General features: G+C 51.5%; 13 protein-coding genes across 36 annotated transcripts; 5 read left to right on the top strand and 8 right to left on the bottom strand.

Annotated features, from left to right (window-relative positions):
• Positions 1-637: 637 nt before the first annotated feature.
• Positions 638-22,294, bottom strand: CLCN7 (chloride voltage-gated channel 7). Of its 2 annotated transcripts, XM_049791329.1 has the most exons (25): positions 22,089-22,294; positions 14,382-14,453; positions 13,070-13,141; positions 12,807-12,872; positions 12,089-12,221; positions 11,632-11,741; positions 10,767-10,847; positions 10,265-10,327; positions 9,600-9,683; positions 9,343-9,436; positions 8,853-8,917; positions 8,262-8,378; positions 7,861-7,915; positions 7,246-7,306; positions 6,298-6,436; positions 5,948-6,041; positions 4,439-4,608; positions 4,043-4,094; positions 3,593-3,720; positions 3,328-3,413; positions 2,896-3,028; positions 2,703-2,762; positions 2,197-2,373; positions 2,009-2,089; positions 638-1,882 (listed from the first exon to the last, which is right to left on the bottom strand). In XM_049791329.1, the coding sequence occupies exons 1-25, from the start codon at positions 22,215-22,217 to the stop codon at positions 1,796-1,798; spliced, it is 2,409 nt and encodes an 802-aa protein (XP_049647286.1). In that variant the 5' UTR covers positions 22,218-22,294; the 3' UTR covers positions 638-1,795. The 2 variants fall into 2 exon arrangements, with proteins under 2 accessions (XP_049647286.1, XP_049647287.1); XM_049791330.1 differs by lacking the exon at positions 8,262-8,378.
• A 678-nt stretch (positions 22,295-22,972) lies between these two features.
• PTX4 (pentraxin 4) lies at positions 22,973-24,990 on the bottom strand. Its single transcript, XM_049791226.1, has 2 exons — positions 24,719-24,990; positions 22,973-24,573 (listed from the first exon to the last, which is right to left on the bottom strand). Exons 1-2 carry the CDS (start codon positions 24,926-24,928, stop codon positions 23,317-23,319), a joined length of 1,467 nt encoding a protein of 488 aa, XP_049647183.1. The 5' UTR covers positions 24,929-24,990; the 3' UTR covers positions 22,973-23,316.
• Positions 24,991-26,475: 1,485 nt separating this feature from the next.
• On the top strand, positions 26,476-33,521 carry ECI1 (enoyl-CoA delta isomerase 1). The gene is made up of 7 exons (XM_049791469.1): positions 26,476-26,551; positions 26,987-27,115; positions 28,123-28,250; positions 28,903-29,049; positions 30,385-30,506; positions 31,215-31,393; positions 33,009-33,521. The coding sequence occupies exons 1-7, from the start codon at positions 26,509-26,511 to the stop codon at positions 33,173-33,175; spliced, it is 915 nt and encodes a 304-aa protein (XP_049647426.1). The 5' UTR covers positions 26,476-26,508; the 3' UTR covers positions 33,176-33,521.
• A 264-nt stretch (positions 33,522-33,785) lies between these two features.
• Positions 33,786-42,466, bottom strand: DNASE1 (deoxyribonuclease 1). The gene is given in 16 exon segments (XM_049791670.1): positions 33,786-33,849; positions 34,602-34,698; positions 34,817-34,971; positions 35,216-35,504; positions 35,621-35,704; positions 36,728-36,816; positions 37,190-37,397; positions 38,358-38,422; positions 39,180-39,224; positions 39,495-39,591; positions 39,668-39,825; positions 40,135-40,247; positions 41,092-41,207; positions 41,348-41,431; positions 41,598-41,686; positions 42,320-42,466. Coding segments are annotated over 16 exon segments (1,887 nt in total). The 3' UTR covers positions 33,786-33,798.
• Positions 42,467-44,897: 2,431 nt separating this feature from the next.
• Positions 44,898-53,747, top strand: INTS15 (integrator complex subunit 15). Its single transcript, XM_049791030.1, has 6 exons — positions 44,898-45,145; positions 46,149-46,370; positions 47,668-47,833; positions 50,081-50,608; positions 52,300-52,339; positions 52,945-53,747. Exons 1-6 carry the CDS (start codon positions 44,954-44,956, stop codon positions 53,150-53,152), a joined length of 1,356 nt encoding a protein of 451 aa, XP_049646987.1. The 5' UTR covers positions 44,898-44,953; the 3' UTR covers positions 53,153-53,747.
• Positions 53,748-54,803: 1,056 nt separating this feature from the next.
• Positions 54,804-74,683, top strand: NAA60 (N-alpha-acetyltransferase 60, NatF catalytic subunit). 2 transcript variants are annotated; one of them, XM_049791033.1, is made up of 6 exons: positions 54,804-54,945; positions 67,883-67,998; positions 69,522-69,651; positions 71,041-71,137; positions 73,428-73,662; positions 74,504-74,683. In XM_049791033.1, the coding sequence occupies exons 2-6, from the start codon at positions 67,889-67,891 to the stop codon at positions 74,658-74,660; spliced, it is 729 nt and encodes a 242-aa protein (XP_049646990.1). In that variant the 5' UTR covers positions 54,804-54,945; positions 67,883-67,888; the 3' UTR covers positions 74,661-74,683. The 2 variants fall into 2 exon arrangements, with proteins under 2 accessions (XP_049646990.1, XP_049646988.1); XM_049791031.1 differs by lacking the exon at positions 54,804-54,945 and adding an exon at positions 59,167-59,470 and having other exon boundaries at positions 73,428-74,683.
• Positions 74,684-79,120: 4,437 nt separating this feature from the next.
• NUDT16L1 (nudix hydrolase 16 like 1) lies at positions 79,121-82,282 on the bottom strand. Of its 2 annotated transcripts, XM_049791480.1 has the most exons (3): positions 82,013-82,282; positions 81,178-81,438; positions 79,121-80,185 (listed from the first exon to the last, which is right to left on the bottom strand). In XM_049791480.1, the coding sequence occupies exons 1-3, from the start codon at positions 82,238-82,240 to the stop codon at positions 79,712-79,714; spliced, it is 963 nt and encodes a 320-aa protein (XP_049647437.1). In that variant the 5' UTR covers positions 82,241-82,282; the 3' UTR covers positions 79,121-79,711. The 2 variants fall into 2 exon arrangements, with proteins under 2 accessions (XP_049647437.1, XP_049647438.1); XM_049791481.1 differs by lacking the exon at positions 81,178-81,438.
• A 452-nt stretch (positions 82,283-82,734) lies between these two features.
• MGRN1 (mahogunin ring finger 1) lies at positions 82,735-139,727 on the bottom strand. 6 transcript variants are annotated; one of them, XM_049791284.1, is made up of 18 exons: positions 133,659-134,009; positions 133,308-133,485; positions 131,452-131,570; positions 128,395-128,483; positions 121,937-122,083; positions 110,182-110,299; positions 106,096-106,162; positions 103,008-103,060; positions 99,600-99,647; positions 95,082-95,150; positions 92,759-92,918; positions 90,969-91,078; positions 89,965-90,030; positions 87,175-87,398; positions 86,098-86,221; positions 85,537-85,582; positions 84,762-84,869; positions 82,735-83,473 (listed from the first exon to the last, which is right to left on the bottom strand). In XM_049791284.1, the coding sequence occupies exons 3-18, from the start codon at positions 131,542-131,544 to the stop codon at positions 83,361-83,363; spliced, it is 1,635 nt and encodes a 544-aa protein (XP_049647241.1). In that variant the 5' UTR covers positions 131,545-131,570; positions 133,308-133,485; positions 133,659-134,009; the 3' UTR covers positions 82,735-83,360. The 6 variants fall into 6 exon arrangements, with proteins under 6 accessions (XP_049647241.1, XP_049647238.1, XP_049647239.1 ...); XM_049791283.1 differs by lacking the exons at positions 133,308-133,485; positions 133,659-134,009 and adding exons at positions 84,076-84,120; positions 139,563-139,727 and having other exon boundaries at positions 83,350-83,473; XM_049791281.1 differs by lacking the exons at positions 133,308-133,485; positions 133,659-134,009 and adding an exon at positions 139,563-139,727.
• A 5,599-nt stretch (positions 139,728-145,326) lies between these two features.
• Positions 145,327-154,130, top strand: UBALD1 (UBA like domain containing 1). The gene is made up of 3 exons (XM_049791331.1): positions 145,327-145,552; positions 151,841-151,900; positions 152,980-154,130. Exons 1-3 carry the CDS (start codon positions 145,445-145,447, stop codon positions 153,298-153,300), a joined length of 489 nt encoding a protein of 162 aa, XP_049647288.1. The 5' UTR covers positions 145,327-145,444; the 3' UTR covers positions 153,301-154,130.
• A 5,400-nt stretch (positions 154,131-159,530) lies between these two features.
• CDIP1 (cell death inducing p53 target 1) lies at positions 159,531-185,425 on the top strand. Of its 8 annotated transcripts, none has more exons than XM_049835407.1 (6): positions 159,531-159,687; positions 181,309-181,410; positions 182,025-182,123; positions 182,582-182,728; positions 183,047-183,311; positions 183,943-185,421. In XM_049835407.1, exons 3-6 carry the CDS (start codon positions 182,039-182,041, stop codon positions 184,052-184,054), a joined length of 609 nt encoding a protein of 202 aa, XP_049691364.1. In that variant the 5' UTR covers positions 159,531-159,687; positions 181,309-181,410; positions 182,025-182,038; the 3' UTR covers positions 184,055-185,421. The 8 variants fall into 8 exon arrangements, with proteins under 8 accessions (XP_049691364.1, XP_049691360.1, XP_049691363.1 ...); XM_049835403.1 differs by lacking the exon at positions 159,531-159,687 and adding an exon at positions 161,636-161,707; XM_049835406.1 differs by lacking the exon at positions 159,531-159,687 and adding an exon at positions 161,924-162,117.
• An 835-nt stretch (positions 185,426-186,260) lies between these two features.
• On the bottom strand, positions 186,261-191,232 carry HMOX2 (heme oxygenase 2). Its single transcript, XM_049835400.1, has 5 exons — positions 191,122-191,232; positions 189,488-189,605; positions 188,167-188,658; positions 187,030-187,150; positions 186,261-186,946 (listed from the first exon to the last, which is right to left on the bottom strand). Exons 1-5 carry the CDS (start codon positions 191,202-191,204, stop codon positions 186,822-186,824), a joined length of 939 nt encoding a protein of 312 aa, XP_049691357.1. The 5' UTR covers positions 191,205-191,232; the 3' UTR covers positions 186,261-186,821.
• A 6,761-nt stretch (positions 191,233-197,993) lies between these two features.
• LOC126053330 (zinc finger protein 501-like) lies at positions 197,994-203,444 on the bottom strand. 4 transcript variants are annotated; one of them, XM_049835397.1, is made up of 4 exons: positions 203,335-203,426; positions 201,074-201,691; positions 200,747-200,890; positions 197,994-199,180 (listed from the first exon to the last, which is right to left on the bottom strand). In XM_049835397.1, the coding sequence occupies exons 3-4, from the start codon at positions 200,808-200,810 to the stop codon at positions 197,994-197,996; spliced, it is 1,251 nt and encodes a 416-aa protein (XP_049691354.1). In that variant the 5' UTR covers positions 200,811-200,890; positions 201,074-201,691; positions 203,335-203,426. The 4 variants fall into 4 exon arrangements, with proteins under 4 accessions (XP_049691354.1, XP_049691356.1, XP_049691355.1 ...); XM_049835399.1 differs by having other exon boundaries at positions 201,577-201,691; XM_049835398.1 differs by lacking the exon at positions 201,074-201,691 and having other exon boundaries at positions 203,335-203,428.
• Positions 203,445-203,992: 548 nt separating this feature from the next.
• Positions 203,993-240,006, bottom strand: SLX4 (SLX4 structure-specific endonuclease subunit). Of its 6 annotated transcripts, none has more exons than XM_049835390.1 (17): positions 239,875-240,006; positions 238,982-239,085; positions 229,704-230,451; positions 228,285-228,548; positions 227,320-227,494; positions 225,475-225,690; positions 224,275-224,489; positions 222,857-223,170; positions 221,079-221,361; positions 219,575-219,663; positions 216,290-216,436; positions 214,415-214,584; positions 211,111-213,569; positions 209,778-209,880; positions 209,058-209,540; positions 206,561-208,422; positions 203,993-204,116 (listed from the first exon to the last, which is right to left on the bottom strand). In XM_049835390.1, exons 3-16 carry the CDS (start codon positions 230,071-230,073, stop codon positions 208,068-208,070), a joined length of 5,643 nt encoding a protein of 1,880 aa, XP_049691347.1. In that variant the 5' UTR covers positions 230,074-230,451; positions 238,982-239,085; positions 239,875-240,006; the 3' UTR covers positions 203,993-204,116; positions 206,561-208,067. The 6 variants fall into 6 exon arrangements, with proteins under 6 accessions (XP_049691347.1, XP_049691351.1, XP_049691348.1 ...); XM_049835394.1 differs by having other exon boundaries at positions 219,575-219,657; XM_049835391.1 differs by lacking the exon at positions 239,875-240,006 and adding an exon at positions 239,629-239,644.
• Positions 240,007-242,257: the final 2,251 nt, after the last annotated feature.

Below are 242,257 nucleotides of genomic sequence, written 5' to 3'. Positions count from 1 at the left end.
TCGGCATGGCCCTCAGGGGGCCGCCGGCTGCCCGGGCAGCAGGAAGAGGAGGGAAGCGCAGTGCCGGCAGGAGCCAGCAGCCCATGTTTACTCTGCGGCCCAAGTCAGTGGATCCCATCTCCTTATCTCGGCCGTGCTGGGGCAAAGGGCGTCACGGGGCCTCATAAAGCACCCGGCTGCCAGCACCCAGCAGGGACCCGTCACTGCCTTGGGGACCCACTGCACCCCATGGCTCCCCTGCCCCATGGCAGTACCAGGGAACCAGACCCACAAAGGAGAGCAGGGCCGTCCCACGGTGCCAGGGCAGCTGGCCCTTCCCCACAGCCCCCACCACCAGACCTGGCTTGTTACCAAGGCCCAGTCGAGGCATTCTCTGCTTTGTGGTAGCTCTTTGTTGGCCTTGAAAAGGAAAAGCACCCGGGAAGGGGCAGCCACCCCCCGCCCTTCAGCACTCCAGCCCTGCCAGAGGGCCGAGGAAGAGGGGCCCTTGCCTTCCCCCATACAGCCCCCCAGCTTGTGGCCTCCCAGCACCAGCAGTTGCAACAGGGCTTGGCTCAGCCCTGGGGGGGACACCGACAGACACGGCCCTGAGTCTGGGCAGCAGCACCAGGGGAAGAAGAGACAGGCAGCACCACAATAAAAGTACAAACAGGCTTTATTTCAGCACAGTATCCTGCAATCAAAAGTCGCTCCAGACACCAGGTTGCCCATGCCCGAGGGAGGAGGGGGCAGCCCCAAGCCAGGGCAAGGAACAACGCCAAGGTGAGGAGCAAGGATGGTGGGAGATGGGGGAGCTGAGGTGCCAGGGCTGGAGCCTTCCTCATCACCCAGAGGAGTGCAGGCTCTGCTCCCTGGCCCTGCCCAGATCCAGGGCTGGTGATTGGTTTTAGGGCAGGGTCCAGGCTGCTGGAAAGGGCCAGAACAAGCTGCAGCAAGTGCAGAAACACACCCGGCGTCACTCTGGACCCCAGCAGCGGTAGAGGGGAGAGGCAGCAGCAATGGTGGGAGGAGGGCAAGAGCAGCAGACGGGCACATGCTAGGGCCACAGGCTGCAGGACCAACACTGCCCCAGAGCAGGCAGCTCTCCCCTCCCCACCCCTGCCCCAAACCCCACAGGTGTCCCCCCACAGGCAGGTTGGGGTCAGAGTGGCCAACGGAGCCAAGAAAGAGCAAGAGGCGGCAGCTGCTGAACCATGGGAGCCCTTTTATTGCACAGCCGCACAGGGCACAGCCTCTTCCTCCAGCTAGAGGTGCAGAAATGAAACCGCCTGCCCCAGGGCTCAGCCCAACCCAGCCAGCAGGAGCACAGGGCAGGGGGGACGGGGCCCTGAGAGCAGGAGGGAGCCCCACCATGTCCCCCCTCTGCTCCCCACACAGGCCCTGCCACAGGGGCCAGGGCAGGGCTAGGGCTAGGTACTGGGCAGTTCAAGCTGGGGGCGTAAGGCGACAGAGGCCACGTACCATAGCAGAGGACTGTGCCCAGCTCAGCCAGACACTTCTGCTCCCCCGGCCCACTCCAGCCTTCACCCAACCCTCAGGCAGAGCCTATGCCAGGAGCTAACAGAACCAAGGGTACTTTTTGATCCCTTGGGCAAGCAGAAGAAGGGGTGAGAAGGAGGCATTAGACATGAGAAGGCAGCGATGGACAGGAGAGCCAGGTCAGCACGGCCATGCCGGTGCTCCAGGCACCATGATGCCTGCACAGACTGGCCCAGTCCTCTCCCCACCTCTGCAAAAGGGTATCCCCAGCTCCAAGGGGCCAGGGTGCATCTCTGCTGGGCAACGCTACCCCACATCACGTCTGTGCCAGCGAAAGCTCCTCCAGGCCTTCCTTCCCCAGCCGGTACCTGGCAAGGTCCTTGCGGGTGACCATGCCCACCACCTGCCAGGAAAGGGACAGGTTACAGCCCACACTGGCATGCAGAGCCTGGGGACAAGGGCAGCGTGTCCTGTCCCTCTCCAGCCCTGAGAAGCCTAGGCTGCCCGCACGTGGTAAGCAGGGACTCACCTCGTTGCGATTGTCCACAACCACCAGGTGCCGCAGTCCCAGGGCTCGGAAGAGCTTGAACACCCGTGGCAGAGATGCCTCCTGCAAGGTAGAGTGGGGCTGCGTGGGCTGCGGCATCCCCAGCCAGCACCCATCAACCACCCATGACACCTGGGATGCTGGGGTGTGGAGAGGTCCCTGGCAATTACCTGAGGCACAGTGTAGGGTGAGGGGTTCATGAACTCGCTGAGGTCAATCATGCACTCGCGCTCATCCTGAGAAACATGGATGGACTGGATGGGAGGGAAGCGGGGGTAGGCATCCCGAAAATCCTTCAGCTTCAGCCGCCGCTGCACCAGGCTCAGGTTGGCCCTTTCCACAAAAACCTTGGGAGGAAAGAGACTGTCGGGGACTGTCCTGCAGCACTGACAGGCACCAGGGCCAGGGCAATGCACAGGGGCAGATGAACCACCTGCAGAACAGCCTGTTTCCCATTTACTCAGGGTTTGTGAGCCCAGTGGGGTGCAGGATGATGCTGGGGTAACCCCAGCACGGCACAGCAGTCCCCACCGTCTCCTTGGGTGAGCTGAGGGAGATGACAGGGACCCTCTGCCAGCTCCACCCAAGCAAGGCAGGGAGCAAGGGGCCTGAGGCAGGGCACAAGGGCACTGGGGCTCAGACACAGCCCAAATAGCCTCCACACAGCATCACCCACCTTGTGCTTCAGCAGGACGATGAGCTGGGAACGCAGGATCAAACCCCGCAGTCCTGCGACCTGTGACAGAGCACTGTGCATGAGATGGGGCTGGGAATGAGGGGGGAAGGCAAGGGTAAGGGTCCCACACCATAGCCAGTCCTTGCATGGCCAACCCCCAGCTGTATGCCCTCGCAAGCAGCACCCACACCACCTGCGTGGCATCAGGGTTGCTCTCCACCACTGGGAAGCCATTGTGGTTGGAGGAGGTGTCGCTGAGGATGTCCACAACCGTGCCCACTCGCTCAATCCTCCGCAGGCAGGTGACAGGAGTACTCATGACCTCCCTGCAAGGAAGGCTCAGTGTGAAACACAGCCCCACGGCAGCATGCCCCAAATATCCCCCCCAATACACACGCCTCTGCAGCCCTGATGCCTCCGCTGTCCCCAAAACCTGCCAGGGACATGGGGAGGAAATCCACTGCAGGCCATGTTCCCTGCTGGGGAAGGAGCTGGGCTGGTGGCACCAGGGGACAGCAGGCTCCCAGGACCAAATTTTGTCACCACCTCCATTTCCAGCTCAGGCCAACAGTGTGGTCAAAAAGCTGCCACCCTGGGAGTCACAAGCATCCCCCAGCCCACCTACCTGGCTGTGAGGGAGTGGGATGTCACTGGGGCTTCCCAATGCAGGAAGGGCACACTCTGCAGCTGAATGTGCATGTCATAGAGCCCCTGCAACGAGAGGCAAGCCATCAGGAGAAGCCTGGTGAAACACTGAGGAGGTACAGCCAGGCAGCAGCTCACGTCTGAGAGGGAGCACACACTTCTCCTGGCCCCCTTATGGCTCCCCAGCATCACCAAAGCTGACCCACAGGCTCTCGCTATGTCCTGATGGGCACACCAGCCCTCACCTCCACAAAGTAGTCTCCTACAATCTTTGCTGTCATCAGCACGAGCATGATAGGGAAGCCATAGGTGACATTGCCTGTTGCCTCCATCATGATGACTGTGAGACTCAGTGTCATCCGCACTATCCCACCTGCAAGAGACACCCAAGGAGTTTGGGGGTTTAGGAGGGCAGGGAAATGCAGGGTGAGGAGATAGCAAAACACCTGAGGCCCCTGAGTCTCTGCATAGTGATCCAGGACTGCCCAGACAGGCAGGGGTGCCCTGGATGAGTCCAGCCCTCACTAGTGCCCCAGCGCTGCCTCTGCTTGGCAGGGTCATTAGGAAGCCGACAGCCAGGCTGAGCTTCAGCTGGGGAAGAAGCTGCAACAGGGAAGCAGGGATTGCTTTTTTCCATGCCACCTTCACCCCAACATGAGCAGGTGGTGGCCAAGACTGCGCCACAGGGAACTCACCCAGTTGTGCGGCAGCTCCCATCAGGGCATACTTCCCAGGGTCAGCCCAGATCTGAGCACAGGAGAGAGAAGGAGCCGAGTTAGCTGCTGTCTCCAGGGCATCCAGAGATAGTGATTAGTGCCCTGGCCCCCAACCCCCCCTCCAAAGTGGGGGAGAGTGCCTAAGGCTGCTGCACAGCCCAGCTTCTGGCAGGGCTCTGTTGGGACACAGGCAAGTCCAGACCCAGCTCAGGAAGGCATCAAGTGAGGAGCCAACCCTCTCCAGACTGCTGTGCCAAGCTGTTAGCCAGCTTCATGCACATTGCCTGCACATGCCACCTGCCCAGCGGCAAGGGAGGAGGAGGGCTGAGTGCCATGGCTCCCACCGCCCAACACCCCTTCCCACCGGGGACTCACTGAGCCTTTGGTTAGGTATGACAGGGAGATGCCGAAGAGCCTCCCCCAGGCAGCGCCGATCAGCAGGGAGGGGATGAAAACCCCTGCGGACACCGTGAGGCCATAGGTCCAGCAGGCCAGGAAGAAATACATCAGGGTGAACATGCCCAGTGTCATCGGGTTGTAGGAACCTGAGGTGGAGAGAGAATGTAGAGTCAGTGCTGGTCCCACAGCCCAGAGGACACTGCCATGGGCTGCAGCCATGGGAGAACAGACAGCAGCTGCCCCAGCGTGAAAGCCCCTCTCATCAGGTGCACCTTCTACCCTGGCAGCACAAGCCTTTCAGCCCCGCTCTTTAGGTTGTTTCTGTCCCCTCAAGGGCCCCACCAGCCAGTGCTATCCCAAGCCCTCCCATCCCACCGAGTCCAGCACGCGCCTTTCCTCCATCTCGTGACTCATGATGACCCATCCCCCTCCCAGCTCTGTGGTTCCCAGCCTCCCATGAGGCAGCATGATGAACTTCAAAGCCCCGAGGGACCACCAGAACTGGAGGACAAGGTCAGGAGGACAGAGGTGAGCTGGCAAGGGTCCTACTGCCAGCTTTGGGATCAACTCAGCAGAGTAGGTCCTGCAAACCCCCTCCTGTCCCACAGCTCCCACAGCTACTCCGGCCAGTCCCAGGCTGCCCCACGGCACAGGCTGTACCATCACAGCAAGACCCTGCTGTCCCCAGGACTCAGCCTATTGCTATTTTAGGACTGCTGAGCAGCTCAGTCTAGTTTAAAAGAGTACTTTGCAACCTCTCCTTCACAGAGAGGTCAATGGACTGAAGCCCTAAGCCAGGGAGGATCCAGCACTGCAGGGAGCAGCCTTGAGACACAGGATGATCGTCACTTAGCTTCAGGTGGCCAAGCTGCACTGTCTGGGCTAACTGTCTAGAAATTTGGAGCTGTCTGCTCCCTGCCCACATGGAGCTGAGCATGAAACTCAGACCAGCAGGCAGAGGGCACACTGATCTTACACTAGGACCAAGGGAAATGGGAGCGGGAACTTTGGAGCCATATTGCATTTCTCAAGCAAATCCAAACCCCAAGATCCACCTCCACAACTTGCCCAGAAGGTAAAGTCATTCTGGGGCAATAGGCCCTGCTAATTAAGAAAACAGCCAGGGACATTTCCAGGATAGACTTCAGACAGCCAGTGAGGGTCATACATGCTCCCACACAACTCACAAGCAACAGCTTGCAAACATGCACAAACAAAACCAGGTCCTTGTCCACAGGCTCCCAAGACCACAGCCCTTGGCCAAGCTCGTAGGTGCCACGAGGCGCTGCATCCATCCCTCTTCCTTCCACCACCACAGGAAAGGAGCAGGCACGGTGCTTTGCTGGATCCCATTGTGCCCTCAGGGGGCCGTGCTGATCATCCCCTGCCTCGTCCCACAAGCAGCCATGGAACAGGCTGGCCACCTCACACAAGCCCAGCCCTGCTCTGCTCATGTTCAAGGACCTGCTCGCTGGGTGCACAGACCTGGAGGGTCATGGAAGAGGTTGACGACGCTCTTCTCAGGTGTGTTGAAGAAGGCAGTGGCCATAGAGTTGTACTCTCCATCAGCACAGAAAAGCTGAGGAAGAAGAAAAGAGAGGGTCAGAAGTGGCAGATCTGGGCTGTGCTGCAGCAGGGAAGGCTGCCAGGCTCAGGGGAATGTGTCAGCGAGGCGGCAGCTCTGGGCAGCAAGCGCACCAATACTGCTTGGGTCTCCAGCTCTGCCCACAGTGGAGGGGATTGACTGGGAGGTCCAGTGCCACAAAACCCAGCAGGGTCTCATCTCCCTGCTCAGCCCTCAGCCTCTGCCCAGGCTCAGGGTGCCCCCCACTTACCTGCAGGGGATATGCCACCGTGCTCCCCTGGATGGGCTGGCAGTCTCTTGAGCAGTAAATCATGACGAACCCCACAGTCGCTGTCACTGCTGCCACCAGCATGGCCTCAACCACCTGGAGGCAGGGCCGGTGGATGTACCTGTAAAGGGAGCAGAGGAGTGAGGGTGTCACCCAGGGGTGCAAGCAGGATCACCCACAGCCTGGCTTGGCACATCACGTCAGGCATACAGACAGGCTGGCTGCCTCTGCTCCCTTCCCAGACCCTGCCAGGCTGTCCTGCACTCTGTCCTCTGGCAAAGCTGTCATGGTTACCTGGGGCAGGAGGCCAGCAGCAAGAGCAGCTTTGCCCAGCCAGCTCCAGCAGACCTGCCTGCCTCCCCCGCATGGAGCCAGGCACAGCTCCCATGGAAAGGTTGGCGTGACCTGGCTGGGGGGACAGGGCAGAACCAAGCCCAGAAAGCTGCGGCCCGTGAAGGCCCAAGAGGAGTGACGCCCTGGAAGCTGCTGCAGGCCCTTCACCACTCCACCTCCATAGGTCACCCCTCCCTGAGGCCACAAGGCTGGTCCTGGTGTATGAAAAGCTGGTGACAAGTATTATCTGTGCCAGACTGGGCTCGGATGGCTTTAGCAGCTCCCTCCATTCTCTTGTGACTCTCAGAAGCACATAACAGTCAGGTCTGTGCAGTGTTTGCACTCCTTTGGGCCCTCAAGTCACTGAAGCGAAATACTTAGCAGGGTCAGAGCAACGGTAGGATGCTGTGGGTCACAGCCTTGACTGCAGGCAGCGAGAGGCACGTGGCATCTTTGCCTCCCAGCTTCCAGGGGCTGCTGTTTCTCACGTTAAGTGTGAGATTACAGCCTTGCGCTGGCTGGGCATGGTGCTCTGAGGGAGTGCAGGATGTGCCAGCCAACCCATGCCAATCCCCTTAGTTACCCATGAGCTCTTACCTGATCCGGAACATCGTTAACCAGTAATTGAGGGCATTGAACAGGGCCCCGAGGATCCCGCCTGTGAATGCAAAAAAGCTGTGAATGAAAAGCTCAGCATGAAGGTCGCAGGCTGTCCTATGGCTGCCCAGGACACAAGGAACCTGTGAATCACAGGGAGACATCAACAACCCATCCAGCATGACCAGCAGTCCTGGGACATGTGGACACTGTCCCTGCAGAGACAGCTAGGACCTGACACCAAGAGGAGCCAAGCACCAGCAGCAGAGTGGCCAGGGACCAGTGTCACAGCCCTGGCACTCGGGAAACAAGGGACTGGCCAACTCCGCAGGGATAAGAGCAGCTCATTTGAAAGCAAGGGCTGCCCATGACTGCCATGCACTGACCCCACTCAATTACTTTAATCCATGTACTGCAAAAGGGCTCGCCTTTGCTGCAAGGGTAAGGGTTGGGCTAGAATCCAGCTCTCATCCCCTTGTAAGCCCCACAGCCTCTGCTCCAGAGTAATGGATTTCACATTCTCCCCAGGAAACTGGATCCCAAAGCTTTTCAGACCCAGACAGAACAGAGGAAATTATTCAGACTGATCAAATTGAAATAGCAGCACTCTCTTACCAACCACTCCCATAAAGATGAAGATAGGAATTTCCTGGATCGTGTATCCCATTTTCTGCAAGCAAGAAAGAAACGGGTTTCAGATCTCCTGGCCCATCTGCAGCCCTGCAGCCGGTCACTGTCTGCTGGGACAGCACAAGCCTGTGCTGGTGAGCGGCTCCCAGAGCTGCCACAACATCTCTTCTGGACACCCTGCAGCCCCCAGACCCAGCAATGGCTGCAGAAAAGCCTTTTGCTGGGATTGGTGGAGCTGGGATCTGGCCAGACCCCACAGCCTGCTTGGGCAGAGCCTGCCTCAGCCCCTGGGTGATGTTTTAAGACAGACTGGTGACCCCAAGCTGCCATGGGTTGCTTCTAACCCCCCCAAACAGAGCCCTACATGGGGAATATCTGTGCCATACCTCATTATCAAACCTGCCAAAGTTGATGAGCCCAGGGCTGGAGAGATCCCAAGCATTGCCGTGGTAAACACTCAGGACAGAGTTGAGAGTAAACGTAGAGATCATGGAGGCAAAGAACTGGAAGGAGATGCAGCCCAGAGTCACTGCCAGATGCCTCCAGCCCTGCTCCCTTACCATTTGCCCCCCGCACTACCTCGAACCGCCCCCTCCTAGGCCCTTGGATAGGGCTTGGTACCCACGGTATGGTGGGGACAAGAAGCCACATTCCCTGTAGCAGCACTCTGGACAGCTTACACCAACCAGGGGCTTGCTCCTCCTTTCACCTTTCCATTGCCCAGGAGCACAGCCCAAGGCTGCTCCCTTAGAAAGTAGTTGGCAGCAAGATGTTGCTCAGCCAGGTCCAAATTCAGCCCCTGACGACCAGGGCACAGAAGGGGACCTGAGATAATGTTCCCTGGGATGTGTTACACATGGCTGCCCGCTGGGGCAGAGATGGCAGGAGGCCTGGGGCTGTGGGGCATCGGGAAAAGGCAATGCATCACACCAGAACTGTCAGCCCTCAATTTACTGCTCTTGCTTTCCAGCACTTACGATTCTCCACGTCAGGAACTGGTTCCAGAAGGAAGCTCCTTCCTCCAAGCTGAAGAGAACACCCCCTGCAAATGCAAGGCACAAACACCTTCACAAGGGGCACGTGCCACAGACCCTTGGCTCACAGCACCAGCTGAGGCACCCAAATTCATCCCAGCCCACTTGCCCCACACTGCCCCGGACCTCACAGGCTCCAGCGAAGGGACCAGCAAGCCCACCAAGCCATCAGTCATGTACTGGTCGCAGTGACTGCCCTCCTCCATTGCAGGGAGGCAACATTTGGGATCAGAGACAGATGACCCCCCTCTTGTCTTCCCAAGACCTGCGTGGCATGGCAGGACAGCTTGGAGCTGGGCTGGGCACTTTGCAGGAGAGGTTCTGTAGTACCCTAGGCAGATCCTGGCAGCTGTGTGCATGCAAGTGGGAGCAACCTCCTAATGAGACCCACGTGCAGGTATACCACTCAGCATCAGAAAGCTAAGATACATACCCACAGGGGCACCAAACGCAGCTGAGACACCAGCAGCAGCTCCAGCCGAGACAAAGTCCCTCTTTTCCGTGTCTCTGCGGAAGTACTCAAAGATCTGAAATACCGAAGCGAAAGCAGGTTTAGGGCTGGCCACAGGCCTGAGTTTAGGGGAAACACAGGGTATGTCATATATGACCCCAAGTCACCAGCGTGACCCTGAGGAACAGCCCGGTTTGGGCACAGGAGGGTCACCTGCAGTTCAGCCCCTCAGCACCAACCTTGAAGTCTCGCTTTAAAGATGTGGATCTTCCCTGGGAGATCCCAGCAGCAATCACCGCTCCAGAGTGAATCATGGGTCCTTCCTACAGGCAGGAGAGCAGAGTCAGATCAGAGAAGGAAGAACCCCAGGGACAGTCAGGGATGGTTGAATGTCGCATACCAGGTTGCAGCCCTGAAGAAGGTGGCCAGGAGGATTTTCCTCTGGGAAGCAGACCTTGCCATTTTCCCCCTTAAAACCTCGTTCTAGCAAGCAGCTCCTGTGGCCACCTCCTCTTCCCAACAGCGCTCTCTCCAGCCAAGGAGACAGGGGCTTCTCTTGCCTGCCTTCAATCCCAGCAAGCTAGAAAGGTCCCAACAGGGCACCCAGGTCTCCCCCATCTAACATTTGCAGGGACAACCACCGATGGATGTAGGCTGCTGCTCTCCTGCCCTCAGCTGAGCCACACACAGGCTGGCTCGGTGGCACCACACACCCTGGGGGCCGGCACTACGTGCCCTGGGGGCTCCCCAAACCTGGCCATGCCATAGTCACCTTGGCCAGCACACCAGGGAATAAAACTGGGAAGTCTCTGCAGGGCAGGGCTGGTGACGGGCTGCGGCACATGTGCCAGCAGTGGGTAACAACATGCTAGCATCGTGCCAGGGAGCGCTTTGTGCACATCACCTTCCCAACGGCCAGGCCGCCGACCACCGAGAGGATGACTCCGCAGACTTTGATTACCAGGGTCTGCAAAACAGAGACGACAAGCACAGCACATCACATGGGTGGCACAAGGATCATGACTGCAACAACCACGGGGGACACGGACCCAGCCAGCCACAGGGGCAGGAGCCAGTGACCCTGGTGAACTTGTGATTCTCAGCCCTCCGTTGTGCAATGGGGTTGGCCAACTTGCTTCTTGGCCAGAACAAAAAAATTACTTAAGGCTGCTCTTCCCAGTGCAAGCTGCCGATCCCAGGGCAGGACATTTAACTGCCTGACACCGGGGGGAACAGATACGGAGCTGGGCAGTGCAGCAGGGTGGTCAGGAGCTCGTACCAGCTCCTCCTCTGCCGCAGCACAGGCAGGGACCACCCCATCAGGACAAAACACGCCCGGGCCAGCCCAGTGGAGGGGGCCCCATCACAGGCAGAAGACATGCATCCCACCACCTCCCGCTTCCTACCTTGAGGCGAACAACGTGCGGGATCTTCACGCCATTGAGATAGCATTTGATCTGGGGAATGCCGCTGCCAGCTGCGACGGGCTGCAGGGAGCAGGGAGAACACGAGTGGCTGCCATGTACAGGATGGGGACACGCTGGCCACCTTACCCCTGTCTCTCAGCACAGGGCACACCAAGGACACCCTTGGGTAAGCTCAGAGATGAGGCCAAAGCCTATCTACAGGCTCTGGAGGTGGGCTAGAGGGAGGCACCCACTGCCTCTAAGGGAAAATATGGCAGGGAGGCTGGGTTCTGGGTTCTTGGAGGACACTAGGGTGTTCCCACCACCATGCCATGGCAAGAGGCCCATTGCTGCAGAAGGCTCACACTTGGTGGCCAGGGAGAGCAAGTGTAAAGCCACAAGGAAGACACTGCTGACTCAGAGTGGCCCATAGGGAGCCATCCCCCCCTCCCAGCCATAACCAGCCCCAGTCTCTGGCTTGTCCCCCAGACCATGTCCCCGAGGCATCCAATCAGCCTGCTCTCTGCTGGCACTCACGTAGCCCCAATGTGGAGAGGCCAGGCCAGGGCCAAGGCTTGCAAGAGCTGCGCCTGTGCCCAAGGCTAGAGCACACCCTCTGCCCCAGGCTGCAGCTGCCAGCGAAGGCCGGCACGTCCCATCAGTCTGATGAACCCAGAGAAACTCGACAGCACAGCTGGAGCCAATGCCGAGGAACTGGGGCTACCAAGAGCCAATTTGGCAGAAGTATATTTGCTATTACACAAATTTGCATGTTTTCTGGAGACACGATCCTGCTTCCCCCATGTAAAGAGCCAGGGCAGGAGGTACAGGGATACCCCAACCCAGACCAGTTCCAAACACTTACCTCTATGAAAGCAACAATCACGGAGCCCACCATCACCACGCTGGCATTCAGGGTGGCCCAGAGCAACAGGGAGAAAGACAGGCCCCCTTTCTCTGTGAACTTGTCGATGTCTGGGGAAGCAGCTCAAGGAAAGGCAAGTATTGGTTGGGTACCATCCCTCCCACTGCGATAATGCATTGATAAAACGCTTCTTCAGCTATGGCAGCGCAGCAGATCCTGTGCTCTTAGGGCAGCCTGGGCTGCTGCAAGGAGCCTCCACCGTTACAGCAGTGCCCAGCCACAGCTCAGCCCCACAGAGCAGCCGGGCACTTGGCAGCACCTTGGGCGGCAGGGTCTGTGCCAACAAACCCAGGCAAGGAAGCGCTGCCATCTCCCCCAGCACCCCTCTCAAGGCTACCAAGAGCAGAGATCCCACAGTTCCCAGCTGGCTGGTGGCCACAGCTCCATGGGAGGATACTGCCCTTCACCACCCGGTATTTCAGCCCAGCCAGGTTCTCCACCACGATATCAATAAAGCAGGCGACGAGGCCGGTAAGGATGCCGATCATGGCACAGATGACCCAGCGCTTTATCTCCACCGTCCGGAAAGCCTGAGGGGTAGACAGCCGTCAGACCCTGCTGCCACCCAGCCCAGCCCCTGCCAGCATTGAGGGGACTCAAACCCACCTGGCCACCTTCCCCAACACAGCCCTAAGCCTGGGCAGCTCCAAGGAGAGCTGCCCAGGGAAAACCAATTCTGGCTGGCCCAGGATCGCAAAGTCCCTGTGTGGGATCCCTAACAGCAGATGTGCTTTCCCAGCTTGCCTGCCTCCATCAGGCCCTTCCTGTTGGGCTTCTTGCTGTGGCACTGACTCCCAAAGCCCCCAGGGCAGATGCTTCACATGGTTCCAGAAGGCCCTCTGCTCAGGGACCTGCCCTGTGCTGCCCAGCAATGCCACCATGCACACCCAGGCTAGCTCCCATTCAAACCATCCTATGCTGGGTCCTTGGTCCTGAGGTTTCACAGCTTTTCACAAACTGGTCAGAGCCCATAAACCCACCCCAGCTCAAGCGCTGCTTTAAGCACAACCTCCCCCATCACAGAGAAGCCTCCCAGCAGCCAGGCAGGAGGAACAGCTTCCCTGGGCCATCCTGGCTGCGGGGACAGTGGGCAGCCAGGTCACAGCAAGACTCACTGTGTGGTTTATCCTCCTCTCCTCCTCCAGGAACAGCTGGTTTTCACTGTTGTCATAGTCCAAGCTCTAGTTCAGGAAAGGGAGATGTTGTTACCATCTAGCAGAGGGGAAGAGATTCCACACCCCTGTATCATTTTCCTCCCTCAATCTTGCTCCTTCCCCATTGAAACCCCCCTAGATGGGCAGCCATGAGTCCCTGCCCCAGGTACCTTACCTGCTGCATCCCAGGGAGCAGAGCCGAGATGGGGGAGATGGGCACTTACCTCATACTTGAGCGACAGGAGCTTCTCATTGTGGGGGATCTCATTGGGATACTGCCGAGGGAGCTCCGTCTCCTGCAGGACATGATGTATGAGTTAGGATGGCCAGGCCCAAGTCCAACCCTCTCCTCTGCTGCATAACTGCTGGTTTAACACTAGTTTTTACACTCAGGAGAGGCAGTGAGGACTGCAGAGTGCAAGCTGCCTGGCAGGCTGGGATCTGCAATGATTTTCCACCAGTTGGTGGATGTATGGGATTTAAGCTGGAACAGGCAGTTGGGTGTGCACTCTCACCCACTGCCTCTCCACCTCCGGGCAGGACATTTCCCCATGAGCAGATGAGGGGTTTGCCCGGCTGGGTACCACGCTGCCATGTTGATCCGGCGTTGCCTCCAAGCGGCTCCGTGCTCCGGCTGAGGGCAACCTTTCATCTTGGCAGGAAATTCCTTCGGCCAAAAGCAAGGAGCTATTTCAAGCAGGCTCACGTTTTTGGGCAGAAACCAAATTCTGTTTCCCAAACGCCTTTGACCGTGCAAGCTATTCCCAGCTCCAAATTAGGGCATTTACCAAGGATGCTGTAAGGGCCCCCGGGACAGCAGCACCCCGCACCCTTCCCCAGCCCCACGTTACAGCTACAGCCAAAGCAGGCCCAGCTTGTCCTCTGAGGCGCCAGATTAAGACATATTCCTTCCCATTTAAGAATTCCACAAGAAATATTTAGCAAAAGTTGTCTTCTCGTTTGTTCTTCCTACAGCTCTGGAGCTGAGGCAGAAGCATCTGGGGAAGAAAAACTTTTTGGGGATGGGGGGGGGAAATAATTTGAAATCTGAGAGTTTTTGCAAGATGCCCCCTCTGCCACCAGCCCTGTCCCCAGGGCTGAGATGTTCTCCCCCCCAGCTGTCGTCACACTGCTTGTCCCCTCCCCTGCCTTCACGCGGAGCTGGGCAGCAGGCAAGAGAAGCAGCTTTAAGGACCTCTCATGGCAACAAGGAAGAAATCCCTTCCCACCCCATCCGCTTGTGCATTTGCTCCCACGGGAGGAAGGTCTGTGCCGGCGGGCTGGTGCTGCTGCCCAGAGAGATGCAGGGGACCACGATGTCCTTGGGCCAGTGCTGTGACTAAGGGGAAGCAGCGACAGTCGAGGCAGAGCAGCAGGCAGCCCATGCCACAAAGGTCACGCAGCCCAGCAGGAAGCACTGGAGCCCTCGTGGGACAAGCAGGATGTGAGTGGGGGGAACAAAAACAGCCGTTAGTGCTGTTAGTGGAAGGCGGCAAGGGGTCTCGGTAGTGGTGGGCCCCTTTCTGTGCCACTCACCAGCTCACGGACATCCTCGTTGAGGTCCACATTGCTCAGCTGCCCGATGCGCAGGAAGGAGGAAGGAGTGAGCTGAGGAGAGAAGGGAAAAACGGGGTCAATTCCTGAATGCACTGCAAGCCTTGGCAGAAGGCAGAAGCAAGCACGCGGGTGCCTGCCCACAGCCCAAGCCCCCCAAAGCGCAGCACCCACAGAGGACTGCTCTCGGAGGACACACTGAGGAGGTGGGACCCACCACCCCAGAGGGAGCTCGAAGCAGCAGCAGCCTGCCAGGGTTTGGGCAAGCCACTCTAAGCTGTTAGCTGGCAGAGCTGGCTCACCCAGGAAAGGTGCCAGCCAGCAGTGGCTCCTCCAGGACTGGCAGCCAGCAGCCCCGAGAGGTGGCGAGAGTCACCAACAGCCTCTGGCCGACAAGTGCAGTACCCCAATGCAGCAGCCATGCAACCAGCAAACCCATGCTGAGTTGCACGTTCCACGCTCCCTTGGAGCTGGGCAGGGACAGACCCCCCAAACAGAAAACGCCATCTCCACAGTCACAAGCACACCAAGACATGCCGGGGCCATCCCCCCCAGCTCGCACGCCCAGCCAGCAATAAGGGATGGCCAAGGGCACATTTGGCTCTGCCATCTGCTCCACGGGAGCAGTTCCCAGCCAGGGAGATGAGCATGTCGGTGTGTTTGTCTCCCTCCGAGCAGCCAGGACCGGAGCGATGGCTGGGCTGGCTGCCAGCCAGCACACACAAGAGGAAGCGGGGCACGCAGCCTCAGGGACACCGGCGCCTCTCCGAGCCGGCCCCACTGCGATGCTGGGAAGGAGCATTTGCATCTCCCTCTGGAGAGCAGGTTCTCCTTTCGGTGGTGACCACTCGGGCTCGTTACTGGCAGTGCAATTGCATAACATGGGAGTTTTTTGGACTATCTGGGGCACCTCTCACCTCCTGGCTGATGCAGGCAAGGGCTTGGGCTGCAGCTGAGCCAGCCTCTAGCTGGGCAGTGCCGTGAGGGGATGCAGCACAACCAGGCAAGCTGCCGTCACCCCTCTGCCATTGTGAAACACAGGGACGCGAGCAGCACTGTCACTAAGTACAGCCCAAACATCATTTCTCAACATTAAGATCTTCCCCTCCAGAGCCTCATCCCTCCCCAGCTGCCAGGCTAAAGGACTGGAGAATAAAAGGGGAATGGCAAGCAACAGCAGGGCCCTGGCATTTCGGTGTCTCTCTGCTAGCAAGCCGACAGATCCGAGATCGAGCCCCTGCTGCTTTAATCCCCACCGATCCAGTCCGGAACGTGCAGGCCAGAGCAGCCGGGAGCCACACACGTCACTGCAGACAAAGAATATATCCCTTTGTGTTTGCAGCCTGACCTATTTTCCCATTTCTCCGTCTTCTCCACGTTCTCATTCACTCCCTGACCTGTAGGCAGGTTTCGCCCCAGCTTCTCAAACCCTCTTCAGCCCCCTTTTGTCCCCAGCAGCCTGAGCTCACAGGAAGGGCTGAGCACAAAATGCTCCATGCAGCTGGTTTTGGACACTGGTTTGGTGAAAGCAGCCTAGTCTTTGGTTCTGGTCCGTGATGGCTCCAGGTGGACCCTTCTCCTGACAGTCAGAGCAGACCACTGCAGGCTCCTACGAACTGTGCACACCCAAAGCTGTCACCTCCCTGGGGGGACATGGATGGGAACTTACGCTGAGTCACAAGCTGGAGGCAGGAACTGCCCGTTTCAGTGCCCACTGGTGCCCAGCTGCTCTGGTGGCAGGCAGAGGTCCCAGCGGGGTCCCCACCATCCTGGGGAGGGGGGAAGGACATGGTCCTTGCCCTGGGAAAGACAAAGCTGATACCTTGCAAGTGAACCAACGTCCAGCTGGCTTCATGAAGCACAAAGATTTAAGGCTCCCATTAGATGCCACACATCCAGGGCAAGATCAAGGCAATGAGATGGAAATGGTCACTCATGCCATTGTCCCCTGCTCAGACATGGGCTCAGACCTCAGGCACCAACACCTCAGACAGGACCAGTCCTTTGGGGAAATTCTCCTTCTGCTAGCCATGGGGGTCTGCAGAAAGACCAAACGTGGCTGAACTGGTGACATCCCCCAGACACCCCTTCCGTATGGAGCAAGTGGCTAGGGCACGGCAGTTCCAATCCCAATGGATTAGGCAGCAGCAGAACCCAAGCACAGATGAAAGGAAAGGAATTGCAGTTGAACCTGAAGCTGAACTTTGTTAGACAAACAGCATGTTTTTAATATGCCCCACACCTCCTCCCCCTAAGTCCTGGCATCCCTCCGGCATCCAGATGGGCTGAGCCGCTCTGCGAGTGGAGGGCTGGCTCCTGTCTCACCCGGCACAGGAATCACATGCCAGGAGGACAGGAAAAAAGCTACTTCCACAAGTGCCCAACTTTTATAAGAGTGACAAGGGGGATTCAGGCAGCCAGGAGCCAAGACAGAAGGTTGGTTGTGCACAGCTCAAAGATTCACCGAGCACATAGACAGCGCTACCCTCCTTTGGATGTTTCTCAAACTCAGGCCAAGACAGCTGCTGATCTCGGGTACATATGATGTTAGTGTGACCGTGGTACGATTATCTCCACATAACAACATGCATTGTTGCCAAAACCCAGAAGACACAGATGAGTTAACAGCTCTCCGGTCCCAGGAGAGGCTCTTGGACCAGCTGAGCCTGCCTCCAACTGCAGCACATGAACAGCAATGGCACCCAGCCCTCAGCACCTGCCCCATTTCAGTGGTAAAGCTAATTCCTTACCCATTTTGAGCTCTGCAAAGAGATGCCTGGAGCCTTGATCTGGACCAAAACTGCTTAACATCTTTGTCAGCAGGGTAGTTGGTATGCTGGCAGGCAGGGATGCCCTTAGAGGGACCTCACCAGGCTGTAGGAAAGCCCCCAAAGTTTAGCAGAGGCAAATAGAAAGCCCTGCACCTCGGATGGATGTGCCCCAGTGGTTAGAAAGCAGCTTTGTTGAAAAAGTCTCGCAGCAAGCTGGTGAAGAAGTTGAAGAGGAGTCAGTGGCACAAACCTGCAGTGGAGGTGGTTGACCACCTCCTGGATGGTGCAAGACCACAGCCAAGAGGTCCAGGGAAGAGATGCCGTGCCTCTGCCTGGCACATGCAATAGCACACCTGGGACTTGGCATCCAGTTTGGGCTTCCTGGGACAAGAAAGGCATGGAGACACAGGAGCAAGTCCAGCAAGAGAGTCAGGGTCTGGAGCACATGGGTAAGATGTACAAGGAAAGCTGGTGCTTCTCAGAGAGATCCTCTTGCCATCTCCGGACACCTAACAAGAGGTTATATAGAAGATGGAGCCAGTCTTTCCTTGAAGCTTCGCACTGATGGGACAAGAAGCAGCAGACGAAGCTGCAGCAAGGGAACTTCTGCTTAGATATCAGAGACAAATGTTCACCCTGAGGGTGGCGACACACTGAATGTGGAGCCAGAAAGGGTGCAGAGTCTCTGTTCTTGGGAGTACCCAAATCTCCACCAGACATGGACCTGAGTGAACTGGTCTAAGGAATCCGCTCTTAGCAGGGGCTGGGCTAGACACCTCCTGAGGCCCCTTCCCCCTTCATCACGCTGCCACCCACACCAGCACTGCTCTGAGCAGGCGAGAGCAAGTTCAGGATCAATCTCAACAAGAAAAAAATCCGGCAGATCTCAGCCACAGTCTTCTACTCATGCCCCAGAAGGATCATCTCCAAGGTCGGGCAGTGGCAGCTGAATGCAGATACCAGCACCAGCCTGAAGCATTGCAGGTCAGGGTGGGAGACAGCAGACTGCTGCCAGTGTCCTCATTTGACAAAGGTGACAAGAAGCCACACTGCTATACCTGATGCCACAGCAGTGTTTTACCTCCAAGCAGAGCAGTCAAAGAGCAATCCCTGTTTGTGAATAGCAAAACGACTTCAGTCGAGACTAAAATACCACAGAACCAATCCACACTGTGTGCATGGTGACCTAGCAGTGCTTTCCAAATGTTGCTCTGAAGAACTGTAAATAGGGAGCGTTTGACTGCTCCACAGCCCAGTTCCACAGAGATGAGCCAGAAAAGCCACTCCCTGCAGGACATCACTCACCCCCAGCGACCACCACCTGGCATGAAGACACCCCACCATACGCTGCCCCTTATCACCATCCTGCTGCTCACTAACGAACTGGAAGCACGTGGTTTTCTGTTATCAATGAGATAAAGCACGGCGCAGACCACATCAGGAGCCCACAGCAGTATTGCAGAAGCAGCGGCAGGGAAGGAAGAGGACTCCCAGCCCCCAGAGCCCTCTTGGCTCCAGTGCGCTCTGCAACGGAGCCCCCGCTACCTGCTTGGGTGGGAAGAATGGCTCCAGGCTGCAAGGCTGCATCACCGGGTGGTTCACTGGCAGGGGAAACCCTGTCACCAGCTATGGCAGTGCATGGGGGAGATGAGCTGCAGGGCTTTTGAAATCCCCCTCCTCTGACACACACGCAGAGCTGTAACAGGCTTCAAACCAACACAGCCATCATCCCTGAAATGCACCACACCAGGAGACAACAAGGCTCCTCACCTCCAGGCCCATAAGGTGGGAGAAAGCGTCCAGACTCTCCCTGTAGTGTCACCACTCAGCTACGATTTTGCTTCCAGCCTTCTGCTGCCACTTCAGGGCACAGTTGCTCCTTGCCCCAGGAGACGCCGTTATTGTCCTGGCCCACCTGCCTTTCTCTGGGCACTTTGTCCCATGTGGGCCCTCTGCAGAGGAGCAGCGCAAGGTTAAAGCGCTGCTGCAGTCCCCGACGATGTGAACACCCAGAAGAAGGGACTGGACTTGCTACAACCCCTCTGCTTGGGGAAGCTCCTGCCACCACCCGAGGGCAGTGGCTTTCCAGGGAGGCCAGCTCCAGGCTCCTCGCAGCAGGCGGGCAGGGGACAGGCAGCCTCTCTGCCAGCACCCAGCAGACACGCAACCTGCAGCCCATCCGTCAGGAATCGGGGCTCACCCAGCGGACTTCTCTTTTTCTCCCTCCCCCACCAAGATTTTCCGATTGCAGCAAGTGCGGCAGCCCTCCGGCATTGCCAGCCAGCCACAAAGGCTGCATTTTGCACCCTGTTACTTAAAGTAAAAGAAAACAAGACCAACAACCTCTAGAGAAACAGAACAAACACAGGGGTTAAGAAGGATGAGCCACTCAGCAGCTGCAGCAGCCTGGTCCACATTTAGGTGACCACCTGCCCACACCCACTGTTCCAGGCACCCTCTGGAGCAGGAGAATTATACCAATCCCAAAGTCAAGGCATTTTAGCACAAACACAGAGCATATCTTCGATGGGTAGCAAAGGAAAAGTGTTCTCTTTCAAAAAATGCCTAATGATGGAAATCCACTGCTCTTACTAAAATTGTCCACCCACTTTTCAGCCTGAGAACTGACATGCATGGCTCAAGAATGTGGGAAAGGGGCAGCCCGTGGCAGGCGTGATGGTCAGACACACAGGCAGCCTCTCGCTTCTTGATATACTCGAGGCACTAGAAAGTCCTGGTGAGAGGACAAATGCTCAGTCAGCTCCAGAGCAGTGCTCAGCTGGCTCCAAAACCAGAGAAGACCTCAGGCACAACCCTGTAGCATCCCCTCTATGGTCACAGGCATGTTTATCCAGCTCCTCCTCACCTCCCACCCAGAAGCGCTCAATCTCAGTCTCTTGCAGGAGTTGGTTGGGGAACTACAGACCTGTGTTTCCTTTTGTCACTTTAAGATCATTTCCATTGAACAAGCATCTGAGAAAGGAAAGAAGCTCCATTGGGGACATTTTTATTGTATTACCACAACCCAAGTTTAAGTCTATTGTGAGCTAAGCAGCTCCAGTCTCTCTGTTTCTCTGCCAAAGCTGTCCTGCCTTCCCACCTCAATCAATACGACTATACAGCATCTAGATCAAAGGACTGTCCGAGGGAGAGAAGCAGCTGCCCTACACAGAAAGGCAACCCCAGCACTACTGTGACAACCCAGCCACCACTGCCAGGTTGGTGCCACTGGCAGGGGTACCCGTGGTCCGGGCAGCGGTGGGTTCAGAGCTCCAGCAAGGTACTCGCTCTCCTCCTTTGCCAAGGAAAACACCACGTAGCACCTTGTCACCAGCCAGGGCCCGAGCTGTCTGTGCTGTGAAGTGACAATAAATCAGATTGGCAGTGCCAGGTCTCCACCACCAACTGCCCCTGCTGTAGGGTGGCTCAGGCATTTCTTTCAAGCCACCAGGAACACCCTTTCCTAACTGACCTGCAGCCACGAGATCTGGTTAATCCCTATTTTAACACCCTTCAGACCTGCAGAATTCACCACGTGGTCTTTAAAGACAACCCGTGCTGTAAATACACAGGGTCCCGTTGTACCAGCTGGGAAGATTATTTTTATTTTTTACACCAGAACAGCTGCAATGGCGCAGACAACTTCTTCCAGCCACCATGCCCCGCTCCCGTAGCACCACGCTAGGCACTTCCAGTCTAACAAACCCTGCATTTTCCTCTAATTAGCCAGCTGTTCTGACTTGCCCAGGAGCAGGGCAGCATAGAATCACGCTCAGTGAGACATCCCTGCTAACAGCTGCCAAAGGCTGGCACCACTCCTCCCTATCTAAGCTCAAGTCTCCCAGCAAACTCTTCACAGGAGATTCAAGGACATCACCCAGAAGCACCCCCTCTCTCACCTGGTGCTGGCACAGAAGTGCCCTGTGGACCCAGAGTGACATCCCGCCCAGACCATGACCCTCGCCTGGCATGGCCTGCCCAGCCACAGCTTTGCTCTGTAACAGGCACCAAGTGCCTTGGCCAGAGCCACGGCGTACTTCAGTTAACTGCACTGCATGTGGAGGAGAGACTGCTAGGCAGACTGCCCAAGTAACAGCCTCAAGGTACACTGGAGAGAAGTTTCTCTTCAGTTAATTACCCAAGATTAATTTGCAAGAAGGAATTGGCCTCCCTGTGTTTGTAACACAGCCCACCCTGGACTTGCTTTTTGCCAGCGTAGTTCCATCCGTACTGCACGATGTCTACCACCACGCCAGCGTTAGAGGTCGGCGTGTTTGAGCCCGACCTGTTGGCTTGGGCAGCAGCCACCTGCCAGGCAAGGGACTCTCTCACAGAACAATGTTTTTAGTAGGAAGGAAGAGGGCAGCCCCAGCAGGCAGGAGCAGGCCCCTGCTCAGCACGAGGTCCTGCTGGCAGGGACGGCTGAGGAGCAAGCAGGAGCTGGCCCCGTGGAGCTGCGGCAGGGTCCTGGCGGGGCACCGGCATCGTCGTGTGCCAGCACCTCGTGATGGGAGCCGGCCTTGGCAGGACTGCCCCGCTGCACAGCGGGAGCTAGGCAGTGAGTCAGTCCCCACGCTCAGTTTTTCCCCCACGAGTGATCCGAGGGCCCGTGGCTCCCTCCCGGCTTCTCCCCACGCCGGGCCCTGCCAGGTTCTGCTTTCCCCGGCTTGGGGGAGCCCGGAGGAGCCCCAACCTCCCCCTGGGGCTGCTCAGGGAGCAGAGCCCCGATACCCCGCGGCTCCCAGCCGGCAGCTGCCGCCCAGCCCCGGGGCAACGAACACGGTTAAACGCTACAAGGGAGGGGGACGCGGACACGACCCCAACCGCCGGCCCCAGCCCCCCTCCGGCGGCCTCTCGGCGCAGGGAGGCCCGGGAGGGGGCAGATCCCCCCCTCCCACCCCGGTGCGCCGGTACCCACCTGCCGGGTGCCGGCCGCCGCCCCGGGACCGGTGCCGTTGAGTAGCGGGGTGGTCTCGCCCACGCGCTCGTCGTCATCGTCGTCGCGATCGCGACCGGACCAGGACACCTTCTTGGCGACGTTGGCCATGCGGGGGGAGGGGAAGGGGGGGGGGAGGGATGACGGCGGCAGCAGCACGCACCTCCGCCGGCCCCTGCCTCACCGGTCGGTCATGTGACCGCGCCGCCACCGCCCTCACGTGAGCGCTACGGCGGCCGGCGGGGGCCGCCCTGCCCCGCGGCACCATGGGAGTTGTAGTCCCGTCTGCAGGACCCCCGCGCCCCTCCCCGGGAGAAGGGACCGGAGCGCGTCCCCCGAGGAGGCTGCGGGACGGGACGGGGACGGGCTCTGCCGCGCTGGGGCCTGACAGCGGGCGTGACAGCGGTGACGGCAGCCCGGGAGGCTGCAGGACCGCTGCAAAGCCCTGCCCCACGCCGGGCCCGGGCACAACCTCCAGCTGTCAACTGCGGCCGGGCAGCAAGGCCCCGCCCGCCCCGGGGAACACGGGGCTGGGGAGCAGCCAGAGCCGGTGCTGCTCCTACTCTCCTGGCAGAGAATTTCGCAGGGCAGCCGTTTGGGAGCGTTTTGTGTGCTTCACGCGAGCCCCCCCAGAGCAGCACAGTTCGGCCCAAAGCTTGGCACCGCCGGAGGAGCCCCTCTGGTGTGGGGCTGGGCACACGGGACAGACGGCACTTGCTCCGGCACCTCTGGCTCACTGACGGTCACGGGCTTTTCCGTGCTACAAATTCCTCCTGGGTCTGACTCAGTGGCAGACAGCGGCAGTGGCAGGGGACGGGCAGGGGTCACCCGTGTGTGACCCAGCCTGGGGCTCCAGCTGCCTGTGCTGAGCAGCTCCTGCCTGGCTGTAAGTGGCAGCGAGTGTTACAGTGAAGAGCAAGACCAGAAATAAATGAGGCTTTTTCTCTGCCCAGAGCATTTTAATAGGAACGATGAGGCGGTACATCCTCTGGGGGCAGGAGCTGATGATCCAGCTTTGGGACAGGCCCCAGGACTGGGTCCCACCTCTGGCTACCCCTTTTCCTTTTCCCCATGCCCAGTGGTCCCGGTCCTGAGGCACCCTCTCTGTCAGGTGTTCCATCACCTCAGGAGGATGCAGCTCATGCCAGCATTGGCACCGTGAGCCAGCTGTGAAAGCTGGCAGCTGGCACCATTCCCACTGCCAAATTCGTCACAGGCAGTACTGGAGGCAGGGACACGCCACCCTCCGCACCCCGCCGTGCAGGGAGGCATCAGCCAGCGTGAGGAGGGGGCTGCAGGGCAGCCCCTGGCTGGTCGCCATGCTGGCCACTTCCCCGGGCAGGAGAGCCCGGCTCCAGAGAGCAAAGCCAGCCAGGTGACCCACAAAAGCTTCTGCGGTGCCAAAGTCCCTGCCAGGGTGCTCCTGCTCCTGGCCCAGCACCAGCAAGCCACCAGCGGGAATTTCATAGCCCTGCCGGAAGCCAGAGCCGGCAGCCAGCAGCTGCCTGTCCACGTAGAAACGGTACTGGCCCTGGCCAGAGGACCAGATGAGGCAAAGGTGGTGCCACTTGCCATCCAGGAGCGGCATCACCGGGATCTCCCGAAACTGCCCGTCCCCGATGACGAAGTGCGCAGAGCCAGGGAGGTCCCCACAATGGCTACGCACACCCAGCTTGCTGCCGCCGTCCTCGGTGGCATAGGAGAGGAGGGCACCGAGGCAGGGGGCTGGGGTGGCCAGCCAGGTGCAAAGTGACAGTGCCTGCAGCCCCTGGCGTGGCCCCGGCCCCAGGACAGCCACGTGCTCAGCAGAAGCGTTGGGGAAGAGCAGGACGGCACCGGTGCGGCAGGCTGGGGATGTGGGTGCCAGGTCAGGGGTCCCGTACCTACCCTCTCCTGGCTGCTGGGGGGCTGGCGGCTGCTCCTGGGGGACCGTGGTCACGGTGGGGAGTGCCAGTGCCACAGCTTGGGGTCCTGGTGCTGCACTGCGAGGGGCCTCTGCATCCTCCCCAGGTGCACTGCTGGCCCCACCATTGGCCGACAGCTGGTGCCCTTCCTCCTGCCGCTGTTGCTGCCACCGCCTTGCCTTTGGGTGCCCAGGCCTGGGGGTGCTGGGGGCCACCCGTCCCTGCGGCTCCCACTCCAGCTGGCTGCCCCAGCTCCGGGCAGCATCCGGCAGGCTGTGTGGCTTGGTGCCAGCCTCTACCGGTGCACCCGGTGGGTGGGTGGGTGGGTGGTGCAGTGGCCTCAGGGCACCCACTGTTCCCTCCAGCCTCTTCAGCCTGCGGTGCAGCCGCCGACTGCTGGTAGCCAGGCGGGCAAGTTCGGTGCCCAGGGTGGCCCGGGCAGCAGCAGCTGCCTCTGCCTGCTCCGCCAGCACCTGGAAGCGTCCATCGATGTTGTAAGAGATGTTGTAGTTCCTGGCGATGCTCTGGAGATGGTTCAGTGTCACCTCCCGGAGCCGGTGAAACTGCAAGGGAGCGGGGCAAGGTGGGGTGAACCTACATCCCCGTGCCAGGCCCCTGCGGCGCTGCCAACCCCAAATTCGGCCCAAAACGCTGAGTGCCCCCCTGGCATGGGCCGGGCTGCACCCCTTCCCCAACCCGGGCACCCACCTGCTCCTCCAGCCGCCACAGCCGCAGGAGCAGGGGGCCGGGCCGGGCCCCGTGCCCCGGCACCTGGGTCAGGGCACCACGCAGGGCAGCAGCAAGGAGCAGGCAGAGGGGCAGCACTGTCCCCGCCATGCCGCTGCCGGACACTTTCTGCCTGCACAGCAGGGCCAGCCCTGGCCCCCGCGGTGCCCTCCCCGGGACAGCCTCCACCATGATGAGATCCACAGCAGCCGCCAGCACCAGGGCTCCCAGCCCTGTGGCCCCGGGCCAGGCGCTCTGCGGAGGCGGTTGGCCCCGGCCCAGGAGCTCCCCGGGGCTCAGGCTGCCCGGGTCAGGGGCCGGGCAGGGGGTGCTGAGCTGTGGGGTGGGGGAAGGTGTGGGGGCACCCCTGGGCACACGGCCCTGGCGGGCCCAGCCATGTGGGGCAGCTCCCGGAGGGCAGCGGGGGTGAGTCTCAGACTAATACGCTCGATGCAAGGCAGGGTGGACAGGCAGGACAGGACAGTGCAGGCAGGGCAGTGCAGGCAGGACAGTGCAGAGCAGGCAGGACAGGACGGGACAGTGCAGGCAGGACAGGACAGGACAGTGCAGGCAGGGCAGGACAGGACGGGACAGTACAGGCAGGACAGGACAGTGCAGGCAGGGCAGGACTGTGCGGGCAGGACAGGACAGGACAGTGCAGGCAGGGCAGTGCAGGCAGGACAGGACACGACAGTGCAGGCAGGGTAGGACAGGACGGGACAGTGCAGGCAGGACAGGATGGGACAGTGCAGGCAGGGCAGTGCAGGCAGGGCAGGACAGGACAGTGCAGGCAGGGCAGGACAGTGTAGGCAGGGCAGTGCAGGCAGGGCAGGACAATGCAGGCAGGGCAGTGCAGGCAGGGCAGGACAGTGCAGGCAGGACAGGACGGGACAGTGCAGGCAGGGCAGGACAGTGTAGGCAGGGCAGTGCAGGCAGGGCAGTGCAGTGCAGGCAGGGCAGGACAGTGCAGGCAGGGCAGTGCAGGCAGGACAGCGCAGGCAGTGCAGGGCAGTGCAGGCAGGGCAGTGCAGGCAGGGCAGGACTGAGCGGGCAGGGCAGTGCAGGCAGTGCAGGACAGTGCAGGCAGAGCAGTGCAGGCAGGGCAGTGCAGGCAGTGCAGGGCAGTGCAGGCAGGGCAGTGCAGGCAGGACAGCGCAGGCAGTGCAGGGCAGTGCAGGCAGGGCAGTGCAGGCAGGGCAGTGCAGGCAGGGCAGGACTGAGCGGGCAGGGCAGTGCAGGCAGTGCAGGGCAGTGCAGGCAGGACAGCGCAGGCAGTGCAGGACAGTGCAGGCAGGGCAGTGCAGGCAGGGCAGTGTAGGCAGGGCAGGACAGTGCAGGCAGGGCAGTGCAGACAGGGCAGGGCAGGACAGTGCAGGCAGGGCAGTGCAGGCAGGGCAGTGCAGTGCAGGCAGGGCAGTGCAGGCAGTGCAGGACAGTGCAGGCAGGGCAGTGCAGGCAGGGCAGTGTAGGCAGGGCAGGACAGTGCAGGCAGGGCAGTGCAGGCAGTGCAGGGCAGTGCAGGCAGGGCAGTGCAGGCAGGGCAGGACTGTGCGGGCAGCGCAGCCAGCCCGGGGCGCGCGGGCCACCACGGGGCGGCAGCACGCGCGCGCAGCAGCGCCGACCGTAGGCGGAGCTTCAGACCCGCGGGCGGGGCAGGGGGCGGGGCTTCCAGCCGGGAGTGCCGCTTGTCGCTGTGGTCCTGTCCCGCCGGGGGGCGGGGCGGTGATGCGCGGCCGAGGCCCCACCCCGTACCCTTGACCCGGCGGCTGAAGATGGCGGCGGTGCCGACCCTCGCCCGTCGGATCGCTCGGTCAGGTGCGCCCGGCCCTGCGGGCGAGGTGAACCCCGCGTCCCTCCGTCTCCCTTCTCTGGGGGTCAGCGTGTCCCCGTGCCCCCCGACGCGCGTAGGAGCGTCCCCGCGGCCCCTCCCTGTGTCCCCCCGCCGTAGTCGGGGTGTCCCCATGTCCTCCCTCCGTGGGTCAGGGTGTTCTCCGTGTCCCCCTGCCGTGGGTCAGGGTGTTCTCCGTGTCCCCCTGCCGTGGGTCAGGGTGTCCCCATGTCCTCCCTCCGTGGGTCAGGGTGTTCTCCGTGTCCTCCCGCCGTGGGTTGGGGTGTCCCCCCACCCTCCTTCAGTGGGTCAGCGTGTTCCCCGTGTCCCCACCCTATCCGCACTGAGCAGTTTTGGGGAGCACCTCCCACGTCCGTGGGGGCTGTGCCCTGCCCGGCCCTAACTGATTCTGTCCCCTCCAGGTTTGCGGCCCCTCTGCCGCTGGCCGTTGGCATGGGGCAGAGCCGCCCGGCAGCCCCCTGGCCTCCCGCTCGCCCCGTGTCGTGCCTTCAGCAACAACAAGATCCTGGTGGAGCTGGATGAGAGCTCAGGTATGGCGGGTGGCACCATTACGGTGTCACCCTCAACCAACCGGGCATTGTGGGGCACAGGCAGGGCCCCTTCCATGCCTGCCCCACAGCACGTGTGGCCTGGGGCCTGGAAAGCCATCAAAGCCCTGGATGTTTCAGCTTCAGCTGCTTAGTGCCCTCAGAGAGAAGCGTTTGGGGATGGGAGTCTCACCGGTCATGGGCGCTTCAGGTGGCTGGGTGCTGCTTGGGTGCCACAGGTAAACCCTAGCTGTCACTGTGGGCAGACCTTGTGCTCTGTCCCCTGCCCATGTGTTGTCTCCTCTGTGGGGTCCCTGCTTTGGGGACCTGGTAGAGTGGCAAATGCTCCTTCAGGGAACAGCTGTTGAGTTTTCTGTGTCCTGGCTGCCAGGAATAGCTGTCACAAGGCCACGTCACCGCACCGAGCAAAGGGTGCCTCTTCTTGAGGTTTCCCAGGGCCTGCCTTTGGCTGCCAGGCCCCTGGCTGAGTCCTCATGCTGCCCCTGGCCGGGGCATGGCTGCAGCACCCAGACTAAGCACTCAGTGAGGACCTTTTGGGGTAGGGTAGTGCTGTTTTGGAGGAGGCAAGGGCTCAGAGCCCTTCCTGCGGTGCTGGCCAGGGTGGCAGGTTCAGAAAGGTGTGTGATCCCCTGGGCATGGGATGTTTGCTATGACAGAAGCTGGAGACTCAACCTTATCCAGTGAGCCCAGAGAGAAGGGAGCTGCTGGGCACCGTGACCCCAAAAGTGCCTGGTCTTTGGGACACACGTCACGCCACGGCACGCATTCTCGTTCATGCTCCAGATTTACCGCTGGCTGAGTGAGCCTGGCTTGCGGGCAGATCTGGGCAAAGGCAGGGCCCTGCTCTTGGCCCCACCACTCTGGTGGCTTTTTGAAGAGCCAGGAGTGGAAAGACACGATTTGGGTGAGCAGGGAGGCAGGTGAAGCTCCCTTGGGCGCATGCTGCCGTGATGGGGAGTTCTGATGTCTCTGTGTTTACCATGGCACAGGCGTCGCCATGATGAAGTTCAAGAGCCCTCCAGTCAACAGCCTCAGCCTGGACTTCCTCACTGAGTTTTGCATAAGCCTGGAGAAGCTGGAGAATGACCGGGCCTGCCGGGGCGTGATCTTTACATCTGTATGTGTTGGCCTGAGCTTGGGGTGCGAGCTGCGGGGCAATTTGGCAGGCACGGGTGCTGTTCCCTTGCTTGTGTTTGGTCTCTTGGCTCCCTGATCACTGGCATGGGAGGGCCGGGAGGCAGCTTTTATCAGCTCTGGAAGGAGGGGAGGGGGTTCCTGGAAGGGCTGTGCTCTTTCTTCCATGCCCTTTTCTAGCAGAAGAATAACTGCTGAGTATTGTCGTTTGTCATTAAAATCAAACTGCTTATCTGCAAACCTGACACATCCCTTGAGATCTCTTGAACTGCCTGGAGGGAGCTGCTAGGAAATGCCACTGTTTATTTTCAGACGTGGTGTGGTTACAAGGTGGTTCCTAGGAATGGTACAGGACAGGTTTTGTGCAGCGTGGCTGATGTACCCACACAGGGACCCTGATGATGAGAAATTGTGCTGCAAGCAGAGGGTCCCAGCCCTGTGGGCCATGGTGATGGGATGATCCAGGCCATGGAAGCACTGGGGAGATTGTTTCAGAACCCTAGAAGACTCTGGTTTATGTCGTATTTAATTAGCACTTTCCCTTTTCTCAAGCTGCCAGGCCGAGTGCGTTAGAGGGCTAAAGGGTCATCCCTGAGCAGTGACTCAAAGTGACATTTGTGTTTTCCCAATTCTAGGCTGTCCCCAAAATCTTCTCATCTGGCCTGGACATCACTGAGATGTGTGGGAAGAGCATGGAGCACTATGCCGAGTTCTGGAGAGCCGTGCAGGAGATTTGGCTCCGGCTGTATGGCTCCAACATGGTGACAGTCGCAGCAGTCAATGTATGTCCTTTAGATGTGCCTTCCTAGTCACCCTGCATGGTCTGTCACTTGCTGTGGCTTGTTTGCACTGTGTGAGCAGGGACAGCCAAAAAATCAGGCTTGTCAGTGCTGAAACAAATACAGGCATGTATTTGTTGGGATGTCTGGGCAAAGTACCTGTCTGTTGGTTCAGCCCATTGGGGTGTGTGGGTATAGAAGCATGGGATGTTGCAGGCTCCATGTAAGCTGTAGGTGCTGCTGGGGTACAGCAGCATTTCAGCTGCCATGGAGAGCTTGCACAGCACTCATGTCCTGCCAATGGGGGCTGAGGTGCCCTTGGCAGTGTTTTGTGTGACAAGAGCCATACCCTGCTCCAAGAACTCGGCTGGGAGTCTGTCCTCCAGGCTGAAGGACCAGGAAGAGGGCTGTAGGCCAGTGGTAAAGCCCAGAGGGGGGTCAATGGCAAACAAGTACTGGAGAAGCCAAGCAGTTGGCGTAGGAGTCCAAAGGATGCCTGTCACATGCCCACCAGCTGCTTTGTCACTGATGAGACTCATAGGAGTCACCCAGGTTCACTTGCTTGGCCGTTGAACTGCTTTGCTAGAGGGGAGGAGATGGGAGGCAGCCCTGCAGTGCCGCAAGTGCTTGTCCTCTGTCCTGTGGGCAGCGATGCTTTGTGCAGTGCAGTTTGTCATAAGCTCTTTTTTCAGCTGGTTTTACTCCTCCAGCCGTGGTTCTTGGCTAGCAGGGAAGTGCTGTCTGAATCTCAGTGTCCGTAGATGGGTTGTTGCCTGCTCGGTGTCTTGTTTTCATTTTTCAGTGCAGTGCTGCTTTGGCAGCTCACGGTTCTGTGTCTGTCCATAGACTGTCTTTGAAGGCAGCTGGGTCTCTGAGCAGCTTCCCGCAGGCATCCTGTGCAGGGCTAAGCCAGCACTGAGTTGTGGCAAAGGTGGTTGCAAGGGGAAGTTTTATAGACAGAAGGTGTTACAAAGCCCCTGGACGGAACTCTTTCTGTGGCATTTAGGGTTACAAACTCAAGTAGACTTAAAAACTCATGTAGGCTTACAAGATAATGTTGTACCAAATCTGCGCTGCAGGGTTTGCAACCTGAGTAACACGGATTAGTTAACTAGATTTCCAGGCTGGAAAATGCAAGAAACAAAGAACATTGCAAAATGAAAGGATAATCCCTGGTAAACCTATCAGAAATCTTCTTTAGGGCTGTTTTGAAATCAGGTAATCAGAGACTTGGGGGACATCTGCCTTGTCACCCTGCTCTGGAGGAAACAGCAAGGCTGGGGGCGCAGGGACGTTTGTAACCATGACCTAGACTCACTCCTTCCTTCTCTTTGCCAGGGGTCCAGCCCGGCGGGAGGCTGTCTTGTTGCCTTGTCGTGTGACTACAGGATCATGGTGGAGAACCCCAAATTCAGCATTGGCCTGAACGAAGCCCAGCTGGGCATTGTGGCTCCCTTCTGGTAGGCCAATGCCTCCCACATCTAGTGTCATGTGTAGGCCTCTAAAAGGAAATAATCTTCAAGGAATTTATTAATCAGTTTAACTGGCTTCTGAGCTACAGTTTTATGTGTCGGTGATCAGGTAGTTGCAGCTGCAGGAGGCAGCACCTCGTTTCTTTGTCCTATCCTGCAGGTGTCTGAAAAGCTTTCAGGCGGCAGAACGTCCTCACATCCTTCACCAACGAGGACCTTAGCTCTGACTCTGCAGTCAGCTCCGAAACTAGTGCTGGTAGATGTCCGTGGTCAGGCTCAGTCTGGGAATATGCTTTTCTCTGGATACACGCTGTGTACCTGCAAAATCCCATAGCCGTGGAGATCTCTGAAAGCGTAGGGACACTAATATACTAAGGCACAGGTCCTTAGTTGCCCTAAGAACATGTAAATGTACCGTTGGAAAGGAGTTTTCCCATCACAGCAAGTGGGCACAGCTGCGATCTGTGCACTGAAGGTAAATAGAGCAGCTCTTGTGGAGAGAAGGGAGAACTCTGTTGGGATAGTACTGAAAATGGCTCTGCTTGCCTTTGTGCAGTCTGGCTCAGCTTGTAGCTACTGTTTAGAGACCCATGCCTGTGGAGTGGGGCCAAGTGTGCTCTTAGCTTTGTTGCCTGGGTGTAGCTGCTGCAGGGTGTTTCTTTCCCTGACTGTGGCTTTTCCTCCCATCTCTTCTAGGTTTAAGGACACATTTGTGAATGTTGTGGGACACCGAATTGCTGAACGCTCCCTTCAGCTGGGCTCCCTCTACCCTGCACCTGAGGCCCTCAAGTTTGGCCTTGTGGATGAGCTGGTGCCAGAGGAGAAGCTCCAGGAGAAGGCTATGGCTGTTATGGCACAGTGGCTGGCCCTTCCTGGTAAGGGTGGCACCTCTGACAGAGGAAGAGGGGATTTGATCTGGGTGGGAAGGACAGGTACCGGGGCTGGTACCTGGGACCTGTGTAACAGTTTCCTTTTAAAGGGAAGGTGTGGATGGCTGGGAGGTAGGAAAGCTCAGCACAGCAGTCCAGGCAGCCTTGGGCTAACAGAGATGGGCTTGCCAGTGCCCCCACGTGGGAGGACACAGTGCCGGGTGTGCAGGGCATGTGGCTGCAGCTCAGCTCACCCTGCCAGCCCTGCTGAGTCAATCCGGAGGTGTCTGAGCTGTGGATACAAACTGAATCTCTGTCTGTCAGTGGAGGTGTTACCCCGGGAAAGCTGCCATGGAGTTAAGGGAACAGGCTGGGTGAGAGTGCCTGGGTGGCAGCCAGTCTGCCTTTGTGGTCTGGATCAACTCTCGGCACTCTGCTGAGCTGGGGATAGGGACAGGGGCGTGAGGACAGACAGCAAGTGCAGACATCACATGTGTGTTTGGGCTGTTCTGTGACTGGCAGCACGTGGTTCCTGGGCTGGGAGAGGGATCTCCACTGTCCTGGGCTAGGTCTGAGCTATCCCATCCTGTGCCACCTCCTAAGCACTGCAAGGAGGTGCAACTACGTATCACCCTTCAGCTGTTCTTTCTGTAGAAACCTGAACGAAACTGCGCAGAAATGGACGGGTCACAGGACTGTCACTTTGAGTCCCAGCCTTGGAAGAGGGTCACTAAACAGCTCTCTCCTCTGCTGTCCTGGTGTTAGAGTGATGACTCAGCCCCTAAGAGTGGGGAGCACGTCTCTCTCACAGGAGGAGCTGTACTCTCTCCTGACTTCCAGGAGGCACCATGCAGATCCTTTCCCAGAGCCCTAAATCAGATCCAGGAGGAGTCTGTCCAGCCAAGGGTGTCTGTAGCACACCGGTGCTGGAGTGATTCGGGGTTGCCAGTGCATGGGGGGTTGGTCATAATTTCATCACCAAAGATGAAGCACACCGAGAGTGCATATGCAACATCTGTGCAAGGGATGTGCTGCTGCATCACTGCACGTGGCTCTGTGTGTGTGTGAGCAGATGTGTGCTCGAGGCATCGGTCAGCTCCAGCAGCCAGGACTGCTCCAGCAGCATCCATGTGTTTGTGTGGAATGGCACAGGCCCAGAGCCTGTTGGGATGAGCTCGAGGGGACTGTGCTGCTGGCTTTTGTACGCTGTGTTTGGCATGAGCAGACTGTCTTGCCAAAAATCAAAGGGGTTGGGTTGGGGGAGCTTAGAGCCAGAGCAGTTTCAAATAGTGGAGAATTTTGTTTGGTTACCACTGTCCTCAGCCCGGTGGTGTGTTTTGGGGTGGGGGCTGGACTCCAAAGGGCGCAAAGAGAAGGAGGTGCACAACTTCTTGTCATCTGTCCCGGTAGGTTGGTCATTTCCCAACTGAGCGGTACAGATCATGATTTATTGTATGAGAATTTATCCAGTTCAGCTTCAGCTGGTGGGTTTTTCTTACATCTTTAAGAGCCCTTTGGTGTGCGGTACCTCCCCATTTGGAGGCACCTGCACATGGTGGCACTGGCTGAGAGCTGGTCAGGGGTGAGGACCATGCCCGTTCCCCATCCTCACTCTCCACAGACCATGCCCGTCAGCTTACCAAGTCCATGATGAGGAAGGTGGTGTTGGACCGCCTGGTAGCTCACCGGGAGGAAGACATTCAGAACTTCATCAGCTTCATCTCAAAAGAGTCCATCCAAAAGTCACTTCGCATGTACATGGAGATGCTGAAGAAGAGGAAGAGCTAAGGAGCCAGCCGCCCGGGGCCCGGTCCCAGGAGCTCGAGTGACCCTGCTGCAGTAGCTGTAGACTTTCACAGTGAAGCTGTCTGCAGTGTCAGCAGTTGGTGATATGCTGCCCGCTCCCATGGCCGCCCCAACCTCCACTTCCCCTTAGTCCTCGTAGAGTGCCTGACACCACCACTGCCTTTCCTGAGAGTGGGGAGAGCTGCCTGCTCAGCTCCCTGAGGAATGGACAGGGAGAGGGTCTTGACACTGCTGTGGCTTGAGCCCGCCAGTCCTTGGATATCCTCCTTCTTGTCCAACAGCTAATTGTGAAATGAGATTTGTCAATAAAGTCTTCAATGAGGTAGGAGATGGATGCTTCATTCCCCAGCCTGTCTGTGGTCACTGCTTCCTGCCTGGTGGCCTGTTCCTGGGCTCTGGTCTGTGGTGGGCTGGGAGAGCTCTGCCATGAGCCACATGGGCTGGGGGGTCTGGGCACGGCCACTGGCCAGCTGCGACCCTCCTCCAGACTGGGGCCCGGAGCAGCTGACGCAGAGGGCTTGTGGATGGGGCTGCGGGGAGCGCCTTCACGGGGGTTGGTGGTGTGGAGCTGGAGCTGGATCATGGTCTGTGGCCGCAGGAGGAGCTCAAGCCATCAGCTTCACCTCGACTGGGTAGTGGTCGCTGACTGCCAGGGCCTGGAGGAGGGCAAGAGGTGGGGAGGTGTAACGCAGGGGTTCAGCAAGCTCCTCGCTGTGCTGGTAGGGCTGGCAGGGCAGCTGTGATTGCCCTGCCAGAACCTTCTGCCTGCTGGAGGGGGATGTGATGTCCCCAACACCGAGACACTCAACACACAAGGCTCCAATTTTGACAACTCTCATGGAGAGATGCCCAGATGTGGCCTGGGGTGGGTGCTGGCAGGGGGAGCCTGCCCTCTGGGACCCCTGTGTCTCGCTTGGGAGCTGTGTGCCAGCTATGGGTGGTTGAAGATTGTCTTGGATTGCCCCACACCCCTGGAGTCCTGCCTGCGCCTGCCCATGAAAGGCCATGAAAATCCCCGTGCATCTCATCTCTTCCCCATGGGGACAGGCAATGACCCCAAATCCCCTCTCCTGTTTCCACCCATGTGAACCTCGTCACCCCGAGCTCCCCGTTAGCTGGCTGCAGGCTGTTGTGTCCCGTGAGGGGTGAATGGCTTAGGCAGGGGCTGTGCTGGCATCCCAGCAGGCAGGCACTGGGCAGGGGCACAGGTGCTGCAGCCAGAGCCAGCTCGGGCTGCTGCTAGAGCTGCTGCAACTCTATTTTTGAGCTGATACTTAAATGTGGCAGCTGTGTGGCTGCACCAGGCTGCCTAATCCTGAACAGATGTCAGCAGCCCCACAGCTGGTGCTGCCCTGGGCAGCTCAGCTTTGGTGCCTATTTGAGCCCTGGGTTTGCAAGCCCAGCTCACCTCCTCCTGCTCCAGCTGGAAAGCGCGCTGGAAATTGTAGATGGCGGCTGAATTTGGCACGATGCTTCTCTTCAGCTTTGCGCCGCACACCACGATCCTGCCAGGGAGATGTGGGCAGTGGGTCCCACTCCTGCCCCCACGCTCAGCTGCTGGTGGTATGGGATGGGCAGGGGGGGTGCCGGGGACAGGGATGGCGGTGCCGTGGTGGTGCTCACCTGTCATAGGCACAGTCTGACTTCCCCACGGTGGTGTCAGTGCCATCGGGGAGCAGCCACTTGAAGATGTCGCTGGTGCGCAGGCGGATGGCCGACCAGTCGCTCGGCTGGACGTAGGCGCAGTCGGCGTTGAAGTCCCCCAGGAACATGATGTTCTGCGATGGGAAGATGGGGGGGACTTGTGGCGGCTGGGGAATGGGGCTGCCCCTGACACCAGCCCTCCTGTGGGAGTCAGCCCTGGGTGCCAGGGCATCCCCTGTGGCAGGGGACAGGGCAGGAGCAGGGTCCCCATCCCACCACCCTTGCACCAGCTGTGCTCGGGGACCCCAGTGTTGGTTGAACAGTCCCCAGGCCTCAGTGCCCACCCTCGGTGCCACCCCTGGTGCCGGTGGCACTCACGTCAGTCCCCCACTTGCTGATGATGGCCAGGTAGACGTCGTAGAGCGCGTCAATCTCAGCAACGGCATCGTGTGGAGCCGAGTGCAGTGGCACCAGCACAAACTCTTCCACCTCTGCCAGGGGAGAGGGACGTCAGCCTCGCAGCCACCCCATGCCACCACCTTGGGGCCACTCATCCCCCTCCTTACTGGTGTGAGGTGCTGAGACCCTCAAGATGAACGGCTCCCGGCTGAAGACATCCTGGGGGTCCTCATATTGGTAGGTGTCCACCACGGACACAACGTCTGTCCTGTGGGACGAAAGGGATGGTGACCCTGGGGTTTGGCACAGCCCCTGTGTCCCCTCCACGGTGTTGGTGGCCCTGCAGTGCTGCAGGACAGGTGGCAGCACTCCGAGCCCCGTTACCTGTAGATGAAGAGGTACATTTCCTTGTAGTTGTCCCGTCCCAGGGGGCCGCTGATCTCGTAGTCGTATGGGGATGCGGACATGCTGCAGAGACACAAAGGCAAGACGGTGACATGGCTGGTACCGTCCTGGGGTGGCCTCAGCATGGCCAGGGGCTGGGCGGCCATGGGGTTGGCACTAGCTTGTCCTGCTCTGCTGTCCCCATGGGCCACTGTGCCCCAGCTACGGGGTGAGACGGGCAGTAGTGGCTCCGAGCCACCCTGCTGTCCCTACCACAGTGGGGTGGCTCCTCGGGCATGGCCAGCTGCTGGCAGGACATGGGGCGGCTCCTGCCACGCCTTTCTCTGCAGGGACGCTCCCCAACTTCATTTGCAGCAAAGCTAAATTAGGTTAATGAGCAGCCTGGGGCCCCGCAGACCCTGGCGTCACCCTCCCTGCCCTGGCTGCTTTGTGGCCATGCTGGAGGGGACACCAAAGGGGTGAGGACATGGACTGGGTGTACCTGCTCAGGAGTACTCACTGCCTTTCAACAAGGCAATGGCAGCCTCCACCCAGCCCCAGCCTGTGCCCTTGTCCAAAATGGGGTCAGCACCCAGCTGGTGAAGGGGCTGCCGCCCTGCAGTGGCCAGTTTTAGCCCACCCCAGCAGCTCCTTTTCCTTCTGGGGTGCCTGAGCCGCTCGCTTCAGAGCATCATCTGCTGCTGGGTCCATCCTGGGGTTCCCCTGTCACTCATGGGGTCTTGGGGTACAGGGGGCTGCCTGCCCCTGCCCCCTTCATTCCCCATCTCACCTCTGCCCTGTCCTGTTGGATTTTGGAGACAGAGCTTGCCAGTGCTGTTTCCATCCTGTGTGCTCTGGTGGGATTGTAGGTTTCAGAGGGGTTTTGTGCCACTTGTATCCCTCTCCCCCTCCCTGGATTATTCCTGGTGGCTTTTTCAGTGCCTGCTTAAAGCTTCAGCCCCAGCACTTTCCTCCTATTCCCCTTTCCAAAAACAAACCCTCTGCCGATGGACTGATTTTTTGCCTTTTGCTGCTCAGGCAGCTTGGCTTTCCTTCCTAATACTGACGTCTCAGCGCAGGCGCTCTCAGCCCCAGCCCCGCTTGTACCTGTTGAGCTGCTCCATGAGGTCAGTGACAGCGCTGAGGTCGGAGTCGCGCACCTCCTGCACCAACACCACATCGTAGCGGGACAGGATCTGCGAGGCCAACAGGGATGGTGATGGTGAGTGGGTGCCTGCCACCAGCTCAGGCCACTGTCTTCCACCCTTTTCCCGGACGGTCACCCTGACACGGTGCTGGGTGCAGCACCATGGGGACTCACATGTCCCTTGGTGCTGGGGCAGATGTCCCCACAGAGGGCTCAGAGGGACTGCACGGTGTGCCTGGTGCCCCACCTTGGTCCCCACCAAGCCTTCATCCACTCAGGACATACCCAGCACTGGGATGCCATCCCATCCCCATCCCCATCCCCATCCCCATCCCCATCCCCATGTGTCCCTGGCACAGGAGCCACATTCTGGGTCTGCCCTACCACACAGCCCATCCCTGCATGGCACCGGCTGCACTCACGCTGACGATGATGCCTGCCACTCCCTCGTTGGACATCTTGGTGTCACCGAACGCCTGGATGTTGAAGGCACCGATGCGCAAGGTGGCAGTGGCCGGGCACGGGAGAGCCACAGTCAGCAGGAAAAGTGCCAGTGCCACGGTCGCCATCCTGCCAGGAGGGATGCTGAGCCGCAGGGATGCAGTGATGGCAGCCGAACTTGGAAAACTGCTTTGGATTTGGGGACAGAGCAAAAAAACCCATGTAGGTCCTTCTTAAGTCCTGGTGTGCAACAGTGTGCCATGGTGGGCACTGCCCAGAGCAGCCTGCGGAGCTGGCACGGGCTGTCTGCTGGCTTGCCAGTCCCAGGGGAATCTAAATCCCGTCCTGCCATGGTGAATCCGCCCGGTAGTGCCTCTTCCAGCCCCTGGGATTGCCCAGCTCCACTCCCCGCCAGGATGTCTCCATCGCCCACCAGCCCCAGCCACCGCCACCGGCACCCCGGGCTACTCCGTGTCCTTAAACTTGATTGCAGTCCTCGCTGTTGGGGTAAGGGAGTGACTCCTCATCCCAGCTCGTCCCAGCTCATCCCAGTCCCTTGTGGTTCACGGCTGAAGGTGCTGAGCCCAGATCCGTCCTTACCTTGCCGAGTGTGCAGCACTTCTGCCCTCCCGGCAGCAGGACGGGTGGCTTTATTCCCGATGGAAGTGCCAGCAAAGCAGGATGAGTCGGACACCCCGTGGGGGTTTTGGCACGGCTTTGGGCTCCTTCCTACATTGTGAAACCAAAAACCCACGGGGCGGCAGGGTGGGGCCAGCATAGCTGCTCCCGTGCTGACGCGGTGAAGTGCGGCCCGGGAGGCACGGCGGCGGCGGTGCTGGGGCATCCCAGCAGGGCTGGGTGGGTGCCTGGGACTCGAGGTGCTGCGGCTGGGGTGGCCCCCCGGGTCGCAGCACGGGGCACGGCGGCCAGGCAGGTGGCGAAGGGCGATGGCCTTAACGTGGGTGATTCAGACGGTGTAATTAGAGGGGAGGGAAGGGAATGGTGGGGTGTCTGGGTCAGGCAGGTTGAGCACCACCAGCTGTGGCAAGAGGGGGCAGCTGGAAACCCCTGCAGCAGCCCCAGCAGTCACCCAGAACAGCCCCACTTGTGCCCCAAAGCAGCCCCAGTTGTCACCTAAAGCAGCCCCACTGGTGACCCAAATCAGCCCCACTGATGACCTGAAGCACCCCCAGCAGAGCTGGCATCTCCCGCGCCTGCACATGGCGTCACCCCAGCCGGGGGAGTGGGCGGCTTTGCCGGGGTGCCGGCAGCGGGGCGGGCAGGGAGGCAATGGCTGCTCATGCTGGGGCTTGCCAGGCTTGCGTGTGCACCGCCAGGTTTTGGATCCTCACACCCAGTCACGGGATGAGTCCGGTGTCCCTCAGCACCATGGTGGCACCGAAACCCCCCCAGGAGGCACCGAATCCCCCAGGAGCTGACTCACGTCCCCTGTCTCCCCCCACCCTCACCGTCAGCGCCCTGTCAGCTGCCCTGCAGCCAGGCGGGCGCCAGCAGGTTGTGGCTCTGCAAGCTGGTGGAAGAGCATCCTACAACCCAGCAAGGGGGGCCAAATCCTGCCTGGACCCTCCCAGGCCCTGCCCAGTGTCCCTGCTTTTGCTGCCAGCAGAGGGGAGCAGTGGTTGCCACCCCTTGGGTCCGGGTGTCTCGATGGTGGGAGGGGAACCCCAGCCCTGGTGGGGCTGCCCCTGGCAGGGGGATGGGGGGGCTCAGGTGTGGGGGTGGTGGGGTGGGAGCTGAAGGGACCTCCCTCCGGAGCTGCAAGGGCTGGAACAGGCTCATTTTTTAATGGAAGCAGAGAGCATCCCATTCCCCCAAGACCCCAAAGAGCGGCTCCTTGCAGAGATGATGGGCAGCTTGGCTGGTACTGGTGGTGCGTGGGCTCCCATGAGGGATGCAGGTGCGTGCTGGGGCATCCTGGTAGCTGCCGGCACGGGGATGGGCTCAGCGGGCTTTCAGGGTCACCTCCACTGGGAAATGGTCGCTGACGGCCAAAGCCTGGGTGCAGGGGGGAAAGCAGAGAGGCAGCTGAGCTCATCTGGACCCACCACGACTCTTGTGGCTGGCTGGGATCCAAATGCTCCACTCCAACCCCAAAATTTAGAGCGTATCCCAAATTGCTCAGGCTGGAGGGTAGCATCGGTGCAGGGGTTGGGGCCGGGCCACCCTTGGGCACACCCTGGGGAACAGAGAGCCCACCCACACTCCCAGATGTGGTGGGTTGGATCCCAGTGCCAGTGGGCTCACGTGCCCTGGCCCCTCACTCACATCCTTGTTCTGGAGGTGGAAAGTCTTCTGGAAATTGTTGATGGTGGCAGAGCCAGGCTGGATGTCCTGGCGCAGCGCGGTTCCACAGGCGATGATGCTGCCGGGGCATCGCAGGGGTGTTAGCACCCGCCAGCCCCCCCACACCAGCCCCCACACCCCACCACGGCACCCACCGGTCATAGGCACAGTTGCTGGTGTTGGTGACAGTGGTGTCAGCACTGTCGGGGATGAGCCACTCGCAGGCGTCCAAGGAGCGCAAGCGGATGGATGGCCACTGGGCGCTGGTCACGTAGGAGCAGTCGGCATTGAAGTCACCCAGGAGGAGGATGTTCTGTGGGGCAGTGCACTGTGTCGCTGCCCACAGACCTTATGGGGCACCAAGGGCTCCCTAAAATCTTAAGGGGCAGCAAGAAACCCCTCCTGGGGCTCCCCAGCACAGTGGGACAAGCCCCAGTAATGGCAGCAGAGCCACCCAGCAAATCCCTGCCCGGACATTGCCAGGGTGGCACCCAATCCGATGGGTATGAGAGGTCTCCCATGGGACACATCCATCCCAGGACAGCCGCCAGGATGTGCGGTGGCCGTACCCTAGCCCACCCAGCTGCCCCGGAGAGGAGCCAAGCTACCCGCCGCCGCTTACGTTAGTTGCCCACTTGTTGACGACATCGGTGTAGACATCGTAGAGCGCGTCGATCTCGTCCGCCGCGCTGCTGGGTTTGGCATGCAGGGGCACCATCACGAACTCCTCCACCTCTGCCAGACAGGTGGCTGTCAGCCCCTGGCTTGGGTGCAGCACCCAGGAAGGGAGAGGGAACCCCAGGGGACACCCCTGGGCCAAGCCCCAGCTATGAGCCAGGAAAGACAGGCTGAAGGGAAAGAGTGTGTTGGCTTTTTGTGGTCTGCCTGTCCTCCAGGCTGGAATTTCCAGTGGGGAGCTGCATCCCTCCATGCGTGGTTTGGGGTTTGCTGCTTGTTTCCTATCAGTTTTTCCAAGCTGCCATGGTTTTGGGAAGGAGACAGGGGTGGGAGAGCAACAGGAGAGTGTGTGTGCCTTGGGGAGCTTCTCGGGAGGTGGAGGTGATGGCATGAGGTAGGGATGGCACAAGGTGGGAGATGGGAGGTGATGAGACATGGCAGGTGATGGGAGATGGCACATGATGGGGGATAGCACGTGATGGGAGATGGTACATGATGGGGGATGGCATGTGATGGGAGATGAGATGGAACTGGAGGAAGCAGATGGTGGGTAGCAGGTGAGGGGATGTGGGACACAGTGGGAAACAGCTGGAGACATGATATGCCATGCAACTGGAGAGAGCACGATGGGAGATGACAGGCAATGAGAGATGGGAGATGGTGGGAAATGGCACATGATGGGAAACAGCAGGCAGTGCTGTCCATGCTGGACAGGTACCCAGGACCCCTGGGCACCCAGGGGTGGGAGAAGGCCCCACAGCAGTGAAGGACCCCAGTGGAGTCCCTGAGCTGGGCTCCAGGGTGCAACCCCCCCGCCTGGCAGGCACGGCTCTAGGCTCAACCCCATGCAGGGGGTAACCAGTGCCAGATCCAGGCAGCCCCCAATGCTGTCTCTGCTCACGTGTGGTGGGTGAGGAGAACTTCACAATGAAGGGCTCCCTGCTGAAGGTATCAGTCCCACAGGGCTCGCAGCCGTCGTCGTAGTAGTAGCTTCCCAGCACGGAGACCATATCCGACCTGAGGGAGGAGAGCAGGGCAGCCCCCAGCACCACTCCTGCTGCAGCCAGGGCCTCCAAAGGTACCCACCACCCTTTGGGAGCTGCAGGGGGGGACAGCAGGTGACACAAGGGATGCCGGGCTCTGGCGTCATCCCTTACCTGAAGATGAAGACATACTGCTCCTTGTAGCTGGTCCGACCCAAGGGCATGCTGTCCAAAAAGCTGTATGGGTGTGGGGATGCACTGGGAGCGAGATGCGGAGAGGGTGAGAAGAGGCTGCTGGTGTCCCCCAGCACCCATCAGGCTCTCTCTGGCAAGGCAGAGGTGCCCCAGCACAGCAAGACACCAGCTGGGATCTGTCCTGGCATCCCATGTGCAGACACCCCCTGCCCTGTGCCATCGGGGTCACCTGTTGAGCTGGTCCATGAGCTTCTTCACAGCACTCAGGTCGGTGTCCCGGACCTCCTGCACCACAGTGATGTCATACCCCGACAGGATCTGGGGGGACAAGCTCAGAGCTGCTCACCCCTGGCTGGGAGCTGCTCGTGGAGGCACCCATGGGTGCCTGGGCTGGGCTGTGAAAGCTCCCAGGCTGGAAACAGGGGCAGGTAGCAGGGACCCAAGAGCCCAGAGAGGGAGCTCCTCTGCTGATGCCAGTGTTCTCTGTCTTGAAAGAACCCTGAGGTGACACAGTGCCCTCTAACACCCATCTGCCTACCACCCACCATCCCAGCAGCTCCTCGCTTGCGGGCTGCTCTACGTGAGGAACCTGGGCAGCACCGAGCATCACCCATTCTTGGCTGAGGACTGGGAAGAGTGGAGATGGCCCGAGGTTGGAGATGGAGATGGGGGGAAGAGCAGATGTGTGGACGGATGGAGGCAGGGATGAATGGATGGAGGTGTGGGTGGATGGAATCATGGATGGATGAACAGACAGATGGATGGGTGGACGGATGGGGGCATAGGGGGATGAATGGGGGTGTGTGGACAGGTGGATTGATGGGTGGGTGGATGCACAGATGGACACATGGATGGACAGATGCCTGAAGAAAACTAGTGTCTGACTGCCCCAAGCTGGCTGCATCCCAGAGACCAGAGTGGCCAGGACTGCTTCTCTTCCCCAGCACTCACAGAGACGATGATATCTGCGATAGTCTGGTTGGACATCTTGCTGTCCCCAAACACCCTGATGTTGAAGGCGCTGATCTTCAGCGTGGCAGCCACGTGTAGCAGGAGAGCTGCAACAAGCAGCGACAGCACCAGCTTCGAGGCCACCATCCTGCAGGCAGTGGGGCAGGGATGGGCTCAGCCCCCCTGGCTCGGAGGGGAATTTGGCACAGACAAGGAGGGTGACTAGGATATTATTCCCACTGGCTGAACTGGTTTTCCTAGGAGGCATCCGTTTTCCAGCAAACTACCAAGACCCAGGGATGGTGCACTACCATCCAGCCGTCCAGCTCCTGCCTCATGCAGGGCCTCATCCTGCCTGTTCCTCCTGGAGGGAGGGAGGCCAGACCACCTGTGAGGCTGGAGCGGATAATTCATTGGCAAAGGATCAAATGCCACTTCATGGTAATGCAGAACAGTCGCTTCCTCATTCACTGCACTCAGCCCAGACACCTCCCCTGGCCCAGGGCGGGCAGCAGCAGCTGGGGACACCCGAGGTCCTTGGCTTGCGCCTCTTCCATCCCTTCTCGGGTCTGTGCCAGAGACCCAAAGGACCCTACAGCTGCCGTGCTGGGACAGAGCAAGGGATGGATCCCCCCCCAACACCCCTTCCCACCTCCTTCCCTGCCTGGAGCATCCTAACCTGGCATATCCTGCCCCCCCTCTCCCCCAGCACTGCCCCTGCCCCATCCTCACCCACGCTGGAGTCTCCCGGGACCCCCGTCAAGGCAGCGCAGCAGCTCATGGGGAAAGGCATTTGGGAAGTATTTCCCATGGCGCTCAGCTCCCTGGGGTTATATTTCACCAGCGGATGGGATCTGAGCCCTGCCCAAGCCCAGGCACCCTGAGCACCTGGCACTGGTGGGAGCCCTGATAAGACGGGCTGAGAGGACTGGCAAACACCCCGGCTTTTGGCACACGCGAAGCCTGGCCCGAGGAACCGCTTGCTGCCCCCCAGGCCTGCTTTTTCTTCTGGGGCAGCTGCTCTAGTTAAATCCTCGCCTTTATCCGCTTGCACCCTTGCTACGACGGCAAACGCTACCATGCATAATGCTGCAGTCTCTCCAGTTGGTAACACAGCGATTCGGTAATGCCACCATTTGGTAACGCTATGATTTGGTCACGCCACAAACTGCCCAAAGCCCCGCAAATCCTCCCCGCTCCCAGGGGCACAGCAGCCTCTGCAGCCTCCCCAGTAGAGGTACCCATAGAGGACCGTATCCACTTCGGGCAATGCCTGTGAGCTGTGCCCAGGCTCAGTCCCAGCAGAGAGTTTTGGCAAAATTAAGCCAAGCTGGAGAAGGTGACATTGGAGAGGTGAGGTCCCGGGGCGAGGGAGGAGAGGGGAGTGGGACGTACCTTTGGTGTTGTCCAAGGTGTCTGGAAGGGGAAGGAGCTGCACCTGCATTTATGGGGAGGGATGTGCTCACCTTGCCAAGTGGTCACCCAGCCAAGGAGCGTACGAGGCCGCAGGCTCCATATGGCATTTTTCACGGAAATAAAGGTCTGCTCAGTGAAAAAAACAAACCTTTCAAACAGTGCCAATACCTCCTGACACAGGTAAGGCCGAGAATGTGCTGGAATCGATAAAAACACTGACAAGAGATCTGCGAGGTGTAAGTGAATCCCAGAGACCACTTGTGGGGAATGGCAGTTCCCCAATACGGGGCATGGGCACCTCTCACTCATCACCAGCTCCAATTTCTCTTAAAAAGTGTTTATTTCACCAACACCAACCATTTCCATCCACCACCCCACATTTCCAAGACGCCGGTTTCAGGCGAGTGTGCCAGGGCCAGCGGGAGCCCGGCGCTGAGGGCTGGGGGCAGCCGGCACAGGCCGGCGTCACCCCGCCAGCTCCGGTCTTGGGGTGCGGAGCCGAGCTGAGAGGCCCAAAACCCGACGGGTCCCTGCCATGGTGCCTGCCCCCCAGACCCCTCCTCAGGGGGTCCCCTGGGGCAGGCCCCATCCCCGGAGGGGGCCCGTGCAGAGCCGGGGGCTGGTGGCCCCCCACCCCGCATGCTCCCACAGTTCGCCCGGGCCCTGCCCCAGCGGCCTTGGCCGATGATGTCCCAGTGTTTCCTCAGCCTCCAAAAGCAGCTGCCGCCTTTCCCAGGAGGGCCGGGCCGGGTGCTCCTCAGGGGGTGGGGTGGGGGGCCCTGCCGGCACCCCCCCCCCCGCCCCTCCCCGGGGCCAAGCACTCCCTCAGAGCAGGGCCAGGGCCTGCACCCCGCTCCCCACAGTGGGATCAGGGCTGGGCCGAGACGCCCCCCTCCCAGCAAGGCTGCGGCTCCCCAAGGCCGGGCCCCCCCCCAACAAGGGCCGAGACACCCCCCAAGGGCCGAGACCCCCCGGGCCCGCCCCAGGGCCCAGCACCTCCCCCGCCGCTGCGGGCGGGGGTCGCCAGGGGGCGCTGCCGGTGCCGGGCGCGCGTGACCCTTTTTTGTCCGGCGCGGGCCGCCGTAGCGCCCGTCGGTTCCGCGCCTCCGCCGCTGTGGGAGGCCGCGCCGCGCCGAGCGGGGCCGGGCCGGGCCCGGGGGGGGGTGGACGGCGGTGGAGAGGAGGGGAAGGGGGTCCGTTCTCGGTGGGGTCGAAGCCATGAGCGACATTCGGCACTCGCTGCTGCGGCGGGACGCGCTGAGCGCCGCCAAGGAGGTGCTGTACCACCTGGACATCTACTTCAGCAGCCAGCTGCAGAGCGCTCCGCTGCCCCTCGTCGACAAGGGCCCCGCCGAGCTCCTGGAGGAGTTCCTCTTCCAGGTCCCCAAGGAGCGCGGCGCTCCGCCCAAGGTGGGCCCCGACCGTCGGCCGGTTGCGGGGCGAGGCCTTGAGAGTCCGAACAGGGTCCCCGGGGGCTGGTGGAGGCCGAGGCCCGGGGGGGAGCAGGGCAGGCCCTGGGGGCTGACGACGTGAGGCCGGGCGGCACCCTGGGAGGCCGGACGCAGCCCCAGGGAGTGGCTATAGAGGCCGAGGCCCCAGGAGCTCAGGAGGGGATTCCTGGGTGGCTGCTGCTGGAGGCTGAGAACTCAGCAGGACAGGATGAGGTCCCTGGGGGGCTGCCGCTGGAGGCCGAGGCCCCAAGAGCTCAGGACAGGATCCCTGGGGGGCTGCTGCTGGAGGCTGAGGCCTCAGCAGGACAGAATGAGGTCCCTGGGGGCCTGGTGACTGAGGGTTTTTTTGGCGGGGAGGGGGCTGGCTGGCAAGAACCCCATGGACTGGCCAGGACTGTGGGAGACCACACAGGACCCCGGAGAGGTGTGGTGGGCTTCTGGGGCCTGCTCACAGCCTGACAGTGCTGCGGCTGGGCCCTTACGAGGGGCTGGGTGTGGGATGGAGCTGGGATGGGGCCCTCCCAGAGAGCAGCGAGCAGAAACCACAGCTGCTGGTGAATGTCAGGGTTCATGGGCCTGGGGCCCGGTGGGCTGCTGTGCCCAGCTGTGAACTCCCCAGCTGCCCAGCAGCACCCTCAGTGCTATTATTTGCAGAGAGAGGAAATAGTTTTCACCTCTATTGCTATCTGTTTCATCCCTTAGTTCATGGGCGGCACTTGGAGATGCAGCACGCACTAGTTTTGGGTATCCAGGTATTCAAATACAACCTAGGGCTTGTCATTGTAACTAGGTAAATGCAGTGGTGGTTCAGGAAACTTGAATAAGTGTGCTGTGCCTAGAGATTGAGTTTCTAACACCTGAGGGAAGCTCAGCCTTTACTGTTCCTGTCTTTTCACCAAAGCAGCTCTTGGTTCTTCAAGAGCCCTAGTATATTTTGCAGCTTTGCTTTTGTTTTCTTTCAGAGATTGAATTCACTTCAGGAACTTCAGCTCCTTGAGATCATGTGCAATTATTTCCAAGAGCAAACCAAGGATTCAGTCCGGCAGATCATTTTCTCGTCTCTCTTCAGTCCTCAAGGAAACAAAGCAGATGACAGCAGGATGGCTTTACTAGGAAAACTGGTTTCCATGGCAGTGGCTGTGTGCAGGGTTCCTGTTCTGGAGTGTGCTGCCTTCTGGTTGCAGGTACAGCTTCTGTGCAGGCAGGGCAGTCTTGGGGAAGGAGTGAGGGAGTGTGCCACAAGGGTAGCAGGTGAACTGAGGCAGTGTCACCTAACGGTTGGTGACAGCCAGTTGCAGTCAGTGGCAAGTTTCAGCTGATACAACAGCTGGCTGCTGCAGCTATGTTCACCCTATGTCTGTGCTCGTGTCCATTCCCTTGTTCCAGCATAAAGGTAGAGCTTTTGCCAATCGATTTATGTGCTGCACTGACAGAAGAAAACCTGTTTGGGTTTTGGTTTGGTTTGGTTTTTTTTTTTACTGTGGGTGAAAGTTTTATTGATTTTTTTTTTTTTCTTTTTTTTTTCTCTCACCCAACCAACCCCAGCATGTCGAAAGGGATCAGTGGAGGGTTTGACCAATGCAGGGAACAAAATCAGGGCAGTTCATGGTCACATTGCCCAAAGCAGCCGGCTCTGGAGTTTGGGAATTAAACTGTCCCTCATGTACAATTTTGTGCATGGCAGAAGCAGCAAACCTCTCTCTTGAGATGTGGGTGCAAGATAACTGTGTCTGGTATTCATATCCATGAATGCAGTATGTCAGGGATCTTCTATATTTCCTTCTTTCCTATTGAGATTCCCCACCATAGACCTTGGGAAGTGAATCTTTGTTCCTGCTGCGTCTGCAGCATGTGAAGAAGTCATCTGCTTTACAGAAGGGGAAGAGCAGAAAGCCTGTGCTGGGAGGAAAGGGTGGGAGAAGACAGACCGGTACTGTTTCTATGGGGTCCCCCTTTTCCCATCTGGTGAGCCTTGGTAGAGGAGAAGGGGATGTAACCTAGATAGCAGAAGAAGGTGTAGTTTTTTGCAGATTGCAGCTCTTAAGCGACATGACAATTGCACAGAAGTTTTTCCACATTAAAAATGTCAAGTGTAACTGATTGGTTACTGAACCTGTTGTTCTGGTACTGAACTAGATGAACGACAGAACTATGTTGCTGAAGTAGTAAAAAAAAATCTCCATCCAAGTCAAAATATTGATGTAAAAGGTTTTAATTTTAAACTACAGATATTGTAAATGTGAAATATCACCATCTATTTTAATATTGTGAAATAGTAATTTTATTTCTGTCTGAGTGGATCTTTGATATGCAGATTGAGAGAGAAAGCACGCTTTAATTTTGGGAAAGTGGAAACACAAATGTTGAAACAGCAAAGTGGCATAGTGTTTAGGCAATGTAAACTTTAAAGTTGGCTCTGTAGAACTTACCGTGACCGGGTTTAATCTGCTTTTCCTTGTGTGCGGTCCTCCACCCCTCCAGCGAACCCCTGCTGTGTATTGCGTCAGGCTAGCCCGAGCCTTGGTCGATGACTACTGCAACTTGGTGCCAGGGTCCATCCAGACCCTGAAGCAGATATTCAGTGCCAGTCCTCGCTTCTGCTGCCAGTTTATTACATCCGTCACGGCTCTCTATGACCTCTCTTCAGGTAAGTGTTTCCAAGCTGTGTCATTCGAAGTAATAGGTGCAGTATAATGCAACACAAATTAACCATTGCAAGTGAATTAACTGCTGAAATTCTGAACATGCTTATTACCATGTAATTCTTGCCAGAAGCAGCTCAGGGGTGTGGCTGTTGCCTCATCTGTCACTGGGGTAAGAATAAAAATAACCACTCTGGCTGAAGGGAGAGTCTTTACTGCAGAAGCAGCCAGGTAATGCCTGACACATTGGTAACTTCCTCCACAGAGGGCAAAGGACACGGGGACCTTATTGATTGAGCAGTTTTAGGAGTGAAAACTGATCTGCCTGGGCTAGACAGGTGGACCTCCATATTGTGTGTCACCTACCCAGCAGATAGACTCAGGGCTGTCTGTCAGTCTGATCCCTTCCAAAAAGGGGAGAAACACAAATTCTGAATGTTGGCAAGCTGCAGCAGGATTTCTGTTGAGCAGTGATGAGAAACGCAATCAACAGCGTACCTCCAACATGCTCTTTAAGTGTATGTGTGACCAGCTAGTGATATGACCTGTCTCAGGTTGTTGTTGCCCAGACGCTAGAAATGTGTAGGTGTCTAAAATAAGGTTGATTTACCTTTACTCGGCTAGAGAGGCAGAGAGCTCGTGGTAGACAAGGGAACAACCACACTAAATACCAACATCACATATAATCAAAAAAACCAAATACTATTTGTTATCAATAAAGGAAATGTTCTGCATGGTCTTCTCCAGATAAGCAGCTTGGCATTAGTGAGAGAGAGGTGCAGGCTTAGACTTTTTTTTTTTTTTTAGGTATTTGGTAGAGCTCGTAGCATATTCTTCCTCAGTATTTTATATCTGTTTTGTGCAACCACTTGGAAGTTCATCCAACTAATGAAAAAGCATGTCAGAAAGGAAATAACATGAGTTATAGGAAGTAATTTTCTTTAATTCCTTAGTTTCTTTGAGATTATATTGGTGACACAAGAAAAGGAAGCTTGCTCTTCAAAGAGTGATCTGTAACTGGGCAGTCTCCACCATGTCCTGAGGACAGGAGTCAATCACACAAACAGCAGTATCTGTGATACTCAGAGCTTTCAGAAAAGCTAGAAACTGGAAAATACCAATTCTGTATGCAGTGCACATTAGTAATTCGGTAGTCCAGAGGATTCGTCCTATAAGTCATTTCAGGTACAAAAGACCTGGCTGGATAGTTCTGTGCTGAGCCCTGTATTGACAAAGTACACAACTCCCAACAAAAGTACGTTGCTCAATCCAGTAGCCTTCTCCTGTGAGGGGATGATGTGTGTGAGCAGCTCGGAACACCTGGCATTTGTTTTCAAGAGCGAACATTAGAATTTGTTGTGCTGCATGTTTGCCAAGCCTTTGAAGAACTAGTTTTACAAGGTCAGGTCGGAGGACAGCCTGGTGTACGCCTGGGAAGATGTGGCTGAAGACAGTCACGGGTATGTGTATGGAATGTTTTTATCTTTAAGTGTTCTGAGGACTGGCAAACATCCCAGCTGAGCCAGATATGCACTCCTGTGTTAGTAATATTGACTGTATGCCGTTAGTTCTTTCTAGATCCTTGTTGAAACATATAAGTTTGATTCTTTTGTGAAATAAACGGAATCTTGTACAGATAGCTTGAGCACTTAGTTCAGTTGCTGCAATGATGCACTATTACTGTGAAGTCAATGTTTCTCTTGTCTGTGACCGTCTTTCACTTCTTACTTGAAGCTTTACAGAATCTTATAATCCTTTATGTCTCATGTGATCGTGTTGTTGCATTAAGTTTTTCCACAAGACATGCTTGTTTAAGTGAGCCTTAAGGGAAATGAATGATTGAGGTGAAGAGAAAGAAGTGCCAACAAGTTTTTCCTGTTCCCTTGCCCATTGTACCTCCTGTGGCAAGGGATAAATGGAGACTGAACTTAGAGAAAAAAAGAGCAGGTGATGGGTGGGAGAGAAAAAATTGACAAAAGAAGCTTTGCTGGGAAAGAGGATAAATGTTCACTTTTGGTGGTGTCTTCAGAATAGGTGGAGAAGGTGAAGTTGACAGGAATATGGTTGTGTCTTCCCTGGGGCAAATAAGCATCTACCTTTGGCGTCTTGAAAAAAAAAGAGCAGAGTTGGCAAGGTTCTGAAATTGTAATTGTGACAGTGCAGGAGGGATATGTGTGAGATTAATTAAGCACTACTGTCCTGTGCTTCAGTGCAAGGCTCGGCTTACCCAGCAATAAATTTCTTATCTTCAGATGACCTCATCCCTCCTTCGGATCTGCTTGAGCTGATTGTTTCCTGGATCTTTGAAGACCCCCGCTTGATCCTCATCACGTTTCTAAACACTCCTATTGCAGCCAACCTGCCAATAGGGTTTTTAGAGCTCACCCCACTGACTGGACTGATCCGTTGGTGTGTGAAGGCCCCCTTGGCTTATAAAAGGAAGAAGAAAGCCTCTCTCTCAAATGGACACCCACCCAGCAAAATTGCCAAGGACTCGACTTCAGGAGAAGACAGAGATTGCCATCAGCTATATTCAAAACTGCATCTAAGTGTCCTGCAGGTTCTTATGATGCTTCAGGGGCATTTAACGGAGAAGAACCTTTATGGGCGCCTGGGCCTAGTACCCTTTGATCACGTGGTTCCACTTGTTGAGGAAATTAACAGACTATCTGATGAACTCAATCCCCTCAATGCATCCAAAGAGATTGAACTGGCTCTAGACAGACTGGCTCAGGCTTTGCAAGTGGCCATGGCATCGGGAGCACTCCTGTGCACTAGAGGTAAGTTGTTGGTGGGGCTGACAGAGACCCTGGCATGGGATTCTTTTCATTCAGTGTGTGGATGTTTTATGAGGGAGTTTTGGGATGGCGAGAGTAAAGATTAGCGTGTTCACAGCAGAAGTAGTAGTTTGCCACTCTTAGGAAGCGATAGTGCAGGAAATAGTTCAGGAAAAATAACTGGATGGGAAGTAAGAAAGGAGAGATCATTGATGCAGGTGACTGGTGCGTTGCTTTGCAGAACTGCAGAATTGATGTTCAACCTTGCAGTGTGCACAAGGGGGTTTATGTGGGTGTCAAGCACAGGGGCATATTTGCCCCTCTCAGAATTTCTTGTAACTATTTAAAAAACACTGTTTAATTGTGCTTCAATTTGACCTCTCTGAGTTTGCCTGCTGGAGGAGAGTCCATTAAGCAGATAAACCCATGGGGTGGGTGTGCTGGACAAGGAATTTGAAAAGCAAACAAAAACTCCTCATCTGGAATTTCTGGGCTGTCAGCTCTCCTGTAACGAGACCCCATTATAGTGTGTAAGGTTTCAGTTAAACTTGGTAAGGAAGCCTGCTAATGTGGCTTTTGTCTGCCTTTCCTGTTTCCAACACCAGTTCTTTTGGAAAGACCGGCAGAGATGAAAAAGGGAAGTGCCTCAACACAGCACAGGGCCAGCCAGACAGACAGTTTTCTTGATACATTCTCTTGGAAACAGGCAATTTTTAGTGTGACCAGAAGGCTTAAAGCTCCCCAACAGCCAGGACAGTTAGTGCAGATCCCAGCTGCAGAGAGCTGCATCTGCCTAAGCAGGTACCTGAGGCTTTTGCTCTGGCTGAACCAGTGCTGCTTCTCAAATCTCAATGTTTTTCTTTCTAATTTTTTATAAAGTAGCTCTGGGTGTAATAAGAACAAGCAGAAAAGTGGAGGTTTTTTGAGTTGATGGCTTATTTCAGCTGTGTTTTTTCTTAGCTGTTTACCTGGTGCATTCTGAGTGCTTGCTCTTACTGTAGAAGTAGAAGGTAATCCAGTATAAGCAGCTGCTGAAATACCAGTTATTTCAGTGTTTTGGGAGTGCGGTTATCTACAAAGGCAGGAGTTTGTTCTCAAGCTGTTCCTGAAAGGACTGTAGCAACAGGCTATGTTGTTAAATACCTTGGTTCTAGCTATTCTGCTTTAGCAGAAGTTTGGAGATGGTAAAAAAGGTGCAATTTCTAGTTGATAGACCTCAGCAAAAAAACCCTCAACCCTTTCTTTACACTAGCACTGTTTAAAAAGTCCCAAACCAATACAAAACAGGTATTGCATAAGCTTTGACCCGATGCCTTTCTCATCATAAATGCCACATTCAGTGGGCAGAGTCATACCCTGTATTTCCTGTGTCTGTCTTACTTCTTGTTAGTATATTGGTATTGCAAATTCTATACTAAGGCTTGGTCTGCCTTGAAATGAAGCTGCGTTTCCTATATGGCAGCATAGGTTAAATGTCAAACATACAATAAAGTGTCTGGTGTGGAAAGTTGAGGTAATGACTAGTGAGATGGAGAAACATTTCTCTCCTGTGGAAGTTTTTGGCCTGAGAATGGGATTCTGGATCTGTTGATGACTGGAGCTTTTTCAGTAATCCTCCTAGAAGGGAGAGTGGAGAGGAAAACTGCTCTAATTTCTGCTCTACCCTTATTGTTATGTCTTCTGTCCTCTTTCAGATGACTTAAGAACTGTGTGCTCCAGGCTACCGCATAACAAGTAAGAGACCTTTCTACAGCTGTGTTCGTTTTGGTGCATATTCCAAGACATACACTTGAGGGCTGCTCAGACAAAATCTCTAAAAATTTGTGTTTACTTTCTGGAAGTCAGCCTTTACTCACACACAGTTTAGTGCCAGGCTAAAGGTGCTGGCTACTTCCTCCCTTGCAAGCTGGACTTTCGACTGAAGGAGACTTCAGTGACTCCCACCATATAGGTGATCTTGCCTGGCCTGTGTTAGAACAAATGTGCAGAAAGGGAAAATGAAATTACAGCATGGAACCTGCCCCAGAGTTGTCCTATCCCCAACTCCCCACTTGTTTTACCTGACCCTAAGCTGAACTGCACTTTGCTTCTTGCGGCTTTGGAAAGAGCAACTGAGTTTTTTTTAAAAAAAAAAAAAAAAAAAGGGGGGGGGGAGAGGAAAAAAAAAAGTCTTCTGGAAGCTGTAAAGAGCATAATTGAATCACTGTCCTCTTGCCTCTCAGCAGTGCTGTGTGTTCGTTATGAATTGTCCTTGGAGCCAGGCCCTTGTGGGCTGGGCATAGCTGTGACAAAAGCCTTCTCTAAATAATCCTCATGCTTGTCTCAATTTCTCTCCGCAGCCTGCTCCAGCTGGTGATTTCAGGTCCAGTACAGCAACCGAGCCATGGCACTCTGCCACCAGGATTTTATCCTCATATCCATACTCCTCCTCTGGGCTACCCCGCGCATGCTGCGCACCCTGCGCTACCAGCTCACCCGGCACTCCCGGCTCACCCTGTACAAACATTTATACCAGGAATGACATTCCCATACCGACCTATTCGCTAAAATGCTAAGACTGTAGAGTGTACCCAGTTTCCCTTAGTTTGAGGAAGCCTTGCAGATGAAACCAAACATCTTGGGAACCACATTTTCCTCTTTGGCGTAAGGCTGAGCAACGCCCACGTGAGGGATCAGCCCTTCGGCAGTGGTGAAGACAGAGATGGGTAGACTGCAGTCAGTTTGGATGTGGAATGTGGATACTAAGGCAGATCATAGGGACAAAAGGAGGGGGTGGGAAGAGGCAACAGAAACTCCAAACTTCTGCAGTGTGTGGGAATTTTTTTAATCCACATTGTTTCATATAATCCCCAAGGGCATGATATTTCTCAATCATGTGTTTTTCTGTTTATGGCACGGTGAACCCAGCTAGTCTTGCTCCAGGAGGTCCAGCAAGAAAGGCGTGAGATTTTTCAAGCTAGTCCACTCCAGCCTGCTGGTTTCTTTGTAAATGTTTGTATCTATAGCTACAGAGTATGTGTACACTGTATATTTTTGGAACACAAATGTTTGTTTCAGAAGCACAAGGTAGAGTAAAGCAGCACTTCCTATTAAAGGAAACAATTTATGAAGCATAAAATAATTCTGGTGCTTTATCTTTCAAACAGGGATTAGAAGGTCCAACTCGTTAAGGCCTATGCTAAGGAGGGAACAAAATCCCTTTGTCCCTATCATCCTCCATCAAGGCTCGGGAAATGCCCTCTTTACACACTTCGATCAGTGATTCATGAAACTTTGGCCTGAGATCTGGTGCGTTTCATTAATGCTTGCTAGAAAACTGGCCAGCAGCCAGCTGTGGCATGCTGGCCAGCTCTGAGCGAGGTGCAGGCGGGTGTAGAAGCATCCGGAGAAAGGCGGCAGAACTCGCTGCTGTTAGTGCCACACCGAAATGCCCCATCCAGCCCAATTAGTTTAGCTCTTCTCTGTCATCATGCTGTGAACCTCTGAGCCCTCTCTGCTGGGTGAAAAAGCAAGAAAGAAGGGTCCTTTCTACACATAGGTGACTATTCCAAACACCTCTGCTGCTGTTGTCCTCATCGGAGGAAATGTGGTGGCTGTGGTTACCTATTTGCACACTGGCTGCAAAAATGGGAGAGATTAGATGGAAGCTGTGAAAATCTGGTTTGAATGAAACAGCTGAGAAGGAAACTTATGTTTGTCCTTCTCTGGCAAAGGAAGCTAAGCAACAATAATATTGTAATAATATGCTTTAACTTTTGGTCAGCCCTGAAGTGGTCAGGCAGCTGGACCAGATGATCATTGTAGGTCCCTTCCAACTGAAATATCCTATCTCATCTCACTTTGTAGAGCTTCAACGACAAGGAAAAACCCTTTAAAAACTTCTAATTTCGGGATCAGAGTCACTATTGGCATCAAGCCCAGCAGCGTGACGGGTCGCCCCGATGCCCCTCGCACTGTAGTACCGGGAGAAACTGCAGGAGAGGCGTGTGACCAACCCGCGTCCTGTTTCTCAAGCGTTTGTGCTCACGGATGCATCGCTAATTTTAAATAGCCCCTTTAATTAGCAGCTTTGACACCGTCATGCTCTCCGCTGCTCGTCTCCGCTCGCAGCTGCCCACGTGGCCTCAGAGAGCGGGGCTTCCCCCCTGCGCCTGCGCGGCGCCCGCCGGTCACGTGCCGAGAGACAGCCAATGAGGAGGCCCCTTGCTGCGCGGTGCCCGGGGAAAGGAAGTGCCCGCCGGTGGTGTCTACGGCGGCCGTCGGTTCTTCGACCGCCTCCGTTGACCCGGTATGCGCTGAGCCACCCCGCCCGCCCGCGGCGCGTCCGCCGCTCCTCAGAGGTGAGTGGAGAAGCGCGGTGGGATCTCCGTCGCGGAACGGGGCGGGGGGGGGGGGGGTCACGGGGGGTGCCATGGCGACCTGCGCCCGGGACGGGCCCGGGCTCGGGCCCGTCCCGGGCGCAGGTCGCCATGGCACCCCCCCCCACCCCCGTTCCTAGGCCTCCCCGGGTTGTGCTGCTGCCCGTCCCGGGAAGCGCCGTGCTGGTCCGTGATCCGGAGAGCCCCGTGCGCGCTTGCACTCTTGGTGGAAACAACGCAATTATGTTGGTGGAACTGTGTCGTTTGGCTTATTACAAAAATAATCCCCAACTCCGGCACCTCTCTGTGCTTGGGTACGATGGCGCCAACACAAAAAAAACCCTGTTCCTTGACTCTGATAGAGAGGCGGGAGGTCCCGCAGCTATGCTTACAGCTCTGCCTTCTCTTGGCGCCTTTGGGGGGGCTCAGCCAGCAGTGCAGGGGGTCTGTAGTATTAACTAGTGTGTCTCCATTTTCTCTGTAGCAGAATTTCCTTTGGAAGGGCTGGGAATATGTCATGCTTCGCTAGATCCGGCTCCCTCCCTTGCACAGGAGCTGTTCTGCCTCTCCCGGCTGCTCTTTGTCTCCTGACAGCCCGGGTCACAGCTCACAAACCGTCCCGGCTAGCTCAAAGCTAACACGCACCACGACAGCTTAGCTTTTCTGTGCTTTGCCCTACAGAAGTGTTGTGTCTGTTTGAACCTGCCTGTAGAGCTTTAGCAGAGAGAAAGCAGTTGTTCGACTTCATATCCAAGCGGGATGACAACTGAACGTTTTTACAGGGTGTATCTGGAGGCTTTTAATTGCAGTTGATCAAACTGAGCCTCAAACACTGTCCCAAAGACTTAATGGCACAGTGCTTCCTTGCAGGCGCGGTGGCAGTTGGCTTTGCCAGAAACATTTGAGCTGCTGTGCCCAATTCCTTGGGCTGCGCAGCGGTGGGTTATACCTACGCTATCTATATGGCGAAAATAGGATCTCTATTTCTGAGACTGCCGAAGCTGCATGCTGAAAGCGCTGCTTTTTTCTGCGTCCTGTCAGAGTGACTAGGGCTGATATCATCACCACCAGGATTGCTATGTCTAGCCATGTACCAAAGCGTCTGTCTTAGATGTTTGCTTTTGATTATAGGCATCAAATTGTTATAATCTCCTGTGGTAAGCTGTTTAAATATTTAATTATGTTTTCTGTGTTGAGTTTGAACTCTGTTAGCCTGCTCTGTATCTGTTGTAGTTTATCCTGTCTTTGTTATGGTACAGCACCTCCCAAAATCAGCTAGCCTGTGGTAGGTGACCATGGTGAGCTCCTCTTAACCTTGGCCGCTCATTGCAGCTATCCCCTCCAATCCTGAGAACTGCATGAACATGGCTGAGTGTCTGGCCTTTTGTTGACAGATATATAGAGGCATTAAATATCTGTAACTCGCTCAGACCAAAGGCTTTCTAAATGGTTGTTTTTCTTTCTCTGTTTGTTCTGATAACTCCCACTGTCCTATTTTTGACTGCTGCTGAGCAGCAAACTAATGTTCTCAGGGAACTCGCTGTGAGAGCATGTTTTGGTTGTGGTTTTTTTTTCCCTTGCAGTGGTTAACACAAACTGGAAATGTTTGCCTTTCTCCAACCTGCATTCCTTTTTTATCTACCAACTTACAGACTTTATCTGCCATTTTATTAGTCTTTTGGCATTGTGAGAGCTTTCTATAACCGTGAACAGCTTTAGATTTTACTGTCCTGGAAATCTGTGCACAATCCCAAAGGATCACCAGCCAGTTTTGTTGCATATCTATTAATCTCTTCTTCCATCTAGTTTTTATGAATCTGCTGAATGTATTATAGCTGGAATCTCTTTTCACTATGGATTCATCCTAGATTTTCTTCCTTTCTTTTAATCTGCCATAGATTCTCCTTAGTCCAGCTTAGTTTCCTCAAAAGCCTTTACGGGCGACACTTCTGGTAGCCTTTTGGGAGTGCTAGTGCGTGGTATTTTTTCAACTAAATCAATTGCATGTATGAATAAATTCTAGCAGATTTCTCAGAAGCGAGTTTCTATTAAGAAAAGCTGGTGGCTCTCTCCCAACAGGTTATAATTAGAGTGGGAACTCTTCATTTACAAGATAACATTGGAGCAGCCTCACCCCCATCAGAAGCAGTGATACTGTGTACTGCCTGGTACCAGCCTTTTAAAGTAGATGCTTTTCTCTTGCAGGTTAAAAAAAGTACTTCTGTTATGTCTTGTAAACTGGTGCTTTAATTAGTCTTTATATGCCTAGTAGCAAATAAAGAAACTTCCAGTAGTGTGTAAGCATTGTTCTAATATGTCATTTTGTTCTTTGAAGTAGCTGCTGTTGTTGTTTCTCTCAGCTGGTTGGTTGGTGTATTTAAAGCAAGTTGACTTAACATGTCTGAGTAATTGCTAAGTGGCTTAAAACCTGTGGTGTTCTTAATTTACGTTTCTTTTCCTAAACCAGAGTGGTATCATCGTGTCTTTTGATATCTGGGCTGGCCTCAGAAGTCATGAAATGTTGTGGGAGCTGTCAGTGGAATTCAGAAAAATGGTCTGTTGTAGTTGGGAGCTCAAAGAGCCTTTAACGTAGTATGTGTACTTATTTTTGTTGAAGTGTGGTACTTTTTTCATGTCTGTTATTTCTTTCCCAGTAAGGATGATCTTTTTTGCATGTGGGCTTGTGTTTTTCTTTGTGGAGGGTTTTTTTGGGGGGGAGGTATTATGAATACAGGTGTTGGGCCAGTACAGTCTGATAGGTTGGTCAGTGAGTCGGTGGTGGTATCTTAGACCATCTGCTGATGTGAACTGGTCCTGCCACCCAAGAAGCCATCCTCCCTCTTCCTGGCTATTTTCCAGCTCTCTGCCCAGCCACTCCCAGTGTAATTTATGGGGTGAGCAGGAGCAGGTGAAACTCTGGTTGCAAAGGCTGCCCCTTGGTGACAGAGCTGTTGTAAATACCTGAGGAATTACAGGTAGCAACCTGGGGACTTCCTTGTGAATGGTTTGCAGAGTTGATTCAGAATTCTTCATGGCTCTGCCTTCCTGCTTACCACAGGCTACTGGGCTGGAGGCAGCCTTTGGTGATGGACAGGAATTCCCTTCAGTGACTTGGTGCCATCGGCTGCTGTTAATGCTTTGTTCCTCTGATGTTAAGATGCTTTTCAAGAAACAATTGAGCTAACCTGTTCAGTGTAGCAGCAGAGAAAGTTCTGTCTTAGCCGAGCACCTCTTCTACAAACTTGAAAGTTAACTGCTATCTAAAATCGTTATTAGAGTGGTATCACTCCTGTCTTCCTGTTTTGGTTTTTTTAACCAGTCATAGCATGTCTGATGGCTTCAGTGCAGGGTGTTGCAAAAAGACTTAGAGCTTCATGTCTCACCCACCACCCACACTTTCCTCCTTGCAGAAAGGTAAGAACAGGAGCTGTACAGTTTACCAATGTTAGCTTTTAATTAAGTCTTTAATTTCTCCTTTTCAACTTATTACTGTGGATGTAAGAGCAAACATCTATGCCAGAATCCATTTTAAACGTTACTAGCTTAAAACAGTAGCAGCGGGGTTTTTGAGTTGAACCTGTGTGTCTCATGCTGGAAAACACCATTGAGAAAGAAAAGGAAAAGGAGCCATGTTGTCTCAAATTTTAAATTCAGAATCTTGGAGAGGTGTGACTTTGGGGTGCTTGCCTGCCAACTAGGGAAGGAATGTTCTTTTCAAGCTTTTTTTTTTTTTTTTTTTTTTTTAAAGCACCTTGTTTGCAATAGCCTCTAAAAAGTTACTTGTTAGTGTCTCCTATGATGTAGGCAGAGGGACTGGGTTTTATCGGCAGCCGTGTATTGCTGCTCAGTAATGAGGACAGTGTCTAGGAAATGGAGGCAGGCTCGAATTCCCCTCTCCCAGTGTTTGTACTGTACTAGGCTGAATTTTTGGCTGTTTTTTTAGTCACTACATACATTTTCTGTGTAGCCGTTTATTCTAATTTGGGAATGGCAGCAGGCCCATATGTATGACGAGTTGTTTGGGGTTGCTTTTTTTTTTTGTTGTTTTCTGGAGGAGCAGCTGCCTGTTGGAAACTTGCCGTTTGGCATTTCCAGGGTATTAGATCTCTCCTCTAGTGAGCTTCTTGTAAATGTGCCTCTATTGTGACCCTTTGGTTTTAACTCCCTGCAGTGTTACTGTCACAAAGCAGATTTTCTTTTCCGTGTCTTAACAAGAAAAGATTTAACAGCAAAACCCTCTTAGAGATTCTTGTTCGCCATTCCCTGGAGGAATTGCTGTATCTGGGGCAGCAGGAAGCCATGCCTTTTGCAGTATGCTTTAGAGACACTTTATTTGGGTACCAGCTCCTGTGAAATCTAAGGCTTCAGTGATGTATCTAGAGCTGTAGAGTAAAAGAAGGAGGCCCAGAGAGCTACTCGTTAACATTTCTGCTGCTGGGAGGCTGACAAGGCAAACTTCAAATGTGCAGAGGATCAGAGATACAAGTATAAAAGGATTTCACTAACAGTAAGTGTTTTCATTTCAAATAAATAACTGCTGCTTGCTGCACAGGTAGAAATATGTTTTGCCTTCTCATTTCTTAATATCCTTTTGGGGTCTGATTCAAATCCTGATCCTTCATGGCAGGAGGCCAAAGTGTTAATTACTGTGATTCTGTGGTTTTGGCTTTCAGGCTTTTAGCCCTGTGGTGTGCACACCTCAGTCTGGGCATAACGCAAAACGAAGTGCAGAGCTGGGGACAAGGCGCAAGTATATTTCTTAGAACGACGTTTTCAGAATTTCAGAGCTGAGGAAAAATTGGCTGAGCAGCGTGGGGTGAGTCTTTGGGAGGAGGGCTGAATGCCAGGTCGGGTTTTCCCAGGTTGTGTGTGACAGTGCTGCCTTTCTGGCTGTCCAAGTCCGGTGTGCTCTGACCAGGCTCTTGTAGATATTCCACATGAGGAGGGTTTAATATCAAATTTACTTTTTTTGGTATATTTGGTGTTACATGGGATTTTGATTTAGCAGGGCGATACAGCCACATACTGAAATCGCAGCACAAGCATAATACAGCAATTGCAGTGTACAGTTGAATCCAAATGCAAACATGATGTCTGTTACTGGTCTATACGCTCAACTGTCACGGTGCTTGTTGCCTGCAGTCACTGGGAAGGAATATGCAGATTGAAGCCAGTGTGGGCCCTTTGTTTTCTTCAAAGTTTTATTTATTAATTGTCTGTTTTTTATACTTTGGGCTCAGCCATGTATATGCACCCCCCATCCTGGTCTGGGTAGCTCAGGAAGACATTGTTCTTTGTTAATTGTCTCAGGGCACCTGATGATTCACTGGTGCAGCTGTCTTATCTAAACCCAAGGTTACCCTCCAGTCTCCATGGTGTTGAGATAAATCCAGCTTTCTCTACAAAACATTCTTCCCCAAGCTCATTGTTTTTTGCCCTCCTCCAATGCGGGGGGTGTGCTGTGCTGGTCGGGCACGCTGCTCTGGACAGATTTACTGAGAAGAAAGTCCAGGCACTGACAAACTCCTTTCTCCAGAGTCATGTCCCTGAGAGAAGGTCGTTAGTGCTAGGGTTTTGCTTTGGAGGCAAACGGGATCCACATAGCAGGGCTGGGCTAACGGCTTATGTTCAAGATGTGGCAGACTAGGAGGTTGTGCAGGGGGAGGCAGGTGACGAAGGCAGTTTTCTGCACAGGAAAGGAAGCTGCTACTGAAGCAGTTGAAATAATGAGGAGCTCAAAGTCTTGAGAATGCTCGTTGGTTTGCATAACATACCAGGAATGAGGAGAACTGTATCTTACGGGGTTTGTATGTTGCTTGTCCCAAATGAATCTGCATGGGATTCCTAGAAGGAACAGAAACATTAAATGGGATAAATAGAGTGTAACAAATAGCGTATAGCGGTATGCTCATATGACATGTGTAGCAGAGGTCATTGTATTGGTGTAGGCAGCACGTTTAACACCCCAGCTTTCCAATTGCACCTTTGGGTGCAAAGGAACTAGTCTGAGCCCAGGCAGGGTGAAGAGATTTGTTCCTCACTGATGTTATGTGGGACTGTGGGCCTGAGCAACCTGATCTAAGTTGGGTTAAACCTCAAAGGGTCTTTCCAGCCTAATTTTTTTTATTCTATGACCAGGCTTGAAGTAGTACCTAGGAGGTATCAAGCAAGCCAAGTATTTAAATGTCATTAAAAATTTGGCTCCTATTGCTTTGATAATGTTGCCCTAAGTCACAGAAGCACCTCTTTGAGATTCTTAGTAATGAATTAATGATGTTTTCAAATCCAGTCACAATTTTATTGTGTTAAATGAAAGGAGCTTGGTAACAGGGGTGTCTGTGCGGAACATTCCCTGCGAGACCAGTAACCTAAAAACACAGTAAGCTTGAAATAAAATGCAGAAGGGAAATTTTTACTGCTTTGTTGGAATTAGACCTTTGGCTAGTTCAGATTGAATGTTTTAATGTAAATCAAATCCCCAGTGCCAGATGGCGCAAGGTAGAGAGACTTATAGCTGTGAAAGCTCCCGCTGGTGCTCTTGAAGTGATACTCCCCAGACAATAGCGGAGTTCATGTCTGTTTTGAGTATGGTGATGCTCGGTCACAGCTAGCATGTGCCTGTCCTGCATTTTGAGTAGCTCTTAAAATTCCATCTGGACTTTGTTTGATCCTATTTATTTACAAATGAGAGAGGATGCCAGGTGTCATTAATTTTTTTTTCATGGAAATCTTGTCTTGCTGGGATTTGAAATCTATCCACACAGAAGTTGCAAGCAAGGATTTGGTGGTGACATTGGAGCAGCTCCTCTGGTGAGGGTACCAGCCATAAGGAAATCCAGCTCTGGCCCACTGTGCGTGCTTGCAGATCTTCCTGGGAGTATCTGCCAGTCTGTGCTGAGCAGATGGTCTGCTCATGTAAAGTAAAATACAGCTACTGTGTATATGTCCGTCGCTGAAGTGCTGGGTAGAAACATGCAGCCGTAGGCAGAGGGACGTGACCTGACAACCAGAGGAAGGGCCAACTCGCATGCTGCCTTTGCAGAGCAGACTTGTTTAGCATCGCTGCAGTTCCTCAGACCTGCCTCATGCATGGTATGTACTTGATAGTTGTCTGGAGGAACTTAATCTTTTCCTTCTGTGGAACTACAGCAGATAATCCTTAATAATCTAGCAGGAGTGTGCTTTAAGAAAATGCTTTGAATTCCAGAAGATGAAAATCTTCAGCCCAAGTAAATAAGGGTCTGCACCATTTAATGACGGAGGTGCCTGCGATACTGGGGTGGTTGGCCATGTGTTTTTCGGGACAGTGCTTCCTGAATTGTAGGATCACTTTGTAAAATTGTTTTTAAAAACCAAGCCTGCCTGTGCTTGCTTTTCTTTATTCTTTCCTGCAGGTTTGCTTCTTTCTGTTCAGGATGAATTGATTTCAATTAACTTTTAAATTGGAAAGTAAAAGATTTTGATGAACTTCAGTCTAGCTTTGTTTCTGCAAGTGAATAAGATTCCTTCATGTTGTTTTTTGTGTGAACACTAAATTTGAAGCCAATACACCCCTTATTGGAAGTTGTATATGATTCTAGATAGTATTGGTTTAGCTTTAGTCTTAGATTACCTTTCTTTTATTCTGCCAGGAAATTCAGTGATATTTGTTGCTAGATGATAACATTTTTATTTGGGATTTTTATGAGCTTATCTGGACGGAAGTTGAAGTCCAAATAAAAGTTCACAAAACCAGCATCTTGTGATGGTTCACTAAGGAAATCCAACTCATTTTTGCAGAATGCACAATGCAGAAACAGTCTAATAGTGCTAAACAAGGGAAATCTTAAATTGTTGAACCTCTTGGCCAGGCTTTTGTAAGTATGGAAATGCTCGAGGGATTTTCAAATGCATTGAAGCAGCTGCCTGCCAAATTCTAGTAAACATCATGATTTATCTTGCATTTGAACACTCTGTTGGATTAAGAGTGCTGATTCTGTGTGGCTACCTCAGTTTCTCTAGAAATATGGTATTATGTAGATTTTATCTTTTTTTTTTTTTTTTTTTTTTTTTTTTAAATACAAGAGCTCTAAGAGGGAAAGAAAACTTCCTGCTCTTAAGAAAAGCCTGAGTTGAGGTTTCTTAGCTGTGAAGCATCTAGTTCAAGTAAAGAAACTGTCCCTGCACCTGGTAGCTAACCTAAACTCAAAACAAGACCTGCTCTTGCACGGTAGGACCTGGAAGTACTGGTGGTAGAAATATGTTAGTACCCATACTTGGCTTAGTCCACTGAGTGAACATTGATAATTCATGGAGTCCCAACCATTGCTTGGCCTGATGCGGGAAGCTAAAGGCTCCTCTGCCTTTAGGATGGAATTGTGAAATACTGTTCTTTAGCTTATTAAAGCTAGAGCTTATTGGTGCCAAAGATTTATGATGTTATTTTTAAATAGTAAGTTTAGGCCTTAGAATGTGCTTTAATTTAAAATTATATGTTAAGTTGGCTTATTTAGTAATGTACTTACTATTTCTTTTCATCCAACTTCATTACTGCTAAATATTTGTAATGAGAATTTGACAGGTTCCTCTGCAGCTACCCTATCAATACACCGAAGGCCAAAACATTTTGCTAGATTTGTTTCAACAGTGCAAGGCAGAAGACTAGTAGAAATGCTCAAAACCTTTATACTTTCCTCTAGGTTTTTTTAAATTAATTTGTTGTGTGTTAATACCTGCAGGTTTTAGGTAGGAAAGGGAATTTAATGCTCAGTTTCTAGTTTGACTCACTGCTAACTTTGGTATTTTGGAAAAGGGTGTCCTCAGAACTTTTTCAGATGTTTAACTGCATGATCCCTTCATAAGCATAAAATGCTGGCTCCTTTTATAATCATCATAAGCAAATGTTTCCCATTTTGACAAAAGAGTGAGGTCACTGTGCCCCGCTGGGTGGAGGGGCGGTGGATGGTGTTAACCATGCCACTTCCCAGCCTGAGGCCATCATATGAACAAAAGGCTGACACCTGAGAAAAAGATATTAAAAGAAAAAAGATAACTTCACTTTGGGTTTTCAAAAATTGCTGTGGACCTCCTTCAGTTAACCGCATGTGGCTGGAGCCTACGTTTTGCTTCACAGCAACCACTGCTTTGTCTCAAAGGTGAGAACTTGGTGGTGTCAGTGTTGCAGTGGTGAGTGGAGCTATGCTACCTCTAAACCTCTAAAGGCCCTTTTAATTTCCATTGAGTCCTAGGTTTGTATTTTACACTGATACTGGGGTTTTTTTGTTATTTCTTTATGCTTCCAAACATATCTTTTGTTCTCTAAAACCAAGTTGACTCTAAAAGTGATACTCTCGTCACTGTGCTAGCTGAGGCTTCTGTTCAGGACTCTGGCTCTGCTGATTAAGGCACGCCACAGGCTGTGTGGAGGGTAGGACCTGGGTTTTGGGTGTTTGCCCAAGTATCTGTGAAGAGCCAGAGGCTGTCACCTGGGTATGAAGAGAATTGACTTGCCTGGGGTTTCTTCTCTTGGTCATAGCAGCCACTTACTGCAGCTCCTCTGGCAGCAGCAACACCTGGCCAGGGAGGAAGGCACACAGGTCTTCTCTCCTAAAACCTTGTGGCAGGACACAGCACCAGGTGGGTGTCCTAAATGTTCTTTAAATGTGCAAGAGCATCTGGATTGGGTCACATAATGCAAAGCGGATGGAGCAAGTCCCTGCAAACACAACTGGTGCTGGGAAACGGCTGTCTGAATTTGAGGGGAGGGGAATTATCCTGTTCAACAAAACAGTCATGGATTACTTTTTTTTAAGGCTGGCTTCAGCTACAGGATAATGCATAATGCTTGCCTAGCTCTTTGAGAATATAGTGTTAAATAAACATGAACTAATCCTCGCAAGAATGTGTCCTGTGCTGGCTCTGCCTCTCCTGCAGCAGCTGCTGGCTAAGTCTGCTCCTAGGCCCCTGCCTTTTCTACTCATTAGCAAAAATAGGGCTCTATCATGGTTGTTTCATTTATCTCTGATTTATTAATGCTGAGAGTATTGACTGAGAAGGGCTGTTGCCTTACAGGAGCATTGAAACTTCTCAAGAAAAATAAAATGTGTGAGAAAGAGCACTGCTGTTGCAAACGTGAGTGCCACTTAATGCCCACTAACCAAGCGATGTATTGGGGCTTGGAGCTTTGCCATAGCCTAAGCAGCTCTGGCTGTATGTGCCTGCTCGCTCCTCCCTACTCTTCCCACCCCCCCCCCGCCCCCCCCAGCCTATCTTATGCTACCTGAGCTTTTGCCAAGCAGTTCTGGCCTACGAACAATTTTGCCCTCATTTTGTGATCTTGTGGTGGGTCACCGCTCCGAAATGGCTCGGCAAAGGGTCCAGCAAGGGTGGGAGGAGTGTGTGGGTGGGATGGTGGCACTGGGGTCCACACCGCTGTGCATCAGCTACCTCAACCAGCAGCGGTGTGGTTCAGATCAGCCAAAGCAAGTGAACGTGCCCTTCCTTCAGGGCCCTGCCGGTTAAAGCTGAGGCATGTTAAAAGGTCACCAGGGGCTGGTGGTGGAGAGTGTGCTCACTGCTGCAACAGGGTACAGATTCAAAGTCTAGCTTCAGAGGGCTCGAGCCAGTTCTAGGAGTGTAAAATTAGCTTTAAAAACAGCAAGGCGTATTGGTTTTGTGGGTCTTCTGTGTGCTTAAGTTGTTTTGAAACTAGCATCTGGACTGATCGTGAAAGCTGTAAGGCTGCTCAGTAAATATGCAGCCACAATCTTAGAACAGGCTGTGAAATAGCTGTGATTCTTTTTAAGGACTTCTTTGGAGAAGAGCAAGCAGTACGTATCAATATATGGATCCCCTTGGATGCCTTTCTTGGGGAAATATGTAGGACTGGTCACTGGGAGGAAAGCTGTGTCTGGGAAGGATCCCTTGCTTAAAGAAGCCCATTCCATTTCATCTTTTTCAAGAGCTGTGGGAAAATGTCATTGCACCTCTGCTCTATCAAAGCATTTTGCTATTCTTTCTGCCTGCACAGGAGAAGGGCTGGCAAAGATTTCTCTAGATAATAGTACACCTTAGTTGTATCCTTTCTTCTCTTGATATATCAGCTGTTTAATGTGTTCCAGGTTGCAGACAAACCAGTGGTAGAGTTCCTCCTTCCTCCCTGGGAGATCCAGGCTGATGCAGCATAGGGGCTTGATGCTACTGTCTGGGAGAACGGAGGAGTGGGAGCTCACATTGCTCTAGCTAGTGCAAAGGAGTCATACAACGTGTGTTGCAGGGAGAGTGCCAAAATCAAGGTGAACGTTGTTCTCCTTAGCAGTGCTGATTACCTCTCTTTCAGCATTGATGTTGAGTTCCAAGGACCCCAGCATCTGGGGATTCTCTGCTCTCTGACTATGATCATGTTGTGCTAACTGGGAGTTGCTCTCTACCAGTTCATCCAGGGGACTTGCAGAAGAAAGCTAGTTTATGTACCTTAAAAGAGAAATTTGTGGGTGGAGTGTGGATTTTATGGCTTAGCCTGTTTTGTTTGTTTTTTTTTCTTAGGGCTACAGTGGAAGGAGGTGTTTCCAAATTTTTAGGAGAGAAATCGCACACAGTTCTGTGCTGTCAAACATGTCAAACTGGGATCGTTGCTGTGCCTACTCCTTTTGTGTGTCTTTGCCAGTTACAGAGTGTGTTATGGAGGTGATGTGATTTTTGTGTTGAAACTGCTCAAATGGCATATCTAGTCCAGTGGGGAGTGTGTATAAATCTGTTCCTTCTTGAGTGTCTGAGCTTCAAAGCAAGAGAACAGGAGGGCATACACAAGTGCTGCTGTGGGCAGCTTTTTCTTGGCATTTTGAAACCAAGATTTGAGACTCTTAAAACTGGGAAAAGAAAGTAAAAACAAAACCAAATTACTTTTAAAATCCTTTGCATCCTGGTCTGGTTCTTTGACCTGGGACTAGGAGGGCTGCGATGAGAAAGGCAAAGCTGTGGAGGGAGAACTGCAGGTGGCCTATGAAAGGGAAGAGAGTCCTGCAGCTGCCCTGTCTCTGCCCGCCTTGTTTGCTCTGTGCGCAGTGTCTTGCAGAGGGCTTTGTCCTGCCTAAAGCCTGTTCTCAAGATCTGTTCTTCATTCATGCATCTGCATTACAAATGCTTTACAACCACTTTAGTTACTGCTTGCTTCTTTCCCTCTGGTACCTTGTTAAAAAAGGCTGAAGACATTGGAGTGTCCTGTATGTGGTTAGTAGGAATGTGGTCGTGCTACGGTGAAAAAAAAGGGTATCCTGGGATTTCTGTATTTGAATGCTCTCTGCTGGGCTGGAAAGCCAACCCTCGTGGAGTCGTAGCATGTGGGAATGAGGGGAAATGAAATTAGATCTCATTTCACCAGCATAAGTTAAATAAAATTAACATTTTAAAGAATTTGAATCCTCTGCATACGTACTAACTGGAGATGATGGGATTGTGTAAGAGATCTTTATAAATGTTCTTCTAGCAATGCTTCGTTTTTAAGCTGTTCGTTCAGTTTTAACAAAATGTTGATCCTGCACAGAGATTTGAAGAGCTCCATGCATCATAAGGTACTCTTGGTGCATTGTTGGCTTATTTAATGCAGCATCCTGAGCTCTTTTTGGAAGTGGCTGGTGCCAGATGCTCCTTCACACGCATCACTGGACTGCTCGCAGGGAGCGGGGTGCGTACAGATGTAGGGCTGGCCGGGGCAGTCAGGCTGAGAAGTGAGCTGTGCTTATCCTGTGGGCAACAGGGCTTTGAATTGCTTCTTGAGTTAACGTTGCCATATTTTGCTTCATCTCTTTTGAAAACTTGTTCTGTCCGGAAGAGCAACTTTATTGAACTGAGAACCTCCTGCTGCCTTTGTGCAGATGCCTGACTGAAGCTGAGGGTCAAAATCCATGCTTCATCATTCCTAATGTGCTTTCTTTTCTTGCAGGCGTGAATGACAGAGGAGGTGCCCCCGACTGCACTTACAGACGTAAACTTGCGTCTTCTCTGCCACGATGACATAGACACAGTGAAACAGCTCTGTGGCGACTGGTTCCCAATAGAGTATGTTACCGGTTTGGGGTGTGAGATGATGGGGATCTGGAAACAAATGGTGTGAACCTGCACTGGTCCAGTTCAGAGCTGACATCAAAGGCTCTGCAGCCATCTGGACTGTTGCTAAGATAGCAGCAGGTTCTGAATCTTTTATGTACTGTGGTGGTGTTCCTGTTAATGGCCCATTCCTGCTTGCCTGCAGGGTCCTAAACAGAAAGTTCTTGTGTGCAGATTTTGGCAGAAAAATGGGCTTTGTAATTAAGGGGGTGGATCAGCTTCTCGGGAAAGACTGTGTATGAGATGGGGAAAGGAGCATACCTCCAGGAAAAAGGACAGCATCCCTGTACTTGTGAAAGAAAGTTGTGTTCTGGAGTGTGTGCCAAGAAAGCACCCTCAGAGCTGAACCAAACCAACATGGGGCAACTGTTCCTAAGGGACTGTCTTTCTGAGTGTCCCAGGAGAGACTGAACAGTACTTGCCTGTGTACTTGGAATCACTGTTGCTCCCAAAGCTCTGTCAAAGATCTGGCTTAAAGCTGATCTCAGTGTGTCCTAGGTCAGTTTCCCAGGCCTCCATTTGGTAAATGCTTGTGTCTGCACAAGCATGGAGATAAGGAGCTTTTCTGGGGGACAGTGATAGCTTTCTAGCTTAAAGCATCCGGGAAAACTACAGCTGTAGACTTCAAGGGTATTTTTTTCTTTAGCTTTGTTGAGAAGGTTTATAGAGGATTTTAGTGGATTATAATTAAGATTGCATAAAATGTAAAAAACCAGCAAAAGCATTCATAATATTTTGAATTTGTAGATTTCTTTTAAACACAAGGCATGCTGAACTCTCACTTTGAAATAAATCGGTGTAAGCTAGTTTCCCTTTAGTCAGTGCAGAAGGGGGAGGAGAGCTCAAGGTTGGTGATGTGATTTTTTTTTTTTTTTTTTGTACCAATATGCAGTATTTCTTTCACATGTGTATCAAATTAATGAGATCCTTACGCTCTTAGATGAGGGCAGATGGATCTTGCATTTAAAAATAACTTGCTAAAGATGGAAGTGCAAGCTCTGGGCAACGAATGTAAAATGAAAATGTGGTTGCCTTAGTAAGGCAGGAGGCCATTACATGAGCAGCCTGCATTGCTGCTTAGATGCAATTGAAAGAAACTGCGCTACCAAATGGGGCACAGCAGTTGTTTGATGTTCATTGGTACCACACAACAGTTAAGACAGGAAAAGCGAATAATTTCCTAACCCAGATTTCATGGAATAAGCTAAATTAGTAGCATAGAAAGAGCTTCAGATTGACATATGGCTGAGCTACCTGGCTGTATGTCTTTGCAGAAGACAGCCCTTTCAGTACTAAAGCTTCCCTCCCTTAGTCTTGTGTAAAATACATTGGCCTGGAGTTCCAGTGACTGGCATTTAAAGATGTTGCCACCCATTTCCAGTTGAGCAGCATCTGTGCACAATGTTGGCTGTGGCAGTGCCTGCTTCTGTGGGCTCTGTGTCCCCAGACATTCCTGTTTTTTTCTTCCTTCCCAGGTACCCTGACTCATGGTACCGAGATATCACTTCCAACAAGAAGTTCTTTTCCCTCGCAGCCACATATAGAGGCTCCATCGTGGGAATGATAGTGGCAGAGATCAAGAGCAGAACAAAGGTGCATAAAGAGGTATGCAACTAAACTGTGCTTCAGTATGAGATAGTCCACCTCTTGCCATGGTTAACTGCTATGGAACCTGTTCAGGGTATTTTTTTTTTCCCCTTCCATCCAGACACTTATAAGAGTGATCCTGAGTTAAGAATTTAAGAATTCCAAGAACATGCCAATTTCCAGCTAACAGAGCATGGGTGGTGGGATGTGTCTGAACACATGGGCTGCTGAGCAGCCTGGTACCACAAAGGCTCTTCCTGCTGGGGCTAAGCAGCTGTGGCCCGATGGGAAGCTTGCTGCCTGATGTGCCGAGAGATCAGATCATGCAGGCATAATCCAAAAGTGACTGTGTGGCAGGCCATTTAACTGCTGCCTGGCTGTTTTCAGTGTGCCTGGTCATCACTGGTGACTGAGGTATGCGCAGCTGTGGGAAAACGAACCTCTTCCTTTCTTACATAAGGCTTGAACTTCCTTAGCTGTGCTGGGCGAGTCACTCCTGTGACTTCCTGCAGAAGCTCCCCTGTTTACATGGTCACTGTCTCGAACACAAAGCAGAGGTAACCAATCTACAGAAAGCTCAGGCTTCAGGGATAACAGAGCTTGAAGGCGAGGAGAGACAACACAGTATAGCAGAGAGGTGAAGAAGAGGTGGTCACTGAAGACAGTATGAGAAAAGACCACTGGGTTAGTGTAGGAAAACCAGCATAGGCAAGTGGATTAAAAAAAAAAAGCAGGGGCAATGCAGAGAGTGCATAACTTCTGAAAGGCCATCAGTGTTATGATTAAACAATGATCTTGACGTTTGTAGGGACTGAGAGCATTGAGTGGCATGGCTCTCTGAGCTTCACCTCAAAGCTAGTCAAAGTCAGAAACTGCATCTTCAGCAACTCTAACAAAAGGCTCTTGTTCCAGCCAAGCTGAAAGCCAGGGGCTTATTCAGACACTGCTGCAGGCAACTGAGCCTGTAGAACATGCTCCTTGTCCTCTACTGCAGTACAGAGATCTCCAGCTGACATGAAGCTCAGATGGAGCATGCAGGCAATAACGACTATTGCTGGATTGATCTAGACACTGATGGGTAACTCCATAATTGGCACTTTAAATCCTTCCTGGTAAAGAATGCAAATATATTCTGTCCTTAAGCCCACAAATAATTTATATAGTCAGGAAACATGATGATTTGTATTCTGCATCTGGGAAGATGATATGAAAGTAGGAATAACCCCTAAGGGACCATGCTTGAATTTTTTAACTCTGCACATCCTTTCCAGAAGCTTCAGCTAAGACTGTTCAGTGAAGAGAAGTTTCCTGCTATAGCCTTGTTTTCAGGTGTTCTGGTACGGGATTTTGCTTTCTCCTGTGCTTCCCCAGGTATCCTATTAAATAACTTGTCATATCTCTACTTAGGATGGAGACATCCTAGCTTCCAATTTTCCTGTGGACACGCAAGTTGCTTACATCCTAAGTCTTGGAGTGGTGAAGGAGTTCAGAAAACATGGAATAGGTAAGATGGTGCTAAGTGACAACTCTGTTTCTGTTATTTGCCACGTGTGGCTAATGGGCATGACTGAAGGAGCTTCACCATTTCACTGGAATACGCTTTTGAAACAAGCTTCTTGCTAATGTGTAACCAGCAGTTGGGAAGGTGGTGCACTCACATCCCCTTCTTGGTGTTAATACAGGTGCACTGAGATGTTTTTGCTGGTGTAGGCACAACACAATGTGCAAATGTTTCTGAAGAGCACGGGGCTTTGTCTGTCTTGTTCCTATGGGACAGCTGAGCACGCCAAAAACTTTCCGTTAGTCTCAGCAGCAGGACTGCAAGTGCTAGGACTTCACTCTGGAGCAGGGTTTGAAACAATTTTTCATGAGTATCAGAAGCCTGGTGCCTGAGGCAGAAAACATAGCTGCTTTTAACAGTTCAACTTCAACAGATCAAACAAACATTTAGAAAAACGCAAAGGGAACTAGAAAAAGTGTGTAACTTGGACCTGATTAAATCTATCAAATGCATGTAAAAGTCAGCTCTGAATGCCTGCTGCAACACACAGCATTTTTGCAGCCATTTGAAAATCCTGCAGTCAAAACGGCTTATCTCCATTTAGAGCAGGATGTGTTTTGTCCTCAAAGTGCTCTTCTGATCCAGTTTTAAGTATCTTTGATCTGCAAAAGCAAATAGGCCAGGTTTGGCAGCATGACCCAGTGTTGCACATCTGGAGTCTCTTCAGTGGATACAGGTGTAACTCATTTTCTTCAAGTCCTCCCTTCTCCCCCGGTCATATTCAGAATGGTACAAACTGATAGGATACATAAGAATGTCCAGAAGAGACGTCAGTGAGAGCACAGTATTTAAAACTTGCATTGAAATACTAGTGGAGATAAATTTTCTGTGCAAAGAAGAAAATACTAGCACAGGATGGTCAGAGAAAGTGGTAAAGAGGTCTTCTGTTCTGTAAAATTGTGGTGGTTTTGAGTCTCCTTTCAGTTTCCAAATCCTAATTTATTTTTTTTTCTAACTCCATCTTGATGGAATTTTCTCCTTTCAGAATCAGTATTTCCTGTATCCATTACATCTATACAGCATGTTGCTGTGCTCTCTCAAAAACTTTGGACCTGTACCTGTAGCAGCACAACCTAAAGAAGCTGCTGCCTGCTTCCGCTTTTACTGAGACCTTTCTCTTGAGAGTTTTTCTACTTGTGTTTGAAGCTGAAGTCTTTAATGCAGGAGGCTTTTCACCCCAGGCATACTTCTAAGCACTAAAGCTCTGATTTTTCTCTGGCAGGCATTAAAAGGCTTTGGTTTCTAGTTCTCTGCTATTCTTAAACCAGAGGGCAGTTGGATTTCTGTGAGATAGAAGAGTGGAATATCTCATAACAAAATTAAACTGCTCTCCTGTTGATGTCTCTCAGTGTCTTTCTGTGTTTAGCTGATATAAATTCTCAAGTATCAAGTGACAATGAAGTCAGGGCTGTTGACTTATGCTCTGAAATCCTGTGGGTCCTGCTGAAAGTTTTAATGTGCCCTGCGGATTGTGGAACGGCACCGTAATTTTCATCTCTGTGTTTGAATTAGCTAAGCTATTTCTTTAGCCTGTTGTTACCACATCTGATGGAAGAAGTTCCCCTGCAGGTTCTGCTGGGTCCTTCATGCCGTGTTGAGGTGATTTGGATGAACCTCCAGGTCTTGTCTCTTGGGGCTGGAGTATCCTCTGTGCTCTCCTCTGGTTTCTCCTGCTGACTAGTGGCTGCAACAAATTCAGGTTGAATGAGACTATGCCTCAGCTCTCTTCCTGAGAAGGGATCTTAAAATCCTACCAGTTTTTAGATTTTAATTCAAGTTCAGCAGACGAAATGCAATAACCTGCTTGTGAAGTCCTGTTTTGACACTCTGCTGTTTTAAATGGCTTTAAAATAAATAAATGTGATAGAACAGATAGCACTGAAAATGACTCACTGACCTTCCCCAAAGCTGAGAGCTGCTTGGCTGGGGATGGGCATTATTGGCAGATTCCCATGTCTGGCTCATCTTTGTGGTTATTGAATCAGAAGTTTGTGTCTTTATAAAATCTGTTTTGTGAAGCCATAGTCATAGGTGAGATGAGATTCATATTAAAAACATGTAGTGTGGTCCTGTTAAATTCCTCAAGAAGGTCTGTGAGAACTGGGTGGGATCTGGGGTCTTCAAGCGTGTGCTTAGACGCTGGGTGCAGATCTCAGCTGGGACCTATGAACCCTTGTGCTGGCCCTGCGAAGGCAGCTGCACTGTGTGATTGTGCTGCTCTTTCCTTCAACAGGTTCGCTCTTGCTTGAAAGTTTAAAAGACCATATATCAACGACTGCCCAAGATCACTGCAAAGCCATCTACCTGCATGTCCTCACGACTAACAACACAGCAATAAACTTCTATGAAAACAGGGACTTTAAACAGCACCACTATCTTCCCTATTATTATTCCATCAGAGGGGTCCTCAAAGATGGCTTTACCTACGTCCTGTACATCAATGGCGGACATCCACCCTGGACAATCTTATATCCTTTACCTTCAGTCTGATTAGCAGTGGAGCACGCTGAGCAGACACCAAACCATGTTTTGGGTTAACAATAGCAATCTAGCAAAGTGTGAACCAGGTCTGGGGACTGATGCCCGCTCAGATGCGAGTTTAATCTGAAGCCAGCAGGAAGGCAATGTTAGAGGGATTTGACAGTGACCCGTTTGTGCCCAGGCTCCCCCGACTCCTCTAGGAACAGTTCAGGGAGGCAGTGTAGGATGGTACATTGAATTCTAAGTTGGAGCAAATTTGATGCCGGTGATGGTGAATGCTGGTGTTAAGTCAAAGTGCTAGGTGTGCTTTGGCTTATGGGGTGCAGGATTTGGCCAGGAGCGTGGCAGAGAAGCCCTTGGTCTTGATTCCTGTGACCTAGGATCCCCTGTGACTCTGGCCTGGCCTGGATCTCAGCAGGCTGCTCTCGAACTGACTTTGCGAGTTTGTTTCAGGTCACTGGATCATGGAGAAGAAACTTGACCTTTCCTGGGTGTAGGTAGTCAGTCCAAACCTCTCCAGGCAGGTGGATGGATTGCCATCCCCATGGGAACTTGCTGTGGAGTGCAAAGGGAAGTAGCAGCTGCTTGGAGGAGGTACTTCCCATACAAGTTGGAGCCACTGTTCCCAAATTGCCGCCTTTTTCAGTGCAAAGTAGACCTGCTTTTGACAGAAAGGAGCAGGCAATTAATAGAAGGAGCAGATCTGTCTAGCTGAGCAGAGCAGCTTTCACTGTGTCATGGGGTCTCTTTAGGGAGTGCTAGTCCACAGAGTATTTTGTTATTTCTTAAGTTACAGGGTAGATGTTGCTGTCCTTAACCGAAGGCCACTGACTACCTTCAGCACATTGGATCAACGCTAGCCAGCCTGAGCCCGTGTTCAATTCCCCAGAGGATATATCGACAAGCCCAGAGCCTTCTCTGCAGCCTTCTGCCCTGGTCTGGCATTTCTGCCAAGAGTGGCATTGAATATAGTCGGACGATGTGACTGGATCAGAAGATGTACAAAAAGCAGAGGTGGGTACCTGGGGGAAAGTTCCCTCCTCTGCCCGAGGCCGGCAGCGATGCGGTGGCAGTGCCCCATGGCTGCTGTCCTGGGGCAACTGTGAGAGTGTCCTCAAGCGAGGGCTGCTGAAGCTGCAGCTCTGCTGCTGGGCGAGCTGCTGTGTAAGGTGTCGGGGGCATCACTGTGCTCTCGTTTCCAGCTGGTGGCCAAACTCCTACTGGTTTCATTTGAAGGGGATTTGAACTCTGGTCTTGTTTACTTGAGTCCAGAGCGTGACAGCAGATTGAACCTGTCCCTGGTGTCTCTCTCCTTTTCCCAGCTGTGTTAGACCAGCTTGCGAGACCCAGAGTGACTGAGTCCTCACTCTTTCCCCAGCTCAGTGTCCCAGCACAGTAACTGGTAGCCTGTTTGCTGCCAGTTGCATTGCATGCCTCTGATAACAAGGTCTTCAGGACAGTGGCCCCCCAGTATGCTTGAAGAGACCCATAGCACCTGGTTTCCCTAAGACAGCTGCCCTCTTTTCTTTCCATAGGATTGTTCTTCCTTTCATCTCCTGAACCATCTGGCTCTGTGATGATTCCAGTGATGACGGTTCTTGGTCAGTGACCCAGCCCCTGGACGGGACTCCTTGTTCCACAGGTTGACCGAGATTTGGTAGACTTCACACTTGACAGGCTGCAGTCCTGACTTACCCCCGTGGCCTGGAGCCTGTGAGCGCTGTCTGGGCAGGCCTGGCTTTCATGCGAGGCATCTGGCTGTGCCGTAGCTGAGGGTCCTTTGCGTCACCAGTCTGTGTGCATGTTGCACTCTCCCTGCCACTTCCCTTGCCTCTGGTTTGCTCCTATTTGTATATGTGATTTAGAGGGGTTCAGCTGCTGCTTCCACACCATGGCTACTGAAAGCAGCATGAATGAGGTTAATCAATCTGCACTGACCAACCATGTAAATGAGCCGTAAGCACCCTGGCAGGCCACTGCTGGCAGAATATACAGTTGTGCCCTTGTTGCTGGGGAAGGGGAGAACTGGGTGAGGGGAAGTGGATAGCGAAGATCATGTCTGGGTCCTGCCAAATCAGCTGCTGGTGCTTCCTGCAGGTAAATTCCAGGGAGGGTAACTGCCTCGCATGAGAAACTACCCAGCCCCAACAGCCCTCTGGAGTGACTTAAAAAGCAGCATCTAATTCAGGATGCATCAAGTAGAAGGCAGGGAATGAAATTGCTATTTCATAGTGAAATATATATATATTATACTGTATAGATCTTTCTGCCTTTGTCCAAGTTGGAACGTAGCAGGGGAGGGGAGCTGGGGATGTAGAGCTGCTGCTGCAGCCAGAACCCTGCAGAGTCTGGTCCAGAGCCCTTCTCCACTGCATGCACCCTCCTTTGGCACCAGGGCTGGACCCTTGCAACGTCTTTGGGGATGAGCTCTGTGCACAGATCACACTGCCTTTTCCTTGCTGAAGAAAAGCCTCCCCAGCTGCTCACTGGTGTGCTTCAGGCCATAGTCTGGGCTTCCCCTGGGGCTGTGCTGGCCCATGTCCTGGCTGCAGGGCCCTCTCCATGGCTGGGCCAGCCTGGGGCTAAGTCTCGGCTCACTGGTGTTAACGTCTAGCTCATGTGCTGCAACCAGGCCAGGCACTGTTCCTGTGCCTCAGAGCAAGGTTGGGTGAGTGCTTTGCTTTTAAGGTGGGAGTCTCTGCAGCCCATCCAGCCCGGGCACGTGTCAGAGGCGCAGGTATCCATTGAGCCCTGCCACGTTCCCCTGGTGAATCCCCCTTCCCTGGCTGAGGCTTTTCCTCTGCTCAGCAGCACCATGTTCCTCATTCCTCTCTCATTTTGAAACTGGGGCTTGAGCAAAGGAGGTCTAAGCTGCAGCTGGTGCATCGCCTGTGTGTGCAGGCAGTCCCAGTTCTGGCAGTGGGTGTGGGCAGGGCCTGGGGATGAGACACAATACAGGTCAGGCTTAGACTTGGAAGAGAAAGAAAGCATGTTAAGATCTTGCAGCCCGGATGACTGTACAGTCATGTCAGTGTCTGTAAGCCCCTGAGATGGGAGTTAATTAATAAAAGGGTGCAGGAGGTGAGCTTGCTGTGTGTGGTACTATGCTGGTTCCTGAGAAGGGTGGCTGGGACCAGCTTCCCCTTCCCCCGTTACTGCCACGGGGCTGGCACTGTGTGCTGCTGCTCAGCTCGGAGGTGGCTGTGGCACAGAAAGCCCTGGTGAGTGCAGCTTCTCCCACAGCCCTGGCCAGCCCTGCAGCCTGGACTGCAGGAAGCAGCTTGATCCAGCCCAAGGGGCTGGCACGTACCATGTTTTGGAGCAGCAGAAGGCTGTTCTACTGGGAGGTGCTGGTACCCTCTTCTGGGGCTGAAAGAGGTCTAGCTCAATGACTGTTTGACACAAAGTAAGAAGGTGTCTCTGTGAGGACAGTCAAGCTTGGAGCTGTTGGAGAGTCCATCCTCGGAGAGCTTCAAGCCCCAAGAAGCCAGGGCTGACCTCAGTGTGGGTCTTGCTCTGAGGCTGTTGGAACAGATCACTTCAGAGGGTCCTTCCAACCTACACATCCCTGGTTCCCCTTCAGTTTAGAAGCACAAGCAGCACACTGCAGTCAGCTGGGTGCAAAGTTGCGGCTGCTACCCTGCATGCAGCAAGCAGGCTGAGTAAGGCTCAAGGGACTGTTTTGTGGCAGAGGACATGCGATGGGGCAGGGAGATGCAGGCTGAGCTGGGGCAGATGCAGCTTTGGCTGAGGTTCCTCTCGGGGTTTTAGCTGGGCCACGGGGTGGGAGAGGGTCTCTGCTGCCGGGGGACTGAGATAGCGTGGTGTGTTGGCAGTCTGCTGCCACCAACATTTCCCTCTGCGGGGCTGTGTGCTCCTGCCTGGGAGCGATGTGGTGGAGCCGCTTGCAGAAGAGCGGGGCAGGTCTGCGCAGCCAAGGGCTCAGCTGAGCGGACAGGGGCATCCTGTGCCATGGAGCTGGCTGGGTCCTTCAGCCAGGCTCCGGCTGCCACCACCTCACCAAGGTGGCTTGGCTGCCTCCAGCCTGGCCTTGCTGCCTCAGCAGGTGCCCTGGCTGTGCTCCCCTGCCGGGCCTTGGTGCCAAGCAGCTCACCTGCGGAGGCCCTGGCGGGGAGGCTTTGGCTGGCCCCCCACTGGCAGGGGAGGTAGCAGCAGGGACTACTGTGACCCCTCCTAGCCACAGCACTATCCAAGGGGAGACCTGAAGCACCCTTCCAGCCTCACTTGTGTTACCACTTTTTGGTCTTAGGGTTTTTTGGGTTTTGTTTTTTGGTTTTGGGGGTTTGTTTGGTTTTGCTTATCCACTTTTTACTTAAGCATGTCTATTGGTTTATATGAGTTTCTTTAGCAACTCAAGCCCCTGGTTTTCCTCAGCACTTGCTTTCTCTGGACCAGAATGAATCTCTCTCTCTTTTCCCCGATTGCTTGGGACTGATGTTTCTTCACTTTGTATCCTGCCCATTACGCAACCCAACTCCACTGCTGCAGCACTTGAGCACATCCCAAGGGGAGCTGTGACTGGTCTGTGTGTCCTTCTGCCACCCTGTCCTCTGAGGCATGAGCCACCTCCCCACCTCACAGCCCATTATTTATTGAAGAGCATTGTGCTGCCACCATCACTCTTTCTCTAAACGTCTTCAATTAAACCAGACCTCTTCTCCTGAGTCGTTTGTCACTCTCTGCAGGAGCTTGCCTCTAATCGGCTGCTTGAGCACCTTCACCTGACCTTGTGCTCTGCCATGATGCAGGGTGACCACAGGCCCTCTTCACCAGGGCTGGAGGTGGCTCCTGCTGGCAAGGGATGGATCCTCAGGCCAGGGATCAGTTTGGGATAGGCGGAGGTGGGGACAGGGCAGGGCCAGAGGCTAGAGCAGGGGGAGCAGCTCCTTTGCCACAGAGCCTGCCCTGTTGCAAGGGGGCTGCTGGATGGGTGGAGGATTTTACTAAGCAAGGCTCAGCTGAAATGCCTCCCCAAGCAGAGACAGGGCCATGCACAGCAGTGGCTGTGCAGGCTCAGTGCAGCTGGGCTCCTCGCTGGCTGCTCCAGCTGCATTACAGCCAGGACAAACACCCCATGCACAGCCAGTACCTGGGAGGAGCTCTGGCACCTGCAGCAGTGCAGACAGCTTTTCCTCAGGCCCCTGCCTAAAGCCCAACAACAGCTTGCAGCAGTGCAGCACCCTGCCAGCCCCCTCAGCCCCAGGTTCCCCCAGCTGAGAGGGGCTGTCATCAGCAGCTCTGGGCTCTGCCCTTCACCTCCAGCTTCTCACCCTGGCACAGTCCAGCAAGGAACAGGGCAGGAGACAAAGCCCGGAGGCAGAGGGAAGCGAGAGGTGCTGCATGACCCCAGCTCTTGTGCCCCCAAAGCTCTGGGTTGTCGCAGGGTCTGCACCAGCGGTCAAGAACAGTCCCGACTGCGAAGCCTTCAGCAAAGCCATTTATTCCGCTTTCCTGCTCCCACAGATCTCCAGGTAGAAACCCACATGAGCACTCCCCCACGCCCCAGAGGGAATTCACGGTGCGTGCCACCCTGCCGCGCCAGCACCCTGAGCGGGAGCCTGGCTGCACCACCGCCGGCAGAGGGGAGCCATTCCACCAACACTGGCAGAGGTGCTTGACCAGCAGCCCCGTTCCCTCAGCTGTGTCCACTGCCCACACAGCTGCATCCAAGTCAACACAGGGCATCTAAAAAATAAGACATTTTCTTCCTTAAAAATGAAACGGGGACCTGACAGCAGCAGTGCGTCCCTGAAATCAAAGCATAATTCTAAGGCTTCGGCACCCTCACATAAGCACATGAACTCTCTGCAGGGCGCTGTGCAGGTTGATCTGGGAAGCTCGCTAGAGTTTAATGGCCATAAAAATACATAGCTTTCCCCTGCTTCAGACAAACCCAAACCCTCCCGGCTGGGCAGTGGAATCACGTGGGCAGCAACTGCAGCCAGCGACGGGTCGGAAAGTTAGAAGAAAGTCTCTAGTCTCACCCACTTTTAATCAAGTGCAAACATGGCAGCATCACTCCATCGGCTCAGCCATTGGCTGCTCCACCACAGCGTCAGCCCCCAGCCCTGCCGGCTGCTCCACCACCTCGGCTGCTGGCACAGCCGCCAGCTGCTCCACTATGGCCCCGCTCTCCAGCCCAGCCACCGGCTGCTCTGCTGCCTCGACCGCTGCCTGCACAGCTGCCTGGTTGTCTGCCCTATCTGCCAATTCGTTGCCTGTTTTAGTGGGCACTGCCAGCTCATTTGCCGGCTTAGCGGCAGGCAGGTTTCCTGTCACCCCTCCTGCCTGGTCGATGGCCGGCTTCTTCGGCTTCTGTGTAGCAGCCACAGCCTCGGCCAGCTTCTCCTCCGGCACCATGTTCAAGATCTTCAGGGCAAAGAGCAGCTGGAATTTGGCGGTTCCAACGAAGGAGTTGCCCAGGAAGTTGGGCAGCCCGCCCATGCGGTCCTTCTGGGTGTAGAGGGGGACACGGACCATGCCCATCACCTGCAACAGCACAGAGTGAGCTCAGCAGGGGCCACGGCAGCACCAGCCCCCCCCCCCGCCTCCTTCTTTCCCCACACCCTCGCCCCAGCACCCCGCCAGCCCACAGCCCAGGCCCACCCTGCCCCGGCTGCCAGATCCTGCCCCTCCCTCCCGCACCGACCCCTGCCCTCACCTGCCTGCCCTCGCCTGCCTGCCCTCAGCCCGGCTGAAGCCCCTGCGCTGCCCCTCCCCAAGCCCCGCCAGGCCCTCGCTCTCCCTGCCCAGCCCCTTGTGCCCAGCCCTGGCTCCGTTCCCCCTCCTGCCCCTTTGGGGGGGATCCCGCTGCCCCAGGCCGCTACGGGGAGCCCCACTTCCCCCTCCACACCCTGCCCTGCCTGGGGACGCCACGGCTTACCCACGCGTCCCCCTCAACCGTGCCACAACCCAGGGCCAACTGCCTCCGTTCACGCAGCTGCCGAAACCTGCCGAGCGCCTCGCGGGCGCACTGGGAGACTCTAGCTCTCGCGCTCTAACCCGGGGCGTCAGCCGGACCCAGCTACCCGGGAGGAAGGCTGCCTCCCGCACTGCCTCCGTGCAAGCCTGGGAGAACTCGGGTTGGAGCAACACATCACCGCGCCGAAGGTCGCGATTCCGGTCCAGGTTACTCAGCCCAGGGCGGGGGCAGATGCCCACCGGATGCGAGACGGACCTCACCCGCGTCCTGAGGCTGAGCGGGTAAATAGGGCTCTTCCCTACACGGGTGGTCGCCAGGAATGGCCGGAGCTCGAGCTCGCTACGCTCCGCAGCCCGAGACACAACCCCAGCCGACAGCCAGACCTCCTAACGCCGGTGCTACGCGGCGGTGCGTGGCACTCGCCGTCGGTAGCTCTACATGCGGTGCATTCCCCCGCTGGGCTGCGAGAGACGGCAGCCCAGCAGACCTAGGAGGGAAGCTTTGTCTTCCCTGGGGCTAACACTCAGAGCTCTACAGGCCCCCTCCCTGGATGTCCCACCTCCAGCCCGTGGTCTCGGGAATGCACCGCGCTGATCTCGATGGTATGCAGCTCCTCCAGGGTCAGCTGCCTGGCGTAGAAGTGTGCCACCACGCGATGTGGCCCCTCTGTCAGGTGCGAGCACAGATAGTCAGCTTCCGTCAGGCGCACACAGCCCAAACCCAAGCCCAGCACCCGATTCAGACCGTCCTCCAGGGACCAGTAACGGCGATCCACGAACCCCCCGGGAAAGCCCAGCAGTCCGTCAAATCGCATCTGCATCTGCAATAGAGGCGCATGGTGTTAATGGGGCACAGCGGAGCCCCCGGGGGGGCGGGAGGGGGACGCGGGCGCCCCGGCCCGGCGCCACGGAGGCCTCTCCGCGGAGGCAGAGGGGCGCGGGGAAGCCTCCCGGCCGCTCCGGCGCGGCCCTACCAGCTCCAGCGCATCCAGGACCGTTCACCGACACCGTCTCCGAGAGCTCGCCGCGGCCCCGGGGCCGGGGAGCCGAGGCGGGTCCGCCCCGTCCGCACAGCCCGGGGGGGTCCCGGGGGTGGTGGGGGGGGGGGGTGTTCCTCCCCCGGGCTCGGGCCCGCCGCCGCCTCGGCCAAGCCTGACGCTACCGCCCTGCACAGGAACTACCGGACAGCCAGAGCCGCCGCGCCGCCCGGCCGGGCCCGCCCGCCTTGCCCTCAGCCCGCCTCCCCCCCCCCCCCCCCCCCTCCCCGCCCCGGAGCCCGCGGCCCGCCCCAGCCCGGCCCGGCCCGCCCCAGCCCGAGGGCCCGCCCGCCCCCCTCCCCGCTGCTCCCGGCCCCGCCGCCCCCGGCCCCGTCCCCCCGCCCGCCCCCTCCCTCACCAGCACGGCGTAGCGCAGCGGGATGCGGCCGAAGAGCATGCCCGGGTTGGGCGCGTACAGCATGGCGTGGCAGGAGTGGCTCCAGCCCGGGCCCAGCCGCATCGCCTCGTACCGCGTCAGCGGCTTCAGTTCGGGCACGCCCGGCACCCCCAGCGTGGGCAGCGGCGGCAGGGCCCCCGCGCCCGCCGGCAGCGTCCCCATGGCCGCCATCGCCCCCATGGCCGCCATCGCCTCGCCGCCCGCTCCGGGAGCCCGCTGCGCGCAAGCGCGGAGGCGACGGCGACGAGAGGGCGGGAGCGGCGGCCGCGAGAGCCAGTGGCGGCGCGCCGCGCGCCAGCGGGCCAATGGGCGCTCGGCCGCGCCCCCCAACCCCCGCGCCCGCCCTCGGCAGGGCGGCCAATCGCGGCGAGCAGCCAATGGCTGCGGACGCTGCTGCCCGCGTCGCTCGCCATATTAGGCAACCGCCGCCCGGTGGCCGGCTGCGCCCGCGTCCAATGAGATCAAAGCTGAGGGGATGGGCGCGCCGAAGAGCACGCCGGGAGGGAGGCGGGCGAGAGCAGAGGGACCGCCCCCTCGGGCACGTCCGCCACGCCCACAGCTCCCCGGCCCCGCCCCCGCGTTCCCGGCCCCGCCCCTCAGCTCCCTGGCCCCGCCCCTCCGCAGGCAGCCCGGCGGAGCCCCACGGGCGACGCAGAGGGGAAGCACGGACTCGCGGGGCTGCTCCACGGGTTTATTACTACAAACATAAAGGGGGAGGGGAATAAGGGACTGGGAGGGGGGGGAGGCTCGCCCCGCGACCCGCCGCAGAAGCAGAACAAGGCACACGGCGTGGGCAGCGCTGGGGTCTGCAGGGAGACGAGGGAAGGCCGTGGGGGTCAGCCCCGTCCCACCCGTTCGGGTGGGACGGGGCTGACCCCCACGGCCTTCCCCCGTCTCCCCTCCGTGGAGCCCTGCGCCCCGGCAAGGCTCACCCCAGCACCCAGAGGCGCTGCTGGCACAGGCAGGGGGCCACAGCTATGTACAGGGGCAGTGACAGCAAAGGGCTGTGCTCGGTGTGTACAAAATATACAACGGTAGTGTCCTTCATCTGCCGATTTTAACCCCAACCCCCCCCACGCCCGGCTCCCACCCCCCACGTGAAAACAACGATGCCAGCCCCTACCCACCGCCGCCAGGAAACATGCACGTCTTTAAAAAAAGCCGGGCCGGGCCGAAATCACGTCGGTGCGACACGCCGCATTGCATCGCCGGAGTGGTGAGCACGGGCCAGTCCTGCTGGGGAGGTGGGGAAGAGGCTGTGCGTGGGTTCTGGGGTCCGGTGGTGTGGGCAGGGAGGTCCGGCCCCTGCTCACGAGAGGCTCTGCTCGTCCTCCAGGTGAAGACGTGTCTGCTCGAAGAGAAGGGGCTGCGTGGGGCTGCCGGTGCCGCGGCCGGGGAGCGTCTTGGTGAAGTCGGATGAGCCTGAGTGAGGAGAAGGTGGGTTCAGCCCCAATAGTGCCAGCTCTGGGGTCAGACCCAGAGCCCAGGCAGGGTGCTCGGCGCTGGGGAGAGGGCAGCACAGGCCAAGGAGACCATCACCCCTGCCACCCCCTCCTACCCTGGACTGATCACAGCAGACGGAGCTGGAGCCCACGAACTCCATCCCCTCTGCCCCTGCTAAGATGAACGTTTAGCAAGCGCCAGGAGTGGGACACAGGACACTAAGGGGACACACGCGCTGCCACTAGCCTGGGAGAAGCCAGCAGGAGCCTGGATGTTCATGGTGCCCATGAGGCAGCAGAGCCTCACCCAGGAGCCCAGCAGAAGCTGGTGGGGAGGGCTGGGGTTTCTGCTGCCCTGCCTGGGGTCCTGGCACTGGGGGTGCAGGGATGGTGGTGCCAGGAATGGGAACAGAGCCAGGACAAGGCCCAGCAGTGCCGGCTAGTTGGTTTGCTGCCTGCTCCTTCCCTGCCCCAATGGCCAGGATCAGACCCATCCCCGCTCTCGCCTGGCTGCCAGCCTACCCAGGAGGGGTCCTGCTGCCCCACACAACAGTGATGCATAAGAAGAACAAGACGACGTACCAGCTTACTCCTCTATACCAATAGAGCAGGAATCAGGACCCAGTGCTGCCCAAGACAGGAGGGAGGAAGGCAGACAGAGAGGGAAGGAGACATTAGAGAGGTACTCAGAACAGACTGCGACTCTACGGAAGAAAACAGGCTGCAACGACAACAGTCGGGGGTCAGGACAGCGCAGCGTCCCGTGGCCACACTTGCCAGCAAAGCATGGCACCCCACGGCCCTCCCCGCCATGACACCGCCCCGTGGCAGAGGGGTGCCCACTGCCCCCCACATCGGCCCAGATGGTTCCCCTCCCTTGGCCGAAAGCAGGAGCGCAGTGTGGGGGCAGGCACATGAGGCCACTGTCACATAAACTGTTCCATTGAGCAGCTGCAGCCCAGAGAGGAGAAAGGAGGGGAAGGACAGAGACAAAAGGGTGAGAGAGGAGGAGAGAGAAGTCAGGGGGCAAGTTACCTCTGTGTTAGCCCCCCTCGCCCACAGCTCACTCTGCCCACTGGGAGGTAGCGGGAGCCCGTGCTCCAGGCAGGTGCGTTCCTGTCCCATCCCAAGGCTGCAGCACACCACCCAGGCTGGGGAGGCTGCCCACGGTCAGGCACATGGTCCACAACCCTCCCGGACCCCCAAACTGGAGCCGCGAGTGCAGCACGTCAGCAGTGCGCCTCTGACCCCAACGGTGCGGCCATTACCTGGCAGGTAGACATCTACCGGAGGGTCGCTCTCCGACTGCGTCAGGCTCCTGTGCTCGCCGCAGCTGCTGTCCTGCAGGACGTCTTCAACGGAGGGCGGGCGGCTACCTAGAACCAGCCGAGAGCACAGAGCCCCTCAGTCCCCAGACCAGCTCTGCAGGGGCGCGTAGCTAGGAGGACAGGTTGAGGTCTTCCAGGTGAAGAAGCTCTCCAGGCTCCCCCAGCCCCCCAGAGGTCTCAGGAGAGCTGGTCAGACTGGCCCAGGTCACAGTGCCAAAGGGTCAGCTCTGTTCACATGCAGGCTCATGCCCCAAAACGCACCCAGCACCCCCCTCCCACCCCATCTTCATGCCCTCTGGATGCTGAGCGAGCTCCAGAGACCCATCCGAAAGACATGGGGCACATCCTGCATTCCCAGTACTGCAGCCATGGTCTCACCAGGACCACACTGGTGCACACAACTGTCTTCCCCCCCGCCTCAGCTGTGCAAGGAGACAGCCCATGGCGTGGACAGCTCTACTTGTGTAGAGCTTACAGCAAGAAGAGATGCTTGGCAAATACACCGGGCAGATCTATTGATTTTGTTCCCTCACTTCCCAGGAGAGAACAGGGAAGTACTAGAGACCTGGTGAAGCACAGCAGCTCAGAGATGGGATTTCAGGGGCTAGATGTTTCTGAACTCATATGTCCAGTCCCCAGCTGTCCCCATCCCACCACAGTGGAGCTGGACAACAAGACAAGGTCTGGCTGCCCCCATGGCTGAGCGCACACTCACCCTGCTGCAGGGATGAGGCCTCCTCAATCTCTTCCCCTGCCACACTCTGTAAAAGAGGAACCGCACAGGTTACTTCTGCGGGCTGCAGGCCCTTGCTGCGCTTGTCTCCTGCTCTGGCGATCTCCAAAGAGCTGCGCGCAGGGCCACGCATCTCCCTGAGGGACCAAGGGGCCAGGATGGAGGGGGTTTACAGGCAACAAGAGCAGGTGCTGAAAGCCCAGCAAGGCCTAGCTTCCACCCCTGCCCCAAACACTGCTGGGGTCCTCCAAGAAGCTGGGGGAAGGTCAGCTCTGACATGGCTGCAGCCAAGAGGCTTTCCAACCCCCCAGCTCCCAAAGACTTGTTAGGGGCACAGGGAGCAGCTACATCCTTCCCCATGGAGTCCTACAGGTAAATAAAGGCAGCTGAGACCATTGGCTCCAGGCCACTCATGCTAAGAAGCTCATCTTTGTCATGTCACTGAGGAAGCAATGGCCCTTCACAAGGCACCTCCACTGTCCCAGAAGCCCCCCCGAGAAGAGCTCTGGCTCAGAGCACCTCCCCAGCACAGCACAGACTTACTTCTGGAGAGCTGGTCTCTCTCAGGACCAGTTCACCCCCACTCAGTGCTGGCTGCGAGTCAGAGTCCTCGGAAAGCTTCTCTTCATCCTCCTCATGGATTGGGGACGAGGGAGACCGTAGTGTGCTGCGGCAAGAGAAACTCCATTTGCAAGGAGCCACAGTGCTGCCAGCACTGCACACCCTGGTGGATTTGGTGGCAGTAGCTCAAGCTGTCACCACCCTAGCCCTGTCCCTCCACCAGCAGTGTAAGCCAACATGCTTGAGCAGGAGCTCAAACTATTGAGCTAAATTCACCAGGGCCCTCCAGTAACAGCTACATGGAGAACAGCAGCAGCAGCCTTTCTGGGGCAGACCCAAGTGGTGCAGAGCTCCAGCACAGTAATACAACTTGGACAAATCTGTCTTTGCACGGAAAGCAAGAGGCCCAGGTCCCATGCTGCTCCTCACACCTGCAAGGGCTCCCTTCCCAGAGGGAAATTTGGAATGGGGGACAGCGAGGAGTGCCAGGAACAAACCCAGTCTGACCCCATCTGTACAGCCCTGCAAGGGACACATGAAGGGCACCTATGGTGGGCTGCCCACTCCAAGGCATCCACACCTACATCCTCCATCACAAGGCCAGTAGAGGAGGCTTCAGACAACTAAAGGATCTCATTCAGCATTTTGTGCTCTGAAATTCAGGTCACTTCTCACCCCATTCTTTTGTTCCTGGGAAACTCCATGGAGAGCTGAAATCCAACAAGGTTTGGATGTCAAATGCAAATTGAGGGACTAACTGCATTGGAAAGGAGACATTTCCATCCAAAGTCTGGATTAAATTCTTGTTGTTGAAAAACCTCTTTCTTTTAGTGACAAAGCCAGCCCTTAAGGAGACACAAAATGGTAACCTCAGGCTGAACGCAGGGGTGATGTCCCAATTCTCTCACTGGCATGAGTACCTGTTGGCCTCCTAAAATTCTGAGTTAGCAGTGCTACCAGTGATGAGACCAGCCAGAGCCCTCTCCTGGCTCCCAGTGTGTGTGGCCACAAGCCCTCAGGGCTTGCAAGAGGAGTGGACCCCTCCACCCCCGTGCTGACCTATCTGGAGACTTGCTCCGCTTCCCCTTTTGGTGGCTGCTCTCCACAGCTCTGTCCATCCCAACAAGTGGTCGGCTCGCAGGCGGCATCCCATCCACCACACCAGAGTAGTTGATTTCATCATACAGTGGAGCTGATGGGATGGACGGGGAAACAGAACGAAGGCCGTTCAGTGCTTCCAGCAAGGAAATGGGCTCATAGCCCGGAGGGATGTTGTCAGAGCTCTGTGGGTGAGAAAGAGAGGAGCACGTTAAGAAACCCTCACCAGGCTGGAAGCCCCCCTAGAAAGGGGAGGCCTCGCTGCAACCCAGCCCTGCACCTCTCACACTGCGGTCCCAGACAGCCCATCCCCACAGCCACCCCTCCAGGGACCCTCAGCCTCCTTTCCCTGCAACAGCCACACATTCCCCTTTGGGTTGTAACGCTCATGATGTTCCAGGTAAGTTTCCAGAGCAATGCTTGAGAGACTGGGCATCTCAGCAAGCTGGAATATGGCTGGGCACACCCCACCACACCTTCAAAAGCTGGGCAAGGAGGGTGAGAAAGCAGGTTCCTAACAAAGCTGCTATAAAAAACATATGGATTTTTTTCCTAAAAGTTCCTCCAATGGTTCAGAGACCCTTCTAGCTCAATAAGCACCCTAGTTCTGCTTCCAGACTTGGTACAAACAGCTGTTTCACAGCACCACCAGTGTCACTAAGAGAGAGTCAAAGGAGGGGAGTATGTGTGCCCCAGCTGACAGCTGGTCCTTGGAGCCTACACCACTTTCACTTCTCCCATGGTCTCAGTCCTCTCAGCTGCTAACGCTAGCTCTCTGCACAGTTGCCTCTGCTAAAAGGTAGGAAAGGGATCACAGAATCACTGACCCTGTAAGGGTGGGGAGGGCAAAACTCCACCAATTCCCATTCCCTCTGTAACTCACTAAGCTGCCAGCCAAAGGGACCCTTGCAAAGCCATTAAACCAATACTGGTTTAACTCCAAAAATCCTCCTAATCATAAAGATCCTGTGGACTCAGAGGCAAGTGGGGTTTATGCTGCAACCCAGCAAGCCATAGGCAGCTCAGCCCAGCCAGCTGCAAACAAAGAGGCAAAACCGCAGCAGTTCAGGCTTACATTAAATTGAGCTATTTCAGTCCTGTGTCCTCAGGGAGATGGTTCTATGTTGTACCTAAGATGGCGTGTTGCGGCTAAGCCTGGCCATGAACTCCTGTAGCTTCTCTGTGCCTGATCTCCCAATAACACAGATGCAGTTGAGCCTGCCCAGCAACCTGTTCCAACAAAGCCATTAATTTGGTGGGAGTTGACTGTTGAACTGACTCACTTGTGGTCACAGAAGGAGCTAGACCTGACGGGGAGGAAAGAACAAGTGGCAGCTGGGTTCAAGCATCAACCCACATCCCCCAAGTATTCGTCCTGTGATGGTTATGAGCTTGCACTGAAGACCACAGCTGGTGATTGCAAGATAACCAAGTCAGCGGAACAAGGAATCGGTTCACAGTTGCTGCCACCTGTAGGTGGTGGGGCCAAAAGCCATCTCCACAAAAACATTTCATTTCCAGACAGCAGCTCAGAGGTGCTATTTTGTGGATGGAAAAGTCAGGGAGACAAAAACCCCTAGCTCATGTTTGGGACATTTTCTCCTGACTGTGTAGACTAAGGCCTGAGGGTTCAAAAGCTGCTCATTTTGGTTCGCTGTGGTGAAAGCTTAGGGTCTGCAACACAGCTCAAAGGCTGGAGGAGGATTTCTCAGCCAATGGCTACAACACCCTTGCTGCAAGTTACTGAGCTTTTAAACAACCCTAAGAGACACAGCTCTTTCCTGGGACACTTACCACTACACCACCCATAGAGCCCACTGCTCCAGCAGTACTGCTAGTCAGTGTAGGAGGCTTGCAGAAAGCCAGGATTGTGCCAAGCTTGCAATAGCCTGATTACCTGAACCCAGCCTCAGGTGTTCTCCAGACCTGACAAGCACAGCAAGCCACATTCCTCGTAAGGCCAAAAACCTAGGCCGGCTTGAGCAAAAGAAAACTGCAGCCTCCTTGACACCAATGACAGCTGCCCTTGATGGGAGTATACAAAGAGGGCACAAACAGACCTTTCCTGGCCTGGGGCCCTCCCTCACCTTTCCCATTCCCAGCTCCTGGTCCCCCACAATTGCCAATCATCCTGTCCCCAGCACAGTGTTCCAGTCACACACTCCCACACCAACTCTGAGAATCGCCCAACAAAACAAGGTCCATCCTTCCTGTGTCTGTAAAAGCAAAACGGCCCATTGCAGCCAGTGTTCCCGAATACAAGACCTGGTCCAACTGTGTCTATTTGTCTACCTCTACATCCCAGCACTGGGATGTAAACCACAATAAGATGTGCCCAGGCCAAACAGCCAAGGGGATGAGAAAAGTGCAAGGAAGCTTTTGGGTGAGCCAAGGGGACAGCAGCTTGCCCACAGTCCTACAAAGCTATGAGAATGTCTTGGCTAGGAACTATAAAGCAGCGAGGCTCAGGACCTGGGGACAGTCCCTGAGAGTCAGCATCAGACCCCTGTGGCAAGCTGCTTCCATCTTGCTTATTACTCTGCACGCGAACCAGAGGTTAGTGATCATCCATGCAGGGTGTGAGCATCTCACCACTAACATGGAGGCAGTACATGGAGTGTCGCAGCCCGTGCAGGGGCACAAGTCAAACCCAGCGTGTTAGCAAGCCCTTGCATGTGTAACGCTTCCACGTGCTAGTGACACCGCTGGCTAAGAATTGCCATAGGAGCAAATACAACCAAATCCACTTACTGTTTCCCTTCTAGGTTTCCTGCTGGGCAGTGAGACAGTGCTCACTTTAAGGGGTTTAAAGGGACACTGTCAAGAGAAAACCATGTTTTAAAGAAGTTTTTTCTTGAGATTAGTGACATGAAGAGACACACAGCATCTCCTCACCTCGCTCCAGGTGACAGCACCTGCTTCCTCTACATACCACACTCTGTTTCACAACAACCCTTGGGTTTTCTCCCCTGCTCTATTTCTTAGCCCCAGTTGAAGGCAGCAGGGCTACAATGCTGAAGAGGACAGATGGATTAAACCAGGCTTTTTCTGTGACAGTATCTTTCTCTTCCTATGAAGTCTGTAAGATGATCTAGATGAAGATCTCCCTCTCCTCACTCTGATCTCATGTGTCTTGCCAGAGTCAGCTGTGCAACAGCACTGCTCAGGCAATGAGCTGCTGCCCTCACTGCACCAAGGATGTGCGACCTGGCCCCAAGGCCACCAGCACCACACTTTCCATCCCACGCTCCCTCAGCTGCCTGCTGAGACCCCGATCACTCAGGGAGGCTAACACAAAGAGGCCTTTCTGCTACCATGCTGAGAACCCCAATGCCAAAGGCATTTCATCAGAGCGTGCTGCCACGCAGATGTGCATGCAAGTCAAACTGTAATCCCCCCGACTTTCCCAGCTCCCACCCTGTCATGCCCAGAGTCTGCCACTTTTCTGCTGGGACAGGCCCCAAGAAACCTTCTCAGACTGAGGTTTCTGTGGATTTTTTTCCTCCAAAAGACAGGAGGGCACTTAGCTAAAACCAGTCATATTATTAACCCACAAGAGAAGAGATCATGGCTGTCTAGCAGGGTTGACAAGAGAGGCTGCACTGCTCAGGAAAACCTTGCTCCAAGGTCTGAGCATACCTCCTGAGACCCCAGGGATGCCAGCCATCAGACCAAGCAACTCGTACAAACACAAGCTGCCTGCTCAGGCTGAGACCAGCACCCAGGCTTTGTACACAGGGTTGTGAGGTACTTACAGAGTGCTCATCATGGTCAACACTCTGTGCCAAGACAGGGCTGAATGACACTGGCGACAGAGCCCCCGGCTTCTTCCTCACAGCCCGGATCTGCAGCAGGGCACGGAAGGCTAGGAGAGAACAGTAGGCAGGTGAGCACATGGCCACGCAGGACCAGGCCATGCCAGGTGCATGCCAGAGCTCCTTGGCTTGCTGCAGACACACTGTCGGTATGGGGAAACTCCCTGTGTGCATGGGGAGCAGGGCCATGGAGCATACCAAAGCCAAGTGCTGTGGGCTAGCTTCTAGTCAATTGATCTAGACAAGAAAGAGATCTGCTGGCCGAAAAAGGCTGCATACATGCAGGCCTTGCAGAGAACAGGCACTGCCTGCCCTGCTACACTCATGTGCAGAGGTGCTTTGGGTCTGATACTGTACAACACAGTAAGAAAAACATGAGCTCGGCCCTGGGCAGCACACTGCAATATCTGCAAACCCAGCCAGAGGGTTAGTGGCTATACTCCTGTCTCCAGCACAGCGATCCCTTGGTCCTCCCACCACAACAGCTTTGATCTCCACTCCCTGCCCACAGTCCCATTTTCTATCTGCAGATCTTTAATATTGTTAGTTCCTCTGTGCCAAGGGCTCAAAGGAATGAGCCAGACATCTGTTCTGATGCAGCTGTAAGAACTTGCTCACACATAAGGAAAAGCCTAGGCATTTCTCTAGTTCTGATTGCACCCAGCCGCTAGCAAGATCAGTGTAGAGCTGGAGGACAGAGGTGCAAATCTATCCTTGCTGCCTCTGCACTCCCTAGAAGCAGATTCCCAGGAAGTCTTCCATGGGGGCACTTTCCAAACAAATACAACCTACTCTGCTGCAGCATGCAGATGACATAATGCTGTTCCTGTGTTTTAAGTTGTGCTACTTATAGTCAAAACTGTCTGGCACTTCCTCTGATAAGATCTTCCTTTTGGTTACTGTATCTTTGCCAAGTTTGAACTTTTTAGACTTAATTTCTCAGGCCAAACATCTGTCTTAAGCTCTTTTTTCTTTTCCTGAGAAATATCCATTAGAAACAATCAAATACCTCAGAGACCAAGCACAGGGTGAAACACACAATCTATTCCAGCAAAAACATAGGCATTTTCTCAAGAGACTCCTGTGCCTCTGCGCTATTGAGAAAGGACATGGAATTCAGCAAGTGCTGTCTGAGTGTCAGAACAGGTATTTTTTTCCCATCTTTTGGGAGCTGAGCAATGCAGGGGTTAAGCAGATCCTCCTAACACTCTTGGCAAAGCAAAAGATTCCAAATTGACTGTTATCTCTGCCTCCCTGGTGAAGTCAAAGTAAGGTTGTCAGAGGGGAAAAATAATAAAATAAAAAAAATAATCACACAAAGTACTTGGGCAGCCCTCTGGTGAGGCTGGCTGCTGTCTCAGCCAGATGCTCTCAGGACAAACCACCCCCCTCCTTTGGGGGATTTTCTATCATCTTCACCGAAACACAAGAACTGCCTACATGGCACAGCTCAGAGCACCTGCACCTCCAGATCCATCCCAGGGAGAGGCCAAGTGGCCAGGGAGCCACTGGACAAAGGGCCATTCTCCCATGTGCTCTCCTCCTTCCCTGTTTGAGGACAGTTATTTTAGGTGCCAGGAATCTCCAGATGCCAGTGAGAACAGTAGCATGTTTGATGCTGAGCCTTGGGGTAGGGTATATAAAATACACGATGCCTCTCGTAGCCTGTACTGACTTAACAGGAGCCTAGGAGGGAGAAAGATGCCCTTGTTTCCTGGGCACATACTCACGCAGCCTGCAGATGGGGCAGTTGTTGGCCTGGTAGCGCAGGGTGTCAGCACAGGAATTGCAGAGACAGAGGTGTCTGCAGGGCAGAATGAGGGTGTCACGGAGGTCAGACAGGCAAACCACACACTCGTTGCTGTTGTCACTGTTCTCATCATCTGAAGGCTGCAATGAGAGGCAAGATGTTGTCATGTGAATGGAAAGGGCCATGCTGAACTGCCAAGGGACTCTGGAGCCTGAGAAAATTTCCTGAGAGAGCTGGCATCCTCTTTCCACAGCTCTCAGCAGAGTGTTTCTCAAGGAGAGCAAGCTCCAGCCCACACAGCCCTGCTATGGACACTCCTTCCTCTCAGGGCTCTGCTCTGTGCTCACTAAAGGCCAGAGACCAGAGCACTGTACTGTGAATTCATAGCATTGCTGTGCTTCCCCAGAGCTAGGCTGTGTGCTGAGGGGAGCCCCTTTGGGGTAGGGATGCCCTTGGCTGAGGGGAACCACCAACAAGCTCCTGCCTGCCAGCCTGGTGGCTCCTAGGGTCAGCAAGGAAGCAGGCTCTTTGGCAGTCTGGCCTTTCTGCCCCATGTCCACAGGGAGAGAGCAGCCCCCAAAGGAGGGGGCACAAAACTGAGGCAGGCAGCAAGTCAGGCTGCCCCTGGGCTGGACAGAAGGAGGCACTCCAGCCATGCCTAGCCCAGTTTCCACAAGTCCTCTGAACAAGTGATGGAGTAAGTGGTTCTCCAGCCACAGCATCTCCACCAAGCTCCTGTGCTGGCACAAGCATCGATGCAGCTGCAGGAGAACCAGCCTGGGATGCTCACGTGCTCACAGCTGCCCTGGTAAAAAGGTCAGTGTGAACCCATTCAACATGAACGTGCACCACACTAATCTTTCAGTCACTCAGAGCCCCACAAATTGGATTACAGCCACCACGCTGTTGCTGGGAGGAGAAAGCCACTCTCCAACCACAAGAGCTCTCTTCACTGACACCCGAGAACCCCAGTCTCCCCACCAATGCCACAGAAGTTATGCCAGAGCTCACCAAACTGATGACCCAGCATGGGCCACCCTCCACCTTTGCCTGGTCCCACTTTACAAGGGCCCTTTCATTACCAGGGCTAAAACATGCTAGACCACAGGCAACCTTGGTGTAAACGGCAATATACAGCATCTGCTGCTGCCACATCTGCACCCAGCCTCCTGACTATGCCAGTAAAAGGCTGCAAGCCTGTCTGCCCCGTCACATGCACTCCTCATCTATTTTGGGAGGTAGGGAGGGCAGGCTTTTTGCTTTCCCATTCACACAGCTTGCTAAGCGTACTAGGAAGAACAAAAATGGCTCCAGGCCACTTGTCTGATGGGCCACAAATGTGTGATTGCTGGATCAAGAGAATCATCACAAGACCCTGGAGGATCCAAACAGAAGACTTCAATCCTCTTAAATAGATCCTGTGCAAGAAAAATCTTTGAAAAGACTTCTCCCTCCTGCCTCTTCAGGTGCTACCTGTTGGAACAGACAGATAGAGATCGCAGGATGCTTTGGGCAGGACACTGCATTGCTTGGAGAGGAAATCCTGCTTGTCTTGCTCTGTGGCTACTCCTCTGTTTGCAAATCACGCACTACATGCACCAGAGCCATCTGATCCTCAGGCCAGCACTTGGTACATTCTGCAGCCCAGGTGGCAGCAAAGGGCAGCTCTTCATAAGGCTAAAACAAATATAAAGCAGTCCCATAATCTGCACGGGGCTGTGCAGCAAGCTGGGATTCAGCAGAAGGTCCTGCCTAAAGATGGGCAATGTTTCTGGTTATAGCATTTGCATATACACCCCTTAGTGATGCTGTGCTCCCTCTTGTTGGGGAATGCAGGCTGCTCTCTGGACACCGGCAAGCCCTAGAAAACTCAGTTCCCTGCAACACTACGGGACCATGTGTTCCCCCCCTAAACAGGAGAACATAAAGGAACCGCAGGAGCAAATAACAGTCACCATGCATGACTGCCTTGACTGCAGAGAGGCAGCGACACTGTCCCACGGCTGTCTCTACAAGCCTTAAAAATCAGTGCTCTGAAACACCCACGGGGCACTGATGCCCTTCTCTCTCAGCAATCCCAGCCTCAGGGAACATCCTCCAGAGTCTCACACTATCTAAAATTATCTCAGCACAACTCCACTGACTGTTTGGGCCTTACAACAGTGAAGACTTGTGATCCCTGGGCTTCTTCGGTGCCTGCAGGAATGACACACACTTGACAGTCATTCTGGGAAGCACCTACACATTGCCCTGCCAAGCCCCATAGTTAAGCTCAAAAGCAGGAGGCTCCTGAGCACCTTTACCTTGGTCTCTTGGTTGTTTTTGTTCTCAATGCCGTAGATCTCCTGAAGCAGATAGCTCACCCGGTCAACCTAGGGAAGAAGACAACAGTTGGAGTGCCAGCTGCTCTGTTATTACTGTTTCGTGATCACCTCCCCCCTCCCCAGGTCAAAATGTCCATGTTACACCCACAACAGCCAGCTCCCCTATAGCTACACGAAAAAGTTAACAAAAACAAGTATCGCAAAGGAGAGCTGGTAAAATGAGTCTCTCCTTGCTCAAAAAGTGGTGCCCATCCTGTCTGGTCTGAGCAGGGAGCCCAACTGGCCACTTTTGCCACTATCAAAATAATCTAAAAAACAAATACTCTGCTTGTCTCAGAGATCAAGAGGGAACATGCATCCATAGATTAAATAAGCCAGAGGCAATCAGCCTTCCACAGTCCTTTCCTTCTGTGAAGTACTGCTTAACTTTAACCAAGATGAACTTCCACCCATCTTTGTAACCTCAGCAGAGGTGCTGTGCCAACAGCTCGTTACTGGCATATCAATGGCTGCACATCACTTCCCTGTTCATCACCTGGGAACATAAGTTCAAGCTACTGAAGAGACACAAACCATCTCCCTTAGCATGAGAAGCACTCAAGGGACAACCCTACATTAGTGCAGTGTCATTTATTACCATCCCTAGGCCCTTGGTGGCATCTCTGAATTGGGGTGTGGTGGCAGAAAGTGCTCTAGGCACAGATGGAAGTTGCTCACAGCCCCAAACCTGGGGCATACTCCTCCAAGCCATGCCTTTATGCAAATGCTGGCAGTTGCCTGCAAACTCACCCAAGCAGCTGAATTAAAGCACTAAGGCAGGAAAGGCTGACAGTTCAAGCGCCAGCAAGGCAAGTCCCCTCTGCACTGCGGGATGTTCTCCCCTGTTCCTTAGCTTAGCCAGCAAGTACAGCGCAAGACTCTTACAGCTGTGAGGAACAGCCTCTACAAGGATGCACAAAGATACCAGTCCCCCGAGATTTGGTGCTACACAGCAGCTTCCCCAGAGCAGGGCATGCTCCTCCGCACAAAACCCCACAACAGGTAAAATGGTGAAGGAGCTGCAAGGTATCAAACTGACACATCTTGCAAATAGCGGAAGGAAACGCTTTCCTGACATCCTGTAACTGTCCATTTGACACGATGCAGTGAAGCCAAGCCACCGGGAGCCCAGTACTTCAACAGCTCATCAACCCCAGGGCTTTTGGCATTTCCACATATAATTGGCCTCTCTCCTCTCCTTTTGTCAGACCAGGTGCTCAGAAAAGCAATGGCTTTGCCATGGGATTTCAGTGCTGCAGAAGATGTCACATGCCAAGATGGGTGCAGGAGATAGCTATATCCAGACCGTTTGCCAGTTCAGAAATGCTCTGAGCTGGGACGCAGCAGCTTTAACAAACTAATTCCAGAACCTCCCCATTTAACTCAGCATGCAGCTTACAGACAATCTGTTCTAGGCCTGCATTTCATGGCAATGAGGTCAGCTGTTGGACTGCTGAGCAAAATCCTCTGCAGCAGCTCACAACTCACCCAGGAAGTTTGGGAACAATTACGTGGGAGATGTCCTTTTGTAACTTGGCATTTCAAAGAGAGTCTTGTTACAGCATCCTGACTACTCAGGGAATCATCATGAGTGACAGTGAGTGCAGAAGTGGTCAGCTCAAAGCAAAGAAGAGGTCAGGAAGGAAGAGACCAAATGCTCTACGTTTGTTTTAACTGCTTGCCTCTAAAAACCCCAAGAAGCTCATGTCCCAGTAGGAAAAGGGTGAGCAGTGCAACATGGCTCTTACTAGAAAGATCTCTAGGTTTTAAAAGAGTAGGAGTAAATAAGGAGTAGGTGATTGTGCTCAATGCAGTTCACCTCCACGTTTCTCCAACCCATCCTGCACCACGTCATCCTTCCAAAGGCTTCTGTTGCTATATACAGCCTCAGCTGATGCACACAGGAGCCACTGGCCAAGTCCAGGTCATGTTTTTCTGCTGATCCATCTGTTTGTATTCATCCATGCTGAATTTCTTTAAACAGGTCGGTACATACATTATAACTGATCTCAGCTGAGACAACAAAGCAGTTCAGCTCATTAGCTGCTGCTTCCTGCTCCCAAAGAGCTTTAGAGATCGATGCACACAAAAGGCACCCGGCAATCCAGGCAATGGCAAGGAGGGGAAGGCAAAAGAAAAGCAGTGATGGGGAAGAATGTACAATGTTATACAGATGGTTTACTCCAGACATATACTCTATACCTCTGCTCTATGCTCTCATGGGTGCAGATGCTATCTCAGTTTCAGTGGTACTGTGTGTTCTTCTAGCAAGAGCTTCCTTCTATTTTAAAAGCCATAGGAGAGAACATATAAGCATTACATTTTACAAACTGCCAAAAAAAAAAAAAAATTACCCACAACCAAACACTGAGTGGGAAGGTACACGCTCTGCCAGTAAAGACAGACAAGCACACACTGTTTCACTGCAGGAGTCAGCTAACCATACTGTGGTAGGGTGGGAACTTCCCTAGAGAGCACTTCCAGCAAGACAGCCCTCCATTTGGGGAGTCCAGAGTGCTAAATGGAGAATGCTACACACACTGCGCTAGTGTGCACAGTAACCCAACACCAGCTCAAGAGAGCTCACAGCCATGTAAGCACTGTTTTTAAAAAAAAAAAACAAAAACATATATTTCCCCCCCCCCCCCCCCCCCAACCCACAAGCAAGATAAATGAGTGGCTTTTCATCAGCTCATGAACGCTATTCTCTGATCGGAAGAATATATGAGAAAGAGACACCACTAGCATCACACTGCTCTGCTCCCTTAGCACTCAGGCAGCCTCTTCCAGCAAAGCACACAAGCTCTCCCTTCATGGGATGTTCCCATTACAAACCTGCCTTCATATGCTCAATAGACACTGTTCTGAAATAGTCTCTGTCTCTCTGTATTAAAAATACCTGTGGGACCCAGATCGATCAGCCAGCCAGTAGATCATGCTGCAACACAGCCAAGTTAAGCACCAAGGATGGGAGGGAAATGCAGGTCAGTCTAGGACACACAGGGCTCAGAATAGATGTCAGGCTGGAGAGGCAAGTAACTCACCACTAGCACTGGGATAAAGCTCTGGCAGTGAGGGTTAATACTGCTGTCACTAGGCATGAGCAAGTCTGAAAGACAGGCCACAAGTCTCTGCAGAGCATTGGCAAGGCAGATAGTGAATTACCAAATGTGATTTTGGTATATGATTAACTGATACTGTTTAGTGGCTCTTTTCTGACCTCGGGACTGGAAGGAACATCTTAGAGCAATAAGTGTCTAATCAAGGCACTTAATTACCTTCTTGGTAGTAAAAGCCTTTTTAATTCAGATCAGAAAACACTAGCCATCAATCGCAAGCAGCTGAAGTCAAACACACTTAAAGCAGAAACACAGCACACATCTAAAGGTGAAGGATTGACCACCAAAATCTCATCTCTTTCTCCAAGGCATTTTAAATTGATCTTTGCAGCAGGATCACTACCAGATTTCCTTTCAGAAGCTGAAATTCTTGGCAATCTTAGCAGTTTGCAGTTGCTTATGTATTTCTCTCTATGCAAGACTGGATGCAATTTCAAACTTGGTAAGGCACTACACAACTTCTGTGCATCACACCACACCAGAATGGGCTAAAAAAGGGCTACAGATCCCTGATGTTTTCCTGTTTGCCAGTCTCCCTTCTTGCCTTTCCCTCATAATGTGTGCAGTCTGGTACATAAACAACAGCTTCAAAGCAAGACCATGTCTGTGACTGCTCAAGTACCAGGCTACTTGTAGGGGACAAGCAAGATGAGCCAAAAGGTCTCAGGCCCTGGGGCCGCTCCAGAGATACCATAGGCACAACAAGGAAGCTTGTGCAGGGAGAAGACAGTCCTCTAATATCTTAACGTGCAAGTGCGTGCGCGCGCACACACACACGGAAAGCTAACAGTTTTCAGCCTCCAGGTAGGACACTGGGAGCCTGTAAAGATATCCTTCCACACCATAAAACACAGAACCTAAGGAGATCAGGCAGTCTCAATGAACAGACATGCTTCACACTACTTAATACATACAGCACTTAAGCTCAGTTATGCAAACATAATTTACTTGCACCTATACAGACATGGAAGCATCAGTACTGTGCTTTGCCAGTTTTGTATTCAAGTGCCAAATGCCAGCAAGGCAGGAACGTATAGGGAGGACTGGATCAATACATAGTGCCTGCCTCCCAGAGAAGCACGGAGACCTGCACCATTGCTCTGCCAGTCCCATGCTGCCTTATTTGTTCCCCCAACAGACACCTGGTTGTGCAACAAACAACCCAAAGTTAAAGGTTCCCAGCAGCTCACCGCCTTTGCTTGTGATATCTGAGCTAACAAGGTGAGGTCTCAGGCTCTCCGTGAGCTAACACTGAAGGTTCCCACTGGGTACAGTTGGGCCCCTGTGGGACACCAGCAAATATCTTTAATCAAGCAGTAGACAGGAAACAGGTACTTACGATCTGCTTCTGTTTTAACGGCTTCACGGAAAAACTGCCATCAACGTGCTAGCAGGAAAAAAAGGAAATGCATTAAATAGCTGAAGTGTACCAATTAAAACAGACTCATGATCAAAGTTGGTGTCTGCTAGCTAAGGGAACGGTGGCATTCATATAACCAGGACAGCCTGAATGGCAATCATTCCCAGCAGAGTTAGTGGAACAGGGTATCGGAGTGCTCCTTGTCTGCTCCAGTGCAGAGCCAGATGGTCTTGGCTCAAGTCCAACCTGGCTGAAGTGGGTCAGATCAAACACAAAAATCCCCTGGCACATTGAATGCTTTCAGACATTGGAATAGGCTGCCCAGGGAAGTAGTTGAATCACCACCCCTGGAGGTTTTCAAAAAGCACATAGACGGGGTACTCCATAACATGATTTAGTGGGCATGGATGATGGTTGGACTCAATGATCTTGAAGGTCTTTTCCAACCTAAATGATTCTATGATTCTATGATTCAGGTTGCAAGCAGTCCAACTGTGTGCAAATTCTTCAGCCAGTCCAGCAAGACTTATTAACACCCTAAATAACACCCAGTTACAGAGCCACTCTTGAGGCCAGAGCCCCAAGAGAGCAGGGGGTTGGCATGAGGCTGGGAACAAGGCTTGTCCACTGGATGGAGTCAGAAGCAAGTCATACATGCTCCACATTGCCATCTTCAGAGCTGTGGTGACTGCCTCAAGCCTTTCATTTACTGAGTAGCAGCAGGCATGGCTGGAACAATTCTGTATATACCTGGTGTCAGAACTAATGATAGGAATAGCGTGCTCTTTCTATTTCCTCCATCACCCACAAGGGCCAACTAAACTGAAAGAAACCAACTCTCCTGCCACAGTCTAGAGAGCAGGAAAGGAGACTTAGGGGAAACTGCAGCAGGCCCTGCTGCTGTGAACAGTTGCAGACATACATCTGTTTGCTGAAGGAGTTTCAGAAGGAAGGGACAACATTGCACCAAAAGACAAAACAGTCTTGTTTTCCAGGCAAACAAAGCCCCGAGTTTCTGCCTTGTGGAAGAGCTGCAAGGCCAGACTATGCATAGCATCAAAGTTACTATTCTGATCTTAAAGATACATATAAATAGCAAGTTAACAAGGCCTGCTGGTCTGTCTGTCTGTCTTCTGAACATGGTCTGGTGAACAGCAGCAGAGGTATTAGCAAGGACCTCTTCTGGATTTATGGACCTACACTTCAAAAGCTGCCATTATTCTAAGGAGGGGGAATATATTTTAATCAAACAGGGAGGAGAAAGAACTCTACAAGCATTTTGCCCTGTGACTTTTTATTAAAAGAAAAATTTTTATCTTGTTTTAAGCATTCAGTGGAAGATGAGAAGTAAAAAGTGCCCCCACCAGACAGCACCTCCCTCTCATAGCACACACAGACTAGAAAAAGAAGGGAAGCACTTTCAATCCTTGAGCTCAGACCTGGACACAGGACATAATCCAGCATTGGAATGGCCTGACCAGCTTTAGTTGGTTTCCAGTTTTGCTGCATACATCATTCAGCTCCCTGAACATCACAGGGGCTTTTGCCATCACCTTTGTGCATCCAGAGAGCTCAGAGGTTCTGCACAGTAGGTGGAATTTACCTGTAATCCTTGCAGTTCAAGCCACTTTCCAGTCTGAGACAGAAATTTCCAAAGCTTCGCTTCCACCCTCATGCTAATACATTCCCAATGTGTGTGTATTTTCCTGCTTTCTATAAGGTGCTATTATCAAGTGCTGGCCACAGGATGCTAGAATGGGAAGCTGGGACAAATCCAGGTCCAAGTGAGAGCTCTACTCCCTGACCACAGAGGCTAGGCTTACTGCAACAGCACTATGTTTGGGTACTTGGAAAACAGCAACTAAACACACTCCTTTGGAAGCAAGAATCGTACTCACATCATCAGATCCAAAGCTGAATCTGAACCTAGCTACAACCAAAAAGCTATGAAGGCAATAGCAAGGGGAGCACAGGTGAGTCTCACAGATGAGGAAGGCAAACATGCATAGAATACTTCAAAATCAGGCAGTAACATGCAGGCAGGTGGTGGTCTTATCTATTTTTCTCTCCTCAGAAATTGCTGAACAATCATTTTGCAAGGCTAGGGGTTCTCTGCCTACAGTAATTTCCCACCAAGATGACAGATGGGCTCCAAACACTCGAGCCTTCCCCAAGGACCCACTGCCCACATTGTCCTCTCCCAGGTGCTGTTGAACAATAACTGAGGGATATTCCAGTGTGTTTTGGTTTTCCAGATCAGCTGGAGGAAGAAACTAGAAGAATAAAATCCCTGCCCTAGTCCCAGGAGTGCTGCAGCTGCCCATCTCATTTCTGACAGATCTCTAATTGCCAGGAGTAGAACCACCGACAGAGCCAGTGCTCAGAGCAGCCTTTCTAACACATGAAAACTCATTTTCTTCACATACTAAGTCCTATAAAAAAGCAACCTAGAACACTTAGAGCATCTCCCAGCCACAGGGCTTCCTTAGAACTGACTGTTCTTCCCATGCCCTCTGACTCAGCTTGTCACCATCCACATTATCCACCTAGGAAGAACAGAATAAACCTGGCAACTTGCTCAGGGATACAGCAGGAACAGAGCAGATTGAGAAACAGAAGTCAGCTGCATGTCAGCCTGGAAGTGAGGAATTTCTAACAGCACAGCATTGATGATGCTCCTCTCTACATGCCCAGCTCTGCTCTAGCATCTCTTGCCTCATCTTAGCATGTCACTACAAGTATCACTTGCCCAGGATATGCATCTGCAGTATTACCACAGCCAGACACAACATGGTGCAGTTATGGGTCTTACAACTGTTTTCAGGGTCCAATTATCATGGGAAGAGCTTTTGCTATCAAAGCTTGTGCATACAGCTTGGCTTAGCCTTACTATGCAGGCAGCAGTCAGCTACATCAAACATGCCACCAAAAAGTAGTGGAGCTCAAAGTCTTTATGCAGGAAGTATCCTAATTCTTTAAAAGGGCTTGGTCCTACATGTAAACTAAGGCCAAACAATGGTGCAACAGGGTCTGGACATAGCAGATCCGGTTCTGCAAAGAGATCACGAGGCCCTGGAAAACTGCATGGTAGCAGCCATGGTCAACACCTTCCACCCTCAGACATCACAGCCACTGAAGCACACCCTCTCCCCACACACAGGAAACACCAGCTACAATTAGCTGAGTGACCAGCTCAGGTACAGATGATAATTACAGGCTGCACAGGAGATGCTGCAAGCAATTATTTGTACTACAATAGCACTCAGGAACCTCAGTCACAGGCCAGGACTCCATTGGGCTAAGTGTTATATAAATACAAACTAATGACCCATGTAAACATTTACATATACAACAACAAGGACAGAAGGAAAAAAAGAACTCATTTACCTTTTCAAATGCAGCCAGAAGAACATGGGCATGACCTGTCACCTCAACCACCACTGAAAAAAAAAAAAAAAAAAAAAAAGAGCAGTCATGGTTAAACCTTGAAAACAGCACAAGCATAAAACCACCCCGAGCTGAATTTTAGTCCAGCCACAATTTCTAAACTGCTATCTGTTCTATTTTCATCTCCTCTTGCAATTTAAAACTTTTCTTATCTTGTTGTCACATTGGTTTATCTCACACTCCTGCAGAGCAAGAGCATAACCCCGCTGCGGTCTGTGGTGGGCCCTACACATAAATGGCTTCATTATCGTGGGTGCTCCAAACTATCCCACTTTGTTTTCAGAGGCTGAAAAGGGAAAGTAAAACAAAGCACTCAGTGGGATTCTGCTGTCCCCTCAAATTCCTGTTTTTAATTACCTGAATCTATCACAGAGATTAATTAATCCATCTGGTTTAACAGCAATTGGCAGCACTTCCAGCCCCAGTACTTATCACTTTATTTCATTCTAATCTGACATGCTTATAAAACATTTATTTCTCATACCAATTTTGGACACTGAAACATCTCTGTCCAGTTCCCTGATTTTTTTTTCCCAAAGACAAACATCACGTCTTCCCTCTTTCAAACTCGAGGCCTCCCTCTTAATCCAACAGCATTGAGAAGGGGCTGTCAGAGGTTTCTGTACTGCATTCATGGCTCCCTCAGCAAATAGAGAATAGAGGAAGCCAAGGTACAATCCCAGTCTCTCTGGCTCAAGACTCTAAGGTTCTGTTCAGCTCCAACTGGTTGGACCCTTTTGCTTGTGTTCAGACTCATCATATGGAAATGGGAGACAGAGGTTGTGGAGTTATCACTGATGGAAGGGAAAGCATGGAACCACCTCACCCTGCCTGGACCAACGAGTACCCAGGCTGTGCTCAGCACATCTAGAAGAGCTGGCAGACACTACTATCAGCTCTATGCCAGAAAATTAACAGCTGAAGGAAGCAACTCCTGTGTTGTCTAAAGGGGAGAGGACCTCAAAAGCTTCCTTTGGGCCCCTAGAACAGCAGAGACAACTAGAGGAACCATTCACCAGGCTACGGCACAATGATCACGTTTGGCAACAGCAGTATATGGGAGAAGACAGTCCATGCCTGCAGATCTGCTGGGTAACTGAGACTGGTCATGGCAATTTGGGTGCAATCAGGAACATAATGGCATGCAGAAAAAAGGGCTAGAACTGGGAATTCATCTGCTTGCTCCCCACACTGTCAGCCAAGAGCAAGGCTGTTCTAGCTCACTCGGTAAATGAAATTCAGGTCCCTCCTCACAGTTTGAACAGCCAAGTAAGAGATAACAGGCATTGCTTCCCTTCATATCCTCTGGCACTCAAGCAGCGTGTGTGGCTGGAGCTGTGCAACCCATTCTGTGCAGCACCTTGCCTCCCAGAAGGGTTTCCGTACCTTTCCCTGAGTGCAATCCTGCTAGCAGGAATGGGAGAGGGCTAACATTGCAAGCTCACATTCTTCAAGGCACGCAAACATCTCCTGGCAGAATTCAGTCCAAACCAACATCTTGCTGACTGCTATTTTAATTTGCCATTCAATTTGATTTAACACAAGCAGTTACAGGCCAGCTGTAATTTTCCAGGTGCTCCAAACACACAAGGCCAGCTCCTTCCAAGTCCCATCAGTTAAAAAAGAACCAAAATACACAACAATTTCCTCAAATCTCGCCTAAGTGTCACATATTTTTGTGCTGATATTCTTTCCAGGAGAGGATTTAAAAGCAATTGCCTTTCCAAGTTATTAAAATACATAACAGTACACTATTGGCTAAGACTGGGCATGGTATGTGCATAAATGTATGCTTCTCATGCTGCCTCCTATTCTATTTTTGGTCCTTCTAGGCATGCCCAACATTAGAAAGTACAAATACCTTGCCAAAATCTCCATAAACAGAGGAAGGTGTTTTATATTTATGGTCAAGAAATATACATATATGTCAATTTTACTAACAGTGCCTGAAATCACTAAAAATAGATGCACTTTAGAAGTAATTTCCCTTATGTTGCACTGTGCTTTGTTAGTCACACTTTAAATTGGTTCATCCAGTTCTATTTAACTCTGCTTGGAGGACTATAAAATAATGCAATGAGGTTTTGGGCACTTTCACATCTACAACATAAGAAACTGAGCAAGTGACTACATTAAACAATGCAATCAGCAATGGATTTTTTTCCTTTCTAATTATTCTTAAATTTTGTACAAAATGTTACAAAATGCAGAAGTGAAATGCTGGTCCTGCTGACCACCATAGCTCCCAATTTTAGAGAAAGCGTGGCCTTTTCATTTCTGACACTCAGAATGAGTGCAAACACATGGAGCTCAAAAGCACACACCCCCTAAGGAAAATACCATGCAAGGTGAGTAACAATCTAAACATTTACTGGACTTCCTTCTCCAAAATGGCAAAGTGCTTTAAAAATAATCAACAATATTATTTCTCATCAAAGGTTATGCACTTTTATTGTAACCATTCAGCACCCTTCAGAAAAAGCAGAATTTTAAACTGTTGAATGAAGCTGTATTTGGTTGAACAGTGGCCTGAGCATTTTAAAGCCATTTCTTTTTCTCTGACCATTCCTAGGGGAAGGCCCACCCTACAGTTAGCTATAGCTTTTATGAAGAGAACTTACCCCTCAAAGAGGGGGAAAAGACCAACTCCTTCCTTGCCTTACAAACTGCAAATGCAAAACCCAAAGAGAAAGGAAGTAATTTCTCCAATTTGTGCCTGGCATTGGTGGCAGAGCCAGGAGCTCTCCTAAACGCTATTCCAACACTAAATAACTGGCCATTTTTCCAGAAAAAAAAGGAGGCTATTTTTAAAAGCGTGTTTTTATATAAGAACCCGTGGTTAACTGGGCCCTTTTAACACAGGGAAGTTAAGGTGAACTCCTGAAATATTTTTATTCTGGAAAGGCTCCCCAAGTCTTTGCTACAAGTAAAATGTTTTCATCCTTGCAGAAGGAGGCCTGCCCTTTAGGAGTCGCGTAACCTCAAAGAGCGCTAGAAGATGACCAAGGGAGCACACCACCATGCTTACCATCCCCTTCATCCACTACTGCTCGGATGACCACAGGGAACACGCCACGATCCAAGTCAAAGTTCAGCTGAGGGAAAGAAATGAGATGAGGTTAGACAATTGACACCAGCCTTGCCTGAAGACAACACTTGAGATAGTGTTAACATCAGAGGAACGAAGGCCCCTTCTGATGGGCCCTCAGTCCCTGGTCTCAAAAGGACATGACAGGGCAGGAGGATTTAAAATTCAGGCACCAACTTTCAAAGGGAGTCAACCAGAATAACAATATGTATACATTGACATGGCCCTAAACACCAGCTGTGCCTAGCAAAGCAAAGGCTCTCCATTTGAATTTTATACGGTATTCAATTCTCAATAATTCGTATATCCTAAAAGTCTCCTGAGTGATTTATAGTAGGACAAATTTCTCCAAATATATCTAGTGCCACAGTTTTGCTTGCATATGGTAGGATATACTGGTTATACCACAGCAGTACACATTATGCTCCCTACACCACAAAAGAAACCCTGACTCCTATATGAAGTTCTTGAAGACACAGAGAAATAGGTGTAAAACTTCAAGCTCACGCAACACTTTAAGGAAACACCAGACTGATTTCCATCTCTTGGCATATTATTAAATTCAGGTCCTTGACCTTCTAATCGGTGAGATTGAAAATTTAAGATCTCACTTGAGTGCAAGGAAACCAGACTCAATTTCTTGCTTTGCCCTGCACTTCATTAAAGCACTTCAAAAGCTCCATGTCATCTTACAAACACAAGAAAAATGCAACCTTACAAACACTGTCCTATGCCAGGAACGGAAGTGGCTCAGAAACTGGATTTCTGGTGTTTTTGTTAATTACTGACAGGTTTTTTTGACTCATCTCTTGCCAAGAAAGAAAAAGATGTCATTTCACCATAGTGCTCCAGGTAGTCTGTTTTCAGTTTTCCAGTGAAAACTGAGACCCAATTCAAAGCACCACAGCACCATTCATGTAGTGCTTCAGGGCTTCCCTCGCTTTCCCAGAGCCCCAACATCATTTGCAGTGTGATTTTCTCCAGCCAGTCCCTCAAAAGATAAACTATCAAGATAGCCATTGGCATTGGCACAAACAGCAACCCCAAACACCCAGACTGGAGGGAAGGTGACCCTCACCGTGAGCCTTAACACAGTTGAAAATAGCTCCTCTTCAAATGAATTACAACCTAAATGTTCATCCTGAAATGAAAGATGCCTGTACACTGGGAGACGATATCCCCGGTCAGCCACCAGCCAAGTGTGCTGTAGCCCATTAGCCACACAGCTGTGCCTCTGCCAAGGGCTGCAGGCATGTGCTTTGGACTGCAAGAGCTCACCAACCTTCCATGGCAGGTGTGAGGGGAAGAGGGAATTGCAAGTCTGCTGCTCTTCTGACTATAGCTACATGCTCCTCATGCAGGCTTCGTGCCCTTGGGGCCGTTCAGCTTCTGCAGTGCTTTCTAGAAGCAACTCTTAGCTGCGTAACAAAGCTTTGCACGCACCCCCCACCCCCCACCCCACCCCCCATTCAAATATGCATACCTGATACCAAACAGAAAGCATGTGCTGGAAGACCTTATGATTTGACCTAGCTAGTCTTCAAACCTGAGGGATATTGACTTTCATCCTCTGTATGATGGTTTTGTATTTTATTCCTCCTTTAAACTACCAGAATCTATTCTCTTTCCAAAACAGCAGAGTAACAGAGCAAACACAAAAATCTCATTTAACCTCTCAGTATTTGTTATAGAAGAGACTCACTGAGCCCCTATTTTTCAGCCTGCATTTTTGAACCATTATGGCATGCCACAGAGGGAAAATTCATCGAGGACAATTGATTAAAATTGCTGAAAGAAGCTTATGGTTTTGCTTTGCTTCCTGCTCTGATTTATTACAGTATGACAGCAGTTACTATTTGTCCATTTGAAGGGAAAGTCACATCATAGAATTGTGGTTGCTTTACAATATAAACTTCTGCATTCTGAAACAAAAGGCCTCTTTAAGGGTCCATTTCACATTCATTTTTAGGGACCTGAAAACAACTGTCTCAACACAAGCCATACACTATAACTTGCAAGCAAACCAGTATATTACGAAGACAAAGTAAACTTTTATAAAGCTTTCCACATAACAACCCAACATAACATTATTTTCCCTTCTGTTGGCCAGCCAAGAACTACATCATATGTGAGTATTACACTGAGCAAAAATATGAAGTAAATCTGGGTTTTTGGACAACACCAATAACAAAGCTGGAAAGCAATCTGAAGCATGCAATTGTACACAGCTGAGTGATAACACTCTGCCAGCTGTCTCAGATAAAAGTACTGCATTTCAGTGGCCAGTTGAGAAGATTTAGCTGTATGCATGTTACTGGACTTGAGAGGACAAGGACTGATATGTACACAGAGCCGAAATGGGAGAAGAAACTCTTCTGAATCACAATGTTTGTTCAATTTTTCTCCACACTCAGAGCTCCCAGTGACACCAATGAAAAAAGAGGAGACAGAGGATAAAAGCAAAGGGAGCTAGAAGCTTACTTTTCCGCAGCATCTTTCCCTTTAAGCTGTCAAAGGGACATGACTTTAGTACTCAAGTTAAAACCTTGCTGGCAGGAACAAAAGTGAAAATTAAGCTTCTCAATTCTTTAAGAAGAAAGGGATCTGAGCTCCTACTTTCCAGATCTCTCAGACGACAGAAGGGATTGAAAAGCAGCTCTTCCAGGCTTTTGTAGGCTGAACTTGTGAAATCATATATTGGCAGAGAAGCCAAGACATCAGGAGACCAGACTCTGCAGGCTCTTGGTAACCGCCATGGCATTTGTTAAGGCACGGGACTGATTACAGTTATAACTGTAACTTCAAGACAATAGCTATTCAATCTTTTCAAAATACATGAAAGATTACTTTTTTTTCTTTCTTTTTTTTCCTTTTTTTTTACATAGGTAGAGTTATCTGTCAGGGTTCACATACACAATACTCTTATATAGGCTTGGGTCAGGAAATGAACACTTCATCAGTGTTGACCTGGGAGAGGGGTCCACAGAACAAATATATTAGCAGTAGCTACAGACCGACTCCTCTGCATCAGAAATCTCTTCTGGCAATTCTGCACAGAGCAGGGGAAAGATCAAGGCCTTCCTGCCCTGTGTCATGTGCAGAGGAAGTCCCTGGGCCAAAGCTCAGAGGCTCAAGAAGCAGAGAGTTACTGCCTGGCTTGGAATTTTGCAAAGATACCAAAATTAACAGGACTCCACAGATCTTGCTATGTAGTAAAAGCCACAGAGCTTAATTAAAACCAAGCCCTCGTCTGTTTGCAGTTATGGGTTAAACCAAAAGGAGGAAAGCATTCCCTTATTCAGCATTAATGCATCAGTGTGAATCTGCCCTAAAAGGGAGAGTATCCCCCCACAATACTGTGCTGCTACAGTTAATAATGCAGGATATGGCCCTTAAACAGAACAGGAACCTTCTAGAGCAGTGGTTTCCAAACTATTTTCAGGATTCATCCCATCACTGAAAAATTTTGAGCACGTACTGCCAATATATGTATGTTTATTATTTATAAGATATATACATGTACTACTGAAGTTCCTCCTGCACCCCAACGAATTGTCTTGCATGCACTCCACTTTGGAGACCACTGTTCTAGAGAACCAGCCAAAAAACAAAAAAAAAAAACAACCAAAGACCACCAAAACAGAGAGATCAAGACAGACATTTGTTCCCACAAGCTCTTTGGCTGGTAGGGAGAGGAAGGCTGAGGAGTGGCAGGCTCCAGGAAGAGCTCCAGTGCCAGTCTCTGCAGTTTCCCTCCTACACCAGATGTTGGGATGCCAGCTGATCAGTGATATCAAAAATTGCTTCTTTGGGCTTCTTCCCTGTTTGCCTGATCTAGCTGCCAAGTTCCCATACAGTGTTCATACCTGCTCCTCCCAGGGCCCCGTTTGTCTCATACCCACAAAACATGCCATGGCAGCTGGGAAAGGGTGTCTTCCAGCTGTTAACTCCATGGCACTAAACGGAGTCCAGTGCTTCTGGGACAACAGGGTTGTGGAAAGAAGGGGACACTGAGAAGAGACTTACCTCATCATCCTTCCAGTCTGAGAAATCAATCTTGAAGGAAGGCAGGGAGAATTGCTGGCTTACCCCTCTCTTGTAATGAACTGTCTCCGACTGCAGAGAGGGATTCTTTGTGCTGTATCTGAAGAAAGGGAGGAAAAAGAAAACTTGCTGTAACAAATGACTGCTCTCTGCTAGACTCATTCATTCACGCCTGTCCGCCTTTCAGGAATCACAAGTGGCAGCTCTAAGACACAGAGCTGGCAGGGGCTGGCAGCCATTCAGTGGGGATACAGAAAGGGAAGGGAAAGGTCAAAGCAAGAAGGTGAGCACAGGGAAGGGAAAGCAGCGCAGACAGGCAAGGTCTGTGGATCCATACTGACCTGCCTGGAAACACTGGGTGTCAGAGGAGCACAGTGCGGTGCGTCAGCCTGGCAAAGGCTAGCTCACTAAATCCAGGGCCCAGGCAACGCTGGCTTTCAGCCCAGCACACAGTCTTATTTTCTGCAGAAAACCCAGGAAGAACGAGCAGTGATCTAACAGTGGCAACACACAACCCAACATGGTGCTGAAAGTTCTCCCATGCCTCTGTGGGACAGCTCTGCAGTGAGAAACGCTGCTTGGCTCTCCATCATACTAGTAAGCAAGAGCCATTCCTGGCTAGAGGTGCCATTCCTGTATTCCTCATGTACTTCCCCAAAGGTGTTGCAGGGCTACCAACACCACCAGAGAGACACCAACCAGTCCTCCATGCCAGCCGCCTAGAGAAGAGTCACAATTCTTCCACTGTCTCAAGGCCCAGCACTGAAACACCAGCACTACCGGGCTGGGATGAACATCTCGAATGGGACCATAGCTACAATCCGCCATCTTCTGCAGCCAGAGCCCACCCAGTGCTGTCTGCCCCAAGAGAGATGTGTCAATGCCCACTGACCATCACTACAGACGGTGTGATTCACAGTGGGCTTCAGTGGCAAAACATGATCAGGAAGTTTTCACCCCTTTCTGGAGGGTGACTTCTGACATGGAGGCGCACAGCTTCTCACTATGCCAATTCTGGCACAGGAAAGCAGAGCACGAACTGCAAAGCAGGGTGGGAACATCTGAAGCTGGTTTTACCACCAAAGCCTTTGTGGTCGAGCTACCAACCATGTGTTCAGAGCATGGTGACAAACTGGAGAGAAAGTGAGAGATCCCTTGCCCAAGAGGCTTACAGTGCAGAAACAACCACCTCCCCCGGCACAGTGATGAGACAGGTCTAACTCCAGCTCTACAAGAAAGACTTTAACAGGTGGTCACAGTAATGGGATGTTATCTCTTCTGCACACTGACCATCACTTCTTAAGCAGAGCTTCACACAGTGAGACTGCAAGAGCACTAGCCTCCTGCCACTGCACACTGAACAGCTACAAGCTCAAAGCCTTGTTGACTGTTCAAACTTGATTGCCACTGTTCTTGATCAACCAGACAGCCTGGGGACAGGCTCCAGGGACAGGTGTCACATTAGTACCAGGAACTCTAGGCTGAGTTTTTCCTTAATTCAACTTGGGATATCACACAGGAGATTGAGGCATTTGATGTGGCCGATTCAGTACAGAGCCTGGTCAACCAGAGCAGTTAATAGAGTGTGCACAGAGGCAAAGAAAAGAGAATCCTTTCTTGATAAACAGGATTCCGTACTTTTGATGACATTCAGCTGTTCTGAAACACAGGCACAGCTTACAAATCACCAGGTGTGTAAGCAAAGGTTGGAAAGCTCCAAGTTCCTTTGGCCTAACTACACTTTGTGGAAGAGCACACCACGCCAGAAGGGGATGGCAATACAAAGCTTTTCTACAGCTGAGGTAATGCCTCCTGGTTTCTGTAAGCCAGGAGCAAGAGGGCTGGGCAGCTCAATTCCAGAGGGGATGAAGCAAAAACTGTGGGAAAAGCCCATGGGGCAGAGTCAACCAAGAACTGAAGAACTGAGCGTCACACCAGAGATGGGAAGACTGGGCTGGAGGATGGCAGAAGTGATTAGAGACAACATGCCTGAACCTTAAAACTCAGCTTTAAGCGATGCTGTGGAAACTGTACACTCAAGAGCTATAGCTTTGGCAGCTACCTGCTGCCAAAGTGCAAGAGCCTACAGAGACGCGGGCTGCCCTCCAGGCCTCAGGCCAGCCAGCGCTGTAACACAGAGCCTTAAAGCACAATGATTAGGATGCATTTTGCAGCTGAAGGTATAAGAACCTGGATACCAGAAGATGATAGATATTTATTAATTTCTCTCAAATGCAAGGAGGAAAAACCAGGCTCCCCACTGGTATGAACTGCTGCCTTTCTCTGGAAAACTAGTGTAGTTCCTGCATCCTCTGAGGATCAAGAAGGCTTATCAAGCATCACAAGATCCACATTAAATTCTGGAAGGCTGTGACAAAGGCCAAGTTCACCATGTGCACTCTGCTCTTCCTGCCAAGGCAGGTGCATTACGTTATTTATGACAATACCTTACCCTCAAAGACCAATCTGTACTGCACTGAATTGTGCTGTTTTACTAGAAGGTCTCACTCCATCCTTTCCATTTAAAGCGTGGTGTGGGAGAGATCAGAATGACAGGTCTTTTATGTGTGAATTACAGAGCGAGCAGTTGAGTGAAGTTTTATTTACTGAGTTGTCAAGCACAATGAATAGAGCAAGCCTGTATCTAGCTCCTTTTGTGGTGTTCTCAAAGCTTCCCAGCTCTGCAGAGGGGCACAATTCTCCCTCTACAGCTGGGAAAGCAGAGGATGGAAGAGTGACTTATCTAAGGTGACAGCAAGTCAGGAACCTACTGGAAATAAAAGTGCAGAGGAGAGAGTGGAGGTCAGAGACTGCCTGGATGACATGCACCACAGCAGTGCTGGGAAAGGTGTATAAACATGCTGATGATGAGTGCCAGAAGGCTGGATGACCTGCACTTACAGCACCAGAAGCCCAAACCAGTCTACAACAGGAAAACAAGTAACACTGTTCCAAGGAGGATGGGGTAGAACAATACTCGCATAGACTTGCTGCTCTCACTGCCCCTGAGAAAAGAAATAAACCAGGTACGTAGATTTTCCAAGCTGAAGAGTATGACAAAAATTATCAAGGAGGCTTCCCCAAGTGAACTTCAGGGCTCGGACTGTGTGACTGCCTAGCCCCCATTGCCAAAATGCATGTCAGACTTGAATCTGAACACCCAGACAATGCTGGAGACCTCCAGTCAGCAGCCAGTGCTGAGGCTGCCAAGCACAAGCAGGCCAAGAGCCTGGTGAATTCCCTGGAAGTGCTGGTGACCCCAGATTGTCACAGAGATCAATCACCTTTCTAAGGTGATGCACAGGATCCACCGCACAAGTACACACTCCTTGTGCTGCACAGGAGGACAACTTGGCAAGCTGTTACAAAGCAAGTAACCTGTATATTAGTGTCTAAGTGGTGTCTACCCATCCCCAGCCCTTTTGGTTAGCATCTGCTGTATTTGTAAGTCTTCTATTCCCTGCCTATGCTGCTGTGGGCTTACAGCGAACAATAGTGGAGAAGTTCTGTAGAGCTGTGGAGATGTGTTACAGAAAAAGCGTGTATGAAGAATAAAGGATAGCAAAGAACATGCTGCCTCTCCCTGCATAAAGGCTGAAATCTGAATGTTTGGGCTGCTATTTCTCAGACTGTATTGGGCCAGGTCTCCATCCAGACGGGAGGTCTAACAAAACCACCGTGAGATCACTAGCACCTCAGGATAATGGAGGAGCGGGGTCTGTCCTATTTGGTCATGACCAAACAGAAATCCCTGGTCACTTTTTTTTAAACCTGTTTATTTGCTCAGGTACCCCTGACAGCATGAGAATCACCAGCAACACGAGATACCACACTGCTGACTGCAGCAGCAGTCCCCAGCTGTTCTCAGGATTCATGCAGCCCACTTCCTCCTGTAAGTTCTTTGACACACCTTTACTCCCACAAAGCAAAGCTTACACTCTCCACTGACTCCTTCCTCACCCACATCAAACCTTTCCACCCCCCAAAACCAGCTGTGTATCAGACAAGCGGCAGATGAGAAGCCCTATGACTACATCACAGTAATTTTTGAGAGAACAGGAAACAAACTAAAATTATTCCCCAGTCTCACTCCTCCACCATCAGCTGAGAAGCACTCATTGCCTTCACAGAGAAACCCAAGCCTGTGGCTCATGCAGGCTTCTCCCTGTATGCAGCCCAGACTTGCTACCAGGCACCTGTACACCTTAAGTAGCTCTCAAGCTACCAGTGGCATGCTAGTGTTCGGGAACCTCTGGCTAAGCAGAGTTAAACTTCTGTTACTACACGCTTACTGGAGATGCAACACGAATGTGTGGGGGTGTTTCCCCCCTCTTGCTCATCCCTGATCAGCGCCTGGGCAAGTTCTCAGCAGGGCGCCAGTCCTAACTCCTGCAGACTTCTTCACTGCTGTGTTCCTCACACTCAGCTCCACCTGGCACTGGGGCTGCCCCAGACAGTCAGAAGACAGTTCCTCTTACCACAAGTATGCTGGGACCCCTGACCAAGCAGCACCAAGTGAGGATCCTAGCCAGCTTGCCTCAGAGTTATGCAGAGCACTGCCCAGACCCTATTCCTCAGGGAAAAGCAGGATGCACACAGCAATGCTGCCCTAAGGTAGCATTTTTTACTAGTAACAGCTGAGAGACAGTCTGCGCTTTGAAGAGCCCGTGGACAAAATAAGAGTCCTCTTTCTTTAGTAACAGCTACGCATGTTGCATGGCAATTTGCAATGAACTGAGGACAAGGCAGAGTTAGTGAAGACAGAGTGACACGAGAGCTTTAGAGGGTACTCAGGAACCAATTCTTCCACTGCTGCAGGCTGTGACTGTCTGGCAGGCTCCATGTTCTCTTACAGGTGATGAGGAGGGAGCCAGTCGTGTTCTGCTGGTGTTCAAAGGGGCCAGGAGTTACGTGGAGCAAGCATGCTGGCCCACCGCTCCCTCCCACCTGCACGCTCCCCTTTAATTTTGGGCCAGGATCTCACAGGTCAGCTTTCGGGGGAAGAGGGAAGCTGAACAAGCGTCTCAACTCACAGTGATTTTTATTGATAAAAGAAACACTACCAAAATATGAGAAGGACATAGCTCTGGGTCTCAGTCAGAGTTAGGCAAGATCCAGCCCAGAGAGGCTCCCACACAGAGTTTGGAGGGTTAACAGCATGCTAGGTTGGTGCACTGCAGTCCCTGTCAGTCTTCTCCCCTCCTGCTTCCTCCCAGGACTGAGTTTCCACTCCAGGCCAGGAGGAAACAAACACCTTACCATGCAGCTGAAACCCTGCTGCCCATATCCTACTCCAGCACCTGCAGAGGTCTGCCTTCAGCTGCTGAACTTACTGGTGAGAGCACTGCGCTCACGACTCCAACCAGGCTTCAAAGCTGGCGGCTTACACAACAGCTACACAGAGAGGCACAAAGGCCAGAACTCTTATTAAAGACAGAGGGTTTGTCTGCTCGGTGAAATCTATAGAACTTAGCTCTCCAGCCTGTGAACTTTGCACACTACAGTGTTCCCTTGGGGACTGGTGTCTGCCTGGATCAAAGCAGGCTTCGGCTCTAAAGGCTTGAGCCTAGCAAAAAACAGCACTGGCCTCCAATTTCTTCACACAGAAGAAATCTCTCTGCACAAAGAATTCATATTAATCACCACAGTCCACAGCCAAAAGCAGCAAGAGCACCTTTCAAAGGCCCTGAATAGACAGAGGCTATTAAATAACCAAAGGAATATCTGAGTGCCTCTGTCTCTCCTACGCAAGCTTTAGTGAAGACAGCCATGCACTGAGCTACCCGTTTCAGTTGGATTTCATTTTGTGAACCAACTATTCAAACTTCCACATGCAGACAGAATGTATAATCATTGCAGTGTCACGTCCACCGTCAGCTTAAAAGACTGCGGTAGGATGTCTGCGATGAGTGTAGCAGGCATTGCAAAACAAACAAGGAAATGAGATTTAAAACAAAAAAAAAATCCAGTACACCCATTTGTGCATCAGCAACACAAACAGGACAGCCCTGAAAAAGGGCAAGGATTGAAGAGCTGGACTGACCTATTTTCGTCCTGTTTTCTCTTTATAATGAGAAAACAGCTTGGCAACATTCCTAGGATACAGAAGAGAACATTTTCTGTCCAAAGAGGAAGATCCTTTTCATAAGAATGGGATGCAAAACTCAAACCTCTCATGTCATATTTATCATCAGCTCCTGATCCGCCTGGATTGCTCATGTCTTTAGAGCTGGCTGTTTTAAGTGCTTCCAGCTACAGGGCTGGTTTGACTTCTTCCCCTGAGGAAACAACCGCTGCTGTCATGTTTTAACTACACAATCCTTCCTGCTAGTCAGCAGGATACCTACAGCTGGAAAAGTCCCGGGGGCCCTCCCAGGAACAGGCTAATAGTGTGCACATCAAGGCTTTTGCCAGAAAAGGAAAGGACACATTCGTAGTGCACAGCAAAAAGAGAATATGAACATCTCTGCAGCCTGCTCCAAAAACCATACCTGTCTCCTAAACCAAAGATATCTAACGGTACAAACACATGAACCAGTTACTGCAGAAGGCAGCAGGCTACAAACTGGAAGTCCTTCAACTATTCTCTAGGAGCTGCTGAAGAGTACTGCCAGGCCTGCAATGGAAATGCAATGTAGAGTACCCTCTCATTTATCTGGGGGGAAGGTACATGCTTTTGGGCAATCACTAGCAAGTAGTTGATGTACAGCTTGCACACCTCCACGTTTGTGCCTCCTATACACTAAGGCAGAGATTCTCATGCCATTTAGACAGGGCCCATCCTGGCCACCCTTCACCTTTTGGCTGAGATGGCTGAACCCTTCCTTGCTGCACATGGCGATCACCTCTACCACAGGCACAGAGCTGCCTCTCCAGCTGGCTAGTCTTAAAACCCAGTTAGCATCACAGATTCTGACAGCAAATTTCTCTTTGTTTGTAGGACATTTTTGAAGCTGGCAGGTACTGCTATGCCTCAGCAACACAGAGCAATACAAGGCTTGTCCTCACGGGTGAGCACTCAAGCTGTTACAATGGTTTCCGCAACCACGGTCTTCCCTGGTTTCTACCCAGCTGCTGGGAAGTTGAAGCCAAAAAAAATGACAAACTGAGAAATACTACTCTCTCCAAACCAGCCAGATCACAGATCAACTCCCGAGGAGCACACTCACCACTAACCACAGATGAGAGCGGATCCTCAGGGAAGACGCTGTGCTAAAGCTCATTTGGGGACACTGCCCCAGGAAAAAGCAGCACAGCGGAACAGTTTGCCAATTTCCAAAACCAAAGAAAATGGACACAACCAGAAAAATAAATAAAACTGAGGATATCAGGGTCTTGACCTGTTAAAAGGCAAGTCACCACTAATTCCATGCTATTAAAAAAGACTCTGGACATAGGCAGATCTGGTCTCTGTTACCCTTGGGATAATGCACCAGCGGGTCCTCTGAGAACTAATGCATTTTACTCTAAAGAGTCTTTAGGTTCACCACATACTTTGTGGCAAAAGGTATTCAGAAGGCAAGAGCAGCAGTCCCCTCTAGACTTAAACTAATTCCCATTTCATCCAAGAGACTTCTACAGATATCTGCATTAGCACCAGAAAGTGCTGGGTACCTTCCCGTGGGCACGGGGCTGCAGAGGTGAAGACACCTCTACCATCACCAACAGCCACACATTCGCCTTCTCCAGACTTTACTCATCGACTGCAGTCCCACAGTGGTGATGATTCAGCTCCCTGTGAAACTCCAAGTTCAACAGTTAAGGCCAAGAGGCAGGCAGCAGTTGGGAGCTACGTGTTCCCAAGATCTTGGCTGGGAAACGGTATAGCTGAGCATATCTCCCAGCACGATTACCTGGGAAAGTCTGCTGAACACTCCTTTGAGACGGGTTAGGACAGGCAGCACATACTGATAAAGCCACCAGCTTTTAAATGGAGCCCAACAACTCCAGGAGGAAGCTTCCTGGCTTGCAGAGAGAAAGGCCTCCCTTTGGTCATGGAGACCAGCTAATCCTGAAGGCAGGTCCATGACACACAGAGCGTTGTGGCTCTCAGATAAGCAGAGGCTCTACAACAAGCAACGCCTCTGCTCAGGGAGAGCCACCTTCCCTCCCCTCCCTCCTCTCACCCCAAATTGTATGAACATAACAATGTTCCTAGCAGGAGTTTCACATGAGCAGGAGTGCTGATACTATCAGGATCAGTGGTTGTTTCAGCAGAGAAGCAAGAATAACTTGTTTAGCGCTTCTAAGGAGCCATGCTGCAGCCTGGGGATTAGGAGAAAATTTCTGCTTTTGACAAGGGTCCAGAAAGTTTCTCCCATTTTAGGATTTAGCATCAATTTAGGAGAGTGGAAAAAAAAAGTGTTTTATTTTAAAGAGCATCTTCTTCCCAATCAAGTGCTGGACACAGCAATAGAAAAAGTTTTGAATTTATACACAGTGCAGCTTTTGCACATGCTTGTTCCTTGAATGTAGCTGTTAGCACCAAAAGAAACTGAGAAAAAGGAAAAACTACCAGCCCAGGCAGGGAGAAGCTGCATTCCTATTACTGCACTAAAAATGCACTCGCTCCACTTAGAACTCTAAGAATGCAGCCCAGATTTTTTTTTCCACTAGAATTTGAAAAGAATAAATCAAAGTAATTATAGCACTGCCCTTTCAGAATTGCTTTGCAAAGCTGAAATCAGAGCTTCAAAAGGTTTTTACTAGCAGCCAGCAAATCCAGAGAAGCAGAGATGCCTACTTCAGGCAGCTGCACTAGCCCCAAGACGTGCTTCATGAGCCACTTCCACATGGAAAAATAGCCTGGGTTGAATTAAAGCAGCTTATAAAGTCTATATTTGTATCTCACTTCCCCCAGCCCTTATTACCTACACATCTGCATGAAATCAGGATCATGCCTTCCAAAAGGTTCCCTGGCTTCTGGTGCAGCCCTGCACACCCCAAGCTTATATAACATTTATTGTCCAAGAACTCCAGAGCAGAGACAGACAGTTCATCACTCCTATACTATGGGGAAATTAAAGTATGATTTATTAAATGAAAGGCCAGCAGTGGAAGCAAGAGCTGAACCTGAGTGCTTTGCCTTTTGACGTAAAGGTTTAGCACACTGGGGACTGCTGTCACCCTAGCAGGGCAGCACAGTATTGTCAGCTACATTTCGTTAGTGAGGTAATGACTGCTGACTACTGATCCTGGTTTCGTGCAGAGGCAGGTGGGGTTCATGAACAAAGGCTTCTCCTCCGCCATCTGAACAGAGATCCGTCTCTCAGTGAGCCATGGACAGGGTGGATTAAAAAATTCATATTTAAAAAAATATATTTTTCTTTGAAGTTGACAGTTGCATTAACTTTCAGAAACTCTACCTAGAAATTGTTCAAATTAAATTTAAAAAGCAATTAGGTAGTTTATGTTTGCTGCATATGCTTTAAAGAACAGACAACAGCACTGGTGACATTCACTGGCTTCATTCATGGTGCTAAATTTCAGTAAAACTTGTTCTTAAGTGAACCAGAAACTGTGCTTTCCTCCTCCAACCAACCGACAGAGTTCTGAGAGGAGAGCTACTAGTTACAGAAGACTGAAAACACACTCTGTCCAGAAACAGTTGGTTATATTCAGTAACTATAATACTTCCATGCAGCAATTATTATTACTCAAGGCACAACTTGACAAGACAGTCTCTTAATAGTCCAACACAGAGCAGTTTAACGAAAAAGAATGCTACACTGCTGGTCAGGTGATAGAGTTGCACTTCCACCCCAACACAGCTTGGTCCAAGACACAGGTTTTAAAAAAAAAAATTATCTTTTCTTTTTAGAATAACTTTCTTTTTTGCCATTTTGACATAAAATGCAAAACTAGGAGCTTGAAAAAGTTTTAAACTATATGCATATTCTTTACAGACTTAAGCTCTTTGTAAAATGTACCACAAAGTTTGATATGAAGCTTACACTGAGTTGTAAATGCAGATATTTCATTGTTACTGACCAGTGACAAAGAAATTCTCCTTTGATGTAAACCAACAAGCAAATATGCAGAACAACATTAAAATCAAGATTTAAAACAAGACTTCGTGATTTAAGCCATGGCTGAAGTCTGGCAATGTAAATACATCCACCCTGGCCATAGAGGCCCTCAGTTCTCCCCATTAGCCCATAGATGGTTTCCTTCTTAGGTCAAAAACCAAGGAACACTGCAGGGCAGCACAGGGGTCACTGGCCAGCTCTCCACGTTGTACCTGTATTAGGAAAAGAGGACTTCAATCTCCAAGGCTGCCATTCCAACACCTTCACTAGCACTAAATTCACAGGAAACCTAAGGACCTAAGAGACAGAACATGGAAACTTTATCAGGACTTCTAAGGCATCCTGCTGCATTCAGCTCTGCTCAGAAAAAAACTGATCTAAATAGGAAGTGTTTTCAGAGTTTGCCAAGAGATATTTTTCAAGCACTTAAAAGGAGCTAATTTATTACCTCTCCAAAATAAAGGCAGTCATAGACTTCAACAGAAGAAGAGAAGGGGCATAAACAAAAATTCTGGATCAGGGTATCTTCCAGTTTGGAGAAATGTACATCTGGATGCGAGCATTGACCTTGTCTCATTTCTAAAAATACACTATTCATTGATCATTAGTGGGATGTTTATACTTTGAATAAAACACATAAGCCATTTTATGGTTTGTCATACATATTTCTCCCTGCTGAAACCTCTGCAGATCCCTGCAATAAAACGTAAATTTACCCCCAAATCCACAGCACCACTGCAGAAGCCGTCAGCAATATGTGCACAGAGCCGCTGATTAGCCAAAAGCCTCTACCAGAGGAAGCCAAGAGCTTCTGCAGCCTGAATCTTCCTTTACCCATAGAACAAAAAGACTTCTTTGTCCCATGGCCATCGGAAGCCTGCCATAACATACCAGCAGCTCGCATGTACCCAATTCACACCAGGGAGAGCACATTTCAGCCACCTTAGCTCTTAATACAGAGAGGAAAGTTTTCATAGTCTTAGGGATACAGTGTTGATTGGAATGGTTTAAACATGCCGATTTAGATAAAAAGGTTTTGAAAGCTGTAGGGATGCACTACCAGGATATGAGAAAGACTCCACAGATGACGTTTTGACCATTCTTTCTACAGCTAGCCAAAGGCTAATATGTGTACCTGGCAGGAAACACACAGACAGGGTTTCAGGCAGTAAATCCTCCTGATAACCGTCTCACAACAGCCTGTTGAGGTGGTCATTTATCCCAAAAGGGGCTTTGGGTGGGCCTCAATTCCACAGACTTGCTATGTAAATGTTAGACTGAACTTTACTTTGGTGGCCCAGATGTTCCTGTTACAGGGAACACAGAAATTCAGTAAGTTAGGTGATCTGGAAAAAAAAAGGTAGTATTTGAAGGGAAAGGTGGTTGGTTTTTTTCATTTCATAGAACTTCTTGCTGACCAAGGATACAGCTGTGAGTTCCTCTCCTTTGTTGCACACAGAATGGCTTCCCCACACCCAAAAAACAAACCAAAAAGGGAACAAGAGAGGATATTGGCTATGTGGGGGAGGGAAGTGAAAGTAATATTCAAAACTATCAGAATATATAAAACAAAACAGAAAAAGAAGAGATTTCCCTCTCCACCATCTGTGGCAGCACTGCCCTTAGGGGTGATTAACGAGAGATGTCTGACAGGCTCATCACCTGACAGCTCCCGTGCCCCTCCACGCGCCCACAAGTCCAGGACTTACACTGCCATGCCACCAACAAACTCTTCTGTAGCCTGGCAGTAGATCGTGATGGCAACACGGGCATCCGCATCAAATGTGAACTCCAGGCTGTACAGGACTTTCTGCTTCCCATTCTCTTCAGTAGGACTGTCAACATCATCTTTATACCTGAAAGACAATGCCAGAGGATTAGAACGTATATATATGAGATACCATCAAGATCACTCTGGAAATCAGAACAAGAGTACTCCAATCTGGGCAGTCAAGGCACCATGGGCTTCCACCTGAGGCTTCCCAGGAGATTTCCATTCTTTCCTCTGAGGAAGGTTCTTGCAAGATTTGACTGAAGTTATTAAAGCGAATTATGTAATGACAGGGTTGAGGGATCTCACCCAGCCTTACAGTGCCAGGACACAGAATGAGACAAGAAAGTGAACTCTTCAATGTCAAACCCTTAGAAGAAACATTCTTCTTCCTTTTAAATCTTCACACTAGGCTCAGTATTTGGGCTAAAGAAATCCTGCATGGGCCTGAGAATTCTTTTAACTCTGCAAATGAAATGGTTCATGACAAGCAAAAAACAAGGTTTCTGTAACACAAAGAACTCCTTAAGTTCAACAAAAGGTACTTCCAGCATCACACAGATAATGATATTCAGATCAGAAAGCATCCAAATATAGGAACTTCAAATACCTTTAAATGTACAAATCATCAACTAAACCTTTGATGCTGCTAATGACTGAAGCTTGTACACCTTTATTGTATGAACAAAAACTAACACATTTAACTGCATAACAGATGCATAATAATCAATATGAGAACAAATTTAGAAGTTATTTCAGTTAACAAAGGTGAGTCCTAACTTGGCTATGGGCTATGGTACAGCTGGATCCCACTCTGTGATCACCACTGCCCAGTACTACTGCTTCTCCCTACTGCTGGAAAAGGCAGGTAAAAAGTCCGGTGAAGAAAGTGGTATGAAGCAAGCTCCATGGCAGTGAGCTAAGGCGTAGATAAGCAGTCAGTTATGGCATGCCAGAGCGGCCAGGGAGACCGACAGATCCTGGAACAAGCAGCCAACACAACACACCATGAAAAGGTCTCCCCTGCCTTGAAGTAGAAAGTGACGGACAGAATGGACGTGATTCACTCGCAGGGCAGAAACAGATTCTCATACGTAAATTCAAATCCCACTGTAATCCTATGACTGTAGGTACCACCGTTAGTTCACGCACTGTGTAGGAATGGTGAATGCAGCAGGTTGCCTTTGAGAGGTGTACACCGCTACGTGACTTGCCACCCAGCTCCAGCCTCACTTGTCTATCGGTATTACCTTAATTGCCACGATGCCTGGGTCAAAGCCAAGCAGTTAAACTATTCAGAAAAAGCTTGGCACTGTCTCTGACTTCACAGTATCAGTCGGCCTCTCCCTTCATTAAACAGCCTCGATGAGTATGCTGACTGTTGAAAATACTCAGAAATGGGCTAGGCATACCTTCATAATTCAATCTAAAAATTGTCAAGGGAATCCTTATTTACTGAGTTCACTGAGATGTAGTAACTGCTGCCTAATTAAGACAGCTCCAGCATGAATTTTACTTAACACTATACTAAACAAGGATGAAATGTTCAGCTTCAGCAATTTAATACAGAAAGTGCAAAACAAAATTTAAGAGTGGTATAATCAAATACCTAACACACATACTTGTACTAATGTAACCCTAGTGAATCACTATAGCATACACTTGCATTCCTGTCTGAAGGACTTGGAGCACTCCAAACAAGACTTTTGCCAGAGGTTCACCTAGGTCAGAACAGCAAATCAAACTAGAATGCACCCAACATGCCAGCATAAAAAAGACAAATCCCAAGAACTGAGAGTTTGAACATCTGCAGCAGCCTGGATACAATATACCGTATAGAGCAAGACAGTATTTTCACACAAGCTAGTTGTATTCAAAGAATAAAATCATGGCACTTGAAGGCTGTAAACAAGAAACACTCTAGCCAGCAGGGCAGGTTTGCCTAGAAAACACAGTGGTAGCATCAACATTTTGTGCTGGACTGACCCAAGAACACAGATGGCAACAATCCACTCACAAGCGTTGTGTGTGTTCAAGAAAGCAGCAGCACAAGCTTCTGCAAATTATCACTTGCTGCACTGCCCTCCATTGATCTGAGGTGGGCAGCGAAGGATCCAGGCTACAATACACTTGCCACTTCTTCCAGAAGAAGTAGGGTGGGGGAGAACCAGCACCCTTTCCAGGCAAGCACCTATGAAAGGTACTTCATAGACCTACACTCCCTGCATATATAGATAGGTATTAAAATAGAGGTGCCTGACACATGCATGAGTTACAGATTGACCACACAGATCTAGATACCTGTAACAGACCCAAGTAACGAGGAGGGAGACCTGGAAGTGGGGGCAGATCACACAAAAGCAACATGTCATTAGTAAAACCATTGCCTGTTTTGCCCTCTCAGTGAAGTCACAAAAAGCGTATGGGTTCCCAGATCACCCTCCTGCTCCCAACTTCACCTCTGCACCTCCCTGCCAGCACTCAGAATGTGCTTCCATCCTTGCAAGAAGAAAAGGGGTTAAACCTAGACTAGAATAGATCTGTTGCCCTGGGAAACCACTGAGGGGCCACTAACAACTGCAGTGCCTGGAGAGGTTTCTGGAGGATGCATCTGCTGGAAAGTAGGAGAGTCAGAGCCCTGTCTGCCTGGAACAGCATCACTTGAGCAGGGAGCAAGGTATATGTGCCTAAATGGTGACAGTTACAGCAAGGCCGTGTACACATCTTCATGTTGCAACATGCCTGGCACTGCAGATTAATAAAATCGCCTGCCACATAGCAAGGAGTTCAGGTGAGAAAAGACTGCATAAGCAGCTATGCCAGCTGGTAGCTGGACCAAGGAACAAGCACGGACTACTTTGGTGCATACTTTGAGAGGCAGAGGCATCTCATGTTCCAACTTAAGGTGCAGGAAAGGTGGGATGTAGCTCCAGGGGAGTAACAAGACAAAGTCACACATTTTGCATTCCTTCTTTCTTTGCAACAGAAGTGGCAGACAAAAGAGGCAGTTCAGGAGTGGTTCAGGTGGTTCAAGAGCTCTTCTGTCTCCACCTGCACTTGAAGTTTACAGCGTACATTTAGTCAAGCCCTACAGACAGTGTTGATGTGAGGTGGCCACAGATGCATGCACAAATTTAGAAACCAGTGACTTTGCTAGGTGTGCCTTTTTGGTCATGCACACAAGTTAATCACATAGCCTCCACAATCACGTGTATAGAGCAGAAGAGACTGACCACCTTTGAGAACAAATAGCTGATCCAACGTTATGATGAAAAAGGCAAAGCAGGATGACCAAGGGAGCTGAGGCCACTTGGTCTGACATCACTTCTGGATAAAACAATGGAAATGCTGGAACTTTTTGTTTGTCTGTTAAAGAATTGAAAGATAAAAATATAATTAACAGCAGCCATTACAATTTTACAGAAATAGGTGGAGGCAAACCCAATTTCATCCTTTGAGCAGGTTAAAAAGTTTGCCCAACAACTTGGTAGACATGCAGGATAAATGTTAAGTATTGCTTGACTTAGATACGCATTACAACAGTGTTAGAGCAGGCATTAAATGAAGTGAGAACTACCTGACATCTATGTCAGCAGTGACTTTCATGGGGGCAGATCATCATCAAATGGAGGCTTTCCTGTTCAGGGGTTCTGCAGAGATCTGTACACAGTTTAATGCTATCCAGGGCTGCAGAGCAGGCAGTCCCAGCACCCTCACCATCACCAACTCCACCGCAGGATGAACAGCTCCAAGGATCAAGGTCAGCCCCACCATGCTGGAGAGGGAAGAGAAGTGATTTCCTTTCTCTCATTCACAGCAACTCACCTCTCTCCCCTCAGTCCCTATCATCCACCTCCTTCTCAGGCTCTTATCCAAAATGCTCGCTGGTCTCACTATTTTCCATGATATTGCTGCTGTTTCAGACACATTATCAAACAACTATAGCTGCTGATTCCTTCAGCACTTTTGTTTCACGATGCTATTCAAAGCCCAAAGCCCATGCTGAAGCAGAGGCTGTCCCAGGATGCAACTTTTCCATGAAACACATTGCCTCAGGAGTTGATCTTCCTCCTGCAACTGGAAATGCTCTCAAGGTAAGAGTAAAGAGCCAGTACCAGCCTATCAGGTACTTCAGTTCTGAAATAAAGCTTCCAATCCAGGGCCAGAAGAGGGACACAAGACAGACTTTTTCTGTTAGTGGTTAACAGCAAAACTCATGCTACCCTCCTCTGAGGTTCAGAGTCTCATACTGCTAGAAATCAAGCACTCACATGAGGAGTTGAAGACTCAGAACTTCAAAACCAATATCCACAGGTTTATTGCTTCTCTCCAAAGCTGCTGTAAATATTTGGCATTTGGCAAAGCTCAGAATTTTGACTGGTCAGAGCCAGGGAGGAAGACCAGAATGGACATTTTCTCATATTCCTCCGTAAAGCCCTACACTCCACATTATGAATCAACACCCTCTTCACGGATGAACAAGGAACTTTCAATTAAACACAAGGAAAACCAAAAAGCTTGTGAGGACTTTACCATCAGAACCTACTTTACACCTAGACACTTGGCTCAGTCTCTTTGTATTTGGTGAAGGAGGTGGTAAATTAAACTTAACTAGCTCTGGAAAGAATGTGCAAACCTCAACCACTGGTTGCGAATTAGCCAAGCTGGAGAGGGCACAAAGTGTCTTTATGTGCACATAGGGAGAAAGGAAAATCCTCTAGTCCAGAACAGTAGAAAAGCACCGGACAGAATGTGCCCTTGGGGACTGGCAATTAAAATCTCATTTTGGGTCTACATCAGTACAAAATTAAATAGAGTAATGTTGGCGGCGTTGTCGTCAGCACTAACACAGCAGCAGCAGCACAACAGCCTGTGAGAGTTCATGAGGCAGAGAAAGAACCAATAGTACCAGGAATTAAACAGATGCAAACCTAGACACTGTCAAGGTGCACGGACACTACATTTCAAATAGTCCACAGCTGCAACTCTGCTTGGGGGTACAGGATGCGCAACCACAGAAAGCAGAATGACAACTATATGTACTAAACCCCACCAACTACTGCATTCACAGCAAGACCTCTCCCAGTGAAAAAGCCACTTCCCATTTGGCTTCTGAGAGATGTTACACTGTTTACGTGGATGCCTGCAAGGAGAACAAGATACCCTTTCCACAGCAAGTGTGGGAGGAAAGCAAGACTTTCCTAGAGAAGTACTTTACCCTTTAGCTATAGCTTTATGCCCCATCCCTGGAAGTGTTCATGGCCAGGCTAGATGGAGCTTTGAGCAACCTGGTCTAGTGGAAGGTGTCCCTGCCCATGGCAGGGTGTTGGAACTAGATGATCTTTAAGGTCCCTTGCAACCCAAACCATTCTATGATTCTATGAAAAAGCCAGACAGCATTCAGAGCAGTTCACCAATGGTTACTTTTTCAGAAGTTCTTCCCTCTTTTCCTATTCAATCAGTTTTGAAGCCACAGGTATTGCTCATTTAAAAAAAAAACAAAACAAAACAAACAACCTTCAGTTTTCACACAAAAACAAACTGAGGGTTTTGTGTGGTTATGACTCAAATTACTTATGTTACGCCATGCTCTCAGAACCACCGTGGCTGAGAGTTGAAGCTGGCCCCCTGCCAGTACTGCAGCCTGAAACACAGAATTCAGAGCGACTCAAGGATCTTTGAGAAATGCTCTGCTTGGACATCTGCCTGGTCACTCAGACCAAAACAAAAGCACTGTATGCTGGGCCCCTGCACTTCAGCTATCTGCTTGAAAGAGGGCAGCTGCAAGTTGAAGCGTTAGATATTGCGTTTAATCCAGCGAAGTGCTGGTTTAGATCTCACTGTAGAGCAGTGAGAAGTAACAGATCTCCATGATTATCCAGACCTCCTTCCCCTATGCATGGGACACAAGCCATCCAAACAAATGCGCAACACTCGGACCAAACTTTATCTTGGCAGAAGGAGAAACCTGAGGAAGTTTCACTCAAGACCAATCAGTCTTCCTGGCCTGTGACTTGCACCAGAATCAGCTACTTTCTGGCTGCTTCTTGCACTGGAATGCAGAAAAGAATCTGTCTGTAGGGTTTTATTGACCTGACTAATATCTTCCATTCATGCTAATGATTTCATGGGTTTGTTTACAACTCTAGTCTGTCCTGTAGAGACAGATACATCACTGGTCCTGTTTGGAAACACAGATTGCTCAAGTCTAGGGATAAGGAGCATATAAACCACATGAAAAGCTCTGATCACAAGGGAACACAGAAACCTCTACACATAACTAGCAACAAGGATCTGGAATTCAGCTATTTCTCCAAAACCTTATCAAATACATTTTGGCTCTGGATGACAGATTGCTGGGTTGAATAAAAGGAAAGGTTCAGGCAATAACAGTACCTCACAAGTCGGAGAGAGTCTTTGCGGATATTCACCAAACTTCTCAGTGTCTTCACTGGCTCATGTGGAGCTGGAGTTACATAGGGAAACTGGAACAAAAAGGCAAATAATTCTCCTATTATTATACTATAAAAGGTAACAGCATGTTACCTAGCATACTATTCATCCAAACCAAGAAACATCTACCTTTAAGGGTACTCAGTACAAGAGCCACAAGGAACAGTAATAGAGAATTCTATTTACAGATAAATCAAGCATGTTTCAGGGTGAAAATCCTGCTCTGGCTCAGCAATAGCTCATACTGGGAGCATGCACTTTAAGAAAGGGCATTTTCACAAGCTCTTTTTCTGCACCCTGAATTCTCAGTCTGGAAAGCCTTGCTCTCACAAGCTTTTATTTCCACTAAAGAAACCACCTCCAGCTTGAGCAGAAGAAATGCAGCTCTTTCATGTGTGTTACAGCATGCAAACAGTGACTTGACTGCTAATCAGCATGCTGAAGCCCTGGATTACTGGGGGAAACTCTTTTTATTCTGAAACAATGGGGCAAATGTTCTGGAAAAGAAAGAGGCAGGGATAGGGGGCCTCATTCTATTCTACAGTCAAGAGACCTTCTCTCACAGATTGTCTTTTAAATAAAGGACAATAATGCTTCAGACTGTAATTCTTACTGGTCACAGAATCTCCAGCAAGAAATGCAAAGGAAACTGCTTACTGTGGTGACTGCAACCTGTACAGCTGCGGTTCTGCCTGCTGGATCTCCCATCTGCTGGGCTAAGTCTGAAACTGAAACATCCACTCACACAACTGCCGAATTTGATAGGTGCTCAGACTGGAACCACAGCTGTGCTCCAAGTCAGAGCAATGGCACGACACAACAGTACAGAGCTACGGGACAGGTTTTCAGGCAGAAGGTTACCCTGAATGTATCCAGCAACAGTGCCACCACACACACGCGTTAAGAGTCGGGGTCCTTCAAAAACACGTCTACCAGGTGCGCTGCAGTGGTGTAGACAGTGACTGACATGGAGCAGAAGTACCAGGGACCACCAATATACATGTTTCCTTAGAAATGAGGAGTCTGCTAAACAGGAAGCCAATGCAGCTGAACTTCAGGGCAGCTCCTGGACACAACCCTTCAGTGTTGTCCCCTCAGGCCACAGAAATGTATTGGTGGGGCAACAGCCAAAGCCCAAGGGAAAACATGCTGTTTCCTGACCAACAGGAGAACACCACAGAAGACCCCCCCAGAAGACCCCATGCCACAGCCACAGGCAGCAGAGAATTCACAGGGCAGCAGCAACTACTTTCCTTGCACCCTGACTCCTCGGTACTGTGGTTGGTAGCACTGCTCTACACACAGCAGTCAAGACGTCAGTTACTCCAGAGTGAGAACTTGGCCCATGTACAGAAAGCAGTTTTGCTGCTCTGTGTTCAAGTGGTTTTTTAACTTGAAGATTAATCAGAGCTGCCAAAGGGCATTAACTTTACATAGGCAAACTATATACCACAACAGCCTCCCTCTCTTAAACCTATTTGGCAAACATCCCACTGTGTTAATAGCATTCTCACCCACTCCCCTCTGAAGAAATGATGAAATTCAGTGCCGGGATGTCTGCAAGGAAACCCAGGCTGAGACACGCAAGCAATTTAACTCTGCAAGGTTAGTTCCTACAGCCACAGGCACATGGGATATTTAGCTAACAGCTGCATCTTCTGCTTTTGTTGGAGTGCTGTGCAGCTGCTAGTCACAGAGCAAAGGAGAAGCAGTCCGTTTTTAACCACTGTCCTGCACGGGCCCTGTATGCAGACATCACATAGGGTATGTGGTGAGCATCCCCATGCCTGCATAGCACTGTTACATCCAGAACCATTTCCATCTAAAGTCCCTCCATAATCCTGTTGCTCATCTGTACTTTCTGCTCAAACAAGGGCTTTCCAGATTCAACCTTGCTCTACCCTGCAGAGTCTTGTCAACTAACTGTGGTGCTGAGAAGGCCAATGGCACAGCCCGAGGACAACTCAGAAAGCAAAACGTGCTTGTCACTAGTCCAATTCAAACATCAAGTCACCTTGCCTCATTTTCCCCCATCTGTAAAACAGGAATGATACTGAACTGCCTCCAAGCACTACCAGCATGAATTAACTAATAGTCACAGCTTTACTGAGGATGAGAACCATGACATCAATTTTTCATTTTCATGTTTTGAAGCTGCAGAAACAACTACGAAAATAGCTGGCAAAGCAAGCAGCAGTTTTCCCTTTCCTCTCCAGCACTCTGAAAACATCTCCAAAAGGCTCCTACTCTGTTACCTTTTCGTTCATTTTAAGTTCTGAGATGCAAGAGAAATCCAAACGTAACACGCATAAAATTCCTATCTGTCCCTCATAACTGTGCTATTCCCTGTTCACAACAAAAGAACAAGCCAACCACTTGAGCAGGTAGCTTTTCACGGTCTCGTAAGATACCTGTGAACCCAGTCAGACCTCCACGTTCCAACTGGGAAAACTAAAGGACAGACTTTCTGAGCAGCCCATCTAAGCAAACAAAAAATCACCAAATATCAAGATCTGTCTTAACACTGCCCTACGCCCAGTCAGGCCACTCGTTTACACAGAGAACAGCATGCATTGAACACTGGCTGGAATCCACTCAACATGCCCAGAAGCCCTGTGAGGTTCAGGCTCTGAGAGTGGATCTGCTTCCCAGCCTTCTCCTCTCTGCAGCATGTTTTACATTTGCTCAGGCAGGCAATCAGAATTAGTCCCAAAATCTGTGCTCCAGAATCCCTGTCCTTCTTCCTTCTGCCCTAAGTGAAAATAAGCCTAGAAGGTGAATATGGCTTCTTAGAAAAACTCTGCTTGCATCTTGAACAGCTATGTTAGCTGGCAAGCTGGAACATGGAGTGGGGGAGTGCTCTTGCACCTCAGACTGAAATGACACTCCCCAAGTAGCGAGGGTCTCTTAGGTCTATGCTATCCTCTACAAGCCCTACACAAGATTTTCCAAAACAGGCAGAAAACAAAAGCACAAAATAGACAGCATATAGCAACTTGCCTGAACAGGTCTATTCCCGAGGAAGTTTAGATCCATGTTCTCGCCAAAAAGGTAGCCCTCAGGGTGAGGGGTGTCAAACTTCTCGCCTCCCATAAAGAAGTGACTTGCAAAGTAGTTTCCTAGAAAAAAACAAACCACAAGGGAATAAAGAAAAAACTCTAAATGACCACTTCCCAGAGAAAAGCTGGTCTGTGCAGTTTTTAATTCACAAGTATAAAAGAGCACAACAGAGAAAATACTTGCTAGTTCACTCCTTCACTGTACTACTGATGGCCACTGCCAACAGTAGAAGCAGGGAAAAAAAAGAAGGAAAAAAAAAAACCCTAGAATAAATCATCACAGTAGAGATAATTCCATTTTAACTTGTTTTCCAGAGGAGGGACTGGGAGCAGCAAGAGTCAGCTCTTTCTAATATTGCTCAATTGTGATGAATTATTCCTCTTTTCTCCACCTTCCAGTGTGAAGTCCAGTCTCACAAACACCACCAACATGCTCAGAGAAGGATGAGGCTTCCCCCACTGCAAAGCCCTGCACAGCCAGAGTGGCAAAGTTTGCCTTCCCTCCCCTCTTTCACTCCCATATCCCAGGGTGAGAATCACACAAAACCTTTACTGTGAGCGCTAGAGACTATACACCTTGATGCTGAATTTAATTAATAACATTGACAGATGTTAAATGCAGAAACATGGATGTCTGGAAAAGATAAACCCTGGGACTGACTAAACTGAACTTCAGCTCTGAAAGCTTCACCACAGATTTGTTTCATTCATCTTTAAGGTGATGCACTACAGTGCATATTTCAGGAGACAAAGTGTGTGCAAGGTCACTGGGATTCTAGAGCGCTGGATTAACTGCAAAGTCAACTGAATTGATTCAGATGTATGAGAGCACCACAAATGTAGCTTCCTCCTAGAGAGACTTCAGGAAAAACACTCTCAAACATGAACTTCACAGAGTTACAATTTCAGAGAAATAAGTATCAGGAGAGAACTAAAATAAAAGGCTCCACCCAAGCTATTTCCCTTGAAGTTTCAGAGTGGGGGTTTTTCATGCACATGATGAAAGGACTGAGCCAAACATACATTTGCTTCCCTAGGTGCAATGCATAGACAGTACAAAATTTGTTTTAAAACGAGTCATTACAGAAGCAGTAACTAATCATCTGAATGGTTATAGAGGCATTATGGAAGGATTTGCAGTCCCTCCAGCTGGGAGCAAGCATGATTTACTCTGAAATGGAAGTGTTTTCATGAATGGCTCTGTTTTTTCCATTAAGGCTTTTTTTCCTTTTTGCTTCAAGAAAGGATCTCCTTACTCTGCACAGATGGTAGTGCTTTAATGATCATGGTAGTGCTCAGCTATTGCTGAGCTCAGCTTACAAGCATCCAGATGTTTATATTATAGAAACACTTCCTTCTTTCCAGATACAACAATCAACTTCTGCACAGGTTCAGAATCTACCTAGAATCTGTCCTACAGAATCAGCACAACAAAATGTAGGTGCTCCAAATAACAGGCAACCTTTTCCCACCCCTCCCAGAAGCAACAAACTAAAAAGCTAATCTGCATACAATTTCCAAGCACAGCTAGCTTGATACAGCCTCTCCACCTGAGATACACTGGTAGTTTATGCTTATACTAAGGTTCAGAAAAGCACGATGAACACTGGGTATTAGGAATAGATTTTGCATTTTACATGAGTCAAGTAGAATTCTGTTTTGGAGCATTTTATCTGATTAACTGTGAAGACAACGCTTGTGCAGGACATTTCAGTACCGCAGCAGCTGATTATCTGGGATCAGAGTCTGGCAGCTCCCTCGTATCCCATGAACAAGACACCCTGGGGCTCAACTCACCTCAGTAAACCTGTATTCCAAAAATTCAGAGCAGAGCTTTTCTGTGGAAGAAGTTCTGCATCCCACGTGCAGAGAACACAGAGCCCCAGCAGGCGAGGACTGCTCACCACCACTGAGACCCTGCACCTGCGGGGAGCCAGCTGTCCAGAAGAGCATCGCCAGGCAGCCTCTACAGCACCTTGGAATAAAAAGGTCTCACACAACCAGAACGACACTGAGATGCACAACTAGCGTGTTCAAGGCACCTGCCACACTGTCTTTGCTCCACTAAGAACAACCTTTGGGATCTCTAGCAAATCGTTAGGATTTCTCACAAACACACAGTACCCCCTGCAACACAGCAGCACTTACCTAACTGGAAACCACAGTTTCAATTCCACGTTCAGACTGAAGGCTCCATTCACCTTCCTGCTAAGTCCCCTCCTGCAAGGTGAAGGAGGTTTTTTTCTCGCAAAGGCACTTCCTTCACAAGCAAACAAGAAACCTAGTCAGTGCTAGTCACAAACAGCACAAGGAAAAATCACTTTGAGGAGCTCAGAAGGAAATACGCTGGTGAGCAGAACACCCCCACGCTCTGCCAGTGCTGCTATGGGTACAAAAGCCACCACGTACACAAGATCTCAACAGCAAAACTAACAAACAAGGATGGCAGCAAACTGTCTTCACAAATTTATAACACAGTTTTTAGCAGCTAAAAAAAGATATTCTATTGCAAGCTTTCAGAAACCAGTTGCTACAACAACACATTAAGTTCAGAGCTCTCAAGGTAAGACCAAAGTTATGCATTATTCCTCTTAGCTACTGTCACAAGCAACTCAGAGTTTGCCCAAGTTGGAGACAAAACACTTTCAGAAAGCACTTCTGTAAATATCATACAAAGGAGTAAAAGGACAAAGAAACTTCAAGAAGGAAAAAATGGGGTACCCTCTTTTCCAGTCACCATGATGTCCACACATCTAGCACAAGACTGATGGGATTCTTAGTGTCTCTAAAATGCTTGTATGTATTTTCTACGCATTAAAATCCTACTGCAGCTCCACCTCTAGGTTCTATTTCAAACTCTATTACAAAGACAGCTTTAGGATGTTAGCCAGAATACCATGCCTCTTGAACCCTGTTCCTACATGTCCCCCCAGCCTATAAAACAACCTTGACCTACATTATGCAGGTGTTGCAAGGCCAGCTTTACACAGAGTTCTGTAGCTATGGACACAAGGGGGATGCTAAGCACCATCCTCTTTGGCAGGAAAAAAAAGAAAAGCAAAAAATCTTTGGATTAACCCTCCACAGAACTGCTACAAAAAGAAATCCTCCAGAAAAATGCAGCAACGCACTTACGAGGAAAGAGTCCTACACAAATAAACAAGGACAGAATACGAGAAAAATGCCAGAGCAAAGAAAAACTGTGGCTTTATTTCCCCAGAGTAAATCAGCAGAAAACACAGGAGAGCATTAGATAAAAGAGAACACGAATGGGTGACATTGCTAAGGTAGATGAAGTACAAGCAGTGGTTTAAGAGAAATTGTGGTGGAAAACTTTCCAGTGGCTGGAAAAACACCACTGGGACACCCCGAATGGCCAAGTCTGACTCATTAGTTTGTCCCACACAAAACCAAACTGGAACCCAAGGCTTCTCCAAGGCATCCAATGACACCAAACTACTTAACATTTAGTCCAACATGGTGGTGGGATTTTGTTATCAGAAATGGACCAGCATTAAGCACCAGACTGCTCCATTCATAATTATTTCTCCCTAACCCAGCGTCCTAATCCTGTGACCATGCAAACCCAACACATGGATGTGATGCACGAGTGACACGCTGGCAGGGGACACAACAATCTACAACAGCCAGGAGCAGAGTGTCAACAGCACAACTGTAGCCCCATCAAAAGAAGGGCTGTATTGTACAATGTTAATAAAACAGAAAGCAATTAGATGTCTATTTAGGCTTCTTACTGTTATTAGGATTAATGGCGAAGTGATAGAAATTGAGTCTGTTTTAATTACTCAGCCAGACACTCACCACCACAGCATGCCGAGGGACGGACTGACAGCACAGTCCCAGACACAGCCTGAGCCTGAACCAGCACTGTGGCTGGATGAGGCCGTCTCGCCTTCCTCATTGCCCATCCCTGTTGGGCCACCAAAAGCAGTCACATAGCAAATGGGAACGTGGCTCTGAGCTGGGTTAAATGTAATCCGGCAACAAACAAGTAGCAAAAACAACTGCTTGCAACCCATGAGTGCTCCAGTCTGGTGCTCTCGAGTAGCTGGGGAGAAGGCAGGAAGGGAATGCTCCAGTCAACAGCAGGCGGTGGTGGCCATCACCAGCAGGGTTCGGCTGAAACCCCTACAGAACTACAGCATGAGTGACGGAGACAACTGCCCTGCTGCGCTTTGCAGAGTGGGTGAGGAACAAAAGCTGTGCGTGAAATACAGGAACGTATTTCTGTCTTGACGCTGTCACAGTACACATTGCTTATGAGCTGAGAACAAGGTGATGGACTGGGTACAACTCTGGGTACTCTTCCCCTATTTAAATTTGCTCTTTCTTTGATTAAAGCATCATTCCCAAACAACAAAGCAGTTCAGCTTCAGAGAGGAATAATCTGCCTCTTTTTTTCCCTCCCAAAAATGTCCAGGGAATTCTCTTTCAAGAGCCTACTCCAGAGGAGAAAAGCTATCTCAAGGGCATGTGCTCCCTGCCCTGCTCCACACTGCAGATGAGCTCACTGGAACAAGAGACAAGCTGACGAAGGAGCTGCGGAAAACACTGGTGCATTGCTCACTGGTTGCTAAAGCAATAGGGGCATCATGAGACCGCATGCAAGAACACGGATTGTTTTACTGCTTCAAGCACAGAAGCACAGCAAAGATCATGACTGTTCCTTGTGATTACCCATTTTTAGCCCACTTCACAGGGGCACTAATTCTTCTGTACAAACTGGGCACTTCTCCAACCCCCTTCCAACTCGTCAGGCATCTGCAATGCCAGCACAGTCTCCACAAAGCAAGAAAGGTTAAAAGGTAGCAGTGAAGAGGGAGTAGAGAAGGGAATCAGGTGTCGCCTTACAGCTTTTCAGCAACCTCAGCCCCCCAGATGCAGGAAGGGAAACACAGATAATACATACCCAGAGCCTTGGAGGAGTAAGCAGGGTGTTTTCAGAGGACTTTTAACTACAAAACTGCATACTAGTTGCAACAAAGCTGTTAAATGATCTGTGGATGCCTCATTAGGGACTCTGGCTCATAAGGACCAAGGTGGATTCCACAACAACCTGCTCAATCCTCCACTGAGCATGTGACTGAACCAGCAATAACCACATCAAAAGTCAATAAACGAGAACCAAATATTCACCACTGCATTTGCAACCAGCTGTGACTCAACAAGGTGCCATCACTTGGTACAACCTGATAAAATAACCGTGTTCATTTTCACAGGCAGGCTGACATACTGCTTAAATTACAGTGAGAATACCTCTATTTTGTGTTTATTTCCTCACACAACATGTCCTTCTTGTGAGGTGGTGTATTTGCTCTAGAATGCAAACCCACATCCTTCAAACCGATGCCGACCATGGATGGCAGCTGACCAGAGCTGCAGCATCGTGCCCAGACACTCACAGTGAGTCACGATCTGCTTAAACCAGAGACTCAGAGGGAAAGAACATAAAAGGTGATGGACAGCCCTCGGTGCTGTACAAGACTCCAGCGGATGGGTAACCTCAGGTAACACTCTCTCACCACATCTTCCAGCCTTTCAGGGGTAATCTCTAAGCAGCCAGGACACTGCCTGCGTGTCAGGCTAACATTCCAGTGCACACATTCAAATATCTGACACAGCCAATGGAAAACTGGCTTCTTCCAGTCAGGCAGTCAGTAGCAGTACAGGGCTCGCAGCAACAGTGTCAAGTTAGAAATAATTAGCAACCATTTAGCCTAAGAACTTTTTGTACTACTTCCAGCTTGCTTCCTGAAATCAAGTAAAACCATACACACTCACTTCCAGTCCTCTTCACTGTCAGGTTTTGTACCAATCATAGCCAATCTTTCCAGCCCCAAGACAAACACACTTAGGATTGCAGGACCAGAAGGGACAGTGTGCTTCTGAACATGCTCCACCTGAAGAAGGGAGGGGGTGCCACCCTAACAGCCCTTACTGTTCTGGTGTTTAGTAACCTTCCTTGAACCTCTGCCTTAAAAGTGTTCATGACCTCTTCTTCTGCCTAAAATTATCTTGAGCTTGAACAGCTCTTCTCCCTTCCTGAAGTCAAGAAGATCCTTGTTAGAGAAACCTGAAGAAGGCAAAGAGAAAGGTCTAGCCTAAAGCCAGTATGCTTTCAGAAAGAGCACAAGCAAGTGCAACAGAAAATTAATTAACAAGCATCTAATTGTATCCAAAGCTTTTAAAGGAAATACCAGTATTTTTATTTAATCAGCTGCTTGCAAGCATTAGCTGTTCAGTTTTACAACGGAGGTACCACGTGTGGAACACCCTTTGGCAGCATCTAGGTCAACAGACCCCTTCCAGGGTGCACGTGTACACACAAACTCAACCTCATGTGTGCGACGGGGCTACCTTGGCAAGCACATTGGCTAAAACCCAACACACCGTTAAACTCTAGTCCGGGTAATTACAACAGTACAGAAACAACAGGATGATGATTTGAAAGAAGCAGTTTAATGTTCGTTGCATATGGTGGTTATGATTAATCCAGTCCATATCTAAAATCCTATCTAAGTGTCAACAGAAATCAGGTGCAACCTCTAGGCTGTAAGAAAATTGCCAATAGGAGCCATGGCACCACCATAGCTACAGTTTAGCAGGCAGCTCACATCTGCCCAGTCTCCCACACTGGGACAGCCCCCCAGCCACCCAAGGGACATGCAGAGTCTTGCTGTAACCTAGCAGTGACATTTGCCTTTCCTAGCAGCCCAAGAAACTAGTCCCCACCCCCCCTAAAAAGGCAAGTTCCATTTTCTAAAAGAACCAACACGGCTGAAGAATTTTTCTGGGCAGGTTTCCCCCTTCTATCTCCTCCACACCACCCTTCTTGCTGAAAGCCAACCTGCAACAAGTCAAGGTGTAATGATGGTAGGATTCTGTTTGAGAAGATCTTGCACCCCCTCCAAACAAAAGGGGGGAACCTAGCTCCCTCCATCACACAGCCCTGAGGATGTCACAGCCAGCAAGTCATCAGACACACACAGAACTCAAGTCTCTGAATGAAAAGGCTGTGCTGCACCTGTACCTGAGAGTGAGGGAACCTGAACTGCTGCCTGCACACTCTTTATCCTGCCTGGAAGAGCCCTAGTAGAACAGAAACTTAGAAGAATTCGTAAGCAAATGGATACTGTAGGAGAAAAGAGCATCTGGATTTCCCCAATGACTTGCTTTGTGACAAGAATAAATAAAACTCTTTTAAGCAAGTTAAACCAGGCCAATCTCAAAAGCCAGTCTAGGACAAGGTGAGTCACGGGCTCATCTCAACTTCACAAAAGTGGCACTGCTGACGAATCTCTAAGTTTTCAGAACATCTTTCTTTGGAAGACAAACATGTATGTAGGCCACGTCAGCCCAATGGCTCCTAGGTGAGAACCACTGCCATTTTAAGGAGTTAAAGAAGGTTGTCATATGGGAGTTTTTCCATCCCACACTCCAGCAGATCCAATTTTCCTTCCAAGTCCCCACCGAACTCCACCGTCGCTTCCTCTTTACCAACAGGAGACGCCCCACTTGCCACACACCGACGACTTGCTGCATTCACGCTTCCAGAACAGAGAAGCAAAGCCTTGCTCACCTACCATGACCAAAGGGCAGCGACTGAGCCGGGTGGCCACGGACACTGACAGCCAGACGGACCAACGCCTCCAGCTGTTTCAGGGCACAGGGCCCTTCTGGACCCTTACACTTCAGCCAAACGGGGCACCGAGACGGCCTCATACCATAGGTTTAGCCCAACAAAACGTTCCCATCGGCTCTCCCCACCAGGGAGGCCCCGAAGCCTGGCGGGCAGGGCCCCGAGCAGAGCCAGAGCCAGCCCCGGGCCCCGCTCGGTCCCCGCCGGTTGACGGGTGCTCCCGCAGCCCCTTCCCCTGAGGACCCCGCGGCCCGGCCGCCCCGGGACCACCCCCCGCTACGCCTGTCCCCCTCGGGGCGACCTGGGGGGGGGGGGTGGGCACGGAGCCCGGCGAAGGCCCATCCCCCTGCCCCCGTCCCCGGCGCTGAGGGGAGCGGCCCCGCGGCCCTCACCGGACTTGGGCGGGTAGCGATAGGCCGAGTTAGCCTGGATGTCGATGTCCTCCACGCCCGCGATGCGCCGGCTGAGCAGAGAGCCCATGGCGGCGGCGGGCAGGGCGGTCGCACCGGGGGACACAGAGCAGCGCGGCGGCGAGCGGCCCGCACCCACGGCGGCGGCGGCGGCGCGGGGCACGCCGGGAAAGCGAGTCCGCCCGCCCTACGACTACAGCTCCCGTCAGGCACCGCGGCGGCGCCTACCAACAGCGGCGCCGCGGGGGGGACGGGAAGGGACGGGACGGGGCGGGAGGCGGAGTCGCACACCCCACGGCCTCCCCCGGGGCGCAGAGTGCGCTCTGCCGGCAGAGGGCGCTGCCAGGCGGGGCCCGGGCCGGGGCTGCGGCCGCGGTCACGGTCACGGTCACGGAAAATACCCGGGGACCCAGCGTGGGTGGGGAAACCCATGGGAGCCTGCACAGGGGCGCACAGAGGGGACGCCCAGGGATACCCCCTGCAGAGGGATGCACCTCGCAAACGGCGCAAAGGCAAAGCGGGGAGGTGGAATTAGGCTGAGGGTGCCCTGCCAGGCTGTTCTGCTCAGCCCCGGGGAACGATCAACCTGCTGGTAGTTGTTCTGCAGAAAACAGCTTCGTGCAGCAACACCACCATCATCCCCACCAGCCTCTTTTCCCCACCGGCTGGCGGGGCTCAGGACGTGGTGCCGGCGGTGCATCCCGCCGGGCACGGCTGGTCCCTGCTGGGATGGGGGTGTGCAGGGAGCCCACAGCCCCCCCGTGGGCCGGCTGCGGCAGCCGTGCACTTCCCGGGAAGTTTGGCGTGGGGCTTCGTTATCTGGGCCAGTTCTCAGAGGTGGTGACTGCTCCTGGCCCAGGCTCGCTGCCAGCAGCAGAGGAAGACGATCGGCCTTCCCAGCTGCAGGACTGTGCGATGCTCACATGGGAAAACCTCTCCTGGGTTCCTCCTCTCACTGATAATCCACGCAGGAAAGCGCACGGAGGTGTCTGAGGTTCGGACACGAGAGCGGGGAACGACTGAAGGCTGTCTCGCATGCGTGACGCAACAGCCAGGAGGGTGGTGTGGAGGAAGAGGCACAAAAGAGCACCCACCAATGTCCCAACACCGAGCCCTGTCCCCTCCGACACCGAGGTCTTGCAAAGCTGCAGGGAAGAGCCCCCTGGCTCAGCTTGTTAAAGGAGGCACCTTCCCGCACACGCGCTACAGACAGGCCCACGCTGCAAAGGAACTGGGAACCCAGATTCCCAGTGGTGGAGTTGGGGACCCCCAGGAGACACAAAGGTGGCATGTGAAATATCTTAAATTGGCCTCAGGGGCAGGGGATCAGCAGGGGAAGAGGGCTGGGGCACAGGGAGACAGGACGCTGCAGAGAGCCAAGCCTGCCGGCATGGGAGAATTTTCTGATAGTGAACGGGTGGTGGGTGGAATTTGCTGGTCATAAACACAAACTAAAACACACCCGGCGGGAATAAGCAAACAAACCCGCAGGGAAACATGCTTCCAGCTAGTTATTACCCTTGCAGTTGTTGCGGCCACCCCAAGCACAGCAGCTCTGCGCCAGAGGGGCTGTGTGAAGCCCAGGCTGCGGGGGAAACGGGTGCTGGGGGCGAGGACAGAGCAGGACCAGACCTCACTCTGCTGAGTCCCATGGTGCAGCAAGGCTGGGAAGAACAGGGAAAAGCCAGGAAAATAGCAATGGCCACGTGCTGCCAGCAAACCATGAGAGTCAGCTACACTGCACCTGGCACGGGGGAGACCTGGGCTCTGCCCGGCAGTGCCTTGGCAATAACTGTGCCTGGGTGCTGCCCGCTGTGTCCCCCAGGATCCTGCTGGCACCAGAGCAACGGTGCCTCTTGCTCAACCAACCCCTCTCCATGCAACAGTTTCTCGGGACAGAAATTGCACAGAGAGGGAGGAATGGAGCCTGCTGACCAGCAAAGCAACGCCCAGCCGGTATGCTCTGCCCCGGAGCATGTCCTGGCTGCTCCCTGCCTGCATGGGCAGCTCAGAGATGCTCCTTGGTGCTGGGAACAAGCACCCGGGCAGTACCCTGGCAGCAGCGAACTGATGCAAACAGCTCATGTGCCATCAGCAGCCCCAAACTGAGCACGGTGAACCCATAACCCACTGTGGCCGCACCCTGCACACCAGCATCCAATCTGGGACTCGGCACAGAAGCAGACCTGGCATGGCAAGGCTCAGCAGCTCCATCTCCCCATGCCATGCTGGGAACTGATTGCCAGCCAGCAGCCAGCTGGCCGCGAGCATGGGGGCAAAGCAGAGTCGTGTTTGCACCACGTGGCAGCGCGAGGAGGGGAATTTGCACAGGGACAGAAGACGAGGGTCCCTCTCCCTTCCCTCCCACGTCCTGAGCACCAAGAGCATCCTGCCTTTCCCTGGCCCAATGAGATGCCCGGAGTCAGCTGCCCCAAAGCTGTCCCCTGAGCTTTTTTGGAGACAGAAGCAGCCACCTTCCCTCTGCAGCTGTCTGTGCTGCTCACCGGGAGCCCAGCGCCATATGGGTTAAGCGGGGAAGCCAAGAGGAGAGCCGGCGTCCCGGCAAGCAGCGGGATGCTGGCACTGCCGAGCACCGGGGCCGTCCGGGGAAGCGGCCTCGGCGGGAGGTTTTTGTTCGTGCAAAACCTCCACCAGTGGGAAGGTCCCTCCCGGGCTGCACAGCTCTCTGGAGCTCAGAGGAAGTGGTCAGGCCCCCAAGGGGGTTATTGTCATCTGGGAGGGCAGGGGCCTTTGCTGGAGAATATCTCCCTCAGGGCCCTGCTCGGTGAGACGTATGTGACAGGCAACTACAATAGCAGCGGCGTGCCAGGGACGGGCTCAGCCCTTCCGCTCCAAACCCTAGGGCCCAGAGCGAGCGGTGGAGCTGAAGGGCAGCACCTCCAGCGGACGGCGGCTCCTTTACCCCCACCCGGCCCGTGCGATGCGGGCACTGGCACACACAAAAGCAGGATATTACACCACTTGCCTCCTCCGTCCCTCGCAGGAGCTGCTGCCAGCAGCATGGGAGAAGGGGAGTGGGTGACTTGGGGCCGGAGCTGCTGCCAGCAGGGCACGAAGGCAGGAGGCCCTCCCTGACAGCCCCCAAAAGGATGAAAGCACTCCCACGAGGTACGAGGGAGCCTGAAACCCTGGGTGCCATCGTTGTGTGGAGTGAGAGCAGCCAAGCTGGGGAGGATCAGGGTGATAACTGGGCTGGGGCTCCTGCCCACAGGACTTTGCAGAGCCCCAGGGGTGGTAAGGAGGCCTCAGCTCCTGCCATGGTCTTCCAGCTCGGCCATCTTTCCTGTTGGGCAAAATCCATCCAGGAAAAGGTGAACCTAGAGCCATTCTCAAGTACAACCTGGAGAAGAGCAGTAGGACAGAGGAGGGATCCTTCAGGTGTGAGCCCACCTCCTCTGCTGGCTCTCAGGGCTCCCTACTGCTCCATTTGCATGCTCGCCATCACCAAGGGTCATGTCACCATGTCCCAGACCCAGCTGGCATCAACTACATCACTCCTTCCTGCAAAACGTGGATGAAAAAGTAGTTCTGAAGCTGGACTTCAGTTACCAGAGCACAACCCCGAGGAGCACAACTCCGCAGAGCTTCAGCCTGGTGACAAGGCAGACAGGCCAGAGGGACACCCACCCTCCCACTGCCACACACATTTCTCCAGCTACCATGACCTGCCCTTCAGGAGTCTCCTTGGATGTCTCTGCCAGGGAGGTAGCTATGAGCATGCCCGTGTAAACAAGAAATTATGTTTGCCTGCAAACCTTCCCCTCACCAGAGCAGCTCATCCAAAGTTCAGCTGTTCAGGGGTTTATTACCCAGTGAAACAAGTTGCTTTGTCTCAGTTGTCCCCTCCCGGTGCTGTCACTCACTTTGTTTGTCAGGTACGTGTAGAACAACAAGGTTCAGGAGCCCTGGAGACTACACGCAAAGTTATTCCTCACCAGAAGGAGTGGCAAGCCCATGAACTTTGCCTTCCTAAACACTGCCCTGCTCCAAAGTGCTTGCAACCCTCCCTGAAAGCCCTGCTGAGCCAGGGCCAACCCGTCTCGCTTCAAACATCCAACTGCAATGTTTCTAAAAATGTCTGGTTCTCTCTGATAAAAATAATCCTTCAGGAGATTTGTTTTTCCAGCTGTATTTACACCTTGCTAGCTACAGATCTCCTCTTGCCACTTTCCTCTTGGGGTTGTCACAACCTTGTAAAAAAGACCGGTCACCTCGTGATCTGTCCCCACTGCCACCACCGTACAGCTGTGCTCTCACTTTGATTTAGGCAGTGACACACGTAGAAAGAGGAGGAGAACCCCTTGGCCCTGGCATCCTCCAAGACGGAGATTACTCTGCACGGTTACTAAAGGAGACACTGAAGACTGTTACCAGGCAGTCAGCTTTGGACAATACCGGGGCAATTTGTGTCCCAGCAGCGGAGCTGGAGCTTGCAAACCCCTCAGGTCAAACGCATGACCTGCCTGAGCTTCAGCCGTTAATCCTCACGGCTCAGAAATATCTGCAGCCGTACGCGAAACGCCGGCCAGGGTCAGAGGTGTTAGCGAGCAAACTGCTCGCGGCAAGGCTAAGCCCCACACGAATTGCAGGAAAGAGCCCAGAATCACTCAGGAAAGGTGGAGGAGGCTGGGAGCCTTCGCAAGCCCTGCGGAGCCAGCGGTTCCCTTCGTCTCACCGCGCTTTTCCCTTGCTTTATTACCCCGCGGCCACTCAACCGCGTGCCCGTGCCTGCCTATCTTTCCTGGTACTTAGCAACACCATTGTGTCCCCCCCTCGGGTGCTGCGGCATGGCCGTGCAGCGCCTGCCTGACTGCGTGCTTTCATCTGCCATGGCAATGCCCTGCTCTCAAAGGATCCTTTCATGCCGCCGGCAGCCCCTCAGCACCTTCCAGAACCTTCCTTTGCTGCCGGCTCTCCTACGTCTCGGCAGCCATGTCGGGAGGGGGTTGCAGGGACATTCTCTGGACGAAGGAGAGGAGCAGGTCTGCAGAGGGGACCGGGCAACCCCCTCCCCCCATCTTTTATTAACGCTGCCAGAGAGCCCGGGGCCGGTGGGCCGCCGGTTCCCCCCCCCCCCCCCCCGCCCCCGGCCTTAACTCAGGCCCCGGGGCTGTGAGGCGGCGGCGGCGGCTCTGCCCGAAGGCAGCTGCGAGGCGGGGGAGGGACACACACACACGACACCTCCGGGCCTGTAGGAACTTCTTCTCCCCCCGCTCCGGTTAAACGTTACCCGCGGGCCGCGCGCCACCGCCGGCCGGGACCAAAGGGCAGCGGCGGCCTCGCCGCGGCCGTTACCCCCTCCCCCTCCCCGCCCGCCCGCCGCGGCCGCTCCCCGCACGTCAACAGGAAACCGCACGCGGCCGACTGTAAACACCGCCCGCGGCCCCCCCTCCCCGCCCGCCCACGTGACCCGCCCCGCCTCAGCCCCGGCCCGCCCCCGCCGCCCTCTCATTGGGGGCAGCGGCGTTGTTGACCATATACGGTCAGGTACTACCAAGCCGCGGGCGACGGTTGGTGGGTCTGACGCGTCACTCAACGCGCGCCGGCGGCCGGCGGCCGCTCCGCAAACAAAGCGGGGGCTGCCGGGAGTTGTAGTCCGGGCGGAGCCAAGGCGGCGCGGCGGCGGGGCGGGCGGGAACTACACCTCCCAGCGGCAACCCGCGCCCCGCCCTTGCCCGCCCCGCCCCTGGCGGCCGTCGGCGGGGCTCGCCGGGCGCCGTGAGTCAGTGCCCAGTAAACATTGGCGTGAGCCGCGCCGGCTCCGCCATGGTGGCGGCGCCGTGAGGGCGGGGGGTGGCGCGGCGGGCTGGGCGCGGCGGCGGCGGCGGCGGGGGGCCGGGGCCATGGACGAGCTCAAGCACCAGGTGATGATCAACCAGTTCGTGCTGGCGGCCGGCTGCGCCGCCGACCAGGCCAAGCAGCTGCTGCAGGCGGCCCACTGGCAGTTCGAGGTGAGGCCGCCGCTCCGGTACCGGCCCCGGTCCCCCGCCACCGCCGAGCGTCCCCACCTGGGTTTGGGCAGCGCGGGGAGGGTGGGGCACCCGGCCCGGCCCGGCGTTGCGCCCCCGCCTCCCGCTCCCCTCCCCTCCCCCCCCCCCCCCCCCTTCCCGCCCCGCGCGTCGGCGTGGGGCGCGTGGCGGCCGGCGCATGGCGTGGGCCGCGCTCTGCCCCCGCGGGGAGCGTGGGGGGCGCGCGCGCGGGCGGGCGGGCGGCTGGGCAGGGCCCTGGTGCGTTCGCGTGGGGCGCGCTGCCCGCCCGGCCACGAGCGCTGAGCGAGCGTGGGCTCCACGCGGGGGGAGGGGGGGGCGGGGAGCCACGGTGCGCGGGTGGGTGCAGAGCCCCGCTCCGGACCGCGGAAGGGTCGGGGGCGCCCAGCCCTCCTCCTCCTCGTCCTCCTGCCGCCCCCCCCCCCCCACCCGGCCGGCAGCGCTCCTCCCCGCCGCACCCCCCCCCCCCCCCCCAGCCCTCCTCCCTCCCCGCGTGGCCGTGGGCTGGAAAACCCCAGCCCAGCCTTTCCCACGTCCCTGCCTCGGAGAGTTTGAGTCCTCGGGCAGCCGGGGGGAGAGGAGGCTTTGTAGGTCAAAGCTTTTCTGGCTCCAGACGCCTTTTCCTCTTGCTTGCGGGCAGGATACTCCGTGGCATCGATGGGGGTTAACGTCACGCGTGGGGCCGGGGTTGCGGGTGGGGAGCTCTGCAGCAGCCTTTCTGGGTGCTCTGCTCCTCCAGAGATCCCCGGAGCTAAAGCACAGGGAGCAAAGTGGGGAGTGCGGCAGCTGTATCAAGCAAAGCTCTTGCTAAACAGGGCTTTTTTGTTGGTTTTTTTGTTTGGTTTTTTTGTTGTTGTTGTTGTTTTTTTGTTGGTTTTGTTTTTCCTTCTGCAGCCCCAGCAGCTCTCTAGTCTGGAGCTGATGGATTTGACGCTAATGGCACCTTTGTAATTGAAGTGTCTGTTTTGTGATGCAGGAGGAGGTCTGAGTCAGTCTGGAGAGCAGGAGGTTCAGTTTGTATTCATCCCCGTGGCTAGGGCACCTCTCATTCAGCGCACGGCACGGGTGGGTGCGAGCGCCGCTGGCAGGCCTCCTAGACGTTATTCGGGGCTTGTTCTGTAACGTGATGGCTGTCGGATGGATCGGGCACGGAGGCAGTTCATCACCATGCGATCTGCGTGCAGTCACAGGATTTCCAGATGCTAAATCGGAGGCCAAGAGGCATTCAAAGCCAAGCCGTGCGTGGCCAGGGAGCGAGTGTGGGTGGGTGTGCGGGCATGTGTGGAAAGCCGAGCCGGTGTTCCCCTCTGCTGTGCCTGTTTAATTCCGCGGTCTGCTGACGGGAGCACCACTGACAGTGGATGTGTTGCATGTGTAACGTGCTCTGGGTTTTGTTTACTAATACAGTTTGACAGTGGCCCTCTGGGACGGGCGGGATCCGCTTCCACCACCTCCGCGCGTGTCGCAAAAGAGCTGGGAAACGGATGACAAAAGTTTAACTTTTCTTTCAAAAGGCTTTTTGCAGAACTTTGCCACCGTTTGGCGAGTTGCACAAGTACAAACAGCCGTCTCCTGCCGGCTTGGCACTCACATGACTCAGAGGAAGCTGGGCTGTAAACAAACGCGCTGCGATGAGCAGTTACCATGTTCCCACTCACTTTTGGTGCAACGGTCAGATAATTCCCTTTGCAAAATGGCCGCTGGGCATGCCTTCTGTGGGGAGTTGTGCTGGGGAGGTGTCATCTCCTGACTCCAGCGTGCTCTCTCCTCTTGCCTGTGAAATTCTGAGGCTTTTGGTACTCTAGTGCAGTACCTGTTTGGTGGCTGGCCCCGCATCTGCAGCAAGGATAAATTGGTGGAGTTCAGGCTAGTTCAGTGGTAATTTACACTGTCTTCACTCATAGTCTCCTCGGATTCAAAGTGCCGCTCCAGGGGTGCGGTGTGAGTCGGACCGGCCTGCTTGCACCCTGAGGACATTGCATGGTGGTGTAAGACCACCACAGGGAGAGGTGTTCTGCACAGTGGAGCTGAGGTAAGCTAGGTGGCCTGGTGGCAAGACAGCAGGGGTTGGGTTCACCCAGCTCTGTGCCTCTCTCTGTCCTGGCATCTGTTTGTCCTGGCATCTGTTTGCCCTGCCCAGGACCTTTCCTACCTGGGCACATGCCCTGCTTGCTGCTTGTGGCAGCCAGAAAGGGAGAAGGAGCCTGGGGCGTTGGGTCACTGGCAGGAGGGAGAGGGAGGCTGCTGTGAAACGCAGACACCTTCAGGCAGGTGGGATGCTGATGTTTTGGGACCACTTTCCTGGGCTTATGCTGCTTTGAGGCTGCTCTGGTGCCTTCTGTGGCTGGTAGGGGCTGTAGAGAGGGTTTGCTGTGCACAGGGTCCTCCCAGCCCTGACAGACCTGGAGTTTTTCTGGGGGAAAGGAACTCAATCCAGGACAGCCTCCGTGAGCTGGACGGGAGGTCGGGAAGCTGTGCTGGAGATACAGCTGCCTTCGCTGTGGCGTGAGCAGATCAGAACCTGTACCATACTAAGGGGTCTGACAAGAATGCCATTTATTTTGCATGTGCTCCATCCCCGGGGGAATGGGGCAGCTTGTGGGTACCAAGTGGATTGCCTCTCCCACTCACCGTGACTCCACTCCTGTTTCATAGGGACCCAGGGCAGGCTTTCTTGTGGCGCACCCAGTGTAGTTTGCAGCTCTTGCAGTGCCGTGAGCTCTGCTGTGCTTCCCAGGGACAGCCGCTGTGGGTGCCAGCAGGGATGGCGGTGCCAGCCCAGCCCTCTGGCAGCTGGAGCAGTGCCATGGCTGATCAGAGGGGGAGGTTTACAGGCTGAAGAAAGTGACTTGGAGTGTCTCTGGGTGAGGGCTGGCACTTGGCCTCTGGGGCTGCAGGTGCCGGCTTTTTGGGAGAAGCCAGGGAGCGCAGCAGATACCTCCACCATGGCCAGAACACAGCAGGCTACCAGGGAGACATTTCAGAGTTTGCAGTCTCATGTTGGGCTGAGCAGTGAATCAGGCTCCTTCCCAGGTAGAAGAATATTATTCGTCTTTGTTGTGTGCTGATTGCCCCTGGGGCTGCTTGGGAAGGATAAGAAGACATCAGCTTTAAAAAACCCACCCATTCCTTCCTTTTTCCTGGTGTTAAGTGTCGGTCTCTGTTCAGTGTAGTAAGGTTGTGTGTGGGGAACAAGAGAAGGAGCAGGTGTCCGGCTCTGCCCGCTGTGTCCATGGTTGGATTTCCACTTCCTCTTCTGATTTATTTATGTTTTATTGAGCCCCTTTCCCTTTGTGGCTCAAGGGCAGATTGCCCCCAGGGCTGCTCTAGCACTGTGGGCTCCCTGCTGCTGGATCCCCTGTGCTGGCATCCAATCCCCAATGCTGGCAGCTGCTGCAGTTTACACATGCAACGGGGAGCGGGTGTGAGTGCAGCTTGAGCAGCGATCGGCAGGGGATCAGGCAGCACCCAGGGTCCCACCTGAGTGTCTGCAGAGGGCTGGGTGTCCCGCTCCACCAGGCTGAGCTTGTTTTGCTCAGCACCCAGGTCTCCTTGCATTCACCCCCGCACCCGGCCCCCGCAGCCATCCTCCCTCTGACTCGGTCACCACGGGCCTCTCTTGGTGCCCTGGCAGGGTCTCTGTGTGATCCGCCTGCTGTGAAGCTCCTGGTTTTGCATCCTTGGTGGGGGGACGACGTGCAGTGGCCTGGTCGCCTGCTGAGTGTGGCCAGGCAGTGGGTGCGCGGCTGTCTTGGTTCCGCTCAGACCCAGGGCAACGTGGGCAATGGGGCCTTTGGTCCAGGGTCGGGGCTGAGCTGGTACTTGGGCACCTTCTCAAGCAGAGGAGCCTTAATTGGCTTTGCTGTTGCACCGGTTGCCCCTGGCACTTGTGATGCTGGCTGGAGACCAAGCAGCATCAGCAGCTTTGGTTACGTGTGTGGCCCTGGCACCCCGTGCCACCGAGGGGATGGGTGTGCGGGCCTCTCGCCCACCTGGGTTGAGGCTGCTGCAGGTCCTGAGTTCCCCTGGGAGGTGGCAGCCATTCCCTGTGGGCAGCGGACATTGTGGTGGCCAGAGGGGTTGCTTCTGCCATGCAGATGGAGGGGAGGAGATGCAGTGTTTTAGGCAGAGGGGCTTGCGGTGGTGGAGTGCTTCCTCCACCCAGGTCATGGCTTTCATCCTAGCTTTATCAGGGATTGGTGGGTGGCTCAGGGACAGTGGGGACCTTCTCTGCCCCGATCTGCTGATGGCACAGTCCCAGATACAAGGCCATTTGGAAAACAGGAGCACAGAGCAGATTTAATCAGCTTATGGTATGTGGCTGTGCCCACACCTCTGCCTGTGCTTCCCGTTCACTGTTTCCTCTCTTTCTTATCACAATCCTTTCTGTCTGAGCGATAGGGCCTGTGGGTGTTGACATCGGACCTCACCTAGGACAAAGGGTAGCATGGTGATGGGAGTGTCGCTGCCTCAGAAGTGTCCATGTCTCCCGTCGGCCATTTCCTTGATTCACAGACGTGTGCTGGCCTGTTCAGAGCAGGTGTCCGTCAACACGGACCCTCTTCCTGCTCTATGGCCATTACTGAAATCTGGCAAGTCCTACCTGTGGATGCTGAGGGCTCTCAGGTCACAGTCTGTCTGGCTGCAAGGTTTGGGTGCTGTGTTATTAAACACAGCCAGAGAAATGCAGCTATCGTGGGGAAGAGCCTCGCCAGCCCAGCTATTGCATGCTCCCCCCGAGGTCTGGGAGCTGCCAGCCGCTAGAGCAGCAATTGCTTCCCCCACCCAGGTCTGGATTACTGTTTTGTTTGCAGGTAATGCTGCTGGCTGCCACCTGGTCTGGCCGATAGTTTACTCCCCTTTAGCCAGGAAACCAGAAACGTTGCTGCAAGAGGCCGGCACCGGCTCCCCAGCTCCCCCAGTGGTGCGAGCACAGCCCCTTCACCTTTCCAGGGTCTGCCAGCCTGGGTGTTTGGGGCCAGAATAGTTTTCTACTGGATCAGTGAATGGAGCTGACTTGCCATCATTCATCCCATTCCTGGATGGGATACAGGAGCGTGTGGCCGTGGGCATCGGGACGAGGAGTGTGTGTGGTGGTAGGACTGTGGCTACTGCACTTGCACAGGGTTTGGTACAACCTACCTCTGCTTTTTCTGGGTGTTTCTCTTTTTTTTTTTTTTTTTTTTTTTTTTTTTAAAGCAGCTTGGGTAACCCATCACTGGCTTGCAGGAACAGAGCAGTCCGGGGTGGTGTGGCAGTGCCTGGCCACAGCCCTGTGCCTCGCACCCCAGCTTGTAGACCTGCAGGCCAGGCTGCCCTGGGGAGGGGATAGAATGGGGATTGATGGGGGCTTTTCCTCCAACCAGAACTGAATCCAAACCAATTCTCTAACATTTCTATCAAGTCTGATCTGCAACTGAATCAAAACATTGTTTTCTAGCCCTAACTCAGTTAAAGCCTGGCACAGAACAGGAGTCAGCTTTGCCTTTGCCTGTCCTCCGTCAACCCAGCCCCACATGCCCCCAAAGCTCCTATTGCCTCTGCTCCTCCCAAGCCTGGTCTGGGTGTCTGCCTTCCTGGCCAGCCTGTGCCCCTGACGTTCCCTCCCTGCGACTGCTCTTGTCCTCTCACATGCCTTTGGCATGTGACATTTACTGGATTATTACTGGTCTGAACTGGAAGCTAACCAAAATTATGTCAGTCATAACTGTACCCTGCCTGTAACTGAATTGGAAATGCTCTGGTATATGGGGTGGGATACCTGTTGCAGCCCCACCCCTGGGGATCTCCTGGCGCAAATATGGTGACTGTGATCTTGTCCTGTGAAGGACATGCATCTAACCAGTTCCTGCTGGGCTTCCCCTGCTGGGTTTGGATTTGGCTTCCGTCCTCTCCCTGCACACAGCGGTTGCTGAGCATCGCTGTGAGTTGTGAAATGCCTGCTGGGGTCCACTCCAGCAGTGGCTGCTTCTCAGCAAGGAGCATGGTGATCCCAAATATGCGTGATTGCTGCCTGCCCCAGTGCAAGCAGACGGCAGGCGTGAGTCCATGCTTGGGGACGTGGGAGCAGCTGTGCACAGGGCTCTCCTGTGCGGGCAAGGGGACTGTGGGCATGGTTCAGCCCCCTGGGACCTGTTTCGGATCATCTTTGTGGTGTTGCAAAGTCCTGCCGTTGTGTGCAGGATTGAGGTGGGTGCCCAGTTTGTGTGCTGGTGGTAACATAATTTATTTTTTTAATTTTTTTTCTTGCAGACTGCTCTCAGTGCTTTTTTCCAAGAAACAAACATCCCCTACAGCCACCACCATCAGATGGTAAGTGCTTTCCCACCTCTTCAGTGCTTGCCTGGGGCACAGTACCAGCTGGCGAGCGCTTTGGGCTGTTGCTGATGCCCAGCTCACTGCTTCACAGCTCCAGGAGTGCAGGTGGGGAGGTCTGGCCAGGCGCTGCCTGCTAAAGAAAGTCTTCCTGGAGAGCTGCTGGGGGTGGCATAGCCTGTCCTACGCAATGGGACAGCAGGTCCGGGAGTGCCCTCAGAATCCTACAGAGAGGTTGGGGCTGCTCCTCAGAGAGGGATGGTCTGACAAGATGATGCTTTCGGCATGGCCAGCAGTCCAGATCAGCCCCAACATGGCAGAGAGAGGCTGGAGGGATCCTGGAGCACTGGCCCGTTGTAGGCTCTGTAAACACAGATGCAGATATGTGCATGGTTCCTGCCCCACAGCCCAGCCGCACATGTGAGTCCTCGTGTGCTTGTTGGAGTGACTGAGCGTGCAAACCCCTGGAGCCTCACCGGAGCATGCGTCTAGTACAGCATGCACAGTGTCTGGATGTGTGTAAACACAAGAGAACATGCACATGCGTGGGGGCTGCCTGCCTCCGCTCTCTCCCATCTGTCCCCAGACTCGGTCCCTTAACTGTTGTGCCCCAGTAGCCCGTAATCTGCTTGGGCAGCTGTGTCTTAGGGATTTGCTGGCTGCTGTGGCCTCATTTGACTCTCTGGGACAATTGGGAGCGTGCAGTAAGTGTGCAGAGCAAGTGCCTGGCAGGGCCTAGGCACACCCAGTCTCCTGTGGGGTGGGAGCTGAGCCTGAGCCTTGCGCCCGTTGAGCCAGAAAGCTGCAGGGCCAGGGTGGCACCAGTGGGTTGTGGAGTAGAGGGTGTCCCCGCCTTGGCTGGGTGCAGCAGGGTCCAGGAGCTCTCGCCACAGCATTACTCTTCAGAGCCTTAAATAGCTGCTGCTTGCGGGCAGCATCATCAGCAGAGCACGGGTCTGGAAGCTCCATGTGCTGCAGCAGTGGGGACAGAGGGGTCTTGTGCTGGGCCCTGGTGGGAGGCGGAAGGTGGAGACACCCCCCCACGCCCTGCCTGACCCCGTGTCTCCTTCCCGCAGATGTGCACTCCTGCCAACACGCCGGCCACGCCGCCCAACTTCCCAGACGCCCTCACCATGTTCTCCCGCCTCAAGGCCTCCGAGAGCTTCAACAGCAGTAGCCCTGTGGCTTCCATGGCGACTTCCCCGCCGCCCCCGGCCCCGCCGCTGCCCCAGCATGGGGCCTTCAACCCCACCTGGCCCGCAGCTTCGCCCCCTGGCCAGCAGCAGAGCATGTGGACTCCGGCCCCCTCGGCGCAGCCCGCAGGCTGGCCAGCCGCCGTCTCCCAGCAGGCCACGGCAGAACAGAAGGCTAACGTGACCATGGAGGCAGAGAGATGAGGCCGCAGCGGAAAGCGAATGCGGCGGGGACCCCTGCCTATAAATATATATATATTTTTTTTCTTTTTCCCCCCCTCCCCGAAGAGGAGAGGAACTTTGCTGCCAGGGTGTCTGGCAGCTGCCAAGACACATGAGCAAATAGCTGCCTTGCATGGGTTTGGTTTGAAGTAGTTTTTACTTGTCCTCGAGCTGAACAGAGCTCCCCAGAGACAGCGGGAGGCTGCGTGGGATGCAGGACCAGTGCTGGCCTCTGCCTGGGACCCCGCCACTGCCGGGCTCTTGGGGAGGGAGCCCCCCCTCCTCTCTTGGGACACCGGAGTTTGCATGCGAGTGACATTTACGGAGGAGGTCCCTTCTTCATGGTCCCCTGGGCCACCCCACCAGGCAGAGTGGGTTGTGCCTGAGTGTTTCCCCCCATCCCTTGGTCCCACTCGACTGGGTGCGGGGCGGACGCCCCACACAGCTTGTTTTTTTTAAGCGGGGGGGGGGGGAGAGAACAAGGGCTGTTCTGCTTGGCCGCAGCCTCCACCCTGCATGTGCCGTGCTCGCTGGTGAGCAGGGCTGGGGGACACCAGCTCCCGGGGAGGCACCTGGCCCCTCGCCCAGCCCCGGTGATGGGGAGCAGGGAGTGAGCCACGGGTGGCCCCACCGGGCCAGAACATGCTCCCCTCGACCTCCTGGGATGGGGTTTGCCCCGGGGCTGTTTGCATGACACAGTGTAACCCTAGAGACTGGGATGGTTTTTAACCCCTCTGTTATTTTCTCCTGGCGGCTGGAAGTCTCTCTGGATGCGCCACAGCCGCTTGCAATACATGCTCTTCTGCTTTGAACCCGGTGTCTTTGCTTCGTTTGCAGCAGTGGCGGGATGCAGGGAAGGCTGGCCTGGGCCTGGGGTGTTTCAGGATCCCCTCTCCCAGTGGCTCTCTGCGTGCTGTGCCTCTGAGCTGGGGCTGGCCACATCTCCACTGTATGTGTGCTGCTCCAAACACCCTGTCCCAGCAGTGCAGTGACTGCCAGCTGCCTTTGGCCAGGTGCATGCCAGGGCTCAGCTCTGCCCACTGCCCCAGTGCATCAGTTGTGGTTGTGAGAAACCACCAGGAGCAGGGGCAGGCTGATGGCAGGGCTGCAGCAAGACCTCGGTGTCCCTGCGGGACACCCGCAGGTCCTGGGTGTCTTGGTGTGATCTGGCTCCTAACCCCCCCCCCCCCCCCCCCCCCCGCCCCTTTTTCACTGGATGACAGGGGCCAGATCCCTTGGAGGTTGCCATCCCTGCTGAGCCCTTTCCCCAATGAGGCTGTGCCCCTGCATCTCTGTGCTCACCAGTCAATAATTAATTTCATTCTCTTACTTGTGTTGCTAAAATAAACATGGTAGGTGTGGTGGTTTCAGTCAGTCTGCCTCTTGTACGGCCTCAGCAGAGGCTGGGAGCAAGGGCTGGAGCTGGTGCTGGCGTTTGTGAGCTTCCCTGCGTGGGGTTGTGTTTGAGTTGTGTGCCTCGGTCCTGCCCCACCAAAGTGGACTGAACGAAGCTGGTGGCATCCCCAGTGAGCCAGGGCCGTGGGCCTCGTGTTCCAACTGTGGTGGCCCGAGCACATCAAGGCCAGCGTGGAGTCCTGCTGGGAGTGGGGATGGTCTGCGAGGCAGCAGGTGTGCAGTACAGAGCCCACCCAGGGGAGACAGAGAAGGGATCTGTCCTCAACCTTGGAGGGAGGCACCTGCCTGTGAAACATGGTTGAATCCGCATGGAGACCTGGGTGGTGGCAAGGGGAACCTGCATGTGACTGTCCCAGGGCCACCAGGACCCATAGGATTGGAAAAATCCAGGGCCAGACCACAGACCTGAACATCTGACTGGTCAGAGAGAGCTCACAGGGACATAGCACAGCCCAAAAGCATCAGGCTCTGGTTGCCAAGTCCCCAGGGATGCCCCACGAGCCCAGGGACTGCGCAGGAGAGGCAGCAGAGGAGGGAGTATCTTTATGGCCCGTGGTGTTACCCCACTGCAATGAGCGGCTGTCAGGGCAGTGTGACTCCCACCCCACCAGTCCCTGAAGGCAGGCAGCACAGCCCTGGTGCGCCTGCCCACCACCCCCCCCTCCAGATCCCCACGCCATTTCAAAGCCCCCTGGCCAGTTCAGACACCTGACGTCCTGCTGCCACCCGTGGCAGCCTGCCACTGGTCCCCTGTGGAGCCTGTCTTTGTCTGCATGGCAGCACCTGCAATGCAGGAGGACAAACAGCCTTGCGTGGGGCACAACACCCCCAGCAGCAGCCCTGGGAGGCCCCTGGGGAGTGCTCAGCAGCAGGCTGAGCCCACCTGGTGGGGCCGGTGGCCTAGAGGACACCTGGGACAGGCACTTACATGAGCATGGGGACATGCAGCAGCTGCCGTACTTGGGGACACGGCACATGTTTGCTGCAGTGTGCTGGGAGTGGGGCTGGGGGGGTCTTTGTTGCTTCGGGGTGAGAAACAGAGACACTGTTAGCACAGGGCGATGTAAGGGTGCTGATGGCTCGGCCCCAGCAGGGCTCTGGGCCATCCCAGGCACTGACGGTGGGACATGCCATTTCAGGTGGCTGTGCAGCCTGGCTGGAGCTAACGTGGTACCCCGGGGCTGCTCCCTTACCTGGGAAGTCCGTGTCCACAGTGACAGTCCTGTTGGCAGCCGGCGAGCTCAGCCTGCCTTTGTAGACAATCCCATTGATGGCCAAAATACCCACTTCTCCCTAGAGGGAAGAGCAGCCGGTGAGGTCGGAGGTGCCCCAAGGCTGCACCCAGCCCACAGCACTCCCACCATCCCAGCCCGGGTGGGTTCGGTGGGTTTCTAGAGCATGGGGATAGGAGCTTATGTTGTTGCAGACAAAGCCTGCATGCAGGGTCTCTGCAGGGACAGACAGTGATGAGGGAGCTGGAGGTGGACAGTGGCCTGGCAGGACTCGCAGGGCCCTGGGTGGCCCTGCTGCTCCCTTCACTGTCCCTGGGCAGGGAGCACCTACGTTACCCCTCCCACCCAGGGAGAGGGACCCCAAAGGGAGAGGGAGGGACGTGGTGGTACCTGGCAAGGCTCACCTCCCCACTAGCTGCTGTGCCAGGCAGTTGGAGCCGCCGGCACTGGCTAGATGGGGCTGGAGGAGCTGGTTGGCCTTTTGGATGGTCACCAGGTGCCTGCAGATGAGGTTGTAAAGGCCAAGTCAGGCAGTGGTCTCTAGTGGAAATGCAGCTGGGGGGTCTGTCCTGGGGGGGCTGCACACTACTCACAGCACTGGGGCCAGGGCCAGAGGTCTGTCACAGGAGATGCACTTCACTGGATCAAAGAGCTGCCTGCAGCACAGGGGCACCCTGCCGGCACCCCAGGGACCACGCGAAGTCCCATGGGTGGTCAGCACCCCATGGGCAGGGTGGGACAAACAGGGTCTGGATGAGACAGGGCAGGATGGGACAGCATGGGAGGGGATGGGGCAGTACAGGAGAGGACAGAAGGGGATGGGATGGGATAGGATGAGACTCGGTAGCCCTCACCTCTTGAAGCCGGTGGCACGGTTGGCATCACAGCAGGGTCCCTGGCAGAGGCACTGCTGGGTGAGCCTCCACACCTGCTCCAGCCGTGCCTGCAGGGGAGCCAGTGCTGCACAGTCCAGCTGCAGGGAGGGCAGGGGATCTCGTTGGGACACCAGGCCCATTTCAAGGGATGCTGTTGCCCCTGAGGGACATTTGGGACACATGGCCAGCCTTGGCGCAAGGACCGTCATCTCTTGGCATTGGCAGATTCAGGGCTCACCCTCCCCACACAGGGATGTGCTCCCTGGCCTGATGCATTCCTCTATGCCCACCACCCTCCATGGGTGACATTGCTACCTTGGAGTCCATCTCACTGAGGATTTTCTCCAGGGCTTTCTGCCTGTCCTGGTCCAGAAGGGACATTCTCTGCAGCAGGTCCTGCATCATCTTGCTGAGCTGGACCATGGCATGTTGCAGCTCCTCCTGGCTCACTTTGGTCTCTGGCACAGCCTTGTCTGCTTTCTGAGGGGAGCATGGTGTCAGCCATCCCCTTTGGACCCCCAGCCCTGCCATGATCCCTGCATGCATTTGCTTGCTCACAACACCCAAGCCCTGCTCCAGCAGCATCTTGCTCACGGCTGGGTGCTCCACCATCCTGCGCAGGCTCCACACCTGCCGCGTGCCCCCAGCCACCTGCCCTCCCCTATGCCTCCCTTGGAGCCACTCGCCATCGTTCATCCCCAGCTCCACCAGCACAGCAAGGCCACAAAATCCTGGCATGCTGAGCTGCTTCGGAGTGGGGACGCGCCAAGTCTGGGCAAGCCTGTACCCAGCCTGGTTCAGACACCAGCCATGGCACAAGTGGCTCCTGTGCTGAGCCCGGGGCTGTGCTCACCTGGGTGTCCTTAGCGTCACCCCACGGCCGCTCTGCAGCTTCCTGCAGCCTCATGCACTGCTCCTGCAGCTGCCCCACCTGGCCCAGCACCTCCTTGCCAAAATCCAGCCCCTGGGGAGGACAAATGTGGCCCTGGGTGAGAAACAGGGTGGCTGCAGGACTCAAATGAGGCAGGGAGGTATGCTTATGGGTGGCCCCAGTGAGTGGCTAGCAAGGACATCCTGAGAGATGCCCCAGTGCAACCCCGTCAAGCAGGGTGTGGGTCTGCAGCCCCCAGACCCTTGGGCAGCCCCCCCCGCCAAAGCCTGGACAGCTGGGCATCTTCTCTCCTCCATCCTGCAGGTGCCTCATCTCGCCTGGCATCTTCTCCAGTTGAGCAGCCACATCCTCCAAGGTCCCCAAGTCATCTGGAAACAGACACCAAAGCTTTGCTCCAGGCAGTGCCAGCTCCTGCAGGCCCCCAGCATGGTACCCTCCCAAACCCAGGTGGCTTTACGGCTGCAGACACCCCCCGACACTGCTGCCAGACCCCAGGCACAGCCAGCACCTGAGTGCCACAGAGGGCAATGACGATGTCCCCACCAGCCATGCCAGTGTGGCTGGGAGCAAGGTAGAGGGACAAGGGGGCTGCAGTGGCTTGGAGACCCAGATGGGATGGCTGAGTGTGGCCCCACCATCCACCAGTCCCGGCAAAGGTCTGGTGGCACCACCTGGTATGGTGGCCCGTCATGGTGCGGATGTCAGTGCTCACTGTGCTGCTGGAGCTGGCTCTCGTGGTGGCTGACATAGGTCCCCACGGTCCTATGCTGCTCCAGCAGCCAGCTCAGCCTGCATGGAGCTTTGTGGGCCAGCTCCTGCGAGGCCTTGGGACCAATGTCCTGGCAGGAGAGCTTCTGAAACAAAACAGCCCCTGAGGTTTTGTGGAGAGAGAAGAGCCCTGTGCTGGCCCAGAGCCAAGGGTCATTGCCAGCCCCCAGCAAAGAAGCCTGGCACCTGGGAGCCTGCACATACTTCACCAGCAGGCACCCCATAGAGAGAGCTCCAGTGCAGCTCCCGATGCACCTCTGCCTGCAACCAGGAGAGAAATCAGCCCTTCTGCCCTGCTCCAGGAGGGAAGAGCCTGGGCAGCCCCTGGGATAGGGAGACAGACTCCCAACCTTGCCACTACCCCCAGTGCCATCCTGTCCCCAGTCCAGCAGGTTTTCCAGAGCCTCAAAATCTAGAGGGTAAAATCCTCTTGGCACTGCAGGAGGGACAAGAGCAGTGGAGGTGGCCAGGACACGGGGGCACCCAGGGATAGATGCCTCTGCTCTGGTGGCTGCGAGGGTGTCATGGACACTGCCAGAACCTTGCGGGGCCAGATGCTTGCCCAGGCAGGTCACCGCAGCCATGGCAGCCCTTGGGAGTCTTGAGTGCATTTTCCACAAGGATTTCCTGACCCTGGACAGCTTGGGGACGGTCCCAGGGACTGGGTGCTGACTGCCTCTGTGCACAGACACCCACTCCCAGCCCCTCTGCCAGGGCTCCCCCACTCACCATTTGATCCAGGATGCTCTGGAGGAGGTGGCTGTGCCCATTCTGCTGCACCGACTGCTCTTGCACTTCCTCCAGACCAGCCTGAAACAGAGGCATCGGGGGGTTCTGCATCTGCAGGGGCTGGGAATGGTAGGGATCAGCATCAGCAGGGACAGGCAAGGATTGGCAGTGCCCAGCCTGGGTCAGGGCTGGGCTCTGTGGCTGCAGGCAGTGTCTATCTCAAACCACTGGGCCCCAGGGTTGGCCTCAGGGTGGGAGGGAGCTCGAGCTCAGACCTCATCCCTGTCACCCCATGCACCCTTGCTCTCCGTGCAGGTCCCCAGGGAGCCCGACCCCTCTGCCAAGAGCTCTCCAGCAACTGTCCCAGCTCTGTGCGTGCACCTTCTGGAAATTGTCCTTCAGGAGCTGCAGCTCCTCCTGGAAGCCCTCGATGGTGGTTTTCAGGGAGCAGACGGTGGTGAGCATCTTCTGAAGCATGTCCATGACTGGAGGAACACAGGTTTTGTCCATGATGCTGGGTCCCCATGGGCTCCAGGGGACACGGAGAGAAGGGAGGCTAAGGTGTGCGCAGCAGGGACTGGGGCTTGGGGGTGTCTCTGGGACCCAACAGGGCTGCCACAGCATCAGCCACATCTGGCCATGCCTATGGGGCTCCCCTAAACTGAAGTGAAAGATGTTAAAAGGTGACAAACATCCCAGCTCCAGCTTCCTCGCCCTGGCAAAGTGCTGTTGCCTTTTCCCTTTGCTCTGTGGTTGTGCTGAAAGCCAAGGTCACAATGTGTGAGATGGAACTGGCCTGGGGCTGCCAGGTCTTACAAAGGATGAAGAAGAGTCGGGTTTGCTGTGGGCCAGCCCCATGCTGCCTGTGGAGATGCCAGCAGGGCACAAGGCTGCCACAACTCATCCTTGCGCTGCAATGTGTGGCTTGAGCAAGGAAGATGGCTCTGACGTTACACGTTGTGTTTCTCACTTAAGAGTCAAAACTTGAACAGCCAAATAACTTGAACTTGTGCCATGGCAATGCCTCCCATGGGGTCCTGCCTTGGCATGGGGACAGCCTGCCTGTGAGGCAGCACCACTGTCACCCGCAGCTCAGCCATTTGCTGTGCTGCAGGGAAGAAAGGAGAAGAAAAGCCTGCCAGGGATGCTGCTGCTCCTGCCAGGGGAGCGGGGGCTGTGTGCTGCAGCCCAGGGTGACCGCAGCCCCCAGGCACAGCTGCCAGGGCAGGATGAGACCCAACAGACCTAAATCTCAGAGCAAGTATCACTGGAGCCCTGGGGTCAGCTGGAAAGCGACCGAGACCACCTTTGGCCAGGGGCTGTGTTAAAATACTGCTCTTCTTCAGTTAGCCCCCGCAGTGGAGCTGGGGCCACTGGAGCTGGAAAGGTGCCCCCACACTTTGCTGGGCTCCCTGGTCCTGGGACAGCAGGTATCATGACATGGCCACATCACTGTGTAGGGCAGGATGCCACCCAGAGCAGTACATCCTGTAGGGCAGTATGTAGCATAAGCCAGGACACCGTGTAAGGCAGGGTGCTTGTGTGGGGGAGGACACTGTAGGGCAGGATGCCACACCAGGCAGGACACTGTATAGGGCAGCACATGGCATAGGGCAGGACCCCACGTAGGGCAGGACGTGGCACGGGGCACAGCCTGCTGTGACACTCTGTAGGGCAGGACTGGTGAGCCAGCAGCAGGGATGCAGCAGCGTGACCGGTGCCCTGCCGAGGATGGCTTCTCCCCTTCATCGTCCCCTCCTCAATCGCTTCCACCCTCTTCCTCAGCCGCACCATTTGCCACTCCTTGGCGGCTGCCCTGCCTGGGGCTGGCAGCTCCGCGGTGCCCGGGGGCCCGCTGGGCTGGCTCGGCTGCCCCTCCGCCCTCCCCAGCCACGGCCGCCTCTGCTGATGGAGGGAGCAGGGCTTCCCCCCGGCCACACTGGCTTCCAGGAGACCCCTCGTCCTCCCCGACCTGCGCCCTGGCCTCCTGCGGGTGGAGGTGCTGCGGGAGGCCTCGCAGGAGGCCGCCGACCTGGGGGCCGCCGCCATCGGCCGTGCCGAAGGCCAAGACCACCAGCTCCGCCCACGCTGCCTTCGGCCCCCCCAGGGACGCCGCGGGCCGGGGACGCTGGCGGGGGGACCTGGGGCTGAGGTCACAGGGGACGTTCCGCGGAGACGGCCCCGGGGTTCTGCCGCGGCCCCTTCCCCGGAGCAGCCCGGCGGGGGCAGCGGGCCCTGGCGCGGCCTAGTTGGGGGGGGGGGGGGGGCGGTGGGGAAAGCAGGCCGCGGTCCGGCGGGGGCTGCAGGCCCCGGCCTAGAGCGGCCCAGCGTGGGCCAGCAGGCCCCGGTGCCCGGCTGGGAGAGCGCGGCCCAGGCCCGCCCCGCCGCGGCACCGCCCGCCCCGCCCCGCCCCGTCCCGTCCCGTCCCGCCCCGGAGCCGGCAGGTGCCCGGAGCCGCCGCCGGGAGCCGGGAGCCGGTAGGTGCTTCCCCACGAGGCTGAGGCGGGGGTCGGGCGCAGGGCCCGGCTGGGCCCCGGAGAGCGGCGGGGCCGGGCGAGGGAGGAGGAGGAGGAGGAGGAGGAGGAGGTGGCGGCGGCGGGGGGGAGGGAGGCCAGGCCAGGCGGGACCGGTGCTCCCCCAGCCCCGGGCAGGCCGCGGCGGCCTCCTGGCAGCGGGGCGAGCTGGAGGCGAGGGGACGCTAAGCCCGGGGAGGGGGACGCAGGAGAAGCCCAGCACCGACCGCCGCTGATCAGAAGAAGCGGGATGAAAATAAATCGCCGGTTAACTCTGTGAGGAAGGACCTCGGTTCTCCAGGCGGAGGGCAGGTCTCTGTGCTCGGCCAAGGCCGGAGTGTTTGCTGCGGAGCCAGCTGTCCCGGGGAGAAGAGGTGTGGATAGACGGTAATATGGGCCGGGGAGAGGAGGAGGCAGCCCTGGTCTCAGACTGCTCTTTAACGCTGACCGGAGCGGCCGCAAAGTGCCGCAGGGTGATCCTAAAATCTCGCACAGCTTCAGCTTTATACCCTCAGCGATGGAGGGAAGGTTCGGGACGGGAGGAGCGGGGTGGGTTTGCTGGAGGGCTGGGGCAGCGGGCGCAGGATGAAATTCGATCGGATGGGAAGCCAGGTCGTGTACTTGGGAAAAGACTTTCCACTGTAAGGCGAGCGCTCCGGCCCGACCGAGGTCGTGCCAGCTTGCGGAGAGGACGGGTGGGAGCTGCCAGCACGGCACAGCAGTGAGAAGAGCAAATATGATCCCTTACCCAGCCAGATCCCCGGGAGAGGAGGGAGCCAGGCCTAGGTCCAAGTGTGTGTGTTTCCAGTCATCCCTGCTCAGGAGAGGCGAGCTTGGGCTGGAACTGCCCGTTCAGTGATCAGGAGCGATGAGCCCATTTTAGAGGAGCTGAAAGAAGCTCGAATGTCTTGACGAGCAGGGAGAGAAATTATGATGATGGATATGATATTGTCCGTCAGCACATCGGCAGTGTGAACCCTTTGAAACAAGGAGAACTCGTTCAGCTAACGGGTAGCACAGCACAACAAAGAATACCAATGAATAAATGTTCGTGGGAGGCTGGGAGGCCTTTAACCGTTAGAGTGGTGAGATTTTTGTTCTGCTCCCAAGGGGACTAGAGAGGCAAAAGGGTAGGAGCTGTTAAAGCAGGGGGTTGTGGTTGCTGCTAAATGGAGGGAGGGGGCTTGGGACCCCAGGAAAAGCTCCAGGACCATGCAGGAGAGCGGGAACAGGCAGGCTGGGATGGACGCCACCATGCCGACGTCCTCTGGATCGTCTGCAGGAGTCACGCTCAAGGTTAAACTTCCCCAAGTTGCTGCAAGCATAGGTATGTGCCCCTTGGCCCAAGGTGTCACTGGAAGAGTTGTTCAGAGATGATCTCCTTGAACCAGTGAGAACTGGTGGGGTACTGGCGGTTGTCACGTTCCAGGCTGAGCCTAAACTATCAGGTGGTAGACTAGGTCGGGCGCAACGCTTTTAAGTATAAATGTTTTAAATGATAATTATAGTGGTTTTGGGCTGTATGTAAAGCTTGCTGAGAAACACTTTGTGAATATGCGAGATATCCTCCTGTTTGTTCCCTTTCAAGCAACATGCTTGAAATGGGGCTTTCATTTCAGCAGGAGCCCTTCTGCTTTCCAGAGTATGTGACTGGAGTAGGCAGTAGAGGAAACCAGAGTGAGTATTGTGTAGCATGACGTATAACCATAGTATGTCATTCATTCGTTTTTAGGAACTAAACAAACTCAGGTCCATGTGGAAAGTGCAGGCTGAAAATTTCCCTTTCCCAAAGGCTTCTCTGTTGAAATGTATAAATGTTGTAGCAATGTGTATGCCCCCCAGGAAACCCCTGGAAGCATTTAGCGATGTACCTGCTCTGTTCTCCTTAGGTGTTACGTGAGGAAGGAATTCCTGCCTGGATGTAGGGAGGCAACAACTTTAGGAACTGATACGAGGCTGTCTGTTGGTGTGGCTTGAGCACAGATGGGGGATGAGGCTGTAACAAGGGCAGGGTGACGGAGTAATGTCCCTAGATGTCCACTGAGTGATGCCAAGTGGAGCAAACATGCGTAAGTCCTCCTCAGCTGCTATTTGTATGGGTGGTGGGGCTGCGGTGGCTGTGTCTGCTCAGGGCTGGACTCAGGGAGGTGCTGGGAGAGGGGGTGTGCATGTTTGTGTGCTGAGTACGGAGAGAACTTGCCACAGGTGTGAATGGAACAGTTAAGAGAGAGAGCGCTTCTCTTTCAGAACCTAAGCCCTTCTTAAGAAGATGGAAGACCATGCTAAGTTTCTTGTTGTGTTCCCTCAACAGGTCCTGCACCTGAAATTCAGTTCTGAAATTCAGTTCCTCGTGTTTCTGTTCTGACTGGAACTCTGTCTCTGCTGCTGTTATGAAAGGAGGGAGGGTGTCTCTGTCAGCGCCTTGTTTTGGTTTATGAGCATGCTTTTGAAGGTCACTTCCTAATCAGCCATGCTTTCTGTGCTGGGAAATCATGCAGTGATGCAAAGCGCAGCGGCTGCCTTCCTTCTGGATGAAGCACAGCTGGCAGATGCACTCTGGGAGCGCAGCTAATGCACTCCTGTAGGTGAAGGACATTCAGCCAGGGGCCGGTCTAGAGCCTGTCCACAACACCCACACTGTGTGTTTCAGGGGGTTTTGGGTCCTTGGTACAGTGTTCTCATCTGCAGAAGTGTTCCTATTGCCAGTGTTACTCACTAACATAGCGAGGGAAGGGATGAAAGTAAGTTTATTATGTAGAAGATCATCTTTTTTTCCCCTTCAGGTGTGAACTTAGCAGATAAATACTTGTATTTAAAGGGTGTGGTTGATGCAGACATCTTCCAGTATGAGGAGGAGCGGTTTTGGAAGGAGATACACAGACTTCTAGTATCTGCTCTGATCCAAGACCAGTTTTTTGCTTATGGGTAAAGAGAAGTATGAAATTAGGTGTTCTACATCTGTTTGTGGTACCATTGTAAAGCCCTACATTTGATGTCTTACAATTGCTTTAATCAGGAGAGAATATACTAGATTTAAAGAAGCTAAGTTTTTAAAATTCTTTTTAATAGCATTTTTTGTAGGGTCTGCAACAGGGCTGTGCGTCACTTTTTCTGGTATTACCATGGCTCCATATGTGTGCGGAACGAACTGTCAGTACTGTGATAGTTTTTCTCCGTGCAGGCTCACATTTACTCAGCTTTGCCACCAAGCCAAGGAAAAGATTGATGACTGCCAGGTGAGACAAGGAGGAAATAATATTTGCCTAGTACAGAGATTAAAATAATAATGAAGGCAGCAGGACTGAATATACCTTTAAGCTTCTAGACAGGTATGCCAACTTCTCATCAAACTGCGATGAGAAGGTGTTTTCCCAGACTGATGTGTGCAAAGCTGCTGAAAACAGGGCGGACAGCAGAGTTGGAAAACAACAAATAGATGCTGATATGCCTCATGGCTCTTAGCAGCAGTCAATGATGTTCTAAAAGGAAAGATTTTAATTGTACAGTACTCTTCCCTTATCCCCAATGCAGTAAAAGTGATGGTTTGTAGTGGGAACTTAAGTTATTCTGCAAGTTGTTGGAGGTTTTTGGTTGGTTTTGCTTCCAGGACCTGATTTTGCAACTGTTATGCAGGTGAAGTACTCTAGCCTGAAACCGACTGACTCTCCTGAAGATTTCAGAGTAAGGCACCCGAGCACACAGATGTGTATGTGCCCTTTTTTCCTTCAAAAACCACATGATGAGCAAATTCTGCCTTGGGATGTGATGCTCACCTTGCTGTTTTTCTGTTGTTCCCAGTCGGCACTTGGTATCAGTCTTCCAACTGGAGAGAAGCAATGCAATTTTCATAAGCAGTGTCAGATATTTGCATGCACTGCAAAGGACGTATCTCCTTCTCGGATCAAAGGGAACACAATTAGAACAGATGCCATAGGAAACCACAACCCATTTCTCGACAGTATAAAGTCTCTGAGGCAGGGGGAGCGCAGTTTTTATTTCTGACATGAAATGCTCAGGGAAACTCCTGGCTGCTGTTACAGTTTTGCTTTGGGCTTATTCATTCAGAGCTGCCTTGTGGCCACAGTCTAAAATTTGTTGTATTTGCGGTGGTGAAAAAGGGCTGTTTGAGAGTCTAGAGAGTACAGCAGGCCTGTGCTGGTCATAGATCTGCGTAGGGGATGGAGGTAGGAAGGAAGCTGCTTCATACTGCACATCTTCTGTGTGAGGCCCCACTTCAGTGCAGCTGTCTTTAATCTGAATTCTCTTAGCAGGCCTGCATTTAGAGTAAGAAAATACAAGAAATAACCCCAAAAGATGGCAATGTAATTAGCATCTTAGGAATTGTGAAGAACAGCTGCTGGCTGTGTGTGTTCGATGTTGTACCTCTTAGTATGATGAAACCTGAGATGATCAGAGAATGAAGAACTGAGCTGGGACTTTCCATGGAAATTAAGTAATATATTTCTCTATTACCTATTGTGATTAGTAAGGTAACTCTGCGTTAGTAATAGTTATGTTTCCTTTACTTCCTTTATACATAAGAAAATGGAATAATACATAGATTAAGAGAATTTAAGATAAAACATTTGCACTGAGATAGTGGTCCCTCTGCCCTGAACCAGCGTGCTGGTAGACGTTCCCTATTGTGTTTGTCCTTGAACCTTCTTTGATACCCAGTCTCTGCATTTAGAAAGAAAATCTTCTCTACCTTGCCCTAGCAGGCTGGTTACCTGTTAACGGTTTTGGAAGATGTGTTTTTGGAAGGAGCATCCTAGCTTGAAGTTTACATACTTACTGTTTCATCTTGCATTCCATGTTCTGATCATAAATTCCATCCATCACATCTTACCCTGGTACATGCACATCCCATGCTCTAGCTATGTTTCATCTTTATTTACTCATTGCATTGCGCAGTCGCAGAGAAAAAGAATTTTACTTACAATTTGAACCATGGGAACCTGTTTGCTTTAGGACAGTTTCCTTGAGTTGTCATTTTGGGAGTTAGTGTCGAGGCTGGGTCTACGTGTGAAGGCGTTGTACTTATCCCAGCCAGTGTATCTGGGTGCATGCGTTCCCCTGCCCTGCCTGGGACAGGCAGTGGGAGACCTGGGGACCTGTGTGGGCTGCAGGGAGAGGCTCTTCGACTGCTGCAGAGGGGTAAGTTCAGCTCTCTGAGCTGCCCCTGTGGTTTATACTAGCTCCCTGAAAAAAAACCCCAAAATACAGCCCACTTTCAGAATAGAAGGACTTTCAGCTGTAAAAAGAAAAAGCACAGAGGCTTGCTCTCTCTTGCTGTTGGGTGTATGTGTAGACACAGTACACTTCCCACCTCACTCCAGATCTCAGCCAGTATTCGTTTTTTGGGCACCGACATCCCCAAATGGTATCTGCGGCAGATATCTTTATGAAGGAAGCCCTGACTTATGTCATTTCACAATTGAATCTTTTACTGAGACGAGATGTGGTGGCTGAGGCGGGGTTACACGTGTGCGCATGTTGTCTGCCAGAGTCTGGGGGATGGCAGGCACTGTCAGCCCCCTCCCTGCAGGGATAGATTCCGAGGGTCTTCCCGCTTCTTAGCTCTGCATCTTTAATCTGACGGTACCTCACAGTGCAAGGTAAAATGAATTGGAGGGGTTTTTTTCCAAACATGTTTTAAGCACAGTTATTTGATTGAAAAGATACAGCCCTCTCCCTAGTTTGCGAGGGGTTGCTGAGGAATTGTATTAAAAATAAGCCCTCATTGCTCAAAAATCCCTTGTGCTTCCTCCTAGAGCCTCACAGCTGGAGAGCAGGTATAATCTTTTAGATTATGAGTGAGTGAATAAGATTACTGTCCCAGGGAGGATTATTGTAAAATTGATTTCATTTAGGTCACGGAACAAAGATTGTCATGTGGGAAGACTTGAGCAAAACTTAACTGTAGCCTGGCCTTCCTGGGGGCTAGACAGACAGTGCTGAGGCTGGCTGTGAGATGGGAGCACTTGTCTTCTGCTTGGCCATTTGCAGAGAGTCGTAGGAAACCTGTCCAAGCCATGCTTTTCCTCATGTCCTTCCAGTGTGGGTTAAGGGAACGACTCTTCACTCTCTGCTAATAGCATCCCTGAAATGGACTGCACTTTCCCTTCTGGAAAGCATTTGTCCAGCCTGTAAGTCTTTGTGATATTGGGGTGCTAATGCTGTAGAGGAACAACTAAAGGCAAAGATCAGGGCATAAATGGGGAGCAGTTTGTGTCCTGGCAGCCGTGCACAGCCAAGCGGGTGTTGCGTCAAGAGGCTGGTGCTGGGAAGCACCACCAACTTTGCCTGATTCAACCAGAGCTAAATTTGCCTCTCAGGAGCAGAGGGAGGGTTGACTGCTTTTTATGGCAGTACCATGTGTTTTCAGAGCTTTTAAAAATAAAGATTGGCTAATAGGTTCTGGATTGACTTGTTCATATCTCCAAGACCCAGAACAGCTGTTCTCCATGTTTTTTCTCCTTCCCTTTTGGGTTGTTGTGGTTTTTAATTTTTTTTTTTCAAGCGGCCATGACTCAGCCCTTCCTTGCTGCTCTCTGAGTTTCCTGGTTTCTGAATAGGCTATTCTTGGGACGGCGATTCCTGACAGATAGGAACAAGGGGAGTGTTGTGGTGGTGGTTTTATTTTTTTTTTCTCCTCTGGCCTGTCTTAATGCTCTTTCTCCCTCTGATTTTTTCCTTGTTCCTGAATTACTGAATCATCCTAAATTGTTGGATGCCATCTGGGGTGTGTTCTTGCCCTTGTACCAAAGCAGCCCTCTCGGGCGTGATCCAGGCTGTGATCCTTACACAGCACCAGCTTTTCTTTTGCAGCAGGATGGTGGTGGCGCTCCCAAGAGCATGGAGTGTTAGACTGGTATAGCTGTCTATTGTAAAGCTTAAACCCCCCTTGTTTTAGCCCCTCTAATTCCAAGGGGCTGTGCTTGGCTCTCCAGTGATGTACCTTGCAAGGGGTAGATCCAGGTGAGGACCATGTCTTCATGCCGTGGCCGTATGTCACAGGTGATACGGTGACTCTCATTGCAGAGCTTAGAGGCAGCGCACGCCGGTTCAAGTGGCTAAGTGTGACTTTGGATGCATGCTGCCTCTGTGTGTGCTTTCACAAGTAAGGGGAAAATATGAACTAGAATTTAAAACCAATGAAAAAAGCTTTCTGATTGCTTAATTAATTATTGCCCTCCCCCACAGACAGCAGAGGCTGGAAATTGGAAGGATGTTCTCTCTGAAATACTTCCTGGTACAGTTACACGGCTTCTTAACATGGAGGGTTTTGAATTTCTTCTGAAGTTTATTACTCTGTAGTGTGGGTTCAGGAAAGTCACTTTCCAGTGGTAGGTAGTATGCCCCAGGCCAGGCATGCTGGCCACCACTCTTCCTATACAGACATGCAGTTGGAAGTGAACGTGGTATCTAATACTCAACAATCTTTGCTAGGTTTTAGTTTTATTAAGAGCACAGCGCTTTCTGTCAAGACACAGTTGCATGTGAGGGGGAAGTAGCCTGAGCTGTTGTATATTTTGCCTTGAAAATACAGCTGGCTTTTTAAAAAAAACAGAGGCACTCTATGTTTTCTCAAAGTCTGTGGTTACCAAGAGAAATTTCTCAGACAAAAGTACTGGAAGACTCAAAACACAGGGGTAGTGTTCTTCTTTAGCATCCCTCCACGTTTTTGGATATGCTGTATTGTTGTTAAGCCAACCAAGATAAAAGCTTTTCTGTGTGAGGAGGCTTTGAGAACATTCACTGCCAGATTAAATTAGCCTTTCTGAGAATAAATTAGTCGTCATGATGTAGGCAGCCCTGCTCACTGCAGCTGTAAAAGCCACTCATGCTAGTACCCACAGCAGATAAATTAAATGATAGATTTGATATCTGTGTTCAGGGTAGTGCTGTTAACTTGAGATTAAATTTCTGGCTGGTGATGAATGAAAATCAGTCCTTTGAATTTTATTGATTGTTTCTCCAAATAAGTAGCATGCCACCCTTTTAAGAGACGCAAAGGAACCCCTGGGGTTCAGCACAGCAATATTTTGGGAGGAAACCATGGGCCAAAGCCAATGCTGTACCTCTGCTGCGGTGACTCTCCAACCTGGGATGCTTTTGTGGTCCTCACGTGTCCCAGTCACCCAACACGTGGCAGAAGGGGAGCGTTGGAGCCTTGTGCTGGAACATGGAGTGGAGGAGAGCAGTCATGGTGGGATTTCCATGCTGCTGCTGACTCCTTCGGGCTTGTGTTTTAAACTGAGCACTGGATAAATTGCTGCTAGCTTGTGCATTCTGCCCTTTTCTTAAACAGGTGTTCAGTTTGTCTTCCAATTAACTTAGCACCTTTTTCTGCTTTATGGTATATAAGGAAGTCTTCGCAGGAGGTACGGGTGTGTGCTGAAGGCTCAGCTTGCTCTTCCCGCCTGCTTTGCTGTGACCATTCAGCTCCTCCAAAATCTTAACATAGTCTTTCAGCAAAAGTGTGAAGCTGGGACTAGAGACTGTTTCCATTGCCGTGAAAAAATCAGCTCTTCTCCTGGGCTTCTTGTAGCTCTTCCACAGAGATGTCATCTGGAACATATTTGCATGTTGGGAATGGAGGTTCCCCCAAAGTTCTTGGCTTCAAGCTACAGGTGGTGTTATTTTAGCCATGCTCAGGCTTTCAGACTCCCTCTTGGGTGCCACAGTTCAGGATGCACGGTGGGAGCTCAGTTTTGAGCTGGCTGGTGGGCTATTCTGATGAGAGAGAAAACAGTTCCCAGCTTGTTTAGTGTTGTAGCTATGGGAGCTGCTCTGTCTTCATCAGGCTCAGGAGAGGATTTCAGTCCCGAATTCTCCAGAGCACCTGAGCTATTTACCTGTCCTGAGGGCATCTTGGTATTACATGCTTGAATTTTCACCAGTCTCATCCAACAGTAAAGCAGTGAGGTGTTGCCTTGACAGAGAGGCAGAGAAAGGGTTTAGAAAAGCTTAGAGCTGGGACTCGAGGAGGTGCATTGCTGCATATTAGGGATGCTTTGAATCCAGCTGTTGTGTCTAGATTTTCAGCAAGAAGTCTGCTTGCTTTGTCTGCAGTTCTGGAGTCGGTGTGGCTCGTATCCAGGTGATGTCCTATGCATGCCAAAACTAGGATGGTGCCTGGAGCTGTGGCCTGGAGAGGTATGAGGACATCATCTCTCTTCTTTCACTGTTGTTTTCAAAGGAAATACAGCTCTGCGTGCCTGATTGCAGATCTTGCTGAACTTGGCTAGCTGATTTGTATCTTGGTCAATGTTCTTGTTAGATCTGCTTCCGTTTAAGTGAGCCAGGCTAACGATGTGGCTTTGTGTCTTCGTTGTTGTCTCCCCTGGCAGGACTGCTGTGCGTTGCCTCTAAGCAAGCAGTAGTGGCAAATTAGGCTCATGGGGAAGTAGCTTTTGACGTGATCTGAGGGACAGATATGTAGCAGCTCATTACGTGGCTTTGCTCAGCAGATAGCAACAGAGTTTTGGGGAAGGGGTTACAAAGGGGTTGGCAGGAACTTGGTGCTGCAAGGTGAAACCAAAGTCATGAAATGCTTTGGAGAAAAATTACTTCCCTGGATTGGGAAGTCAGTGCAAGCTAGCCAAGTCTGGCTGGAACTGGATGGAGAAATGGGACCGGCAGGAGCTGCGTGTGACTCAGGGGTGCATCCCAGTGCTCCTTCTGAGCCACCGTGGTGCTGCTGGAGATGACCCAGCACTGGGCACACTCAGTCGCTGTTGATTAACCCAGGGGGTTTCCCCCTCTGGGAGCTGGGACATTGTCATCTGTCTTCGAGCAGCCGAGATGAGCTGGGCTTGGGAGCAGGAGAGTGCAGGGTACCCTGCTCCTGTCAAACTGCCATGAGACGAGTAAGCCCCACGCTAGCAGGGCCCTGGGCCACCCCGAGAGAGGTCCTGGTCTGGAAACGGGAAGGTCTGGTCATGCCGTGGGAACAAGAAGGTGGGTGTGATAACGTGAGTGGCTTCAGCACGGAGAAGGTCCTCCCGTGCGCTTATCACTGGATGTGCATGGGTCCTCCTTGTTGGCAGGAGGACTCGGGAGAGATCTCGGACCTTATGCACACACTCCTGCTTAACCCCAAACCACTCTTTGCAAAGAGTGAGCCATGGCCTTAAATAAAATTGAGTGGCACAGAGCACTTCTCACTACTCCTCAGAAAAAAAAAAAGGCAAGGTGACACTGTACCTGTTAAATCTAAATGTCAGCAGCTTCTCTGCTGCCAAGGCAGGGGTATCTGTGAGGATAGAAAATGCTAATGTTCTTGGAGGCTGGAGTCGGTCCTATAGCAAGCTGGTGCTATGCCTCGGAGAAGAAAACATCAGTACCGTGACACATATTTTGTACATCTCTTGGAAGGAAAATGGATCTGGAATCACCACCAATGTATTCAAAAATATTTCATTGTGTTGCAAAATCTGCAAGGGAATTCTGAATAGGCTCTTGGGCTCTGATTAATTCTGAAACTGAAATGTGGCTACATCTCCACAAAAGCGCTGATCCTCTATGACTCTAATTTCTTCCTCCCTTGGAGCTTACTGTGTTATTTAATGGAAGTCACACATCTAATCAGTTTGATTCAGCGACGATGTAGCTGTATTATTTGACTTTCTCTCAAAAAATTCTACAGAATGAGGGAGTAATGAAAAAATAGGGTGCATAAAAGAATGAAATATTTTTAGTATAGTTTTGGGAAGGGAAACTACAAAATCCTGACTTGTGCTGAGAGGCATAGTGGGTAATCATCCTGTATTCATCTTCTCTGTGCGAGAGCTGGGAGGTGCCATTGAAATGGGCAGGCAGCAGACTGTGACAGCAGGAGTCACTTTTTTGTGTAGGTAACTGAAGAGCAGACCTTGCTACTGCTGTCTGTGGCAGAGCTCTGCGAGCTGGTGGGCTATGAAGGAGTTAGGGTGGTCCGTGGAGAAACTCCAGGCTGCCTAATCTCTAAAACCCTGAGTGTTGGCAGTGGGAGGGACTGACAGGGCGGTCATTCTGCTTTCACTTGCTTCCTAACTCGTCCTTAAGCATCTGCTATGGGCTGCCATTAGAGGTGAACTATGGAGCTGTGACTGTCTTTAATGTAAGGAACTGTGGAGCTTCTTCCCAATCTCCTCCGGGACTTCTGCTTGCTGTTAAGCTTCTTGAGCTGGAGGTTGGTTTGTTTGTTTAAATTAACAACTACTCTTGTGGTACAGTTCAGTTTGGTGTTATGTTAAAACACTAGTATTGGAGTACGTCTTGGGTTTATTTGCTCTAGATTATTGCAGGTTATGTTATTAACATTATTAACTAGATATCAAATGGATGAGGTAATGCAGTATTTATCCTCTCAGGGAAAAAATTAAGTAGGTGCAGAGGACTCCAGGCAACAGTTGCTGATATCTGTGGGTGCTTTCCCGTGGATGTTATCAAGCATTAGCTTGGACTGTTTGTAAACTTCAGTGAAAGTCTCACGGAAAAGCTCTCTGCCTCCCCAGAGATTTGGCTTGCGGCACCCTCCTTTTCTCATCTAAGTCTCCCTGGAGCAGATTGCTAAAGTGCAGAGGAGCTCAGGTTTGTCTTTCATGTTTCTTTTAAATCGCATCTTTGCATCCTTGAGAACACCTGGCCTATTGTAGTCTCTTTTCTCTCATGAGGCCAGGTCACCAACTGGTAATGTCTGAATAGAAAGCACCTCCTGAGTGGGAGGGAGTGTTTACCAGGGCCAGTAGCAGCCTGCAAGGCAGCCTGGCTGCAGATTGCTCTGTGCTTGCTCTGTGTTCAGAAAACTGTCTTTTGGGGGTTGTGTTCAGCGGCCCTGGTGGTCCAAAGTGCTCTGTGCATGCCTGAGCCTTCCCTGGTGCCCCTAAATGTGTAAGGGCTGGTGTTCAGTTTTGAAGTGTAGGGTAATGGCCTCTCCTCGCTGGCAGCTCACAGGCTTCTTTGCAGCCCCTCTTGGCTCTTGTCAGATGTCACCACCGGCATGGTGAGCTCTGCAGATGCGTGATGCTTCCTGCAGCTGTGTGCTGCAGCTTGGGAGCCCACGACAGAGAGCAAAGAGCTAGCCCAGTTCTTTCTTTTAATTTTGGCTGGTTTTTCTTTAAATGTTCAGGTTAACCAGGTCCTGGCAACGCTGTTTCTGCAGCCCCAGTGTGGAGAGCCAACAAGCGCTTGGTCAGCCCATCTGGAAGCGAATAGCGCTGGAGAGAATCCCAGAGGCGGCAGCAGGTCCTGACAAATGCTCCTCCCGCACATAACCCTTTGTAGGTGTTGCAGATAAACCATCCTTGTCTTAAGCAGGGGGATTTTGTGTCCGGTTTTTCTGATATCCGTACAGAGGAGCTGCGCAAAGCAGTAATTTGAATCTCTGGTTGAGGACAGCTGAGCCTGGGCTGCGTCGTGGAGATCATCTGATTGTATTTGTATGCTTTGTATTTAATGCCCTGAGAAATCTTGCTTTGGACACAGCACCTGGCTTCCAGTGAGGATCCTGCTCTTAGCCGATTTGCCTGCTGGGTGATGGTGGCACACAGAAGGTCAAATGACATGTCTGAGGTCCCAAGGTAAATGACTGCAATGGGGATGCTCCTCCAGAGATTCGCATACTGTAGAGTGGAGTGGGGAGCTTTGGCCGTCTGACGTAGCGGGATTGAATGGTGAATAACCTTCTCCTCCAGCAGTCCTTAATTTTAAAGGACTGCTTCTGTCCTGCTTTGCCAGCAGAGCTCTCCATTCCTGCACTGAAGAAAGAGCCTGACCATCCTGGAAGTAGCAGTTTTCTGCAGCTGAAATCTGACTGCAGAAGTGTGGGAGAAATCTGCTGTTCTGCGAGCAGCCTGGCTGTTTCTGCATGGTGGGTTTGTGCTCCCTGGCAGCAGTGCTGGAGGCACAAGGGCTTGCGCTTTGGGAAATGCAGCTGAGTCGCTCAGAAAAAGAACAGACCTTTCCGTTAGTCCTTAACTTGGGTTTCCATCTGCGCCTTGCGCGTGTGTGTTGTAGGCATGCGCCCTCTTGCTGTCTTGCCCAGGACCAGGATGATGAGCTGAGGAGGTGCTGCTGGGGTTAACAGCGGGGTAAAGGAGGGGGTACAGGCCACCTGGTCAAGGATTGCCAGGGCATCCTCTTTCTAAAGGAGGCTGCAGCACTGTCATCTGTTTATTCCTTCCCTCCTGGCTCTGGGGAGATGGTGTGCAGGCTGGAGGCAGCAAATGCGCATGGGAAGAGGCAAGGCTGAGGGGGAAGTTTGGCTCGCTCACAGGGAAAACATCTCTTCTTTTTGTTCCGCGTAAAAACCAGGCAGAAGTAACCACTGATACTGCTTTTTCAGCAGGGATTTTTGCCATCTTTCCTTTCAAGGTAAGAGCTGTCTGCTGTGGATTGCGCGTGGTGCTTCCAGGAGCAGTGGGAGTTGAGCCAGATCCCTGCAAGCTGTGTGCGAGCGGGCATGCGTGTGGAGGGGGCAGCGTCCCTGACTTGCTCTGTGGCACAGGTATAACGCGGAGAACACACTGCAGAGCAGGTCCAGGCTGGCTTTGGAGATGCTGCTCAGAAATGCCGTTGTGGAGGAAGGCAATTGTGATTGCCACGGTCAGGGTATGGCTCTTTCCACCTCTCATCTGACACTGCTTGGTTCAGTCTCTTCTTGGTACCCCTAAAGACCTTTTAAAGGGTAACAGGCTTTTGGTCAAATGACATTTTGTCAGCATCTGATCTGTCTTTTGTGCTCATACCTCGCATATTTGTTTGCCTTCCTAGCCTCTGTATTTCCCTGTTTCTAGAGCAGGTAGAAGCCTGGGGCACACAGGTAGCTTTCTTGGGGCCAGGAAAGCTGGGGTGCTGTTGGCCACAATGCTGTTCCTTTTTTAAAAGGAAAGACTCTGGCCTCAGTGAGGGAGCCCAACTTTTTTGGAGCTCTTGACTTTGCTTTTAAAGATGTATTTACAAAAGCCTGGAAGCTGAAATTTGCGTCTGTTTGATGTGTGATGAAGCAAAGTGGCCATATCCTTTTCTTTTACTTATTCATTTAATTTTAGTGTGTTTTTTCCTTTTCTAAATATCGGAAGTTATTTTTTTGTGGAGGAAGAGCTCCAAAAATGTGCAGTAGCAGCTTTTGAAGTGTCAACATCACTGAACGTGGCTGAGTATGAACAAATGCTGCTTCCTGTCTCAGTGGCTGGAGCCACTGCTCGCATAGGTAAAACAAAGCAGTGGGTCTCCAGTTATCAAATGTGGGAGGAGCAAGGACAACACAGACCATGTTTCTGCTCGTGGGAGTGGATCTCAGCTGCGCTGTGAGGCTGACTCAGAGCTGCACAGGGCCAGGGCTGCACCATCAAGGTTTGCACATGAGTTAGACTTGTCAGCGATCTGGTCCGTCCTTCTCAGATTTGTCTCACCCTTGGTGATTTAATCCGGGAGGAAGCAGCCTGAAGCTCACACGGCTGCTGTCTGCAAAAAATGGCGTTAACAGACCAAATCTTTGGGTCTCCAAGCAGTGCAGAAACTATCTGTGACTGTTCTCTTTGTGAAATTATCTATTTTATGGTGTGTTAGCATATGTTCAGCTAGGATCCGTTCTGGTGGTGCAGTGTTCCCTGGTCCCGCTGCATGCCATGGTTCAGTTGCTTTTGACAAGTGGTGCCCACCATACCTGTTTGGAGAGCAGGTTGGGTGGGCAGACCTTTCCTCTTGCCATGTTTGAATCCCAAACTCTTTCTGCAGTGATCCTGTGTGATGTAGCAGAGGAAAATACAGCCAGCGGGCAACACTGGACCCTAACGCGTCAGCTCCTCTCATCGCTGCTGTAAGCAGCTGGGAGAGCTTTGTGGTCACCAGTTTTGGATGTGTCAGTAATGGGAACTGCAGGCTTTGGGATATCAATCCCTAATTAACTAGAGCCGGGGTTGCTGAGCACGGGAAGGACGCAGATTAGAAAGCCTTGTGTTCCTTCATGCAGGGCTGCGTGCTGCCCCACTGGCTCTTTGGCTGTGCTCACTGCTGTAGGGAAACCTTTTGGGGCTGGGAGTTATGCCCTGATCTGTGGGGGATCTAGAGACCTGTTGCCATGTGTTTGTTCCCCTCCTCACCCAGAAGCTGCCTGGAATGAGACCCTGGATTGACGAGGAAGCACAAAGCCAGCCTTAGGGAAGGATGCACGGATCAAAGCCATAGCCAGGGCTTGCCAAGCCCTTTCTGCCTTTGGGGCTGTGATGGAGTCGTGCTGTCCTGGTTGTGTCTGTCACGCTGCTGTGCCCGAGCAGGGCTAATAGAAGCAGTGGGAATCTGGATCTTTTCTCTTTTGTTTTCTTTAGCAAATCTCCAGCCTAGCCTGCATGTAGGCTCCCATGCAGCTGTGGTTTAGTCCCTTGTGTCCACACTGAATCCAAGCTACCCATAAAAGCCACAAGCCTTGAGACGGTAGGGGAGGACGACGGCTGGCCAGCTGTGCCTGTGGAGTCCTGCGGCAGTGCCACAGGGCAGGTGAAGCTTGCTGGAGCAGCAAGACCAGCCACAACTTGCTGTCCCATCCATATTGCAGCAGCGTGCGCCGGAGAGCCTGCCAGCATGGGCGATGGTTGCCGTTGCCACAGCCGAGCATGGCTTCAGGTCGCCAGTCTAGACTTGAGGGAGATAACGGGCTTGCACTGAAAACACAGTGCAGAAATACCCCGCCAGAGCTTGGTGTGTTCAGCCTAGCAAAACGAAGTCTGAGTCAGGGTGTGATGGCTGTTTGCAGCAAGCAGGGAGCAGAGGAAAGCTGTTCAGGCTCAAGACTGGCTACAAATAAAGTAGAAATTGTAAGGCTGTCGGAGCAGTGGGGGCCTGGAACAGGCTTCCCAAGGGAATAGCAGGAGCAGGATGGCCAACACACCACTGGCATGTCAAGGGATGTTTTGGGGTATTGTTCCCAGAGAGGGAAAGAGGAATGGGCTGATCTAGCAGCTCCCCTCTGTCCTTTGATCCTTGTTCTACTTTGTTTGCCATACTGCCAGCCCATGGGGGCCCTTTGCTTATCTCCTGTGTTTAACAGGAACAGTGTTTGCAGTGAGGAGATGGTGGGTTCATCTTCTGTAGCTAGTTTAAAGTAGAGGAGCCAGTAAAAGCTGTTCTTCCAGTTGAGAACAACTAATCTGCATTTTTAGCTGGAAGTAGTGTCTCCTCTGTTCATCCTTTTACTGGTAACCAATTCCTTTTGAGTCTTAGGATCTTGCGATGGGTCCTTGCTCCCAAAGGACCTGCACTAGACATTGGTGACTCCGTCTTGAACTTAAGCCCGGTAAACTTGGCCAAAATTATTTGTAAAGCTTTTATTTTTCCCCCCAGGTGTTCAGCTGGTTATTCCAGTAAGCTCTAGCGTGGATGCAATTTCTGCAGTCTTTGGGAACATTTCTTCCCATGTGAGAACAGCTAGTTTTGTGTAAGCTGTTCTCATGACACAGAAATGCACTGGTGGTTCAGCTTTAATAAACCAGCATGGTTAACGTGGGACAGCTTTGTAGTGTGCTGGCAGAATGGCTTGTCATGCTGGCATGGATGGCTGGAGATTCTGGGGCAAAGTGCAGCCTGCCAGGGTCATCGTCCCTGAGAAGGGCGCACCAGGCTCTGCTGTGAGCTCACACCGGACTCCAAGTCTCTCTCTTTGTGGCAGTGCTGTGGGCAGGAGAAGTCTTGTTTCTCTTTTGCAAGACAGAGGGAACAAGGTAAGTCAGCTTTACTGAAAGCCAGTGGGTAAAACCAGAAATGACCAGCATCAAGAGTCCTTGCTATGTGTTTCTGGGGATCATGTTTTGATGCAGAATACTGCTGTGGTTTTGTTTAGCAGCTGGATCTTCCCAGCTCACCTCCCTGTGCGCAGATACCATCAACCTGCTTCGGCCCAGAAGGGCTCTCCTGGCAGGGCACGCTCCAGGTTCCCCTCTCTCCTGTGGCTGGTGGGTGCTGCTCAAGGAAACTCTGTCTCTTTGCAGGGGTGCTGCGAGGTAGCTCCTGAGAGCAAGGTTGCCTCTCTGTGCTGCCATGAGCATACGAGGGGGAGGATCTGGGTTGCTGTGCTTTGGCTACGTTGCTTTTGAGAGGGAATAAGGCAGGGTCGTCCATGCCAGGGTGGTGAGTGATGTTCTGGGGTAGCTCCCATGCAGCGCTGACCCAGCATGGAGGGGAAGCCATATGCCCTCTACCTCCCCACGGAGCGCTCTGGTGGCGGGTTTGGTGCTTCTGACATTAAGATATAAGAAAGTACAGGAGAAACAGCTTCTAAGAGGCTTAAAAGCAACAGGCTTTCTTTTCCTCCTGGGAAGGGCATGCAGCCAACATCTCGCTCTTTACAGATCTCTCTTAATAAGCAGAATATTGCATTAAGAGTGACTGAGTCTGCCAAGTAACAGCAGAACAGCTCTGCAGCCCCTGCAGCTTCCTTCATTCCAGTGCACGCGTGGCTTTGAGATCCACTGGCCATCACCCTCGTGGCTGCCTTTTCCTGCTGGTGAAGGTGGCAGGTTTAATTGCTGGCTCAGTCTGGGGCTGTTGCTTCATCTGATGGGTGTTTCTAGAGCAGCTGGTGGAGCCCGTGGGTGGGATTGCCTCTTGGTCTCCTTGTCTCCTGCATTTTCTCGCCAGCTGCTTTGATCACGGGGAGAGTAAGTCTGGGGAGTGTTGAAAGATATTGCATTATGGGAAGGCAGCATCTGAGCGGTAATGGGAGGAGATCTGTTACATTAGAAAAGTCGTGGGCTCAGCTGGCCTGCGAGGGCAAGGAAAGCTCCCCAGCAGGCTGGTGTACCCACGTAAGGATGTGGGGATGCTCCGGTTGGGCTGGGCTCATCCAGGAGCCCTGCAGGCATGGGGACAGGAAGGTCTGAGGCTCCTGGGTGCTCAGGGTGGGTTGGTTGGCTACTTCCAGAAGAATAAGTCCTCCTTTTCTTTACATCCCCAGTGAAGCTAAAAAGAGCGCGGCCCAATTTGTAGCTTTGTAGGTCACTGAAGGAGAAGGAGGGCTCTGCAGTGTGCTGCACTTCGGGTGCTTTCCTCCACCTGGAAGCGCTCTGTGCCGTGGCAGCTCTGCTGTACCCGCTGCCTGGCTGGCTCTCCTTCCCCTGGCTCTTAAGGAAGAAATTGGAGAGAAAAGCAGGAGGAAGATGACCCCCAGCTGCCCTGGTGTTACACTTTGAAGCTGTGTGTCTGCAACACACCACTTCAGACCTCTAGGGAGAAATATGTCAGAAAATACGGACATCCTGGGGAGACCCTATGTCTGTCAGGGCTTTACTTGGCTCCTGGGGGGGTCTGCATGCTCCTTTGCGATCAGCAACAGGTAATGGTGCTCCTCCACAATTAGCAATGGGTAATGGTGCTCCTCCGCAGAATTGTGACCTGATTAGATTTCCTGCCACCTTGCAGGAGGCTGCTTGGAGGCAGGGAGCGTGAGCTAGAAAAACAGGAGTGGAATAAAGTGAAGCCAAGCAGGTCAGGGAGGGATGGGTCTTCCTTCCTGTGCTTGCGGAGGCCTCGGCTTTGCTTGACCCAGCAGCTGCAGATGGAGGTGGCTGTGCCCCACAGGCACCTCTCTGGGCACACCTGCAATGCAGGCAGGGCTGGGGCAGCGCTCGCTGCCTGGCCGGGTGCCCGTGGAGGCTTGTGCTGTGCCGTGGAGGTTGGCGTGTCCCAGGCGGCTTGCCCAGCACATGGCACTGGTGCCGGGGCCGGAGGGACCCTTGCTGCCTCTTTCTCCCTAAGCAGCGACCCCAGCGGGGTGCTGCCCATCTCAGCCCCACTCTGGCACCCCTCAGCCCCGAGCTCCCTGGGGCCGAGCAGGCGGTTTGTGCCTCGCCAGGGCTGCAGGGCAGCCTTGCCGGTCACGCCTCGGAGTGGAGTAATGTGGCAGCAGTGCCTGCTTTGGCCATCTCTTGGGGTACAAAGCTGCCCTGGTTGTGCCCATGGTGTTTTTGCAGGCTGCTGGTAGCCTGGGTGTGTTTTTCCTCCTCAGTTGGGAGCTGCTGGAGCGGGGACCTGTGGGACTGGCTGAGACAGCACCGTCCTCGCAGCATGCTGACCTGCCTTGAGGAGAGCAGGAAAGCAAGGGCAGCAGGTCAAGCAGGGTCACATCTGCTCCTGGCCCATCGGGGACAAAGGATGGGGGTTTCAGGTAGCTGCTCTGACCGCAAGGGGAGCTCCTAGCACTGCTCCCCGGGCACTGACAGCAGTGTCACCGTGTCCCATGCCTGATGGCAGCCTTCCCAAGCGCTAAGTGAACAGCCTTTCATTTGTGTTTCCCAATTTAGTCACGTCCTGCCAGATATAGCTGAGCCAGAGTAAACAGGGAAATCAGGGTTCTTGATGTTGTTACACTTCCTTGGAGTTCAGAGCGTGTTGGTGGGGCTTTTCCATGTGTCGAAGACACATAGCCTCGTGCCTGCCATCGAGGGGGCACATGTGTGGAGATTCCTACCCAGAGCCGCTCTCCCCATGTCTGCACCAGGGAGAGGAGGGACTTTGGCAAGGCAGGGCTGTAGCAGTGTCTCCTCTCCATATCTGTAACTCACTTGCTGTCTCCTTTCATGCAGATTCAGTGGGGTAAGCTGGCTTCGAAACTACGCTGCTCAGAAGAATTGTTTTTCTCAGCTCTGTCAAGGCCTCTGAGCTCCTTGCTGCAAGGAAGAGGACAGGTAAATTTTACTCCATGTAAAATAATGTCTCCAGCTGTTAAAGATGGTCTTACCTTAAGTCACTCACTCGATGAGAGTATTTAGAGATGCTCTCTGTGGGTTTGCACCCTCCACTTCAGAGTTTGTGCTTCAGGCTCAGGGGCTCCTGCCACCTCCTCGGGGCGCAGCATTGCCTGTTACTCTGCTGGGTGGAGTTGGGTGGCTGTGGGCAAGGGGGGCAGCTCTTCCCCATCTTTGGTACCATAACGCTGCAGCCGAGGCGCTTGGCAGAGCAGCTTCTAGCCCAGTACTGCCCCGGCATGCGGGCCACGCAGCCGAGAGTGGCACCGATGAGCTGCTGTTCACCACGCGTGGGCGTTACAGGGGAAGCCCTGCAGAGCCAGCAGGAAGATGTTACACCTTGGATTCAGTGCCTGGGTTAAAGCCTGTCCAGCTTTGGGCTGCGGCCTTGTTTCTGCTCATGGTGGGGGGAGCTGAGGCCAGTGCAGTGGTGGCAGCAGCCCCAGACCCCTCCGTTACCTGCCACCTCCTTCCCCAAGCACCGTGCAGCTCCAGGCGAGTGCCTGCGTGCAGCCGAAGGCTACTATCTCTTCTAAAGGCTTCTGTCCTTGCAGGGCCACTCTGAGCCATGTCCAACGACCCTCCGCCACCCTACCCGGGAGGCCCCTCGGCACCACTGATAGAAGAGAAGCATGGTCCACCCCCTGCAACAGGTACTGGGGGGTGGTCCCAGCTGCTCGGGGTGTTGGGGTGACATTGCTGAGCAGGCAGGAGCCAAGCAAGTGTGATTTCCCTGGGAGCGCCCTGGCCATGGCCTCTCCTCACAGCTCTGCCCCGCAGTGTGCAGCATGCTGGGGAGGGCGGTGTGATGCCGGGCTCCATCTGTCACCGGATCACCCTCCAGGGAGTCGGGTGGTCCTGGGGCAGTGACAAGAGCAGAAAGCATTCCCCACTCAAAGCCTGGCTCTGCTTGCTGCTGTGGGTAACGTGGGCTGAATTTGGGCTTCTTGTGGCCCGGAGGATGAGTCTTGGGGGTGTGCCCCCACCCCCAACCCCGGTTGTGTCACCCTTCCCTGCTGGGGCCAACCCCCAGACCACTCACCCAAGCCACTGTTTCCCCACCAGCTCTGCTGCCTCCTGCCTTGGCTGCTGATTCTGTGTTTCCTTTCAGATGGCGTCGCCCCCGTGGTGGGACAGCCCCAGGGGGTTCCCATCCCCCCTCCTGAATTTCCCCCTCCCCCATATAAGCCACCCTCGCAGCCAGGGTTCGTGCCTCCCCACATGCCTATGGACAGCTCTGGGCCCTATGTGCCACCTGGTGAGTACTGCGAGGGGCTGGGTGAAGCAGGGGGTGGTGATGGGCAAGGACCCCCCCCAGAACCACATGCTCTCCTGCTGCCTGGAGGAGTGGAGTGGGGGGACACAATGGGGGGGGGGGATTGGGGCTGCCATTTGGGACTTGCAACAAGGCTGCTCGGGGGGGTAAGGGGGCACAGTGCCTGCAGAAGGGTTGGCCCCAAGTCTATACCCAAGGTGGTGGTGTGGCAGCAAGGCGGGCGCCCCCCCACCCGCAGTGAGGATCTGGCCTCTCCTGCCACATAGAAGACGTTCACCTGTGCATGTTTCTCATTCCCAGCAGGTTACTACCCCCCTCCAGGCCCTCAGCCCACCATGGGCTACTACCCTACCCCGGGACACTATCCCTCTCCTGGTGGCCACACGGCGACGGTGCTTGTGCCATCAGGGGCTGCCACCACAGTGACAGTGCTGCAGGGAGAGATCTTCCAGGGTGCCCCCGTGCAGACGGTGTGTCCCCACTGCCAGCAAGCAATCACCACCAAGATCACCTATGAGATTGGGCTCATGAGCTTCCTTCTTGGCTTCTTCTGCTGCTTCGTGGGGTAGGTACTGCAAGCAGAGCTGGTGGCCTTGGCCAAGCTGTTGGGCATGGCAGGGGCCTCGGCAGCGAGGTGTTATTGGGGCAGCACCTGGGTTCCTGGGCTGACAGTGCCTGGAGACCCAGGCTTCTGCCAGGGGAGGGGAAGGCGGCACCTCCAAAGGCCTGGTGTAGAACCTGGCGTCAGAGCAGGAGCTGTCTATCCCCTGGCCAGAACCTATGGCGCTGCAGAGAGCCACGGTCTCTCCTCACAAGGGCTGACAGCAATGGTGGGTGTGCGAGGTGATGGGACGCTTGTCCCGGACCCCTGCCCCAGTGGTGGAGGTAGGTCAGGCCTCAGTGCCTGTATGTGTCTCACCAGGCTCGCCCTTCCCTCTGTGAGGCGTGTGACTGCTCACTAACGCAGCTCTTGCCCTTCTAGCAGTGGCAGCAGCACATCCCAAGGGTCGGGGGCTTTGTGCTGCTCTTCGCAGCAGCAGCAGGGGGTCAGGGTTGGCTCCCAGGGGCAAGTACTCACCTTTCTTGCCCATACCCCAGAGTGAACCCCACACATGCTCCCCCTCCTGCCCCCCCCATGCCCACAGGCTGCCTCGGGCGTGCCCAAGCTCACCACACTGCGTCTTCCTGTGCTCCAGGTGTGATCTCTGCTGCTGCCTGATTCCCTGCCTGTTTGATGACTTCAAGGATGTGACACACACGTGTCCCAACTGCAAGGCCTATATCTACACGTACAAGCGCATGTGCTAACAGCACCCCGGGAGCCTGAGCCGCTGGAATGATACCAGCCCCTCTCCCATTGCCGTCCTAGTCTACGCGTGTGCAACACTCCTTTGCTTAACCCTCCGGTGGTGTGTATGTGTGTATCCCCGGCTCCCTCCTGCTCAGAGCTGCGACCACCTTCCCCAAGTTCCAGTCCTCACTGTGAATGGTTGGACTGGCAATGCTGGCACGGGTGCACAGGGGAGGTTGGCTCAGGGCCCAGATACTGTGGCAGGGGTGGGGGGACCGCCCTGCAGCACACAGGAGTGGAGGGGAAGGGGGGTATTGCTCTGCACCCCCTTACACTCCAGGATGCTAGCGAGGCCCCTCATTCTTGGAGCAACCTGGGAAAGGGCAGCAGGTGCTGGAGACGCCCACCCCTCAGTCCCCTATGGCACAGGGGGGCACCTGGCTGCAACAGGGAGCTGCTGCAGGCACGGGGGCACCTGCTGCCCAGGAGGGGAAGGGGGGGATCCGAGCAGCCCACAGTGCACACACAGGAGGCAGCACAGCTGTTGTGGCACTTTTAGAAAGGGACCCGGTGGCAAGGAGACAGAGAGGGTAGTGCTACAAGTGCCAGGCTTCAGTGTGGTTCATGGCCCTTTCCAGCCATGTCAGTGTGCAGCCCATAGGCAAAGCCCCTTCCTGAGGAGAGGCAGGCAGAGCTGCCTTCGAGGTGTGGCAGGAGGGGAGGGGGACCGGCAGCAGCACTGCACCCTTGATCAGCACCTCCTTGATCAGCTGCTCCAGCTGCATGCGCCTCCCCCCAGCCCCTGCTGTGGCTCTTTTGGGGAAGAAAAGCCCCTGGCAGTTCCTTGCCCACCTGGCAAACCATTAGCGAAAAATGCATCCAGCATGTCGCTATCTGCCCTGGCACTGTAGATTAGATTAGAAGAGTTTGTTACCAGGCCACAGCTCTGGAGCAGACCCATGCCCACCCACTGCAGAGCCACGTCCTGAGCCCGGCAGGGTCTGTGGGCATGCACCCTGCAGCCCCTCTCCTGCCACCACCACAGCTGCACCCTGTTGGCTTCTTCATTGCATGTGGGTGTAGGGGTTTATTTTTAGCTCACTTGATATGGGGCAGAAGGAATGGGGCAAGCAGGCAGCAACAGGAGCTGCCAGCAGCACTCAGACAGATGAGGGCAAGAGGACCTGGGAGCCATTTTCAGCCCCTCTGTGGCTGCTCCTACTCCCACTGGCCCCAGCCCCTGCAGCCAGGGCAGCTGGAGCATGCAGCCCCCAGAGCGAAGCAGGGGGTCTCTCAGTACACAGGTCTGCAAACAGCCTGGCCTGCACAGGCAGCTGCTGTTTGCTCAGAGGTGGAACTGTGGCACTAATCAGTGTTTTTATGTAAATAAATAACAGACCCTGAACTCTGTGTACATCTTTTCTCCTCCCCCGCTCCAAACACACAGCAGATCTACCCACAGGGGAGCCAAGGATGAGGAGGGATGACATGGGAGGGCAGGGCACAGCACTGCCAAGCACTGGAAGAAGATCAACAGCTTCCCTACCCCAGCCCATGGCAGCAGAGGCACCCTGGGGTTAAGAGGAGCTTTCCCTGCTCTAGCACTCAGACAGCCCCTCTCCTTGTACCCACTCAGCTGAAGAGGAGAAAAGCCACCAAGACTGGGCTGGAGGAAGGCAGAGGGATGTCTCTGTTACCAAGCCCAGGGCCTTTCTGAGGCTCAGCACAGTGCCAGGAAGCAGGGAGCAAGGGGCAGCTGTGGGACCCAGAGCCTCTCACCTGCCTCTAGGGAACCACTGCCCCCAGCAGAGCCAGAGCCCACTCACCAAAGGAAAGCCCCGAGCTGTCACAGCATCTGACTGTGCCCTTTGAGCAGGGGCAGTGGGTCCCCTCCCCACAAGGAGCTGGGGGAAACATAAGGGGAGGCAGCAGGGACACAGTGGGGTGTAAGGGCAGGAGTGTCTTAGCAAGCGCATGAGTCGGAGACAAGTACAGTAGCGTGGGAGCCTGTACCCCCTCTGCTTCTCCCTATTAGCCCCCTCCCCACCCTTCCGCATCCCACACACACAGTTCCCTCATTGTCCCAGTGATGTGCTTTTGGCTTTCCCCAGCTAACAGCATTGCAACTTTTTATTCCCATCAAGGCTTCAGAAAAAAACCCAACCACCCCCAACCCCAGTGTTGCACAATACACATTTGTCACCTTCATAGCCCCCCAACATAGTCCTGTCCCCACCCCCAGGGAGCTTCCTCCAACACCAGTTAGACTTGGTCCCCAGGACACAGCAACACTCCTCTGAGCTAACAACTCCACAGCACAGCTACTGCAGTACGACTGAAACATCAGTTTCTCAGGGTAGGAAAGCAAGTGCTCTCCACTGAAAAGACCAATGACACATTCTCAAGGTTCCAGCCCAGGGCAGGAAACTCCCTCCAGTGACTGCTCCTGGGAAGGAGATGAAAAGCCAAGCACATGAAGCTTTTGCCAGTACAAGACAAGACATCTCTAGCCTTAAAAGCTGCCCGCCCCAGCCTGGGAGGGCAGTGCTGAAGTGGAATCCTCACACCAGATCAGTCCTGTACACTAGTCAGCTAAAGACATTATATTACAATGCTTGCATTATTGGTGTGGAAAGTCTTTGACAGTCCCGCAGGATTCTTGTTTATTTTCTTACTTCCACCCTGCAGCCAACTCACCACCAACAGCAAGGGAACAGTTTGAAGAAGAACAGGGCGCATGCCTCTCCCCTTGCCACCATTTAGAGCCACGCGCCGCTCTTCCCATCACATGATGTACCAGGCTGCAGCTCCTGCTGCCACAGCCACGCAGGCTGCCAGGATCAGCTGCACTAGGGGCTGCTTTGCCAGGGCCATGGCAGCGTGATAGGGGCAGCCGGGTCCTGCCTTGCCTGCCAGAACACAGAAAGCACCGTTAGTGCTGCAAGTCTTGTGCCATATGCGTGTAGCAGCTCTGTTGTTGGCCCCGACCCACCTAGTTTGTCTGTGTAGTAAGGGCATTTGCGTAGGTCTCCTTTTCCATCGTGGACTGGAAGGCCTCCCTCCTGGGCTTCTTCTGTCAGCGACCTGCCAATCTTGTCCAGTTCATCGAATACCTGCAAGTGGTCACAGTGAGTAGATGAAGTGGGCAGAGCCAGGCAGCTTTCATCCAGACCTGTGGAATGATCTGGAGAACAGGCAAAAGCCACTTCTGCCTCCCTCCCACCAAAGCCAGCATGTGCTACTCATTTCAGAGCACCTTGCAGGCAGACCTGTGGTGACATCTGGCACATGCCACAGCTCCAAGGAGGCACAGCCCATTCCAAGAGCATCAAGTCAGACCCAGGAGTGAGACAGACGCAGGATCACCCTGCTGTTCACCTCCCAGCCTGCTGTGGGTGGGAGTATGAGGTAACATGCTGTCCACTCCCTGCTGCAGACCCTCCCCGGGGATCAGTGCAGTGGCCAGGCAGCCCCTCCACCTCTGCTGCCAGGTGTTTCCCCAAGGATCCTGACAAAGGAGCCAACCACATCCCACCACATTTCTGGCCAGCTTAAACCACAGTGACCTGCTACAGGCACAGATTAAAGCTTCTATCCAGTAGCTAAGACTACTCTTAGCTAAGTTCATCCCCCTAAGGCGAGTGGCAGCTCAGTCAGATTTTATGAAAGGCAAATACTGTGGGAAGGAACAAGAGGCTACAGACATATTTGGCCATTGGGCAATGTCAGACATGAGACGGGATGAATTGTAACCAGCGCACTGCAATATGCTCAAACCGTTTGAGGCTGTCTTGGAGTGATAGCTCTGGTCCCCCAACTGCTTTAAAGTCACACAGCCCACAGAAATCTTGTAGTGAAGTCATCTCAATTTTGCCCTAATCAAAGGCTCAGCTGTGGTGTTGGAACACAAGAGGAATTCCTGCCCAACACCAGCCATGTCTCCTAAAGTTAGCGGAAGAGCCATTCAAACCAGAATCCCACCTGCACCAGATGGAGGGGCTCAGGTGGTCTCAGACCCAAACCACGTTGCCTGGATGAGCAGTTCGACTGAATTAACCTGGGCCTAAGAGTTGGTCCAGACCTGAAAGCAGCAGCACCTACACATACAGGGGCTCAAGGGAGTTAGTACCTGCATGTTGAGTCTGAAGGCTCGGTTGGCCTCTTCCACAATCCTTTCCCTGGTGTTCCTGTCCAAGTCTAGAGCATTCATCCTCGCTCTGTAGAGCTGCTTGAACTGCTGCGCATTGGAAACATTGTCAAACATGTAGAATTGGATCCCTTCCTCAGTACTGGGCAACTTCAGGGCCCTCTGGGCTACCTTCTTCAGCACTTGGCCACCCGAGAGGTCTCCCATGTAGCGTGTGTAAGCGTGAGCCACTAGCAGCTCTGGCTCGTGCTGTCCCACATGATGGATTCTGTCAACATAGTGCTGAGTTGCCTCTGAACACTGGATCTTCTCTTTCCAGTCTTCTCCATAGAAGTATTTCAGGTCTTTGACCAACGCTTCTCTCCGGTGAAGCTCTAGGGGGAAATACAGAGGAGCAAAGACTGGGTTGTCCTTGTTGCGATCTATTTCCTCTTCCAGAGCAGAGTATGTGAAGTAAAGTGCCACCGTGGCCAGCTACGGACAAAGCACAGCTAATGTGAGAAGCCATTCACTAGATCAGCACATCCCACCTTGTAACTACTCCCACCCTGCATGGAGTTGGGGCAAACAAGGAAGAAACACCCAGGCTTGACACAAAACCAGCCTGGAAAGCCCATACCAGGCATGTATCACTTGAGGGACCAGAGGCTCTTTTCTATCTACATTCATAACAGCAATGGCTACAGAGCATGAGCTAAGAATCAGTCTAATGTTGCCAACTGTGTGCTCTTGGCCTCCTGTAACCTTGACAGCAAGGCACAGGGACAAACTTAATCCAAAAGGTACAACTAGTACCAACAGCCTTATGCTACAGGAGACTACTGTATATACGAAGACCTTCAGGATCTGATCAGTGTTGGTCAGACCCAGAATACCATCTCTTCTGTACAGAAGAGAAAGCAATCCAACCTGAAGTCTATGGAAAACATCCTAGTCTTCAGAGGATGGATTAAGTGCTGTAATCTCACCAGGATTTCACTCCTGAACAGCTTAGGCCACCAGTATCTGTGCTGCAGCCACACCTGCCTTGAGCAGCCAGCAGACGCATGGCCAGAAGCCCAGCACCTCCACCTAATCAAACTTGTGCTGGAGCAGCATGTTCTTCACCCCGCTGGGTCCCAGCTGTAGAACACACCAGGCAGAAGTCCTGGACAAGGGCCCTCCTCTAGTTATGACTATATCACTTAGAAACTGGACTCCTCCCCAGCCCCTACACATAGGGATGTGGGGCTCTGCCTCAGTCTGCATTAGTCACTGGGTATGTCAGAGAGCTTCTCTGTCATAGGAGCAGAGCAGCACTCACCTTGAAGAGCTCCTTCTTGATCCGTCCTTTCAGAAAGTCTTTGACAAACTGAGTGTTCTCCGCATGGTCGTGGGATTCCTTAGTCCCCTCCTTCAGCAGCTCTGAAAGGTCAGTGGGACTGCAGGCAAACAGGGAGAGCTCCTTTCACTCCACTTCCACACGCAGTAATGAGTTTGTCCCTGCTGTGTTTGGAGGGATCCCCCCACTCCCTACCATCTCGGGCTGAGTTCGGAGAAGGTACAAGGTGGGATCCCTCAGGCCAGCCCCACAGGCTGGAGCTGGCACCACCAGGAGGAAGCAGCAGGATGGCAGCAGCCAGAGGCTCCTTCCACAGATACGGGTGCCCGCATGCCAACCAGACTTGCCATTCTGGGAGGGTTGGGGCTTACCCGGGTCTCAGACCCAGGAGGCAGAAGCAATTGCCAAAGATCCTCTGATCCCTGCACCATTACTTTTGCTTCTCATCCATGTAAGCCCCAACAATACTACAAAAGGAGGCGCTGAGTATATGAAGAGCAACTACCGAGGCAGGCTAAAGGGCACAGGAGCCTTGGTGGTATTCTCTGTGGCTACTCTGGAGAAGAAGAAAGGCTCAGGTGAGAGCAGATGCATTCACAGGCAGGACCCTAGCTTTTCCAACTTGGGTATCAACTGCAGGAGAGGAGATGAGAGCCAATGGCAAAACAGGGCAAGAACACCCTTAAAAAGTTTATGTATCCTGAATCACACTGTTTTTGCAGGTTTCTACAAGTTGTCTTTCTAAAAAAAAAAAAAAAACCACAGAAAAAACCCCAAAAACCCCATAAACAACTGCAATTTTAGGTTATAGCCACTGCATCTACCTGGAGTTTGGTACAGTGTTATCAACATCTACACTCACTCAAAATTATGCCAAAGTGCACTGGCTTGCTACAGACAGCATGTTCATGTTAGCTGTAAAAGAAACAGACTTTGAACACTCCAGACCTACCAAGTGGCTGAACACTGCAGCTGACAGGCTAGACAAGGCCTGGATGTGCTGGGAGAGCCACGTAGCATTGACAGGCTCAGTTTCATAAGAAGTTAAGTCAAAGAGAAGTCAACGAGCCTATCTATGTATTCCGGGAAGCACTCTATTCACCCTTCCCATTTTCCAAGTCTGAAGCCTTGGCTTTTAAACTAACCTCCAAGAAAAGAGCCAAAGATCCTTGCCTAGACCAGTGTGCATTCTGCAAAGGCAAGAGGGGCAGCTCACTGGAGCACGGTTCACCTCTAGAGTCATCTTTCAAAACAAGAAGCTGCTGTCATATGAGACTGCCCAGCAAGCCATGGAAAACTGGCTCATCTTGGCCAGCAAGGTACAAATGTAACTGCCGAACGGTCAAAGTGTTTCTGAATGCTACTTTGATAGTAGAGACTAAAAATAATAACTGCTTGTTGTCAGCCTTAGCCAGACAGCTCCTTCCTATCCCTTCCACCCTTCCAGTACAGTTTGATTAAACACATTTTACTGCACATATATTTAACTGTTCACCTTTTGGAGTCCCTTGCTCCTTTTCAGTCCCTTTCCTTTTCAGAAAGATCACTCCTTTACCTGGAAGGTGTCCTGCCTTGCCCAAGACTGTGTCTATGCTGTGTTGTGAGGCAGGACTCACCTGACATTGTCATCTTCTGTTTCCTCATAGTGCAAGATTTCCCCTTCTTCTCCCTGCTCTGAGCCCTCCATAGCTGATGGCATCACTGGTCAGTGCTGGGGATTAGGCAATCTGAAAGGCAAAATTAGACAGGGGTTTTAGAGGGATGGGTATGAAATGCTGAGCAGTCTAGCAAGGAGCCTCTGAGCTGCTCCATCACGCAGGGCGGTGAGGAGCAGCCACAGGACATTTCCACTGCACACCAGGCACTTTCAAGGAAGCAGTCTTGCTTGTTCAGTTCAGCTACCTCAGATGAACCTCAACTCTAGCACCCAGTTCACAAAATATTAACCTCAGGGAAGACCTACAATGCAGCAAGCAGCCTGCATTAGGTTTCCGACTTCAGGATGGCTCCTGGCCGAAGACGATCAGAGACCTCCACGTCAGCAATCTGCATTGAAATTGTGAGCAAGCTGCCTTCCACTGGTGCTACCAAATATCTCATCCAATGTTAGACTCCGAGCAGAGTAACTGGAAAGGGAAGCACCTCTCCTTCAGTCAGGAGGAAGAACAAGCTACTTCGTTTCCACAGAGCCTCTCCTGGAAGAAAGCAGCAGCGAGTTAGGGCAGCTGAGCTCTGAAGTCAGGCAGCTCACAGGGGAAACAAAAGCCTTCCCTGCGACTGAGTATATGAAGAGGAACTTCCAAAGCAGTGGCAAATTTCACTTCTTTGCCTTTCCTGGGCTGTACTGCATGAAGAGTCAAAGCAGCTGCTCTCTGAACAGTGAGCTGCAGATAGCTCCTGCTACCACTCACACACGCCTCTCCTGCCTAGCAGGGTTTACTTCAAACCCTGGAAGTAACTGCATTCTTCCTCCTCTTTTGCAAAAGGAAAAAAAAAAAAATCTCCTCAGATGTAGCTGGATGCACAAGACTTACCCAGAAGCAGGAGCAAGACACCTGGCTTATTTTAGCTGAGTACCCCTGTCAAGCCAGAAATCCAACCACCTCATTTATAAAATGAACCTGTAATCAGCTTTGTGCAGAGCACTACCACCTTACAGGAAGCCTTGCCAGATGAGCAAGGAACTAAGCTGCTTGCTGGCTCTTCGGAAAGCACTCATGTCATGGTTTAACTCCAGCCAGCAACTAAGCACTACGCAGCTGCTTCATCACTCCTCCCTGCTCCCAGTTGGATGGGGGAGAGAACTGGAAAAAAAAAGTAAAACTTGCGGGTTGAGATAAAGACAGTTTAATAGGACAGAAAGGAAGAAAATAATAATGATGATGATGATAATAAGATAACAATAATAATAATAAAAGAACTGGAATATACAAAACAAGTGATGCACAATGCAATCGCTCACCACTCTGACTGATGCCCAGTTAGTTCCTGATCAGTGATGCCTTCCAGGCCAACTCCCCCCAGCTTATACACTGGTCATGACATCACATGGTATGGAATATCCCTTTGGCCAGTTTGGGTCAGCTGTCCTAGCTGTGCCCCCCCCCCCCAACCCCTTGTGCCTCTCCAGCCTTCTTGCTGGCTGGGCATGAGGAGCTGAAAAATCCTTGACTTAGTATAAACACTACTTAGCAACAGCTGAAAACATTGGTGTTATCAACATTCTTCTCATCCTAAATCCAAAACATAACACTATACCAGCTACTAGAAAGAAAATTAACTCTATCCCAACTGAAACCAGGACAACTCACTACAAGAGAGCTTTCCCACTTTAGTTCCATCCCCTTGGTGGGCTGCATCCACAGGCTTGTGGGGCCTGGGAGAACAGCAGACAAGCAGCTGTGAGCTTGCCAAGCTCATTAGCACAGGGCCAGGACCAGCACCAGCACATCAGTTGCTGGCTCCCAGCTCACATGAAGCACACCAGTTGTAAATCAACTGCCCTCTGGTTCCTCACCCCTGAGTTTCTAAGCCCCGTTTTACAGCCACTCTCTGGTACAGGACTCATCCAGGAGCCGGGTCTGAGCACCCATCCCAGGGTGCAGCACAGCAAGGCCCTCTGGCTCAGGCACAGCACTCAGTTTGGAGGACACATCACCAGGGCAAAGCTTCCCCCCCCATGATCACACAGCCTTTGGGCTCACTGGGACAGAGCCTTTCCTGAGGGGAGGACTGACTAAAACACATTACTTTGTGATGCCAGCTAGCCCCGTGCAGTAGCAGAAGTCATGAGGGGTGGCAGCCCTACATCCCCATTGCCCTGCCCCGCAGGACAGGGTACAGCGCAGCCTCCCCACCCCAAGGATAGAGAAGTTTAGGGCAGGATAATGCAGCCAGGGCAGAAAAGCACACCAGCACAAGGGCTCAGAGATATCTGAGGAAACCACGTTCAGGTGCTGTATTGTCTGTTTGATCACTCACTAGACAGCAAGCATGTACACACCAGGTCAGCAAACAGGACCTACCTTCGCTCACCACACAGTTTCAGCTTCAAAGATTGGAAAATGCCTACCATGAGGAAGGGAAACTAAAGCAAATAGACAAATTACCTGCCCAGGCTCAGCTGGGAGCCTGTCATGGGCACAGGGGGAAGCAGCCTGCTTGCCTCACAGCACAGCCAGCCAGCCTCCTGCCAATACAGATGCACAAGTTCTCATGACACCCTGCCTTGCTGCTCAGCTTATTTCAGGCCAGGCACTTCAAGAAATGCAGATTCCAAAATTAAACTAGATGAACTGGTTCCAATTTATCTTACACTTCCAGAAAGCTAGAGTCCTAGAGATAGGGTGTGCTGCCTCTGCACACTGCCAGGCCTGCAACAGCCACCGGTACAAAGCACCAGGTGAGAACAGAGCTTCAAAGAGCACCTCAGCACCGATCATCCCTTGGAAAAGGCCTGAAGGCCGACAATAAATCCAGCCCAAAGGAACGCACCAGATCAAGCCTCAGAAACTAGTAGTTAACAGCAGCAATAGTTCAAGGCTCCCAATGGCCAGACATGCATGGCATGGCTCCCGAGATCATCATTGTACAAGGCACATCTGCTAACTTACTGGTTAGAGCCTCCAGACCCACGCCTCACAGCACACTCGTGTTTAGCAGCACTCACCAACACTGGAACTCTGCTCTCCATGCTACACAGGGGACATCTGATGGGGTCTCAGAAGCCTTTACCCAAGCCTGTTGTAGAAGCACAACTAATCAGAACAATGAATTGTTGTTCCAGTAGCACTGGCTGCTGCTGGAAGAAAGGGTTAGAACGCAAAAAGTCATTTAAGGAATTTGGTGCACTCTCAGACTTTTATCTCCCACAGCTTTTTTTTCTAGAGGCTCAGTCTGACACATTCATCTCTATAGCAATACACCTGGCAGTGGCAACACGAGTCCGTTTAGCCCAAGGTGAGGACAGTACACGTATGGGAAAATATGAAAGCTTAGATTTTTCCCAATACCTTCTCTAGTATAGGCACCTCCCTGATGAGCCATGAATTCAAGAGACAAACCAGCACAAATCAAATGTCTGTCCTTTTCACTATTAGGATATTGCATGAGAACTGGGAGGAAGGGAAGTCAAAATTATTGTATCTCTTACCACACATCATTGCTTTTATTCAAAAACTGGCAACTGAAAGCCCACAGCATGGTCACTGGTCAAAGGCCTGGTTTCTCAGGGCGTTCTGCTCCTCTGAGAGAGGCAGTATCATACACAGCGAGAGGGAGGTTCAGACAGCTGCCTACCTCCACTGCAGAGGCTAGAACATCACTTCATTTGCTACAAGGAGCTCTGCTTATGAAGACCCTGGCTGATGTTCAGGGTAAACACATACCTTCCCGGTGGCCTGACAGCAGACTGCTTGGGAGAAATCCAACAGCTACAAGAGTCTGGATAGCAGGGCTGGAGAGTGGAGAGAAGGTTTGGTACAGAACACCTCAGCACTCCAAACATTTATTTCCCAATAATGGTGTTCAAATCCTCCAAGAAAACATGCCTATCTCATCTAGCCAGCAATCAGTTTGCCCCTACACACATTTCCACAGCAAGCTTCACACTCAAGATGCACAGCCGCTCTTCTCAGGGTCGCAAGACACTTAATCCCAATAATCCCATACCTTTTGAAGGAATTAGACACTGCTGCTGCAGGCAAGCAGAACTGGAAGTCCTGGCTTTACTTGGGCACCCTCAGAAGAAGTTCAACAATTTACAAACACCCAGGCAGTATAGAGTTCATGTTTGCTGTTCAACTAGCATGCAGCTTCAAGGTATTTCCCCACACGCAGAGCTTACATCCTTGCTTTAGCAAGCGGCAGTGTGGCTGGACCTACCCAAGCATCACTGCAGCAGAGACAAACCCCAGAACCCCAGGCCTAGTGGCTTGAAGAATCATCACAGGGGTAACCTGGCAATCACATCAGGAGAGCTTCACATCTCCTCGTCCCTCTGGGGAGGTATTTGGCACCAGCTGCTGCTGGAAACAGAGCCTCACAGAATAAGTTACTACATTACCTGCTGCCACGTAGGTTTAAGACTTCACCTGGACACAGCCAAAATTTAGGCAATAATTCAAGTCTAAAACAATTCTAGCAGTGCCCATGCAAATGCTACTTCTGTTCCCCAGAGCTGCAGTCCAGCACCTCAACAAATTGGTCAAGGACGGAAACTCCTAGTGAGTTCACAGGTCTCGTCCAGTTCTGCACTTTGGTAAGCAGCCCCTGTCAGGCAGCACATCAGGAAATCTATTTTCTCACACTGGTTAGGAGAACAGCGCGAGGGGCAGGCAAGTCAGTCAGTCAGGGTTAGACCTGGGGGGGAGGAAGAGCGCAGTGTGACAGTCATGCATGAAAGTATCAAACAGCCTTTGCTCTAGGGAGAGCCAGTGCTTGCCCTGCCTGTCCCAGCCCACAGCCAGCTGTGCCAGGGACACCCCAGGCAGGGCCTGTGACAGGCACTTACGGCTGACGTATGTAACGCAGCACTGTGTACAAGTGCTAGGCACCACAAGGCTTGACCAAGATGTCTGTTTCAGCCGAAAATGGAAAAGTAGGGACAGCAAGCAGCCTCAGAGGCTTTTGTCCTCCAAGCTCGTCACTCCAATGGGGCGAGAAGAGCCAAGTGCCCCCCACGCCGCCCGGAGAACCGGGTACAGGACTCCTGTCCCAAAGAACCGGGACATCCTTCCCCAGAAGCTGCGCATAGGAATCACTGCGGAACCCCGAGGCAACTGTCCTGGCACGCTTCCTCAGCTGCTGTGCAGACACTCGCCCATGGGAACAGAAGGAAGAGATTAGGGAGGCCTGACAATCGCTGGCCCGGCACGCAGCCAGAGCTCGGCTAGTCACGATCACAGGGCTGGCAGCCGGGCGCTGCGCACCCCGGGCGGCTTGAGGGGAGCCGAGCCGAGCCCCGTCCTTCCGCGGCCTGCGCCGCGCCGGTGGCCCAGCCAGCGGCCCGGGACCAGGCGGCCGGGAGGGCCGCGACAGCCCTCCCTGCGGCCGGGAGGGCAAGAGGCAGAGCAGGGCCGGGGGCAGAGTCCCAGGCCCGGAGGACACAGCCCTGACACGGATTTCACGACCGAGCGTCTTCCTCCCGCCGCAGGGTACCGGGCCCACCTACACCCGGGAGCGGGGAGGCCGGGGCCGCTGCCTCCCGCGGCAGCGCCGGGGGAGCCTGCCCGCCCTCCCTCCCTCCGCCGGCGGAGGGGAAGCGGCGAGGGCCCGGGGCAGGCGGAGCAGAGCCCCGCGGAGGGGAAAAGTCCTACAGAGGGCAAGTCCGGAGGGCCTCAGCCCGGTACCGGCCCAAGCAGTGGGAGAAGGGGGCCCGTTACCTCCGGAGCAGGCCCCGGCCCCGGCCCGCACCGCCGCGTTACCATGGAGACACGCCGCGCGCACTCACCCTCCAGCCGCCTGCCCTCCACCCCGCGGCGCGAAACAAAGCCCCGGCCCTGCCGCCCCGGCTTTATTGCCCAGGAGTGACAGGGCGGCCAATCAGAAGCCACCGACGGCACGCGCCGGCGCCGCCGATTGGCGGAGGCGGCCGGGTTGTTACAGAGCGGCTCTAGCCCGCCCCCCCCCGTCGCCTCGCCGTCAGCGACCTCCAGCGTCGCGCGAGACCCCGCCCCGCGGGCGGCCCGGCGCGTGCGGCCGCGCAGGCGCAGGCGGTGCCAGAGCGGGGGCGAGAGCTGTGGCGGTAAACGGCGGACGGTGGAAAGGGTGGTTTTTAACGATGGTTTTATTGGGCGGTTTTAGAAATAATCAAGCCTCGCTAACACACAGTTCTGCTCCCACGGGGGCTCTCTGCCCAGGTGGGCACCAAGTACCACACACCCACCCAGCGATGAGCCTCGCTGGGACTGCCAGCCCCTGCCTGCGGCCTGCCCTGGGACGCAGCCCGGCAGGGGGCTTGGGGAGGCTGACGGGCACCAGGCTTTGGGCTTCTCTGTGCCACCGGCCCAGCCCACGGACTGAGGAAGGCCATTCGGAGCCTCTGAAGAAAGCAGTGGCAGGGAGGGAACGCAAGAGCTGTTACCTGCTGAGGCTCGAAGATGGTCCGTTTAGTTCACTCTCTAAATCATCCAAAGCGTGTGTGCACAGAGAAAAGGCAAGGTATTTACCTTCCTCTAAAATACACCATCATGTACATTCCAGCCTTTTCAAACTACTTCCTTTCTCTCCCTCTCCCAAAAGCTATCCCTCCAAACACCACTTCCATCCGCTGCTGCATCACAGGCTCTTCCCCAAACCCCCAATTCAGCTCCTTCCACCAACTCTCCCCTTCTTCCATCTCTCTCGTTTAGGACTTCTTCTCCCAGAAAGAAATTGCTTTCACCGTCTGCAAGCAGGGCGGTCAGTAGAGCGAAGGGAAAGAGACACCGGGCTTTGCTCCCCAGGGTATGAGACCTAACTGCTCCCCACACTCACACTCTCACCCCTCCTAGGGCTCCCCAACCCTGTGGATCTGCTGGTGCCGGAGGAGCGCAGAGCTCACGGTGAAGCCCTTCCCGCAGTCGGCACAGGCATAGGGACGCTCCCCGGTGTGGATGCGCCGGTGCTGGATGAGATGGGCACTCTGCCGAAAGCTGTCCCCACAGTCAGCGCAGGCGTAGGGCCTCTCCCCTGTGTGGACCCGGTGGTGCCGGAGCAAGGCTGATCTCCACAGGAAGCTCTTCCCGCACTCTGTGCACTCAAAGGGACGCTCCCCAGTGTGGAAGCGGCGGTGCTGGATGAGGTGGGAGCTCACAGTGAAGCTTTTTCCACACTCGGAGCACCCATAGGGGCGCTCACCCATGTGGAACCGTCGGTGTTGGATGAGGGCTGAACTCACAGTGAAGCTCTTCCCGCACTCGGAGCACTCGTACGGCTTCTCTCCAGTGTGGACCCGCTGGTGCTTCATCAGCTCAGAGCTCTGGCTGAAGCTCTTCCCACACTCCGCGCACTCATAGGGTTTCTCTCCGGTGTGGACCCGCTGGTGTCGCGTCAGGGCTGAGCTCACGCTGAAGCTCTTCCCACAGTTGCTGCACTCATAGGGTTTCTCCCCAGTGTGCACTCTCTGGTGCTGGACGAGCTGCGAGTTCCCAGAGAAGCTCTTCCCACACTCTGCACACTTGTAGGGCTTCTCCCCAGTGTGAGTTACCTGGTGCCGGATCAGCTTTGAGCTCATGCTGAAGCTCTTTCCACACTCGGAGCACTCGTAGGGCCTCTCCCCTGTGTGGATTCTCTGGTGCTGAACGAGATGTGACCGCTGCCGGAAACTCTCCCCGCACTCAGCACAGGCGAAAGGTTTCTCTCCAGTGTGGATTCTTCGATGCTGGATGAGGTTGGAGCTCACCCGGAAGCCTTTCCCACAGTCCCCACATATCGTCAGTCTCCCCACAGAAGGATTTCTCTGCTGAATAATATCTGGCAGCCTCCTGAAACTTTTTCCACGCAGCATGACTCGGCTTTGCCTCTTCTCCAGAGGTCTCTGAACCCTTTCTGACCTGCGTGGGAGGACTAGGTCCTGTGCAGGACTCTGGGAACTGTTCTCCTTGGAGCATCCTGAGAGTAAACCCTCAGGCTCCACTGGCCCGGGGATGCACTGGTGGGCATTCTCCTCCTTCTTGCTCACAATCCCATCTTCAGCTGCAATAAAATGAGAATCCAGAGAGAAGTCACAGGCAGGACAGGGAACTTTGCACAGGGGAAATTGAAAGAGGCCAAATTCTAAAAATTCAGCAGATTGACTTTAAGAACAGAAAGTTCTGATATTTCCCTCCAAACCACATAGCGGATTTTTCAGAGCGTTCACAGGAACAAACCCTGGAAATAGCCCTGCATGCTTTGCCAGAACCTGAATCTACTGCAATTATTGCCATATTAGAAGGAAAAGTTCAGTGCTCAAATGGGAAAGATGGCTGCTCCTCCAGGGTATTATATCCGAGAATGTTATTAAAAGTTGAACTGGGAGTCAGAGGAGGGCCATAAAGAACTGCCTTGTTCAGCAGAACATTACTTGGGTTGCAACAGATGCAACCTCTGTGCTCTTGTGCTGCTAGTATTGCAGAGAGGGAGAAGATGCACAAAGGAGACACTGGCCCTAAGGCATGAGACACGGAGACCACCTGGAGCCTGGCTTATGCCAATCTTAGAGCAGAAGAAAGGTAAATGTATGCTTCCATTGGTGCAGAACAAATCCATTGTGGAAGGTGGTTGATGAGCTGAAGATCCTCCATGGCCGATTCCACATTATGCACTGCAGAAATCCGATAAACGTAGATGACGAAGGTAGTGCAAGTCAGTGGAAGTAACGCTAGCTGAACAGTTATGAATGGCTCCTGGGATACAGGCAATGAACAAATCCCTGCCCTCTTATTCACATAAAGTCTTACAGAAGCATAACCGATATGAATCTATGCTGCGCAGACTCAAGATCAGCTGAAAGTCTTTCCAAAGCAAGGGGCTTGCATAGATTTCTAGGGTATTGACACAGAGCAGTGACTCCTTCCAGTCTGCTGCTCTAATGTGGTTTGATGAGCAGCATCCTAGCAGGTTCAAAAGCACGTACCCCCAACAATACTGTGGCTTTTGCCATCAGTGGGGAAATGTAGCTCTTTGCAGGCTTACTGAGGGCTTATACGCTAAATTGGCAAGACAGGACCTGTGTGGCATGTACCCTTATGCTATCGGGGAAGGGTAAATGGATGTCAGAGAAATGGCAACATGCATCTCTGAAGAGAGGCATCACATCCAAGTTTAAGACAGCTCAATCAGGGAAATAGATTTCTAGATGATCTCTTTGTATGGACTTCCACGGGTGAAGGATGACTTGCTGTTGCCTATACGTAGACCCAAAATATGGAACAGGCTGAGGACTAAAGCTGCAAACACGCAGACCTCCAGAGCTGCCTACTTAAAGATTCAATGGCTACCTCCTGGTTCTCTGAAAACTCCTGTGAAATGAACTGGTAACTTATCAGTTGCGTGGGATTGAAGTACAAACCACAGGCACTTCCTGTGGTCTGGCAGAGTTGCGATAAGGAAGTGCATGCCTTGGAAGAGGACAGTCACTATGGAACCGTAAGTATGCAATAAAGGAACGAGAGTCTAGCATTTCAACCTAGACTGATGCATGTACATGTTTAATCTTCCTCTTTCTAGTCAGTATAAGGAAACATCACAGTATGATTTCACAGTGAATTCCTGATGTACCTTCTGTGGCAGTTTGGTGTGGTAGTGATGCCACTTCTTCCCTCATAGTTTCCATTAAAATCATCCCTTGAGAGGAACAGAAACTGGAACTTTGTTATTCACCATGAAGGCATTTCCATTTGTCTGCAGCTACTCCACCCAGGCCTGGAGGAAAAGAGAAAGATGATATCCAAAGACAGGATAAGAAGAGGACATTTCTGGCAGGCCAGCATGAAGCTCTTGACCTGTGTGTCAAACTTACTGAGTAGACAATCGAGCTAGTGAAGTTGTTCTGTTGCTGTTGTGCCCAAAGTGATACCCTTCACCTATGCTAGCTTTGGTACTTACACAGAAATTTGGTTCTTTGCACAGAACTTGAAAAGGCCTTCAAAGTACAGGAGAATCAAGTCTTCTACGGTGTTCTGTACTTTCTGGGGAAGGTCAGGAGTTTCAGGCTGCTTATTAAAATGATTACAGCCATGGCTCCAGCTTTCAACTTCTACAACCATTTTTGTTACTTCTGAGCTACTAGGTATCTTCACTGGCATCCAAGACAAGTTGTCTGTAAAGGGTCTGATCGAAATCATGATGACAGGAATTCACTGGAGTTATTTAAAGTGGAAGGAGAGTAAGTTCACAATGCTGAGGAATTAATACTGGAAGCATAAGGCTGAACTGGCAAAAATTAGTAAGCAAGAGAGACAGGAAGAATGTGGTTCTTCCTCAGCCCATGCCAGTCTGGGTTGATGGTAAGACCTCTGATACGCCCAAGACTGCCAGTGCTATAGCTACAAGGCAAGCTCCAGGTAAGCAGGGTAAGCGTACATACTGAGAGAGAACCTAAATATCACCTTAAATGTACCCTTGGATCTGTCTTTCTCAAGAGAAGCCAGCAGCAGAAGGAGTTTTGGCTGATGCTCCGGCCTGTCTCACAGCAGCGGGAGGACACAGCAATCATCTCCGGCACTGAATTCATGAGTTCACAGAAGAGAAAGCCATGAGAACTATTAAAAATAACACACCACCACCATGAGGAAGCCTCAGGCTGCTGGATGATGGTAGACTGTGCTGGGGAGGTGTCACTGTATGATTATCTTATCCCTCTCCCTGGCAGCCACTTCTAGCCAGTCCCTGAATCCCCAAGACAGGGCTCAGAGCTACACAGGCCTTTGGTCTAACCCAGCAGGGCTGTTCACACAACCTCACAACACTGCCGGACTCCTGACTGTGGCACCTCACTGGTGGGGGACTGGAAGGTGGCTGATGTGATGCCAGGGCTTGAGGGGAGATCTGGGGCCCAACATTCCAAGCAAACAAACAGAAATTGGAGCAAGAGAATTAATGGACAGATGGCCAAAGAGGCAGACTGGGGAAGAGCTGGCACGGCCTTTGGAAAGAGATGTCTTACTTCACAAACCACTTGGAGTTCTTCAGAGACGTCACCAATATTAGCGAAAGGGAGATCTGTAGTCCAAAAGCACTCCCAAAAGACTTTTATCCCTCACCAAAACTGATAAACTAAGCTGCCGTGGATGAATGACCCTCATTAAGGTGGTAAGGGAGGGGAAGGGGAGGTGGAACCACTGCTGATGATTCTGTGTCATTCAGGGTTAAAGACACAAAGGCTGACTATAAAGATAAACTGCAGCAGAGGTTTTGATACTGACCAACCAGGTGACAGGGGAATGACAGGTGACATTCACTGCAGGTAAACATAAAGAACCGCAGAGGGGAACAGGATCTATACGATGCACTTGCACCAGGACGGGCCTAGGATGTTTTTGGTATCATTCAGGAATAGCACCTTGGAGTTAAAGCAGACAGATGAAAACTGCAGCTTCTAGGCAGACAAAACAGCTAGTCACATGTTAGGGATTGTTAGGACAAAAATAGAGAATAAAACAGAATGTAATTCTGCCTTGCTGCTCAAACCCCACATCCTGACTGTGTGCAAGGGGGAGGACAGAATCCCCATTTCAGAGAAACGGAAGATTTCCGTAGAGCTGAGGAAGATACAGAGGCATGATTTGAATGATCAAAGACACAGAACAGCTTCTGTATAGGAGATGACTCAACTGCCCATTCTGCTGGAAGAAGGTACAGCTGATAGGGGATATCACTGAGGACTGTAAAAACACAAGTGGCATGTGGGGCGGGTAGGGATCCATCCTGCACCATCTGTTCTAAATTAAGAACTACTGACATCCAGTGATCTGCTAGAAGGCAGCTTCAAAGCAAACCAAAGGAGGCGGTGGCTCACAAAACAGCTAAATAAGCTGTGGAGCTCCTTGCTGCAAGCTAAAACGTACACAACTTTGGAAGGCCAGAAAATACAGAGAGCTGCAAGATATCGAGACATCACATGTCTAGTTCAGGACTTTCTGAAGCCACAGATTGCTTGGGCCTGGGAAAGCATACAGGGACACACCACCCCTTGTCTGCTCTTCTCTGCGCCTCCAACACCAGCCATTGTCAGAGACAGCAGGAAAAACTGGCAGGACCCTGGTCCAACCCGGTACCGCCACTCTTGCGCATTCCAGTGGGATTCAGGGATCCTGGAGCCGTTTTTCTCACCCACAGGTTCGCAGAGGATTCCACCGGCCCCTTACCTGCACAGGTGCCACTCAGAACGGTCTTCCCCTTCCCTTCGTAGGCGTGGAGGTGGGAGAACCACAGTTCCTCCTTCTGATCCCTGTGGGAGATCATCTCCAGCTCTGCTCCTGGGGGTCCTGCTTCGGGAAAAGAAACGGGGTCAGACGACCTGGCCTTTAACTGACTGCTACGAGCAGAGGGGCTTCAGCACTTGGGAATTAGCAGCTCCCCGCTGAGCTGGGACCCCGCTTCCACCGGGCTCCCCAGCACCCCAACGGCCCCGCTGCCCGTGAGCACCCGCGCCGCCCCGGGGAAATTAACGCAGCCGCCGGGCTTGGGGGCGGGGAGGCGGCGGGGAGCGGCCGTGCTCTCCCCGGACAGGGGCCCCGTACCTGCGCCCGGCCCCGCCGGCAGCGGCGGATCCCGGCGTCGGGGGTGGGGTCACGTGACGACGGCGGCGGCCAATGGCGTGTGGCACCTTCGGCCCTGAAGGCGACCGAAAATGGCGGCACCGAAGGTCGGGATGGCGCCGGTCCCATCCCGCGGCCGAGCTCCGCAGCCGTCCCGCCGGCCAAACCGGGCCTTTCTGGCAGGCGGGGCTGCCTCCGCAGGCCGGCCGAGGCCAGCCCTCCCCCGCGCCCCCGCGGGTGGGTTACCTGCTGCCGGATCCGCGCCGTGCTCACGCTGAAGCTCCCTCCGCACGCGTAGGGCCTCTCCCGTGGGGGTTATCCGGTGCTGGATGAGACGCCATCGCTGCCCCAGGCTCTCCCCGCGGGCGAAGGGTTTCCTCTCGGGGTACCTGTGGGAGGCAAGGCTTCAGCTCTGCGGCTCTGGCCAGGCTCATCCCTGTCGGGCAGACAGCAAATGCCTACCTCGGGGGGGCAACATGGACCCTGCGTCGCAGAAGCTCAGTGAAGAAGACAGGACAGCAGCCAGCGCTTTCTAAGAAAGAAGTATCTAGAGGACACCAAAGCAGACCTCTGGAAATTTGTACATGGGCTCGGTGCCCTTCCAAGAAGCGAGGACATACCGGGGGCACCATCGGGCTGCTGGAGCCTCCTAGGTCCTAAGAGCGGAGGCAGGGCCTTCGGCCTTGGAAAAGGAGGGAGTGGGCTTGCGCTGGGCTTAGGGACGAGCTTAAATCCTTAGCAGTCTCCTAAATCCTTAGTGAGAACTCATTCCTTGGTAATCTAAGCTTACAAGAGGAGTGCCTGGGCAGCAGAGCAGCTGGAAAGGCAAGGAACCTGGGCAGAGCACTCTTGCAAACCCTGTTCTGGGGGACAGCAACTGAGTCACAGAGATGCCTTTGCTGAAGGCTGCATCACCTCTCTCAGACACTTTGTGTCTCATTAAACAACAAGCAGCTTATATGCAATGCTTCTGAAAGAAATTTTATGCTGGAGTGATCTGAAAAGCTAACAAGCGTGTTTCAAAGGCACTTCCAGAACCGCTCCAGTCCCGTTCAAGAACTGCAGGAAGGACTGCGCTCACATTTATCCCTTCAATATCTAAACACTGACACTGGAAGCATAATACCTGCGCTCTGTTGGCCTAGTAGAATGGGAAGGCACAGTAATCACCACTCTGCGCTTTACAGCATTCTCATATTTTGTAGTTAAATTGGCCCCTCTGTGGGTCTTGGCTGTGGCAGAGACCACGGTGATGGATCGCACCCACTCAAAAAATGCCATTTAGACAGGGCAACTTCTGGAATAAGTGTACACACAGAATTGTGCCTGTATAAGAAAACAGCTCTCTTCTCACATGCAAGATTATTATGTAAACATCTGCAGCACAGCTTTTCAGAATAAACCAATTGAGGCTATTTTTTCAGGCAGGAAATGTGACAATACACAAACCAACGTGGTGGTAGCTGCAGAGGAGTATCCATGATCAATTTGTTTGTCATTTGTTAATAGCGAATTTAGAAACAGTGTTTTCCAAAGCTCACTCAGAACTCACATGGCGCATCTTGGTAAGACAGAAGCTTTGTGCAATGCTAGTAACACATCCGTTCCTTTCTTTAACTTCAAAAAAACCAACTCTTAGTTGAAAAGGTATTTTTTTTCCTGAAGCCTTAGAAGTGTTAAAACAAACAGAAGTATCAAAATATTTTTGATAGCTGTTACTACACAGTTGGAAATAAAAAATCATGACAATGTATTTTCCAAGACAAATGAGCCTGCATTAGGAAGGTATGAAAACACAGAAATACATACAAATTGAAGTGTTTGGCAACAAATTATCACTGGCAGATGGCGACACCAGTGTTAACTGAGGGAGGCACGCTTTGCTTACGGATTAATGAAGCAGGCAAATGAATAATTGCTTTCAGATAATTTGCAGTGTGTCACATATGTCCTTGTGGTCTTGAAGGCTGTAAAATATATTATTTTCTCATCATCTGAGAAAAGTTTTAGAATTACAAGAGACATTTCATTTTGTCATCTTCTGCAACAAGGAAGCATTGAGGCAAGCCTCTGCAAAGCGGTCACTTCCAAACCCTGACAGCACAGATGTGATACTTAAAATCATCTTTCTGCACTAGGCAAAGACTGCCCAGTTGCAAGGTTTAAGGATGACAAAGATAGGAGGATGGAGACTAAAATTCAGATTTTTTTCATAACATGCTAAACAGTTTTTTATGACACAATGCTATTTGAATGATTGTAATTTATATTCACTGAACTGTGACACTGCATTCATTGAAGATTAAGGTGTAATAAAGAATTGATTACAAACCGCCTGACTGTAAATATGCCTTACCTAAAAACAGAGCAAAAAAACCGGGAAGGGATTTTATTTATTTTCCCATATTAAGACTGGTAAGTAGGACAGAAGCTTTTTCCATGTATGAAGTGTGTACTTGAGAGAGAAATACATGGTACCCTGAGGGCAACAACATTTCCTAGAATGCCACTTAAGGCAAGTCTTGTCCTTTTCAGGTAACAAAGTCATCTTCTGGCAGCTTTTGCACAAGAAGTTGGAGGAGGAAAAGTGATGTGACTGCCAGGGAAGAAAACTTTCCCAAATTCCTTAAAATTCACCCGACATGGCAGAAGGCTTTGCTAGGAGGTCCCCTCACCATTATACATGCCACAGTGACACCTGACAGAGGAGGTTCATAAGCGGTCACCCAGTTCCCCTTCACCAGCAGCCCTCCCCTCCGAGGCCAGACTGGACCCTTCCCCACAGCCCGTCCTCCCGGCAGACCCCAACACCTTCCCCCCACGTCTCCCTTACCTTTGGGCTGCACAGCCCAGATGAAGCAGGCAGCTTGTCTCTCTCCAGGCAGCCAATTAATCAACCGCTGCAGAGTGATCTCTCCCATTCCACCTCTCCTTGCTGCTGGGTGCCCGTGCCGACACCTCTTCCTCTATTTCTCCGCTCGAGGTTTCAGCCAGTACAGGCATAGACTGCGGACTCTACTGCTCTCAACGAGACCCAACCTTGCCACTTAGAACCAACCCCCAAGTCTATTGTAAGACATTGCTTATAGTTTATCATTAGTACCTTACAAATTGTTTATTATATATAATATCAATCAAATAAACCCAAAGATATACTGTATAAAAAATAGAAAAAATATTTATAAATATATAAATACGTTTAGAAATCCGGCTTCTTTTTTTGAAATGTTGCAAACATTTTGTTCAGTGAGACTCTTTGCAGACTCAGAACTACCAGAACAGACAAAAGTCAGAAGATGTGAAAGTAAATGCCTAAAAGATGACAATTTAGGGTCCAAGACTACCCCAAGAGTCCCAGACAGTTTACAACCTAAGATCAGTCCAGTTTGGAAAGGATCAGAGAAGTGCGTTTAGATCAGGTTATAAGAAGTGCTGAAGAGATCCAGTGGTCACTACAATACTGTCTTCTTAAAAACATCTCTGTCGAGGACATACTCAAGCTACACTGACAAGGTAAAAACAGCACTCAGAAAATGGAGCAGATGGTATCCTTAACATAGATCCAGCATGCAAGTGAACATACACAACTGAATGTTCGAATCTAAAGGGCTTTCACATGACATCTGGTGTCAGAGGCCATTTTTGGGAGCCATCACAAAGAGACTACAAACCCACCTCCACTGTTTTGCAGCCATTTAAGAAACACAGATTTAGGAGTTTTACCAGAGATTGCAAACTGAACCAGGGACAGAAGAAAGGCATTGGATTTCCACAATGCTCCCTGCCTTAACAATCAGCAGGGCAGATTGTATGCTGAAGAAATGAAGACAGAAGTCACTGGGGTCTAAACACTCAGTGCTTTACACAGGGGAAAGGGGACTGGTTTCTTGCAGGTGGCTTATTCTACTGAATACTGGAACTTGAAGGGTGAAGCGTTTCACAGCCCAAGGACAGGGAAAAGGTCTTGGCAAGCGTCACTGGGGGAAGCACTTGCCTTTAAAAGCACCAACATGAAGAAAAGTTGAGGACCTAAAACCTATTAGAAAAATAGAAAGAAAAGGCACAGGAGGAAAATTGGGGGGAAAAGAGGCTCCAGATGACCTGCGTGCTGAAGGCAGGACAGGAACTGGAGAAATTTGTGCAATTCGGAGCAGAGGGCTGGGAACGGGAGCTCAGTTCAGACCCATTCTCCAGTGTGTAATCTGGACAGCAGGCCACAAGGAGGAGCAGTGCACCCACTGATCACAGCACCACTGCTAGCACCAGCCTGGAATGGGGTTTCCAGCTTATCAGGAAGGCCTCCACGTACAAAATTTTCAGGATGGAGGAGTCGGCTCCATTCAGTACCGTCTCCTCTGTTTTTTGTTCCCCTTTCTTTTCTGTTCCTTCTCTTTCCGGGCTCTGGCCGTGGTAAATGTGATACAGTGAGCATCTAAAAAGTCAAGTAGCTTTGCCTTGGAAATTTTAATGCCGTTCTCCTTCAGCTCTGCGTGCAGCTCAGCCAGCTCAATTGGCTCATAAAAGAGAATCTTGTGGTACAGGGCTGTGTTTGAACGGATGTAGCACCTTACTGCCTCCAGCTTATCTTCTTCCCGAGCTGCTGCCTGAGATGCTGGAAGCTCCTGAGATGCTGGAAGCTCCTCTTCCTCCTCCTCAGATGAAAAAGCACAGGCTTCAAATCCATTCACGAAAGAACTAAAAGCAAGATCAAGATGACCAGACATGAAAGAAAAAAACAGGCCACCAAGGACAGGACCAGAGCTTCCCAAATCCCTGGTGGCCCAACCCCTGTGACTACCCTCTATAGCATCACAGATTCTCCAATACCGGCACCCACAAAATGAGTGAAGCAGAACATGGCACATGTTCTGCAAAGTTCCCTACCCCAGCCAGGACAGCGCTGGTCCTGCTCACCCAGCCCTGGAGCTCTCTTGGCATTCCTTGCTCCTGACCCATAGCACCTACTGCTGCCATGCTTCAGCAGCCTCTACTGACTACTGTTGTGCTGTCCTCCCCCTACTCTAGCTGCAGGTTCTCAGTCAACACTGAGTGCTCCTTGTCGCTCTAACTTTCAGAGATGAGGCATGCCAGATTTGGGCCTTGCCCACAGGCAGCCACAAGCACGTTTGTGTTCTGAGAATAGCTCACTGGGAATTAGACTAAAAAACCAAAGCCTATTTCTTTTGTAGGAGTGTGATGACCTTCAAATGACATGCCCAAGGTGGCAGGGCCACTGTAGGCCACACGGACACTCACCTCTGTTTGCCACATTCGTAGCTCATCTCTGTTCTCCACCATTGACTGTTTTGTTTAGTATTTTGTTGCCTTACCTCTGTGAACCAAAAGAGATGTCACTTCCATCCAGTGAAGAAACTGCAGACTCCTGAGATGCTGAAAGCATTGGTTCCTCACCATCAGCTGCCAGAGACCTTTTCTCTGGAGATACAGATGATCTTTTCTGCTCTTTGGCTCCTTCTGGGTCATGTGTCATTTTAGTTCCCTGCTTGGGTGCTACACAGCCTGTTTCACGGGATCCAACACAGTCATCATCAGCCCTCCCCACAGGGAGCACTGAAGAAGCCGTAGCAACCTGCTTCCTTTTGCCCACAGCCCTTGAGGCATTGGCACGCTTTCCACCTGCAGTCCGGTCTGCCTTTGACTGCCTAGAGCGTTTGGCCGGGGACTTCTGCATGGGAGGCTGGGAAGATGGGATTTCATCCTCAAAGTCAGAGTCCACGTCCCGGTGAGTATACTGGAATATCTCCTTCAGCTTCAACACCATCTGACGTTTTGGGAGAGCACGAACTCCAAATCTGAAAGAGAAAGATGGGAGCTTGGGTTAAGATAATGCTGCACATTCCACTGTCACAGCTCTAGAAGAGGTTCAAGCCAGGAAGTCCAGTGGTTAGCTGGAAAAGTGTAACATGACCTCAAAAAACACTGACTGGACCTTCACCATGGTTTCACTTTCAGCCCAGGAGCTTGCTTTCACACTAACTGCCAGCAAGTTTCTGCTCATAAAGAGATGTACTCATGGAGGTAATGCAAACCTGCTCAACTCCTTCTTCAGCTGTGGGGTCTCCATGATAGAGTAAGCTGGCATTGGTGTCATTGGAGTGCTGGGAGGCTTGTCGTTCTCCTGACAGGGAGGTTCTGCAGCAGGATGAAATTACCATGATCAGAATTAGTACAGAAAGGACTTAAATGGATGGTATCTTCCCCTTTTACTAGCAGATTTTCTAATATTACATAATGATTGTTTAAGTAGCACTACTTTCCTACAAGCTTTTTTAATTATTACTCAGCTTCATATGGGACAGAACAGTCAACAGTTTGTTTTTTTCCCTAAACTGGGATACTTGATTTTTATTGACTTTAAATCAGAAAACAGCTTAAATTCAGACATATGTCACATCTGAATATGAAGCCCATTCAGGGCTTTGTTACAACAGGCAACTTTTACAAGGCAGTTAAAAAAACATGTTTACTGAATTCTGTAAAGTGGTTCTTTTCCCAGGAAGGAAATTTCATAATAGGGACTTGATGCAGAAGAAACTGAGGAAGTCAAGCCTTTGGGTCCCAAGTTACATACTGATGTAATGATACCAATTTACTGATACTGTGAAGCACAGTCAGTCTTACATGTCATGTTCTAAACACCCGTTAAACTAATCACTTAGTATGGCATAATTAATAATATATTTAATTAGATACTATGAGATCAAGTACTGGTCTTAGATGGAAGGAACCATGCAAGGGTATGTGCAGGGCATGCACAGTCTGTTGCAAGGGACCAGAAAGAGCAAACAGAAGGCAGCAAAAGACAGCAGTGCATCAGCAGAGCTTTGCAGGAAAGCATGCATGAAGCCTACGGATGGGCAGGGATAGGCACCCACTCCCAGCTACTCTCAATACGAGGAAACCCTCTGTGCCTGCACCACTGTGTTGCTTACCTAATGTCCTTGTGTATGTTAGCACAAGCATTGCTTCACAAATGCGTGAAAACCAAGACTGTACAGAACACCCACTACTACAGGGAACAAATATCCACTGGCATGCAAACTGAAGGTTGGTTTTTTGTTCTGTTTTGGTCAGGTTTTTTTTCTTCCAGGTACCCGTAGCTTCTGCGAGTACTATCACTATCAAAGAGCCAGTGTGAACAAAATACAAGCAGCTGCGCTCCAGGAATCCCACATTTAGACATGCTCTCTCCCACATCAGAAGATGACTGTACCTTCTTTGTGCTTGGCCCTGACAACTACTTCAGATCAGGAGGCCAAAAGACGGTTTCAATGTATCAAGTGAACCACAGGTGAGATGACCACTTAAAATTAAAAAAATTTAACCTAGTCCAATAAATCTAGTATCAATACAAGCTCTCACCAGGAGTCTTTACAGGATCTGTCTGACAGGCGCCTGCTGCAGTTGACAACCTCTGAGACAGAGGAAGCATCTCTGGAAATTCATCTTCCTCTTCTCCATTCCAGTCATCCCAGATTTTGGAGTTCAGGTAACTTGGTCTACTGCCCACTGATGAACATGCCTCAATAGGACTCTTTTCAATACAGAGCAAAGTTGTTCTTCTGCCAACAGTACTTCCTCGAAGAGGGGTACTGCCCTTAATTTCCTGTACATAGACTGGGCTCTCCCACTGGTCATACCAAGAGCCAGGTCTGGGGCTGCTGGCAGTGCTGGTCTTTGCACGGCTGACCTGGTTGGAGCCCTGGCTGTTACCTCTGACTGGTGACAGATATTCACCATGCCAGCACTCATCAACGGGGATTGGGGGCTCATCACAAAGCCAGACACTACTACTTAAAGAAGGCAGACTTATTTCCTTTTCACTGTCCTCTACCTCAACCACACTGGTATTTGTTTTATCTTCCAATGGCTGCTCATGGCATGGAGGCACAGGTTTGGATAAAAATGAGATCTTGGCACACTTGCTTTTTATCTTGGTGTGGCCAGGGGAGAGGAGAACTGGATCCACTGGAGAAACTGGTGGGGAGTTCTCAGAAAATGATCCTGCTGCTGGACTGCTGAAAGGGCTCCTTTCACTGACTGAGTTCTCCATAGGCAAATGGTTGTCTGACAATGTTGTTTCACAAATTTTTATTAAATTTCCAGTCATTTCATGGTTACTATTACTTTCTGCTAAGTTCTTTGTGCTGAGTTTAGATCCTGGACTCTTTAAAGAATTAATACTTGTGACCTGAGTCTGTGTTGAGAAACTTCTGCATTTGCTCAGAACTGGTGTATCAGGCACTAGCCAGGAGCTGTCTGTACCCAAAGACATTTCATAACCAAGCCTTTTTTCAGGGCTCAGGTTTGGACTCTGTTTGCTCTCCTTACAAGCATCTATTTGTCTGCTGAGAGGCAATTCGGTGGATATCTCCACATCATTACTTATATGCACTGTATCTGTAATGCCACATGAGACCCGGGTAGATCTCTGCTCCGTTTCAGTGACTGATGAGTTATGTTCAGGTTTTGCTATCTCAGGACCTTGTTCTACATTTGTACATTTCAGTTGCCCAGGGATTTCCATTTTCTTCAGAGCAGAGCCTGACTCTGGTGACTTCTTGTCTTCTTGTAACTCCATTTCATCATCAGAAGATAAAACAATAACATCACCCTCCTTGCTCTCCTGAGCTGCAGCATTCTGAGTTCTGATGACCAGTGATGACAACACTGGCACATAGGTATGCTTGTTTATATCAGTATGGGGAAGCTCTGCTGAAGAAATTGTGTTGTCATTTCTTGATGCAGTATCCAGCTCATTGGCTTTCTGAAAGTGTATTTCATCAGATGGGAATGATTTTTCCTTTTTGTTTTGCTTTGGTGTTGACACATGTTCTCTGGCAAACTTTCTCTCTGGTTTTGGAGATGCAGGTGAAGAGCCAACAGCAGGAAAAAGGGGCACATGAGGTTTGGGAGGAAGACTCCCATAAAAACCGTTCCTATGTGGTGAGAGATCTTTTTGTGACTTGCTGTACAGAAGTGAATCATTAACATCAACGTGTTTTTCACTAGGAGCCTTTCCTGATTCTTTGATAACTTCTTTCATTGGGGAAGGCTCACAATAATCTCCCCGAGTTGCAGAAAACAAGCGTTCATAACTTTCATTTATATTAGAATCACCGTGGAAGCTAGGAAACTGTTTTTCACAGTGGTCTGCCTTGCCATGCGAGACCTGAGACGACTTGGAATCCTTCACACCTTCACATCTCCTAACAGCCTCTCCTTCATTAGTGGTGGCACCATGGGATGCTACATCCCATTTTTGAGGTTCGCTGTGAGGCACAGAAATGGTCTGTGGATCATTCACGTTCTTGCACCTATTTATATTCTGCATTTTCTCTTCTTGTGCAGGCGAGTCACATTTAGATCTTTCCACATCATTGTCATCCCTCAAATCTTTGAAGCTGTTGCTTATTGAAGCAGATTTGGATCTCTTTACCTCTTCCTCCTCAGTTTGCTGGTTTGTACCTTGGGCTGCCTCAGTATCACTGCAGATGCTGCAGTCTGTTCCCTCGCTCACCTCTGTTTCACCTTGAACCATCTTTCTCTGAGTTGCAGCAAACTCATAGATCTCCTCCAGCTCCTGCTCACCCACCCCACTGTCATCTTCCTTCTGGCATTCAGGGTTCAGCATAGCTACTTCTTCCTCATCTTCACCCACCCACACTGACTTCAAGAGGTCTTGGAAGTTCTCATCTCTGTCCTCACAGTCTTCGTCATCCCTCACAGAGATAAGATCATCTTCTGAATCCACTCCAGAAGACACCTGACTCTCCCCAGTGTTGTTTTCACACTTTGCCATCAGGTCCCTCACACCAAACCTGCAAAGATATAATAGCAATGTTAGTATTTTCCTCCTCCAGTATTTCTTCACCATTTGGCTGCCTGATCACTCTTGTGAGCCTTGTAAACAATTTGCATGAGGATGCTGGTTTCCTAAGATGTACAAGATCCAGTATACTCCTAAAATTCGTAATTCCCTTTTCCAGGTGTAACTTACATGAAAACATCAGGCTTACTCTTCCTTTTTTATGTTTGAGACTAAACAGCTCTATGACTACACTAAACCCCCTTCACCACTTGCACTGGTGAGAGCCCCATGGAATGGCTGGGGATGGATGATGTCTGTCACGTGCAAGCTTCATGGCTTTTTGGAGTGACAGGGCACCTCTGTACATACATTTTGGCAATATCCAACCATCTCTCCCCCGTATCTCAGCAACTGCTCCTATTCCAAGCTCTTTACTTAGCGCATGCCTAGGATCATGACCAAGAGCATCACTGACACAACAGAGTTCTAAGCATCCAATACATTCTGCGAGTGTTGTTCAGATTAAGTGCACTACTAGCGCAATGCTTTGAGAATCACGTATAGAAGATATGCTCATCATTGTCAACATCAGCTGTCAATACACATCCCGAGACAAAACTCTTGGCAAAAGTCAGCTAAGCATATACTGAACATAGAAAATCTCACACAGATACAATCTGAAGAGAGGCTCATGGAAAAGATGAGGGTAGGATGTTCTTATGTGCAAGTTTCATTTAAGATGTAAGCAGAGGACTATGGAATTTGTAAGCCACTAAAACTGCAATGGAAGATATCAGATTGGGGTCTGTGTGCCAGAAAGCAGGAGGGGATCCAAAAGATGCTCACAATACAAACCTGGCAGCCAGAGCCACCACCTGGGGCAGCACCCCAGCAGGGATGTCAGCATCAGCAGCATAAAGGTATCGCAAGAATGCACACACCGCCTCTCCTGTCACGTCACTCAGCAGCACACGGCGCGTCTGAGCATTCCCATCCTCCTCCACTAAGAATCCTTGGCTGTGAACCTGGGGTAAGAAAAAAGCAAACAAAGTCCGTTTGCTAGTAAAGGAACAGCAACACCAACATTCTTGTTCCTATCAGCTTACTCCTTTCATTCATCAAAGTCTTACCCTAGGACCAGGACCTCAGAGGGAAGCTAAGATGTGCAGTTATGCAGAGCTTCATATGGAACAGGCCATTTCCTTCCAGACCCTACAGCTGTTAGCTTTGATAAAGTTTAACTACTCATTTTAGTCACACATATAAAAGATGGTGTTAGAGTTCTTCAGTTAGTTTTGGAATCAAATTACTTCCCAGAGGACAATTTCCACAGTTACGTACAGCTCTCTACAAATGAGCTTCCTCTGTTCTGTTTTGAATTTACCTACCCTTGATGCACTGCCAAAACTCTAGTTCTCCTGGTGTCTCACAGGAAAAGAGACACCATACAAAATACTACTCCACTGAACTGGAGTAGTATTATCTGTAATTATCTGTGCGGGTCCAACTTGATCTCAGGTTTTGGTGAAAATGCATCCCCAGTTCAGCAAGGTCTTGCTTCCTTTGCAGCCAAATCCCATATTGTACTATCTGAAACCCTCTCCAAAGTTAGGGGATGTCATGCAACAGAAAACACAAGCTCCAAAGTAATCTCTGATTAATTACTGTCTCCTTGTTACCCAAAATCCTCAACAGAGACGAGCACCCCCTCACCTATACAGAAAATAAACATGAAATGGTACTCTGCAGGTGGCGACTTACGGGAAAACAACCCTCTGCAGGCATCGAAAATACAGCATAGGGCCAGTCCCACAACTCTACCCACAGTGGATGGGAATACTGAAGCCAGGCAGAGTTGCAAGGAAATAATAAGAGAACATGGCTAACCCAATAGTTTTTTAAAGTCCTTTGATTTGTGGGGACACACGAATTTGCTAATATTTGTGAAGATCCCTTAAAGAATTCATATTAATAGTGCTGTATGGCATATAAGAAATTGCTTGCCCTCCCCGAGCTTTCATGGACCCCTTAGAAATGGCCTGAATAACCCTGGGTGGAAACTACTGCCAACATGCATGAGGATAAAACTAAACTTTCCAAAAGGGCAGCTTTAAAGAAAGCTCCTTTTGGCTGTATGGACTGGTGGCAGCTCTGTGAAAGAGTAGAGTTCAAATGTTAGCCTCACTGCCTTTCACTGTCCTGACAGGAGGCTGCATAGGAGCAGGCTGGGAACTATTCAACCCAAAATGCTTCTGGGAACATAAGAACTACTTTACTAGCCTTGCAAAAAGCACAGTTCAGTGCAGCTATCTCCAAAGCAACTGTGAGAGTGACAAAACCTCTGTGTAGGTTATTTTTAAGTACTTCCCAGAATCCTTCTACTCCATACTTAAGCTTCCCAGCCTGGGTGACAGGCAGGACACAGCAAGATGGACAAGGCAGTCTGCACTTGCACAGGTACAAAAATCCTAGGGCAAAAAGCACTTAGGAAGCTTCCTCCATTGCTCACAGGATCCTTGCCTCCACATAGTCTCCTCAGACAAAGTACCCCATTTTCCACCACTTTGTCAGGATTCTGGTTTCCTAAGCTGAAAACCCACTGCAGGTCCAGAGGCACTTGCCATTAGGCCAGCAGTGCTCTGTGCCAATTCTGTCCCATTAACTGATTGTAGGTGTGGGCAGTCTGGGCTTTCCTGAAGCAGAGGAAGAAAGTATGTCAGCAGTACTTACAACTTGAATAGCCTGTGGACATCGTGCATACAACACAAACATGTGGGCATAAAGGACTTCCCCACAGTCCACCTGGAACTGGACATCACTTAAGTGGGGGTTGTTGACCATTGCACTGAAATCTTCAGCCAGCAACCTGAGAGAGGACTAGAACCCAGAAGGAACACAAAGACAGAAGTTACATTACAGCTGTCAAACATTTCCCTGAAAAATAAGAAGGGAATAACCCAGTTTATCAGCATTGCTGTACTGTGGGCCCCAGTCTGGATACACTGCCTTTGCCTCCTGAAAATAATCATCAGCATCATCAACTTCAGGTCTTCCATACAACAAATAAGCAGACAAGTCTAACAGACGTTTCTGGCTTTGTTTTCCTTCACTTTTTCACAGTCTGGCAATTGTGAAGAAAGGGCAGTTGTGTTATATTCTACTGTACTTGTTCTGCCTTGTATTACAGCACATTATCACCCTCAGATCTTCACCACACCATTTCCTGATGTGGTCTAGCCACTGCCTACAGCTGGCCTCTTGATCTTCTGCCTTCCACCACATTTTTAGGAAACTGTAATTTCCACTTTGACAGACTTGAACTCAATTCACTATAATTACAGTAAGAGGAAAGAGGATGACTCAGGGATAGGGTAATGAGCCTTTCTTCTCCCGTTCACTGTTTGCACATGACAGCTGAGAAGAGCAGCTCTGTAACAAGGGGCCCACACAGAATAAAATTAATGCAGGTATCTAGTTCAGAGGAGCTTGCATGCTTGTTACTGAAACCCCTTTTGAAAATTCCACTCTATTATAAAAAAAGAAACATAATTTCTATTATCGTTCTAGAACCCCCTGCTGGAATTTTGGGGAGGGCTTGTTGACTGAGCTACCTGTGACTGGTTACTGGTGATGGTAAGGTCAGGCCTGGGGCATGCTGCCAAAGACGGCAAATGATGAACGCTCTGTTTCTGCTCTGGAGCTGCTCCCAGTACGAACCCACCCCAGGCAATCTTGTAAAGACTCAGATCCCTCTAGGCAAGCGTTGCACCTCTAGAGGTGGCCAGTGCTTCAGAGAAGTGTGAAATACCCTCAGCTCACAGTTGAGAGGCTGTCTGACTGTAAGTGGAAACCAGTTTATCGTTAACACACTAATCATTGACCTTGTGCTTTTCAAACCTACTGCAGAGTCAAGGAACTGCAAGTTTTATTCCAGTGAACATCTGCATGAGATGCAGTTCCACCTGGAACAACACAGCTCTTTATTTTATTAGCAGGTTTCTACATTAGCCGTGGACTGTGGAAACCTAACCTTTCTACTTGCTCCAGCACATGTTTGCAGGCAGCCAACACTAATTAGCGCCAAAACAGCAGCACACACCGGAACACTTCTTCCAGGCCTTCATAGGTGGGCTAGAGAAGACTCTGCATGTCGTGGGAGTGGTGTGGACTGATCTCCAAGGGGAAGACAGGAAGCTCAGTCTGGAAACTAATCTGATGTTTCTTGCTTTCTTATTCTTGGCAGGTAGGATACCTGCAAGACAGTGCCTCAGGAAGCCAGCAAACACAGACTCCTGATGCTACGTTCCAGGCAGCAAGCCCAGAACAGCTTTCCTGCCGATGCTAAAATTATGAATCAGGAACGGGAAAATTAAATAAGGCTAGAAACCTCCTGGCTGCACCATGCTCTGTGCAAAGCAAACAGACTGGTCTGAAGACAGTTCCGAGTGGGCACGTGCTCCTGTCGGAGAACACACCCAGACACTCTCTTGTACTGAGGAAGCCAGCTAGACTGGACTCCATGGATGTGACAAAGGTCTTAAGAATGGGTGGGGGGATGTGTTACCAATGCAATGGATGTATTTGCTCTACATGGTTACACCCTGTCTGTGCTCATATAAAGCACAAATCTCTCCCACTGGCAATCCAACTCTTCAGCAGCACTTCATTTGCTCAGGAAAACTATCATGGAATCAAACTAAATCTGAAAAAATGATCATACGGGTTTTGCTGATAGTAACCGAGTTTCAACAGAACAGTTTCTGTATTGCTAAAGGCCTCTGGTTTAATAGACTGAGCAGCTTATAAAACAAGATGTTTTTTCCTGCTAAGGATTTTTTTTTTTAATACCCCCAAAGAATATCTAGAGTTTCTGTAACAAGTAGTTGGGATGCTCATGTTTAGTGGATTACCACCTCAGAGAATTGTCTCCTTTTAGAATTTTCTTTAATTCTATTAGCACAATATTCTCAAGACATCAAAATTTACCTGGCATCAAAAGCTACTAGCTTTCATGGCATGATTACTTATTATCAAACCAAAGATAGTTAAGTTTCACCAAATAAAGTAGATGACCCTGGTAAGAAAATGAATTAGGTTTTTTTTATATGCACTTCAGTTAAAGAAAACTGATTATAATCTGCAGGGGATTACATATCCACTGGTGCATCTGCGGTAAGACGTGATCTACAGAACACTACTGGCTTGGAAAAAAAAAATAAAAATCTGTGACTTCCTAGCCTGTATTCTTCACCTAGTCACCATAGAGGGCACACTGATTTTCAAGCTAGATCTTCTGATATGTCTTCCCATAATTGAGGATTTTCTACACTAAACCTTTTAAAAGCTCCCATTAGCAGCACAAAAGTCGTCATCTTCCATGGACCTCACAGCATTCCACATCATCTATCAGGCTTTTACGCCAGATGAGAGAATTTGGTGCAAGTCAGCCAGTCCTTGCAAGAATTCTCTCTTCCACTGCAAGGCATGGCATGGAGAGGAAGGTGACAGAGGAACAGCTCCATTCAGAACCATCTGAAGTAGCTGGGTGTGTGAGCCTGGAGGAAGCACCAGGCAGCTCTGTCTCTCCTGGGCTGCAGCCAGTTTTCTCTTGGATAGCCTGGGCATTAAAGCAGAGCACTGCCTAACATGGTGCAGCTGCATGCCTGCATCCCCCAAATATTCTTAGTGCTGTGACATAACTCTTTAACCTGATTCTCTTTATATAAACTGTGCACAGGTTGGCTTTATATTACCTGTCATTTTAACATCAGGTAGGACAAGTACTGAAAAATCCATGGGCCTGCTTATGGGCATCAATGAAATATCACCACATGTGCTGACCTCACCTGCACCCATGAAGATTCCTGAGCAACTGTGAACCTTAAGCACCTCTTTGTTTCTACGTAAAGGAATGGGAAATATTCCATGCTTCTATGAATTGAACAAATGCAATAGCTTCTTTTTTACAGTGATAAACAAATGCAAAAAAAGTGGAAAAAAAGGGTTGTCCCTTACTCTTTTACAGCTGCTCTTCAGGAGGCTCTTCTCTTTGGATGGGGGCACAAAGCCACTCTGTGGAATATCACTGGAAGTCAGCTCTTTTCCTCAAAGAAGAAAATGCACATCACAAGTCACATACAACTTCCTTGTGAGAGAGAGTGATGTAAGAACTCCTAGCAGGGTCCTTGCCATGACAGCTCCCTGAGACAGCTACTATAACCAGCCTGACTGAGTTGAAGGCTCAGCGTCTCCCTCACGCCTTTATCAGAGGGTTTGGCTCTGGGCTGTGACAGGCTGTGGGTACCGAGTACCATTCAGCCACGAGCAGCCTCAATCTACTGCAGACCTTTGTGTGCCATAGTCATCCAGATGGAGGAACTGTGGAGTGCAGCATGCTTCTCTGCTTTCACGTCTGTCTTCCTCCAGTTGGAAAAAAACTATGACACAGAGTGGGATGGGACATGCCACAGTCTCATCCTAGCAGACAAGCAGAATGTATCTTGGATCCACATTTCAACCTAGACAAATTGCTGTGGGCCCTAGTGCTTACAGGCACAGGCAGCCAGTGAAATCAGTTTCACACAGCTTGAGCCCTGTGGTAGTCTACAGAGCGCACAGAACAGGATGTGGAGCAACAGAAAAAATTAACGTCTTCAGAAACAGGTTCTGGTGCATTACTGTCTGCACAGTGTTTTTTCTCCACCTGGTCTCATTTACACACACAATATAGATTTATGCATGGAAATGATTTCCCTCATCCAGGAAGCTGTATCTTCACTGAAATCCCGGTAGTTTTATAGGACCAGGAACCGTTTGCTGCAGTTTAGTAAGGAAAGCGAGGAATATTATACCAAGTGAAAATGCAGACAGGTGAACTTAGCAACCATGTTCTCTTTCATAGGTGAGCAGGATACACTCAATACATTCTGAACAGCCAGGCCATTTTAAGGGATATCATTGACCTTGAAATGGTGCAGCTGTGCACCACACGCAACTATGACTGGGGACATTAGAGAGTTGCCCATAGAGGAATTCTAGGTGTTGTAATTTTTCAACTCTGGACAGGTACAGATAAACTTCAGGTTTGTGTAACCAATGTACCAACATAAAATCATCCCTCTTGCACATCTCTCTTATCCAAGACCTGAAAAGACAGTGCACATAACAGAAAGACTGTCCAAATAGCAGGGATAAGGATTTTGTCCCAGCTGTTGAACATATCCAGGCTCCCACCTGGCAGAAAATACTTTGATATCTTTAAGGGAATTTTAAAATAAAATTTAGTATCTGCTGCCCAGGAATTCTCTTAAACATTGGGATTTAGGAATCATTTCAGAAAAGTCAGCTTGATTGTATCTAAAGCTTACTGCAGAAAAATGTCCCCCCACAATATCACCTCTTGGATCAACATCAACATCCTGTGGGTGCTGTCATGGCTCTCCTAACTTTGCACAGCCCAAGTCTGGCTCTGTGTAGCTGAAGGGACTAGGGACAGGCTCACAAAGCTGCCAGAACTTACCTGGCTGCTCCGCTGCCTGAATGTGGTCAACATCAAGGTTCCACTGAGTAAGGGTAAGTCCTTCCCTGGCCAACTCAACTAGGTCCTGCAGGGTCTGAACATCCTTCTGGCTGTGAGACAAAAACTGCCCATCTCCTTCAGGGGCTGACTTTGATTCATCAGAACTTTGGCCTCCAACCTCTGTGCAAGTGAGCTCATGAGAACTGAGGTGAGGCTGAATTTGCTGGCATACTTTTGGCTGATCAGATCCCACCGATGGCAGAAGGTTCTCTGGCTTATGATTCTGATCAAAAGAGGAGGAAAAGAAGACACCAATAAATTAGGTCTTATTTTATGTATTTGCAGAGCTCAGAGTACAGTCTCTACTTCATACTTTTGAAACATCTAGTAAAGGATTACAGAGCGCTCCCCAGGTACAGGGGCTTCTGAGGCAAAAGCTCTCTGCAGTTTTATGAAGGACTCTCCAGAGATAAGACAGCTCTGAACAGAAGAAAGGAAACTACAACAGAAAATGCAGAAAAGGTGGTTTCTCCAGGAGCATGTCTGTGCAGACAATTGCCAAGCAGGGAGAGAGGATGGTGGAAATGCTCCCACTCCAACTTCTAAATATTACATTGTAGCTGGAGAGCCTGGCAACAGTCAGAGCTGAAGCTCTCCAGGTGCTTCTGTTCTGAGTTCTGAAATGCTTTTGCAGGTACATGTAACTAAATCAAACTTTCACCTTGGAGCTGATATTTTCCAGGTTTGGTCTCTGTTTCCCAATAAAAATAGTTTTGTTTGTTTATTTCTAAGTACAAATGGTTTAGCCATTTCTGTGAATGGAAAGAATCAGAGGGAAAACACACTCTTGCCATGATTTTAAAGGCCTTCCTACTTTTTATTTTTAAACTTCTCTGGCAGTTTTTGGCTTGAACAAAAGGTCAAAAATCTTCATAGAATGCAATCCCTCCAGTGAAAAACTCTGGGCTTTGACTAGGGAAGAAATATTAAATAAAGCACTTATGTATGCACAGTAGTTTTTGAACAGAAGCACCAAATAATTCCTCAAGGAAAGAATGAGGGAAGGAAGAGAAGTCGTATCCTTCTTCTCAGAAAGCAAGTACGTGATAAGATCAGAGACTAAAAGAGCTTTGTCTATTTCTGTAGGCACTTTTTATAAAACTAAAGAGCATTGAAAGAGGCAGGAGATCTAGGTGAAAAACAGAATGAAACAGTGGAACTGAAAACTGGATCAAAGCTCATATGCACCAAGAGGCAGCGGGATGCACAGGGAAAGCCTGAAGTGCAAATGCTTTGCTTTACAACTCTAGGTGCTCCCACCTTCTCCTGTGTGCAAGACAAATAGCAGACTTCAGTTTAAACTTTTCACCCAGATGCTTGCTGAGTGCAACACATGGCCAAAGCTCATACTAGAATCAGAGAAAAGTGCCAAGAAGGAAAACAAGAGTCAGGCTGCCATAAACATGGACAAACTAGTGGCAAAATGAGCAGGATGGGGTCCCTTTACTCAGTACTCTCTGTTCCCATCAGTTTATTTTCTGAAAGCTTAAGAAATAGCATGGTAACATGAGCCTTGGTCTCCTCTCCAAAAGGAAGAAATGAAAGTTCAAGATCATAAAACCTAACTGTGTAAGACCAGGGGACAACAGGGCACTAGCAGTGAGTATGCAGAGGCAGGGGATCACTTGTTTTAAGTACCAAATGAAGAAAGAGAAGCGTTACTGGGCAAGTGAACCAGGGCACACAAATATCAGAGCAAGGACAAAAGAGCATCCCACCTGCACAGGCTTCCAAGGTACAATTGGGGGGGTTAATGCAGCAGTGTAGAATGATTCAGGGTCATAGGGTCCTGTCAGAGCACTGATATTCCATAAAAAGCACTCCTTGGTTTTGGACAATGGCAAAAGCCAGGCTGCTTTCCCGGATTCATCCTCCAAAATCCTACTAGTGGGAAGCTGAGGCGTGGGAGGGAATTCCACCTCTTCTGCAAGCAGCATAGCTACTCGCTCTTGGATCCTTTTGCGGGCCTTCTCTGGGTCCTGAAGCAGTAAGGGTGGAGGTGCAGTTGGGCCTCTTTTACGCCGTTTTTTCTCTTTAAAAAGAAAAGGAACAGGAACCCAAATAAACAAACAGCTGAACACATAGGGCAGAGGAGCTCAACATGTCAGCTCCTTCATGTGCTGCAGTCAGTGATGACCAAAAGGCAGCAACAAGCTGAACACAACTCTTAAGATTTTTGCAGGTAGTCTGAAGCCTCACATCACCCTTAAGGGAGAAATGAACTCCAGAAAAGACTGACTCCTGCTCACACTGCTCTGTTGCCTGTTGGGAGCTGTCACATCTCTACAAAATCTAATCATTATGGAAGCAACGGATATCCATGCAGTCTACCTCCCAGACCCATGGAATGCTGCCTGTATGGCAGTGCTTCACAAAAAAGGGAGAGAAAAACTCCAACAAATCCATGAAGGACTCCTTTTCTTGTGTACTCGTCACTGATGATATCAAACCACAGCTCACACAAACACTGAGCAACTTTCACTTGGAACTCCTGTGTCTTACTACCTTTGCGTTACTAATGCTCAACAACAAATCCAACCAGGAATACTTATTGGCAGGAGGAGATCTGAGCAGGGTTATGAAGAGTGAAGTCTCCTCTTTATACAGCACTCAACGCTCTCCTCTGGCAGTTGTCTTCCTTTCTAAACCTTTCTGCACACTGAAATAGCGAAGCACATGCTCAACAGCATGTAGTATACACATATGTCTGCTACAGAATGAAAACAGAGAAAAGGCTGAAAAAGCTGCGTTAGTCCAGGCTGCAGCAGGATGAATAGGAAAAAAAATCTCCTGCAGGAGAAATAACAATAACCTTTTCATATTATTTCTTTTCACTTCCATGGTTTACAAAAAACAACAGCTTATCTTAAAAATATTTTACAGATTCAAAACAATCAATCAGTGAAAAAAAGCATGAGATTCCTAAGGGATTTCACTAAAACCCATGGACATCCTGCAGCTTTTCTTGACTGTGTGTGGATACTGCATATTGTTGAGGCTCTGACAGCTTAAATAAAACAAAAACAGGGCTGTCATCCCTCCTATACCCAAGAGGAAAGTTTTAGTGAAGAGCAGGCTGTGTTATGTTACTCCTCCAATAACACAGCCTTTGACACTAACTCACTTTAACACATACCTGATCCTGGCTTCCATTTGATTGGCAAAGCAGCCACTGGTTTCACATTTGTAACTGATTTTGCTTGTTCCTGCTTTTCTTGCTCTAACAGAGAGCGTGACATTGCCATAGCAACCAGCAAATCTTCATCCTTCGTCTCCATTTTGGCCCTCTTCTGCATTTTCTTCGAGTCCTCTTTGGAGGAGCATTTTCGCTTTGACCTGCTTGGTTGATTGCTAAAATACAAGAATGCAGCAGGAAGCCCAAGTTAATGTGACTGGATCAGAGACAAGAAACACTGAGTGCTCCAGACCAGCTGCTCTACTTGCTCAGAGAGATTCCCCTATCAAGGATAATGAAAAACTATTCAGTACCTTCTTCCCTAGCAGAGAGCAAAGGATTTCTCACCATCTGTGGAATTTAGAGCAATTTAGAGAAAGTCTTATTTTGAAAAGGTAACCACAAGACTACAGCACTGATGTAAGCATCTGCTATCTCTACCTTGAACACTTTTTTGTACCAAGGGGGAAAGAACAAATTGAAGCAGGGCAAAACCAAGATCACCACAAAATGCTTTCCCACTCTTCTGCTTCCACAGGGATTGGGCAACGGTCCTTCCTCAGCACAAAGGGACTTGCGAGCCCTTCTACAAATTCAGTCAGGCACCACTTGCTGTATTCTGAAGATTCTGCTCAAGTCCAAGACAGCAGATGCAGCTCTGTACCGAGCACATTTCAAAACATCACGTCTGTTTCCTCTTTGGCTCAGGGTGTAAAGCACATATATCCAACACAGCCACAAGCTGAATAGCAGAGGCATTGGCAAACAGATGTTCTGGAGAGACTGCATACTCGTACTATGTGGTGTGCTTAATAAGCTCAAACACACCATTCAGCTTTACTGCATAATTGCCTCATAAAGCACAAATAATTCTGACAAACCAGTGTAAGATTATTTATTCCCCATTTTGCTCCTGCCTGCTGACTTTTAAAGTCATCCACCACCTGACCACTCCTGAAGAAAAGCAAGATGATTTCTCCAACTAACTACCACATTCTCCTCATGTGGTACTGGGTCATGGCTCTACTTGACCTTCTTTGGACCTGGGGCCTACCCAGTGTGTGAATCTGCCTTGCTTCTACCATTCATCCCCAGGAGCACAGGTTCAATGTCTCTCAGGCCAAAGAAAGTAACTAGCATCTTTTATTTTTACCACCTTACCTGGGACACTGAAGAGGTGCATCACCAAGCGTGGACACCTGCAACTGCACTGCCTGAAGAAGCAGCTTAGGGGGTACATCCATCTCGACAGCACAGCGTTTCAAGTGACTGACTCGGCTCTGTGCAGTTTGGAACTGCTTCCCGCAGATGGGACATTCAGGGACCAGTGGTTTGCTGGAGGATGACATCTGTGCCTCTTCCATCTCATCCAGACACCTGTGAGAAGATGGCAAAGCTTACCTCTGAAGACTTTAAAACTGTCCACGCTATGATTTAAACCATATTAAAGAAAAGGAAGCACAATTATCTCTAATATCTGTTACAGCCTGAAACATCCCCTAAAGAAACAAGAATTATGTGCCCGCCACTGTCACAAACATGACATGTAACAGTTAGATGGAGATTACGGCCTCAGAGGCATATTAAAAACTGTTGCTCAAAAGCAAGTGCAGGTCATAACCTTCTTTAACTTCACCGCATGTCCACCACCTAATACCTCTTTCTGCATTCATTCTAACATTCCAGCTAACTTATAAACCACTGTTAAAAAGGATCACCCCACCAGAGAAATGGTAAGTCTTCCTCACCTGAAACATCACTTCTTCTTGTCCTTCTTACTACTCTTGAAGGCGCATGACCACATGCAGTGTCAAGAATGCAACTGTTTTCAAGTCAGATATCTCACTTGACAAGGACAGTGTTTTATGTCACAGACAAGGGAGCAGCTGAAATTAACACCACACTCAAGAGTGCAGGATAATGAACTTCTAGTAGGCCAAAACTACATAAAAAAATTTTAATTGTTCTTTTTCTGTCCTCTCCAAAGAGATTCAGGATGTGAAATCCTGGATCTGCAGTACCTATTACAAAAATCACTCCCTGATTACATAATGGTACACACTACCTACACACACAGGGCTGTGTTGAGAGACCATTCATCTGATGCAAGAGGACTGCTGATTACTTTTTTTGCCAGTGCATCTATCCATCTACAGCTTCACCTCTTGTGATGAAGACTGCTATCAAAAAATCCATTGATAATACAACCTTGTAATCTCATCATATGATTACATGCTTAATAGTTCAGAAAGCAGACTTAATTTCCAAAAAGCATTTCTGACACACTGTCACTGTTTTACAACCTCTGCCCTCTCAAGCAGCAGTAAATACCTGAAGACAGAAACAGCAGTAGCACCTCTAAAGCTGCAGATGCAGACAACTCTAACAAATGTGAGCCACTCAATAACTTGATGTAGGACTGGCCAAATTAAATCACTCTTGCCTTCTGAAAGGACTCGAATTAAGAAATTGCAAACATTCAGATATGCTGTTTCTGATACTTTCTCAGCAGAGAAGCACAGACTTTTAATTTACAAAGACCTGTGCGTACATAATATATTAACAGTACTTGGTATTTACCACTAAGGAAACTGTTACATTAAGGGCACTAATTTTCAATTTGGTCATCTTTCTGAATAGTACCACCTTTCTCTCAGCAAACAGCTCGGATATGCAGTGACATACTCTAGTATGTGTCTTTAGAAGAACAATTTTCAGCAAAATAGAGCAAACATTACTTTGTTGGCTGAAATTGGTATCACATCTCCTCTATCACACTACTGGTGAAAGTGGCACTGGCCTTACCACACATATGCAGAAGCCCTGCAGTTCAAGACAATCAGCCTCTGCTTTGAGACCAAAACGACTTGTTAATTTAAGCCATAAAGGTCAATGCCACTATGCAGATTCCCCTGCTACCATGTTCTTTAATGGATAAGCTGAGCGAGCAGTCTGTGAGGTTAATGGCAGAGGATGTGGAAAGGACACATCATGCTGGTCTTTCACCTGTTAACATGCTGCTCTCGTCGCATTGTGTTCATGGCTGAGAGATCCTTCTGGCAGATCTGACAAAAAAACAAGCCTGCATCCTCCAGGCTTGCCAGGGCTTCCTCTTTGGTTTCCTGCTGAAGAGCCAAAGCCAGAGCACCGTCATGTTCCATGGACAGAAGATGGTGGGTATCTGGCAAAGAAGGGAGAGATGATCTAAGATAGAAAACTAAGAATCCTGTATGAAAGGCATGGAGCCGTTATACTTCTCATTATTAGTTTATTAAACTAGACACACAAAAATTAATTGCAGTCTTTCTCTTGCATCTTCACATCTCATCTCTCACAAGGGAATGCTACAGAACTGCACTAGCTGAGGAGCAAGAGGTGGCAATTTGTTCACAGTACATCACATGCCAGAGCCAAAAGAAGGGTAAGTTTTGGCTAAAGTTTCTGGGGAGAATATGGGATCTTACACATTACATATTAAAACACAGCAGATTTTCATGTCCATACAGAACCGACGGGGCCTTGACTTATAAAGAACCAAACCAGAGTAAAATTACTGTGAATTCAATTTATCTGCATAGAACATACTACCTTATAGAGTGCTTGGGGATCCACCAAAGATGGAGTCATATTTACCTAACAGCTACCTAACACTGTCCTATGGGAAGGATGACAAAGTCCACTGGTCCTGTTGGAATTTCAACCTGTTTCCAAGAAGACAATTAACCTTCCAGAATGTAACATGAGGTTGATTCAGCCTTAGAGAAGAGCTGGGAGAAAAGTACGGACAGTCCTTTAACAATAGAGAAAGCAAGTTTTCTCAGTGATCTGGAGTGATTTATTCAGTGCTGCACACTAAGCCACTAGGCTAGCTGGGAACTAAGCCCAGGAATCTGGACTGCTTCTCATGCAACCATTCTCACCAGCCCACAGCACTCTTTCTGCACGTACAAGAGCTAACAAAAGAAACATACCATTCTCTGGTGGGTTCTGCTCCTGGCTTTCGCCAGGGAAATCCACACTGGCTACAGACTTTGGCAAACCATCATCTGTGCTGTGTTTTAGCTGCTCAGGTGCCACTCTCTTGAACTGCTGCATTCTCTCCACTACCAGCTCTGCCACCCGCATCTTCGACCCTGCGAGCGGCGGTATCTTTGAGGTGAGTGAAGAGCAGGTCCCTGGCTGTGTAGCAGGATGGAAGGATAATGTAGTCTGGGAACAGCCACTCAGAGTATTTACTAGAAGGGGAGAAAACATCAGAGCTTTACCAGTCAGTTTTAAACACGTAGCTGAGTTGCCCAGATAGCTTCTGGGAAACCCTCCCCAGCAGTAGCCTAAGCCAGGCTCAGTTTTGCAACAGGTATTCTTGGAGGAAGAAGTGAACAATTTGTTTAGCTGTTACATGACTTTATACTTGATAACCACAGTACCAGTATCAGGCTTCTGTGCTACAGTGGAGTTTACGTATCTCTAAATCCCTTTTAGAGGAAGGAATATTAAGGAAGGCCTTGCCTGAAGGTCACTAGTGAGAACAAGCAGCCCTACAGCCCCAGTGTTCCCACCACACAATGTCGTGTGCTTCCTCCTGTTCTTTGCTCTGATCTCCAAACCCTATCTGTGGCTCAAACTTTCAGGCTCTGAGCTGAAGGAACCCGGAGTTCCCAAAGAGAGGTGGTAACAAGCAGGAGGCAGAGGCAATGCCAAACTAACACCTCAGCATACCACTGTTCTGCTTGAGGTATCCTCTGGATATGCGCAGTATGCAAGGTGGGACCAAAGATCTCACCAGCCCAGTATCTTGTCTCTGGGCCCAGTCAGCAACACATACTTAAGAAAGGGTGATCAGGACAGGACAGGTACAAAATAATCCTTTTCCTGTCTGACCTTATTTATCAGTTTAAGGACTTCCTGCACAGGTGACTGCATTCTGGCCATCATGTTTAATAACCACTGAAGGACTAATCCTTTATGAATTAATCCAACACCTTTTTTAAGTTGTTCATTTTTGGCCTTGACAACATCCAGTGGCAATACATTTCACCATACAATGATGCACTGGGTGAAAAAGCACCCCAATATATTCTAAGCTTGCTTCTAGATGATTTGAGGGTGTTTTTCTCAGTTGTAATACTGCAAAAAACAGTGAATAATGACTCCCCAACTCATCACTTTGTACCAAGGCTTCACCTTACTGAAGGACATCTTCTGCCTGCCTGTAGCACAGAACACACTCCTAGGTTAAACCCCTAGATAAGCCTAAGTAGCTAAGTGTAGACAGAAACAAAAGATGCAAGCCTGCTTCAATCAGCACTGCTATATGTCCCTGCCAGGTGGGCTTCTGAGACCACCACTGAACTACAGAGTCTTTTCAGTCCTAGCCTATGTTCACTCACCTGTCAGAGTCCTCTGGCTACACTCACTGGCCACTGTACTCAGCTGGCTGGCAGGGAAAGGGTTTCTCTTTCCATCCCCTTGTGTAGCCTCACCACTACTACAGGCCACAGCATCACCATCTTCTTTGTGCACCAATGTTTGTTCCTTTGGACCCAAATCTTGAGGTAAATTTGTTTCCTTCGCTGCTGGTAAGTGATGATGGTTTTGGCTCTTAGCGGCAGCTTTTCCTCTTCTTAATTTGCTTCTTGCTGCAGTGCTCTTTGACCTGTTCTGAGCACCCTTTGCTGCTTCAGCATCCCCAGCTTTTTTCTTCCCTCTACCTAAAAGATTCGCCCACAACTCTTTGAAATCATTGTCCTGTTCATCCATTGGCCTGCAGGTTCCAGTGGCCTATGACACTGTGAGGACTGGAGGGCAGGGGGAGATACCAGAATCAGTTCAGGTTTGCATCATCCGTGACCTGCAATTTTCACCAATTCCCTTCTACTACCTCAGAGATCTCCATTCTCCAGACTTCAGTGAGGTCAACAGTGTGGGCAGTTCTGTGCTGCTCTGACAGTTCATTCTTCCACACTTAATTCACAGCCATTTAGTAGAGCACATTCTCTCTCCAAGAACCCCACCTGCTTTCACAAGTTGGCTCTTCAGAGGCCTCTAGACCTTATGTTAATCACGTCAGTTTGTGCAGAATACGTGTAGGATCTTCATGACACGCTACAGGGCTTCACAAAGACACTTACTAAAGCCCTTAAATAAAGAAATAAAAAAAAGTGGTTATGGAGGATGGTATATGCAAATACAGCGTGGGACAGGGCTGGTGTAGAACTTTGAAGGAGGAGAGAATTTTTATAAAATAGTAAGATTAGAAAAAGCCAGTATTGACCCAAAACGCTATCGCTATAATTGTACTACAGACATGCACGAGCCACATGAGGAAAGAAGAGGAAAGCTTTTAAAACAGATATCTGATACTAGGTAGGCTTTTGTCCTGGATCTCAGGATTTGAGACTGTCCTTTTTTAATATGCATTCATACTTAGGTTTATATAACACAAGACCAGCGAATGTAGCGTGGGGTGTGGGGGGGAAGTCCCTCAGATCAAGGAGGTATTCTACAGTGTAAAATTTTGCTTTGCAACACCACAGCTTTAAAAGGGAGAGCCCAACCTATTTTGAGAAGTGAATAAAGGCAGTTTCTGGCATTTCAGAAGGGTTTCTGGGACAAGTCTGAGAACAATTCTATCAAATATGTTCATCCTTTCTCCCCTCTTACCTCCATGGCTGCTCACCTTCAGGATTAGCTCTCCTCCTAACGAATACTCAACTATTCCTCTGAGTACTCAATAAACCATGGCACTGACCATGTTTCACAAACTGCTGTCAAATACACAAGGTAAACAGACTAAACAAATGGTATTCTAAAATGAATTTCTTAATCTTTTCAGCTACAGTAAGAACACCAGTACTAGCTAGGGATTACATGGAACAGCATTGGGTACAACATCCAGATGGAAATGCCATCAGCCCCCAGGCAACATTAAAACTAGATCTCTATTCTTAGACATTTTGATTGTCCTCTTCTTCCTAGTCCTAAGTTCACTATGGTTCTGGCTATTTTACCAGAGGTTTTATATTGCTCCCAAAACCTATTTCTTTCAACCCTAAACCAGAGTGTTTCACTTGGAATGGCAGCAGCTGTGGTTCAGTTTCTCCAGTAAAGCTCTGGGCACAGAAAGACTCAAAAGGCAGGAAAAACACATGCGAGATTGTTTTCTCAAATGGCTTGGCTGCAGACATGTGAGGCTAAGGAATGCTGGTTACACACTTTCATGGGTCAGCCTTTCCTATAAGCAATTACAGATGTTAATGGATTTATTTATTTTAAACTCAGGCTCCCAAACCAGCAGAGGATTTTGCTGTGAATCTTGGAGTCATTTCCTGTTAGAGAGAAACTGAAGTTTTATGTAGCCAGTTCATAAATTTAATTTTCCTGGACAGAATCTTGGTGTAGTTATCACTGTAAATTGACCATTTTCTTCTAAGTAGAAGACAGCATGTGGAGAAAAACAGAATCTCACATCCTCCATGGCTTTAAATATCTCTCACAGACACATTTGTACTGTTGTATTACTTATGGCGAGTTCCTGATATTAAACTTTGAAACAGATCAGCACTTTTGCATTTGCAATCAATGTTCAGTGCCCCAGGTAGATGAAGTCAGACATACAAATGATGCAAACCTAAGAATTTATCTGTCTTACTCCTCTCTTTCCAGACTTGTATTTACAGGCTCCTGCTCTGTTCAACATCTCAGTATTTCTGATGCTGCTCCTATTCATGTACCTAACAGCCAGCTTTGGCACCAGTTTGTAGAGCTCACAAAGTAATGGCTTTGAAAATAATTTCTTTCAGTATAGTATTAAATTCATTTTGGAGGATTTTAGGACTCAACAAATCACAAAGCCGGTCAAATAAAATAAACAGCAGCACTTAGCTATCCCCTTAGCTGCCAAATCTATAGCCCAGCTGTGCCCTTCAAGTAAATGTAGATCAGCAAAATGGTACAAAGCAGGACCAGTAAGAATGAAAGATGGAACCTGGAAAATGGAAGGAAAAGATTAGATTTAGTGTATTTTGTACTGACCGCTCTTTTTGCTCAAGTTCCAAGTTGCAGGGGGAAGGAGACAGTAATAGCACATGCCCTAATGGTGCTAGGTTCTGCCACTTCCACTGACCTGCATACCTGAAATATGTAGGTGAGTTAGATGCATTGCTCAGGATCTGGTCAGCTCAGCAGTGTGTCCCCAGCAGCGAGCAGCACCGCATGCCGCTGCAGAAAAAGCCCAGAACCCTTCAGGAGGCAGAACGGGTCAGGCAGACTGGATAAAGCTCTGAGAAACCTGGTCTGACCCCACAGCTGACTCTGCTTTGAGCAGGATGTTGGACTAGAGACCTCCTGAGGCCACTTCCAGCCTGAGTTATCCTATGATCCTACAAATAGTCCGTCCTTGCCTTTTCCATTTGGGACTAATTTTGTTTCCTGGTAACTTTCTTTAAACCAGAACTACAAGAGTTAATTGTTACAGAAATCCATCAATGTTACTATCATAACCCTCCAGCCATGTAACAACCTCACCTTTTTGATCCTGCCATTTTTAGGCTCACCGGCATCTATTGAATTGAGTTCCCTGCTTTAACTAAAAAAAACCCAACAAACAGGAGAAGGTATTCATTTTCATCAGTTCTGTTTGCTTCCTTTGTACTTCACCGACTGTCTTCTGTTGAGACAAGGAGGACAGAAGCTCCAAATCCACTCTCTTTAGACCACTCAATATTTTATTAAATTACATGTATCACATCCTCCAGTGTCTGTGCTCTAAAATAAGAGTCCCAGTCTCTTCTCTTTTCCTAGGAGAATCTTTTCTGGCCCCTAACCATCTCCATCAGTATTCCCTGAATCTCCTGCACTGTCCACTGCTTTTTCCGAGACACGATGACCAGTACCACAGACAGCAGACTGCTGATACTGCGGATGAAGAAGTTTTATATTGTTCACATTGCTTCCCCACCCAGGCCTCGCAGATCCTAACATCTTTGCTTGTTGAGCAAAGGTTTTACCTGAACAGAGATGCCCAGGGCTCTTTCAGTATCTGGTATCATTAAGGTGTTCCATATGATTTATCTCTTTTTCCACCTCCATGCTCTACTTTACACTCATCCACACTTAAGTTCATGATATACTGTTACCTGCAGCTCAGAGCCTGTGTTACCTGCAGCTCAGAGCCTGTGTTACCTGCAGCTCAGAGCCTGCTGGAACTACCTCTGACCTCGACTGAGCTAAAAAAGCTGCATCACTGCCCAGCAGGACCACCAGGCACACACTGAGGAGGATTCAGAATGAACCCTTGGATGCTCTTTGCTACCTTTCAGCCAGTTTCCCCTCTTGGATCATTTACCATTCACGACAATTCTTTATCTCTTTCCCCTTTTCAAAGGATTTCTGAGTAAACTACATTAATCCATTCTTTATTTCTTGATTTGTTGACAAATTCAAACCACTCCATTAGACTACTGAGAGACAGTCTACTGGAGAAACTAGGCTACCATGCTGATGAGATGCTATTAGGTTAAACATATGACAGACATCTACAAATAACTTGACGATAATTTCAACCAGTTTAATAGGTACATATAAAAGACTTACTGCCTTGTAATTACTTAGTTCAATCATAGAATCCTTCTTAAAAAAAACTCCAAACAGCCAAAACCCAACAGGTAAAACATCTGCTACCCTCCCACCTTTCAGAGCAGCTGAAACCAGGACACAACTGAAAGTGTATTTCTACCAGCAGTCCAATCACTTGACAGTATCGCTTCTCAGCTCTCAAATATACAATATCTGGGCCTGCTCACTTGCCGCTTTAAACTGTCTATTTGTTCCAGGAACAATTGTCCTGCCATTTCAGTCTCCAAGAGCATGTCATCATTATGGCTAGAAAGCGTACATGAGTGCTAGGTAGGTCTCAACAACTTGTAGCCAGCAGATACCTTCTCCCCTCTCAACCCCTGCAGTGCTGCTTCAGTAGATATCCTCCTCAGTTACTCATCTTTGGAGAAAGTCTGGCTCTATACTTTCAAAAAAGGAAGGTGCAATGCTACCTTGGGAGCAATTTCCTGGGTTTCACAAGAAATACTAGGGGAAGTGGGATTATTTAACACTAGAAAGTGAGGCAAAAAGTAACCTGAATTTTTTTTCATAAGTACCATTTCCTTGTGGTGAAAGTAAAAATTACCCCATTCTGCAGACAGATCTTCTCCTCCCATCTCCACCAGTGAAACAGCCTAAGAGGCGACTGCATTCCCAACTGGGTGTAGGAAGACACAATGCTGAGTCTGCAGCACCCGTCTCCACACGGAGTGAGGCTGTGTTTGCGTGCCAGGCAGAGTGGGTTGCTGCAGAAAAGGTGGCACCTTTCTCAGCAGGAGCACCTTCTCCCACTTCCTCCACCAGCAAGATCAACATAGGAGTGGTCCTGACAGTCCTGTAAGGCTGGCCAGAACTTAAAGGATAGTCAAAAGAATGGGATCAAAGTGACTGATACCGCCTTCGTCTTCACAAATGAGTTAATTGCCATGTCCTGTATGAACCTAGGCTGCTAATTACAGAGTGTTGACAGCAGACAGGATGATGGGATGCACCCTGTTGCGTTGGCACTGAGTTTTATTGCCCCCTCCCCTTCTCTTTCCGTGAAAGCTGTAGCCTGAACATCTGAAGGTTGGTAGCAAAACTTTCAATCAAGCCAGTCCAAATACTGCACAGGGAAAGAATTTCTGTAGTGTTTGTTCTGGAAACCACACCAGAAGGTGGTCTGTAGGGATTCTTCCAGACCAAATCCTGTAGCAAAAAAAACTTCCTACGGGTTCCTGATGGAGATGAACCTACATGTCAACAGTGTAACTTCTGAAAGAGCATATTATCCTCCATACTTTTAGAGACTCTCTTTGCTAGCACCTTTTCTCACCAGGTTCCTGCACTAACTGATACCTTTATCACCAACACTACTCTACAAGGACACAACACTAGATGTGTACAGTGCGTGGTCTCTGTGTTTGTAGAAGTGCAAATATATTAACACTGAGGACAGCAGCACTTGTTCTGTGAGGAGAGAACAAATGTAAGTGCAGAACAGGAATTCAAAGTCAGGTACCAAACCTCTGGTCCTGGTCTCTGCCAGCTTTCCTGTGCCAGAAAAGGATAACAAAACCAGATGTGGAAAATAGGAAATTACAAATTAACTCAAGCCTATATAAGCAAGGAAATGATAGCTAGGAAAATCATAATCAGATTCTAATGAGCAATCTTAGCAATGAGCAGTATCAATGTCTATGTGACATCATCCACTTCTATTACTGATATCCCACCAGAGTACCACACTCACATTTCTTTTCAAGACTACACCTCCCCCTGCTAGTACCTTGTACGTATGGCAAAGCACTTCATAGCCAGTAAAAAAATCTATCACATTCCAGATGTGAATTTTAAATTGCTACTTACGTGACAAAATGTCCCTTTACCTTTCAAATGCTGTAGAAACTGACCTTACTTTAAAAAGCACTTCACTGAAATAGAAAATTTTTACTTTTTACCTCCTCTGGAAGGATAAAGGGGAAGTGAATATAAAAATAAAAACTAACGGTTGCTCAGGTGCAAATGCTCATGGCTTGTATGCAAACACAGTAGCATACAAATCAGAAATACACACAGCTGGTGTTTCAAAAATGCTTATTTGATTTGACTGAAAGCAACAAAAAATTATTAATTTAAACAGAAAAATACAATTGAGAATTAAGGACTGAATAAAACCATTTCAGCAGAGGCCCTAAAAATCAATAAAGAGAACAATACTTATTAAAAACTAACTTGGTTTTCAGAGAAAGAAAAGTAATCAGAGTAATAATAAAAACAAATATGTAAAATAACATCATGGTAAGGGAACTGGACAGCAGTGAATATAAACAATGAATTGTATTAAAATGAGAAGGAGGTAAAATTACATAAGATTAGTTTTCTGGTCAGAAAAGTTCAGGACTTTCAAAAAGGTCTTTTTGGTGTACATCAAACCAAAAAGAACAACCTACCAAGGCCACTAGACCATTATAAAACAAACTGTAGAACTGTTAATAATGAGAATACGAAATATTCCTATAATATCCATCCCATGATGTTGATGAAAGTAGCCTATTCTAACAGTAATCCAAAGCGTACTGAACAGCAGCTATTGAAGATATTTCTGCCAACAGAATCGGATCATTTGCAAGTAGAAGCCACTGTGATTTTTCAAAAAGGACAATTAGGGAAGTAAACACCCATCTTTCAGACTGAGATCAGCACCAGGCCGTTAAAGAAATGGCTTGTATGGGAATTGATGAATGAAGATTGAGAATGAAATTAATATCAATAAACACAGTTTTATGAAAACCAAGATCTCCTACGTTAAGCTAACACCTTTTTAATGAGACCTCTGTGTGTTAACAGAGGCGTAAGTCTTTTGTAAACCATTAAAGAAGTATCAAGGGACAAAATGATTAATTAGAATCATGCAAAATCAATACAATACATTTAAAATTACTAAAATGTAGCTAGATAGGTTTCAAAATGCAACTGCAAACAGCAGTCGCTGAGCACATATGTTCCTAGTACCATCCCACAGAGATTAACTCTCTGCCTATCTTATTTTTCTATTATTTAGACTAAGGAAGTGAGTTAGGAGAGACCTAAACCACCATTGATGAAGCTGTCTGATGATGCAGAGAAAGGAACTGTTAGATAGTGTTGATGACAGAGAGGCAGACCAATGCAGACCACTTGGTAAACTAGCACAAATCTCCATACAAAGTTCCTGTTTTGGGACAAGGCCATACGTACAGGATAGGTAAATCTATCCTGGGAAGCAACAAGTACAAAGGAGTTAGGAGTCCGGACAGATAATCAGAACATTGGCAGGCCCCTGGATGAGTCTGTGGCTGTATCGATACATATGCTGTAACAGTAAAAAGGGTTTATTTCCTTTGTAGTTGGTGCTAGTGAAAACTGTGGTAAAATTGCTACAGGGAACCTACAGCACAATTAATTCACAAGAGGCTGCATTGCCCATAGGTCATATGGCACCAGAGGCATACAGCTTAGGAAAGGTGCTGTTTCAAACTGCCTTTTCAGTACCCAGTACGAAGCCTAACCTAGCCCACCATTCCTCCAAACTGACCACAATGTGACCTTACCCCGGGTGTCTGACTCCACTCTGACACAGAGAATTTTGACCATGTCAAACAATTCTATCATTTTGTAGATCAAGAGTGGAGCAATCAGGGTTATGTACGGCAAGAAAAGTCAACTGAATAATTAATGAAGAAGTGAATATAAAGAGAAGTAAGAACACTGCAATGTTAAACATTCAAGCCATTTCTTTCCAAGAAGACAATGTTATCCTAAGGGGCACATTCACTTAAACCAATGCAAGTTCTACTGATACTATTTTTTCCCCAAAAGTCTATCTTCTGATTTGTGATTATGTTGAAGCTTATCATCACAAAAGCCAAATATAAAATGAAATTTAACACAGTATCTTGATTTCCTCACATTCTCTAAAATAAAATGATGCTTGCTTTGAAAAGGTGACCAAACTCATCACGGTTTGCTACAGGTGATCTAATAATGTATCTTTTACACTAAGATTTTGTTAATTTATAAAAATTAATAACTTGCTCTCTTCTCAGCTAAAATCACATATAAGAGCTACAGTAAAATACACAACATACTACTTTGTGGATATGTTGCTTTATGACGTTTCCATGCTACCCTATCTGTTCTCTGTACTCCAGTGTCTATCATAAACAAGCTCAGCTTACTGTTCAGAAAATACATTTTTACATTTCTTCCTATTAAAATATCTTCTCCCTTCATTGACTTAGTTCCTTCACCTTCTCGATATCCAAATATATCATTACCTACAGACTTGATGAGAATGCTCTAGGAAACTCTGGTATCATACCAATGATCTCAGGGATGCATAAATATGTGTCTTCCACAGACTGCTACAATAACAGCAAGAGGTCAGCTCTCAGCCAAGGATGTCAATTCCTCTGTGTTTAGCTTCCAGGAAAATTCTTTCTAGAAACTCTGGACAAAGGCCTTGCATACAACTGAGGACCCTGAAGCACAGTTTGAGTTTCACTAGCATACAATAATGTGTCAAACATCCCATTTAAATTGCTATTTTCTACCATTTGACAGTTTCTTTGGAAAAAACGTGTAATGAAAATTGACCCAGTGGGAAAAGCAAATGCTCAAAAGAACTTGAGCTCCATTTTCTTCCAAATGTGAAGCTTATGATAAAAATTCTTTCTGTTTCTGTTTCCCGTCTGCCTCTGACACATCTGTACAGTGTAAAGCAATACAATGACTTCTGGCTATCCAGGAAACTGTTTTAATCCAAACAGCAAAATCAAAGGGGAGAGGAGGGACCAGGAGGGAGAAGAACATGATTTTAAGTAGATATGAAAGCCAACCACACAAGGGTCTTTTTTTGTAGTCAAAACATGGACTGTACCCAGCCTGTGATTTTTGAGAGTTTATACAGGAGCCAACAGACCGAGCATCAGCCAACGTTACTGTCTTTGGCCTTTACTAGAGTCAAGCTATTTAGTACAAATAGTATGTTTTTGCCCAGCAAATGCATAATTTCAACTTTATTAAAAAAGACCAGGTTTAAAAGAAGCACCTGTGTATCTGCAGGATCAGAGACAAAGTGTAGTCAGTAAAATGGCCGACACCCACTGCTTCCCCTCAAGGCAGGCCCATACGCTGTTCCTTGTGCCCCTGAGTCTGGAAGAGAAAAATAAAATTCCACTTTGCTTCATGCAGCAAGCAGCTGACAAACTCCTCAGAATTGCTTTCCCTGATGACATTGCTTGAAAGGAGTCTGCTTTGAGGCTGGACGCATTGAACAAAGTTTTTAATGAATCTTCCTAGCTGTCAATGCTGCTTAAACTCAGACAGCCTCATAATCAGGCCTTCCATGGCCTGACTTCACCTTTGCTTTATCACCGAACTTTTGCTTTTGATGCCATTTTAACATCAAGGATGGAGTTTGACCCTACTGAACAGCTGCAGCACAGAAATCAGCTGCCCACCCGAACGCAACCTGAGGTCCCCTAACAAACACGTCAGGGCTTCGAGGCCATGCGCGGAGGCGCCTCAAGGTTTCTGTTCCCGGCTGTAACTGCGACGGGCCCCTGAGGGCGAAGGCCTGGGCTCCCCTCAGGCTCCGCGCCCCGGCAGAGCCAGGCAGGCCCGCCAGCCCCTGAGCCGCACCCCGTCCCACACGAGGGACCCTCCTCCCGCTCCTCAGGGGGAATGACGTCCTACCACTGACGTCGCATCCTCACGCGGATGACGTCGCACCCTGGGCGGTGACGCCAGCCCCAGGGCTCGACACCACCGCCTCCCCGCCAGCAGGTGGCGCCGCGCGGATGGCGCCGGCGTCATGACGTCACGCCGCCCGCCCCTGCCACAGCGGGGCGGCCCGCAGGGCCGCCGCTGTGAGAGGGCCGCCCACGCCCCGCTCGGCCCGCCGCCCCGGCCCGGCCCGGCCCGGCCCGGCCCGCCGCTGACCTCTCCGCCGCGGCACGGGCTCCCGCCGCTCCTCACGCCCCGCCGCTGCGGCGGGGAGCCCCGATGCCCAACCGGAGCGCATGCGCGAGGCGCCAACCGTCGCCCTCGCTCCGCAACGGGTCGCGGCGCGCATGCGCGGAGCCCCAGTCAGAAGTCCCGCCGGCAGGGCCGGCGCATGCGCGCGCGGCGAGGACCGCGCCCTCCCCGCGCAGGCGCACGGGCCTCCCGCCACTGGTTGCCATGGCGATGCCCCCCACCCTCCCCCGCCCGGTCCCCGTTCGGGTTGTCCCCTCGGCAGGGCCCGCCGGTCGCGGCTGGTCCTGTCGGCGGGGGACGAAGGCGACCCGGTGGCCTCCCCGCTCCTGGCCCCGGGAGAATGGGTGGGAGCCTCCCCCCGGGTCAGGCAGAGGCGCTGGGCGGCGCCTCCTGAGGCGAACCCGGCCTGAGGCGGGCGGTGCGGCGGCCACCGGGGGCGGCCGTGCTCCAGGGGAAAGCGGCGGCCGACCCGGCCGCCTCCCGCCGCCTGGCAGCGCCTCAGGGCCTCAGCCGAGCCCGACCCTGGCGCGGGGGAACGTAAAACGCTGGAGCGTTCGGGTAGGGCCTCGGCTCTGATGTAACTTCGGTGCACAGCTAGTCCGGAAAAAATACCACCGAAAGAGGAAAGCGTAGAGCATAGCATTGCTTATTAATGTTTTTGAGGAATTCGAATCTGTTGAAATACTCATATGTAGAATGCAAATTGTAAATAGGGAGAGAAATACCTGCTGCCTGTTCATGAGCATGGAACTATCATTTAAAGTCACTCGTCTTCACATCTAAAACCTAAGGTACGCTTTCGCAGGCTGCTGCTGAGCTGCAGCTAAAGCCTGTTGTAATTGTAATGCTTTGGGCTTATAATGAATGCTGTGCTGCTCACATGGAAATTAATGGAAGTATTGAAAGTTCATGGTGAGCAGTTGCATAGCTCAAGCTTTTCCCAAGCTTATCTGTCAAAAGAAAGAACACTGCCTTTTTATTTCATACTTCTTACTACCTGGAGTTGAACAGGAAAATGGATGCCATTTTTCCACTACATTCAGTTCAGGCTCAGAGAGCTCATACCAAATACTAACTTGGAGTCGAGATCAACAGTCATTTCCTCCAAATGAATAGTTAATTGTGGCCAAAGGTCTGCAGGTATAAAACCACCAGAGATGCAGTGGGTGGGGGATTCGTACACTGGATTTGTGTTTTGAATGCATATTTTGTGTTGAAATCAGGATTTCTTTCTCAATGCGTGGTATGCATGCAGCAAGAACCAAAATCACTCCTGGGGAACACTTCTTAACAGGCCCAGAGGCAGAGGGAAGAGGTGTAGTGGCACACCGAACATGCTGGGGCTGACATTCCTGTTAGTTTGCTTCAAAAACATCAGGGTAGGCACTTCACTAACAAATACAGAGCACTGCTGCTAATTCTGAGCAATACAATGGCTCCTTTACACATAACATTTATTTTTCCATAATTATATCTTGAACCGTAATTTGACATCGCCAAAAGAAACCGTCATGTCATACCACTGCCTGTTTGGAAAGCTTATAGACAAAAAATTAACTACAACTTTTAAAATGGAACAAGCTCCTGAGCCACCATGCTTCTTCACTTCCACCAAAGCAATTTAATTTTTAACTCATGCTAAATTCAAACCATTTTAGCTGGAAACCCTTGAATTTTAAGCAAAGAATTGGTGCTCCTGGTTATTTTGGCAGGACTGGCGGGTGTATTTTCTGCAGTGAATCTCCCCAGGAGATGCAATGTGCCCATGTCAGTATGAGAACCCAAAACTGATATGAAGAAATCCTTTGGTTTGTGTCTTTCAACACTTCTGCTAGTTTATTCAAGTTCTTTCTCAAGCTGCTACACTTCTGGGAATTAGAAGCACTCTGAAGAAAATCCTGCAAGAACTTGCAGCGCACATTGCACAAACGTACTGAAAAATACTCTGGTTATGATGTGCTGAGACACCATGTTGGTTCCACAAGGACAGCTAAGCCAAGTCACAGTAACATTTTCTTGCACAACACCCTACACACAAACTGAATTCAAAAGCACCAAATATTTAAAAGAATAACCAGGAGGACCTGGAGGGACATGTCCACAAGGTGCTGGCGAGCCTGCAAGCCCGTTACACACCTGCAGTCAGGGGAACTGCCCACCAGCATTTGAAGCGACACTGAACATGGCAAACACAGGCATCTTCAGCCAGACCAGCCTGCACATCACGGCTGCCAGGCAACACTGCAGCCTCCAGCTCTTCTGCATTTCAGGTAGTCAAATGCAATTTTCTGTTCCAAAAGTGTTGAGATACGAATGAAAAGGGCCCCTGAGAAATGTGAAACATGTA

This window comes from Accipiter gentilis, chromosome 33 (genome assembly GCF_929443795.1).
Source record: "Accipiter gentilis chromosome 33, bAccGen1.1, whole genome shotgun sequence".
Lineage (NCBI taxonomy): Eukaryota > Metazoa > Chordata > Aves > Accipitriformes > Accipitridae > Astur > Astur gentilis.
The sequence above is the reverse complement of the archived record's forward strand: the minus strand, read 5'-3'. Positions and strand labels throughout refer to the sequence as shown.

Coding starts and splice junctions, on each gene's coding strand:
- CLCN7 (XM_049791329.1), bottom strand. CDS start 22,217: ATGGCCAACGTCGCCAAGAAGGTGTCCTGGTCCGGTCGCGATCGCGAC. Junction 12,222..12,806: donor AGAGGAGGATAAACCACACA/GTGAGTCTTGCT, acceptor TCTACCCCTCAG/GCTTTCCGGACGGTGGAGAT. Junction 8,379..8,852: donor AGTTCCTGACGTGGAGAATC/GTAAGTGCTGGA, acceptor ATCTCCTTCCAG/TTCTTTGCCTCCATGATCTC.
- PTX4 (XM_049791226.1), bottom strand. CDS start 24,928: ATGGTGGAGGCTGTCCCGGGGAGGGCACCGCGGGGGCCAGGGCTGGCC. Junction 24,574..24,718: donor TGTGGCGGCTGGAGGAGCAG/GTGGGTGCCCGG, acceptor GCTCCCTTGCAG/TTTCACCGGCTCCGGGAGGT.
- ECI1 (XM_049791469.1), top strand. CDS start 26,509: ATGGCGGCGGTGCCGACCCTCGCCCGTCGGATCGCTCGGTCAG. Junction 28,251..28,902: donor GGGGCGTGATCTTTACATCT/GTATGTGTTGGC, acceptor TCCCAATTCTAG/GCTGTCCCCAAAATCTTCTC. Junction 31,394..33,008: donor ACAGTGGCTGGCCCTTCCTG/GTAAGGGTGGCA, acceptor CACTCTCCACAG/ACCATGCCCGTCAGCTTACC.
- INTS15 (XM_049791030.1), top strand. CDS start 44,954: ATGAGCGACATTCGGCACTCGCTGCTGCGGCGGGACGCGCTGAGCGCC. Junction 47,834..50,080: donor TCTCTATGACCTCTCTTCAG/GTAAGTGTTTCC, acceptor TCTTATCTTCAG/ATGACCTCATCCCTCCTTCG. Junction 52,340..52,944: donor TCCAGGCTACCGCATAACAA/GTAAGAGACCTT, acceptor TTCTCTCCGCAG/CCTGCTCCAGCTGGTGATTT.
- NAA60 (XM_049791033.1), top strand. CDS start 67,889: ATGACAGAGGAGGTGCCCCCGACTGCACTTACAGACGTAAACTTGCGT. Junction 67,999..69,521: donor GGCGACTGGTTCCCAATAGA/GTATGTTACCGG, acceptor CTTCCTTCCCAG/GTACCCTGACTCATGGTACC. Junction 73,663..74,503: donor CATCCACCCTGGACAATCTT/ATATCCTTTACC, acceptor ACCGAAGGCCAC/TGACTACCTTCAGCACATTG.
- NUDT16L1 (XM_049791480.1), bottom strand. CDS start 82,240: ATGGCGGCCATGGGGGCGATGGCGGCCATGGGGACGCTGCCGGCGGGC. Junction 81,439..82,012: donor CGCTGCGCTACGCCGTGCTG/GTGAGGGAGGGG, acceptor CCTCTATTGCAG/ATGCAGATGCGATTTGACGG. Junction 80,186..81,177: donor CCCGAGACCACGGGCTGGAG/GTGGGACATCCA, acceptor GTGCTGTTGCAG/GTGATGGGCATGGTCCGTGT.
- MGRN1 (XM_049791281.1), bottom strand. CDS start 139,650: ATGGGCTCTCTGCTCAGCCGGCGCATCGCGGGCGTGGAGGACATCGAC. Junction 122,084..128,394: donor GACTCTCTCCGACTTGTGAG/GTACTGTTATTG, acceptor ATTGTCTTTCAG/GTATAAAGATGATGTTGACA. Junction 99,648..103,007: donor TTCTGGCTGCATTTGAAAAG/GTAAATGAGTTC, acceptor TTTTCCTGCTAG/CACGTTGATGGCAGTTTTTC.
- UBALD1 (XM_049791331.1), top strand. CDS start 145,445: ATGGACGAGCTCAAGCACCAGGTGATGATCAACCAGTTCGTGCTGGCG. Junction 145,553..151,840: donor CGGCCCACTGGCAGTTCGAG/GTGAGGCCGCCG, acceptor TTTTTCTTGCAG/ACTGCTCTCAGTGCTTTTTT. Junction 151,901..152,979: donor ACAGCCACCACCATCAGATG/GTAAGTGCTTTC, acceptor TCCTTCCCGCAG/ATGTGCACTCCTGCCAACAC.
- CDIP1 (XM_049835408.1), top strand. CDS start 182,039: ATGTCCAACGACCCTCCGCCACCCTACCCGGGAGGCCCCTCGGCACCA. Junction 182,729..183,046: donor TGGGCCCTATGTGCCACCTG/GTGAGTACTGCG, acceptor TCTCATTCCCAG/CAGGTTACTACCCCCCTCCA. Junction 183,312..183,942: donor TTCTTCTGCTGCTTCGTGGG/GTAGGTACTGCA, acceptor CCTGTGCTCCAG/GTGTGATCTCTGCTGCTGCC.
- HMOX2 (XM_049835400.1), bottom strand. CDS start 191,204: ATGCCATCAGCTATGGAGGGCTCAGAGCAGGGAGAAGAAGGGGAAATC. Junction 187,151..188,166: donor CCTTCAGACTCAACATGCAG/GTACTAACTCCC, acceptor GACCACTTGCAG/GTATTCGATGAACTGGACAA. Junction 186,947..187,029: donor TTACTACACAGACAAACTAG/GTGGGTCGGGGC, acceptor GTGTTCTGGCAG/GCAAGGCAGGACCCGGCTGC.
- LOC126053330 (XM_049835396.1), bottom strand. CDS start 203,431: ATGATCTCCCACAGGGATCAGAAGGAGGAACTGTGGTTCTCCCACCTC. Junction 199,181..203,334: donor TCTGAGTGGCACCTGTGCAG/GTAAGGGGCCGG, acceptor ATTTTATTGCAG/CTGAAGATGGGATTGTGAGC.
- SLX4 (XM_049835390.1), bottom strand. CDS start 230,073: ATGGATGAACAGGACAATGATTTCAAAGAGTTGTGGGCGAATCTTTTA. Junction 225,691..227,319: donor CGAGAGCAGCATGTTAACAG/GTGAAAGACCAG, acceptor ATCTTCTCACAG/GTGTCTGGATGAGATGGAAG. Junction 208,423..209,057: donor ATCTCTTTTGGTTCACAGAG/GTAAGGCAACAA, acceptor TCTTGCTTTTAG/TTCTTTCGTGAATGGATTTG.